Source organism: Acanthopagrus latus, chromosome 6 (genome assembly GCF_904848185.1).
Source record: "Acanthopagrus latus isolate v.2019 chromosome 6, fAcaLat1.1, whole genome shotgun sequence".
Lineage (NCBI taxonomy): Eukaryota > Metazoa > Chordata > Actinopteri > Spariformes > Sparidae > Acanthopagrus > Acanthopagrus latus.
Genome location: NC_051044.1, coordinates 21,686,514 through 21,961,369, shown reverse-complemented (window position 1 = coordinate 21,961,369; position 274,856 = coordinate 21,686,514). Strand labels below are relative to the sequence as shown.

Here is a 274,856-nt window from a genome sequence, read left to right as displayed (position 1 = left end):
TAGATGCAATCAGAGAGATCAGGGCGCAGAGGAGAGGGCAGGATGGAGAAAGCAAGCCGTTCTCCTCCGTTGTGCCGAAGCATACGAAATAGCAGGAGGTTGTCATGCGGCAGTATGGCTTCACATGCTACTCTGTCATGCTACTTGTGCTGGTGCTGAACTGCTGTGCCAGCTGAAGCGTGCGAGGTTGGGCTGTGGCATCTGCTCTCAGCTTTAAGCCTGTCTGCCCTCTGGTTAATCAGGAGAGTTTCTCTGTCTTTCGGTCTCTACTGAATCGTTTGACACTTTTAAACTCGCTTTTAGGGTCATAGCACACACACAGACATGCGAGACTGTGAAATACTTAGCTTGTCACATCTGTGTTAAAAAAAAAAAAAAAAAAGAGAGAAATTTCTTTAAAAACGATGTTTTGATTTGACCACATAATCTGGAGGCAAGGGACAGGATCTGTTATCGGATGCATTCAGTTTATCTGTGTGTAGCCCGCTAAAAGTATTGGCCAGTCATGTTCGATCTGACAATTTGTTGCAGGTAAACCTTTCAACTGATTTTTTTTTTTCTTAATGATCTGCAGTCATATGCAGATATCTATTTGTAGAGATTGTCATCCTTCATGCCAAGATTAGGGCATGAAAAAGAGGGAGATTTTCTGCAAATAGTCTCGCACCAAGTAGAGGGAGATTTTGAAGCATGTTTTCCTTCTCTTGGAACCTGACCTGTCATCCATTTTCAGCGGCAGGCAGAGTCAGGCTGACCTGGGATGCCAGGTCCCACAACACATCCCACAAGAAACTCCCATTTGATTTGAGCGACTTGACTTGAGACAATACCGCCTCATCCGCATCACTATGAAATTTTGAGGATAATGGGAGAAATTAGCAGTCGAGAGCAAAGCGTATTGACATCCATTCTCGTGTCTGATGTTACTAATGTTAACAATGACCAGCATACTGGAGGGGAACTTGACAGGCGTGGACAGAGAATAGGACTCAGATGCAGAATGGGTGAACGTACAATCAAATTTTATTAATCTGATTTTACTTCTCTCCAGGATCAATGAGAACAAAACAACTATGAAAATTCTCAAGAGACAAACAGGACAAACAACATGGAACATAGACAAACAAAAGGCGCTCCCGAAGGAGGAATCTACTCTATTCTAGAGAATACAAAAATATAGAAAAACTACAAAATAAATCTCTCCGAAGAGGAACAACAGGCTATGAAAATTATCTGCTCTGTGCTATCAAAATTTAATCAACAAAAAATCACTCACAACGAGGATAAAGAAAAGACTATGAAAATTCAAACTTCAAACTCAAAATTCCTGACCAGAAAAATTACAAAGAAAACTCACTCTCCACGAGAGGTAAAATGCAGAATAATAAAACATGAAATATACTTAACACGACAAGGTTCTTGGCTGTGGTTCAAGGCTTTAGTATGCGACATGAAAGACGAAATACTTAGGCGACGCAGACAGGGGAAGACAGAGATTTTATACACATGAGGAAGGGGAACACAGGTGGAAACAATCAGGAATCAGGGATGACGTCAGACCAGGGACACAGAAGGAAGAGCAAGTGACCTGAAACGAAAGGAGAGTTACTATCAAAATAAAACAGGAAGTTCACAAGACAGATCCCAAGACAAGACAACCTCACCGCGATGTGACAGAACTAGTGGTTCAGACAACAGCTGATGGGGTCCGAGATTTAAATAAGATTATCTTTGGAAAAAATGTGATTGCAGTTAATCTTTTTTAAAGACAATTTAGGCCTTAGTAAATGGTGCATGTGCAAAACCAGGTACACTGCTAGGACACCTGACTGCAGTATTGCACTCTGTACATGTTTTTTTTGACAGTTTAACATTTGAGCACACGGTCAGATCATGCTCAACCAATTTTGTCCTTCTTGTGGCAAAGTTATCAGTAACTGGCAGTAACAACTGCCAACAGTGAGGTCTGTGAATTATCCAATCGTTCGCTGTTTATGGGAAGATAAACTTTTTTGCTTCTTCAATGTGTTGAGCATCAAAAATGTGACACAGTACATCAGTTAACACTTGCTGGAATAAAACTACTGAAATCATTTTTTTTTAATGTGATTTGATTGAACTGACCCTTTAAGTTTTTCCTCTCCTCTTTAAGCTGCCAGAACAGTTTCTCAAAGTATCATATTTTTGTGACCTTGGCTGAAGTCAGTCTTCATCCTCCTCCAGAAAAATTCGAGAGGTTTAAAACACATAAAAGGTTCTTGTTGCATCACCGTCTTGTGGTAGACCAATGCTTTTAAGGCAGCAGTGTTTGAGGTGACACATCTTTCCTTTCTTTCTTTCACTTTCTGCACAAACACAGCTGATTCACACACTTACCACAGACCTAAGCGCTTAAGAAAAATACACATAGAAAACATAGACACAAATTGACATATACACATATTCACTTGTTCAAACCTCATTCTTGGGCTCAGTTAGTTTCACACTTAGTCTGTTCTTACATCACATGACCACGCTGGAGAGATCAGACCTGTTATTTCCTCTCACTGCGGTAAAGAAGCAGCAACTTGGCAAATCACTCCACCACAGAGGAAGAGTGTTCAGATTTTTCACACCAACTGTCTAAATGTTGTTTTCTGAAACTGATCGCCGAGTTTAATAAATGTTTATCCCCCGCTGACATGTTGAGCGTCACACGGACGACTTCAAAGGGAGACACAGTATTTTATATCAAATGGCTGATTTACTGTATGCGTATGATTCACTGGCGATGAGACAGACGGAGGCCAGAGATGTTTTTTGAAGCATACCGCGTAGGAACACTGGAGCATTTTGTGTTCCTTATGTGGGAACATTGCTTTTTGTTTTCAAAAAATGTGTGGCAAAAGATTTACAGTCATATTTCCAGATCAAGGACTCAAAAGCTGAAAGCTTGAAAATGTCTGGTTCTGAAAAATGTGTATTCTGAACAGGTCCTTAATCGGCTTTGAATCCTGACAGTGACGAGTCATCTGAGAGAAAAAGCATCAAAACATCCAGTGAAACTTTTCCAACCACTCCTACAGCACGATCCACTTACTTTCTGTCTATTCATATCCCCTGTGTATGTCTACAGCTCTGTCAACACTCATTTAACAAAGCAAGGCTATGTAGGCTACAGGTTCTGTTAGCACAGTTAGCTGTCAGTAGCGGCGACCACACGTTTACATTGACAGCTCCAGCGAAGGAGCCTCTAAAGCTGCTGAAAGTGCTGAACGTGCGCACTAGAGACCTAGCCAGATAACTTCAGCCTTCACACCTGGCTCACTTAAAATCGAATAAAAAGATCAATTTGTGCGCCTCTGCTGGACTTTCCAATTGTTGTCGCACTGAATGCCACAAATACTAGCCCCTTTTAGACAGAAAAGGCGACACATTTGCAGCAAGGTAAAGGCTGCAATCTGCCGCCTTGTCTATGTGAGCCGCCACTAGGGTAGGTGTAAATGTGATGTGATGTGAAGCACGAAGTTGAGCATGAACAGTGACGTACAACATATGCGTCGAAGAATATTTAGCCCCGTGATACCGTTTGTCAGTCATAATTGCTATGCAGCTGCGTGCTCAAGGCCAGCGGGATGCAGCACAATCATGATGGCCACTCCCTCGTCACGTGTGCGGCCCCTCGCCCCCTCCGTTAGCTGCCTCAAGCACCAGACAGCTGACATGAAGCAGGTTGAATTTGTCTTCAAAGCTAGAGCTTTACATTGCACCCCATTGGAGTTTAGAGCTGGGCTCTTAGCCGGGGGGCTTTTAATTTGAAAGCGGCGACTGTTAGTACAAACAGACAACCAAGACAGCGACAGAGACCGAGGAGACGCCAGCATCTCCCGAATCTCAGCGGCTTTCCAGCTGCTCATCTTAACGTTCGCCGATGACGTGATGAACTGACTGCTGTGATCAGCTGTTTCCTGGTGTGCACGTCATTGACACCTGCGCCTATGTCGCGCAATTGCCAGCACCTCGACGACTTGGATTTATATATAGAAATGGAGGTGGAAAAAAGTGTACCCTCCGAGGTGTCATACTGACAGACCTAAACAGACCCTCGATACACCGCCTTCTGTCTACATCCGCGGACCTAGCCGCAAAAGTCATTTTGTGGGGGTTGTGTTGCTCAAAAAAATCTATGCACTGTTTTAAAGACACTTCTTTTACAACGCAAGGTTATGGGAAAAGTAATTTTGGGCCCCAGTGCATCACAAGATAATTACACGGTTTGGCCAATGTGAGCATTGACTCCAAAGCCTGGAGCACTTCCTGGGGGCTTGTGGGGGCCAGCATTAATTCTGAAAGACATTTTTCCATCTATTTGTTTTGAGTATGCATTCGACAGGTGGCCGGTTCTTACATATTGCACCTCTGAATGCAAGGGTTTCCATACAGGATGCAGACGGACCACATTCACAAGAACCGAAGTTGAGAGAATACAAAAGGACATCCGTGCTATCTGTTACCTCAGCTTTCAACAGCATCCAAATGAGTGCTAACTATAACACCATGAAGTGTTACGGTGTGTGTGAGATGTTGTTTTGTGTGTGTGTGTGTGTGTGTGTGTGTGTGTGTGTGTGTGTATCTGTGTGTGTATGTGGTGGCTGGGGACAGTGGGAGAGACAAACAGCAGTCATACATACATCTGGGTCATGTGCAGTGCGTATCGAGGTTAAAGGCGCTGCCAGCGACGGGGCTGCCCTCACAGGTGAGGCTACTCTGCCTGGAGTGTCTGCGCATGTTTGTGTGAGTCTGCAGCCGAGCCGGTTAGACAGATTCCTGAGCTGCCTGTCGGTGTGAGAAGCATGAAGTCACGGCGCATCAATCAGCAACCTGCCGTCCCAGGTGCCAGAACCTCCACTGTACCTGGAGCACAGGGAAAATTCTGAGACCGCACCGCACGCGTGGTTAAACCTCGATTTAAAAACCCACTTTACGGACGTCGTCTGAAAACAAAACTTTCTCACTTGCTTTCAGTAACTTCAAGTCAGATCCCCCGCTGCTCTCATTTATTTGCTGTTTTTGCAAGGAAAAAAAAAAAAGAAAGAATGAAAAAGTGGAAGTAGTGGAAATGGAGAGGTGAATCATTCGACTCTGCATGTGTCCTTTGAGATAAAATGCCATGGTTATAACAGAAATTTCTTGTCTGTAGACGAGAGGGAGGCGGGGGTGGGAAAAAAATAACAAGCTCTCAGAAGTATACAGCGTACAGTTGCACATGTCTTATTTCAGGGTCAGAGGACGGATTGCAGTTTTTTTTCTATTTTCTTTGTCATGCACATACACACTCGGCCTGCACAACGCAGCGCAAGTGCTAAAAAAAAAAAAAGAGAAAAGATTTTGGATTTGTTTGTTGCCCGTCCTTTGTGTACGTGTAAATCTCCCCCCTACATCTTGAAAATGATTTTTCCCTTTGATGACCTTTTTTCCTTTTGATCTGTGCTCTGCAATATTCTTTTTTTTTTTTTTTTTTCCTGTACAACAAAAAGCCACAGACGTGATTGATAATGCATGCATGCTCCGCTGGCTGCTGGCACGCCGCTTTGATCTCCGTCAAAACCCGAACGAGAGGAGCTGATAAAATGTAGGGCAAGCGTCGTTCTGCTGGGTTAAAGAGGAGCTGGTGGAGCTTGGAAAATAAATGGCGGGAACCTAACTGCGATATTACTGACACGCAAACTCACTCGGAAAATCAAAGCTCTGCGAAATCCGACTCAAATTATGTTCTCGGTCTTTCTCCTCGGGGCTGCGTTGGCCTCTCCCTCACCCCGACGGGAATTGCACCGACAACCTCTCGTTCTTATAAACTAAAAAAGAAAGAAGTGTGGGATCTGACAATTGGCAGGCATCGCGTCTCGTATACGGGCTGGATCGAAAGTTCTGTGGCAGCTCTGGCCTTTTCTCTATAAGGGGCTGCAAGACCGAACAGCCACGCACATCAACGCGCACAGCGTCGCACATGCGCTCCCTTTTGTCTCGTTTTCTCTCTCTCTCTGTCTTTCCCTCCCTCTGTCTAACGGCGCTGCTAGAACATGCATGTATTATTCATTTGGCAACTAGCAGGATGTGGGGCCTTGTCAAGAACTGAACCCACCACAGCGGCGAGCGGAGGAAGGCAGGGAGCAGCAGAGAGGGGGATGGGATGGGAAGGAGGAGAAAGTGACAGAAGAAGGCAGAGAAAGATACAGTAAACAGCTGACTGTGGACCCAGACCCTTAACAGCAACGCATACCCACTCTCCTCTCAAACGAGGAGTTGAACCAACAACCCCTCACCCTGACACACCAGAGCTATCTCCGCAGAAGGAAATTGCCATTGAATTTAAGGGCAGCCTACGTGGAATACGTGTACGTGGAATATTTAAACACTCCACCAGCCAACTGAGATCGGCTCCTCTGTCTCCCCTGGCAAATCTTAAATAACAATCTGACGGGCATTTTCTTCCTCTCTCGGGCTGTCACTCAAGAGACATTCGCGGTTGAAAGAGTCGTAACACTCGGTCAAAATGAGCCATTACTCTGAGGATGGGCTCGCCGGCTCCCCCATAGGAGAGAGGGCAGGCAGGAAAGAGGATAACGGAGAGGAAAGAAAGTGAAGGGAGAGCAGAGGGACGCAGGGAAAAGGAAGTAGTAAAGGGTCAGACAGAGGAAGGTGAAGAGGGTGAGTGATAAAGGAGGAGGTAGGAGAGGAACAACGACTCCTATATGTGGATGGAAGCGATGAAAAATGGAGCCTGGGGGGGAAAAATGGAAAATTAAAGATGGGCTACACACACACACACACACACACACACACACACACACACACACACACATAGACACACACAGGTTTAAATGGGCTGAATCTCAAAGGCCCCCCGAGGATGCCCACATGGGTGTGTGTGCAGTGACCGTACGTGCTGAGGGTGCATACAAAGGCTGTGTTGCTGGTGTAATGTGGCAGGAGGCAGCAGACATGTTGCTAATTTTAGAGTTGATAAAGGTCAGTTATTTTGTTTCCAGTTGTTGAGGTGGATTTGTTTAATCTGATAACATCTAGATTTTGTTTTTTTCTTCCACACTGAAAGACAGAGGAGGGCTGTGACGGTAACCTTATCATGTGTGTGCTTATCATGCTTTTTTTGTTTTTAACCTGTCCTTCGTTGTGTAACAGTTACTGTGTATGTGTAGGGTCGGGAAAATTAAAAAGCCAGACCAACGGGAGCTCCTCTCCGCTCCATCAGAGAAAACACTGCTCCTGGAGGGCCTGAATCGCTTTATTGTCAGCAGCCCCGTCTTTCATTCTGTGACTTGACATCACACTGTGTCACCATGTCATCATTTGCATTATTTAGGACTATATTCACAGTTGAAATGAAGCTAACTGGAAGCTGAAAACAGGTCAGGGCTGGCCAGAGGCACGGTGAGTGGTGCTGGCTCGGGCGTGCTTGAGTTGATCAGTGGATATTTGGGGGGGGGGGGGGGGGCGGCCTTTATCAGTATTTCATTATTATTATTAGACTGCGAAGGATGTGGAAAGCAAAAGGTGCTTCTTCTTGTGACAAACCCACAGGAGCTATCTCTCACTATTTGGTTACATGGCTCACAAATCTAACTATTAGGATTACTGAGTTCTCTCAGTGTGGTTTCTGCACCGGTTTTCAGTGAAAATGCTCTTATCTATCTGCCACTAAACGGGAAGTTAGCACCGAGCAACTCTACGGCAGCAAAACTTTCTCACACTAGCTGGTGGAGTGAATGCAAATGCTGCTCTGTGTTTCCTGAATGTGTGAATAAGCAACTATTCACTAACAATTGTTAAACTTAAAAGGTGAAGTTCTTTAATGTTTGTTCACAGCAGTTTCCACTGGTTGGCCGAAAGGAATCTGCTAATGCTGCTTTTACTTAATGTTTTGTTTGATTAACAAAATAGCAGAATTGGTGGTTGGAGGAAAATATTCACACGAGGCCCATAAAGTCCGTTAGACTACATCTGCACAATGCAACACTTCTGACTCCAAGAAGGCAAATTAATGCAAATCTGACCTTCCACGGATGTAGTTCGGGGGCACGGCACTTATTTTCACCAGGATTGTTGCACTTCCCTAAAAACAAACCAGTATGCACTCATTTGAAAGATGCTAACGCCATAAAAATTCTTCACGTAGTGCCCTGAGGGTGGTGGTAAGCATTTAGCACACATTTTTCGGAAACAGACTCTCTGCCATAGCGCAGGCAGTAACATAGAGGTAAGACCAACCAGGAAAGGAGAAAGGAGGAGCAGCAGCGCCTGAACCGGGAGTCGTCACTACTCATCAGCCTGGCTCGCCTGACGGACGACATTTGAACAAACAAGGGCCAGCACTGCTGTGGGTAAAAACAGGGCCCAGGGGAGGGGCTGACCCCAAACCATGTGGCCCACCCTGACCCGCCGCCACTGAGAGCGAGGGCACGTCAGCACAATCACATTATGCTAGATAAATGCCCAGCCTGCGCCAAAATATGTGAGGCTTCTTTATAACAGAAGGCTGCCACATGGCCCAATTTGGAAAAAAAACACTAACTTGTGACTCTGAAGATAACACTGTGTGCATGGGGGTGTACGAATGTGTGTGTGTGTGTGTGTGTGTGTGTGTGTGTGTGTGTGTGTGTGTGTGTGTGTGTGTGTGTGGCACCAACACATGGTCATAATGCCCCCAAGCGAGGCTGAAGACAGCTGCACAGTTGTGAAGACAGTAGAGAATAGAGAGGGCCCACTGAACAAGATTTCTGTACACTGGTGGGTATCCTTGAGCTATTCCATCAACAGGCGCATTGTGTGGCCCGACACATTAATAACTGTCAGTGTCCTTCGCCGTCTTTTATTTCAGGCTAACCACGAAGTGCTCCAGCTAGTTTAAGATGGGACGTTTTTCTATGTGCAGCACATCAAAAACAGCGTATATGTCCTTTAAACCGCTGTGTTTCGTCTGACAGGCCGTGCATGCGTGTGATAAACCGCAGCGGAGTTGAGGCGAGGAGCGTTACAAACCCTCCGAAGCCTGTTCAATCGACTTCTCCCTTCAGAACAAACTGGTTGGCTTTCAACTGTTAATCTTGCCCTGGGAGTAAATGAGAGTTGTTGGCATGTTGGCAGGTGTCATTACCCAACAGCCCATGGGGGGCGAGAGATTCGCAAACCAGGAAGTGATGATATTACACTTCTTCCCACCCCCCCAGGCTACGCATTCCTGTCAGGTCTGCGGGAACGCTTTTTATTATCATTACAAAGGAGCGCGCTTGTTCATCAACTCCAGCAGTCGCAGCTATTACTTTACACAGCGAAGATTAAAACAAGAATCACCAACATTCCTCATAACCTTCTATCTACTGAAATAACCCTTCTCTTTAATACAGAGGATTTTTTTTTTAGATATATATTTAATTCTATTTTTTGGAGCAGATTTTGGGAAGATTAATATTTCGGATGAAGTGAGGGGAAGCAAGGAGTGATTTCCCCCGAGGAGGAGCTCCAGGCTGGAAGAGGGGGAGCTGCTGGCTGATTACCCCGGCTAGAGTGAGCCGTATGTGGGGGAGCAAAGAACAGTATAGCTCCCACCAACCCCACCCCACCACCCCCCGCCCTCATGGACTCCAAGGAAGAGATCCATACTCTGGGAATAAGTTAATCCCATAATGACTTCCGAAGACGGCTTTCTTAGCTCGGACAAGAAAGCGAAGGTAAGGGGGGAAGAGGGAGGAGGGAAGAAGAGGGGTGGAGGAGGGAGAGTTGGATAACTCCCCTTCTACCCTTGGGCAGTGTAATTATATCTGGGGGATGAGATAAATGTCCTTTTTAAACACACTCCCTTACCATACACACTCACACAGGTAACGTATAGACGCTCCAGACCTTGGGCATTTCTCCACAAGTCTCCAACTGAGTGAGTGATTTCTCTAAACTGCTCCCTCGGGCCGGAGTACGACCATAAGCCAGCCTGTCAGGAAAAGCAGGACACACATTTGGTTAACTTCCCAGCGCAGAAACATGCACACACACACACACACACACACACACACAATCTGGGGAGCGTGGGCCAGCAACGGTGTGAGAGGGAAATGGGTGATAAAATCCTCATTTTCCTTCATTGCCGGGTCGTTTGTCTTCGTCGCGCGGGCGGCTCGCCAGTCATGGAAATGCTGGCCGGCAACCGAGAGCTGAGTCACGTCAGGTGTTCATCGATCATTCGGCTGTTTACTGTTACTCGCTCTTTCTTTCTTTCACTCTCTCTGTCCGGCTATCCCCCGTTCTACCGCTGTCTCTCCCTCTCGCACAAACGTAGCTGGTACGTAGTCTGACATAACGTTTCTTTATTTCTCGTTAATGGGTAAAAAACTTTGTAGGGTGGAAACTGATGGATGTTCTTTAGATAAGTCACTGGACTGGACGCCATGTGCACAGCCCAAGACTAACACTGTAAAGTAAGTGCTCTGTCAGCTGAGAAAACACTTCTTTTTTTTCTCAGTATGTAGGGGGGAAATTGGCAGTATTTGTCAGAGTGAGAGTGTGAGAATATCAGGAAATAAACTCCCTCTGAAATGTACAGTAGCAGGAGCAGACTCAGTGGAGCAGCCAACCTTGCGAACAGTGAATAGCTCTATGGCTTGCAGAGCTGCAGCCTCATCTCATCTCTGCCAAATTTTACTGCATCTGACCCTTTTACCCTAACAGCAATTATCCAATCGTAACTCGGCATAAATGGCCTGTCAAGTTTAGATTTTCTGAGCTGGGCCAAAGCAGTGTGCACGGGGTATACAAAGAGTTTCAAGGGTACCGTGAGCAGACATCCTGGACTTCCAACATTCATTACTAATCACTGTTAAAAAAAATAATAACAATGCAATCAAAGTCTCTGTCGAGGCTGACGCCGGCTTGTGTGTCCTGTGCAAGTGTCACAAAGCTTGTGGCTCGTCTGACAAAGCCCCTCGTGGTTTGGATGTTTCGGTTTGTTGACTTCCTGTTTTATTTTGTAGTTTTATCCTCACGTGTCATCTTTCACTTCTTCCCTTTCTCTGTCACCTCGCCCATTTTTCCTCCTTGCCTGTGTTCCATTCGTTCATCACTCAGCATTGTATTTGAGCCTGCGTGTTCGCCTCACTCTTCTTTGGTTTAACTGCAAGTGTCGCCTGTTCTCTCAGTCTCGTGCTCTACTCGTGTCTACCTGCGGTGCTTCCCACGATTCCTTTTGTGGTTTGATCAGTTCCTACACTCGTTGAATCCTGTTGCGTTGATGGAGCTTCGACTGTCTGCCTTTGTTGTTGTCTACCCACCTGCCTCTGTTTCTGCATTCGGGTCCTCACCACTTGCGCTAATAGCGACACCTGTCAGTATGCTGAAGGTTAGCTCTCATGCCGCAGATGAAGTCGGTCTTTCCTAAAGAGCTGCAGAGGGCTTACTCCTTCCTGCTTACAGCAATGAAAAATGATGCATTCATGGTTCAAGTGCACTCAGTGGGTGTGCTGAATAATTGTTCCTCACAGCATACATGTGTGCACGATGAAGTGCGGTACACTTCAGGGTCTCGGTTTGAAGTTTTGAAAATGGGGTCACCCTATTCAAGGGTTCGGTTTTTAGTTATGTCGTTGTTTAGTAAGCTCTTCTTCTATCAGACAGATACAGTTTCTAAACTGATTTTGAGCGGTTGTTTTTCCGCTGTTATCATTGCAGGGCTGTTAGCTTGGCGAAGGTTCAACCCAGCCATTGGCAGTTTTCAAAATGATCTGTGGGCTTTGGGTGGTTATGTCAAGTTTCGCCATATCTGTACTTTTTGAGTATTCAAAACCTTTTCCCTCCATATGGGAAGCAGCCACTGACTACCAAAAAGAGGTGAATCCCTGACTGCTCTATACTATTACTTTTCATTCTTCAATCCACTAGACGGGAGCAGATTCATCTCGCCACATCTTGCCAAACGGTGTGAAATCTCCACCGTAGCCTTACAGATTCACATGGCCGACTTACAAAAGCGGCAGCGAGTCAAATGTACAGTTTCTTCTCCCAACCTGCAGGGTCACACGAGCAGACGCCATGAAGAAACAAACGATTCATGATCGATGAGGCAACTACAGCGCAGCGGCTTCTCCGTCACCACAGCGATCCGTTACTGTATGCACCATGTTTCAAACTCAGCGTTGGTGTAATCAGGTAATGTGGACTGAAGAGGCAGACTTGATGGGCTGGAGAGAGGATCTGTCATCGACTCTGCTCTCACGCTGCTGCATCGAAGGTGACAGGAGAGAGCGAGACAGAGAGAGAGTTTGGCTGCAGCAGGTGCATGTAAAATCCCTCTTCTCCGTATACCTCTACCGCAACCCCAACACACACACCCACACACACACACACCTACCAAACCTGATACACCTACACTGAAAAATCTCCCATCAGAATCCAGCAAATCATAAGTTCCTGTGTATGTGTCGCTGGGTGTATTTGCCATTCAGCTGCCAGTGTGTGCGTGTGTTTGTGTGTGTGTGTGTGTGTGTGTGTGTGTGTCAGGGAGACGACTGAAGACTTGTACCGTTCGCCTCGTACAGGATGACTCAGCAGCGTTCAGCCCCCATGGGAACACAGGCTGCCTGTTAGCGCTCGGCTAATAAGAAACCTGCTTGAGCCGATGCGTCACCGTCCCACCTGAACACCGCTGAGAGAGAGAGAGAGAGAGAGAGAGAGAAAGAGAGGAGGGGAGGAGGGAGGACGAAGGAGGGAGGAGGAGGAGGAGGAGGAGGGGAAGGAAGAGATGCAGATGTAGCTATTAGAGAGAGGGAAGTGTCTTAAAGATGAGTGCACCTGTCCCCAAGCACAAGCTGCTGCTGCTCTCTTTCCTCCTCACTCTTTTGTGGGTGTATCTGGCACAAAGAAACACACACAGGTATATTCATACACTATATGTTGCACTATACTGTACATATGTGACTGCTTAAAGTGGGGATCCATATGTGTAGACATACAAGTAAATACATGCTTCAATATCTGTGAATGGTTTGATTTAGAGGGGAGCTATTTCAGGTTTAGTCTTAGTCTTTGGATGAAAATGCTCACTAGCTTTATTAATAGTCCAAATAAATAGCTGTGTAATCTTAGAAACAATAGTTGGACTCAATAGTAATTGCAAGGCATGCCATTTTCAAGGCTTTGTCATTAAGCTTTTTTTTTTCTGGTAAGGACAAGTAAGTGAAAATAGTTCAGAACAATGTGCTTGTCTGAACATCTGAATTAATAAAATCACAGGCTTTAAATGTGACAGCGTCAACAAGTGAAAGGACAACATGGTTTCACTTGTCCGACCCAAAAGCCTACTTTTCCTGGAGAATTAATAACGTTAGCTGTCAAGCCCTGCATGTTTAACTTACCAGCTTTTGAAGCTAGAGAGCTGATTTTAGCTCACACATGGAGGCAGCCGACGTCAGCCTGGCTGTGTTTTCCTTTATGCCAAATTACATTATAATGATAAATAATAAATAAGGTGTCAATAAATCTACTCTTATTATTGACCAAATCCATTGCGTCATCTGGGATTCTGGAAAACCTGCACGCATCTTTTTTTTTTTTTTTACCGTCTTGAGCCAGATGCAACATCAGGTCATTCCACTGTAAACCTGTCTGGTATATAGTTTTGGATAACAAAAAATGGAGTTTTAACCTTGAATTGTTTATATATTAACAGTCCAGACACACAATCACACAAAAATATTGTTATTGCTTTTTTTTTTTTCAATATCCAATAGTCATTTTAGTCCCGCATGGTTTTCTATTTCTATTTTTAGCTTGTCTTAGTCATGAAAAAAAGGTCACAGACGAACATTCTTCATCATGGTCTTCCATCATTCCACTTTCCGTACGTTAACTGATTGGACTTGTGTACACAGAGACATCACTACAATTGAGGCTAAAAAGACAACCTTTTTGGGGAAAACGTTCTTTGGAATGATCTGGGAACATATTGGAGTTAAGGTAAACATCTCAACTTGTAATCTGCCAGACACACGCAGGACAAATCTATCAGCAGACAGAACAGTGTTATTGGACGACTCTGCGATCATGAGAAGCTAAAGTTCGGCAAACTGAATATTTCTTTAATCACACATTCTTGTGCAGCATACTTAGTCACACCACTTATTCAGGTCACGCCTTGTTCCCTCACACACACACACCCACCCACACAGAGACAGACAGGCTGACTGACAAACACACACACACACGCACACACATACACACACACACACACACAGAGACACAGCCGTGCTCTTGAGCCTGCTGGCGATGTCTGGCACTTCCGTTGACTGTGTGTCCGGAAGAGTGGGACCAAGTTTTTTGAACCATGTTCAACTTCGCGTGCGTGTGAGCGCGTGTGAGCGACACACCACCATGTGCCCGGTCATTTGAGGTCAGGTCGGAGTTGAGTATAAATAACCCAGACGTTATCCATCCATCCAAGTATCTAGTCGAGCAAGGCACAAACCCAAGGAATTTTTTTCTCACGTTGGCCTCGTTCTCACTGCGAAAGAAGGAGAATCAAAACACATTCGGTACAGCTGCGGAGCAATTAAACTTTTTTGGACGGTGGATTTTGCAAATGAAAACCTCAGAGATTCCTAGACTGAGGGGGAGCACAGACACTGATGAAAAACAGGTTTTTATAACCCTCAAAGACAAACAGAGATAATCTGTGTGAACTTGATTTGGACTTTCCCCAGACAGATGTGTCACAAGGAGACAAAAGCATTAATAAGCTTGAGGACCAGAGTGCATGTTCCCCTCTTAACACCCTGAGAGGCCAGCGCACACACAAAAACATCACTCTCAACACAACACAAGCTTCTCCTCCGAGACGGTGCAACTTTCCAGTTTCTCACCGTCGGTACGGGGAACACAGGCAGAAAGAAAAAGAAGAAGAGGACGAGCAAACGAACAGAAATATTCTCATGTTGTTTCTGGGTGTTAGTTTTTTTTCTTGTCACTGGTGACGTGCAATGTTTGTGTTCCAGTCCCGTTGAAAAAAAACCCTTCACATACCAGAGCTGGCTTCTACATCTGAGGCTCCATTTATACTGACAGAATTTCAGATTATTTTTATACCCTTTGTGGCACAAATCTGATGTTCTCAGGGCTGACTACGCTGAAAAGGAAACATCACGACGTCTGACTTTTCTCTCCTCACAGTCACAAATAGATCAGGTGTGCCACAGAGGTGGTATGAAAACCGGGTTCTTATGTAAAGGCAGTTTTAATTTGTGTATACTGTGAAAAGAAAAGAACTGAACTTAGCTTAGTGGACTGCACTGAAATCCTACAACGTGCCGTCTCTGTTGAACAACATGCCAGTGTAGAGGGACAACAGCAAAGTGCTAAAAAATATTCTAATATATCTGACAGACCAGAGATGTTCCAACACTGAGAACGACGCTGTCATTCCTGAATTAGGACGGCTAGAAAAGAGCAAATTATTACAATAACTGTTATTTCATGTGTATATTAAAGGGGCTCTGTGGAATTTTAACAAATCCAACCCTTAAATAAATCATCCATAGGCATGTTTAGGCAACTGAAAAGGTACAATCCGCTCATTTATTGCGTCAGTGATTCATACAGGTGACTTTTTACATAGAGCCCCTTTAATTTAAGATGGCAATTTGCTAGCAATCGCTCCTGAAAACACCGAAACAGCTGTAAAAAGCAGTACTACAGCAGAGGGAAATGGTCAGATAAAACTGGAGTCTCTCACATCACCAATGGAGCAGATCAGGTGATTACGCCGCTCGCACAGTGAGGAAAAACAATCTGCAGCAATGACGCGAGAAAGGCTGCAGGGCTGTCTTTGTAGTGCTCACCATACACCGGGAGATGAAGAGGGGGTAAAAATCTCTCTGCTGTGTCGCCGCGCAGCAAAGGTTAAATACGGTGTGTGTGTGTGTGTGTGTGTGTGTGTGTGTGTGTGTGTGTGGAGGAGACTAACATCCTCCTCATGAATTATAATGTAAGCTGTCAGAGCGAGCGCGTCTTCAGGATGGTAAGTGGCCGGTTCACGGCGGGACAGGACAGCTCGGCGCTTGATTACAATGCTGCCCGTTCGCAGGAAACACAAACACACAATGACCGAGACCTCCTACTGGACACCGGGGTGTGGCAGCTCCTACAGTACCTCCAGCTCATCATGGACTATTGGTTTGGATCAAATCAGCTGCAGATTTCAGAAAAAAATCACCTTAAATATTCTGCAGCACCTTGGATAACACTGACTTTTTCCACATTAAACGCCAATAAACTGCTCACACATTTGTGCAACCTGTCTGCCCTCCATGTCTGCTCTCAAACTACCTGTGTTTCTTGTCCATATTTCCATTCTTTGCGCATGGTTGAGTGTGCATATATAATTTTGCGTGCGTCTTTAATCATGCCCAGCTGCACCTTGTGTTATGAGGCAGCCTAGCTGTGTGTGTGTGTGTGTGTGTGTGTGTGTTGTCTCTGGAAAGCGAGTGACAGTAGGTACCAGACCAGAGCAGGGAGATGCCCCAGACAGGCGAGCGTGGCGGGGGGAGGTGAGTGAGAGAGCACCTGGGGGGCTTTCCATGGTGCTGGGCAAGACGTGAAGGTCATGTCGCTAAGGATCAGATCAGCTGGGCTGCCGGCCTGGGCGGGGTGCGTTTGCGTGCGCTTTCTCAAAGGACGGTATCATGAAATGCTCTCGAGGCATGTCAGCGTTTCTTTGTTCATCGGGTTCAGTTTGGCTGGTCGAACCCTGTGGAGGACGAATGAAGAGAGGGGTGCAGGTTTTTAATTCTGTCATCTTGAGTCGTCTGCAAGCAGCGATGGAATGTAAGTGAGTACATTTACTCGAGTACTATACTTGAGTAAGACTTGCACCTGCTCAAGTACTTCCATTTTATGATACTTTATATGTTTACTCCCATGAATTTCGCAGTAAACCGTACTTACTGTACTACATGTATTTGACAACATTACTAGTTACATTACGGACTCATTATCAATTCAGTGTATTATTATAGGTCAGTACATAAAGTTATTAAATTAAGCTCCATCTTTTCTAACTGCAACCGGTTAATCCCATCAGTGCATTTCTAACTAAAATCAGTGATTATTTGAAGTAATCTTCATAATGAGTACTTTCACTCTTGGTACTTTCAGTGTACAGTATTGTGATGCTAATACATTTGTACTTTTCCTTAAATAAGAATATAAACACAGTATTTGTACTAGTAACAAGAGTATTTCTTACTGTGGAATAGCTACTTTTACTTTAGGAAAAGATCTGAGTACATCCTCCCCCGCTGGACTATCTACACATTTATATCCCCATATATTGTGGCTTAAATATTCCAAATAATGTTTGTAACATTGTCTACATGTATCCAAAACTCTTAAAGCCTCAATAATCAGTGTTTTTATGAGAATAAAATAATAGTATAAGAATGAATGACTACTGTACATGCGAAAGTCGTCACTTTTAGTAACAAAAACACTGATAACTATCACCCGTCTCGGTAGTTCCCCATAGCTCTGCAGAGCAACTTTAGCAAGCAACTTAAGCAACTTAAGCAACTTTCAGCCCACAACTTTGGTGTTTTGATTCACTCACATGTCTCACTGTCAGGGAGGAACACCAGCTCAACTGAGTCCTTTAAATAATCTGCTGCAGCTTAGATCCCCCCGTCCTGGGCATGAACAAGACTACAGTGGTCCTGCTCACTGTCACGACATTTATTCCATCTGTAGCAGGCAGCTGTTTTCAGTGAAGCTCTGATACGTCCACTGTACGCTACCTGACCAGCTCTAAACAGAAGACACATAGAGTTGGTGACTCACTGGTCAACTGTGTGTTTCACTGCTAAAGAGATATTTCCCTTAGGAGTTGGTGGAAACCAAAACAGAGCTAAAAGGAGACTGAATCACAAATACTGATGTTGTGTCAAAAACCTCATGAATACAATGTGATGATGTCTTCAAATGCATGTTGAAAGATTACATACCTTTAGCCCGATAAGCTAAATCGCCACTTCATTTTCAACTTAATTTACCTGGAGAAGTGAGCATAAATTCAGAAATCTATCACGGAGCAAACATCCTTGGTCCGACGCCGCTTGGAAACATTTTTCATCCTGGTTTTTATAAGGCTCTCTGGATGAATTCAAACAACGTAGCAACGAAGTGTTTTCAACGGATGACAACAAAATTTCGTTAAAATGAATCAGGGTAAAATCATATGCCGCAGACCTGAGAAACAGTCACACTGACTAGACAGGATGAATCCGTACGAGCAGAAAGATATTCTGTGAGTCCGAGTATAACAGTGTGATGAGAAAAAACAAAACAAAACAAAGACGAGGAAAAGAAAAGAGGCTCTTGACTGCAGAGCCGAAGAAGAAGTCGAAGTCTCCCCGCGAGTGCCACTCTTTTCATAAAAGTTCCCTTGCAGTGCGAAGGAGAACATTTATTTGTGTGTGTACGTCTGTGTGTATGTGTGTTTGTGTGTGTGTGACTGACTGAACCTGTCAGTGAATCATCAAGTCTCCTCTCCACCAGTTCAATAAATAACCATTCCTAAAAATGCCCGCTTTACTCACAGGTCAATTTCCCCTGCAGTCTGACAGGGAGGACTCCCCAGGGAGAAGGGAATGAGTCAAGGCGCGCGGGCTGCTTGCCAATATACAGAGAGAAGCTGCGGGAGAACACATGACTCACTGCTCACCCAATATTCCTCCACCTTACCTGAGACCTGCCTGCTGCTGTGACCCCCCTGTCTGAAATATGTTTTTATCTCAAAATCTTGGGTCGAGGCCGACACATGGATAATGCATTTATTTTTATATACGGTATACTGCTTTTTTTTTATTTATTTATTCTTTAAACGGTGTTGTCAGCAGTCAGTTCTCCCTAACAGTGTCAGTACAGGGCTCTGTCTGACAGTTGCTGGTCAAAAACAGATATAAAGCTCGATGAGAGGTTAACTGACTGTTCTGCTCGGTGTATATGTGTTGAGGGAAAGGTCAGAGAGTGGACGAGAATACACCCCGTAGCGCTGTTTGTCCTGCTATATAACGGGTGACGACAGGTGTAGGTGGTAGCGGGCTGAGGGGCAGTAAAAACAGAGCTGGGGGGTCACGGGGAGGTTGAGGTCAGGGTCCTAACGCTCTCACGGGGATCACTGCACCTCTTCACACAAACACACACTGCAGATAGAGGGCAGATCCCTGAGAACATACAGACTATAGGTGGAAGGTAGGTAATAAACTAAACTAATAACTCTCATGTTCAAGCATCGCTGAGCGTGTTAGTAAACATGATGGTTGCTTTCTACTCATCTCTCATCCACAGACATGCGCATAACATTATTCTTTTCTTTTCATTTCTCCAGCAAGAAACTGAAAAAGTCAAATAGTTCTGGTTTGACACTTCCTGTCTCTTCTTTACCTCGCCTTTTTGATTGTGCTATTTGTTCCACCCATGCCTGAGTAGTCTTCACTCCCTTGACTCGTCTGTTTTAGTCGTGTCTTTCCATCTCTCTTGTCAGTTGTTTTGGTTCTCATGTCAGTCCTGCGTTTCAATGTCAGTTTCCCAGTCCCACATTCTGCTCCTTGTGTTTTACCTTCGCTCCTCATGTCTCTCTCCGGTTTGTACCGCTTTATTTGGGTTCGCTCCTCTTTTGTTGGCTGACCATTAAAGCTCACTTTTTGTGCCTCTTCCTGCCTGCCTTTGGGTACTTTCTGTAAACATAAATGTTGTAGTCCTTCTGTCAATGGTGTCATATCTCCTTTATCCCCTGTAGCTGCTTTGACTTCTGGGGAATCACTGGAAACAAACATGAGGGGACAAGAAGAGAGGTAAAATAAAAAGAGAAATAAATATCGGTGTGGAATTTCCAAGAGGGAGAGAGCTTTGTGACGAGCTAGACCTGAGAGAGTTCAACGAGATGCAACACTGTAATCACCAATAAAAAATCAGTTCCACTCAGCAATGACGTTCCCAGTTGCCAGCCTTAAAAAGGCGCACATAGCCTGCTTTTGTAGGTCGACTGAGCTCGAGGTGAGCTCAGCCTTTTTTTTTTTAAACAATGTTCATCTTTTCATTAAATGGTCATCTTGAAAAGAGCACTGACAATAAATCCGCGACAATATCATCTCCACCTGCTGCCATTTTCAACGTCAGCTGTCAATCACAACTCGCTAGTTAAGCTAGGTCTCATGAGACTGAGCAAGCGGGCCTTCTAGAATACCCTGGAGTGGTAGAAAATCTTAAAGAATACGCCCATTGGCTACAAATCCAAATATGATTGGTTGAACAAACTGTCAATCCAAATGTACACTCTCATTAGGTTTAATGGTCAGAGCATTCTATAAAGGAAGTAGAATACCCTTGATGGAGGATATTCTGCCTAGAGACACCGTAGAAAACTATCTGAAGATTCGCCACTGCCTTCCAGACATGTACAGATCTGTTTGACAAAGGTTATTCAAAAACTACTACTTGTACAAGCCTTATTCTAACAATAGTAAGTAATGTAGCATAACATTATTATGTGCGTAGTAATGTATCATACTTACAACTTACAACACCCGTGAACATGTCTGCCTGAGTCATGTCGGGCAGATCTTCACTGGCAATGGTGGCTTATTAACTATGAGCACAACGACTCCCATGATCCCTCGCTACTTCGGAATTCCATCAAGCTATGTGTTTGTTGTTGTTTTGATCAGGAGACGCCTCGCGAAAGGAAATGACATATTTAATCAACACGTTGAATGCATGAAAATAGCGTGGTGGTCTTTCATCTCCAAAACTGGCTGCCAGGCTTGTACATTCATATCCAAACCTGTCATCTGAATACACATGAAGCTCTGTAAAGGTTCATACTGACAGATCATGTAAAGACACTGGTGGCAGCACACTGAGCCGGACCCAGTAAAAACCAGAGAGATGTGCCTTTGCAGCTTCGTCCATGCAGAAAGCTTCATCTGCCCGGTCCGGGCAGAGGGAGCGATGTTCACACATTAGAGTGTGACCTCCGCTGGCTGACAATGTGAGATCAGGCCACAGGCTGCAGGGAGAACGCGTTTCATTTGGATGCGCGGCGCGGATGGAGTTCTGACGTGAAGGCGAGCACAGTCTTCAAATCCCGAGAAGACACAATCAAAAAGTCCACACTGGCATTTTTTAACACCTGCTTTCAAAGCCCCCTCAAAAAAAAAAAAAAAATCACACAAGTGCACGGACACGCAAAGACACACACACACACGCAGAGATAATGTGCCTTGATAACATTATGGATGGATGAGTGAGCAGCTCCATAGAACAGTGATTACTGGCTGCTGTGTGTGAAAGGAAATAGATTAGTCACTGTCTCAGCTCGCTCCCTTTTAATAACATAACATATAAACACTCCTTCATGCTGTCTGAGTGGGAAAAATAAACTCGAAATTCAACGTTAGGCTCCAAGGAAACTGCTTTTTAATAGAGTCTGGCATAAAGTGGAAATAATATGAGTTACTGTAATATCTTCCTCATCGTCGTGAATGTGTCTGTTTCAGTTTGTGAAAAAAAAAAACATGTTTAGAAAAACTCATCAGAGAGGCTCTTATTACGGTCACATTTACGTCAAACTCTTCTTTTGTGCATCCTTCTCAGAGTTTCACCATGCACCATCAAAGGAGAAGATTTTTACGGAAAGCCTGAGAAAAAAATTTAACAGAAAATCGACTGCGGCGGCCTCGCCGAGGTCCCTGAAAGGCTTGAGGTGGTGGGAGAGGAGAGGCTGAATGGAAAAGTGGACCTTCTTTTGTGAATGCTTCAGGTGTTAGTGCTGCTTTCTCCCATCGCAGGTGCATTCTGGGAAGATGGGAGATGAACCCGTGCCCTTGAGCAATTCTTATGTAATCTTTTTTTTTTTTTTTTCGTACTTCCTTTGACAGATAGACGGACACATGGACAGCCAGATAGTGCAGACAGGAAGAAAAACAGCAGTTCAACTGTTTGCCTGTGATTACGCGACTATAAAATGCAGCATTTTCCAATGCAAAAAACCAATTGCCGCTCAATCCGAGAACAATCAGATTTACTGATTTGTTGATGGAAGGACTTATAATCCCTAAATGGGTGATGGTGAAGTTGGTAATGAGCTCGACAGTATTTTCCCCTCACTATCGACACGACGGCATGTTGCTGATGAGTGTGACGCCTCACCTAATCCCGCACGAGCGCTGAAGGCGAGCTGTCACAGCCGACAACCTCGCAGAAAGGTGTCGGAGAGACGGCGGCGGCAACAAAGGGTCTTGTTTATTAACGGAGCTCGTGAGGCGGCAAATGAAGCATGAAATGAGTATCTTGCACGCAACACAGACATACCAGGTACTGTATGGAGAGGGCACGGGGGGGGAGGGAGAGCGACCTGTGTCGCGCCGTGCAAACACTCACAAACATACAGATAAAGGAATCAATTTCATGGGTCGTGATGGTAAACAGAATGTAGAGGCATCTATACAACAGATTGTGTGACCCAGTTTATCCATGCTAGTGTGTCTCTAAACCACTCAGTCCTCGAGGGAGTGAATCAACATTTTTAGGAAATGTGAGCACTCTTTCCTGAGAACTAGATGAGACGATTGATACCTCGCTTACTTCTGTAAATATGTAGCTGGAAGCAGGTTAGCTTAGCATAAAGACTGGAAACAGAGGGACACAGCTAGCCTCTAAAGCTCACAAATTAACTTTAACCAGTGTTACAAGATACTCTTAAACTCAGAGTATTACTTTAATTAATACTTGGATTAGTAATAAGATACATTACTCATCATATTACTATATTACTTTTACATACTTCACACTATAACTTATCCAGCAGCAAGAGCTTCTTTAGATCTTGTCCAGCTAACGTCTCTCCACTACAGTTTCCTGCCCTGAAGTCTAGTTTCTGTTGTTTAGCCGCGCTGCATGCTGCCTTACTGGCAGATGACACCTCATTGAAAACACCAGTGGGTGTTTTCATGCCGTTGAAAGGGTTTTGCTGCTTGCACAAAGTCTGCAACAGACCACAGCGCTCAGTGTGCATGTTTGACTGAGACGTACCCGTCCTTCATCCACCACTCATCAGCTTTTTTTGCTATTAGTCGATGTGACCGGCCCCGACCTGACCTGCATCACGTACATGTGATCTTAAGACAGCCTACCGAGGAGAAAAAACAAATCCCCCACACTGCTCGCACTTGGAAAAATCACAGTAATACATTACTGAGTAATGCATTACTGCCCAGCACTGCTCTTTTTAAACTGAGTGTAAAAGCAGCATCTTTTATAGCGTTGGACTATTTCTTGGCCGGGTGCAGAGACTTTGGTCAAGAAATGTCACAACATTACTGAGAATGATCATTTCATGGTACAGAGAAATAATGAGGCTGACAAGCTTTTAAAAAACAATCTAATATCCTTTTTTTTTACTTGAACACAGCCTTTACAGTCCAGTGTGAGACAAGATAGTAGGTATGAATGTGTGGAATGGTAACACTCCACTGCTATGTGCTCTGTACATATATCGTCCACACGGCTGGGAGTATGTACAGTATATGTCGATGGTGGAGGTGGGGTGCTGGATGAGTGTGATGTCACTTCATAGTTTTTGGGGGCCAGATTACATGGCAGATTTTCTTTTTCTTTTTTTAGTATCTAGAGGACAGAAGTATTGGATTTTCTCTGGAAAAGGTAAAGACGACTAACAGGTGGGACCAACCAACAGAATGGCTGTCCACATAATTTACTGGCTAAAAAAAAGGTGGATTCAATCCCTGGCAGTTCCAGGAGGCTACAGTACAATCTGTGTTTACGTCCTTGTGCGGGTGAGAAGTGATTTCCCCTTCAGGGATCAACAGTGTCACAGGGAGTGTTTGCCCTGCTGCAATGAAACCTGTAAGAGGGGGTGTGACAGAGGAGGACTCCGAGTGTAATGCTGCCATCTATAGGTCGAACCGAGCTGCCATTGAAGCCTCGGCAGACAACACACACACACACACACACACACACACACACACACACACACACTCCCTCTCGTCTCATACCTGAGCTCGTGTCCAAATCAACTACGCCTCAGACGAGTTTGATCCGCATTTACACCCTCATTAAACCACCGCGAAGTCCACACTACAGCTTCTCTCCTATCTCCTCTAACAAAAGTCGACCACACGCGACCTGCGGGCCACTGTTGACTGGCATTCAGTCGCCCTGTTGGCACCGGCCAGCTTCTCACCTGGCTGACTCTCTGCCAGCAGGTAAAGAGGCAGAGGGCATCATTTAGAGGTCCCTAACCCTGTCACTTATCTGCTGCTACCTACGCACACACACACACACACACACACACACACACACACACACTTCCTGCCTTGAAGGAAAAGTGGGTGCACACACAGCCCGAACTCGTGCTCTCAGACAGCATGTCACATCCGGCTCCCTACTTGGAGGCAGCTAAATATTAATTTCCTTTTGCTGTCATAACGAGCCCTGTTTGATGAATACAGGCCACATGCCTATCATCAGAGTTAAATTGATCACAGTGCGGCTGATGTACATCATGTGGAGCAGAGACAAAGCCTTTCTGGAGAGTGATGGATAGCTAAAGTGAAGGCGGCTAATTGGAAGTTTAAGGTAAAATCACACTGTCAGTGGGGAAGGAAATTGGCTGTGTTAAATTTATGTTCTCCAGATGATTCCTGACTGAAGTTGCGAGACGAGAGGCGGCACATAGTAATATAGAGTTTTTATTGTGTCTTTCAGAGTATTAATCACAAACAAGGCGCAGAAAAACAAAGCAGCGGGGTTGAGAGGAAAATTGAAAAAAAGATTCCATGTATTAAAATCAAATATTCTTCTCAGAGCTTTCACGCCGCGCCGCTCCGTACGACATAATTTCACTCGTAATGTGCCACGTTTGAGAGGAATCCGCCACTGATGCTGCTGCTTTTGTCCGAGAGATACAAAGGCTAGTGCCTGTCCCCCGGTTAATCAAAGCGTCTGTTGACACAGGAAGTCTATGGGAGGACGCCATGATAGAAGGGTTCGGCGTGTGTTTGTGTTTGTGTGTGTGTGTGTGGTGGGGTGATCCGCTTGTACTCACACTGCCTCTCTTCTCTTTGTGTGACAGACAAAGCAGATAGCACCCCGTCAATCTGGGAAGATAGGATCATTATACAAACAGCACCCTGCCATTATTGACACTACATTTGTGGGTGAGTGCGTGAGTGACGGAGGGAGAGGGGAGCGAGAGAGTGTGGAGAAGGAAGCGTGAGCGTGTCCTACAAGCGTGTCAGTCGTCTGACCAGGCCGGTCTTAAGGCGACATTATGCTTCAGACCTGTCAGCCGCTTTTGTCACTTCTGTGCGGACACGCCATGAAAAGAAACTGTCCATAAGTCCGTGCCATTATCATTTGTGCGATCCATCATATCTCCATCCTTACTTTGACGGCAGGCTTTTCACCCAGCTTCAAGTAAGGCTGTTCGGAGCAGGTGTAAACACTAGACGTCACTGGGTAACTCTGGACCAGCTCGTTTCAAGCATGACCTAGCTTTTGAAGCTGCTATGAGTACGCTGCGGAGGGTACGTTTACCCAAAAATTATGTATTTCTATGTAGTTTAAGAGTCCACCAAACATGTTCTGGACTTTCACAGCAGAACACTAAACTACTGAACTCAAGTAGATGGGGAATTGTTTCATAATGGCTCAGTACAGCTCATCTGATCTAAAGAAACCATGTGATCCCAACTTGATTTCAAAAACATGTTATATACACCCTTTTTAAACTAAAATCTTTAATGTAGCTGCTGAGCTAAAAACATTAGCACAAGCCGGACCATGTGAGTTGTAAGGTGTAACTTTCATCTTTTTTAATCATTTTGGGATGGCAGAGAGGATTCTTTTGAAACGGCTGTTTTCCCGTCTGCTTTAGTTGATCAGGAGAATGCTGCGATGCTCTTTTGCTGATAAGCTCTGGACATTTTTGACCGACTTCCCATTGTCATCGGGGGTTTTTAAGCCATCTTCTTGAGAAGCGCCTCACATTGCCCACTGAGCGATATGCCCTTTAACTGTAATTGTTTTTTCAACTGTATAAATAACCACATCCAAACCAAACCCTGCACTCTTGGTCTGAACTAAGCACTACAACATTTTGGAGAAAATGAAAGGAAATGTCTCATGCATAGCAGACAACAATTAGATGTTAATTACAAACAGGCACTGGTGTACTGTAATGTTTGAGGCTATTAAGTGCCTTAATCATTTCTCTTTTTATCTTCACTCACTTTAGTGAAAGGAGGAATGGATGGATGGATGAAATAAGTTCTAACGTTGACATTAATTCACTTAGTGTAATAGTTTATGATATATGGGAATTTTCTGAACTAGGTTAATGTTTATTATCTGTGTATAGTGCATCTATGTATGACTTTGTGTTGTCGCAACTAAATTACAATGATAAGAATGATTTTCTTTCTCTGAATTTCTTCTTCGCTGTTTCAACAAAATGCATCTGAAATACAAAGACAGTCACGATCAAAGTTGACTGATAAAAGCTGTGGGCACACAGATTATGCAAGTTTTGGGTGTGCTGACACTGACATGACGACTAATAGAAATATCAAATATCACCACATATCATCTTTTCTTTAAAACTAGTTTTCTGTATGTTTATCCAAACTGTTGAACATCCTGGTTTTGAGCTTGTGAGATTCCAGCATTCTGCACCGACTGCAGTGAAGAAATTGCTAACACCAAACCACAAGGACATCTAACACTGACGCGTATACGAACCAGCTCACATGAACAAACTGAGGAGATCAGAGTTTTGACTGATACATCACACTTGCCAACTGCTTTAAAGACAAACCACAGATTTACTGAATCTACAAGTCAACACAAGCAGGGATGTATCCCTGGACCTGTTGCTCCATTATTCCCACGGGTAGTTGCAGCGACACTTCCTGGCATAATATCACAATATCGCACCTTGCCAGGAGCCGGCGGCATGATTGTCGATGGCGGCGCAATCCTCCCTCTCCCTGAAAAGCTGCTCTCAAATCCCGCGCACAGCCTGGCAATAAAGCACCGAAGAAATGTAGAATCCATGTTAGCCCCTACTGCCGGCGCAAGAGCAGATTTCAGGCCCTAAATACAGAATAATGAGGTATTAAAGTCTGGGGCTGAGGAGGGTAATAATAAGAATGAAAGAGCGGGGAGGAGGAGGGGGTGAGGGTGGAGTGGAGGGTATGACGGAAAAAAAGGGACAATAGTTTCCCGAGGAAAGACAGAGTGAGGGGGGAAAGAACGAGGGGGGAGAAGGAGAGATAAGACTGGTGGCTTATCCAAGTTACTGGGGAAGGATTAAGTGATGTGCCATTTTGGTTTTGGTGAATGTGTGTGCATGCATACAGACACATACATACACACACACACACACACACACACACACAGGACTGCTCAGCATTTCACACATGTGTGCACCCCTTTCTCTCATTCACTCACCCTGAGAGACACACACACATCCAGGCATGTGCTGAGAGGGGTTAAGGAGCTGCGTTGCCCTCTGAGCCAGTCTTACTGGGCTGTAATGACTTTAGAGGATGTCGGATTCTTTTTATCCACCGGTGTAATATAATAACGCAGAGAGGAGGGAGCTATCTTCTTCAAGCTGCCTCTACAGGCCTCGTGGACTGTCTCTCTGACTCCTTCTCTTTTCTCAGCCCTTCATCACTCCACCCTCTCTCTCTCTCTCTCTCCCTCCTGCACCCAAATGAAATGCTTTGTCCTTTTACAACCTTGACCTCTTTCTCTTGTTCTCCCTCCATACTCTCTGACTCCACTGCCGTATTGGTTTTGTTCGGCCTGCTTTTTCTTCACAGGCTCCTCTCCCTCCTCCAGTGTCAGCCATGACAGTGTAGGGTTCCTGAACTGCTCCACCCTCAGTCACGTGCCGTGACAGCCCGAGTTTCGCTCCAGACACTCGGGTCAGGTCCCCTGCTGCTTCAGGGCTTCCTCTGGTTATCACTACACTCTCTAAAGTCCGAACACCCTTTGAGCCGTCTGTCCCTGGGGCTACAAGGGAGACAGTGTGTGGATTCAGATGTTCGTTGTTGTTAGATAACCGGCCCGACATAAATCACATGATGTCATTTCAAGATATTTGCAGCCGAGGTGTTAATATCTGTCCCTCAAGGTGAAAGAGAAGGAGCGACAATAAATATAATTAATAAATAAATTTCTGCTTCATAATCAGAAACATCTATTGTAAACTTTCAAAATGATTTCTCAATCATCTGTGTCTGGCTTGGCTTGTCACAGCCACCCAACCAGCTGCTGGTTGGCTGAATCCACATTTCAACTTAGTTTTGTTCGGTTTTTAGTTCATTTTTGTGAACTAGGGCTAAATAATGTGAAGAAAAAAAGAAACAAGATATTGACAGATATTGATGGTGAATTTTACTGGGATTGATCATTTTTGTATTTCATTTTCACTGAAAAGGCACATTAACGATGAAGTGGTTTTCACAACAAAACTGTTCCTCATCTGAAAAGTTCAGCTCCTGAGATTTTTATGTTGCACTTGGTATTTTTTGTCCGTTGTGGAACCCTACAGCTTTACTGGAGGTCTGCCGTGCTGTGTGGTGCCTTGGTTATGCTAGCTGCTGATGTAATGTTATGAATAATGTAACCACTTGTTTCTGCTGATGAGCAATTACTTAAGTGATGCAATTACTTTTTAAATGAATATGTAATGAGTAATCCCCTACATTTTCCACTTAACCATAATTTCATTGGGACACTGCGGCCCATAAAACTTTTAAACAAATCTTCTTAATCACAAACGTCACAATGAATTTCACAAAACACTCACCTCTCACCCTCCCCCCTGTTTTTCTCCTCTTCCTCGCCCTCCGCGCTGCAGATCCATCTACCCAACTGCTTCCCCTCAGCTGCATGTGTTTATGTATGGCTGGTGACTGTGGTGGGGGGTCTAATTCAATTCAGCAGCAGCCAGTTCCAGTTCACATTAACACAGTTTAATAAAAGACTATTCAATTAGCTAGAGAGCTCCATGCGAGTGTGTGCCGCGTACAGAGGCAGAATGGCGACTGTCATTGATGGAGCCACACACTCCAATTAGGCTCACTGTCGACTTCTCACATATGCAATGCCAAGTTGGCTGCGTGAGGAGAGAAGAGAAGTGGGGAGGGGAACAGCGAGGGGGAGAGAAAGTGTGGGACAAAAGACTCTGACAGAAGTAGGTGCATGTGTGGGAATGTGCAACGCGTGTGTGTGCGTGCATTTCACCGACTGCATGTGAATTCTACAAGTGTCTGACTTTACTTGAATTGATCCCCATTAAGACTTCACAAAGGGCAGCAGTTTGTCAATGTCTGACACCACCTCTCATTTGCCGACAGCTCTTCAGCTGGATGAGAACGAACAGCCGACAAACAGCCGTTTCAGGAGCCGAACAAAGGAGACGGTGCAGAGCTGCTCAAACATATACATTATGCTCCGTGGCTGACTGTCAAACTTGTCTGAAGCTCACGCAAAAAGGATGTCTGAGAGGTTAAAGCTCCGGCAGCAAACTCAGAGATTCGCTTTTTTTATTTCAGGCGAACCTTAGCACTTAGGCGACTGGAAAAAAGCAAGACAATTGCTGTGCGCTGGCCGCAGAGTGAGTCGAACCTTTGCTTTATGCACGTGTTCTGCAACCCGCTACAGTCAACGGAACCCAGTAATTGTCAAGGACTGGAAATCAATAGCGGCACATCGTGAGGCGTGAGCAGCCATCTTCTAACAGCTGTCTCCCAAACCGTGGCAACCTCCATCCCAATTCTTTCACAGTAATAAGGCGGGAAAACAAAAGCGCCGCACTGGAAACAGAGTTGGAGGAGAGGGAGGGAGCGGGAAAAAAAAATGGAGTTCTTCAGAAATCCTGTGAAAAAATGTTTTTAAAATTACAGACAGTGAGAGTCTCATCTGTAACGCACGCTCAGTGAGGAGACTCATTCAGTTCCAACAAACCTCGGCTTCCTCACAAAAAAAAAGACATAGAAAAAAAACAAAACACCAAACCTCACCGCTCCATCAAGATTGTGTTTATCTTACTTTTACCACCACACTCAAAACATCTCATAAAGCCCAGTCTTCCTTTTTTCTTTTTTTTTTTTAACACCCATTGTGCTCTCTTATCCGATATATTGGTGAAATATCCCTGATATTTCTGTAATTCAGCCAGTTTAATTAAAGGGGGCTGGGTTTTCTAATAAAAAGCCAAATGGCAGATAGCAGTGCCTGGGCTTTTCAGGAGCTTGTTTAATCAGAGAATTGCTGAATGGGAGAAGGCAATAACAGAGTGAATAGAGGCTGGTATTTGTAAAGAAATGTCAAGGAGAGAGAGGGGATATGAGAGTCACCGGCTGAAACCTCTAATATGGTGGGCTGGTTTTATTATAGGTAATATGTGCATCATGTGTGTTGAGTTAAAGCAGCCTAATCCCTGGTGAGGAAGTGGAGTTTGTAGTTTGGACTGACCCTCTCTCTCTCTCTCACTCACACACACACACACAAAACTGGGCTGACAGATGTGCGCACACTCCTAAATCCATTTCATTGGTCTCAGTATTTCACTTTATGAGATTTCTATAATAAAGTGCGTATCATATGGATCGGTCAGTGCAGCTGTGCGCGATACGTCCTGATCGATGCCGCGGTGACAAGCAGGAGTCAAACGGTGATCAATACATCACTCTTTGTGGCTATCATAAACAAATACTACATTCACATTAGCGTCTGGACGTGTATTTATTCCCAGGAACAATATGTGGGCATATTTTGAAGTCCATTAATATTCTGCGTGTGTGTCTGCTGTGCGTATGTGTGCAGTATGTGTGTGCGTGTGATAACAAGCCTCTGTCATTCCGAGGGTGGCCAACCATGTCCATATATAAGTGGAAATGCATCTTAACTCAGTCCCTCTCTTGCACGGACGCGCGCGCGCGCGCGCACACACACACACACACATACACACACTGGGAGGAGGTTAAGTGTGTGAGCACAGAGTGGAGCTGTGAGCTGCAGCTCTGTGTGCTGACCTTCAGGGTTATCTGGAAGGTTTCTCCACACCTTGCTGCTAGCACCAACTCTTGCTGTCACCATGGAAACACAGCTAGCAAGGACAATAAGTGGCCTGTCCGGTGTGTTGCTTGTGTGCGAGCGTTTCACGTATGTACCCTTATGTGACGAGGCGTGCATACACGTGTTCACTACAGTGGGAAAAAACAGACAAAGTTACACATGTGCGCACAAACACAAACACACACATCACCGTTCATCTGTCCTCCACTTCATTTATCCCTTGTTTCCCTCATTCTCGTTTCCCTTCTCGCTCTTAATGAAACCATGAGCGTGGCACACAATCAAGCCCCTGGGCCCACACAGCATTGTCAGAAGGGTGCACACGACCCCATTTTCAGTAGTGGAAGCGTTATTAGTGTGCCGTGACAACTCTCTCTCTCTCTCTCTCTCTCACACACACACACACACACACACACACTCACGAAACAAGAAAATACACACAACAAAAACACCAACCTGCAGTCTCATCACCACCGGATCACTGGGATTTATTTCAGCTACGGCAGGGGTGTGCCGGCGCAACTTGGCAATAAATCAACACATCATACACTCTGAAGTGACATGTCAAGATAATACACTCGAAAACCAAGGAAGACCGTGAGTGGGAAAGAGGACGGGGGTTATACAGTGATGATGGATAAATAAATGGACGGATGAATAGAAGAAACAGAGGGAGGCGAGAAATGGATGGCTCCGACATGCTCTCTCCTTCTGCGCTTCTTCTGCTCCACCTGCTTTCTTTGGGTTTCTCAGCCATGATTCTTCAGCGAGCTCTGGAAAAGAAGGAGGGAGACAAGGGGGGTGGAGGGAGAAGAGGAAGCATCAAATAACAGAATACCATGAGAAGAACCCAAGGGGAAACTCATGAATCAGAATGCATGATGGGAAATCCAGTCCCTCGCATAACACATGGCGCATTACTAAAAAATACCATTAAAGTGTCAGTTCTACGTATCTAATATCACTAAGGGAAACAGGGTTGAGGGGGGATCTGGCTGAAACAAGTATCCTGAACAGATAAAGCCGTTTTTATTTCAGCCTGACTGATAAACCAGTCGGCTGATATTCTCAGCTGATACTGGTCAACGACAGATGCATCCGTATGTTGTCGTACATGTGCATGTTGTCCAATATGCATCCATATGGAAATTTTGTTTTTGGAACTTTCAATCCAGAAAAAGATGCTCGTGGTAATTTATATTTGTATATTGTAAATTAAGTGTTTCATAAATACATATAAAAAAATATTTCTAAATATATCTGTATATTAGTGGATATTCAAGTATAGGAATCTTTTACTCCCTAACATCAACATCAGCCCCGAGAAACAGAGCAGTGGTTGGGCTTTACGTTTTTAAGGGCATTTAAGGCCGACTGTTTGTTCAGTTTGTTCATCCAAATTCAAAAAATCCATTTGATTCTAAATGACTCCTGCATTTAATTAACTGACTGAGGAAATCATACCTCTCATATTTCATCCCTGATTGGAAGAGATGGAAACATACATTATGTTGTGTTGTTTATACGCTGTTGCTCACAGAGGAACTGCAGCCTGATAGGTGTTTGACCTGTAGCGATTTACAACCAGTGTTTAACTGCATGTGGCAACATAGAAAAAAAGAAGCAAACTAAAACACACACACACACACACACACACATCCATATTCTGCAGTAGCTGCAGTGAGGGTCTGAAGTGGTTTAATGGTACAACAGATTACACTTGAGATATTTTGGCGACACTTGTAACCTGACCACAGCAATTTTTGGAGGTGAACTGCTCTATAAAATTGCAACACAGCGAGTCACAATTCAAACCTAAGAAAGAAACTCTTAACCTTCGAGCAAGGCACTGTGACTACAACTACTCTGCAGGAGCTGCAGTATGTCTGAGTTTTTTTCTGAGCTTTTCAGTTGCTTGCTTTTATTGTATTTCTTCATTCCAACTTAAAATCCAAAAGCCTGTCAATGCCTTTTGCCTGCTTATCGGGACTCTGCACTGTTGCCATAGCACCAATGCTTTGCGGTGAAGTGACAGCACCCGCCGAGGCTTACGAAAAAGACTGTGGAATAGAGAGAAAAGATGAAGGAAAAGAGCAGAAATTATTAAATGTATTAGTCAATACAAGAGGACTGGAGCAGAGGGGCTGAGATGGTGTGTGTGAGGTGTGTATGTTATCTGCTGCAGTGGTTGAAGATGTTCCAGAACGTTTGGGATTTTCTTCCCTTTTAAACATTTTGTATGACTACAATGTATTGTATGTCGACATAAACTAGAATACTGCAAGACTAACAGTTTCACAAGGTTAGTTTTCCAGCTCCACCACTGGCCAGACCACCATCACAACGCTTCTTTTGTCATCCTGTGTCACTTTACTCTTTATTATGACATTCACTTTAAATTGATATTTTATCACTTTAGCTTATTTTACTGAAGGCTAGACAAGCTTGGACAAATCACTTTAAGAACAGTTTTGCCTCAGGTGTTTGCTTCTACCCAAATAAGCTCATACTGATAAACACAACTTTACTTCACTAGCCATTCAACTCATAAACAAAGCTCATTGTTACTGTAGGTTGTGTGCAAGAAAAGCTGGCACGGCATTTTTCATACTGGGATGTAAACTCTGTACTGATTGATACCCTGTTTTGTTTCATTTGCTGCAAGAGCTTAAAATCTAAAATTCAGCAATGAACTGGTGTTGACTCAGTGTCCCTTGGTGAGCCTTGACTGTAAAGACATTCCCTTGTCCATGACTTGAGATGTTACAAAAAACAAAACAATGAAATGTGAAATTGTTCAGATGGCTTAGTCGACAATTAAGGTTGGTTTCTTATCAGGTTTCTAGTACAGGAAGTTCTTAAATGCAGAGTATGTTCATGCTTGAAAAGAAGTGTGGGATCATGGGAGTTACTGTTTTCAAGTTAAACAATCACCATTGCTGGTGTCAATCTATGTTACTTGACTCAGGTAGAAATGTTCATGGTTTAGGCAATATGTGTAAGTTTTATTCGCATTACATTTTGTCACATTCGTCGTCTCCCTCCCACATCATGTTGTTTTTGCCCGCATGCTAAAGCAACAGGCTTGAATAAAGTTATGTATTTCTCTGGATCTGAACAATGACGGAAACATTTAGGATAATTCAAGTACACAACTCAACAAACAAATAAGAAAGGTCTTGTCGTTTTCAGACATTTTATTTTAGAAATGTTATAAACTGTATCTTTAATTGACTTTTAAAAGGTGCCAACAAGCAAGCATATGAGGTCTACTTTATCAGAATTAAAACAGAATATCTCAATCTGTGGCAAAAACTGCACAGATCAAGAGGAGAGACAAAAATAAATCCCGTAGTGATGCTTTGCCTATTTAATATTTGACCATCAAAACACTTTTGATGTAAATGTGAAAGTGAAAGGTTATTTAGAATCGCCTTTGTGTGTTGTCGTAGTGTAAGAAACAGTTAGAGCTGATTGTTTTTTAGAAAAGCAGTCTACTATAGGTTACAACTATTGTGTCAATACACAAACAAACACACAGTGGCAGGAGAAGACACATGGTGACCCGGGGTTAGTGAAGCATTAGCTTGTGGCTGCTGGGTGGGCTAGTTGGCATGCTAACTACCTCGGCGCTCGGCTGGCAGACGGATACGCTGGCGGGCAGGTTAGCTGTTCACTTGCCAAGTGCAACCGAGGGCATCGCAGCCTGCGCCATTGAATTGGAGATGAGCGGCAAATGTGACAAGGGGATTTAGCTTTACTGTTCCTCTCACGTCCTGAGATATAAAGGTGGGGGGGTCTGCATATGTGCATGAAAATGCACTATTTGTGTGAAAGTGGCTCTGTTTGCGTGTGCTGGAGTTCAGCCGTGCATTGACATTTGTGTAGGTGCGCGCATGTGTGAGCCTGTGGCGGCAGGGTGTGTAGGTATTGCCACACTCGTATACAGCAGTGTGATGGGACATTATTCCTCATGCATAGTTCATGAAGTAGTTCCTGAATTTCAAACTGACCCCCAGCACCTCCCACAGTACACACGGTTAAATTTTGTGCCCCAGGTCCAAATTTGGACTGCCGCCATCCACACTTGGATAATTTAAAGACAGGAAAAGCTTTTTATGCATGGCACCTTGGGCAGGGAGGGCAGCCAAATACTCCAGCTCAGGGTCTGCACTGAATTTAAGACACACACTTAGTTGTCAGTTTATTATTAGGTACACCAAGCTAAAGATTATGCAGTCTAATCCGTCCTGCTATAAATCCTGCCTTTATGAAGGTTATAATATTCAGGTTTTTGGTTGAAACTGTTTTAAAGAGGTGCTGATTCAACTGTACTGTGTTATACTGAGATGTGCTTCTCAGATTTTGCTCACCATGTTTACATCAGCTGGATGCACCAGACTGAAGGTCTGTGGAACTGATAGCAGCAAAGTCTGGGAGATGATTATATCTTGTGTAGCAGCTTGGTCGGTTTGTGAACTTCATCAATTCACATTTTAGTTAAACCAACAGAATGCAGTGTTAATTTCATCAGTGGTAACAATGGCAGAAAAAAAAAAAAAAATGTAGACCTATTTTTACACTACCGATACTAGACAAAAACTAAAACCTAATAAAAAGAAGCTATTAAAAACCAAACTATGAAAGAACACAATAATGTGACAGGCGAATGAAAGGACGTATTACCAAATCATTTGTCCATTCATTCAAAGATGAATCCACTGAGAGTTAAACAGGATGTCACAACAACACAGCTTCAACAAACTACAAAAATATGCACAAATATGCAGCAGAAAATTGGAGGATCATGCATCATGAAAATTAAACTAAAAACTTCCCCAATTAAAACTAGATCAAACACATCTTTAGTTGTTGTTAACTAAAAAGTAAATGACTAATATTTAAACAAAGGTACATTGTAGTCAAAAAACTGAGGCTATAACTAAATTAAAAACAAAATAATCACTCGCCTACTAGATAGATAGACGTATCCCATAGTTCACAGTACACATAATACGTACACCATAAAAAGACAGATAATACACACAACCATAAAAAAGACAGCCATTCAATCAATAAAAGAATAACAATGTGAATAAAAGAAGTGAGGGAGGGGAAGGTGGACTACTTGCATTATTACTGTTTCTCTGATTTTAATGTTACAACATCCCATATAGACTTCATATGCCACATGTCATTTTAAAATAACCACAGTATTGTGCCTTCATTTTTATGCTTCTAAACCTAGACACGTGAGCTGGAACAAATCTTCCCACCGCTGGATTAAAAAGTGCAAAGTTGAACCGGCAGCCTCGCTTCATTACCACTGGCTCTTGCTGTAATGGAAAAGTGTCTGCTGAGATTAGATTTAATACACGCAAAAACACTGATTCACACCAAAGCACACACAGCATACAGACGCACAAAGACATGTTTTCCTCCACCTGCCAGTTTCCATCCAATTAGTGAGCAGTGTAAGGAGTGGGTAGATTGTTATGTTCGTTGGCCAGGAATCGACTTTGAACAGCAGCAGTGTAGAGGAAACAGTGCACACATGCTGCGTGCGTTCACACTTCCCCAGTCATAACCTAATGGGCAACATACAGACAGCGAACCTACATACAAACACATGTGCACCACTCTGAGGAGACGCTCACTCACGTACACACACAAACATGCTTGCCTCGCCTCTTCTCTGTGAAAAACAAAAATAATAGACAAGTAGAAAATCAATAACTGTCTTCTTGCTCAGTGCTAACAGCACTCAGTTCTCTCCTTCTCTCTGGAGGAACGGAGACAGTTGCCAGGCAGGACTGTCAATCAGACGCTCACCGAGTGGCCGTGGCTATGGCTGCTTTATAAACACACAGCCTTTCACTGATTACACAGTCAGTAAGACAGCCACCCAGTTAATCAGTCTGTCAGCCAAAGAAGCCTCTTACTCAGGCAGCTGGTTGGTTACCTCATCAAGAGTTTTTTTTCAGTCAGTCTGTTGGTTGGTTATGGGAGAACTGGCTGAATGGACCATTTAAACTACTCAGTCATTTAGCAGTCTGTCAGTAATCAACAATTTCAATTTCTTTGACCAGTCACTCCCCCACTTTGGACCAGACTGATATATTTCAACCTCAATAGGACAGCCATGAAACTTTGAACAGCCAGTCATGATGGACTAAGGAGGAAGCTGCTGATTTCGCTCATACCATTAATTTTTTAATCTAGGGCCACCAGCTGGTTAAAGCTGTCACTTATGCTGTAAAATATCAGTACTGATAAAGATAAATGGGCACAAAAACACCTGCTGGATGGATGACCAGCCAATCTGGTGTAAATAGTCATGGTTTTTGTCAACTATGATGATCCCCCAACGTTTAATCTGACAGCATCATCAGGTCAAAATCCAAATTTGTACAAGACTTCTGTTCCTCTCTGTAAAAGGCATTCTTCACAACAAGCATTTCAGCCACTAGAGTGATGGTAGAGAGAGACTTAGAACTGTCTTGGCACACACAGACATACTGACCTTTAAGGTCCCATATCGTGCTTAACTTCAGGTTCACATTTTTATTTTGGGCGTTTACTAGAAAATGTTTACCTGCCTAACTGTTTGAGAACAGGACATCTGTCCACTGCACCCTGGAGTCACCCTGTCCGAACACTCCCTTTTAGTACCTGTTTGTTCAAGGCCTCCCTCCGGAAAATCCCAGTCTGTTCTGTTCTGGTTCAATGTTAAAACCAGGTGCAATAATGTAAGAACTGGCCCACTGTCAGATACGTACTCCAAACAAATAGGGGACAATATATCACCAGAGTGATAAGTGCTGCAAGCTGCCAGTAGCTAGTCAGCTTAGTTAACAGTGCAGCTAGGAGTGCAATTAGCTGACTGTGCCCAGACAAGGAGCAAGGGTGTTGGTGTTTAGGTTAGACTGCTGGTCTGGAAGCTCTGGTTCACCAGGAGGAGGATGTTTTTTTAGGGCTAACCTCAGGGACCCCGTGAGGAATGCTGGCGAGGTGCCAGAACCGGTCAGGGATGCTTAGAACAAACACAGCGTCCCAGACTGCCAGTCTGACAAGACAGAATGCAGCACTGAGGTCATTTACAGCTCGGGTCTATAAGACACGACAGGTTCAGGTGGTGCACACGAGTGGCATGATGCAGGAAAGTACCGAGAGGGAGGCTGGGCATCAGTCAGCACCCAACTCCAGAAGCCACTTCACACATGTCTGTTTTGGTAACTATTGATTAAAAAGGGGTTTCTGGTGACACTGTATTTTGATTACATTTTTTTTAATTTGCTAGTCTACTTGACAAAATTATTTATTTCCTTACCATATTTTTCATCTTCTCTGGGGTGCTATCATATTGATCTTAACTACATTTTGTAATATTTTTCTTTTCTGTGATCCCTTCATGTCATAGTGATTCTGCTTGTCAATTTCTATATTTTTTTTGCACTTCAGCCCACAGACTTGCGTGATAAAAACTCTTAACATACCCATACAGCTAAACCAGAGAACAAATGAGACTCAGTGTCATTGAGCTGTTAATAATACGATGATAAAGATGATCATGAGTCCATTCCATTCACAGAGTAACACCTCGGACTTCCCACAGCGAGTCCCTTTGTCACAATTTACCCCGACACCTTATCTGTACCCAAATGAAGTGAGACACATGGTAGCTCAAACCTGGCAGGAGCGAATTGATCACATGTTACAGAGATGGCGGGCAGTGGAGTGTAGCAGCATGGCTCAGATGTTTAGCTGGATGCTGATGGAGTGCTGAGAGAGAGAGAGAGAGAGAGAGAGAGAGACAGAGAGACTGTCGGAGGATGAAGGGGAGGGACATGAGAGGGAACAGCTAATCTTTATGTGGCCTGCACCATCACGGGGCGGTCGCCTTGGAGATGATGGATGTGAAGGAGAGATGAGGAAAGAGAGACATGAAGAGACGAAAATATGTGAGCGAGCATGTGTGAGAGAGTTTGTGTGGGTATATGATATTCACAACACAGTTCTGTGTCAATATTCTTTCCACAAAGGTTTCCATAGCACTATAATGGCATGAAATATGAATATGAGCAAAATAATGGTGATTTATAGAATGACAGTAGTGGAGAAATATCATATATCATGTGAATAGTGGCGCAGTTTTACATCACATGAGCTATAATCAGTGTAGGAGGTGTGCTATTATATAGAGACGATATTAATAACAGGGATATTATAATATATAGAACTGCGTGTGTGCAGTACCAGACTGCTGCTGAACAGAGTGTCTCTGTTATCAGATTAGAGTTAGAAGGCAGGCCGAAGCTCACAGTAGGGCTCACCACCTGCAACTACTGATAGCCATACACACACATAAACACACACACGCACGGTTTACCATTTTCTTCTTTCCTCTCTATTTTACAATCCTAACAATCCTTAAAATCGGACATTTTTTTCTCCCAGTCTCGTGTTTCTCCCTCCCACAGTACTGACTGACAGGAGACTCCTCTCCCTCTCTTTCTTCTTCCATCACTGCCTTCTGCCATTCTCTTATCCTCCCTGCCGACAGAACCGCTCCTCTTCTCTTTATTCATCCTCTCTACATTCCCTCCATCATCCACTCATTCCTAAACTGTATCTCTCCCTTACAGTTTTCTATTAACCCTTTGTTACTGACAGGCAACTCTTAAGCCTCTTCTCCACCTTTCCTCTCCTTACATTCCCTCACTGACAGGCACCTTCTTTTTCCTCTTTCATCCCCACAACAAAGACTCATCCCTCATTTTTTTCCTCTTTTAAACAGGGAGTGCCTATAAACCAGCTTCTTCACCTGCACAAATTGAACAGGTCTGAATGTAGACGTCTTGATTTTTTGCTGTAAGGGTTTTGCAGCGTGACCGAAGACGGAGGAAATAACATGGCGAAAATGTCTTCCAATCCTGAAGCCGTTCAGCCTTTTTTCATGAGGAATGGAGGTCTAAACATTTTTGCTCGGGTTGAATGTTGTCTGAGGGGTGCTTAAGATGCTGCTGGCACTACATTTGGAAATGGATGGCTCCCTGCAAAAAAATGGCAGCGAGTTAGTTTGTGGTTAAACATGTCCGGAGTGGAAAACTGAAATGTTTTGAGGAAGAGAGAGTAGTCCAATGCAGAGAGACACACACATACTAACACAAAGACAAATGTGTATTGCACGGAGATGCAGCACACACACACACACACACACACACACACACAGCACAACTGATGGAGGTGACATTAAGAGAGAAAACCACAGCACTTAAACGCGGCAGGATCCATCTGCTGTTGAACACACACATGCACACACAAACACACAACCGCATTTTCGTTTTTAAATCCCTTTTTCTTTGTTGTCTTTACATAAAGCTATGTGTCTTTAGAAGAGGTGATCATAGACACAATTTGCGTTCACTAATGTATTCCCAGTCTCTAAATGATGACTTTCTTAACTGCATATTTTCCCAATCAAGCCATTAATCTATGAATCGTTTTCCCCTTAAATTTTATTTTTTAAAAAAGGACAGAAGAAAATATGATTTCCTCAATTCTATTGATTCAGCAAGTAAATTTGTAAACCTTAGGCAAAACGTCCCTTTAGCCTGAATCTTAAATGAGGCCCAAGCAGCCAAGTCAAACAACAACGAACACATCCCCCTGCACAAACACACACGCTCTCTGTGTCTCTTCACTACAGCATCTTTTACACATTTCCAGTGTTATTTTGTTATTCAATTAACACTGAATCTGGCTGGAAGCATAGTTAAAGAATATCTCTCTCGTTGTTAATCTCATTTGCTGCTGATGCCAAGCTCAGGAGCGCTTGCTTATCCCATCAGCTGTATTTACACCCTGACAGGACATGTCTCAGCACTGCGGTGGACAAACATTAGGGCTTTTAATTGCTCTGCATAAAAACAGGTTTTCCATTCACCACATCATAGTTCAAATCCTCGGAGCTTTTGTACTCTTGTGGGTTGGTGCTTCTGTAACATTCCTACAGATGTGTACTGTGTGACTTTGGCACAGCTGTCTGCCTCCTCGCAATGCTTACTTGTTCTCCTTTCACCACCTTTAACAATCCCACTGGGCTACTGTCCTGACGGCACTTGACAACATGTGATGGATATCCTTTGAGGTTTACATTCTCACTAATATTCTCCTAATATGAAATACATCTATGATAGCGTTTCCTCAGTTCCGCAATGCCTGTTGTTAGTGCCCTGTTTTATTTATCACCATTCATTTATTCATTATTACTCACTCTTTTATTTTACTTATTGTATTTTAAGTAGCTTAAGTACATTACAATGTATGAAAAGTGCTCTATAAATAAAGTCCGATTGACTGATAATATTCAGAATACCACAATAATTAAAATGTGATACAGCGATCATGTAAATAGTACATTCTGCTTGGAAATTCAAAATTTGGCTAATTCCATATGTATCAATTTCAGTTTAAGAATTGTTGGATACGCTTATATTAAGTTTTCTGTTGCATTCTTTGACTGTATATATAATGCATGCACAATCGGGCTTATTACTGCAGCCTCTTGCCCGTTTACGCTCAGCTGTGTGTGTTATCACAGATGCACTTAACACAAACAAGTGTGTCACTGGTAAAGAACATAACTTCTTTTACATCTTATTTTGATGCAGACACACATGCTTCCAGCCATTCCACTTTTCAAATTTGTTTTGATGTGATAATTGACATGTTAGGGCACATTAATGGTAGTATGCATGGCTGCATGTGACATCGCACTTATTTTCATTAGCCATGTAAACAGCTTAGTCTGGATATTGTCATGTTTTGGAATAAGGGCAAAAAACAGAATACTTGTGCATGTAAAGGTAGTGATCCTATCAGCATTTTATTGACCCACTACTCTCAGTACTGCCTGGCTTGTAGGCAGGACCGAAGGATTTCAAATGAAATATCACTTTGCCATACAGAGGGTACAGTCATAAGTAAGATAACACGATCATTCAATCACATTTAAATATTTAAATATTCAGTCACCCTCCCTACTTCTGACTTCTTCACTTTCTTTAAATAGTACCTAAAGTCATGAAAAGTGATTTTCAACTGCCATTTTATTCTGTAGTTACTAGCAATGCACTTGACTGCAATATATTGACTGGCATTTATATCATATTTATATATATATATATTTTTTACATGTTATCAGCCCCCCAGCAGCAACGCCAACCTCCTCCAACTTAACTTGAATACTTATTCTGATTTCAAACTAAAGGCTATAATTGAGAATGATCACACACTGATTACCTTTAAAATAGCAGGATATACCAAAGTAAGAATGCACCTGTTCTCACATTCTTTTTTGCTTCAAAAATGCTCTACAGGCCTCCGTAATCAAGGCAAAATCAGAGTGGTACTTAACCAAGCATCTCAGGGGCCAACATACCAACATATGCTCACACACACACACACACACACACACTGGGGTAGACAAACGCTGTGTTCAGGAGACCAACAGGTTCAAGTGGGTTAAGTATGTAGGATACAGTGGCAAGTGTTGCTCTAATGCCGCTGGTCCCTGCTAATGGTATTAAATGGCACAGCGCTCGTATTAGCATTCTGCAAATGGTTGGCACTGAAGCCTTGGAGTATTGTGTAGGAGGAGGGGGGTGACACTTACAGTAAGTGGCGGTTTGAGAAACGTTTGTTCTTGAATGTGACTTTGAGGACGACTGTGTTTTGTTTCAGTGAGAAGGAGGTTGAAAGCGAGAACGGATGATGAGTGGTAAAAGGGTTGGACTCGCACACTCTCTCATGGGCTTACACACACAGAAGTGCAAGCACACCAACACAAAGAGCATGTAAATGTCCAGAGACAATGACCATATATATACACGATACCGTCAAAAGTCACACCAGAAAGAGAGAAAACGCACAAAGCTTCATGGTAACGCAGGGCCTTGGTGAGCTGACATTTACCCTGCCTCCCTAACACATACACGCACACTTAAGGTCCCATATGCATGACAATTGCCCAACCAGAGACAGTGACAGGAGAGGGACCGGCGAGTGATTGCCAGGAGGGGGTGCAAGGCCATATCCTGAAGAGACTGTCTTTAATGGATGGCAGAGGGCAGGATGTGTAAAGGATGTGTGTGTGTGTGCGTGTGTGTGCATGATTCATAGAACATAAAAGAACTTTTCTGAGTGACATATAAGGAAGGCTGTGCCACTGTAGATAGTGAGTTGGGCGCACTTCAAATAGGAGACAGAAAAAGTGAGATAGATACTCTAGTGATGTTCAGATCAAGACATTGGCAGAGAAAAGACAGATAAGCAGGCCGCTGGCTTCACTGGCAGACTGATTGACAAACAGACAGGCCGACGAAGAGTATAAATATATACAGTAGAGCCTGCACCAATTATCTCATAGAAAGACGTACAAGTCAGCGGTTGCTAGAGGTGTGAATCTTCACTGGACTCACGATTAGATTCGATCACGTTTCAGCTGTCAACGATTCAAATGCAAAACGATTCTCGATGCGTCTTGGGGTGTTGCATCCTCAATCTATATTCCTTATTGTTACAGTTATGATTAATTGGCTACATACATTAGCTCAAAGTGAAAATGGCTAACATGATTAGCAGTCATTGTGAGGAAGTCTTGCTCAGTTTATACTTCCCAGTAAGTTAATAAAATCTGACATGAGCCCCGAGATGTCCATTTAAAAAAAGACTCAACAATGTTTTTTCTTTACGTTGCTGAGCTTCCCGTCTACAAATACAACTTTTACATCAAAATTAGTGTGTATATTTAAGCTTTTTAAAAACTGAAAATGCACTCCAAACAGGCAATTGACTCCTTTTCCATTGCCAGTGAATGGAAAACATTAAAAAGCAGAAAAAGCAGACCATATTCCTGATCAGGATGCATCCAGAATACATTTAACTTGTTTTATCTGGAAATCATGAGAGAAATAACTAAGGATTAGTCATCACGGCTCTTTCACATCTCTCTTTCAAGAGGTGCACATTTGCTGAACCAATTGGGCACATGCATGACAGTGACTGTGTTAGTTATTTTTTTTATATATTTCACTTAATTCTCTCTTTCGAACTCAGTGCACTGCAAACTTCTTTAGCTTCAACGTGCATTATAGCATCAGGTCAAAAAAAGGGGCAATAATTAGCATGTAAACCTGGGCTTCATGATTCTATCACAGCCTATCAAAGCTGAAGCCTATAAACACCTGTGACAACTGCAGAGTCATTTGACCTGGAAATGAATGCCGATTGTTCTCATTGAAGAAAAAAGACAGATGTTAGTGGGTTTTAGTGGGTTTTTTGTCCAGTGTGACTTTGCTTTCATGACTGGAGAATACAGAAAATACCAGAAACTGAAGATAAGGAAAACACTTTAAGGCAGACAGGCGACATCCGATAAGCGTCAAGCTTCATGTACAGAGAGATACAAAAGAGAGAAAGATAACTATATTCAAGAAAAGAAAGAACCATAAGGTATTAGCTTCAGACAAAGAATCATTTTGGGGGGAAAATACAGCATTGTCCCTTTAATCACAAGGAAGAATGCATCTGCCTTAGAAAATCCTTACAAACACATACAGATAACAAAAGAACAGAGCTTTTAAGCTGTCGGGGGGTTTTCACCAGTCTGGAAGCTCTGCTGTCTATTGAGCATTCGTGTGATTGTCGCACAAAGCAAAAAAATGACTGCATCCAAACGTTGCATGTCTTTTCTCACTAGCTATCTTATCTGCCATTGAACAGCCAGTTTATTTTGCTTTTTGAGTTTGAGCAAAACTGCCCTCCTTTCCAAAGTGCACCTCAGAAGTATTTTGGTGTATGATTGGTGTCCTTCAGATCAGCATGTGGTTCGGTATGTACATCAGCCTGGCGTTAATGCAATGGAATTAAAAGGTTGTTCCTAAAATGAGATATCTACCATTGTCCTAAAATGCAACAAAGCATTTTCAGACATGTACTTGAGTGTAATTTCTTCACATGCCAAACATTTTGTTCGACATTGGAACAAGCACAAAGGGAACCTCGTTCACAGATGCAAAACCTCCAATTATTAACAGTCTCAACGTTAGCAAAATGTTTCCTCCAGGGCCTGCAGCACAATATGTATTATAATGAAATATGATCTACTACTCTCTCTCATGACTAAATCTGCAGTGTGTATTGCTCCCTGTTGACCCTTCACCACCTGCAGCAATACTAAAACTCTCGTCCAAGTGCTCTGCTCTGCCAAGCTGCTGGCTCTGTCAGATCCATTTATAGACAGGCCGACTGGACAGCCGCCTGCGTGTCCAGAGGGGTCTTGGGACTGCCCACTCATTTCTTTTCATTAAGGTTGACTGATCGGTAGCCTCCGGTGGCAGCTATACTCGTCTATCCTCTCTATTTGACCCAGTCTCAGTCAATTAGGCATCATTACCAGGTGCTATGTGAGAATTCGCATTCTAACCCAGAATAAGAAAATAAGAAAACTGCATGTTCTGCAAGGGCGATTATAACATGGACATAAATCATGAAAAGCTATTTAACAATTGTTTATTTTGATATGTTTTGCAAGAAAGTCACTGTGTTTTTTTAAGCAAGGGCGTTCAGAAGAAGTCCACGAAGAAATGATGTACACGGTGGGCTACAACTTTATTTACAGTATAGTTTGCATTTTGGCCAATTTAGACAATAGAAAATATGCTGAATAAACCATTAGCAATGCCAATAGTCATGCTATAAATAACCCTGTCCTAACCCACGCCGCTGGTGTTAAAGATGCTCTTAATGAAGCATTGTGCTTTAGCATATTATGGACGTTAATAATCATAGCAGCAATAGGTTTTTAAAAAGTACAGAGAGCTCTAAAACTAATAAAATTCCTTGCATTTATTGAGAAAATGTGTGCTTTGTTGTCTGTTTGAAAATGTCTGAATTGTTTATGGTTCATAAAAGGGCTTTTCTAGGATTTTTTTGTGTTAAACAAAGACAGCAGTGGGTCTGAAAGCAAGTGATTCAAATAAACAGGAGAGAGGTAACACCTTACATGTTAGCCAAACTTAACTAATAGCTTGACTGAGACTTTGCTCCAAAAATAGTGGCCAGCACACTTGCTAATGTGACAAAGTGTGCAGTGAAGGGCGCTGAAATAGGCCTTAATACCAGAAGAGGGACACATGGGGGGTGTGGACAGAAGGAGAAAAGATGTGACAGTGACAGCAGCATGAAAGATCAAAGGATGAGCAGACATAAGATGTATGGGTAAGAGAGAGATGGAGAGGTAAATTAAATAATATAGGATAGAACACCACATTTAGGTAGTTTAATATGACACTTAAATATAAGGGTCATTTACATTTACACATTTATATCTTAAATCTAGCAACATTTATATGCCTTCTTAAGGGTGTGCATAGAATAGGGTACTCTTCAGAAGTCTTAAAGGTCAACCTGAGAAACCAACCATCTTCAAAAGATAAGTGTAGGTCTCCCTGAAAAGCAAGATTCCATCTCTATTATCCCAATAAAGAAAGGTTAGACGGAGAAGATGTCAGCGATAAAATGTTTTTTTCGATCAGGGCTGTTATTTTTTCAAAGTGAGAAAGCAACCATGTGAAATTTTTAAAAGGCCAGATACCAGATAAACCCTTAGACTACACTTTTGAATATGTTATATAGAGTCATGCAACAATTCAACAATCACCCCAATGTCTTCAACAAAGCACAGTAATGTTTGGCCTCCAAAGCACTAGGTGGTACTGAGTTCACAAGTAAACGTGTATTTTCAATTTGCACACAAAAAACAAGAGTGGAAATGCTGAGGAGAAAAAAATCAAAAAACTAAAAATATCTCAACTTCAAAAAGCTTTTAGGCTTGTTTTAGAAATGTAACAGAGTGCAATGGAAACAGGACTTAGGGGATTTCACATGACAAACATGAAGCATAAGCCTTGAACTGAAGCCTCTTCTCCACTGAGGGGACCAATGTCTGCCGACAAAAACTCAGATCTTTGTGGAGTGACCCTAACCCCCAATTTCCACTGGATACATGTCCGCTGCGTTGTGGCTCCGATCCAGTTTAGTTCTGTTTAGTCTTGGTCTTTAGTCTTACAGTTTAGTAAAGTAAGACTTCAGCTGAGTGGAATTTGAGAAGAGTTTTGTGGCATCCCTCCAGAGAACTAGTGCCATTAGCTGTTAATCTCAATGAACCAACATCTTACAACTGCATAGAGGTAGTGGATGGAAAACATGCATTAATTTAGTGCTGATTTTCTAAATATTCTGTTAAACTTTACATTATATTTAGACAGTGACCTGGCCACTACCTGAAAAGGACCTAACCTCACTTATCAACATTCACCTTCTTCCACCAGGGTGGAAGTGAAGAACTTTTTCATTTCTATTCACAGGACAGTGTAGAGTCAAAGTCTTTACTGGTTTTCAGCCCCAGACACTTTCAATCACAGAGGGACGGTCATGACGTTGATACACTCGATACCGACTGAAGCCTTCTTTCTCATTCATTTGCCCTTTTACTCTCTCTTCTCGGTGTTCTCTCTCTTTCTTTCTGTGACACTTATTCAAACTCACTCTGTCAAGGATAGGCCTGAATGAACCAGATTAAAAAAAAGAGGAAAACTGTTTGCTTTTATTCTGCATTTAACTCTTATACTGACAATCTGAATTTATACAACACATGTTTACTAAAATAAAAGGCAACAAACTGACTCGCATACAAACACATATACACTGTTTTTCCCCAAAGAGCCCCATCCCACTGGCAAATGGATCTTTTGAACCAGTTTAAAAAGACTGATTGCTTTTATTGTGAGCCTTTGCCTTGCTTTTATCGACCGTTTAAACTGCCAGATTCACCAATTGTTGTGTTGTGCCTTTTATCTACTTTGGAGCCATATCAGTGCATTTTGTCACGATAATAATGTGCAAATTGCCCCATTCATTATTGTTTTTTTGATGGAGAAATTGGGTAAAATAAGCACTTTGTAGATAAGCGTAGGGTCTGAACACTATTTGCAAAAGCATCAGCGGAGAGCAGAATGCATTTCAAAGAGCTGAATGCCAAAACTGATTTTAATACACTAATAACGGTGTAATCTTCCTATCAGAAAGTTCCAAAACACAGTGCACGCCTGGTGACTTATAAATCCGCTCAATAGGCATGTCTCATTGATTCAGCTTCCCATTTGAAGTGTCACAGTAACCAACGTGCAGATTACAATCCTTAGAAGTTAAACTGATTTGGTATAAGGAATGAAAGGATTATTTGTCTCTTCACCTTTTTGTTCCTCTGTCAGTGTCACTGTCAGGCTCCTTCCAGGTCTGTCTAATTAACTGCTATCCTTCTGTTGTCTTCAAAAAACTGGAAGCAAATTAAAACATTTATCTTTAAAGGAAGAGGGAGCTCCTCCAGTACTCTGTCCAAGTGCATTACTAAGAGGGAATGAGCAAGGAGTGATAACGGTAGAAAAAAAAAGGAAAAATAACTATGGGAGTGAGAAAATTGATTGAAAGTAGAGAAGGGTGCTGCTATCTGTCACACAAACATCCACACATATTACAACACACTTGCACACCCACACAAACCATCACATAAATATCAACAATTTTCATCCCAGTGAAGACAGCATGTGGCCTCTACTTACCTTGGCTTGCTGGACACAGGCCATGTACTGTTTGGCCAGGCTTGAGCAGAGCAGCGTCTGCTGTGGATTTTCTCTGTAGCACTGGAGCACCTTGGCCTGCAGCTCTGTGCACAGAGACACACTCTGCCGAGGTCTACACAGAAACAGAGGGTAGAGAGGAGGATCAGTGTGATTATAGCCAGTACAGCCAAATGTGTGAATATTCAGTTACTGAACATGCTCACGTCTCTGGTTACAGTTATCAGGTTGTGCATTATTGACAGTTAAATGGATTGTCTACTTCAACAGAGCCACTTTGGATTGTTTGTTAAGAAACCTTAAACAGGGGGTTTTCTTGTAGCAGGTGTTACTACAGGTAGTGCTGCAATAATTACTTACTGATTAAGACTGAGTTTTATATCTTGCTTTGTTTTTGTTTGCTGTTGTAAAATAACATAAGCAAAAAAGCCAAAAAGTAAACATTTTCTGCATAACCCTTCATTTTTTATCAATATGCATCAATTATCCCTGAGAAATTAAGGAAAATATTGGGAAAAAGCACTGCTGCGCAATGTTATAGCAATGCTGGTTTGAGATCCACACCAAAAGTTAATGGGGTCTGTTCTGGTAGCCATCCTTCATCAAAGTTCTGTGGCAATCAGTTCTCCTGCTGACAAACCAACCAACCAACCAACCAACCAACCAAACAAACAAACAAAAAAGGTGAAAAAAACCTCCTTGGCAAAGGTAAAACTCTCCAAACACGTTCTATATATGTTTACATAATGTGTGATATAATGTTTTACATGTTTTATTGAAATTTTAGATTAATGCTATAGTATTCTTCTTTTTAAAGGTTAAGGACAATTTTATGCTTTTCGCTGAAAGAAACACAGGGACATAATAGAACATCTTCAGCAGAGTAGCATAAATCTGTTCTGCTTTCTGTTAGCTTTAAAGTTCATCACATTAGCTAGCTGTAACAGTGAATTTCTTCTCATGAGAAAATCTGCTTTTTTTAACAACCTGAGTCTTACTGTCATAGTCTTGACTATCTTTCGCTTCGATTATGAGAGCTTTTCACTATGAAACTTCAAGATGAGATTAGACACGACCTTGCTAAAACTATAACAGGGCAAGTAGCATAAACAACGAAAGGTAAATAAATGAAAATACAGACCCAGGTTGTAAAAAACACCTGAAATTACCTTAAAAGTTTAGACAAAGCACTGAAATGCTTTAAAATATGAATATCACTATGCTATCTCAAGATTACTTTCACTAAGGTGCAGCTACAGTGTAAATCCTGAATTCCACTGGTTGCATGTGCATTGTAGAATGGCTCCACTGTGGTTTTGCTCCGTGTGCCTTTGTCCATTAATACCCACCTGCTGCGTTTTGAGTGCAGTATGGCACAGCACTGCAAGGCAGCTGGAGTGGTGAGACGGAGGAGACCACAATTATACATGTACGTATGTGTTATAAACACAACAACAAACAGACAAAAGGTAAGTGTTTCCAACCAAAGGATTACAACGGTGGACTTTGTCTCCTTGTGAGATTTTTGTGCTAGCGTCAACACTGAGTGTTTTATTCTGAAAATTAACCAAATATTTTCATATTGTTTCGGTGTCTGACTTCCATTCTTGCTCGATCTGCTCTGTGCTGAATTCAGTTGGATTGATGCACTGTGTTACATCCAGTGCAATGCAGCGGAGCCAGTGGATGTACTCACATAGACTAGAGTGAAAGAGCTCTGCTGCTATGGCGGATCAGAGACAGACCAAACATTGATCTGGTGGAATTTGGGGGAAAAACCTGCAGTTCAGTCTCTCACACTGATGAAAAACATACAAGTCTTTGCTGCTATAAGAAAATGAACACAGAACTAAAACAATAATTCATTATTCAGTGTGATTGCCAAACTAAAGTTTCTAAAACATCAGCTTTAGTTTACAAATAACTAAACATTACCAGTTGCATGATGTTAGGCTGAGGTGAAACCACAATAACAACAGCACCGACACTGTCTGTTTTGTGCCATTAAATCTTATGAAATTAAAATCACATGAGATTGTTTATGGTTTTGTTTTAGTTGTCTTTGGAGTAGCTGAGATAGTTTCAAAGGCTCCAAGGTGCAGCTTGTGTAGAGAGATGAATAATGCATTGACAAAGCAGCTTAGGAGTCAAAGTCAAACTTCCTCTTTTCTTTTTATCTTACTCACACATACAGTACATGTGTGTCGACAAAAGCACACAATCATATCAACACCCACAAACACACACAGACACATAAACACACACACACACACACACACACACACACACACACACACACACACACACACACACACACACAGGTAGTGAATGCTAATCCTACATGAGGGTAATCCTTGAGTGCTCTGTTGCTTGTAGTAATTTACCTGCTGTTGTGACAGAACTCGTTACTGGAAGGATTGGGATATGGATATGTACACGCACCCGCACATACGTACACACACAGACACAACTTATTATTCACAGTACTGCGCCATGCACAAACTCTCATATGCACACCCAGTCCACTAGCAACAGAATAGAATAGAGCAGAATAGAACAGAACAAAAATGTTTTTGGAAAATGAACAGATCGATGAGACTAAACAGAACTGAACATAATATGATAGCACAGAACATAGTAGGTTAGAAAAAAGATGAACAGAAAAGAACAGACTGAATCAGAAGAGAACACTGAACAGAACAAAACAGAATAGAATAGGCAGGAATAGAACAGAACTGAATAGAAAAGATTTGAACAAAATAGAACATAACTGAATGGAATACAAAATAGTTGTGGGACTTCTCTATCATATCACATGATCTTTGTCCCCAGATGGATGGACAAAACAGAATAAGACAGAATAGTACAACATAAAAAAGAATAGAATAGAACAGGACAAGATAGAATGAATCAGAATAGGACTGAATTAATAAAGCAGAATGCAGTACAAGAGAATGAAATAGGACAGAACATAAATCCACTCTTTTTCTGCGCTTCCTGTTTTGTGGACATTTTCTAATTTTCTAATGAACGTGCTGCCTGTATACAGCATTGTACTATTAGAAGAGCAAGAGACAGAGAGGGGAAGAGATAGAATTAGTGTTCAATTTGATAAGGAGACGCATGGCTACATTTGACATGATGGGACATGCCTATTTGTTTTGGGAAGCTGACCACCTGACATTCACATATGCAACCATGTATGTCCACACACACACACACACACACGCGCACACACACATGTGCACACACAAACACTGCCATCATGCTATCCCTCGAAGCAATTACAGATTCGTGCACCCTTCACATATGAATGAGCTCAGCGGACCCTGTCTTCACTGACAAACACACACAATAAATGTGTGTGTGAACTTTGCTTTGTAAATGCACTGTGTGTGTGTGTGCATGAGATAAACTGTACACACCGAAGACATTTCCCTGCACTGGCATGTGTATTATGTAGTATATGTGCGTGCGTGCGTGCGTGCGTGCGTGCGTGCATGCGTGCGTGCGTGCGTCTGTGTGTGCAGTGGAGGGTAGAGCGACAGGATTAAATAAATCACTGGCGGAGAGAATATTCATGAAAAGAGAAGTGAATGCAACCTGAGCGAGGGAGAGAGAACGTGACAGTGACGTATTAAATGAGAAATAACCTTGCAGCTTGCCCAGACAAACAGTAACCCATGGCAACCAGCACAATCTGCATTTTACTTCTGCCATATTATGTGGCGCCATGGCTCTTGGTGGTCAGGATGACAGGTGAATATTAGTTCATAATGTCTGACTAACAGTCATTTAGTTGGGATGCTAATAAGGAGCTATCAGGGTCAATACAATACACTAGATGATGTTAATAAGAGCTGACAAACAGTTTCAATTAAGGTAAAGCAGGACACACTTAACTGTTGTCTTGAGTTATCATTAAAATACTTAATAGCTTTATGACATAGGATACAGGGGTAAAGGCTGAATGGCTCAGATTAAGAGGGGGCATTATGTCCACATGGGATTGAGAGGAGGGGATTGGCCAAAGTCACCTCCTGAAAACAGATCTTTTGTATTGTTGAATAAAAATAAAAATATTGTGTTGTTGTGTTGGTCAGTCTGAAACCCGAGTTTCAATCACAGTATGGAAATTATACGACTGATGCCTGTGTCTCTGCACAGCTGGTTGGCATTCTGAATTACTCCCTAAGAGCAGAAGATAACAGCAACAATAGCACCAAGGTATTAATCCAAGCTCAAGTTGAAAAAAAGGAAAAAACTTTTTCAATTCAACAAGAGAAACTTTCTGATAGCAGGAGTGTTTTAATAATGGAATCTGAAGCAGAAAATTGCCACCGCTAATCTGTACCAACTGCCTCGTTTGACTGAAATTAGAGGTGAGCTCTTATTAGAAAAACATTAGCCGCCCCAGCTAGTTTGATAGCTAACTTTTGCGGGGAGAAGGAAGCAAAACAACACACCAATTGCTTTTCTGTCTGTGACTTTTGCATAAATACGTGCAGAGTTGGGGGAGAAAGATTAGCCTCAAATCGTTAAAGTTTCTCATTATTTTTTGTTTCACCTTGGCAGTGTGCGGTTTTTATGAAGAGAGCTCAAGTTCTGAGCGGCTGAAAAGCGTGACATTGGGGAATAAAGCAATAAGAAGAAAAAGGAAAGATCGTACAGGCGTAGCATTTTATTATTCTCTCGGTGTCTAAGTTGGTGTTGTTTGTGTTAGTGTGTGTGTGTGTGTGTGTGTGTGTGTGTGGTGTGTGAACTGTTATTAATGTATGATGACAAGGATTTGGGCTCTTTTAAAGCAGCAGCCATGGCATTGTACTTTTGGTTTTTTAATATTACGCTGAGTGGAGAGGAAGAGAAGAGAGGATCAAAGATGTCATGGCTGGGGTGAGATCAAAAGGAACGACAGAGCATGCATCTTGTATTGTTAGAGGCTTTGTAAGGCTTTTATGATACTGCCATAAGGATAACATTCACAACATTATATTTCAACTGACAGAAATCTCACTTTCAGAATCACATGAAATCAGAACTGCAGATTTAGTTCATAAAGCCTGTGAGGTTCTGTCTGAGGACTGACAAAACCCAAGAGCTATGATTATTCTGGTAGTCATAATAATCACTTATTCCACCTTTGCTAAGTGACGCAGCGCAGGTAAATCCTAAGCTCACATGTCACAAAATGACAACACCAAGAAACTTTGCAAAGTTTAATCTAGAATCCTCCAAAACTCTTCCAAAGTCTCCGTCTCAAATGGGAATAGCAATCAAAAAACAACTACAAGCCATGGACTGAAGACAGACAGAACTCTGCGCATATCTTCACACGCTGACAGCTGAAGTGCTGACGGGAGATAGGAACGCAGGAGAACAATTCGCACTCTGTTAGCCTGGCTGATTGATCCCCACCAAACTCACTTTGTTGGAATATAGGGAGAGAGAGATGGGAGGGGATAAGGAGAGTGTTTCATTAAAACAGGTGACATGCGGGAACAAGATAAGGGGCACATGTGCACGTGTGTTTGTGTGTGACATCTCATCGCTGATAACTTTTCAATCAGGAGACCTTGCGGTTGGACGAACTCACTCGAGTTGCGGGTGATGCAAGGTGAGAGATGCTCTTTGGAGCGTTTCACTGCTATCAGCCTTCCATCACTAGCCTTTTTATCACCAACAAGTTCAATTCCAGTTTGGTGTCATTTATTTTGTAAGGTCCTTTTCTTTAAACAACTTCACTTTTCTTCTGAAAAGAACAGAGAAGCTTTCAAATCTGTACTGCACAAACAGTAATACAATATCGGAGAACACTGTTTTTGCACAATATAATGCACCTGTCTCACATTATCATCTTACTTTGAGGATGCTGTATTAAATGCAACCTACTGCATGTAACTTTATCTGGCTAAACGAGTGCCAAAGTAGGTATTCTACTGTATTTTATATGTTGCTGGCCTTGTGCAGTTCTTTTGTGTTAAAACTGAGGCAATACGGCCAACACGACACATGACATACAGTCTCCTCAAAAGCACTTCATAAATGTTAGGAATGGGTGAGGAATGGGTTTTTTTTTTTTCTTTTTTACAAATTCCTTGATATCCACATTGATATAACATTGTAGGGATGGCTTTTGGTAATTTCACAAAATATTAGCACAATGACATTTTCATAAATAATCCTCAGTAATGTGGATATAAAGCCTCAGTGGTTAAAGACTAAGTATTAGACCAAGTAGCACAGTTTATTAAGTTCAGCAAATTAAATCACTTGACTCTTCTGCAGCCTTTACAACCAGGAAAACACAACACTTTTTGACGTAACAATATCCAAAATCTCAGATGGTAAGTAGCCTCATATCACAGTTATCAATGTTATTGATATAGCATCACACATAGTCACTATTTACTGTATGTAGATCATTATCCTTTGTGAATGTGAATGTGTTGATGTATATTTACTGTGTGTCAGATGTCCTTACAGGCTGTGCCCTGGTAACGTTTATGACCATGCCACATGACTGCAACGTCCACAGTCGATAACCATGTCTCCTGTCTCTCTAGACTAAGACTGTCAAATAAGAAAGCAAAGCGCAACCTTAAAAGAAGTCTTCCTAAATCTTCTTGACCCCAAAGGGGAGATAAGGACAGTCAGACACAATCCAGATAGACCCAGGCACTGAGACAGACTCAAATAGAGAGCACAAACAATGACAGCAGTATGATGGGCCACCAATTAGTAAGCAGCAAAGGTCAAAAAGACATAATTTGCCCAGCACTGCATGCTCTCTCTTGCTTTGGAAAAAAAAAACCAAACACATTTTTCCAGATGTGATTATGTGCGATTTCAATCCAGTCCATTTTGGAATTCTATTAACATACAGACCCAAGACCTACTGCAAGGGGGGCTGATCTAGCTCTTATAGCAGGTGGAGCTAAGTCTCTGCATATTTTTACATACCAAACTGTTCCCATCAGCATAATAAATGAAATATCTTAATTAAATGATAAAAAATAACATAGTATGGTAGCTGGTGCTGCTGTGAATTCCCACTTGTGGGTAAAACAGCTCAGACCAAATCTGACCTGTCAGTAACTTGTTCTGGAGTGTTTGTGTGTAGGTGTTCTATACCTCATACAAACAGAAACTGAGGCAGACTGTGTAAGTGACTGCAGCCTTCAGTCTTAATGGTAAATCTCTATTCGGCCACAGTGCAGACAGGTCTTGTCTCTAGTAATGACTAGCAGTCTGCTACTGTGTCGGGCACAGAGACCTTTACAGTTAGCTTACCTGTCTGTTTCACTAATTGGACACGGTACCCACATACACACAGGAACAGACACACTTATAGAATAAAGTAGATAGAACGAACCCAGATGAAAGTGTTCTTATAACCACATACTGTCAGCAGTTACTTCATGGTGAATCCTCACACAGACATCCACCTGAAGTTCACTGAGCCTCTGTCTTTGCTAACACTTTGAGGGTAACAAGATTTTTAAAGAGGATTAATGGATTTTTAGATCATAAAGTAAGCTCAGTTGCAATGTTGTGGGTCTCTTAGGTGAGGTATTTTTGGGGAATATGAGTATTCTGGTACCCCAAGGCAAGGCTAATGGATGAACTTCTCTAAAATGCGCTATGTAGTTCGGCAAGGCAAGTAGAAAATTGCACTAGATAACATTTTACCACTCAATACATCCCCGGTCAAGGATAATCTTTTAGAGGGGGTGACAAGTCTGATTTTGAAAAAGACAGGTGATATCCCTGGGCGCTTCCATCTTGTTGCCCTTCTATCAACAAAGTACCCTCCTCAGGGGTGAGAGTCACCTTTTAGCTTGAACTTTTGCACTCAAACTATTTGGGGCCAGTCTGGGACCTGACAAAGAGCAGTCGAAGTAGGACCACTGCAGCCGTCAAACAAGTGAAATTACTAAAAGGGGCTTGTAATGGTGTGATGGTTCTATTCTAGAGCACTGTAGCTGATGGCCGTCTTCCTGAAAGGGTTCTGTGATTTTCCTATGCTGCCTCTTCCAGCTAGCCATGGTGGCTTTCATCAGATTTATACCCCAGTATTGGTCAACAGGCAGTGGGAGATCTGCACCTTCGTACCTATATAGTCTAGTCCTACACATCGGAAGGCACTCTGCATTATGCTACTGCTAGATCAAAGTTGCTCCACTCTTGGAATCCACTGATTCTTTATCTCCAGATGACAATACAGACTCTGGGGGCAATAGCCCAAGTTTCAAGACTTCAGGTTTAGCCAGCAGGTATCACGATCATGGATATTCCAGCCTTCAGATTCCAGCCATAAGAACGAAGACAAGATTTTAGAGAAGCAAATGAAAACTGAAATTGTTGTCACATGATAGCTGATGGGTTCTGAGTTTGCATTTGGGCCATTGCGTTACACCTTTTTTGTTCTCTGTACAACTGTTTACCTGCATGCACCTACTGTCTGCTCAGACAGGATTGGTAAATGCCAGTTGGATATCAAACAGTACAGATGAAAGCCATAATGTCTCCGATACCAAAAGATACGTTTTAACCTACATATTCTGAATTCATATGCCGACATCTGCTTGTAGAGTTTGATGTCACTCAGTCACAACTACTTCCTCATGGTGAAGCTGTTGACCTGTGCAGGAAAGCCATCAGGCATCTTCCATCAGTACTGAAAACTCTTCCCCATCTCTCCCTGCTGACTTCTGGCTGAGTCTGATCAGCAAAACAATATGCATGAATTATGTGTCTTTCTTTATCAATGACCTTTTAAAATTATTCTTCAAAAGTCATGCAAGTCCTGACTCCTGCACTTTTGTCATCTGTATCTGTTCTATGCATATGCTTGTGGCTTTATCAGTCAATGTGTTGTTGGCCTATACATCTATCTATGAGCAGATTAGCTGCAACTGTAGAGTACAACCAAGAGCATCCATAAGAAAAAAGGAAAGAATCCAAACTACAGAAGTGGCAGACAGAATAGGATAGAAGTTCAAAGAAAAAGAGGCTGAGGGAAATGAATGAAGGCAGACACAGACAAGTTACAACCAGGGCAAGAGAATTAAGAAGCGAAAGAGATTATTGAATGAAATGAATTTAGAATTCAGAGGCAGAGCTAGAGACAGAGACAGATATAGAGAAATAAAAAAAGACACACTGTAGCTACATAATGTGTTATACTCTGTTGCAGCCCCCCACTCCCCCCACACCCCTCCCTTCTGCAGTGGGTAAATAGAATAATTACTGGGTGGTCAGTGTAGTGTGAAATGACAGCGTGACCACGGCACAATGAAACGCTGCCCAAATGCTGACAGGACATGACGAGCACATGGCTGCCTGAATACAAAGTGTGCCTGTATGTGTTGCAGAGATAGAAAAAGGGAGTGAATAAGTAGTTAATAAGTTATTTTTGTATAAGTCTGTGTGTGTGTGCGCGCGCATGCGTACATGCATGTGCGTGCACTCCAAAATTAATGAACAACACATTGTGGTAGGACAAAATGCTCTTCTTTCTGCAAACTAGTGCAGAATTGATCTTCTAACCTCTCCCATGCAGCTACGGACAATAGCAAATCCTTGCTAATATAATCATTTGGACAAAATTTTGGACTTGAATTGTGTGCTGTTAAATTTAATGGACCAGGTGCATGAAGATTGCGGTGTTGTGGATGAGGTCACTGCCCATTATACACTGCAAAGCTAGCGAAAAAAAGACGAAGCATCTATTTTTATCCCCTGCTGTTTCCAGGAATGCACTAGACTGTGTGCTAGTACACTACTCCACTGACTTAATAATAACATTCATACATTTACTCCCAGGACAGCTGTGTTTTATATCTATTCTTTGTATGACAGTTTAAATAATAGAGAGGGGGATACTGTACGACTAAAGCCCTTGAACAGATTTGAAAGTTGCAATTTCAAGGTACAGCACCTTAACTCAGAAAAACCTAATCATGCAAAGTAACAAACTAATGCTGCGAAACTGTAACCTGACAGTGACGGTGACTTCCATCATTACCCACCTTGTTAGCAAAAGACAGATGTATACAGATGTTTGAGACACTGCAGAGTGTATCAATTTACGCCTCTGTGCTGTGACCATTTAATGACTTGAGCTACAAATTTACTTTACCTTCATTATCCAATGGAAAGGTCTCAGACTAATTGACTACACGTGTTAATATCTGTACATGCAGTACACACAGCCAGTTATTTTCAGATACTGTTAGTAAATACACACTAATCAAACCAGTTACAAATGATTACTGTTGTTTAGCAGTTTTGTTTGTTGTGTTCCAAGTAATGTCCCCACTTGCGGGACATTAAAGGATTTCTGATTCTGACTGGATCCATCTTAAATTGTATACAGAAGAGGGAAAATAAGTGGCTCCCACATTATGACATGTACAGGTTTTGTCTTAGTTGTGTTTCATTGAAACTGAAGTTTAGTATTTAATAGTGCAAACTGACAAAGATGGGGGGGCGCGCAAAGGCTTTAAGTGTTGATGAAAACCAAAAGGTGAGGAATGAGCATGTGAGAATCAAATATCTGAATTAATAAGCTGTCTTTCAACCGTTTTGCGATAATCACTGTCATGCATGTGGGCAAAGGGAAAATGAATGGCTTTCTGACTGAAATGGATTTGCAGGCTCTCCCTATAAAAACAAAAGGTTGGGGGGACTTTTGAACTCTGACATCCTAGTGGAGTGGAACGCTTCTTGTGAAACCCTGCTGTTTCTGTTTTCCTCTCACTAGAATAGGGCCATTTAAAAGTCAAGTTGTTGGTTACATTTTGCCATGATTACAAAGGTGGCCATGTCTACTCGACAAATTATAATGTTTTTGAATAAATGTATTTGTGAAATCTACAGTCCATTCAAGAAAGAAAGAAAGAAAGAAAGAAAGAAAGAAGCTAATGTTGCAGATTTCTCTCCTCCATCTGTTTTAAGTTTCATTTTGCAAAAGATGTTAAGATAGAAATAGGAATGGTATAGGTCCAGCATATCTAATTATTTTTTTGTTATGTAACAATAAAACATGATGAAAATAGACAAAACTATGTTTATCACATTGTGTTAAATACACTCCTCAGTTTCCCAAACATTCCAAATATTTTTGTTTTTTCTAACTTACATGCTGTGAGAGATGTCAGACAGATTAAATTTATCATTTACCTTAAGAGGAAAATGGTGAGCCCTAATATGTTAATATGAGAATTTTATCGCAAAACTATTAGATGTGATAATAATAAGTGATGATCGTAAATTATCGCCGAGTCTCACCACTGTATGTGTGGAAAACAATGTTGTGACTATCAGGCAGCTGCAGAAGACGTGGCGACCACATTAACACCACTTCAAACAGCGTTCACACTAAGGCTTTTGCCTCTGACATCCATAGTACTGAGGTTTTTTGTTTTTTCTAAATTTGCACTCAATGTCTGCCTTACATTTAGATATGCGGGGTTACCCGAGAGACCTCCACCAACAGATTATTCACAAGCGTCCTGAGCCTATGACAGGCTTATAAAAACACAACAGTATTGACGCAGTAAGGGGAAACAATGTAATGAGTGTACAGGGTGGTTCATTTTACAGAAAATGCTGTTGCAAACATAATTCACAGTATTTACCTGATGTGAGCTTCAGCTTTAGTAGCTGCCTCGTTGTACTGTTCTGCCATCTGGTTGTAGCCGTCAAGGTTCTAGAGGCAAAGAGACAGAGAGACAAAGAAAGCTGAGAATCAATCCAGGGGCAATTTCTACTTCACTTTATACTAGAATATTTTTAATATAAAGTGGGCTGCTCAGGCTTATGCTGCTTTTAAAGATGTGACAACTTGTTCCCAGGCTTTAGCTTAATTCAATTTTCATATCACACCATTTCAAAACAGAAAAAACACAAGATGGGCTACGTAGAAGTCCTCAATAAAGTCCCACAATTTAGAGCTTGACATCCTGTGTTATCTACATAACACCACCATTACAGCTATTTTTTAACATTCAATTCAAGCTCTAATAAGCCGCCAATGATAAGCAAAATGCATAAAGCACCGTCGGAAATGTCACATTTGTTAAATTAGTGACCTTTGAATTTTACAGTGCTGCTTACAAATCTGAATGTTGATAGCCTGTTGGTACTCCATAATGTTTTATTTCATGCGAGAAAAAGTGGCATTTAAACAGCAATTACTACACAGATGGAGCTGTTGCCTAGAGGACGAGGTCATATACAGTCCACCTCTGCAGGAGTAATCAATGGTCACAGTGTTATCTACTCTGAAATGTGGAAAGAGCTGCTCACAAGGTGTCTCTATTCTTATAATATAACTTTTTGAAAATGAATAAGGGGTGCAGAGAATATGTTTAAAATCATCAGCTCTTTAAGATGAATGATCGCCTCACAGTCTTGACATCAAAGCATATCAAAAAGAGTTTGTCTAGAATGCCCAAACACAAAAACAAATCTCTCTCACCACCCTCTCACACATTCATTGCACAGTAATCACCATTTTAAACCAATAACTGCAGCGCTCATGCTTTTACTTAATTATTCACTATATTCCCAATAGATGGGGTGATAGGAGAGGAAGATAATTGAAGTGACTGAGCAGGGAAAGAGATGGGATCAAACACAAACCTCCTCCACAATCCCTAGCCCTCTACTCCACCAGTGCCCTCTAGTCATTTTCATATCTCATTATTTCACGCTGATCCGCAGACATGCTTGTCCCGATTTGAATGTCTGGTGCTGGAAAAGACTCAAGTAATGTCATAGGCATCTTCTCCCTTCATCCTATCTGCTAGCATTCACTACAGTGTAACAAAATGGCCCTCTTTTCTTTCCTGTTCTTTAAAGAGAAGACCATAAATATAAGTCATAAGTCTAGCATGATGGAGGCGAGGGTATATTGAACTAACCCAATCAGTATTGTTACAGTATCTGCCTAGTCAAGTTCTATTTCAGTCATCAGGGAAACTGTTTCCAATAATTAAAGTCTTATGCTAGTTAAATAGTTGTTTTTTTCTGTAAGCAGATTTACAATACCCTTTATAATGTTGATCTCTGGCAATTTTCCTGGCTTTGTTGCAGGAAGATGAAGTTACCCCTTTTAACTGTGCCTGAAAAGTTCTGATTGGCTTGTTTACTTTTCCAATCGGGGACGCAGGCAATTGGCATGACACCTGTTTGACTCAAAAATGTGGGCAGCAATTCAGAGGTCAGTACCCAAGCTATATATATATATATATATATATATGTACATTAGAAAAGAAATGAATGCATGTTTCCAACTACAATTTACCTTTCTTATCTCATCTTAGGGTGGCCACTTTTTGGCTGTCATGGTAATTAACAATGTGGAAATGCCAAACATCCCCAGGTGTATTACTTTATCCCTGCCAGTTATGATTCCTGGATGTGTTATATTGGATTTTCCAGGCCGGGACTCAGGATTAGACTCCTGTTGCTGCTAAGTCTCCCCATTGCTGATACAGTATGTGAACTAGGCTTAAATATCACACTTCAACCGGGAGGGGAATGGGGTATTGACTGCAACTCCAAAGCAACTGTATATGTCACCTCAGCAATTCATATCTTTGAAGATATTTCCAGTCCACAGACCCTCTCCTCGTATGCGTATCATTAATCTGCTAGGCATTTGAATTAGCAAATACATACGTGCATAAGTACAAGAAACCAAGCCCTGTATTCATGAACATAAAGAGACAGTCTTACTTACTGAGTCTTACTCCTCGCTGGAAGAGAGTTGACTAATACTTTGTCTGGCTCCCTGGGAATACATGGTAAGAAGTTAGCCACATGTTAGCGACTTAGCCTCTAGCCTGAGGTCGAGGGCTCAGTGGGTACACTCAACAGAGGAAAGCTGAGCTGAAACTTGAAAGTCTGTAGTTGCCTTTTGGGATATCCAGTGTTCCAGCCAAGATAAAAAAGGCTCCACAGGGGCTTAAACCCATGGGTGCCTCAGATTATGTAGGACATAGAGAGTAGGGCACCAGCAAGAGAAGCAGCTAGCAGATGTTTTTAAGGTAAAGGGATCCTCTCACTGATGATTGCTGTGTCCTTCCAAGGTAGTAGTTGAAGAGGGAAAACAAACACATTTAACAATGTCACAATGGTGGGAAGCCAGTGTAGGATCTTTTCTTGCTTCTTACTTCTTTGCCTAGTTCGCACCCAGCCAAGGCCAAGAAGGTGCTGGGTACAGGAAGGTATTTCAAATTGTTGAAACCAGAGAATATTCATTTATATACTGATGGATAGAAAGATTATGCCATTGGTGAAAAACATTCTCTTTCATACTTTCAAGGCCAAAACCCAAAAAAGTCCAAATAACAAACTTGTATATCTTGTGTTTTGGAGTGATTCTGCGGTATCTCTCAATTTGGAGCCTCTTTTAAATGTGACCCAATTGACACAGAAAGCCACAACAACTGTATGCTCCATAGAGATTTACAAAATGGTAAGTGTGATGGTAATGAAAGAGATGTTGCAACAGGAATTACTGATAGAACTATAATGTCTCTGGATGCTAATAGAACTTTGGAGAACTGGGAAAATGAAGCATGGACGTGTGAAGGTAGTGTTTAGACCGGCAGTTACAGCTGATCTAGTCAAAATGTCGGTGGGACCGCAAGGCTGTGTGTTGTTTTTATATGTTTCAACGTGTTTTTTGTGCCTGTCTGTTGACAGAATAGACCCAGAGCACCAGCCCCAGCTCAGCTCTCATGACACCAGAGAAGTGGCAGCACTATCACTGGCACACACACACTCTGAGCTCTTCCCAGTCATTTGCACCCATGGGGACAAAAGCCCAATGTGGAGAGACAGAAAGGGGGGATGATAACCCTCAATGGGGAAAAAGCAAGGTTTTGGGGGTTGTTGGCAAGTCTCGTGGAGGGGATTAGTGTGGGTACGTGTGTGTGTGTAAGCTTGCATACATGCAGGTGTGTGACTAAATCTATGTTTGTACGTGAATGCTTGTGCTCAGATGATCCTTGCATGCACACTCGTTTGAACACCCTCCAGCAGCTGTGGATTGAGATGGGCTGATGTCAGGATTTTGAGGGAGGGGTTGTTTCACGCTTGCGACGCCTGGACGACGGAGGATTAATTTTTTCAAGGGGGGGGTTGGGGGATTAAAAGAGGTGAATTTTAAACTGAGACTTGTTTACAGAGTAACAGGGTATGTTGCCACGGGGAGACAGATATACTCCACCTCTACACTGGGAAGAGATTAGGGAGGCATCCACAAATAAGTGAGAGAGAGAGAGAGAGAGAGAGAGAGAGAGAGAGAGAGAGAGAGAGAGAGAGAGACAGAATGTACTGGTATGTTGGGAGGGGTTCGGTCTTGGGATGCCTTTTAGTGTGTCAACCTGTATGTGTGTGGGAGAGGGGAAATGCAATGTTGCGCAGTGGATTGACCACTCTATCACAATTACTTCTGAAGTGACAACGAACACACACAAACCTGTCACAATAAACACACACAGGCTGTTTTCTCATTTGTGTCAGTAGTGGACAGCATCCACAGCCTTTAGACAAACACAACAGTCTGTTATTGTCACTCATCCCTTAGGCAAACTGGACACCAGAGAGTGTCTTCATACAGGTTATCAACTACCACACACCTGCACACATAGGGTTATTAGCCTATTAGGAGGGGCTGCAGCTAAGCCATAGTAAAATGTTGATTCAGGGGAAGATCACACACCAATTATCAGTGGATTCTCCTTCTAACCTTGATGCTCTTACCTTCGGCTTAAATCTCTGCTCCAGATCATCAACACATCCAAAGAGCACAATTGCATGAGCGTGAGTGTCTGCTTACGTATGTTGCTATGAGATTATTTTAAGAAACGAAGCGAAGTTTGATATCCACGCTTCTTTCAGTTTAAATCTATGCATTGCATTAACAGGCTCACCTGATGTAGAGGGAGGCCTCAGAAGCCTGGACCAGAATTTATGTGAAAAGTGAGACATATTACTGTTTCAAATTGTGTTTTGCATTTATGTATACGACTTGTGTCAGTCACAATTCAACTTTTAAGTGGCCATTTATTTCAGCCTGACTGGTGTTTGCCACAGGTATGAGAGAGTGAAAGGAAGAAAAATAGGCAGGGTAAAGGAGAGGGGGCATAAAAGGAGGACTGGATGAATGGACTGCTAGATTGGAAAATGAAGGACGAGAAGGAGGGAGATGGACGCCCGCTCAGGATAGACTGTCTGTTTAATGCACAGTCCATATAGCCTCTTTATCTCTCGCTCTCAGTCCTCAGTCCCCCACTTTCTCACTCCCTCATCCACATGCAGGTCAGCTGCGAGCAAGTGAGGGGTGAAAAAAAAAAAGCAATAGAAAAAGCGACTGCAGTGGCAAGCGGAGAAAGATAGAGCATCCTCCACTCCTCTGCCAATCAGTCTCTTCCGTCAAGCATTGCAACGTGTGCTGCTCGCCGCATGGTGTGCAGGGGCCCTTCCATTTAACTTGGCTATGTAAAAGGTTTTCTCAGAGGCCTAAAGGAGGCGAGTGCCAGGGACTAGATAAGGTCCCCTCCATCTGCCTGATGGGCCCTGCTGGACGGAGGGCGAGATGGGGGGAGGGGTGAAAGGCAAGTCACTAAGAATAACTGAATTCTGGAGGAAGAGTTGTGGGTGTGAGGGACAGACACAGGAGAGGGTGAGAGTTTATGCATGTCTAGGTAGACCTTTACACTCTACACTCTTACACTAATTGCTTTAGAGTATCTGTCATTTTTAGTTGATGTCAGTGTATCTTTATGTAGAGACCATCTTGCAATGGGATGACACCAGCTGCAGCACCTGAAAACATGTTCGGGTCCAACCCAAGACAACTCAGTAGTCATTACTGCATTATTACATGAGTACTCAGTACTCATGGGTCGGATAATGCCCACCATTTAATTCAGCCTTCCTTTTGATCTCAACTACACACCTGTAAATTGTCGTGACTGACATCTTGGACAGCTGTTGTGCTAATGCACTGAAAAAAAAACTGTCCACAGAGAGACAGACATATAAACACCTGGCAAAATAGTCCCGCTACAATAGATGTCTCCAGGACCACATTTTTCAGTGATAACGCACACAAACTCACAAGGTGAAAACATTACCAGCTGAAGCTGTCACAGCTGGTAATGAAAAAACGAAGATATTTGTAACGTCTCTGCTCGCATCCTCTACATTATTTGTTCGTATTTTTTCAGCATACTTGTCATCTCTGTTTTTCTGATGGTTTCCTTTCTTTACCTGCACTCTGTTATTTCCACTCCTGTCTCTTTTCCTCTCTTCTTGCCTCTGTCCATCCCTGAGTTTTTTCCTGCCCTAAAATCATACACCAGTGCAGACCTTGTTCCTCACAAAGTCTTTTAACAAATCTGTCTAAGTTTACTCTGTGAGCAAGCAACATTTATCAAAACTGTGGTTTTGGCTTTTACAGGGTGCAAAATATCAACAGCGCATAAGTGCTCATGTGGAGGGAACACGGGTCATAATTTCTTAAAAGCACACAACAAACTGCCTTGATTTTTTTCCCATTTTTCGAAGAGAACACAGGGTTGCTGGCAAGAGGACATTGTGATGAGGAAAGCACAGAACATTTGATTAGACAACTGAAGCTCTTTGAGAAAGACAGCACCGTGATACCTCTCCTCAGTGCTGGTCTATCAACAGCTCACCTGCCTGCTGAAACTCTCAATTCATTTACATTATGACACTGGTATGTGGGCTTGGCATTTCCAACATAGGGAAGAGGGTCTTGTGTCTCAGAGAGATTTTAGAGTGATTAATATGACACTTTTAGACTTGTTTTGATATTCCTCTTTTCAGTGAAAGCATAAAGGAGTTTTTTTTTTTATCTCGTTAGTGAGCTCTCCTGTTGTACATGTCAAATTTTGTAAGTGCAAGTATCTCACACTCTGAAACGTTCTATCAAAATATTCCAAATGATGACAAGAGATGCATAGCCATATTAACTTAACATGAGATAATGTCAGTACATCTATAATTTCATACACAGCAGTCTTAACATATGTAAACCAATAAATGCAACTAATGAAACCATACGAGGAAACATGTCTCTAGAAAACAGTCTTAGATGAAACAGATGAGTTCTGGCTATTTCCTGTCTCCTAATTTTCCACGGGTCTCTGAGATGGGAAATTGTTCTTACTTTTTTCTCCAGTATTTCTAGCTGCTCCTTGTAGAAGCTGGAGATGCTGGCCAATTCCTTCTCCTTGCTCTCCAGTTTTTTGGCCTGAGAAAGAGGGAAAGAGAGTAGGGAAAGAAAGGAAACAAAACATAAAGCAAATAAACAGGCAAAAGAGGACAACATTGTTTGTAAGTGCATAAAATGATGATAATGGATTAAACAACACATTCATTTTCTTTGCTTATGAGCATGCTGCACACATGGGACACAGAGGTCAATGCTGAGGGGAGAAGAATCGAGTCAACCTGTTGCTTTCACTGCCCAAAAGACTTGCCAAGTATAGCCAAAAAGACAAATTAACTCTAACTCTAAGCTACAGGGGACATAAGATTAATGTTTTCTGTAGCAGTGAACAAACAAACAGTGGAATAGTTTCCTCTAAAAACAGATTAACAGCACAGACATTTTAGAAGACCATAAAAGCATGTGCTAACAATATAGCATCAAACTGCGGACTTGTATTTTTCAATTCATATGTCAAAAATCTACGATGTTTGATGGAAATCTACAATAATATATATAAAAAAAATACATCACACCATAAAGTAAAACAAAGAAATAGGTAGCTAATAGCTGGGTATCTAATAGCTGGTCCATCTAATGTAACACAACTTACAAAACTACTCAGGGAGCATGTGACTGGCACGGCGGCAGCGGGGGCTGACATGGTGATGCTGGCGTTAAGATGAGGTGAAACACTTTAATATGCCCGCTGAGCCAAGCTTTGACAGGCAGCAAGATGGCAGATTGGCTGTAGGAAGACCCACAGTTTGGGCCATGGCCATAGCAGCATGCAAGCAGAGGAAGATAGGAGCCAGACGTTAAAAAGAAACATTGTGAAAACAAGTTGCCAGTTCAGACTGAAGTCAGACATGTGCATGCACTGAGGTATGTTAAATAAAATATACACTTTGGAAGAACGATTCACTAGAATATGTAACATTAGTTTTTTGATGGGACCACCCATCATAACAGCTTGATGCTTCACAGTGTGTCGATATCAGACAACAGAGCCAGAATGATAATCAATTTTTGGGGCAATACTGATATTAGGAAGTAAAGATTCTAATATTGACGTAAGGGTCAATATACACACCTTTCTGCAATCATCATTTGAATGTAGTTATTAAACATTTGTGACAAATGTTAAGCACATTTTACACTTTAACTCTAAACTTTACTGTATGATTAATATGAATTGTAATCTATTGTATAAATCATGCAAAGCATCTTGATAAACTTTTTCTCTCATATCTGCACATATCAGACAACACATATGCAGATACTGACATCTGGGATAGGCCAACATCAGCCGATAATAAAGGCCAACTCATATATCGGTCAGTCTATTAGATAATTTTATCAGGCTGCATAGAAGGGGATTCCTTTATGATACATATAAATCAAAAGAACATCATAAACACAAGGTAATGGGAGGCTAATGCAGAGCCACAAAAAGAAAATAACAAAGGGATAGTCAAAGGAGATGTGCGTAATCAAAAACTTGAGGCGATTTTGAGAACTGTTAACACATCAGTGTAGATGACTGAAAAGCACAGCACTGCCATCAGCTCCTTTATTTCACTCACTGTGCATTACTAAAGCATCCATCCATCTAATTTTAGAGTACTCTTTTGCAATATCACAATGATGGTTTTCTTTTGGAGCATAATGATCACACATTTTGCATGGATGGTCACAGTGATGTATTTTAAGATATTGCGTGATGCAGAGTCTTTCTTTGAAATAACTATAATAAATCAACTTAAATTGACCAATTTGAACTAACTCAAACTGCAATGAATGGCAGGCACGCATCTGTCAGAAGTTGAGTCATGCTGTGTAGAAAGTATGCAGCAGATCAATGACAGACCTCAGCAGCTGTACAATCACATATTACTGCTGAAATTAATAAAATGTTAGGTAACATGCACACAGACAGGATGGTTGAACTCTCTCCAGCAGGCAAACATTTGATCTGTACAGCTTTACATATGTACCTTTATATCAAAAGGTTAACAATCAGTAACACCTGTTAACACATATTGTTTCTAAGAAATAAGGGTAATAGAAATGCAGTAGCATAAACATATGCATAATATGACTCAGAGTGAGGCGCCAACAGGCAGCAAAGGGATTTGGATTTATTTAGCATTAAAAAAGAAACAGTGTATGATAAACACACAGACACTCACAGATTATACCATGGTGTAACAGTGACTGACTGCTGTATCCGAGTTGTACATTAGTGAGTGTGATAGAGATCAGATTGAGCAACAGCATCTTCTCTGGATGATCTACTGATCTTCTGTGCTCTTTGCTGATATGATAAATACACACACACACTTGTGCACAGATTGACATTACATTTATTGTAATCCAATCTAATCTAATCCTATTTTAACAGGCACATGCATCCCCAAAGACTCCATCTGCAAATCCCTGTACTGTGCTCACTGCACTTTCTCTTTCTACAATGGCTGTTTGATGCTCAAGGGCTGGGTGTGTGTGTGTGTGTGTGTGTGTGTGCGTGTGTGTGTGTGTGTGTGTGCGTGTGTGTGTGTGTGTGTGTGTGTGTGTGTGTGTTAAATCACCTCTGCTAGCAGCACAGATGATGTGTAATTTTCTAGCTGAATACCTCCCAAAGTGTTGTGTGGAATGGTGGCGGCAGCACACTCACAGACTTGCTTTAACGCACAATGAAAACATGACATTTGAATAGAGAAGAGAGAGAGGAAGGAACGAAGAAACTGACTTTAAAAGAAAAATAAGGAGGCACCAGCAATGGCAGTGTTGCTTACCCAGGCATCCAAATCTGCTGGCTAGGACAGACAGAAGAACAGGGTTTAGTGAGATGGGAGAGGGTGTGAGGGCGGCACAGGGTTGGAAGAGGTGGAGATGAAAGAGGAGCAGGATAAAAGACAGGTATAGTAAGAAAAGGGAAAGAAAGCTGAAGCAAAGATAAACAAAGAAACAGCCAGAGGTTAAGCAGATGATGAAAATAGAGATGAAGAAATACTAGTTGAATTGATCAAGGAGAGAACAAGGTTAGTACAACCTGTCAAACCGTTGCACATGTTAGGCCTTGGATTTTGTATTAGTTATAAAACCTAATTTACCAGAGTTTGATGTTGTAAGATATGCAATTGTGCCTTCCAACAGTCTGACAATGCATCTTGTCCCAGCACGCATTCTGTGACCAACTTACTTACTAGTTAGTTAATGAAACAACATTTCTACTCATTAATCTTCACACTGGCAGCTAAAATGTTGCCCAACAATACTCAAGATGTTGTGGTTCTGGCAAATAATCCTCACTGGATGTCAGCTGTCCATCTACACCCCCTGCACTCTCTATCCATCTGTCTTGTCTCTCTTCACTGGCTTGAATTCGAAGTAGTCCCAAAAAACAACATTTGACATGTTTGACACTAAGGCATGTAGGACATTATCCTGAGAAGAAGAGAAGAGAAGAGAAGAGAAGAGAAGAGAAGAGAAGAGAAGAGAAGAGAAGAGAAGAGAAGAGAAGAGAAGAGAAGAGAAGAGAAGAGAAAATCCCAACTTAGAGGAAGGACTTTCAGTTAATATAAATTCAAGAAATCAAGATGCAAACAAACACGTAATCATGAAACAAAAGCCAATATTTGAACATTCAAATGAGGAGCTAATATAGCTGGTGTTGGATTCATACAGCATTGAGATGAAAAATCAATGAGCATTTCCTTGTATGAGGATAAAAGCACACAAGTCTCAAGACAGTTGGTGCTTGTATGACTGTGCCTCTGCATAATGAATTTTGTTTTCAAATCACTGTTCAGTACATCTTCAACTGAAAATACTCCTTTCATTAAAATCATCAATAATAACTAGAGTCCATCACCAGCTATGGCACCCTTCAACATGCTTATGCTCTGACTCACAAGTACTCATCACTTCATCATTGCAAGGGACCATGAACTCAGCATTCATTTTCATCTCAACAACAGATCTGTAAGATTTCCTGCACTGTTGTGACACAATCACATTGACAATATCTGTCCAGAGACAGACAAACATTTTCATATTTCATCCCACCCCGAGACCCTTGAAAACATTACCGGGAAGCTTTCATGGTCTCGTCTTATTTCAGGTTTATGTGTTAAGGTTACATTAATATTTAAAAGAAAACTATCCACAGATGTGGTTACTGTCTATTTTACAACAGCTCTTAGTTGCACTCAGTCATAACTAGCAGATTACTATCTTTCTTTTTATGATCATTAATGTTCTATCACCAAATCAAAAAATACTGAAGTCAAAGTATACAGAACAGACAAACAGGACACCATATTTGGGTGCGTCTAACCTTGCCCTCTTAAACCAAGCGCTCCCAGTCCAGCATTAGACTCAGAATGGAAAAGGACAGATTAGAGCGGTGGGTGGCTCTAATGTTGCCACGCCTCATAAAAACACCATTCAGTTAAATGAGGTGAACTCACAAAGCCAGTAGCTGCAGAACTTGTGTGTGTCTGAGTGTGTCTGTGTGTGTGTTGGGTAATCTGTGTAACGGATACAGCCAGTGCCATCTGTTTAACCTCCCTGCTCTTCGGAGACAGGCCCTAAACTTAATATGTGACTGTGTGTGTGTGTGTGTGTGTGTGTGTGTGTGTGTAGACCCCCACAGAGTGCTCACAGGAGTGTGGAGGTCCCATTTCCATAGATGATAGACTTTAGAAGCGAAGTAAAGGGGCTGGTTGTGATACAGATGCAGACAAACACATCCCCGAGCAGTTTGGTGCAGTCCATGGGCCATAGCGGACAATGGCATTTCAGGTACATCCACTTATTGTTTTTTCACAGCTCCAAGCTCTCTGGTGACCCGCAGTCAGCAGCCTCAGTCTGATCATTAAGAGTCTGGATCAACTGAGCTAGCAAAAACACGACCAGGAAAGCATTGCAAATAGACTAAGGCTCATATATTTACCAAGATTTTAACCGAGATAAAACTCGTAAATGAGGTATTATTGCTTTATCAATCAAGTTAATGGTGAACCCTCAGTTAACATAAAGAAGAAGAGGGACTAATTGGCTTGTAGGTATCGATAAAACTCAAATATCAGGAGACCTTAAAAACTGAAGATACTACATTGATAAAACATCTCTGCCAGTATATGTTAAACTTAATTAACTGTGGATAGTGTACCTAGCAGAGTATTATAATTAAGAATTATGAACAAATTAAGCTAACAATAACAACCTTAAAAACCACCATTCAACCACTCTCCATTGTTCTCAATTCATCAGACATGCAATAAGAAACTGCTCTCTTCCCTTCCTCTAAAGCAGCCAGTACGCCTGCCACCTCTGTAACTTTCTGAAACCGACAATACAACATTAACGCTCACTTCCTTACATAACAGGTCAGATCTGCAGAGGTTAGACCAGGGTTTGAACCTCTCAAGAAAACATATGTTTTCATTCTTGTAACTATTTCTGTCACTTTTCCTTGTGCATCAATGTAATCTGTTTCATCCCGGTCTAAACTTTAGTTTATGCCTCTACAATGAATCTAACAACTTTGATTGAACGACTTGGTAGTATCGCTAAGGGCTTCTCCTTAGGAACAGTGTTAATACAGGGAATTGAGATCAGTTTTTTTTTTTTTTTAGGGCGGCTGTAGCTGGTGATCAGAAGGTTGACAGTTCGAATCCCAGGGTTTGAACACTGGGAGTAAACACTACCTTGCTGAAATCAAGACTGTGTTCAAGCTTGTGGTGTATAGCGGGTCATCCTCCTTACAGACACTTGTCCTCCTTGTCTCATGTCTGTCCATTCTACATAGCCCAGAGACACAGCTGTGAGCTGCCGTATCCTCCACCGCCAGCACTGCTTCAAGTGCTTACAACGGCGTAGGCATAAAGCCTACAATAAATTTAGGCTGCTTAAAAATGTATGTACTGTTGGCACAATCATAAAGCGTGAATCATGCACATCAGCACATGGACCCAGCTTCACTTCTCAAAGAAATAATTTCAAATTAAGCCCTATTTCACGATGACAAATTGAGCTATGGATGAACCAGAACATTCCTGCATCTATATAACTATCTTGTAAGTTAAAAGGGCCAAATCATTTACTAGCATAGTGAAATTAATGGACGGCCCTTCTAGAAAAACACTGATTTAATGGATCTCAATACATTTGATCATCTATGCTCAGCTGAATCATGTTTGCTGTCGTTGTACCATGAGGGTCACCAGATGCACCAGCTTGGCAATGCTTCATGCTTGATTTAGACTTGAAACCTCAGTGGTCTGGCAACAGTGTGTGCGCGTGTGCATGCATGTGTGTCCGTGTGTGTGTGCAAGTGCGTGGGAGTGAAAGAGAGAAAATGACAGAAATGCGACAGGATGAGGAGACCTTTTGGTCTCCAACAGCACCTCACATGCCGAGAAAATGCTTCCTTGGAAATCAATTATGTAAATACTGAATTATGCAAATGCAGCATTTGAATAAATCTATGTGTTTGGGGAGGAAAGATTTTGGTGTGGTTTTCTACTTGGAGTCAGGAGAGGAGAGAGTGAGATGAGGAAAGAGGGCTAAAATGAGGATTAGGCTGGAGAGTCACTAGCAGACAGTTTGTACAGTCAAACTCCTGATTTGGCTTTTTAATTAGGGAGAAAGTGAGTAAGACAGAAATACAAGCAGAGAGGAGAGAACAGGAGCTAATTCACCGACAGGTTTCTTCCTGGCATATCTCTTTGGGAATAAGTTCAACGCACACATTCATCATGTTTGCCAGCAGTAAATGCCATTGGTACAGCTGAGTGCTTTCACCTCAGCTCCCGTTTGGTCGATGCTGATGCTTAGCTTGGGAGGATTTGCCCTCCGAGGCAACAAACGATCCACAGTGAAGCATGTGCAGTCAATAATCTCTAGTATGTTTCCGTTTCAATTTAAAATGCTTACATGCTTTAATAATGCAGAGAATACATTTTTCCTTCATGAGTGAGTAACTCAAAATCAAAGAGTTATCTACAGTTTTATATGAAACAGAGAGAAAATTATTTTTGCTGGTTTGGGATTTTTTTTACAAGTAGGTTGTGTGTTTCCTTTCTCACACACATACAAATGAAAGAGGACACAACCAACACACACCAAAGACAAACAATGTGCGTCCAAACACCTACAGCCACTGTTTTCTGTGCAAGCCTGCATTCTGGCAACATCTTGATCTACATCCACAAGTCATCAAACTGTATCAAATCTGCCATATAATTCAGAAAATCTGTGCAACCATAGCTTGACTACTTCTTTCGTGTGTGGCATCAAATAATGTACATCTATGACATACTATATGAAGAGAAGAATAGAATACATATTTGATCAGTAACAATCTGTTACAAATCAATAACCAAACAGTCTGTATAGCATAGTCACATCAATAACTGAACAAGTCAGTATGTATAGAAAGTGTCACAGACAGCAAGTATATACAGCAGCAGCTATCACTAGTAGGCAGTTGAACATAGTGTTTTGCAGCTGAACAATCTCAGCAGCAGGGATTGTGCAGCCCTGAGGATAAAACAGGGGAGTCGCTTCCTGCACTGCTTAAAGGAAGATACACAGTGGATCCTTTACTCAGGTGATGTTGTACCTCTGTTTAAGGTTGTAACGGCTTCCACCTGGAGCTGCAACAATTAGCTGATTCATTGATTACTTGATAAAAAGGAAATTTATGCCATTAATCAACACTTTTCAAGCATAAATGTCAAACGTTTGCCATTTCCAGCTTCTTAAAAATAAAGATTCACTGCTTTTCTTTCTCATCTATTATAGTAAATGAAAAGTTTGGGGGTTTTGGACTGTCGGTTGGACAATACAAGCCATCTGAAGATGTCTCTTTGGGCTCTGGGATATGAACATTTATTCACAATTTTTGACACTTTATAGACTAAATGATAAATCAATTAAACAAGAAAATAATGGCCAGATTACTCAATAATGAAAAGAAAATTTGATCTTAATCACTGGCAGTTGATTTATTGGTTACGTTAGTTTTGCCCACACTTCATTAGCAGATGCTTTTCCAAGTCCCTTTGTCTGTGTTGGAAGCATATTACAACATACATTCCAAATGCAAAGCCATCTTTATCAGGAGAACAGGGCAGCAGTTTGAATACTTACACATGAATCATCACACTAACACCTGTGGGTGATCTACACACCTGCACACTGGCAAAACACACACATGAACTCACACATCAGCGTGCACATGGTACAGTGGAAATACCAGAGGCATGAATTGGTTCGTCTAGCTGTTTGCTCATTAAATGTGTGTTTCTCGTCACATTGCCGGGGGAGGCTAAATGAATTAACACTTCATCATCATCAACCTGTTTTCCCACCACAGACTGTCACAGAGGCATAAAAAAAAGAAAAAGACACTGAAGATGGGGAAGATGTCAGGTGAACTCGAGGGAGAGAGTGAGGATGAAGGAAATGAGAGAATAGTGAGAAAGAAAGAAAAAAACTAAAGGCATTTTCTATATTCTCAACTGCTTACTCTCACTCATTCAATCATTCGCTCCAATTTCTTTACATGCAGCCTAAAATAGCGACATTGTACAGAGTTACACTTTTTAAATCCAGAGATCTAACTTTCTTTGCCCTGGAAATACCTTATCAACGGGAACAGTTGGGACGGACTGGGCTCTGATAAGGTCCTACTGTTTTAACCCAGCAACAGGAACATGTCAAGAGGGTTTTCTCATCCTCACCACCTGTGCGGTTTCACTTGGCTGCACTCCGCTTGTACTTTGTTTCAAATCTTCAGATTGAACAAAAAAAAAAAAAAAAAGAAATCACCCCAACAAACTTTCAGGGGCTTCACTGCATTATTAATTTCACTGACAAATATACCAAAGACTTAATGTGTCAATCAGCACATTCTGTAAAATTAAGCTGACAATATTACAAACAACAATCAGAGACACAAAGCCTCAATCGTTTGCATTTTTTAGTCTTCAAACAACCACTAACGCTGAACAGTTAAATGTGTTTGTTCTATATAATACTTACTCAGCTTGAAAACTTGCTTTCCCTACAAAAATGTTTGTCACTTAGTTAACACGTGATGTATGTATCGAAACTCCCAATCCCAAAATAAACTGCAACTACAGCTGCAACAATGAGTCAACCCGACTAGTGAGTCAGTGGAAAAATTACAATTTTGATAATCATTTCATGGTTCAAGTTAGTTTTCACACAAAAATGGGAGAATATATACACATATATACACACACACACACACACACACACACACACACACACACACACACACACATCTTGGGTATTGGACTGACAAAGCAAGATGTTTAAAGAACTTGGATTTGGACAATCTGGGATGGATGTTGATCTCAATTTTCCTACATTATGGAGACCAAAGGATTTATCGATTTTTTTGTTTTGCACCACTCAAATTCAATGTCAATAGGTTAGACAGGAAACATAAGACTGTTCACTGCCTTTATGTTTGACAGCAATTTATACATCTTTAAGGGACTACGGGATTGGTTAGAGGACAAGAAATCAACATCTTAATCAATATTTATCTTTAATTAAAAAAACATTGACTTTACTACGATTTCTCTATATTTGAACAAGCATCTGGGAAAACATTACTTTTCCTCTGGATATTAAGTCTTGTCCAGCTGTCTTGTTACATTAGGACTCCTCTCTGATGGGAGCGGTATTCAACTCCTACACATTTGTCCTTTGAACCGACAGGATTTGTGCTAGGCACCAGCCCTCCTCTACTACCCCCTCCCCCCTCCCTTACCACAGTGAACCGATCAAAATCTCCTCACCCGGTGAGCGCTCTGCTCGTCAGCAATTACCGTCGCTCGAGACGATGGGGGAGTACTGTACGTGTGTGCACCTGTGTATGTGAGCGAGTGTGAGCGTGCACAAAGGGGCTTAGCTGCTTTAACATGCAGAAAAGATGTCAAGTCTGTGATTACACTAGCTGATAACAAGTGGTTTAGCAATGTGTGAACGTGTGTGCCTGAATCACTGTTGTATTTTACACTGTCAGTTTCTATGTGAAGGAAATTCAGAGTTTATATCTATGTGTGCATGTGCATGTGTGCACCCTCTCAGTTGGCGACACTTGCAGACTCAAAAACCATTGCTACAGTGAGGGCTAATGTTCACCCACTCAGTCTCAATGTAAACCTCCCTTCCTCCACTGTCATACATCTTGTTTTTCATTTTCTTCTTTCATTGATCCATCTTTCACCTCTCTCCCTCTCCTCTAGATCCTCCCATCTCCCTCTCTTCCCCTCTCCCACCCTCTGTCTCTGGCTAACAAGCAGCGCTGGCTATCTAGCCGGCTGGCTGTCGGAGTCAGACATCTGAATCTATTACTATACCACGCTCCAGGTCTCTCCTCTCCGCCTTGTCCATGTTTCTCTTTCTCTTGTGCTTTCTGGCCTAATGCGTCCATGTGCTCGCTGCCCTGGCCACTGACTGCTACCGTGTTTTGGGGAAAATTACTCTTCAGCCCTGTCTCATAGATGGGTCATGGGTAAAAAAGGACACTGGTGGGCAAAGCATTAGTAAATGGGGTTTGTGGAAATGCAAGATGGGATGCAAATGCAGAATGTCTGTGGAGTTTTTTCAACACTCTACCGGATGATGAATTTGCTGCTGTGGGATTTATATTGCTTTATAATCTGCTCGACAATGACGTGCGATCATCTGCCAGGAAACAATGGTGTCATGGTTTTTATTTTAGGTATATGGTGTCATCTTTGGTCAAGGGTGAAAAAATAAAATCCATCCAGGGATTATTTTGGGATTGGCTGAATACAGCTCAAACAACATGTCCATCTGGTGCTAGAAAACAGACAGTCAAGGCAGCTGAAGAGATATAAATTGACAGATTGATGTAACCACAGGCTAGTTCAGTAGGCAGGGGTGAGATGGTGGATAGTCGCATTGCATTTGCCGTCAAATCAAATTTTTTGTGTGATGAAGTCTTTAAACGTAACACAGATGAATAAAATCCAGGCATATCAAAAATGGATTATGTGCAATATGCAATAATGGAGAAATACATGACATCCAATTAAAAACACATATTGTTTAAAGAAATCAAAAACCGTAAAGGTAAAGCTTAAACAACAGTGGACTGATTTATTGCAGAGAATTATATTCTTCGATCACAGACAAATGTCTTCAAGACTAAGACAGCAGGGGGGCCTGCTGGTTAGCGAGAACATCTTGCAGCTGAAAGGCTCCATATTCGGTGCAAAACACATTTTCCATCCTTGTCAAGTGTCATTTCCTGGTGCTTCTACACAGCAGCGGGGGCAATGCCATGAACACGTGTGGCATCAACCGCTGCGGTGGCGGTCAGTGGTGGGAGTGTTTATCAGCTCAGGTCTGACTTTAATGAATGTTGGACTTTTCACCCTGGTTTTCATCATCTTTCTTTTGGACAGTGTCAAATGTTTCACTCTGAGTCATCTTTCACACAGGCACACAGTCACACTGAGAATAAGGACTGAGGGGTTGAGGAGAGAAAGATAAAATGATGACAGACAGAGGAGGAATAAATGCTGCGAGAACATGTTGGTCAGGAACACATGCTGCTGTGCAGAGCACACATCCATCCTGCTTTATATCCCCTGGCCAGCCAAACATGCTTCAACAATGCCATCTAGTGACTAGTCACAGGGTTACATCCTGTTTCCTCATCACGCAGATCATACGCAGTCACAGGTAACAAGTGGTGAAAAGGAACAAGGGTGGGTCTGACTACGCCCCAAGAAATTAAAACACATCAACAAAATGAAAGGATAAAAATTAAGTCAAATACATGATTTGGAACATTTACCTGATTTGCTGTTTAACTGCCTACACAACAATCTGGCTCAGTTGTTAAAGGAAGGAGGCGGTGTGAGAAAACAGGGACATCACGACTGACCAAATAAGTGCAACACGTCTTATCACACATTTCAGCTTGATTTGTCAAACTAACAAAATCAAGATATCGTTTCTTCATAAAAGGATGTTGATTTTTTAGTTTTACACAAAGTCTGTCACAGCCTGCAGTTCTATGCCTTCATTACAATCAAATCTATCTATCTATCTGTCTGTCTGTCTGTCTCCCCAATCATGGGGAAAATATCTGGCTCATCTGTTTTCAGACTGAGGTGAAAGTGTCAACCTGATCCCATTGTTTAAAAATGAGTAACTTTAATGATGAATTTCCAGGAGTCAAGGAGATATACCTCCTGGGTTTTAACAGAGGAGCAAGGAGCAAGGCAGCATGACGCATGAAGAGTGGCTTTTTTACAACCCTAAAATTGATATGAAAATGGCCTGCAGGGCTAAATAACATTCGGATGAAGTAAAACAGAAAACAGATGAGGGCAATCAAGATAAATTGCGATAATTTAGACATTCAAATATGAATAACAATAAAACATGCACACTTTAAGTAAGAATTGTTGTGATGTTTTAGTACGTGGAGGACTGTAAACCCTCAGAATGCTGTGTGAATGACTGCTACACTGATCTGAATTAAAACTTCAGCCTGTAAGACTAAAAGCAAATCAACTGACAGGTCACAAACAATCACCTGTGACCTCCTCCCAGCTAGTAAAGTCTATTCTTCTCACCAAACTGGGAAGCCTCTGAAGTTCAATTGCTTAAGGCAAATGCTTGTTATCATCTCTGTGTGTGTGTGTGTGTGTGTGTGTGTGTGTGTGTGTGTGTGTGTGTGTGTGTGTGTGTGTGTGTGTGTGTGTGTGTGTGGGTGTGTGTGTGTGTATGTGAGAGAGAGAGAGAAAGTGCCTGTGCATACTAATAGCATTTATTTGTGGCACAAATTACACCTCTGAGGCAGAGAGAATAGTCGGGGGAAAAAACAAACACAGAAGTTGCTAATGAAAGAACGAAGGGTAGAAGAGGCTAGGTGTTAATGTAACTTATCAGCTCTTCTGTGTCTTCAATCAAGGTGTAAATTTTTAGGCCTGAATGTCGTCCCAGAGCAAGGTAGGATGACATGCTGAAAAAAGCCAAGAGGGATATGCTTTTTTGAGTGCACTGTTGTAGGTAGGGACAAATCATAGACACATCATAATAATGACTGGGAAATATCGAGTGGAAGTAGCGGTTGGAACGAAATTTAACACATTAGTGTGGAGCATGCAGGCCACCACATTTCCTGATGTGTGTTTAATATCAGCTGCGCAAATTTAATTAAAAATGGGGAGTGAAGGTGAATGGATAGTTTGAAACTATTAGTCACAGCCAGTGTTCTGCACTTGATCCTGATTTCAGTGGCACTTTTTCCTCTCTGAAACCACAACATTTCACTCCATCAATTATACTGTCAATACAGAGCCGACTGGTGCAAGTTAGTAATGAAAACAGACATTGCTGTGACTAAGAATGAGAGGAATGTGGGTGGTTGTACACACCTTTCAGGTTGGTTTGCGAAAGAAGTAGAAGAAGAAGAAGAAGAAGAAGAAGAAGAAGAAGAAGAAGAAGAGCAATGTTGTCGTGCTTATGTCACAATTCAAAAAGCTTAAAAATACAATATTCACGGGTGATTGAACCGTAACAACACTGCAAACACACACACACCTTCCTTTTTAATGCAAAGGTGTGCACACACACACATACATACAGACCCAGACATTATGTGTATGTATATATATAGATATATATACACACACACACACACACACACACACACACACATACATACATACATATACATACACACAAATAGCCCCAGTGGCACAGAGACAGGAGTAAATGGCTAATGTGAGTGTTTGTGACAGGCAGCCTGAGGCAGTGTGAGGAGCAGCTCACTTCTCTGACAGGTGTTGCCTCCACGCCTCCCTCACCTCCTCCTCACCTCCTCCTCACCCCAACACTCACACACAGTCTACCTGCTAGGGAGTCAGGAGTGCATGTGGAGAAACAGAACAAGGCGGTGGCGGGGGTGCTCGCTATATATGTGTTAGTGTGTGAATATATGTCTGTGTGTGTCTTCTCCTCTGGGAAAAAGGCATCTAAAAACTACTTAAAGCAGAGTGTTTTAAGGTGGAATGGGGAGAGAGAGACAGGTGGAGAGAGGTTTTCTTTAAGCCTCCAGCTGTGTTGTTGCCTGGGGATGCAAGGTCGATGGGAAATGCAAAGAAGAGAGTGGAGCCCACCTGCTAAGCAGTGATTTCATAGTGGCGGCACTCCTGTCTCCCAGGTACATTCAATCACCTCTAAAGCTGACACAATGCAATAGAAAATATAAAAAAACAAGCACATCTTTCTTTTTAATCTTCGGAGTGAATTATGTCACAATTTCAGGGTCTTTTTGGGGAGTTTGTTAAGTATGTGTCACATTTCTGACAGCAGAGAAATCAAGCTGGGAACAATGAATGTGTTAGACAGTTAGGCAAAAGTGAGAGTAAGAGGTGGGACCGAAATAGAAGGACAGGTGAGAAAGAGGGAAGGGTGAAAAAGAGAGGCAATGGGGGAGTGCAGTATAGGTTTCTCCCATGCGATCCACTTCAATTCTGTCAACAACTAAAAGGAGCAAAATCCTCCCTCTTTTTTCATCTTAAAAGACAAGTGAGATTCTGCTTTACACCTAGACCCAGCACAAATCCAAGCTTCCTCTCAATTGTACCTGCACACACACACACACACACACACACACACACACACACACACACACACACACACACACACAAGAAGCCTTTAATCTAAGCGTTGACAAACAGACGTTCAAACCTGTCAAACACACCCATCACCAATGACAGAGTTGGGTCAATACTTATTTTCTACATACATTTACACACACATACACACACGCACACTGACAAGCTGTATTGACTTGTCCTGTCAGAAAAGGTAGAAAACAAAGCTGCGAGGTAAGGGCATTCGGTTTCACATTGCAATGCAACATCATTAAATGACTGGAGCCCATATCAGTGTAAGCCAAGCCAGCAGGTTCATTCAGTATTCATTACATCTGGCTGGAAACCAGAGAACACACGGCAGGACAAATCAATTGGAGAGGACAGGGAGAGAGAGAGAGAGAAAGGGCTTTATGAAATGTAGTATTTGATTGAGAAGCAGGTGAAAAAAACCCAGGAGGGGGCACAAATTAATGATTGGGAATAAATTGATGCTAATCAATACACACATAAGTAACGTCAGAAGCAGCCCCTTAAAGGTCAACACACTCACCTACTAGTTAAACATACAAATATCTCTGGAAATAACCTTTCTTTCACTCCCACACACTGTACGTTTACTCATTAGGAGTCTGAATTTGATAGAAGTATCTGTCATTGTCAACAAGCAGAGCTGTCACACAAAAATCAGAGCAATCACTATATCGAACGGCTGAAACAAATTCTAAGTTTCTTTTTCACATGGTATTTTAAAGCCAGGCTGATGCTGAAAAGGCAGGGGCTATTCAGGGGAAGGTAATGCATGGAAAACATATAACTTTGATGCAATTAAGCGTTTATACTTCAGTGTTACACATCTAATCATAACAGAAATGCGTTTGGTTTGTCCTCTGTATTAGAGAAACCAGCTTTGTAGATGTACATCACCAGCGCTGCAGCCAAGTGGTGCCATTCAAAGTCTGAACAGTAGAGGGTGCTGTTGACTAATACAAAGTCTTCTGAGGAAAACGTCATAAAAAATGTGTATGGTAATTTCCTTAATGAAGTCTAATGATGATTTTAGACACTAACAACTGAAAGTCACATTCCAAAAAATTTAATGTTTTTGCCAATAGATGTCGCATGTAACTTACCAAGACAGGTTTAGTGAAATTAGTGATGAACACATCACTCCAGCCCTGCAGCAACTCCACTGGCTCCCTATCAAATCCTGCACTGATTTCAAGATTCTACTCCTCACTTTCCTTCATAACCTGGCACCATCATATCTCGCTGAACTGATCCATATCCACACACCTTCCCGCACTCTCCGATCCTCTTCTACCATCCAGCTCTTTACCCCATCTGCCATCCTAACCACCATGGGGTCACGAGCTTTCAGTCGATCTGCCCCAAGCCTCTGGAACTCTCTCCCACCAGACATCCGCACTTCTGACACTGTCTCCACTTTTAGATCTTGCCCGAAAACACACTTCTTCCGAGTGGCTTACTCTGTATCAGACTAATCATATAAACACACTCTTGCCTATTCTCTATTCCACTCTTCTGCACTACTCTCACCCCGGAAGCTCAACCCTGCCTGACTCGGCCCGGTTGACTTCCTCTATGGTGAGGACAGCGGAGTCTGAATTCTGTGCTGAGCTCCTGGCACCATGTTATTGTATCTTCTTTTTTATTTATCCTAATTTGCACTAAATTGTGTCCTGTTTTTGTTGTACTGTTGCTGTTATGTGTGGTGTCCTTGAGTGCTTTGAAAAGCACCTTTCAATAAAATGCATCATTATTATCATTATTTTTTTTTAAATAGAACAAGCGCAAAGGGATGAATGCCTTTGTCTCATGCGGCATTTAAGAGCACAATTACAAAATGTATGAAAGGTAAGCACAAAAGAAAATAGTAGCAGTTAATTTGATTAATTATTTATAATTGATTGATTTAGCAAATGCTTGATGAATTTCTTGTTTAAGGTACAGTACATGGCTACATGGTAACATATTCTGTGTAACACAGCTGGCCTGCTGTCTGGACAAAGTGTAAATTCAGTGAAGTGCAGATCATTAGACCCAGTCAGACTTAATGTAGAGCAAAGCTTAGACTCCTGGTATGGATCCAAAAACCAACACTCACCAGTATCTTTGCCTTTTCATGCTCCTCATGGGCCTTTCCTTTCTCAATGATGAGGGCTGGAGTCAGATCATCCAGGCCAGTGGTTCCTGCTGACTCTCTCTCCCTCTTGGCCAGCTGGGCCAGCTGCTCCTGTACCAGGGCCTGCTGACGCTCAAAGCTAAATTAGGAGAAGATAAAAGCTGTTTTAAACTTTAACCTTTATTTAACAGGTGAAAGTCAGCTAAACATACAAGTTCCTGCTCACATGATGATAGCAATGACGATACTTCTCATTCATGTATTGTTGTATGAAATCTAATTTAACTATTACATTAAAATCCAATCAGGTTAGTATATTTTTCCCCTGAACTAGAGTAACATTAAGTTACTTGACTTTCTGTTTATCATATGAACCAAATCAATAAGAACCTATAACATTACAGAGGTTTAGCACTACAACCAATTATGATATCATATAAAATGTTGTACTGTCTGACAGCCTTCTAAGAAACAGCATTATAGTATGAGTAGGTGAGAATTATTGGACTTGCCAACATGTAAATGTATAGAGGCTCAGGATAGTATACAAGCATTCCAGCAGCGTGACAACATGCCTGTTCTACAGAGAGAGTAAATCACTACAGGCAGTGTTGACAGGTCACTCAACATGAATGTGTTCTCCATAAACGCTGCACATTGGCCTCAAGTGGCTGCTATTTTACACTTCTGTCACCTCCACTGGATGTTAGCTGCCTGTGTCAACACAGAAGGCTTATATGAAAATATACGTCAGGATCAAATGTCCAGTACAATCTAAAGCTTAAGCTATTACTGAAGGAGGAGTCAAATTCCAAGTGAGCCATCTCTAATGCATCATGATACATTAAATTCAAAGTTATAGCAGGTCTTTAACCAAACATGGGTGCATAACAACAGAAAGGGACAGTGACCCTGATGGTATGAGCACTTACTTTTTACGGATTTCTTCTTGTATTTCTGAAGTGGAGGGTCCCGTTGGCTTTGGACCTGAAAATGAAATGTTACAAATATCAATACTATTAGCAAGCACAATAAGGATCAGTAGGATCAGTTTGAAGAACACATTAGCAAGAGCAACAAATGGTTACTGGCACATATAGGGTTAAAGTCTCAAAAATCACATTACCTGGAGGTGTGAAATCTACAAATAGGTCTTTCTTACAAACCACTGCCTCTCATGTTGACCCAATTATCAAGTAACAGCTAAATATAACTTAAATCACAATTGTATTTGAGATGTGTAAACATTTTAATGAATATGAGCACATGAATAAGACATCTTGTTCACCATACTATATCCTTTTTAGAATGAGTCTATAATAAATCTGAAAACGTCACACAGCTGCAGAACTGACCTTTATCCTATTACTGTTCTCATCAGTCGCCATATGAGGACATGTTCACTGACACAGTGGCCCTCCCAGTGGGCCCCACTGTGAGGGAGGAAATGCTTTTGACTGGGACTTACCTGATGTTGGTTTGTGACTATCTGATGGAGGTGGTGAAGGTGGCTTGGCGCTGTCAGACCCCTCGGAGTCCCTCATCCGCTGGAGCACATCCTCTGAAAGCTGGATCGTAAAGTGAGAGTTAAAGAAATCAGTTTGGGTTTACTTAGCATAAACACACACACACACCCTGGGTGAGCACACATGTCTTGTGTCTTGGAAAATAGCACATTCAAAGGCTCACTGGGCCATCAAACCGCCTGCTGAAGTGCCATTGATTGAGCCAGAAGTCAGAAGCAGCCTGACCTCATGACCTAGCTAGCTGTATAGTAAAAGCAGCCTAGCTGTGTGCCTGAATGAACTAGCTAACACACGCACACGTCATGCCTCCTGCTGTGCAGCCTGTGGGTTTAGATTAGACACAACAGCAGATTGTGAAAGTGAAACCTTCTGTGCTTCGTAACGTCACTGAACCGTTACATTTACAGACTGACGTTACAGTAACATTAATTAAGCTAATGTTAATGTTTACCCTTGACTGTGGCTCAGACGTCACGCTGAGGAAACTTAGCGAGCATGTTATCGCTGCGCTGCGTTATGGCCGCTTAAATATCCTCTTTATTGGCAATTATTGACTGGCTCCATGTCGATATTCATCATGCTTTTGTGAGTGTCGGCTACTCAGAGAAAGTAACGCTAACTTGGCACAACCGGAGAAGAGAGGGGGTCATTTGAGGACACGGGACCTGCCAGGCTCTGAGCGCGCCCCACCGGAATGGCCCACCACCTGGACGTTATTAGCTTTGAGCTAGTCGTTGTTCCTGTGTAATAACATAAGTCAAGCTTTGGCTCCCAATTGTACAACATAAGACGGTAAGCTGCTTTATATCTACCTTCACTCCTTCTATTACAGTGACCTTCTCGTCTTCGTCCAGTCCGAATGACACTTTCCTAGTCGTGCTGCTGTTACCTCCCATTCTTAACCGGCTGCCTTGTTATAAATAATAGTAAAAACCCTGTCTGGAGTCCGGACAGGGGGACATTAATGAGAGAGTCGCCGCCACAGCGACCGGTGGCTAAAACACTTCAATAAAGGTCATTCTGGCGCTGCAGTATCCTCACAGCTCATTCGTTGGATGAAATAATCCGGACCCAATAGCTCGTAGTCGTGTATTTGATAGCGACTGTGGGCTGATGGGAAATGTAGTTCAAGCCGTCTGACGTGAGCTCTGCCTTGTGGAGCTCCAGCACACAAGGAAGGAGGAGGAGGGACAGACAGGCGCGTCATCAACACATTTGGACATGTGGGTGAAATATGTAGGAAAATATCTTTCCCACGGTATAGTTACAACAAGACACCTCACAGGGGAGTCCTCCCGTGGCTTCATTCACTGTGTGGCATCCATGCCAACCCCCCCCCCCCCCCAAAAAAAAACACAGAGGTGACAAGAGTCCATGGTTTATTCTGCAAATCATGGAATGTTCAATACATTGCATTAATATGGGCTGAATATTTTACAATCAATGCACTTAAATAAAAAGGCAATTTACAGATAATTTGCAGAATGACTTTAACATCAAACATCTTGTGTATCGAGAGCGGACTTCTATTCCTCTGCAATGTACCTTGTAAATTTCCATCAAACAGCAAAGTGATTTTCCAGATCACTATTCTAACGCCAAGTAATACAGCGGTGAATATATTTCAAGAATCAGGCAAATACTGCAACTTTTTGGAAAACTTTTTGGAAAAATAAATGTAATTTTGTGTATTTTGTGTACAGATTACCACCATAAGTGAATACTGCTATCTTAAATACAGTAATCTGTTCATACCGAGCTTATAGCAGTTTCAGGGGAAGCTCACCCACAAGATTCGATGTGAGGCGGTTTAAAAACACTAAATTGTAGTAACATCAGGAGGTATGACAAAAACTGATGAGTTGAACCAAGGATCAAATAATTCAAACCCAACACTGATCAGAATGGATAATTCGCTCTGTCACAGTCCAGCAGTATTAAAAACACCCATATCTGTGCCGCATTTGTTCGGCAGGAATTTAAAGATAATTCTTTTCAAGGACTCAGCAAGCACAGCTGAATTAGATACACTGATATGAAATGAAATGTTTCAGCACATTTGTTGTTCCAATCACGTACGTAACAACACATCCTTAAAGACTATGAAGCCAACAAATGTGCTTTCAGTAGCAGGAAAGATTAATCAGGTATAAGAAATTAAAGCAAAAGCACAAAATACATTTTTTAAAAAAGGAGGAATTAGCATCTGAGATGCAATTTGTAGATGTGTTCTTGCATCTACAAAATGGTTATGTCATCTTTAACATGCAAGCAATGCCTGTATTTAGGAGTTACTGATTTCTTTATCATATTGCAGTGACACACATCAAGCTAACACCTTACACTTGTTCACAGGGGGGACAGCACCTATTTCAGAGGACAAAGTACACCTATCGAAATGAAATAGCACTAGTCCCTTGCCTTGTGTCAAGAGGCACGATGATTAGGTAAAAAAAGGATTAGCCAGTTGCGTCACAAATCTAATACAAGGCAGCAGATAACAAAATCAGCTGAGATGCTGTTATCCAAAGCTTTTAGTGGGAATGTATGAAGATGCTGTCTTCAGAAGAATGTTGGATTTTTAGAGATGTGAATTTGTAAAACGGGGTTAAAACGTCACCATCATTGAGGATTTAGCAGCTGATGCATGATGCTGGAATGACAGAAAAATGTGCGGAGAGAGATCGTGTGCTCTCAAATTTAAGAGCCTGGAGAATCAATACAGAGTCTGTCGGGGCCACGATGAGGGAAAGCACTCATAGTGTTGGAGCTACAGCAGCAGTGCACTCTGGCAACAGTGTTACAAAAGCGGTTGCTAAATTCACAGTTCTCCAGCCTAGCAAAGGTCCGTCCTTAAGTGTCCATTTGTTAACTTATTCTGGCATCAAAGCAAGAACAAGATTACATTTTCTTGGCGTCCAGCTAGTTTGTTCTGCTTCTCTTCCTCTCCGATCACCACCGTGCCCAACACCCTAAACATGTACAACATTTAAGTCCAGCAGTATGACCATCTCTCCTCTTCTGTTCATACGTTGATAGGTCTCCAGCGGTCCGCTTCGATGCTGTTGATGCTGCTGGACCCATAGGGTCCGGATGCAACGTCATCCAGGTGCGCTCCAACCATACGAGAGCTGCTGGGACCGGAGCCATCAATCTGGGTGGAGGAGTAGTACAGGCCCTGGTCGGTCAGCTCCTTGCGGCCGATGGTTGTAGCGACAGTTGGTGGGAGGTGGACGTCGCTTTCATCAGGCTCGTCCACCTGTGACTTGTAGGAGAACAGGATCTTGGGCTCTGAACTGTAGGAAAGAAGAACTCCGTGAAACAAAGGAAGAAACACAGTCAACTGTCCTAATCGCAACTACTTTGTTATATTTGAAATAAGTGTTTTAACAAACCCAAAGAAACCCTTGAGGAATGTGACATAAATGAGCGGGGCAAAGGCGGAGAAGTACAGGAAGGTGGTGACGTCCACACAGCTGTTTCAGAGAAGACAAAATAAAGCAACAATTCAGTATGTGTAAACAGTCCAATTAAAAAGTTCTGGGACACATGGATATCATCGGCATCAGAAGAGACAGACGGCACAATCATAAGGTTTATACCAAAAGAACAACATCTGTTATGTGCTCATCCTCTTGCCTTAACTCCAATGAACTTAACAGGATCCACCAAAACAGTGAGTCATCCCCCTTGTTGCAACCCAGCCAACAAATTCAATTACAACAAGATAAAAAAAAAAAAAAAAAAAACAGCCACCCAGCTCCACACGCAGGACATTATCTTTAAGCGCTTGTGCTGCAAAACTCCAGTGGTTTATAGCCAAAGATGCTCTGAAGCCAAAAAATCCACACAGCCTATCTTTTAATGTCTTCCTGAAATACTCATAAAAGGTCAATTTATTCAGTATTAATACTCAAAAGGATTATACCAACCAGAGTCCTTCTATGATGCCAGCACATAGCAGAGCGCTGCCCAGGCCCTGGACAAGGTTCAGTAGAGACAGGATGGCAGCATACACATAGAAACTCCTCTTAGCTGAACAAGGGAAAGAAACAAAGATTAATGGATGACAGAGGATAAATGTTTAATTTAATGGCATTATGCACTGATACAAGCACATTACTAAGTGCAAAGACATCCTCATGGATGTTCCATTCATGACAATAACAGGATGAATAACCAATCTTTTAACCTCCCAAGTCTTATCTCTCATCTTTGCTGTTACTCACATGGAAGAGATATCCTCTCCCTCACAGGAGTTTTAGGCAAAATCACAATCAAAGAGTACACCTATAAAAGAAAGAAAAAAACTTACTTATCAGGCTTTTGTCAAGCATGAGTTTTATTTCTCCTGCTGCTTCATGTTAACAAACTACTCACCAGGAAGAAGAAGCAGGAGCTGGCCAACCAGAAGTGCCGTCCTCCATGACCATAGATGTTGAAGTCCTCAGCAGACAGATGGCTGTCTGGATACAGGATCTCTAGTGTGCCCTGGAACAATGTGACGATAATTTTAAATGCATGCATGGTAACAATTTAACGTAAATGTCCTGCTGTGCAATGCTAAGGGTATTTTTTTATTTTTTTTTAAGTTTTACCTGTGTGATAGAGTAGCCCAGAGCCAGCACAGCAGTAATAGCCAGCACACGCTTTATACTGGACTTGCTCTCCAAGTGGCCTGATGGATGAAGAGAGAGAGAGGCTTAACAGAAACAAAAGCCGTACAGTTACATTCATAATTAGATTCGGGGCAAAAAAGGATAATCATAAATGGAGCATCTGGAACAGACGTGTCATGTGAAAAGAGACAAAAAAAAACCAGAACACTGGTTCACATATACAGTAAATGAGAACTGAAACCAGTGGAGCAAACTCACCGAAAGCCAGTCCCAGGATGATGACACTGAGCTCAATAGCCAGCAGGAAGAACCGGGTGATTTCCCAGAGCACCTAAAGAGACAACAAACATCATAAGCTACTGTGACGGAGCGGACTGGCTGTGTTGTAACGCATAACGACTCAGAACATCGGAAAAACTTTACAGGTCAGGTCACATTCCAGTGCGTTGTATAATCATTTGGATTTTTTTTTTTTTTCCTTTCAACATTGCAGCCATGACAGCGTGCAACGGGAGCAGTGGGTCCATCACTGGTAACTCCATAGGGATCTGTCTGGTATGTGAGGAATGTTAGCCATGCCTTTTTCTTTTAGATATGAAAGCGCAACAAAGTCATGCTGAAGCTCATAACAGCCGTTCTGGATATTTAATAAAAGAGACTTAAGTGACAGGATATGGCGATTGCAACTTCAGTAGAGAAAAGTATTCATGATGCAAAGCTGCAATAGAAATACAAAAGTCCACAACAATTTTACACTGTTAAATCAAGATTTTTGTATTACTAAGTCTAGTCTAAGTCTTTTTTTTACAGGGAATAATAATGTAAAGAATTTAAAAAACATGAATCTGGCTTTTTTCACCTGTCTCTTAAGTCATAGGAGGAGAAAACATAAAAGATTCAACTTAAAAAAATGGACCACCAGACCTTTTTGTTTTTCTTTTTGGCCTCTCAGGGCTTCCCTTTGCTGATGGTTAAATAAGTATTTTTTTTTTTTTACGCCTGGTATATTTAACGGCTTGAGACTTTGAGATATTTTTAAAATGATTATAATTGATAATAGAGACTGATGAAAAACATTCCAGAAAATATTAATCACTTGTTAATATGCAAGTTCAAATAATGGGTTTTACATTTTGTAAGTGTTGGGGCAAACTTTTCATCAAAGATTCCGCATTGACTTGAGTTACTGTCCTCTTGTGTTCAAGAAATGTTACACATGCTGTTAAAAGGTCCTTACTTTGTCTATGATGGTGGCAGCACTGGATGCACTGACAGTCATGGACACAACGGCCCTGGTGATCCCAACTGCTGCTACAACAAACACCTGAGAAACACAGGCCAAATCATGTTTGACCATATAAAGTAGTCTTCTGTACACGATAAAAACAGGTCCAGGTCAGCACAGCTTACAACAACAAAGCACTTGTTAACACTGGTGACAAACAATGATTATAAACTGAGCCAAGATTAGTTCTTCTCTAGAGTCTTTGTTGTCAGGTAACAAGACAGACAGAGTACATTTTGGAAACAGAGATTAAGCATCTTCCTCCAAGAAGGAACAGATTATAAAGCAGAACAGTAAACAAGAAATGAACTCAGTTGCAAGGTCATTTGTGTTTGCTGTTGGGCAAAAGTAGAAGCCAACAACAAGGTGAAATTTCCCTTCAGTTTTAGGGGGATCAATACAACAGTGAAATCTCCTGTTTTTTGGTTTTGTTTCAGTTCAGAGTCTGGTCAGAATGACCGCAAGATTAATCTTAAATCATGAGCTGAGATATGGTGTATCACACTGTCTAGCGTTAGAAGATATATTTGAATGTATGTAGGTCAACAAACAGGAATGCTACAAACACAGTTTTGTTGTGTTCTTTTAAACAATGAGAATTAAGTGTCTATTCTATTCTATTCTATTCTATTCTATTATATGCATTTCTATAGTTTGGGAACTACCAGCAGGTAAAAGGTGACAAAGATGGGGCTGGAGGTGAGTCGAATCTTCGCCCTGGCTGAGGGCAGCTTCCACATCAGGAATACGAAGAAGGCCACATTAGGCACAAGCAGCAAAATGTCCCAGAAGCGCACCCTGACACAGAGAAACAAATGTAAACTTTGTAAAACATGCTATTCTGTCACTTTGTGAAGTCTAGAAGATACTTATTTAGAACGGTTGCAAACCTACAACATGCTACCACATACCTGGAGTCTCCAACGTCCTCGTACAGAACTTGTAGACATTTGTGAGGCTTGGTGATGTTGGATTCAGTGTCAGGTTGCCAGGTTGGGAATGCAGACGTGTTCTCCAACGGTGAGGGTGAAACACTGCCATTGTACTGAGCAAACCTAACCACAGCAGTCACTGTGGCTAGCATGGTGTCGGACCCTGAGGGAGGAAAAGCACATTATGTCAGGTAGTGACTGAAAGTGATAACTCATCACATCAGCCAAGGAAGACATGTGACTCCTCATTCTATTGGTTTCCTCTTTTTAAAAAGGAGATCAATTTTCAACACACAGGTCCTATAAGCAAAACAAACCCTCTGCTGCTGCTACAGTCAGCACGACAGCGGTTCGACACCGGAGGATGTGTGCAGCTGTTGGAGTGTGCACCAGACGGACACCTGCCACAGCTTTCTCCACTTGGAGATAAACATTAACTTGTTGTGTAACGATGATGGCTGGTGTAGCAGCCAGGTGTGGACTAGCGTTACATTTACAGTTAAACGTTAACGTTGGTTAAAACGACTGCGACCCAATTAGTACTTACTCACGCCTGCTCAACAGTTGGCAAAATGTCAAGACACGGAACCTAACTTGGTTAGAGTTAACACAATAGGTGAAAAGAGGCTCGTTTCAACTCGAGACCACGCTTGCTGGAGTCTGTTAACGACAATAATGAGCAGCTAATCCTAATAAGTCTTGTTGTCGTCATGTACGTCTTCTCGGTTAGGTTAATAACGATACTTCCAGTTCGCGTTAAAGGGGATTTTCGGACGTTAGCTGACGCTGCTAATTACACTTTGCTAGCTGCGGACGGAGGGGTGCGTTCTCTGAAAATCAAAACGACTTTCTCGGAGCTTGCGTTAGATGCAGAAACACTAACCCCGACGAAGCTAACGGCGTATAACGCCATGGCTTGCTAATTAATACACCACTGCTGATCAGCTTACTGGCTCATGTTAACATCAAAACAAACGTGATACTGGTGCAAGTGCCGACTCAACGTAACGACAGCTTCAGCTGGTAAATGTAGAAATATCTTACCGATTCAGTCGACTCAGATTCAATGGTACGGCTGCTGTAAAGAGATTTAGAAATAGTACGGCTCGGGGACAGGCCTCACACGCTGTAATCGATCAATAAATTGATCGCCGATACGGGACATGACTGTACTTGATAGTTTCGTTGACAAATTTTCCCAGCGAGGTCAGCTGACACTCTCACCAAACAAGCGACGCAAGTCTCGCGAGATGACTGCTAGGCATGTTTTTTCTTTTTTTTTTTTTTCTAAGCCTCTTAAAGCGGCAGGCTGTGGCGTAAAATACACATTTTTATGTGAGTGACATCTCCTAAAGTGTAATAATATGAAAATGAAGATGATATATTATGAGGCTTGGAATATATCTATACATATAATTCTGTAAGGATTTTATTGGTCAGTTGGAAATGGAAAATACATCAATAAACACAATATTTTTTTCAATGTTGACATATTTGCTTTGTTTTTAACATTTAAAGCAAGTACTATGCATCACGCTGTTTATTACCCTTCAGTGAATAACAAATACTGTTAATGACATTTCTTAATATATCAATTCAGCACTGCAATTGAGCATGCATGTCTCAACGACAGCCAGTGATATGTAGCACATAGAGCTTTTCCATTTTTTTCTCCTTCCTCCACTGTTCCATATGTTCTTGTGCATGAAAAAGATCTTGAAAGTTAAAATGGACAAAGCACACACCAGCAGAAGCTCCTCTCTCTCACATAATACACTGCTTCTGAAACGCCTCGTCGTAAATTCGCCGTGACTTCAAGACATCACATTATGTCACACATTTCTGAAATTTCTGCCTCGCAGCTAGTTTGACATGTAAGAATTGATTTGGCACAGCTGCTCTATTGTTGTTAGCGGTGCTGGATCAGGTGTGTGTAAGCTGACCAATGAGAGGAGGCTGGGTATTCATAAGGGGGGCTTGAAGAGACAGGAGTCAGACAGTATGAGCAAACTGATGTGTTAAAGCAGGTAAACCTTTTCTATTATTAACACCAAATTAAAACAAGGGGAACCTGAAAGTGAGCATAATATATCTCCTTCAGAAATGTGGATGTAGTTTATGTATTTGCCATACAGACTTCACAATGGTGGTTATTATTTTAAATCTAGGACAGGATCTGTTCCATCTTAACTCTGGATTCCTAGCTTAAGAAATTCTTCACTTATGAATAGTGGCAAATGCTTTGGGGTGCCCTGACATCATCCTGTAGGCCAGGTGCACTGGTTCAGTCAGGTTCGCCTTAAATGTGTACACATGAGTCTTTCCGCTGATGGGGCTGATGCTGTAGAAGCTCAGCCTGTGGGTCTTGAAACTCAGTCTGATCTCTAGCCTGCGGGACACTGTGGTCTTCTTCAGCGGCACGCTGTGGCTCTGCTCAAAGGCTGTCAGCAGGTTGTTGAACCACATCAAACACCAGGAGCTCCGGCTGCTCTCCAGAGCGGAGGGCAGCCCGCTGCGTGCTAACTTCCCACTGTAGCACACACCTATGATCCACGGAGAGCCTTCCAGGTCCACCTCCCAGCAATGTTCGCCTTCAAAGAAGCTCTGGGTGCTGAGGACCTGGAAGAAGCTGGTGAACCTTTGAGGGGATGGTGGGTAAGTCTGTTTGGCAGCACTGAAAGTCACAGTCTTCAGATCCTCTGAGAGGATGAGGTTGGGATGGGCTGTCTCTGGGTCAAAGGTCACCTCTGAAGGGTTGAGGGTGTTTCGAAGGGAACGCTGGATATCTCCAATTCGCTCCCGCAACTCTGTGCCCATTTGCTCCAGCTTGGAACAGGCTCGCAGGGGGTTGAGTTTTGATTCAACGTAGTCTTCCTCCTCCTCTACCGGCTTGGCCATTAACTCCTCGATGTGTGGTTGTAGAGTCTGAAGCTCGTCACTAAATTCAGTCTCATCATCTTCGGTCAGGAGGGACTCTGCTCTAAGCATGGCTTGCCTCAGCTGCTTAGTCACCTCAGATGCTCGACCGACCCGACTGGCCACACAGGCCTCACCTGGACCGAGCTCTTCTTCGATCAGCTGCATCACCTGTGCGCTGTAGCTCTGCGACAGATCTCTGATCTGCTCTAACAGCTTGGACGCTTTGTCTCTCAGCTGACCATTAGCGGTGCTCACCTCCAAGTCCCGGTCCTTCTCTTTCCTCAGCACACTCTCTGCCATCTCCAACTTGAGGCTCAACTCTGTGACTTGAGATGCCAGTCTGAATTTAGGCTGATCCATTTCCATCTTGCCTTTCCCTCGTTCTTCTGTGGATGCAGACCCAATCTGAAGGCCTCCCTTTCCCTGACACCCTTCATCGCTCTTGATTGTTGCGTGGTCAACGTCAACAGGGTTTGCAGTGGAGTTGACTTTCACCATGTCTTCAATGCCACTGTACTCTGTCTGGCACTCGGGGCAGCTGTGTTGGTCCAGGCCTTCTCCCATGGTGTGAAGGCAGGCAAAGCAGTAGATGTGACCACAGGGAAGAGACACCGGCTCAGAGAAGAGCCCCAAGCAGATGGGGCAAGTCATTTCCAAAGCCAAAGCTTCCGGATGATCCTTTTTGGAAACAGTTGTGTCAGTCTCGCTCTCAGACATGGTGGCAAATGCTGGAAATACAAAAAAAAAACTTGGTGTAAGACTTAAGAAATGTGCATAGTTCTGTCATACATACATCACATTATCCCGACTGCAGCTGGCCTCATCAACACGGCCCGAGATTCCCACTGACACTGACTCTTATTCCTCTCCCCAGTCACTGCAGGTTACATTAATGTAAAATCTCCATCACACGACTCACTACATTACATTAACGGCATGATTTGTAAGATTCTAGTTGAAAAACATTTCTTAAAATGCTGTTAAGAAATAACAGTTTTGGCGCTGTATAGCTCAGTCGGTAGAGCAGATGTCACATGTTCGGCGGTCCAGACCACCAGATACTTGACTTATTATATATTTTGTACTTGCTCTTTTTATTGTAATGCACCAAAGCGAGGCAAATATCTAGTATATGAAAACCTGCCTGGCAATACATTTGATTCTGATACAAACTTTATTTGAATTTATTTGACTGTGCATAAAGGGTGAACTTTCTATGTAAAGAGTTGATAAATATTACTGTTTAAGGGGCATATGAAGGCAAAATGACTTTAAGTGCGGAGCATCAGGGTCACTATAGAAAAAAATAAATAAAATGACACTGAGACACAAAATAGTATTTGTTTGAATTATTTGCAGAGTAATTTTTTCTTTTTTTTTTTGTGAACACAACTTAAGTGTCCTCAAGAAGAGATAATAGGCCTTAATATTGTCTGGGGGGAGGAGGGGGGAGACTGAGGGAGTTACCAGTCCCAACATGGATGACTCAGCACAGCACAGAGTAATCATATGTATGCAGGTAAAGTTACTTTAAACGCACACAAGCAAGAATAAGGTTTCATCATTGTATTGCCTGCTGTAAATGGGAAACTTTGAGAAAAACTGGCTATGAAAAGTGTAGAACAGGGTCTGGTTACACGAACAGACTCGGTCTTCACCGTTTCTCCGCCTCGTCCGCTGTCAGTCACTCCGTTCAATCGTTCGATAAGTTTCGATTACCAGCGAGCAGGACGTCCATGTGGCCACCTCCCTGTAAGTCTCTTTTCTCTCTGGTCTTTGTTAATAAAACACAATCGCGTTCTAAGTCTCATTCTGCTGCAGGTAGCAACACGTTTCATTTCAATTAATTCGGTTTTACTTCCTTGAAGAAAAATGAGGCAAACATTACCACCCATCACTCAATACGCAGGGCCGCAGCAGGTGAACACGCTGAAATCTTACTCCAACAGCTAAATGGTCTACATTTAGTTGTTTGTGATAAGCTGTAGACAAAAGCTTTAAATAAAACACCTACCTGTGACAACAGTGCTGCCTTGCGTGGAGTCTTCCCTGTTCAGGTGTCAGTCAATAAAACGCAGTGACGCAGAGATCATCGGTCAGATCCTTCTACGCCTTTCATAAACACAACACCAGCTCAGTAATCCTCCCTGAGCAGCAAGTATCAGCCTGACGCTGTGCATGTGTGTGTGTGTGTGTTTCTCAACCTTTACACTCTGCTCCACAGTTTAATGTTGTCAGAAATGGTATACTGGCATAATGTTTTGGTTATAATAATGCTTTTCTTTTATTGCACACAGATACTGAACATAATATTGCAAAAAACAAAACAAAAACTATGCAGTCAACTCAATTTGAAATTTAACTTGTGCAAATTTAAGTACCAAAAAGAATATACACACACACACACACACACACATATATACTGATGACATAAAAAATCCATTATTTCACATTAAAAGAAAGAAAACAGGCAGCATTGTGTTTTAAATTATTTTATATTTCTATACATTAAGTTTAAAAAGTAACAGCAAAATCATCAGCTCCAATGCATCCACACACAGCTGGATGAACAAAGATTTGCCAAAATAATAAATACAAGTGTCATTATATCAGAAAGGCACAGCGCCAAACTACTGTGTACCCCCCTCCCCTCCCCTCCGAGGTCTGTTTACACGACACCATCAGTCTGAGCCACCTATGCAGTCGTGTAGAGTACTAACATTTCTAAACTTGGTAGTGTCGCACCTTAAGGAAGTGTAGATGTGCATGTTGTAGTTTCACAATCATCAGATGCTCAGATTAGCTTCTTATTGCCAAACGTAATGCTACTGTCCCTTCGAACGAGCTCTCACTCTGTGTTTGTCTGCAGGCGTGACCCAGCAGTTATCTCATCCAGAGCTTCAAACACTTAACAGTCAGGTCAGGTGAGTCAAATGAAATTTGAAAACACTTGACAAAAAAACGCAGCCAGTTGTCCTATTTCTTGTTAGGGTGAAAAACAGGCGCTTAAATAAAACAAAGCATTCTGAATACATTCTCAATCTGTGTTTGGAGACTTGGTATGTGTAGCCCCATGACACTTAGGTCCAAATATATTCTCTGGTGTCAACAACATACAGACGCATAAGTTTTGTCATGTAGCTGTAGCTCTGTATGTGTGTGTGTGTGTGTGTGTGTGTGTGTGTGTGTGTGGATCTGTTTGAGCTTCAAGCAGTAAACAGAATAGTTCCAGATCAGTCAGAGAAAACAGGCACATTTGGCATCCAACACAGCTCAACTTCTGCACAAATGTGTTTTTTGGTAAGTGTTCGGAGCTGAAATGTGTTATCATACCGTTACACTGTTTAAATACAGATTTTGGAATGATACGTTAACAAAAAGCTGAAACAGTCCAAAGCATATTTGTCCAGTTGTGTCATGTTACAATACTGTGTAAACAGTCTGTCAGTGTGAGAGAATTGAAATTAAATGACGAATAATGTTTTACCCATTTATGTTTAAAATGTGTATTCCATATGTTTTAATGAAATCATTTGGGCTCCGCCTTTGGAAGACTGGACAGTTGCCCCTCCCCGTTCCAGTTTATTTGGTGTCTCATAAAAACAGGCACGACAGTCGGCAGGACTAATAAAGGCAACATTCTGGCTTACTGGGAAAAATCCTTTGGAAATACACTGGAAAAAGGGAGAGAACCAAGATAAGAGTATATGTGCTTGTGTGTGTGTGTGTGTGTGTGTGTGCGTGTGTGTGTGTGTGTGTGTGTTTTTGGTAAATCTTTGTGGGCGTGTGTGTCTACAGTAGTGCAGCCAGGTCCAGTTCTGGCAGAGGCTCCTTCCAGTAGGAGAAGCTGCTGTAGTCAGGACAGTCAAAAGCAGAGGACGTGCTGCCCTCGACAGACAGCATGGGGAAGAAATGTTCCACCAGCTCACTGAGGTGGCTGTACCTGCAGAACACACACAAAACTGACTCACAAACCAAGTGATAAACATACGCACATGTGAAATATCAGAAGTGAACTAAACCACTTAAACTCATTAAAGTCTGTCGGGTCCAGTCGTTCATGCACACTTACGAGGACTTGTTCCCTTTTGTCTTCTCCTGGATGAGCTCTCCTTTCGGGTTGACGGTGAATAACCGGGTGTCGGGCACCCCGACCTGCTTGTAGGCATATGCATCCTGCAGAATCAAGGGCAGCAAAACAATAGAGTTACACAGACTTGCTTCAGTGTCACTTTAACCTCTGCAGTATTCATGTACCAATAAAAGATTGTTAGGCTGTTGCAGCACTAATCTACAGTCAATCATTAATCCAGTGTTTACTTTATACCCACAAGTCAGCCAGACTGTACTTCTACATTTCTCCTGCCTCATTTCTACCCGCTGGATGTGCATGTTAAATGAATGCCAGGTAAAAAACATTAACAGACACATGGGTGTGGTCTTTTTCTTCTCTGCTCTCTTAGGATTATGTGCAAATCCTGACGTTACAGTCACTGCCAAATATGCAATTTGGAAACATGACTTACACCAGACCCATTATTGAATGCTGTTGCTGTATTAGAAGCCAGGCGGCAGCATTGCTTACATTAGTCCTGTTGCCAAAGGCCGCGTAGAAGGGCCGCCTCTTTGGGTTGAACAGGTCCCTGATGTCACTCAGACAGGCGATTTTAAAAACCTCAGGTTTCTTCTCAATAACCTCTCTGTGCAGGTCAGGACAAACAGTTCATGGTCAAAATGGATATCGGTCTTAGTAGGACACAACCTGTGGAGTGTTACAATAGTAGCATTTGTACCTGTGCAGTGCCGAAAAGAGGCTGCTGGGAGCCAACAGTACGGGGCCTTTAGGGAGGACAGTGCCTTTGTCATTCACCCACTGCAGGTAGTCCTTAGTGATGCCAGCCATACCTATGGCTCGCGCTGAACAATACAGGAACTTGTAGCCATTTCTGCAAAGAGAGAAGCGACCATATTAGCACTTCATAAGCCCCTGAATTCTATGATCAATACTACATTTGTGTTTATTATGTGTTTTATGATATCTCAACATTATTTAGGTTAGGCTTAAAATAAGCCTACAGGGTTTTCTGCCTCCTCCCGCACTGTCTATGATTTTTTTATCCTCATTACTTGTGTGTTTTTGTGCAAAATATATAACTAAACTAAACTAAACATGTTTTCTATCCTGTTTTGAGGGTTTGGTTGGACTAACTTAAAAGGCATTCACAGAATAAAACTACATTTCAATTTTTGTAATTACTAACTTCCAATCCAATTGATTACAAACAATGCAATCGTGAATACCTTTAGAGACTTCAGAATCATTGAGAATATCACATCCAGTATTAAATTCAGTACACAAAAATGATTTCAACAAAAATGAGTTCTTTTTCTCCTTTGCTATATATAGTAAGACTACAGGTGTACTGTGTGTATTTTTACGCTGCAGTTTAGAAGTAAAAAAAAACCTGTCGGATTTTCAAGATGTAATCAAACAGAAAAAAAATGCTTGGACATGTAAATGTAATCCAATTATGCGTCTTTTCAAATGTAATCTGGGCTGTTTTTGGTTACTTATTTGCAATCCTGACTACATGCATTCTGTTACTGCCCAACGCCTTCTGTTTCTCTAGATTTGTGTAACAAAGATTAGGAGTCTTCCTTCAATTAACCAAACAGCTGTTTGACAAGCACGAGGCGCAAATCAGGACACACATCTGGCAGCATAGATTAGACAGTCAACTACAGTGACATCACAATGAAGTCATCAGTGGATACATTTCATCTGCTTTTTACTTGTAATGGTGAGAATAATGCATGTGAAAGTTTAGATTGCCTGCTGATGATATTTTTCAAAAAGGACTCTGACATACTGGTGTATTTTGTGGTAGAGCTTGGCGATGCCTTTGTGTGTCCAGTCTTTTCCAAACTGAGGCAGAATATGACCCAGAGCATCAGACCTGCAGGAGACAGACAGTGAAAACCACTCATGATACAGTCACAATGTGAGTTCACATAATGCCATCTTCACATCCACTCGTCTATTTGACCATCTATACACCATAATGTGCAATGAACTGCAGTTGTTTTTACTTCGTGATGGTGCCGTCTATGTCTGATATTACGACGCGATCATCCCAGTTCCACAGGTAGATGGCCGCCTCACAGCGGCAGGTGCCTTGGTACTGCGTGGTCACACTGAACACCACCTTGTTAGCTCCGTCACGCAAGTTTAATTGCATCTGGTTACGAGAAAGGACAGCGTTAGCTAAAATCACAACAAGGTCAGATAGCAGCAGAGTAAAGTCTGTGATGTTGGTGTATGAGTGTGTGTGTCTCTTACTATCTGCTCAGAGGTCAGGCGCAGTGATTTGCGGTATATCTGGTTTATACACTGGGTGGTGTTGAGGGTCTCTGCTGATAGGCTGGGAGCAAGGATGGCTTTTCGGCCGAGGCCCGCCGCCTCGTCACTGTCTACATCGTCTAACGTGGCTCTGGAGAAACAGCACACATCCAACTTACTTTTTGAATTATGCTTTTCTGTCACGGTCTGTTTTTTTGTTTTTTCTTATAATAATCGTATCAAATTCTTTGCATGAAAATGAGAAAACATTCCACCTGGTGATCTGTATAATTTTTTGGCTATCAGATGTCTTTAATTTTATTAAACGCTGTCTTAGCTACTCATGGCTGAGTGTCATGACTATTGTTTTTAAGAATATTAAATGTGTGTGGACAAAGCTTTGGCACACTCTGGTGGTGCAATGGTAAACTACGTAATGAGAGTTTGAATTGATACAATAAGTACAGTAAACTGTCTGACTTTGAAAAAATAAATAGATAGCGTATATAATAATAATTTCTTCCCATTCTTTCAGTTCAACAGCTGTAATTGGTCTACTTGGACTGTTTTGTGTTTTATCCTTACCGTGTCCTCTGTTGTTCTGTTTGTTCATACAGTATTCTTAGAAATAGAAAAATAAAAATCACTTGACATGATTTAGGCCACCCACAAAATGCTAAATTTGATGTTTTGATGAAACCAATAGAAGCAAACGAGGCAGATGAGATGAAAGATACAATTTCTACGCTCATTTGCTGCTGCTTGCAGCCATATTCACCACTTTCCTTGAATTCTTTTTCATTTATCAAACGAATAAACAACAAAACTTCGGCATATTGACAGCCCTGACTAAAACCACTCTAATGTTTTAAGCAATAGGTCTGAATGTCCTTAAATAAACTCAAACATTAGAAACCAGCAGAACAGCTGTCGATTAGAACACCCAACTGGAAAGCAGATGTGAGGATTTATAAGGTTTATTATCTTGTGTTAGATTATTTGTAAGAAGGGCGCCACCACTTACTTAACTGTGGAAGAAACACTCGCCAGCAGCTCCTCTTGTTCATCCTTTGAGTTCTTCTGCTAAAAAACAAGGTTACATTGTCAGGTATCCAACAGAAATGTCAAGGGGCAGTGCAGGTTTTTATAAAGAGACCACACAGTGACCAGTTGCTTCTGATCTAACCTTTCAATCATTTCACACTCTACCACCTTTATTCCTCTAATGTCTTCCACTGACCGAGCGTTATAACCAAACCTAGCTAACAAAGCCACACCTGGACAACCCTGTCAGGAACAATGGATGGGGTACTGCAGGTGCAAACACGTAACATGTCTTTTTGCGTGGACACACCATCATAACTCTGTGAATAACCATTAACAGGAAATGTACCTGGTTATTGTCCATGTCTCTTCTCCTCCAGGAGAACCACCACCGTCCAGATTTTTTGGGCATCTTGTCCTTCACCAGCCGCTCGACCGTACTCTGAATAACACACACACAAAAAGAAGCCAATGACTTTATTAGTCCAGTCATCATATTCACATATGACATGTAACTAAGCTCTTTTCTGTCTTCACCTAATAACTTGTGAATAAATAAAAGAAACTCTGAGAGAAGCTTTATTAATATTTGGACGTGGACATTAACCGATTAAATAACATTGTTGAGGTCTAGTGTACAAACAGTAAAATACCTTTGGTAGGTTTTTCTGAAACGTTGTCATCGACAAGACCATTGGAGCAGCCACTGCCCAGTTATAATAGCTGTGAAAGAGGGAAATCAGATGATGAACAATCATAGACATGGACTGGTTTGAAATCCATTTACTTTAACAACATCCTCTTAATTAAATACAAAGACAACAGTCAAATTGTACAAGTAAACAAATATCTAATTTCATGTCTTACTTGGAGTTGATGCAGATGACGAGGCTTGGATCCTCAATGATTCCTGGATTGCTGGCAAAGTCCTGGTACGTCACAATGTGCTCCATAAACTTCTCTGGATTAAAGACAGCAACATGACATATGGTGTCACACCACCAGGAGAACCTGAACTCCTGCATGTACCCGTACACACTGCAGACACAGAGCACAGATTCACTCTCACTTACCTTTAGTGATATGGCTGGTGTCCCCCTCTTGTCCACAGAGGGACATGCTGACATCCATGTTGTAGGATGTGGAGTCTGACAGGTACTCAGTACCGCTGTCCATGGCCCCGCTGCCAACTGACTGAGGGGACTGGCTGCCTGAGCAGGAGCCCTGCTCTGCCCCCTGCTGAGACGCTCCCTCTGTCTCACTGCAGGGACAAGAGACACACTTTTATTTGTTATGATTGTGATTGGCATTATTTTATGATATGATAGGAATGTATTTCTTATATACAATGCTTATGTAAGGTTCTTTATGTGTGTTCTTTGCCTTGTTTTATTTATGTTGCATGATGAAATGAGTATATATAATAGAGAACAAGTACTGTATGTATGTATTGATAAAAAGAGACAATTAATACTATTTAAAATTAAGATAACAGCATGCTCATTGGGTTTCTGCTGTTGACACTACAGATTCATCTGTAAGTGTTAAAAACCCACACACATATTTCTGTTGTTTTTAAGGTGGGGGTTGAATATTTTTGGGGAAAAATATCCATTATGTGTCTTTTTACCTCTTGGGGAAGTAGAGTGCTGCCACCTCAGGGTCCAAAGTGGTCAGATCATCCAAGTAAATACCTGTTGGTCCCAGGTGGTGATTACGTTTACCTGAAACAAAACGGTACACAAACCCAAATAAAGAGCACTGACATAAATTGATGACGCAGTTATCTTAATGCAAATTCGAAAATGAGACTTTAAAGGAGACATATTAAACTCTTTTGTCCTTTCCTTCAGTGTTTTATACAGGTTCACTCAGCATGTAAAAGATCTTGAAAGTTCAAAAATTAAAAAGTCTGCACCAACAGGAGCTCCTCTCTCCCACAGAAAACACTGCTACTGAGAACAGAGCGCCTCAGACGCTATGTCCCCTTTAAACACCCTGAGTGTAAGAATGCAAAAAAAGTAACCCAAATGAGAAAGTTTCAGAAACACTTCACCTTTCTTCTTGTCTTGTTGCTCCACTTTGGAGGATGCCTCAGGAGAGTTAGCTAACCCCTCTGCAGCAGTCCAGCTGGAGTCGGCGTCTCTCCCTTCAGCATTCAGTGTGGTTTTGTGGGTCAGTGAGGCTCCTGCTGACCCCTCAGGTCCACCCTCCTCCTCCACTACCTCAGTGGGATCTATCCCACTGTCGCCCTCACTGACAGGGGCACTGCCAGTGGCACCCTGCTCACTTCTCTCTGATAAGGCACTCTGCTGTTGTGGGTCTGATAAGTCTGTACTACCTGAACTTGTTGCTGTGACTGTGCAGTCTTTGCTCTCTTTGATGAGAAGTATTTGTGAGTTCTTTGGTTCTGTCACGGTGACGACTCTATTTTTGCTTCCATTGACAATTATGTCTGTCACGGTGTTAATATGCTCAGCAGTCCTTGTGGTTTCTTGGCTACCAAGAGAATCAGTGCTATCGATTGGATTAGCTGAATGAGAAGAAGAGTTCTCCTCTTCCCCTAATCTGCATTCAAGTGTCTGTGTGTCTACAACAGTTTTCATTGGTGGTGCACGTGACTCTGAGAGGTCACTGGGGGTGGAATGGGAAATATGAGAGTTTTTCTCCATGGACAAAGGCGTGGTTTGCATAGCAAGGCTACTGAGATCAAGGGACTGAGTCCTGGGTTGTGGCCTGACCACCGTTACACTGCCTGCTCTGCTGCAGCTGATCACAGGCTCATAGCTCATGTCGAAGGAGTCCTGTCTCTCAATGGTGCGAAAATGAGAACTGCTGGAGGGGGGAATGCGCTGCAGCTCCACTGGTGTCCTCTCAGATTGACACAGCTGTGAGGAGGAGGTATGAGAGGATAGTTTGAGACAGTGTGTCAACAGGACAATCTCAAATATACAGCACGAGCAGGAAAGGAAAGCACATCTGCATCTGCATCTGCGTTTGTATGTTTGTGCTGCCGTACCATTGGAAAACCTCCCCAGTTCCACTCCATCTGAGGCCCAGACGACTCTTGGGTTTTAACCAGAAGCTCAGAATCACTCTTAGGAGAGGATGGCCGGCTGAGGAACACACTGCTAAATAAAGATAAAGATGGATTCATGTAAGGACAGGAGTCACTTAATAAATCGGAATAAATGACTTCAATGTCAGCTGGCAGTGCCTCAGTGAGGTTGCTCAGTACAAACACATTTATAATTTATATATATTTATCGTAAAGATTCCTTACTTTTCAGAGGGTGACTGCTCTCCATCTGAGTGTGGATGTGTGTCTCTGGTCTGCGTGGCGCCCTGCTCCTCATTTGGCTCCTCAGACATCGAGTAGTACACTGATTTACTTTAAAAACATGCAAGAAGACATTTTTTCACTACTATGTTAACTCTGAAGGTGTGAACACTGAACCACTGAACAAACGATACGAGGGTTGCACATATTGACAAACCAACTGAAATCAACACCACGTTATGTAGCTCTAAGCAGTTTTCAGCTGATAACGGTTTTGCTCAGGCGGCAGCTGTCCTTCGTTGTGAAATGAATGGTAACCATCTCACTGAAATAAAGTGGCACATTCACCAAACTGTGCTAAAATGAATTACAAATTATTCTGGTTAAGAGGGTCTTAGATTGTTCGTTCACATAAAAAAGAAAAATCGAAAAGTATTCTCTGTTCAAATCACTGACCTGAGTTGCAGCGGTGTGATGGGCTGCTCCTTAATAGGGCTCTCCTGGCCGGCCTGATCACTTTCTCTCTCCCACTCCTTCTCTCGTTCTCTCTCGTCTGATGACGAGCTGGCCTCTTCTCTCAGGTGAGTGTCAGAACGTATGCGCTTGCGACGGCGTTTCTTTCTGCGAGTGCCAGACCCAGCGACGAGAGATCCCTCAGCGGTCTCCTCGATCTCCTCAGGGCCCTCAAGAGGAATCGGGGAGGTGCAGAGATGAGCAGGGACCTCGGACTGTTGGGCGAAAGAAGAAAAAGTTTGGAATGATGGATTACAGACAATATCAGGAAGCCTATGGGCAACAAATGTTGGTCTTCTTACCTCCATGTTTTCATTTTCCTCCACAAAAAAAGCTTCTCCATTGTCACCCAGCTTCATGTGCAGGTCAACGCACTCCCCATTTATCTCAATGTCCACCTAAAATCACAGTGAAGCACATTTGTGTCAAAGAATTGCGAGAAAGTAGAGAGAGAAAACTGAGTAGATTTGAAGTTCAAGCGAAAACACTCACAATTTTCTCCTTGGAGCGTAGCACACCCAGCTTGCCGAAACGGACGTGAAAGGGGGAACACTGGAACGATCCATCAGGCTGTCGCACCACAATGACGTCGATCCCTCCGGTGAGTGTGGCGGGGTTCAGGCCACGGTACAGCTCCTTCACAGTCACAAACACCGTCTCCGCCAACTGGCCAACAATATTCATGGTTTGGGACTGCGGACAACAAAACAAGAAGTGAGAACAGAAAGTGTCTGCAGTCGCTGTTTTCTGCTGTCGGTGGCTTCATCCTTCGTCCTTTTACTTCCACAATGTAAGCAGCAATCAATAATGTCGTCTATTTATCGTAAATATAAAAGACGCTTTTACAGAATTACAGCTTCTCATTATAATGGCCATCCAATTAACCAAACTAAAAGGCAGAAGGCAACAAAGAGAAGAAATTATACATTTACTACATCATGTTAAAAGCTTAATGAAGCACATTTTGCTTCATCTGCCTGTCAGCAGAGCGCCTACATTATAAAACCCAATGTATTGCAAAAGATTAACATATCTTGAATCTAAGGCAGAGGAAAATCAAACATTATGTGGAAGGTATTTCTATTGTTTTGACAAAACCACATTGACCTTTAGAATCAGATCTTGATCACGTTAATAGCCAATTGAGACCAGAGATACCACAAACTCTTGTTCATTTTTAATAGTCAGTTCATTAAAAGTGAGGTTGTAAAACAAAGGGTCAATAAAATGATTTCAATTTTTGTGTGTCCTTCTTTCCTCAGCAGCTCAGAACATGTCCAACAACAACAGCATTAGGAAGTCAAGAAGTCAAACTTTGCCAAAGGCCACTGTAAACATCACATTTGGCCTAGTTTGAACCTGCATAAACAATACAAGACGGTCTCATGGAGTTTGAAGATGTGTATGTTATCTGTCTTCCTTGTGTAGTATCTAGACAGCACTTCTTTCAAGAAATACTATCACAGCATATCACCTAGTCACACAACTTTAATTCAGATGAAGAAAAGAAATGTTCATTCTGCAAATAACTGAAGGCCAGGCCAGGGCAGGTGACTTTCATTGTAGTTCATGTGAATTTCCAGTTTTTTGGTTAAAAAAAGAGCCAGTTAAACCACATAAAGATAGAGAAATCAATACGACAGCTCAGCAATGTTTTGTTTTTGCTGACACAACTTTGTAACCAAACGGGTCACAAAGAAAAACGATGTATCGTGATCATTCACATTGAGCCTACGAACTTCCATTATGATGGAAACAACACAGCCAATAAACCAATTTACATTCCTGGGGAAAAATTCCACAAAACATGCAAGTTACACTTAGACAGGATCTGAAAACACAAGACTGACTGACTACACATCTCTACAATGAATCTATACCATCATCTGTCCATAGTCCACATTACCGGTGTCGTGTCTTACCCACATTGAAGGATGCAGATGTCCCCTCCCAACCAGGCTGCTCTCCCTTGACCTCCCCTCCGCCATAGAACACGACTATAAAGGCTTTTTGTCCACCACAGGAACTCAGGAACAGTCTCAAGAAAACTTTACCTCCATGTCCACCAGAGGACCATGTAAATTCCATTCCCCAGGATTCTCAGCTGCCGAAGAAAACTCAACCCTCCCCCCGTGTCTGTAGATGTAAGGCTACATGTTTTTGGCCTTGATGAGTGAATTGTAACTACAAATGCAGTCGATTATAAACTGCTAACCTAAATAAGACTCTCCACTTGATCAGCGGTCATCAGAGATGACTGCGCTAGAGTCCTCTCTGGTCTGAGCTAGCACACAAAATATAGCAATTCATGAGAGAGTCCCAGTATATTCAGTCACACACCGATGCTTCCTCTATCTCACACCATTTCACAAGCACACACTCCTGTCACACTGAATTCATACTTCCCCACTTGCACTGCACATGACAGCCAGACCAGCAGTTTCTGAAAGGCTTGGGCAGGCTATTCAAACACGTTTGGCATGAAAACGCACGCACACAAACTGTGAGCTTTTCTGGGCTTGACCACAGCTCTCTGGGCCATCAGAGATGAGGGGGACTCTCCAGTGGCCATGCTCTACCAACACTGCAAAATCCCTCATAAGTTGGGCCAACTTGGGAGGAACTCAAGCAAATAAGTTGAACATTTTGATGGATTTTACAGTCTGTGCGGCTTTTGGATGAGGACTCGACATAAAGGTAGGCCCTAAATTTCAAAACAGAGGAGCAATGATGTAGATGATCAGGCATGTTGTGCAGTAAAAACAAACAATCAAATGTCCACTCTGACCTATCATGTGACTGATCCAACAGCCTAAAATAAAATATGAGAGTGTAGCTTGTGGCCCTCTGATGTGAATCACCTCTTTCTGGGTCCCAGTCAGGCTTCTGTATCTGTGTGTGATTTAGAATGATACTTTACTGAAACTGACAGGTCAGCTTTATTTAAAAAGCGGAGAGGACAAAAGCACCCAGTAGACAATGGTTGGGTGATTACAAAATGTAGGGCAGGAGAAGAATGACAGAGGTGAAAGATGGGGGCGCTAATGACTGTTTCATAAACAGGGCTAAACATTTTAATGGTCATACCGGTGCACTTCATATTCAGCTGGTAACATAATAATAGGTAAACAACAAAAAACAAAGCAAATTCACAAATCCTTTCACAAGTCTTACACATACAGTATCAAAGGGAAAACATTATAGTCTTAAAACTAGGTTTAAACCTTTTGAGTTTGTCAAGCAAACTCATCATCATTTGTCAAACATCATCATTTTGTAATTTCTTTTAAGCAACTGAGGCTACTGTGATTTGCTGTCAAACGTGCTGTGCCTTAAATGAAGACAAACATCTGCACCCGTTTTCCTGTTTTACAATCATTTATATAATGTTAAGAACCCCAGTTAAAATGCTGGCTATGGTTGGGTGCACCAGTGTAAAGAGTTAATCTGGAGACCTGAAAAGGATCATATGTTTCCATCTGTTGCAGCACATTGTTTCTAAAGGATTAAACATATTCCTACTCTTATCCCTCATGGGTAAACTGGCCACATTCGTCACCCAGCATTCGGTCCTCGAATTCGAAGAATTCAAACTGATGACGCTGACATCAGGGCTGCAACTAACAATTGTTTTCATAGATTTTTTTTATTTTTTATTAATCAATTAATATTTTGGTCTAGGAAATACTGAAAAAAATCCAATCACAAGTGACAACAATCTAAGACTTAAAAATGTTTGAAATTACACAAATTTCCTAAGAAGTTCTGAATGGTGAATTGGCAAATCTCTTCACACTTTTGTTGATTATACCTTAATCTTTTATCAAAATGGCTTCTGATAAACTGACTGTCTCAACGTCATTTCACACCATTTAGTGAGTCATTCATTCACACACAGGATTGAAAATTAACCTTTGGTCCACCAGTCAGTGACCATTTGCATATTGTACAAGCATTTGGTTGGTGGATGGTCCCCACGCTTTCCCAATGTGAAGAAGAGCCTGCCAAGTATGAGGAAAGAGCAGTCCAGACTTTTACTGAATATTGTGTCAGAGCAGAGTCACACACACACATACACATACATACATACATACATACATACATACATACACATAGGGGTCACTAATTACATCTCTGTTATATCAGATCTTTCTGATTATGAAATCTCTGTCTTCATCACTGATTCAGACAGGACAAAGTCTGTCCCCCAGGGTACTGGGAATTTGGTGAAGGGGAAGAGTAACAATTTCCCACGGGATTTTTAAAAATATATATATATAAAGTAAAATAGATTTTAAATACATTTGTATTCAATAGAAGTGACCCGTGTGTTGCCACATGTCTAACACATACAACCAGAGATTAGTCACACAGTCAGACAACTTCCGCAAAGGTGTCATCGTATGGCGCAATCCAGTGCTGGTCAGTGAAACTCACTACAACTCAAACACTAGCAAGAAAAAAAAGCTCCTCTGCTCTAATGTTAACCTCACTTACACGCTTTAAAACGCTTTAAAATTAGACACACGCCGTCTTTATGAAGCAGCTTGTGGCTCCATGTTCACCGTTCAGAACTTCGTTAAGAATTCGCTTTGTTTAACAGCAAATTAAGCGCTCAAACATCTCTACGACTTGTCTCAGTAAATGCGATGCTCAAGTGACAGCGAGTCTAAAGTATTCCTATAAATTGACACAACTCTGCCAGTCGTGGCTGTTTAACATCTTCTACGACTGTTGAAGAAGTTACAGTCGGTGTATTCCGCCTGTGTTGATGCTGAGAGAGAGGAGACAGCAGCTTACCTTTCGTGAGCCTTTTCAGATTAAGAAAACAACTGCCATCCTGGATGCTTCCTAGTACACTGCGCCTGCGCAAAACATGAGACAATCCCTTCGACAGCCAATGAGCGACCTGGAAAACAAAAAACGACCCGCCCCTTGGGTAATTAAGTAAACAAAGCGTTCAGTCAAGCAGTAATCCTTTGGTTTTTTCATTTTTGTTACATCATCATATTCATAAAAGCCGGTCATAATAATATTTTACAAATAACAAGCTCTGTTAAAATTTCATTAGATATTGCGGCTAACTGGCAAACATTGATTTAGGATGTTTGACTGGCACTTCTTCAATGGACAGAGCCTCTTGTCATATCATATTAATCATATAGACAAAGCAGTTTCTATATATGATCTTTTATTATCTTAGTCAGTTATGTAATTGTTTACTTCTAAATCAACAATATGTGTCAATCAATTAAAATATTGTTTAAAAAACAAAAACAAAGCAGTAATGAAACCCTGGAAACAGACATGTAAAGTTTAATACAACGTCTCATTTGCAAAGCAACAAAACATGTACAAAAGCCAAACAAAACAAAACAGCCTAAAAAGCTACCCCTTATTCATCCTCCATTTGCTGGGTGACGAACTCTATTTTTTAAAGGGGCACTATGTGGTTTTGGAGTAGAAATTCAAATGCAGGATTTCAATAGGCCTATTTACAATATTAATGAGGTAATAATACACACTTAAAAATATCCATAGTTTCCATAACTGAATAAACAAGCTGTTCTCAGCAGAAAATAAGGCCCCTAGAAACTGTTATCTGCTCGACAAGTGGCAGGGTCCACCAAATAGAAACAAAGTAAAACAGTATGAAATCATGTTGTCCTTTAAGGTCAGTTTAAGGTCAAAGAGGTAACATATTTACAGCAGGCACAGACAAGAGTGCTTGACTATATTCAGTGTCCAGCTGTAAACCTTTGTATTTACTAAATCCACAGGTGTCAACCACCAAAATTGTCTTTAACCTAATCTAGTGGAAGAGTATGGTGGTGTTCAGGAACTCCTGAGGCAATAGTGATAAAGTAGACAGATGGAGACACAATATGGGTCAATGGAAAATGCATGGTGTAAAGCTGTCTATATATAAACATCTGTCCCATGAACAGGATTCATACTCAGGTGTTGCTGCATTCACCAATCCACTGGAGGTCATGTTGTTAGATGAGTTTGATCCTGGATGTCAATTACTCACATTAAAATATATTCTTGGAGTTTGCAAGAAAAGTACTTTTCAGGAAATATACAGGACAGACAGCAAGAGATAACTGCGAACAGGCCAGTTCGTTTTTTCTAGGACATGAGGAAGTTTCTGCATGCGCTCATGTTGAACTGATAAGAATATTTGCTAACCCATCATACGTGTGCCTTACAACAGCCAGTCCAAACTATTTCACAGCCGTCCCACATCATTTTTCCCCTCATTATCGTTCAGAGGAGTTTTCAGTATATCAGAAACGATGACCAGTGTGGCCCAGCAGAGGGCATCACTACACCTGCACTGAGCTTCAGTAAACAGTAAACTCCTCCTTTCTCTGCCTGGACTCTTCCATTCTTGCTCTCCATCTACTTTTCCCTAATGTATTCTCTACAAAAGACCAATATTCTATGGTCACAACTGAACAAATAAAAACAGACGATGTGCTTTTTTTAAAAAAAAATTTTTTAATATAAAATCCATCTAAATATCAGATATTCCCAGTACATCTATCAAGAATAACAGAGAGAGGACAGATGCCTTCAGGCATGTAGAAAACTATAATCTGTTGATTTTACAATCAAATAAAGACATGCTGACACATTTCATGTAGCCTATTATACCCGTAACACTTCATAATAACATTGATAAATGGTAAACTTTTAGTTAATTAAACAGTAAAATCCCTGGCAACAAACAATTAAATAACGTTCTATAAACCATTTATTAAGTAATCGTTTATTGTACAGTTGCAAATAATGTTTAAAACTAATTACTGTCAAGTTGTTATTAAAAGTGCAAAAAGTACAAGTACAAACATCCAATGAACTATACATTTAGTCTTCATAAATGACAGCTGTTGTAAAATGTTATTTCCAACCTTAAAGACACAACACAGACAATACATTGCCAGAATAAGGAGATGAGGCTTTTACACATTAAGTCACAACAATAAATTGCACATAACATGTATTGAACACACGCCATTATGTAAAAAAACAAACAAAAAAAAAACCACCATGAAACCACTGCACAGCGTCAAGCTGCTTTGTTTATAAGTTTAATAGGGGTAGACACAGATGAATTTCAAGAAAGGCAGAAAGGCATAAAGCAGCAGCAGCAGCAGCATAAGTCTGGGTCGCCAGCAGGGCAGCGGCACCGGAAGCGTCAAACTCCAAGTGACAAAATTAACAACAAACAACTTTTTAAGGGCAAACATCTGTTCAATATGCCAGAGCACATTGTTGAATACAACGCTGAATACATTGTCAAGTAGGTTTTCCTCAGGGCTCCTTCAATAAAGCATGATGACAAAAAGTGTGAGCAACCACTAAACAGATGTTACCCCCATGACATAATTCAAGGTGTTCCCTGTACGTTCAAAGCCCCGGTGGTGACCGGCCAAGCTGCCTATTTAAGGAAGCCCATAGTCTTAAAACAGAAACACAGGCCTTCAAAAACTGCTCTGCATCTGCTCACAGCTCTCCCCCCATGTCTCCACACTCCACCATGCGGAGCCACTTCTAAATGTTTAGGGCCCTTTTCTCTAAATAAGGCAGCCTTATCGTAGTTCCTGTCATTTCTGCCTTTTTCCCAAACATCCCGAGCGGCGTCTGTGGCAGTAGCAGGCTGCAGCCTGTGCATTCTTTTGCCTTGTATGGAGAAATGGCCTGGCCTGGGATGTCTTTGTACGGGACATGGCCGCCTCTCCATTGGCCCCTGCAGAAAGGGGAGGGGCCCACTGGGAGTCTGATTCTTTAAACAAACTTTCCAGTGGGACTGCCTGCTTCCCTTTCGCACTGCTGTGTCGGACCCAGACTAAAAGGAGTTTGAGGGACTTCTGAATATTTTCTCCCTGAAGCCAAGGTGAGAAAGAAAGCTGTTTTTTTGCGCAAAGAGTACAAAAAAGATGTGTTCTGACAGTACTTGAAGTGTAAATTCTCTTGAGTTCAGTGGCACAATGCTGAACTGTCAGTGCTGAGAGTGAGGAGGAGGATAGAATTACATAGAGCCACTGAAGTGGATCTTTGATTAGAGATCAGCTACAGCAGAGCGTTTTCATCCATTGATCCCGGTGACGAGAGACCTGAGGAGGACGCACACCTTTACCTGTGTGTGTGTGTGTGTGTGTTTCTGCATACTGTATGTGTGTAGGTGTGTTTACTTCCATCTCACCACTATGGTACATTAGACACAGGAATTTCTGAATGCAGCTGACCCATTTAGACCTCACAGACACACACACACACTCACACACACACACACACACACACACACATACTCTTGAACACATGCAGACATACACACCACTGGTGTCTTTTTATAGGTGATGAGAGCTTAACTTCCACTCCGCTCTCTGTTTGTGTTTGGAATTCCTGACTGTTTCACTTGAGTAGCGCGGTGACCTACACGACCTGGAGTTAGGGCGAGGGGATGACAGCCTCACTGTTTGGTGATATCAAGGCTCGAGTGTGTGTGTGTGTGTGTGTGTGTGTGTGTGTGTGTGTGTGTGTGTGTGTGTTCCCACTGGACGACAGGGAACAGAGGAGCTTTGTCATCTCAGTGGATAAAAGGGTGCACGGAGGAGCTGTGGCGGACAGAGAACAAATACAATTAGTCAGTACGAGCCAAGCTGAGGCACGTCAGACCAAAAGCTGACGTCTCTGCAGTCAGAAATAGTTGCTCTCTTGCCTCTTTGTGAATCATTGTTGATTCACTCTGTGCAGAATGTAGAACATTTGGAGCTGTTGCTGCAGCACCGGAGTCATATTTCCTATTCCTGCATCTTGAAAACGTACAGTGCAAAATAATGACACCAGTCAGACAGTCTAGCTTATTGATTGCTTCAGCAGGAGACAGTACCCTACTGTATGGAGCCGAACAGGAATGCACAATAGAGATAACTGCAATCAAGGGCCTAAGACTGGGCTGTTAAAACTGCAGCCACTTCATTTGAACCCTGACAAAAAATCTCTTACAGTCTAAACTGCTGCCAGTGTCTGCACAATGGAAATGTGGTGCATTGTGGGAAGCCTTCACCATCCAGGCGGGCGAGAGAGAGAGAGAGAGAGAAAGAAGCCCTGATCAGATCGAGGAATTCCTCTCTTCCTGAAACCTTGAACTGGAGCTAGACGCCCGGTTTTTGTTTCCAGCTTCCTCAGCCACCGCGACATGGAGAATGGAAGGGCTGCGGGCCAGCAACACACACCTTCCAGATTTCTTTCACTTCTCTGGCGCGTGAGTGGACGGATGCAGCCAAACAGTAGTCAAACCGAAGGAAAGACAGATCCAACATGTGTGTGCAGTAAAAGGAAAGGAAGGAGTGGAACCACCGCTGGTGCTGAGAACAAGTTAGCTACTGCTCGGTTTGGCTCCGAACTTCTTCCTGTAACCTCTGCACTGAGGAGAAGCCAGACATACAGATCCATTTTGGGCTACAGTGTCTTCATGTAAACGTTACAGCGCACAGTCAAGCTATTCATATTGATTATAAACGCAGACAGACATAACCGAACAGGTTGGCTGTCATACTAATAATTTGCATTGACAATAAAATCTATAACTGTGCCTCAGTGGTACAGCAGCATTCGTTTGTATAGAGATCAGCAGAGGAATAAAACTCTATAAAGTCAAACAGAGGAAGATTTGAGATAAAGAGATAGGCAAAGCTGCTCTGCCTCGCCTTCATTAGCTTTACTGTGAAGCCTGTGGGAGTCAGACAGGCACAGAGACACATGACAGACAGCGTCACACAGATGGCGCACTTGGAAAATATATGACAGCTGAAAATCTATTTAGAAGTGTTGGACTACACTTCTGCGAAGCCATAACACATGGATGCAGATGTGTGTCTTGCTGCCAAAATGCAGATCTGTATTCAAATTTTCACGGTAAACAGGAAAATCTCTTTTTGAATACGCTCTCTTTTTAGTGCCATTTCTGACTTTCAGAGACACATTGCAGTGTGTTTGAATGTGTAGTAAATATGTGAGTTTGTTTTTATTCCAGTACAGACATGGTTGTGGTAACTTTGGTCCTTTGCTGATTGAAGTTGTTAGGTATCAGATTAATAGTCTTATTCACCTGACCACCCAGGTAATCAACATTCCTAAAGGTCCAGTGTGTAGGATTTATCTTGTCGGCAGATATAGCAATTAAAAGTGTTTTCATTGGCTTATGAATCACCTGAAACTAACAATCATTGTATTTGTTACCTCAAAATGAGCCTTTTGTATTGACAGAGGTAGCCTCTAATTCAGGAGTCCATCATGTTGTATGGCATGTCTCTACAGTAGCCCAGATGGGACAAACCAATCTCGAGAGGGGTTTTAGTGTTTTTTGCAGCCACTGTAGTTTCTCCTGCATGCTTGGAAGGCTAATATGATGCGAGGGTTATTCAGCTGGATGATGGATGCCATTAATTCCCACACACTTGGCCTTTAATTTTTAATCAATATAAAATCATGTATACTGACTTTTGTCCTTAATAAAGTCTATATTTATTTGAGGAAATTTCAGTCGCCATAGACTTTAATTGCTTACAATCTGGCAGTGAAGGTTAGAATGGCGAGATTGTGACCTGATGAATGAATCTGGGTGGGGAAAGTGAAAGGCAGCGCTTGCCCTTCCATCCCCACCACCACTGTGGTGCCCTTGAGCAAGGCCCATCAACCCGAGCTGCTCCAGTGAAGCTGCTCAGTGGCCGGAAGACCAGACTGTAGGTGTACTGAGCAGCTTCCAGGTGTGAATGTGATTCGCGAAAAGGAGAGCACTGTCGCAGTGAAACTCGTCTGTATGAATGAAGGCTGCAAAAATAATTGAGAGGAAGTGACTCGCCTGGACACGATTAACACTGTACTACCATCTCACGTTACAGCTCTCCAGCGTACGACTAAACACAGTAGCCTGCATTGGAGGATGAGTCATAACTTTCCCCGGAATTGTGGTACAGCTGACAAAGCTCACCCGCCTGGGTGTTCTTATCATGTTGGTTAGTGCCACCTACAGTAATCACATCACCTCAGCACCACTCAGGGCGTGATGTCACATGTCATACGTGACTCACCAGCCATGCTTACCTGCTCCTGCCCGCTGGGTATAACACAATCTCAGAGCACCAGAGCAGACCTGAACATGAGTGACGGGTCTAATTGTGGAAGGACCTGAAGTTAGCTGCAGCTCGCACAGTGGAGACATGTCATTTTCACACCCATCACTGTAGCCGACATTCAGGAGGAGTGTGATTCTCTCTCCCTAGAGAGAGAGAGAGAGAGAGAGACAGAGAGAGAGAGAGAAGGGAAAATATTCAGCTGCTTGGGGGCAAACAAAGACAGATATGAAAGAGCTACATGGATGCTGAGCTCCAGTTTCAACACTGAAATGTAAAATAAAATCCAAGCCATCTTTTCAGGCAGAAATCTGTATTCATCAAAAGCATCTCTGTGATCCCTGATGGCGCAGCTTCATTACAATCTAATCCGTGGCTCATGTCTTTTGAATATGCACAGGTCCACGTCCAGCCGCCACCATGTCGAGCAAGCGTGCCAAGGGAAAGACCACCAAGAAGCGCCCCCAGAGGGCCACCTCCAACGTCTTCGCCATGTTCGACCAGTCTCAGATCCAGGAGTTCAAAGAGGCGTTCAACATGATCGACCAGAACAGAGATGGCTTCATCGACAAGGAGGATCTGCACGACATGCTGGCCTCTCTGGGTACGCAACCGTCGTCTCGATCCACTTTGTTTCTATGGCGACAGTGGAGTAGAGTAGAGCTTGACACTGCTTTTGAAAGAACACCCCACCTATTCTCCACCTGAGGTTTAGATTGTGTAGCTCTGCCAAGAGAGAGATAATTCAGCTTGAAATGAAACACGTGACAGAGAGGTTTCCTGATAAGCAAGTAGTGGGGTGTTTAAATGTGGTCACAGAGTGCTGCATTATGGGAAATGTAGGATCAAAGTGTTGTTGGAGCTGAGAGTGAGGATAACTTAGCCTCTGCTGATTCAGTTTGGACTTTTCTTTTTTAACCCTTCAATTCCAAATGTTGGAAAAGACAACACTTTCGCTGTATCATAACACGAAGACCGCAGAAGATATATAATCCCATTTCACCATAATGATGTAAGATGGATATATTACCCAGCCTTAGTAATGGTGATGTCCTTCCCTCAGGTAAGAACCCCTCTGATGAGTACTTGGAGGGGATGATGGCCGAGGCACCAGGGCCCATCAACTTCACCATGTTCCTCACCATGTTTGGAGAGAGGCTCAACGGAACAGACCCCGAGGACGTCATCCGCAACGCCTTCGCCTGCTTTGATGAGGAGGGATCTGGTGAGTCCGGCGTGAACTAAATGGCGCCAGCGCAAATCGCTGTGTGTTTGGAACTTTGTCTCACACGCTGTCTGTGTCCAAGGTGTGATCCACGAGGACCACCTGAGAGAGCTGCTGACCACCATGGGCGACCGCTTCACAGATGAGGAGGTGGACGAGCTGTTCCGCGAGGCACCCATCGACAAGAAGGGCAACTTCAACTACGCAGAGTTCACCCGCATTCTCAAACACGGCGCCAAAGACAAGGACGATGAGTAGAGGGAGGAAGCGACCGCCCAAACACATACCGCGCCACAAATCAGTCCCTTGTTCCTACCTTTAGGGGCCTTGAAAGAAATTGAATGAGAATAGTATGCAGCAATGTATTTTTCTTTTTATATATATATATATATATATATATATATATATATATATATATATATATATATATATATATATATATATATATATATATATATACACACATATATATATATACACACATATATATATATATATATATATATATATACATATATATAAAGGCTGTAAGTGTACCTTTATATTGTTCTACACGTGAAAGGTGGGAGCTTGGGATTCATTTGGAATCGGCAGAAATACTTTACCTGCATTATTAGGTCTTGTATCATCGTTGAGGGTCACCATGAAGTGAGGTGTATTTGCTTCTCGTAGCTACTGCTGCCGTCCAGCCGCAGCTCATTGCAGGGAACCTGGCTGGACTTTTGTTGAGATGCATCAAATGTCATGTATGTGTGCGCGTGGTTTTTCTTTTCTTTTTTTTTTTTTATGGACTGCCGCGTTCAGTGCTTCATCACAGTACCAGCAATGTTTACCTCCTCCTGCCAATTAGCCATCACACCCGCACAGGCACTGCGATGAAACTCCTCGTCTTTAAAATGCATCTCCCTGTATGTCGGATAAAGGAAGAAAAAAAAAATTCATTCTGGTTGTTTTTATTAAAAGTGACGAGTCCTTCCTCTCGATGAAACGGTTACTAGAGCTTTTAGTCTGAGGTTGTGTGTATTTGTTGAAGGATCAGGTATGTTTGTGTTGTGGAAGGATTTGAGTCTTGAAATCGCTCAGGCAAATAAAGTTTATTCATGCCTTTGAACTCGTCTACGTTTTCTTTCTCCTACTTTACATACTTATATCTTACTTCAGTCAGCATCATTAGTTTGTGAATTCAACGATGCATATACTCTTTGTCCTACCCTGTACTCAACACTACCTGCACACTGCACTAACTTATGTTTAAGTTCTAGGCACATGTCTCAGGCCTCCTTGCCAGTAGGGGGATCTAAAACTTAATTTTAACAGTTGTATGTTATTTGCTCATTTAATTTTTTATTTAATGTTCACCTACAACATTAGTGTCAGTGTGTGGTAAAAGCATTTCAGTGGTTTCACTTGGAAAGGGCATGTAAATGCAGATTCCATTAAAAAATTTGAATACAAATTCTAATCAATCGTAAAATGCATAAATGACATGTATGACAGCACTGTATGATATACTTGTCTTGTATCATATACTGATATAACTGATGATGTAAATAACTAACCGATTGCATATGAATAATAAATTATATAATAGATGCAGCTACAGTAAATGCTAACTAAATACATATGAGCATAACAATAATAAGGCAGTTAAATTCATTTAAACCATCCCTCATTGTGAGAGTAACACTCCAGAACTCTCATTAACTTCATCAGGACTGCAGTTTGATCACATGACCAGACAACCTAATAATTGCCATCACATTCAAATACCGATAAATTCTCATTGGTGTACACCAATTTGTGACATCACCTTTTTACAACTTTCCTGCTCAAATACAGAAAGATTTCCTGGGAAATAATCAAAGCTGTTGAACACTGGAAGATAAACACACGTAGGTCATAGCCTATGTTCCTTTTTCACAGCAAAGTTAGTGTTACTAATCACATCAGTAATGGCTCTGTTCTGTTACAGTGTCCCAGTCAGCCATGACAGACAGTGAGACAGCATGAACAAAACCAGAACATGACTAACTAGTTAGAATGTCTTCCATGAAAAAAAGGACCTTGATGAAATGTTTTCAACATCATGATGCAATTTGGTTATCCTCATAAATTAAACTAAACGTTTGCTAGTTTGGAGGTAACAAAAGACTGAGAATAAACAGCATTTATGAAAAAACTGAACTTTTATTTCTTTGAAATGCTTATACAAAACACACATTTAAAGTTTAAGGCATATATTGCACAGACTATTGAGAAGTTTTTATATAAAAAAGGGACATCATCCCTCAGTCGTAGGTTTAAGGCACAGCAGCCAGTCATACTGCCAACAGTCAGTCATGATTCACAACATGAACTTGAAAAACATTTTTGAATGCATTTGGCTGGAAAGAAACTACACAGTTTAAGATTAAGTTCATGCCAATACAAACAAACAAAAAACATGACTTTGAAAATATTTACATGCATCGTCACATTATCTGATCTGATTGGAGCGCATCTAAAAAAAGAAGAAAAAAAAAAATCACATATAAACCATAATATAAAAAACAAAACAACAAAAATAACATGCCTGCCTAAACTTAAACCAGCCGTTTCCAGTATCATAACCGTTAGGGTGTTGTCACAGTGGCATGATGTAGTATGAACAATAAAAATATTACTTTAATACTTAGTATTCTACATATGACCCAAGCCTGACATGACCTGTGTAAATTGAGGTATAAATGCACATCAGTCTAGTGAGTACCTGTAACAGAAAAAACTGACATCACAGAGGCAGTGAGGATGACCCAACGAAAGAAAAAGAAGTGGAAATACAAGAGGAGAGCTGGAGCCACCACATCTGCCATGAACAAGATGACTTTCAGGGCGTGATGGGTTAGTGCTCAGCAGTACTCTGACCCAACATCACATTTCTCTGTCTCCTCTCCGTGCATGCTGAACGTAACCATCTGAACGAAGCACAGCTCACTGACAAGAGTAAACATGACAGCACTGAAGATTCACTGTTGTATAATTCACAGAGGAACTTTTCTGCATGTTGCTACAGTTTATGGATATCCAGGTGGCATTCAGCCTTCTATTGTGGTTTGTGCTAAGACAGTTTCATGGAAACTACAGCTGTATGAATGATTAGAAACTCTATAAGAACCATTTCTAAACCAGGAAAAGCTCTGATGAGGAAAGACTTGATTTGTTATGCTTGTGTAAGCTCCTGGGAAAAAAAACAAAACAAAACAAAAAAACTTCCAGTAGATTTTAAGCTACTTCGGTACATGTGCTACATTTGCTTTGCTGAGACACTATACGCATCAATTCATCTTTCCACTAGTAAGACATCAAGGTTTGAAATACACTGACCAAATACTAAGGCCCCAAATAGATGAGGGAAATCTGAATAATTGATGTATTTCCCCCAAATAAGAGGATCCGACATCTAAAGTGTTTGCACCACAAAAATGATAAATAGGCGCCATGCCTCACAGCAAGTGTAACATTTCAATTCAGGAGCAGTGAGAGCTTGACGTCGTCACCTTGCTGCTCACCTCTCTACTGAAATTGATTCTGTAACAGATCCAATGTGACCTTCTCCCCTTCATCCTGTATCCAAAGCCCTCCCCCTCAACGACAATCCCTGACAGCTGCACGCAACTGATCGCATAAAGTAATAGAACAGCGAGGAAATACAGCCCATTTTTAGAGACTGGACCCGGCAAGCACACAAAGAAACATGTGATGTTTGAGAGTGTGTGTTGAGTGGTTGAGATGACAATTCACGAGAGCCGATGAATCCCCTCAGCTATAAAAAGACAGGAAGAGGGGGAGCTGGGGGGGGTGATGGAGAGACACATTGAGGCAAGTCATTCAGTCAGGCTCGCAGAAGTACAATCAGTTTCCCTTACGCTCATCTCCAAGGAAAAAAAGGGGGAAATGTAGTAAACAGACTATATTTTGCTAAAAGAAATTCTCTGAATTGCACGTCTACAGAGATGCTGTTGCTGTACGTAGAAAAAAAAAAAACAAAAAAAAAAACAAAAAAACTTGTATCCTCCTTTTTGTCCAGGGGGGGAATGGATGATAGGCAGCCTAACCAATGATATCAATGTCTTTTGTACATTCAATAAAGTCCAGAACTGCTACTGAAGAGGCTAACTGCTGGTGCTGATAATTACACCGAATGAAGTTTTATACAATTAAGGGATGTTCTTCTCCTAATCTTAAGTTGTCATGAGGAAAGAGATTTTAAAAATGTCATGGAAAGCTTTGTACATTACACCGACTCGGTACTGAGGAATGTTCATTTTCCAGGTATGACATCAAGAGTGTTCTTACCAGTAGGTGCCTCCATCAAGAATCAATAAAAAGTTCCCTACGGCCCAGTTCATTCGTCTTATTTCATTCCCTGTGTTCGGCAGGCACAGGTGTTAATGACTGGTGATGAAGATACATTCTCCTATTTACAGTGTTGTCCAGCCAAATGGAATGTCTGGCCCCGCTTCTCCACAGATATATATATTAAAAAAAAGGTGTTTTCGGCTCCTAATTGACTGTCTCGCTCACTGAGTGCAGGCTGTGCTGTGGGCCCCACACTGTGCTGATGGGGGTCTTAACCACTTGAAGAGCACTGGGTTGCCTGCTATCGGCATGCACCATGCTCCAAACGCTCGGCCCCACTGCTGAACTCCTCTGTGTGCTGCTACTACTACTGCTGGTGGTGCTGCTGCTGCTGCTGCTGCTGTTGCTGGTGGTGGAGGGCTGAAGAGCAGAGGGAGGAGAGAGGTGGGAAGCCAGGCTCAGAAGAGGTTTGATCGTTGGTGTGGAGGTTGATGTTGGAGGAGTTGGAGCTTGTGCAGAGGAAAAGATCGGGTTGTGAACAGGTGCTGGAGAAGATGACACTGCGGTTGAAATAGGTGATGGACATGTGACTGGGATTAAAGGGGATTTGTGGAATGGCAGGTAAAGCGGGAGCCCTCTGGTGGGTGTAAAAGAGGTGAGTGCCAGAGAAGGAGCAGCTGGAACAAGCGCTACACTCTCGGATGATGCCTGGCTGGGAGCAGTGACAGTGGTGGGACTAGCTGATGGCACCGATGCACTCTCAGGACATGCAGTGGGCTGTAGAGCTGGAACTGAGCTTGAGGCTGGAGCTGCTGATGGCGCTGGGGTGACGGCTGGAGCAGCAGCTGGTTTCTGAGTATTCGGCATTCCTAAAACTGAGGCAGACACTGAGGTTGGCAGATGAGCTGGGAGCAGCTGTGGCTGGTGCGGACTGGAAGCTCTGGTGTTATCCTTCTCCAAGGGGGTCCATATGACTTTATTCACTGGGAGAGGAGATAGCCTCGGGGCCGAGACCAGGACCGAAGCTGGGACTGGTACAGAGGCTGCGTAGGTAAGAGGCACTGGAGCCTTTACTGACGTTACAGCTGACACGGGAACAGCCATTGCCTTCTCCATCAAACTCTGCACCCTGGAAGGATCCATGACTTGCTGGCTGTCCTCTGGAGGTGGTGTTGGCCCCATGTTGCTGCTGTAATCACTACACTGCGCCTCCACTACTTCAGCCTTTGCAGCCTCTGCAGGTCTGCTCTGGCTCTCCTGGAGCCTCTTCAGGTTCTCCTGTTCAGCTGCCCTCTGCAGAGCTGCATCAACCAGCAGCCGCAGGTCGCTGAAATCTTGAGTGGGGAACAGCTCGGGAGGAGTGGGAGGAGGTGTATTGAAGAGGCCATTGGTGGGGCTAGCTGCCATTGTGCTGGTGAGACAAGCACTCTGTTCCTCGGCTTCCCTCAGAAGACTTTGTGTATCAAGCTTCATCAGCGCCTGGACTGATTCCTCCTTGCCAGGGTAGCCGGCTCCTGTCAGAATAGCTGCCGCTGTGTTCCCAAGAAGACTGAGGTCCAGTGTGGGGGCAGAGCGGATGACAGACGGTCGCTGCTGGGATGAGTTGCTTTCTGGAGAGCTGGCTCCACCTCCATTAGAAGAGTGGCCTTCATTTTTACCGCCAACCTTGCGGGAGATGGTAAACTTGGTGGGATCTTTGCCATCCTTGCGAAGCAGGTCAGGGAGGAGGCGGCGACGCGCATTGATAAACCAGTTACAGATCTGGGAAAAGAGTGAGAATGGTTGTCAGAAAAAAGGATGTTTTTCTTTAAAAAATAGATAGTAAGAAAATGCCCTTTTATATTTATCAGGCTCAGACAAATGTTTTTCACGACACAGCTTCAGATACTCTCAAGTAACCGGATTCTCAACTCAAATCCTTCACCACATTCATGAACTTAAAAATGATCTGAGGCCTGTGAACTTAATAACCACCTTCACATTTCCCTTCATCTACATCTGCACATCAGGCCTTTCTTACCCCCTCTAGTGGTACAGCCTCCCACACTAAGGAGAGAGAGAGAGTGAGCAAGACAGAGATGAGAGCCCTCAGACAGCTGGCAATAATGAAGGTCTGAGCTCAAATATGCTGAGCCACAGAGAAGCCAGCCAAAGGCATTCCAGTGAACTGACTACATAACAAGAAACTCTGCTGCCGCCTCATGCCGATCTGTAACGCCTGCTCTAATGCCGCCTGCTCTAATGCCGTCTGTTTGTGTGTGACTGCGCATTGAGAGGTAAAGAGGAAACGTCTACTACTTGAGCACCGAAGTGAAAAAGTGTCACTCTCAGCAGCACTGTGTGGGAATAACATCTGATTATTGTTTTGCTTTCACTTTTTGGGCTGGTGACGAGTGTTTATGAAAACATGAATCATTTTTTCATCATAATTATCTATCAAAAAATTTAAGAATGAAAGCACAGGACTTGTGAAAGGTATTGTGATCACTGAGTACAATTAGACTGATACTGGTCATGGATAACCTTTGGCACTACAAGAAGAATAACTGATTGATTGATATGTTCCTGACTGCTCAAGGGAAATACACATAAAAGTAGCAACTATGTTGGCATCAAAGCAACATTATTTCAATCTAAATCATTGCTTTTTTTACAGACATGTCAATAAAGAAGTAAATAACTTGTAAATAAAAAATTGAGACTTGTGTATAAAAACCATCAAAACAAATTAGAGCTGCAATAATTAATCAATAACTTGCCAACCATTTGGATAATTGCTTGGTTTGTGTCTCTCCAGGTTCTTAAATGCGAACATTTACTGGTTAATCAACCTCTCTGTGACAGTAAAATGGATATATTTCAGACGAAACATCTTAGGATGTAATTTGGAGCTTTAGGAGACACTGATTGACATTTTTCACTATTTTCTGACACTTCAAAAACAAATGAAAGGATGGCGATGACAGATATAAATATACTTTTTAACAAAACTATGAATGTCTACAGCAGGGAAAAAAGAAAAAACACCTCCAGAACGCAGAAACAAAGTATACCACAAGTGTCAATTCCTCTTCTGAACGCTTCTAGAGAGCAAAAACAAATTAATAAAAATGTGTCCCTTACCTGCAGCACAGAGAGGTTGGTCTGGCCCGACAGACTGAGTTTCTCCTGCTCCGATGGGTAGGCGTTGAAGCGGTGCTCGTACAGCCAGCTCCGCAGAATCTGCACCGCCTCCTTGGGCAGGTTGCCGCGGCGACGGCGCTTCCCAAAGAGCCCTCTTCCTGACAGGTCGAGCGGGGAGCCGTCATCGCTGTCCGACACCGCCGAGGAGTGCTCCTGCTCCGGGCGATGCTCATCTTCCAGAGCTGAGGGATTGGGGGGGGGGGGGGCGCGGGTCGGAAGAGAGCTGTCAGTTAATTTTTTCCGGCATTTCACTAATATGTTTATATCAAATCTAGTCATTTATTTTTCCTTTTTTCCCCTCAATCTTTATTTTGCTACACAAGATGTGTGAGGAAGGGAGGAAGCAACTGTTGATCTTATGTGAATCACCATACACCAAACTGTGCTTCTGTAGAAAGGGTGTTGGTCTGATCCACAGACAAAATGAGACCTTTTTAAAACCAAAAACAGAGCCCTGTGAGCAGAGACCAGTCACAAAATAAAAAAAGAAAGCTTTGCACTGGTTTAGCACTTAGCATTGAACAAGTGCACAAACCCTGTTGTTACTTTTAACCTCCTATTTTTAAAGTGCGGCTCACAAAGCTTCAGTGTGCTGAGCACGTTCAAACGCATGCTGTGTGGTTTGAACTTTGTTGTGGGCTTTTTTGTCAGTCTCCGGTTGGCCACTGGAGAGAATCTCCCCTCAAAATGGAACATGCCTGATCCCAGGGGTGGGCCACAGAATGCAGTAAATGTCTTTCTCTGGGGCTGGGTGAAACCTGACCCCCGGGGCAGCGCCTGTCTTCACAAAGAAGATTGTGTGCATATCAACATCACAGTAGCTAGTGGCCCAGGAACCTATTGACCATGCAAAGAAGGCCGTTTTCACCTCGTGCCACTACGGCTCAGGACTGCTGGAGTAGTTGACAAAATCTTTTGAATTCTGCATTCCTCGACAATGAGGGAAGTCCTAAAACCAGGTTAGAAAAGTGGGGGAAAGACTAAATGCAAATGCAAAGTACATTTCCCTCCAATTTGTGTAAATGAGCCCCAATTCCACTTGCATCTAAAAGTAGTCTGTTACAGTCAGCCTGACTGGGCCGTACATTACTGACTATCAATTTGTGGTGGAATGATTTCAAGATTGTTATCATTTTTTAAAGGATTTTTTTCTTTTGTCCCAAGTAATAATTCAAACTGAGTGATTGCAAAATGGTTTTATTTTATTTTCAAGTGTAATGCTTATAAGTAGCACTGAACATCATCCTTTTTTCCAGTGTGATTGTTCTAAAAAAAACAAACAAACAAACAAATAATCCCAATTGTAAATCACAGTATTGATTTCAATCAGTTAGAGTACAATTTCTAACACTTTCTGGGTTCAATTAAAATTCTGTCTCTCAATCATTAGTTTGACAGACATGTCAGGTTATCCTCGCCTCTGGTAACAATCTCTGTGAGGATAAATGATGAGGCCCATAACAAAGCTGTGTTCCCTCAACCCTGAACACTACATCACTGGATAAACATTTAAAAGGTGTGTCACAAAACATCCCTCAGTCGATGTGGGACTGATTTAGGCATTTGGGCATCTCAGACAGGTGTTAGCAGAACTAGTACAGCGTGTCACACTAAATTCAAACCAACTTTTTGTTTACAAAATGTCTCTTCTAGCTGCAAACAAGTGGCTCAACCTGTGCCCGGTGAAAGTGCTTCTCGTGTTTGTGTTTATTCTTCAACGATAAAAAATGGTGTAAAATGGTCCACAGGGTGAAGTTTTTGGAGGCTCGACAGAGAAGTAAACTTCACAACAAACTCACACCGAGGCTAAGAATTTGAATGTGACCGTTAGAAAACAGTTGAGCTCCCGTCAGACATCAAACTGCGACCAGCTCGTTTTTTATCAAACCGATAACGTCACAAATCACGGCGAAATGAAACACTCCGGAGGTAAAACGCCCGGATAGTACAAAATGTGTCGTTAAAACAAGGCAAACACAAGAGCTGCTCGGTAAATTAGCCATCTGGAGCGCACAAAGGAGACAGGCAGGAAAGCACACAGCCTCCCGCATGTCACTCCGCCAGATGGACACCATGCCTGCTGCCTCCAGAGATAACTAGCTGGCTAGCTGTCCCTCCAAATTTAAACACAAACGCACGCTGCATTTGCTCGCAACAAAAAGCCCGCATACCAGGCAAAACCAACAGCGAAGACGCGGCGGACAGATACTATGTGGCTCATAAACGTGCCCGGTAACTGGTAGAAAACACGACTCACCTCGTTTGAATGCTTTCATTCTTTGTTGATGGCTCGCCTGAAAACACGCAGCTGTCCAAGTTGCTCGCTGTACAAAGCGTGCCCCGGGAGCCGAGCGATGGTTGACACAACGGCACTTTCTTCCAAGAAGCTGAAGGTGTTGCGCTTTATTCGCTTTATTAAATACCTCTCTTTTAGGGGTTCTGTCGCGCCACACGGTAAGCTTTCGCCGGACGGTCCTCTTCCATCGCACTCGTCGCTTTCCGCTAGGATAAATGTTTTCTGTTTTGTGTCGCTTGCTCCTTTTTACCTGCACGCTGCAGCGCCAGCTCTTTGCCAATCTTGACAGTCGCAGCTGAAATGATCCCGCCTCATCAACGCCCGTCGGCCAATCACGAGGCTCCATTACGCCTCCCGGCTGGTCGTTGGCCAATCGGAGCGCTCGATTGGAGAGCAGACAGGCTCGGTGACTGACGGGAGAACCATTTCATTCAAAATATATCGCCGTCATTGAAACAATGTTATTTTGTCGACAAGGCTGAAATCACACGGTCACACCGACACCAGACAGTGTAAATATAGCAACGGAGTCATCTATTGTGACCATCTTGGTCCTGTTTTTCTTCTTCTTCTTCTTTTTTTAATTCCTGTGTGCGGGAGACAGCTTCACAGTGTGGGAAGGCTTTACGTAACGTTGAGCAAAATGTTCTTGTTACATAAATCATACACGTCGAAAGCGTCGACTGGTGACCCCATTTGATAAGTTCATAATTAAACTGAACCGAGTAATGTCGGCTCACACTGTCTGCAACAAGTCCCGCTGTCATATCTCGACAGTAGTCTGTTTGACGCCAGGCTCGCGGGTGAAAAGGGTGCTGCAGATGTTCTGGGATGATTTGATTTCCTATTCAGGCCGATTGAGCGGGAGGAGTGCGAGAGAGAGCCACACTAATCTGTATGATGGTTTACATTTAGAACTTAAAGGAGCATTATGTGGTTTTGAGGGAGCCATTTTTTTTTATATGAAGTGAAAGATCTTCATTGACTCATTTAATGTATGCCTAAATAAACACAATCTTTGTTTGTTTTTTTTCTCACAACTTAATAAACAAACTGAACAATTTCATACTGGTGTTTTTATGCAGCAGACCCTGCCACCTTTCTGGCTTCAAACAGTGTTCTGAGGACCTTTTTTCCCTCTGAGAACAGCTTGTTCATTCAGTTATGGACGAGATAAATCACAGTTTGTAATATCACCTCATTATTCTTGTTAACATTAAAAATTCTCGGTTTGGGTTACTTCTCCAAAACTACATAGTAATCAGGCACTATGTAGTTTTGTGTTCAATAGCCTCTATAACTGCTAAAGAAATTAACGTGCACATGAATGCAACAGATTAAATCAGATGTAACAAATCAAATCAAGACAATAAAAAATAGATTTCCAGTATTAAATAACAGTCAGTGAGGGAAATGACATCCAGAAGCTGAATCATCTCGTCATTAACAGTTATCAGATAGTGAAACAACAAGCAAAATACAGCCATGATGAACTTTTTGAGAAAGTATCGTGTGCATTTTATTGAATGTTACGTCTCTCCATTATACATCTGAACAACTCTGAAATAGTATAAATAGATCTACAGCATTGTAAAAGATGAGAATTTCAGTCTGGGTTTTCGTTCTTATTTACAGAAGACGACTTTTAAGAAGCACAGAAGGGGGAGAAATGCAACATCATTAGTTTCATCTTAATATCAAATAACCCTTTTATACTCAGTATTGCACATGTACTTTAAATGTTACCAGAGTATAGTGACAAGAATCTAGGTAAATCACACCCACTCACTCACAACTTTAACCCCCCCCAAACCCTGACACACACACACAGCCTATAGACTATTATGCTGAACAGATCCTAGGTTTTAAAATGTGCTTGCCTCATAAAATATTTGTTTTATTGTTTATTTTTACAGACACTTTTTGCTATATGATATCTCTTGTGACAAGGAGAGGTTCTGCCCCTCACCTCTTTCCCAGTTTTATGCCCGACTCAGTGGAACAAAGCAGAGATGCTAATGAGCCTTTTTTTTTTTCATTTGCAAGCAGGCCTTTGGACGACTGTATGGGAGTGGATTCACTGGTGTTATCCTAGCCGAGGTATACTCTCTCATCTTGGGATAAATCTGTCTCTTTGTCTGTCTCTTGCAGCTTCTACATTGATCTTTTTCCCAGCCCTGGAATGCAGGAAAAAAGTTTCAAATGTGTAAAATAATCTTACCGGGCATAAATGTTTAATAATGTGTAAAGAGACAAAACAGAAAAATGAAAGGAACATTGGTCTCTCTGAAGATGTGGCACAATTTCGACCATGGTCTCATTATAAAAAGTGTAGCTTAACATTTTATCTCTTGCTATTTTTGTATTTATGGATGACAACTTAACTGTTGTGTTCCATAGTTCAATGGGGCCTAAAGAGTTCAGCTGAATTCAAGTGCTGGAAAAACACTTCTCAAAGTAAAGCTTTACCACAACAGGCCGCTGCTTATGCAGATGTCAATAGGCCAAATCCATCAAACGTACACGGGGACCGTTATCACCTTTACATCAATGGCTTTACAGCAACAAACCCCCCCCATGGTGCAGCTGTTTGGATCATAGATGACTCTACCCAGGAAACAGACCTAGGTGTGTCCCAGTGATATCTGTGTGTATTGGAGAGAAGCCTTGTTTATATGCATTAGATGAGCACTGACATCTCTTGCTATTCTATACATCCAAGTTTTGTTTTTGCGGGCTGGAAGAGAATCGCCTTTTTGGTTTTTGATGGTCGAGTGATAGAACAACTTTCCTCCCTTTCCTCCCTCAGCGGGTTTGAGATGCCAGATTGTGTCTGATGTGCATTCAAGTCAGGCACAGAGCTACAGTTTTGTGTGAGGATGGCTGACAGCAGGCAAAATAAATTCAGAAATTACACGTTATGAAGTTGTTTTAAAAATACTCCCGCAGCGGTTGCATATACATGTAGTTGTTGCAGTGTATTGCCCTTCGAGTTAGTCGTTTACATATCCAGACATCCTCCACTTAAAGGTGTACTATGTAGTTTTGGGGAAGACATTTTTATTTGGAGAGGAACAACTTCAGTGACTGATTTATTTTATGCCTAAAGAAACAAACTTTTTGTTTGCATGACTGAATTAACTGAATAAACAAGCTGAGCTGAAAGGACAACACAGTTTCATATCATTTCACTTTGTTTATATGTGGCGGACCCTGCCTCCTTTCTAGCTTCAAACAGTGTTCCGGGGACCTTAGAACAGCTTGTTTATTCAAAAAAACAAATATTGCTGAGTTTGTATCACTACCTCATTATTATTGTGACTATTGAAATTCGGAGTTTGTTCTTCTCCAAAACTACATTTTGCCCCCTTAAGCATAATTCATTCTTAAGACTGATTGTTCAGTACCCACGACATGGAGATCAAATAACAATCTGTCTGACATTTGTAGAACACTGCGCCTATATTGACACCAAACTAGCTTGTTGGAAAACAACTTGACAGACACACAACTATTCCTGGCAGCCAGAAATCAAATCAGGCTAACGACCGAGTTCAAGCCTCACAAAAGGCCTTCAGGTGCTAACAGTCCCCAACCCAGTCAAATGGGGCTGGGGGGTGGTGGTGGCATTGACAGCAACCAAGGAACAGGCTATTGACACCCCAGGGCCATTTTCCTTGCTGAGAGTCATCCACAACAGGCAAACAAAAGCCGGCCATCAAGAGAAAGCTCTCGCCAAGATAGAGAAAGAATGGTGGTCATCGGGCTTTTCCAATTCAAAGCCCCAGGCTGCATTTTTGGGTCACAGCGGGCGAGAAAGAGGCACTGCAGCAGCCACAGCAGTGGAGGGGCGCTGCGATCATTTAACATAACTAATTAGGAAGGGGAAGTTAGTCTTTGTCTGCTTACCACTTGGAAGAAGCCAAATGTGAGTGGAAGACAGGCAAACAACTGCAGTTGATTTAAGGCATGTCAGGGTTGACTTTATGGTTGGACATGTACTGTACTTCCAGAGTGAAATCCTGAATGAATGACTCATAAGCCAAGAGGCTTCGTTTCTTCGTTTTGTGTTTTGGGATGTGGCTTCAAATAAGACAGAGGAGTCCATCTGTAAATATGTGTAATCCATACAATGTGTCATCTTAATGCAAAACTGGGCAGGGCAGCATGTGGCCTAATAGTGTAAATGCCTTTCCATTGTGTGGATAAGGTGCACTACAATGTTCTGCGTCTTGGATTGGACATCAACCACTGTCGCCCTCTACAGGTCAGAAATCAAACTTTTCAAAATGAGAGTTTCCAGGCAGCGGAGAGGCCACACAACGCTGCAAAGCAATCACTCAGAATATTCGCAGTGATGGGCTGTTCCACTTAAGCTTCCAGGCATGTGCATATCAACATGTTGAACCTGTAATACAAACAGTTCTGTGGCTACAGTCCATCTATTTTCACAGTAAGCACAGTTACTGGTGAGCTCCCTGCTGTTGACATTTACATACATGAGATGAATTTGAAACAGTGAATTCATCTTTGGCTTATGCAGTCTTCCATGAAAGCAAAAAGAAAGCAGCATTTAATAAGAGATGAAAAACACAACGACTAATGTATGTAATGCTTTAATTAAATATCTTGTTTCTTTGAATAAAAAAAAAGTGCAGGTACTTTGGATGATGTTCAATGAGGGGAAAAAAATAGTGGTAACAAAGATTGATTTTGTTCAGTGATGGGAGGCAAAATAAATCAAAATGCTGTCGGAAATCAAAGTATAAAAACTACAGCAACACGCACAAGACACAGGCCTTGATGTGCGCCCCCGCAAACTAGAACACAGTATCATCCTGGATACTCAGCCTGCTGCATCACTTCGATAAAAGCCCTAGATTTATTTGAGATTTACAAGTTGAATGCTAAGTGTGGTTAATAAAAGCACTTAAAGAAGCATTAAACAGACAGATGGAACACAAATCCTGATTGGAATATTCAGTAACAGCACAAACATGTAAAACAAAGTTAATGGGACAGAGGGAAGCGAGAGAGACTAACAAGGGGTTGAAGATTTCTTCCCTACAAAGAAAATCTTAATTAATATTGTGGCCACTGACATTCCGAATGAAACAGAGATCCTCATGCTCGGTCATCGTCAACATCGGGTTTTGCTTTCATTCAAAACCATTAAGAAGCTCGTCTTTACAGGTTCTCACCAGCGTTAATCTTTGACACAAGAACATCTTTAAGGACACACGCACACAAGTTAATTGCTAGGAACTATATAAATACCCCTTCAAATACGATTCTCAGATTCATCATACCAAAAATATTCAGATTAGCAGATCTAAACAGATTTTTATACAAAACAAAGAGATGAATAACATAAACAAATAAATACAAGGAAGACATACATAGGTGTGAGTTTGCAGTGTGTTTGTGAGTGCAGTGGATGTTGTGTGCACAGTGTGTGAGTGTGATGGCCACAAGGCGGTGTTGTGCAAAGCTACAAGATGGCCAATGATCTGGGAAGAGAGGAGGACGATGGGAGACAGAAGAGCATTAATGTTTCCCTTCTGCCCACTTAATAGATCTTATAGCCAAGAAAGAGGAACGTTTAAAACAGTCTTCATATAGATTCTTTAGGATATAATCGTCGTAATAACAATACTTTCATTAACAATTTTATGATATCAAGAGTAGTAACAAGAAATTATACAGTTCATCAGCTGAGGTTTTCAATGGCAGCCTCAAACGAGGAGTCTCCTGCTTTATCGTCCGTTGAGTCCATGAAAGCTCAATATTTCATTTTCTGTCTTGTTAAATTAGTGTGTGATGCCACCAGGACCAGCCTAAAACTGTAAGAGTGTGTCAAAAATAGCCAAATCAGATCCCACCCCAATCTTTAAGACCTTAATCTCTCCTCCCCCTACCTCCATCCTTGTTTACTCAGTTAGCTCATTTGCATCAGAAGAGTTTTCCACTCCTTCTCCAGCGACAGTAATCTGTCCTTTGATCCGACCACATATCCTTCCTTCTCACTGTCCCTCTCAGAGACGAGTCTGGGCCTCGGGGACATAGATTTCGATGCTGTCCGCGCTCTCTGTGGCCGAGTTCTGTCGAAATGACGCAGCCTTTTTAGCAGCTAGCAGACGCTTGCGAGCCTCTTGTCTCTGCTTTTCTGCCGAAGCCGAAGAGGAGGTGGACGACGAGTCGGCACTCTTCTCTCGGCCCAGCAATGGTCGTCCCTTACCGGGCTTCTTTGACGCTAGAGGGGTTGCCTTCTCTTCGTCCTGCAGCTTTGGAAGTGATGAAACATGACAGAGAGAGGAAGAAAGAGGGAAAGAGCAGTGTGCCAAAGGAGGAGAAAAGACAGATACAAGACAGTGAGAGAATGTAACGAGGAAACTGTCTTCAGGAGGCTGTGTAGGCAGGTTTAGCAGACAGGACTTTGACAAAGACATCATGTTAATGCTGATTGTTTTGTTTCAAACTGCTTGAAGTAACATTTAGTGTTTTTTTTAGGTGATAAAAAGACAGAAGACAGACAGACAGACAACAGACAGACAGAAGACAGGTAAAAACAGACAAACATTAACAAAAACAGTCATTTTATATGACAATTTTCAAAGACATGAAATGGTGACATGAATTGTTGGATCAAACTTAAAACACAATAAAAAAAGGACCACAGGACACACAGTAATTGCATTTTCATTGCAAAGCAACATAAAGCAAGAGCACCTCACATACAGCCGTTAAGGTTCCATAAACACACACATACACATAAAAAGACACGCCACAGACAAGAGAGGGGGCTGGTAACATTGACAAAGACACACAAATGCAAGCCATTTAAACAGAGAGGGAACAAAAGCAAGACTGCATTCGGTCACATGAGCCAGTGCATCTTCGCCATGCTCCACTTCAACACGCACATCCCTAAGTGACACATGCATGCTCAAACCAGGGCTTCACATTTATAAACACACCGACAACAGCCCTGTTTGAGATCAGGTTTTCCATGCATGCCTAAAGGGCTCTCTCTGGCCCTTTTGCGTTGGACAGGGAGGCCCTGTTAGATACCATCCCACGTGGGGACGGAGGGAAGTCAAAAGGGGAGATAAAAAAGAGTGGGAGAATGGTGGTGGTGGTGGGAGGAGAGAGGCCGGTTTCGGCGGCTTTCCTACCCCAGCCAGGGCACTGGGCAGCAGGGGTGGGAAGTACCTTCCGCTCAGGGGGCGACTGGGCAGCCGCAGACGGCACGGGCTGCCAGTCATTGGACTTGAGGTGGTAGAGCTCATCGAACTTGAGGCTGATGTCCTCGATGGAGAGCTGCAGCAGGTCCCAGAAACCAGCCAGGTCCTGGGCTGTGGGCCGCGGGTTGGCATTCACATTCTGAACAAAAGAGGAAGAAGGGGATGAAAATGAATGATGATGAGGAAAGAGGACACAATTAATGCTGTAGTGTAGACATTTAGTGCTCAACACAGGAACTTAGGCTTCTCACAAATCAGCTTTTCACAAGGGTTCAACCGTAAAACAAATTAAAAAATGAAACAGACATGAGGCTACTTTATATCCATTCATGGTCTTCAGCTGAGGATATGGATCATGGTTTTTCAAAATAAACCACTCAATTTTATTTGAGAAGATTCTGCTTGTATGCGCCAGGCTGTATTTCTAAACATACTTAAGCCTAAAGGTGTCCATGATGTGAGAATGAGAGCAGTGGGTGGGGTATCTGTGTGTCAGCTTTTGTTGGCTCCCAGCACAACACATCCTAGTTTTGGATCGTCCTGGCTTGGAAAAAAGTTATCATTTTCAAATACATCCTGCTGGTAGAGACTTCAAGAGGCTGGCCACTTCCAGGGTCCCTGCATTACAGCCCCTGTCTGCTTGGCTGCTACGGCTTGTATTGGCTGTATGTAAACTTTAAATGAGGTCTGCTTTCATCATATTGTGAATAAACTGTGTCAAAATGTCATACTGAAATTTCACTTTGTAATAACTTGCTGTAGGTGTGATTAGAGAGAGTGATGGTGGTTCTTGTGCAATGTTACTGAGTGTTTTTACAGTCATTATTATAGTTGACATTAGCAAAATGACTGAAATGAGTGGCGAGAGATGGGGAATTACATGCAACACAAACCTGGGAAGTTGCGGTTCACAGTCTTGGCTTGATGGGACAGCCATCCCGACAAAAGCTATTCACTGGCCTATCACAGTAGCTTAAAACTGTGCTATACCTCTGTACTGGATCACTTAGATGCTCTGCTTGTCATCCAGTGCTGCTCTTTTCATATTCATCACTAGAGGGAGCCATATTACAGCTCAATTCTTTTCCCCAGCTGAAATCCAACATGATCACTACAGAGCTTTATCCTTTTCAGTAACTTAAAAATGCATAAAGTAATCAAGTTATAAATGCTTGGACATAACCAAGTAAACTAAAACTACATGTTGAGCCAGAGTAATACAAGGAACACAAATCTGACGATGTGAAGAAGAAATGTGATCATCTAACCCAAATTTGCATTAATCTTAAAAGTACGACCAGACTTAACCCCTCGCTTGTCTCCAAACAACTGCCTCTGAGTTTAGTATGTGTGCAAAGCCTGCACAGATTGTCAGACAGATGTAAAGTAAATCCTGCTTTGACTTCTTTTCCTGTCATAGCCACCGTTTGTAACGCTTCATGCAGACTGGCTTCTGTTTGTGCAGGGTTCCTTACACTCAAGCAGCTGCATTCACTGCTGTGATGTCTCCACATTTTGGGTAAAACAAATGTGCTATTTTGCTTTAATGTTTATAGGCTTGTCAAGTTCAGCAAATAGTGGAGCTATTGCTTATAATTATGTTCCTAAGAGAGTCAATATATAATGTGGAGAAAATCTGGAGAGCTACCCGCTATGCATTGTGTACAATATTAATAATTAAGAGGTTTATTCATTGCAGAAGCAGTGACTAGTGGGAAATTACTAAATCATTTATTCACAGGGAATCCTCTTGTGGTGTGTGTCATGCTACCTGACCTGAGCCTCATGGTCATTTTGCTTTGTTCTCATTCGATTACCTTCAAATGTATCATATTCACAAAGGCTCTGATATCACAATGAGGGTGTCTTAAGACCATTACAACAGTGCTTAACACTGAATTGTACCTGTCCATGTTGCAGAATAGGTGTGTTACATTAAATGCTTTACCTACACTGTTATGGATTTCTTGACCAGCCAGGTTAATTGAGCTAATATCTGTGAAATTGAGCTTCATATCAACCAACAGGCAAAAACAGATGGTTCACTAATTTGAGATAATGTTATAGTGTCATGCATTGGAAGTTGGCTACAACTTATATAAAGCCATTTCCAGTAAAATACGTCATCCAAGAAGAATGGCTTATTGGCTTATTCTAAGCTCCTTGTATTTCATGCTACAGTGCATTATTCTTTGTAGGCACAAACTGCTGTGTATCATGGCTGTTCCCAGATTAGTTGGTTTTCTTTTTTTGTGCCTCAGGCAGGCAAGTGTACACTGCAGAAGACCAAACCAGACGTTATACATGAGTTATTTTGGAGATGCTGCTGACATCAGTGTGCACTTTTAAAGACTTATCTTTATCTAAAGGCTTTCCTATAGGCATTTAAATTTTAGGTTTAATTTCAATTTTTAGTCACACTGTACTTTATTCCTCTCGTTGCATTCGAGTCTTGCATGGCTCTATTTGAATTGCTTTTTACTTTTTTATCTTTGGTGTTTTTAAGGTTTCAAACATCGGCTGTTATGAGTTGTATTTCTCTTTTATCAATGTGTATTTTATTGTTGTGTGTTTGTGTTTGTTGTGAAGCATAAACATTATTATGTCTACAAACACCTGAGTTCGGAACACTGGATTCAAGTCTCAATTTCACGCCTGTGCAGACCTGTAGAGTGGGAGCATTACAGAAAGGCTTTATACGCACCAAGTTTTGTTCGCACAGTCCCCGGAACTGCTGGAACTTCTGGGATATTAGGAGCTGGGCACTTCCTACTGCACTACGAACCTTCCCCAGCACTAAAGAGGGAACACAAATCATAAATTCTTTATCTCAGCAGCATACTGTTATAAAAGTTTGAATGCCAGATCTATTCTTTTCAGCTATAGTAAGGAAACATGGCATACACATGGTGAGCTGCCCATAGAAAACAAGTACAGCAACAGCCAAAACTACTCCAAGGGCTTCCTGACCTGCTGGGTTGAACTCTGGGTTGATGCAAAACAAAACTAACTGCATGTGTCTGATCATTTAGGTGTGCCTTAAAATGCATAGCACAAGTAACTCCACAGGGGGGCATGAAGAGGATTAAAGTGTATTGGACAATGTCATCCCCATTAAAAGACATCCAAGCGTATATATACACTGCAGCCTTCTGTTGGACAGTGGTCAGTATGCCAGTGTGGCGCTGTGAAAAAACTAGGACAAACATCAGCCCTGACAAAATTGGGACTCCTATCTGATCACTGGATTGCAGAGTTATGGCAATGTGATTATAGTGTGGTGAGACCCAGCTTTGGAATAGATTTGCATCAGATTTAATGCCGACTAGTTTACTGTAAAAAGGCCAGACACAAACACATACGCACACAGAACATATGGCCTCAACCCGCTACAGAGCCTTGTTCATACATTGAGCCAGCACTTCTGATAGGAACTGAGCATCCAAAGCCTTGCTACAATTTGTTTGTTTGTGCGTTCAGTGTGTATTTGTGTGTGTGCTCACTGCTGATGTTGAACTACTAATCTAATCTGGAGGTTTAATCAGTTCCAGAGTAGATTTGTGTAATTCTGGGGATTACAGGCCGGCTCGTGTGTGGTAACCCCAGGTATTACCGCCTCATCCCCTCCATGCTGTGTACGTCTGAGTGATTGTAGGGCCTGAGGCAGAGGCCTACAACAGAGCTCTGTTATGAGGTTCTGCCTCAGACAGCAACAGACCTCTGGAAGAGGCTCAAGTTGCAGGGCTCATTCAAAGGGACGGCACATTTTTCACTTCACCAACACTTCGGCTACTTTGTTCTGCTATTTCTGGGCCAATAACTTCATTTAGGAGATGGAAATTACATTTTGCTAATCCAAGATTAATATTTAATCAAATATTATCAGTGACATAGAAATGGAGCATGTCATTCCCATTTTTGGGAAAGAGAAAGGCCTAAGAGCTTTTAGAAAAAAATCTTACACAGTCTTTTCCACTGTCTCACAATACAACATTTTACCAGGTTTTTGGAACTACCCTGGCAGCCTTACCCTCCTCTGAAAGCTGGTTGTCTTTGGTCTCCTGCTCCATCTGCTGGCACCAGCCTTCCATGCGTCCCGTCTCAGCCTGCAGCAGTTTGAGAAACCAGTGGCCATCTCTCCGACACAGTGTTCCCCCTCCTCCACTCTGGGGGGCGCTGCTGTTACTGACGTTCCCACTCTCCAGCCAAGGGTCAGGAGGTGGTAGGGATGAGGGGTCCAGTGCTGGGTCCAGACTTTCAGAGAAGGAGGAGGAGCTACTTCGTGTAGTGGAGCGGTTGAGGATCTGCCTGGGCGGCGGGGGTGAAGAGACGTCACCAGTAGTGTCTCCGTTGTCTAAAGAGTCCTGTCCGGGAGGGGAGCTTGTGGATTGGCTGGCACTATTGACCATGACTTTCTTCTCTGAGTGTTTGACATTATTAACATGGGAGATGATGGGGATGTCCTGTGTGTCTGAATCTGTTTCTTGTTTTGAGGCCATGCTACTGGAGCGACTGAGCCTGAAACAAACAAGGTGAGACTCGTCGTTACAGATGGGCTTTTTTGTAGGGCAAGAATTCTCATTTTTGTAAACTGTTTTCTTTTTCCACTATTCATCTGCACAGCAGTGGACAAAGAAAACACTAAATTATTCAACAGTTATGTCTCCATTACTGGAATAAACACACAATGTTTTGTTTCAATATAGATATGAATAAACAGGATTGATTAGAGACTAGGCCTTGTATATACAATAATAGAGCACTCAGACCGGCATCAACCGACCTCTTATCACTGGGAGTCCAGCTTCTTGTTTTCATACGGTAAATGGAAGAGCAGGCTGAACATAAATGTTGTTTCAATAAACATTATTTCCATTTCCTGATATCATACAGGAAATGCTTACAAGTGGCGATTCAGTCAACTAACAAAATATTAGGAGTGCTTAATTCAAGAAACGTAACCAATATCAGAGGAGAACAGGAAGAGCAAAAGAATGGGAAAGCACAAGGGAAGCCATATTTTAGTAATTGTTGAACCAAAACAAACACAGCTGAGTGATTGTCACAAAGCACAAACGTGTAAACACGGAAGGACAACGTACAAATAAACAGAGGAGCTATTGTCCAGCTGGCTATTTTGATAAAATATCAGTCAGGACTCAGAACAGTTGCTACATACAAAACACCAAATGCAGCATGCAAAAGCAAGAAAATATATGAGGAAGGTATGAGTCGTCCAAGAACTTCCTGGCATTAAAAACATCACGAGCGGAGAATGCAAACGACACCTAGAAATGGGTCTCAAATATACAGTAAGCAGAGACAAGCGTAAATAGTAAATGCTCATGCCAAGAATACTATACAACACGCAAAGATAGTTTTCAGACAAAAAACTGACATCCACATTACTTCACATCTACATAGCTCCTATAAAGGAAAGAATAGTCAGAGCAGTGTGTGTGTCTATAATATAAATTCCTCACGTTGTTACAAGGACAGGAAGAGGACTTACTGCCACCCGTCCTCCACCTGTACTCCGATTGACTGAAATTTGGAAGGAGGTGGGGTCTCCTCTCTTGGAACTTCTTGAATACAGTCAACCTTAGGACAAATAAACAGTGAAATAAAAAAAAGCATTATCAGTGACCAAACATTCAAAAATGTGAATTTTAACTCATCCTAAATCATCCTAGAATTAAGCATTTCATAGATCCCTGATCACAAATTTTAATTTAGCAAGTGACAAACCAAATCGCTGGAATAAAAACGGAAAAACAAAAATAAGATCTGTACAATGTGCTCAGTTTTCAATAGACCCAATTAATTGACTGAGACAGGCTCCGGAAAATGGCTGTTATTTGAGCACGTACAGGACAGAAAGTTAAGGCTGAGGGGGAACACAACTAGCTCTAATGATAGAGGGATGTGCACCCTAATGAGACCTTATGCATGGAAGCACATTTCTGGGCTTGAAGTGACACATTCAGACTTATTGCCATTCATCACAGATGATTACTGTTAAAAATGCTTTTTCTTCTCTTGAATTCAAGTAAACCAGCAGGACAAGTTGCACTTCAGAAAACACCATGACTAGGCCTTGATCTCAACTGTTAGTAACAGCACAGATTCAACTGTACCAGCTCTGTTTGTCACCTACTTGTATTCCAATGGAGGACAGTTTCCGTCTGGGTACTGGTGCCACAAGGGGCTCCTCTGCCACTAGATTCCCTTTGATTAATCCCAATTTCAGGGATTCGTGCTGGACGGCTGAGTCACTTGTTTCAGTGGAAGCATTGGACGTCGTGGGGGCGATTGGATCTCTTGGGGTGGCAATGGGAGTGGGGATGATGTGTGGAGGACGTGGAATACCCCGGGCCAGGCTGTTGGCACGAGTACTGTCGAGGCTGTCAGAGGAGTTGCTGTGGGCGTGGCTTGACTGGCTGTTGACCTCTGACCTCCGGTCCTGTTGGTCCAGGTAGTTGTCCTGGGCTGACTCTGTGCTGCTCTGTACTGTCACAGAGATGTAGGGCTTGGAGGTTGTACGGGGTGGCACCGGCGGAGGAGCAGCTCTCTTACAGGTGGTTATGCATGTAGAGACTGACAGAGAAAAGAGGGAAGGGGGGAAACGAGAGGAAAGGACACGAGAAATAGATAAATAAGGGATTGCATATGACAGAGGGAAAGATAGCAAATCCTTGAGGAGTGAATGAATCAATTAAAGAAAATATAAAGTGGTACTTAAAACAGCTTGAAGCTGTATGAATTGACTAGCGAGTTATATCAGCATGTCCAGGGCAGTGAGCTTCATACTGTACATGAATACACAGGGACATGGCTGTATGACAGCTGGGACACCAGCACAATCAGTAAAGCAGAAAATCAAATCAAACCAACATACCATTCCACACAGGTGACTAAATGAAACCACACAGACACACCACACTTCAAAGCCTCGATCACGAGACAGGTGATGACTTCGTGAAAGCAATTTGCTGACCATCTGACTCTTATACCAAATTTGGTTAAGAGACAGAAACCACTCAGACACATCTGAGAGGGGGAAAATTAGACTGTATGGTACAACCATTGCAAAGTTTTGTAGTCTCATGGTAGCATATAGACAGGGTTAACAATCTAATGCTAAGCTCGTTACAGTGGGAACTATTATGTGAGCTTAAATGAAAACCACACAGTGAGTTGACATAAACAGCAGATTTTACTACAGAGAAAAGACACAAACATCTCCCTTCACTGCTCTGTCCTCTGCCAGTCTGAACTCATTATGTCCAACTACATCATTTACGAGTAGAAGCACTCATTCACTTAGGCTATCTTATCTATCAAACAAATCAATGTCCTCATCAATGGAAACTTTCGCTTACAGCCTGTACTGTATCAGTGCAGGAATAAATGGCCTGTCTGTGAGCAGTAAGTCACCCAGTGACGTAAACGGAGTATCAGAAGAGATCAAGTTAATGGGCTTCGAATAAAAATTGTCCAAAGTGGGGCCAAATTACAATAGTGCACAGCTGAAACATAAATCCGACAATGTACTCATTCATCAAGATGGTTATAAAAAAGCAACTCAAGTAGCAGACAGAATTCTCATGCAGACAGATTCTATAAAGACTCAAAGGCTCTCCTGTTGCCTATAGGAAAATTCACAGACTATCTGATGCCTTCTATCAAGAGACCACAGAAGTCTCCTTATACTACATATATGGTAATATAGCACAATGCCAGACCACTAAAATCTATAATTTAAATAGGGAATGTTCTTGCAACATTACGAACCATGTGGCTACTATAAGATCCTTTTAAACAAAAAAAAACAAAAAAAAAAAACAACACACTGAAAGCTGTTGGAACAAGTACAAGACCATAAAGGAGTTAGAAAATAGAGAAGAGGAGGGCATATTTTGAGGCTGAGCAGAGAGAAATACAATTTGTTTGAGTGAAAGTATGACATAGTCCAAATGGCAATGTGTGTTAACACTATTTGGTTTTCCATTTTAAGACCTTAAACTAAACATATCGTCTGTTTTTTCCTTTGATGCTTTTGCTACAAACATGTACTTGTTTATGCTCCATCCTACACCACAAGCAGCAAATCAGTGGAACAGTTAATTCCTTCATACCCTAATATTACCATCAACTATGCTTCCAACAGATGTAACTGTGGTAGAAAGCATTTGTAGAGAGACTGCCGTCTGTGCAGTACCACCAGATGATGGACATCAATTTGATGAAATGATTTTCAGATTAAACCACTCGCTGTGTGTCTAAGGATGTCACTGCCATATGGAGCCATAAAAAGTGACATACTACATATGTGGATGGTCAATTTCAAATCTATTTGAATTTGATTAAGACCAGTCACTTGGTTGTTTTATTGACTCTGGTAAGTGGGCTGACATCTTTCTGTAGCGCTCAGCTGCTCGGTACCAAAAGCAGTGTCACTCACAGGGCAAAAGCACACACAGACACAATGCAATATCACCAACTATAGGTATTTGCATATGAATGAAACTCTAATACAAATAATGTAATGGTCACAATTCCTACAGTTCGAGGAAGGAAACTACACGATGGTGTCTGCAAGAAGCAAAGAGTTTATGCATCGTGTTGCTTGTCTGAACCTTGTGGTCAGAGAACTCACAAGTCATAAAGAAATTTCAGCAAACATGTAAGCTGCTGAGAAAACACTCCAACAAAGGGTTGTTGTTTGTTCTAATCCACTTCTTAGCTTCATCTCTAATGTGTACCACACACAAATTGTGTCAGATTAGCTGAGTCATTAAACTGCTGTCAGTCAGCTATTCCAGAGAAATGTATCAGCCTGAACAAATGCCCCAGGACTGGCTCCAGAGTCCTCCTGGTCCTCTTCTCGGAGCGTCATCAAGAGTTACTGTGTTTTTGTGGGTTTGCTCCCCTATTATTTAGAGTAGTATGCTTTTACATTTGCAGTGTGCTATTGACTGATATTTAACCAGAAGTTCACCCAGTTCATCCAAGATGTGAGCTCAGCATAGTTTGGGCTTTCCTTTGAAGATTCTGACTCTTTGAAATGAAAAGTATAACCCAGAATGACAGTGGATTCAGTCAGAACCCTCTCCTGTGTTGTACAAAAGTAGTGTGGAGCCAAATGCAGACAGGCTCTGCAGTTGATCAGTATCCAGTCTTCTGATCCTTTTATCCTCATTTATAAATAATACCTTCAAACACACCTCTACCACTATACTCTACACCCAAGTGTTTCGAAGAGAGAGAGAGAGAGAGACATGAAACCAGCTAAAACACTAAATGGCAAACTGCTCAAATGCATTTCAGCTCACATACCAGTGAAGCCAAAATACTGACAAGTATGAGCACGGAATAGGAGCAAGCCTACAAATTTGAAGCTAGTAAATGTCATTAGAGCTGCAGAATAATAAATCATCCATCTTTGCTTGCTACATCTACGCCTTTTTTACTCTCAAGTGTGCATAAAACTACAGGTTGGTCAAGAGGAACTGGCTAATACAGATTATAGGTATCGGCTGAAAAGAATATCCATGTCCTGCATCCCAAAATACAAACATCACTCCAAATGTAGTAGTTTGCCCGTCAAAAAGTCATTTGTGACATCCACAATAGTAAACAAAGATGTCAAACAAAGCATTTCAGTGGTATTCAGGACAGCTCTCACCCTCTTTTGGCATCTTGCAAAACAGAAATCCAGTCGAACAGATTTATTCAAAAAACCTGCAGGTTAACATCCATCACAGATAAACAGCACACTAGCCATAGATTATCCACTGGCCTCTGACCACCACCCTTGCCTTCGCTCAGGAAAACCTGCTGCTGAAACAGCTTTTCACTCTTCATGATCCCACTTGTGACAGAGATGGATGCTGGGCAGAATAGGGTTGTCACTGTTGTGGCAGCTTTGTGATGCACCGTCTCCACTCCTGCATCCCAGTCTGCGGGATAGCTGTCACTTACTGGGTGTGAGAGGGCATAGATGTGTGTGTGTGTGTGTGTGTGTGTGTGTGTGTGTGCATGCATGCGTGCATGTTTATGTTTGGACACCTGCCCTGCAGTTCTCACCAAGTGTCACATAATGCTTTCGTCATTCTGAACAGAATTCACCCTTAAGTCTTAATACCACTGAATCTGCTTTACTCGCCAAAAACAAGCCCTAAAATCATAACTGACAGCAGCCTCTGAGATTAGGCTGGAGATAAAGTAGTGGGGCTGGACACAATAAATATGCTGGATTATCAGCCCATTTTAGCTTACCACAAATATAACAAACAAGAAATAGTCAATTGGAACCTATTTTTGAATCTTATTTGGATAAAGTCATGATCAAAGCACTTCACCATCACAGAGCACTTACAAGTTTATTTCATGCCATGCAAGTAGGATTTCTTGAGGTTGTGGCAGGTCGATCCGCCACTTTGGTAATGACATACACTTCTATAACTGGTAAATGAGTTGTCATTTAGTTTGGTACAGACATTCTTTCCTTTGTTTTATCAAAACAATGAGTGATCCCCTCACTTTCCATTTTTCTCCATCATCAGTTTGAATTGCAATCATACTTTAAATGTATGATGGAGGGCACCTAGACCAAAAAATGATGTCAGCCTCAGGTGAACTTTGTATTAGCTGTTAATTAGGAAATAAGTGCATATTAAGATGCAAAGCTAAGAGGGGGAATGTGGTAAACATCAAACCTTCTGAACATCAGCATGTCGCTTCGTCATTCTGTTTTTTTTAAGGTTTTGAAGCTTGTCTGCACCTCAAATAGTGTTCCTCCTGTCTTTCTTATTTGATTTGAGTCAGAGAGAATGTCAGTATTCGGAAATTAACATTTAGCTAGAGAACAGTCTCGCAAGGCTGCCAGCATGGCTGCAGAAATCCAGTCTTCTTAAACTTTAAAATCTCCTACTCAATATTGATCTCAAAAGGAACGCTTACCAAAAAAGTGTGCATGTTATGTGCTTGATGTTAATTAACCCACATCGGCTGGTGTATTATCATATGATATTGGGGACACAATGATTTTCATGGATGCAGCTGACAATGGGAAACCACACAAGCAGGCAGACAGGTTTTAAACAAATCTGGAGTTTAACCACTACTGTTCATACTGTACTGTGGCTGTAGCTACTGTTTTTACCAAATCCCTGATCTCAGCAGCAATATCCGTAAGCAACTAGTAATAGCTATGGTGTAATTAATATAGCATATTGACCACACTATTTTTAAATGCATATTAAAGTCGTGTCAGAAACTGGACGTAAGATGCACATCAGACCATTTCCTGTATGCTTATTGTACAAACTCTGCCACACAGACATACACAGCTGTGCAAGCATAAAAGACATCCTTGACAATAGCACCAATGCTGACAAAGCCTTTCCTAAATCAAACACTCATCATTACCACAGAAAAGAGCTTTAGAAAATGGATATGAATGCCAAACAGTGCTGGCTCCTAAATAAGCCGAATCTGTGTACAGGAGCTGCTCAGAAGAACTTCTTGGTTTCTCTACAAAAGGGAATTTAACAACCAGACGCTTTGTGCCAAAATGTTTGAGTGGAATCTGGAGTGGGCGCTGAGCACTGCTGTTTTCGTGCCATCTGGACAGTGGTTCTGTTGTCCGCTGTGAGCCCTGGTTCAAGATGTGATTTTCGAGGCTGGGAAACAATTAGCTGCAAGAAGCTAGAGCAGCTGAAAACAGTTTCCTATAGCCCCGTGACTGCTTCACACACACCATTTCACCATGTTGGGGTTGGCTAAATACTCACAAAGTGAAAGAAAAAACCTGGAAACTGGAAACTTTGGTCAACTTTAATTAGCTAGAACCCACACAGTGGTCTCCTCCCTGTTAATAGCATTTTACTGTTTGCCTTGGAAGACTAAGAAATAATTATCTAACCACAGTTCCCACAATGACATCACTGTTGGTTGGTAGCACAATATCATTTTAAACCCCAAATCCTACTTAATACAGACTTTCTAAGTCATGTAACAATTATATTGACAGGAATATTGCAAAGAATGTTGGTTTAACATTTCCCCTCTAGTTACGTCGTTAGTTAAGTCAGAATGTAATAGTACAGTTAGATGAGGTAAAATATGGTTCTTGGCATGTCATGACATTAGCCACAAATCAGTGAACAGACTGGGGTCTCAAATGCATATCTTTTTATATTTTCAATGCATTCATCCCCTCCTCATTGGAGCACATTACACAATGCATCATTTCACTGACTGAACCTGATCCAATCTTCCTCCCGTCTCGCTTATTAAGTCGACTAAGCAGGGTAAAGGGTAAGGGTATAAGGGTAAATAAGTGATTGGTGTATCTTTGGATCAGGTCCCCACAAAAGGGGACATATCTAAAATTAAAAATATTTTCATGATTAATGGATTAATTCTTTAGTCAATAAAAAGTGTCAAAAATTTGAAAAAATAAAAATAAAAAAAATAAAAAAAACGCTCATCACATAATTAAATGAGCTTGTTTTGTCCAACCAACAGTGCAAAATCCAAAGGCTCTTCCTTTGCTATCAAAAATGAAAAAGGAATCCTCATATTTAGGAAGCTGGAGCCAGCAAACGCTTGACATTGTTGCACAGAAAGTGACTTGATTGATTATCAAAAGAGTTGGTAATTAATTTTCTTTCAATCGACTAATCGTTGCAACTCTATCACACAATCTCAATAACTGCGGGGCAGATTAAAGACTCACTGGGACAGTTTGGGTCCTAGCAACAATAAACATTTTAATCCACTAGGTTGAGGTAATGCAGTTTAGTGGTCAGTTGGAGATGGACAAGAAGCACAAACAATGACAGACAAAAGGTGGATTGTGATGCTCTATTTAACAGTCTCGTATTGCTTGCCAAGTTGCCTGCTCCCTGCCAGTTGACCCGTCTGTATTGTTTAATCAATTAACAGCCATACGACACAGACAACCTTGCCTGAAATGATCGCCGCTCCCTTGTCACAAATGCCATTTTTCCAATGAATTATCACGTTAAAAGCCTCAGCTACAACACAGCACAGCCTTTTTGTATCAAATTTGACCTCAAAATGGGATTTAATCTATGTTGCAATACACAGGACACCATGCGGGACAAAAGTGGGGCAGCCCTCAAATAATCCCCCGTGAAGGCCAATTTTCCATCTCAGCACCCAAAGAGAGGCAGCCTTTATGAAGATATGTGAGCACTTTTTTTTACTGTAGGCGGCTGAAGACCCATCCAGACAGCTACACATAACCTGTCTTTATACAGTCAGAGTTATCTGTGATGGAGCATCCCAGCCATGAGCAGGAACATGCTTTTCTGATATGAGCAACAGAGCACTTTGTATACATGGCAGGAAATGCTTGATAATTAATACAGTAAATAAAGCATCAAACAACACAGATGAAAACATAACAGACTACGGAACATTTCAATGAAGGAAGCAGTTGTGGAGAAAGAAACAGCATCAGAAAGCACAGATACAACACAGATACATCTGCATCAGCATGTATCTTGTCTAATATGTGGCAACAAGAAAACTCTCTAATCAGAGATTACAACGCAGAAAAACAATGCTTGGGATTATGTATAACTATTAACTTCCTGGTGAAAGGTTACGGTTTCAGTGCGCTGATGTGTAGACAATAAAGTGCATTGTTAAACCACATCTTGCCTCTGTTACATGTCTTTAGCTGTGTGTTTGACACACTTAAGCGATCAGTGCCAAAAAAGTATGTATATGGGCCGATGAATTGATATCACAATTTTTTACTTCCTAATATAGGTATCAGCATCAGCCACCCCAAAAATAATCCGAGTATCAGCTGGGCTCTGCTGAGCACAGAGTTTGGAGACATCAAACCAACTACAGTTGTCTCAAATTGTTTTTTTGTTTTTTTTTAGTTTTTTTTGTTTCGCTTAATGGTCTGTATGTGTTTGTGTCTTTATTTTCTGGATACCTCTTAAATCGAACAAAGACAAATGAGCTATGTCTCCAAGTTTAGCCCAGTAGGGCAGAAAAGAAGGCTTGAATGTGATCTCGGTGCTGAAAGTTAGTTAAGTTCTTTTAATGCTGTCATCAGTGTGAGACAGAGAGGAATACTTGAGCAGTCAGTAATGCCTGTGTTCACGTTGAAGGTGATGGTTAAATGGCACCTGCTTAAGTTGAAATTCATTGTCAACAACACACCAGTACAGTGAAGTAAAACACCGGCGTTAAGGTTCGTGACAGGCATTCAAAGTATCCGCGGGAAGACTGAACGACATATTTCAGCGAAGTGGCGTTAGCAGACGTTAACGTTAGTTTACGCGGTCCTGTCACCGAACAAGCTAACGTTAAGCTACTGACGTTAGTAACGGAAAAAAAACACTGGGCACAGTAAAAGTTAAAAAACTATACAACTGTACGGCTTTCATGACATAAACTTACCCTGCTGTCAGGCGCAGATAAACACACAGACACAGCGCTGTCTTCAATAAATGCTTGAGCATGTAGAGGAGGCTGTAACTGGACTCCACAGTCCCAGTGTGTCAGGCTGACGGGTCCGTTTGCCTTTTGTTTGTGCCTGTGAGCCCGAGGGAGGCGTGGTGGCCCGTCTGCTGGTGCCTTCAGGAGCAGCTCGGACATTCTAAAGCAACGGTTTTATTTTTTGCGGCTAAATCTAAATTTGCCTCATTTTTCAAAGACGATTGAATAACGAAATGGATACTGTCGTTGAGAAGCGTTCTGGGGACACAGTTCGATTATGTGGTGCCAAAAAATAGAACATCTCTGCTCAAATTGTGCTCCTTCAGCACAGTCATGAGGATCTTCTCCTGGTTCAGTCACCCAGGGCAATCCTTCCCGCCTGTACTTATACAAAAAAAACACTCTTGACCATTTAACCAGCAAGGTGCACTATTAAAGCTCCAGAGCACACAATGAAATCCTTGAAGTTCCGAGAAATCAAAGCAGATGCAAACTAGAAAAGGGGAAATGCTAGTGTTCAACCATCATTTGTATGTGTAAATGGTGAAAAATTCTACACTCATGAACGCAGCATGGACTCTACATGGCCTTTTTGGAGGGCTGTGGTGAAGTGCGCCACAATGTGGATGCTGGTAATAAGCTAAAACAAATACAAAAGCTCAAGCAGATGCACATAACCCAGTGAGAACTAAGTCGTCAGCATCAGTAGAAAGCTTATTTACCTATTGTGTCATCATCACACACATTTACAATCGCTCTGCTAATACACATTTACAATCGCTCTGCTAATGCAAACATCATCATGCCCAAACAAACGGTAAAGGGTATTCCTGTGTTGCCATGCCCTGTGATCATTTCTCATTGAAGTTTCCTCTGGAGCAGCAGTGTGATCTAGTGTTTGTCCAACTGCTGTCAGGGTTTTGATGCCTTAAACTGCAGCTGCGTGCACATCACCACCAAGAGTCTGGTTTGGTACTTTTATTTTCTTGAGCTGTCCTTAAATTGGTAAATTTTAAAGTGTAAACATCTTTTTTTCAGGGATGAGGATCTGGTTTGAATTTGTTACCTGTGCGTGTGGGTAGGATGCGAGGTCTGTCTGTCCCCAAACGCTGAAGAAAAATTGCAAGCTGCTTCTCCTTTGGGGCTCTGTCCAAGCCAGAAGCTTTCAGGTAAGAGCCAAACTGTTCTTTCCATGTCTGCCACTGTGCAGGAAGGTCGTCTAGCATGGGCAAAAGAGGCTGCATTTGAGCTAAAACTGCTGGTGTGTGCATGTATGTGGAATTGTGTCCCACCCTGGACTGAGGCTATTAAAAGCATTCAAAGCAATGTTATGGAAAAAATAGAAATCAAAGCAAGAATGTGGCCGACGTGTCTGCCTGACTCTGTAAAAGGGGTCACAACTTAATAGATAACAAAATAGGTATGGGCTGTATATTGCCTATGTTTGAAAGAAATCGTCTACATCTTTGTGTCAGTGATTAGTACTCTTCGATTTTCCCGCTTTAAATGGTTTACAAGGTAAAATAAATGTATTTGCAGCGAGTTAACCATCCGTCTTTCCAGTGACTCACCAGTGCTGGTGCTGTAGGTGCGAACAGTGGAGTCAGTCAGAGGTGGTGAGCAGCCCGAGTCCAGGGATGCTGTGTCATCATCTTGGGAACAGCCAGCCTGGATTGCTCTCAGGTAGCTGTGGCTGCGTGATCGGAAGCATGTTGGCATGGGTAAGTCTGGAGGCTCTGAGTTGTCCTGAGAGTGGGAACGGGAATCTCTGAAAGTGGAGTCGGAGCTGCGGTCCTCGTAATGATGACTCATTTCCAGGTCCCGAAGCTGGAGGGCGGAAAAAGGACAAGATGGGTAAAGACGCTGGAGTAATGAAGCAAAGACAAGTGTACTGTACTGTCATTTTTGATCACAGTAGCTGCTCCTGGCAACTCAGCTGTAAGACACATTTGATGGGATGTGATAAAATGGCACCAAAATGGTCAAATGTTGAACTGAGTGAAAATTAGAGTAGATCACAGTGCTTTTCGACCCCAGTGAAACCAGTGCTGCACCTCCTGCGTTATTTCATGATGGGTTTCTTGATGGACCGTCATCTGTGAAATGCATTTTTGACAATTCCTACATGCCCTGCGATAAAAGAACTGTCAATGGGTTTTATGCTTCAAGTGCAGGCTCATAAAAAAAGTGTAGAAGAATAAGAACTGGCCCCGCAGATGATGGGTTTCATTTTCCCTTGATTGACAGACACAGCCTGAGCAGAAGAAAAAAAAACAGCGTGTCTGTGGCAAAGTTATTTTGGTTGTTCAGTATGTAGAGGTAACAAAAAAAAGCATGGAATTTAATGGTTTTTGGTTTGGCACATTTTGGAATCATGTTATAGGTATATATAGCATACCACTAATAGGGTTTTATTTTTGTGCTGTAGAATGTAACCGCTGTAAAATAACCACAAAATAACTTTGTTTCTTTGATTCACTGCTTCGGTCTCACTCATGCAAATCATAGCAGTATGTTCACATACTGGACACATTTGTTGTACGGCAGTGGCTTGTCAGTGATTGGGTGCAAATCCTGTACAAATAGCCTGCACAGTCTCATTTGACTAGTTCATTGAAAAAGATCAGAGCCACTTTGCGCAGTTGTTCATCATCACAGTGACCTTGTCAGCGGGAGGCTAATAGCTCTTGCATAAGTAGATGAATAAGACTTAAAACTACCAATGTCATTCATTTGGCTTTGAGGTTGATAACATGAATATGAGTTACATTTGAAAAATAGGGATTCTTTGTTCACTGGCAGCCCATTTTGTCAGTCATTCAAGCTGTATCTGTGAATATTCAAATTGTACTACGTAAATGAGTGCTAGTAGCTCAAGGCAGACAAAGGGCCCTTTGATACTCTCTGGTGATTGGAGAGTAGAAAGTTTGCTAGGAGCTAAGTGATATAAATTTCAAGTACAAATGTGCTCTCAGCTCATTAGAAAAATATCTGCAGAGCTAATGAGAGAAAAAGAGATACAAACAGTCGGAGAGAAAGAGGAATTCATTATTTGGCCTGTGAAGGCTCGCAAAACTGCACGTTTAACACAATCCCTGCCTGTCCTGTCCAGAAAAGCACTGACCTGTGCCAAGCAGCTACGTCTGCCTAAAGTGCTGCAGGCCTGGCTGAAGTCATCGTCATCCCATGGTGGCAAAGACGAGCCTGTGCCCCCAATGCAGTCTAGGTTGTCCAGGCTGCGGTTATTGGAGATTTCTCGGAGAGATGGAAGACAGCTGGGAAGAAAGATGAGAGGCAAAACGAGATAAAGGAGACGTGTTAAGGATATGAAATTTAAGTAGGAGAGTTAAAGGCAGTGTCAGGAGTGCGCGGGCACATATTCAAGGAAAAGATGGAATAAGAGTTGATGTTAATATATGATGACAGGGAGGCAGAAGGGAAAACATGGAACGTGGGAGAACATAAACGATCAGCAAAAACCAGGAATTGAAAAAGAGATAAAGGCGGATTATTCAAGTTATCCCTTTCATTTCCACTTTGATTTTATGAGTCATGAATCCTCATCTCTGATCTATTCCAATTTCATCTAATTTTAGCATCTGAGCATGCAAAGCCAGTGATGTCGGGCGACTCATGTACACAGCTCTGCGTACCATCAAGAACAGGTTCAGCTTTAATCGAACAGGAGCTCTGAAGTTGTGTTTTTACATATTCTTGGCTGGCACACAGTGATAGTTACATGTGTAGTAAGCTGCCATGCCATGGTCTTGGGACACAGATGTCCCCTCATTGGAATAGTGTCAAACTCAGCTACTTTTCACCTAAAAGCACTGGGCAGATGGTATTTACAAGCTTAAGGGAGGTTGGCAGTTGTTGGCAGCAGGGCGTGAATTTGGCATTTGGAGATGCCACTGACTTTACGGAGATCTGAGGGAGGCGGTGCTAAGTCATTGATTGCTAATGATCAAATCAGACATTGCACCACACCCCTGAGACGTGGCTTACAGACCTATCACTGACCTGCTCATTGACCTGCCCAGCTGGTGCAGAGAGGACACACTGTGGAGTGGAGACCACAGGGCATCCAGCTCCCCCTGCAACAAGGTGAAATCCAGGGTTCTGCTGCTCATGCCAAGCAGGGTGGAGCAGACCGGAAGAGAGTGGGGTTGAATGGTCAGGGATTGGCAGGGGCAGTAGGGTTAGTCAGTCAAGCACACGTTAGGGAAGAATCCTTATATTTCTAAACAGAGACTAGGGATTTGAAATCATATGTGGGAGTGTGTATGTCAGGTTGGCCCGTGGCTGTGTCTTCCAGGATGACGCCATCGTGTTTCAGTTGAAAGGAGTATTTCTAACATTAACACTAAGTCTGGCACACCGATCAGAACTAAGCCCACTGTCAGAGTGTTTGCATAAAGTGCAGCAGTGCAACCTCTGAGCTTTAGACAACAAAAAACAACAACTGTCTTGTCTGTCTAGAAGGTCTTGTCACTAATGTTAAAACATCGAAAGTTGATTATTACTATATATCACATACATATTGTATATGTAAATATATCATATACTCTGCATGCATGCTGAAGGAAATTTAAACCCTGGTTAAATTTATTTAGGCGGACTGTATTGAATTTGTATATCTAAATGTATTGGCAAAAGAAAAACTAAAAAATAAATCCAAAATCCAAAATCCAACCCTGAGTCCCAAAAAGTTGGACAAAGAACAGAATGTAATACATCTGAATAAATTGCTAATCCTTCCTCATCAACTTTATTGACTTTTCTAAATATCTCCTATTTCTGAAATTGAAGGCAGCAACACGTTTCAAACAAGTTAGGGCAGGGGCAACAGACGACTGGGAAGATTGTAGAAAACACCTGTACTGAACATTTCACACTTAGACAAGCGATGTGTCATTGGGTCTGAAAGTGGCAACCTTGAATGGCTCTGTCATTCGCAAGCAAGGATAGAGAGAGGTTCATCACTACTTAACGCTTTGTAAATCCGTTTCTCAGTAAACACACTTCACGTGGAAACGTTATTGTTCTATTTTGAACTCATAAGAACCCATGGTGACATGCTTGTAATAAATACTTTATATGTCAGAAAATCTTTAAATGTCCTATTATAAATGTCCTAAAATGGGTCTTGGTTCTAATGGGTTAAGTAAGTCATGTTTTGGAAATCGGGGTTCTACAGTCGAGCATGCCGAGCGGGAATATCTATGGCAAGAGAGAAAAATAAATTGAATCATTAAAATTTCATAAATTTCTCAAGCAGATCCCTTCTGACAGTCATTTCAAAAAAAAACTTGGCAACACAGAAACTATTTTATCTTAGACAGCAGATGTGACTGCTGCCAAAAACTTTCTCTCACTTTAGGGCTTTGGGATTGTTCCTCTGCAAACGTCTGAATCACTCTGAGCTCAGAAATCTGACTCAACATTACAAAATACGACAGTTATGTCTTGCTTAAATTTGTATAACTTTGCCTTGGATTCAAATGATGGAATAAGAATGTATTTTCATTTCCATTTTCTGAAAAAGGCACAGTGAACTCAGATATGTCCCACTGCAACTGCTTTACATACTGTTGCTGCCTTCAAGAGGGTGTGTAATTCAAAGATAAGTGTGGCGCAGTGCCAGTCAGTTGGATGGATGAAGCTGATTTATGGTGATTTAGTGTTTGAGTGGAAACAAAAGTCAGTGTTATATTGTGTTACTTCCCACATGTTATCTGTATCTGTTTTGTGAGTTCAGCTACTGGAAGGTAAATCACAGATGAGATATAGTTGTAAGGCTGGCATGTGGATGACAGCAGGGTGTCTGACACCGCTGAATTCGACGCGTGAGTAAGCACAGCATGGCCTGTGTGTATTCGTGCGTGCATGTTGTATGCATTTGTATTTTGCAGCATGCTGGCATAGTGAGGCTGGGCGTGACAGTTTCCTTCCTGTAGACCCAGAATAGGTTGGAATAGCAGCTCATATTCCTCCTTGTTTGCATTTGAATATCACAGATTGCACCTTTAACATGTGGCCATCTCCCTTGCTGCTAAATGTGAATGTGCACTGCACAATAAGGCCTAGTCAGTTGCCTTACTTGCGTGGGGGTAGCTGGTCGCTCAGAGACTGCTGCGTAGCCCTGAGGTAGCTCTGGCGACGAGCGGCCGATTTTGGCGATGGTTTGGGGCTTCCCTCCGAGTCGTCGCTGTCTTCCATGTCTCCCATGGCCTTCACGTAGCTTCCACTGCGCATCCGCCGACAGGGGATTTCATTGGCACCCCCACTGCGGCCTAATGTGCTACTCCAATCACCCTACAGGCAGCATTAAGTAGATAAAATTAGTTTATATGTCATCCCTATATCACTGAGTTAGTGCTCTTGACAGTAGGATACTTTGAGCCTACGCATGGAAATGGGTGTTAATGAGCCTATAAAAATAGGTTTACTCACCCGCCTGCCAACCTGCAGGTAGTTGCAGGTTAGTTCCTGTTGGCAGGATTTGGACTTGAGCATGGACCTGTCCAGGGTAGCTGAGCCCTTCTGGATCACCTGTCTCGGCTGGCCCATGGTCAGTGTGGACCAGGACCCTCCTTTCATATAGTCATTATCATTTAATAGCAGTCCTCCTGTTCCACCTACTCCACCACCTCCTCCACTCCCAGGCATAGGAAGTGCCGGATACTTCATGTCGTTGCTGCTTTTGGAGGAGCTGATAGTGTTGTAGCCGCTGTGGATGTACCTGCTCTGGCCGCCCTGGCTGTCATGGCCGGTTGGACGCCCCAGAGTCATCATGGCCATGGTGTTGTGGTAGCTGCTCAAATCGCTGCTGTCCAGATCATCTGAGCTCCAGTACCCTGACATGTTGGAGCGTGGTCGTCTTTTGGCAGTTGCCTCTGATTTTGTACCCCGATCTTTACTTTTGGATCTACGATTCTGCTTCCCACTGTCTTCAGTGCCAGATGAGCCTCCACCACTGCCAGTGGAGCGTCCGTTGATGTTTCCTTTCATGTTGTGGCTCTCCAGTGACTGGGACTTTGCAAAGAGCTTCTGCACTGAGTGCAGCATGTAACGAATGCGACCAGGACTGTCTGTGCGCTGCTTGTCAGCAGCAACGGCAGATGTTCGATGGAACTGCAATGTGCTGAACCCGTCACGGCCTCCAGGTAGTTGCTTGTCAAAATCCAACAGACTGGGCGGTGCCTGGTTCTTAGTCATATGATGTGATATAGTTGCCGAGCCGCTTGTAATCATAGGTGTTCGTCCACTCAGCCCTGCCATGCCCATGCTCATCCCTGTCCCCATGCCCATGGACATGGATGTGCCCATGGTGCCTGTACTTATCCCCCCGATGCTGTCCCCAGGTGGAGAGAAGTCAGACTGGTCGTAGGAGTTGTAGTGAATCCTGGGAAAGGTGCTACTGTTGGACAGCTGGTTGTTGAGGGGCAGCATGCACTCTGGAGGAAGGGAGCCAGGGTTGGCTGATTGGTAGAGGTGGGGGTCCATGGTGCCATAGTGGTCCATCGTGGGGCTCAGTAGGTAAGGGCTGCGTGGCAGGGTGCTGGTCCTCTGCGTGTAGAGGGCGTCTGGATGGCCTGAGGGAGGTTCACAGGAGTCAGACAGGTGTCTGTTACGGTTGGTCCCCAACCCTTTCATGGTGGCGAGGAGGTCCAACCCTCTAGATGACCCCCAGGCCGAGTAGAGATGATTGATGACCTCGAAGGTGATTCCTAGAGAACAGAGTGAAAAGGACACAGCATGAGAAAGAGGAGAGAGGTTTAGAAAGAGACACAAAAATTCAAACTCTATCAGCTCGGCCACACACGCGCGCCCACTCCTGTGCCAAACCAGAACATAAACAGGCTAGCTGTAGGGCTGCGAGGGAAATACTGTGCAGTGGATGAGCCAACTTTCCACTGCTTCCCACAGTGAACATCTGTGTTCAAATGCTGGAAGAGAATGGAAAAACATAGTGTGGAACAATGATGTGCTGCAGCCAGTGGGCCAGGGCATACATTATGGGAAAAACAACAATCGCAGGCAGTCATCCGTAACTACAGACACCTCCACAGCTATGTGGGGCTACAGAACATGCCAGCAGCCAGTAAACAAATATCACATTTGGAAAAGAAGATTAGGAGAACATTATTTCACAGCATAAACACGTTCATTCAAGTGCACAAATGGACGAAAAAGACTTTGATTTTGGGGAATTGGATATTGAATCAAAAACATTTGCGAATAAAAAAAGTCTCTCTGCGTGTCCTACAGGTTAGCTGTGATACTGAACAGTCAAATCTTGAGAGAGCTCGTTCTTCCAGCTTGTAGCACTCTTTCTCCATCTGTTTCTCCTTCCTTCTCTTCCTCCACCGTTTCCTCGCTTTCCTCTTCCCACCTCCAGTGGGTATCCCTGGCACTGATCGCCAAGCTCCTGTCCTATCTTTGCACTGTGAGCCAAGGATGGCGGGATGGCAAGCTGGGCGCCAAGGGTGGCACCTCTTCTGATAAAAACGGTAGATGGTGAGGGTTGAGGGATACCATGTCAAGGCAGAGCAAATTATTATTATTGACAGGTATAATATGCAGTGCCTCCTTACTCGGCATGGGAAAAAATCGAACGTTCTGTGTCGGGGAGCAAGGGTGCTCTCGGCCTCAGGAAAATCGGATGTTTGAATAAATAAAGTAAACCTGTAAAATCTTCATCAGTCCTGCTGGGACAAAAGAGCTCTGCCCTCTATGTAAATATCATAATTGATAATCTATTCAAAACTCAACAGTGCACATGCTGCATCCTTATCTCTGTTGGTGTAGCGAGTTGACTGCAGTTGAATGGATAATGTTCTGCTTTGGGTTATCTGAAGCCCCAGAATTGACTTCACTACAGCATGCGGACCAATCCTCAAAGAGATTTGGGCCCTTTGTTGCTATTTTAAGGCATCACAAGTGTTTCCTGATTCCATCTGTCATCTATCATTTCTCTTGGCTGCTGCCCCATAGCTCAACCATCTAATATTCAGATGATCCCTCGCATTGTTGTGGTGTATATATAATAAAGTGAAACCACACTCTCCTCAAGTTTCTCTAGACGACTGATAAATAGTCGTTGTCGTGTATGATAGCAGGTAGTGTATGTGCATTAGACTGGACTAATATGAAGAACATGTCTTGCCATTAGAGCCCCTGGAGAGTTTTTCAGCCAACAAATCTAGAGGAAATTTAATTAAGTGGTAAAAAGTCAATCACATCAACACAGTATATTTGTTTTTGATTTATCCAGAGGTATGCAGGCCAGTGCCACCTCCAATTCATACGTTTACTGGGGATGTATTGCAAATTAATTTTCCTCATTTATACTTTCCAATACAAGGTTCCTGTTTCCTGTCAACTTTGCAGTCAGTGGCTTTCATTTCTTTCAAGTCCACAGTCCACAAAAGCTGTCATACTTTAGCCATGTCTTATTTTTGAACTAGAATGGCACTCAGTAGAGTGCATATCTCTAACAGTCTAGGACCAACAGTCTGCTTTTGTACGTGCTCATAGATACCAGCCTCCTTAATGTGCTGGATTAATTTCATCAAGAGCCATGCAATATCCCTGAGAAATTAACAAAAATGTCTCTCACCATGATAAAGAAAGCAAGAAAAAAAATCTTGAATCCGATTAACCAAACGTTAATCCATCATTGGTTTATGTGTAATTATGCTGACAAACCATCCAACCAACAAACAAACAATGGGACACAGGTGAAATCATAACCTCTGTTACACAGGTAAAAATGGCACCTACAGATCTAGTTATTAAAATGTTGTAGGGAAAGATGTTTCCTTTTAAATCTGATTTCAAACCTCCAGAGGGGGAGGAAATTAGAGAATTGCTCGTTACAGTAGACAGACAATAAATCAGGCAGGATGTTGGATATTAGTTCTCTTAAAAGATGACACTTCATTCCCAGCAACACAATGTGAATTGGTTTCAGAGAAAGGCACTAAGATGTTTTGTGTTACCTTGCTTTTATATACTGTAACACGTGCACACACACACACACACACACACACACACACACAGTACCTCAACACACTTCGAGCAATTAGCCATTTGCAAAAAAAATCTCCATATAAATTATAAGCCTGGCTTTCATGCCACAATTATTAGCATGCTGCAGGCGCAGACTCATTTAGTGTCATTAACAGAGCTTCTCTGAGTGTCATCTCCGCTGATAGGGTCAAATCCTCTAAATCCTTTTACACCACATTAGCTAACTGCCTCATATCCCGTCGTGACACGCCACTCAGCTAAGCTTAGCGTACCCTCCTCAATGTGTCAGCCACTGCGCCTACAAATGACAGTGATAGCTGCATTAATAATGGAGGCTGTACACTGCCAGTCAAAAGTTTTCAACACTAGTACATATACAAAACCTCAGCTTTTTTTCGTTGATGTGCAATTATTGTAGATAATTATACTATAGTGGTATAACAAGGCACCTTGAGCTCACCTGGATGACACAAAATACTCGAAAGTTGCTGCAGATAAGATGGTTTTCATTAAGCAGGGCTACTACAGTATCACTTACATCGGTGAAGAGCAATTCTAACCCACAGAAAAGAAAAATAAAAGATTCAGGTCAAGCTTCTGCTTTCACCAGCTTGTTGCTGGACAGACAAGTGTGTGTGTGCGTCTCAGTTTGTGTGCGCAATACACACAAGACAAGAGGGTTAACGTGTCTGTGTTTGTGTGTGTTTTTACACCCTGCTTGGAGCGTCTGGTGGCAGCATCTCCCTGCCTCGTGCACTGGGGAGCTGCCATCTGCTCTTCCAGTGGGAAAAGGGGCATTTGGCACCAAATCCAATTCATGACCTTACTCATTCTCTCAGTTACAACTATCTCAGATCCACTGGCAGTTCACACTTCTGACCAGAGGAGGGCGATCACATGCAATACAAGCTGGGCAGTGACTCTGCCAAGTACCATCACTCTCCCGATGTTTTCATGCACCATGTGTGCATGTTATCACTTATTGGCGTCAGAATTTACAGTGCATCAGTAATGAAGTGATATAAAGGTTGCAGTGGATGTCAAGAAAATGTTTAAATAATGATTAGAAGCAGAAGGTAACAGTCCCTGAATCCTCATCATCTTTAGAGGACTTCATTTGTTCTCTGATGATGTGTGTGTGTATATATATATAGATATATATATATATATATATATATATATATATATATATATATATATATATGTATATATATATATATATATATATATATATATATATATATATATGTATATATATATATATATGTATATATATATATATATATATATATATATATATATATATATATATATTCAGTCAATTTGGTTAAGTCAAGCTTAGGAGTTGAACAAGATGAACAACTTTGAACTATCTATTCTTTGCATTATAAATAAAATATTAAACATTTTGACATGTTTGAACCATGAAAGACAATCCGAGAAGATACAGAAGATCCATCCCTGTGACAGAACTAATGACAACTCATTTGAAATATAACAATGTTCAATACAGGTTTTATTTTTTACCATACAATGTATTCTGTAAGCTTATCATATAAGTTATTTTTAAATGTGAAGTGCCATTCAGAAAATCATGAATTCCTTTGGCTGTAATTAATGTTGTGAAGAGACAGTAGAAAATTTCCCTCTGGAAAGTGGAGCAGATGTATGGTTGAGGCTTGCATAAAATGGAGAAGTGCAAGTTTTAAGTACTTGAAGTGGCAACAGAAAACTACAAACTAAAAGCTCTGAGTTTGAGTTTATTCAGCCATTTAGTCTATAATGGAAATGGGGTGACTGCGTGCACAGTGACTGACAAAATAGTATGACTAGTGAACATGGATGGTTTCATTATTCTATATCCCATGCATTGTGCATTCGGCATTGTCTTCATAATGATACACTGAAGTAGAATACTTATCTGTTGCCAGTTTAAGCCTAGCTTTGAGTAAATGTACTGTACCAGTGGCACAAAGGGATAGATGCTTTGGGATTAAAGTGGTTGAACTGAATAAAAGATGTTCAATATCAGCACAAAATAAAGACACCTAAATTACTGGGGCACATTTGTGAACTTGTAAACTGACAAGTTTTCAAGTCTTATAATCTGCTAAGTACTTCATCATTCTGTCAATCTTGAACTAGTGCACCCATCTATTAACCATCTGTAAAACTAGTGTCTGCAGATATTTGATGGTGAAAAAGACCCGAAAATAATAAATAATGAAAAGTGAAATCTTCAACGTTTACTAATTTTACATATTTTCTGGCATAAAATAGCTCCACACAAATGGACGCCTCACTCCAAGACAAAGTGAGAATATTTATTCCCAAATATTTTCATTCACAAATGGAAGCCTTGCCATCTTGGAAATGTCCAAACTGAATCTGTATCAAAACATCTCTTAGTTGTCTGTCTAGTGTTGCCAGGTTTTTGGACTGGTTGCCAGTTTCTAGATTGGCGAGTCAGTGGGTGGCCAGATTAAGATGAGAGACTGAGCAAAGGACATCATCCCCTCATCTGAGCAACACTGTACAGAGAGGCGGTTTGTCAGAGAACAGCTCAGCCATTCAGTCAGCGAGCCCATCTGCTCCGAAGGCTTACAACACTGCCCTGGAAGACAGGGGACAGCTCTGTGTGAGTGCGAGTGTGATGTGTCCAAAGGCGGTGTGTGTTACACATAACAAGGGAGGCGAGTACTTACAGAGAGGAGGAAGGGACAGAAGGAAGTTACGGAAAAAGCTGTGGGGAGAAAGGTGTGGGTTTTGACGGCAGCGAAAATGAAAGCAATCTAACGGGAATGAAGGAGGTGTGAAAAATGAGTAAATGTGCTGTAAACCGAGCACTGGGGAGATGAAATATAAAGACAAGCAGAGGAAGAAAGAAAAAAAAAAGAGGAAAAAAAATCAGCAAGTCGGGAGGAACAGCACGGAGGAGGATGAACGAGAGAGGGTGGTGTCAGGAGAGCTCTGTCTTATGCATAAATACAGTTTTCAGCTGGAGAGATTGGATGCTGGAGGAGGAGATGTGTGTCAGTTTGGAGAGTGTCTGATGCATGTGTTTATCTCAGGAAAGGTGTGAGGGTGTAAATGAGTGTGAATATGTGAGGCATATGTGTGTGCAAGATAATAATTGCCTGCGACCGCTCGGAAAATTAGAATTTTCTTAGCTTTGTTTTAAGTTACGAGGCCTCATTTGAGTGAGACTCAATTGAATAATTTGTCAGTCACTGAACGCCTCCGAGTGCCGAGTGTTTGTGAGGGAAGGCGCAAACGCTCGAATGTATGTGTGTCACGTAATTAATAATATATAGTGTGTAATGTGTGTGCGTTCACGTGTGTTTGTGTGAGGCGGGGTAACCTTGTCCTAATTACACTCTATCTGTTCCATCAGTGCTGTGCTCTGGCCTATTTTCACAGCTATAAATTTACCACTCTCCCCTCTGTTGTGATAGATGACCCACTCATTTTAGCCCATCTCCGAAGACTGTGAGCCAGAAAGGAAGTCAGTGAACGACAGCAGCACCACTTCACTGCCTCTGACGGCCGATGGAACTTTCCATGTCCTCAAAACTACTTCTATGTGTTTGGTGCGTTAAAAAGCTGAGGAGTGATGTTGTTAGCAGGATGAGAGGGAAGCCTTGTATATATATATATATATATATATATATATATATATATATATATATATATATATATATATATATATATATATATATATATATATATATATATATATATATATATAAATAACAAGTGAATAAATTTAAGAGCTGAACGTGCCATCTGGAGAGTGTTTTGAGTGTTTTACATTTAAAGAAGCAGCTCTTCCTGGTGCTGATTATTCATGAATTTGTGGTGCTGATTACCATAAAATGTTCACAGTGGTTACTTTATTGCTGTGTATTTACAAGCATAGTTGAAACTGAATACACACTCTTTTATAGTTGCTGTGTTGACACTGTTCCTGACCTCTAACTTTGCCTGGAGGGGAGACAAGAGGTCAATGAAAAGATCTGTAATGCACTACTCCTGTCATGCTGTAAAACCAGCTCAGTTTCATATCCCACCCATTGTATTTTTTCAACAAAATGTACACATAAATAACATGTATATGCTAATATCCAGCGTCTCCCACAGCATCTAGGTCAGTTAGACATAATCTTCAAAGTTTGATGATGTAGTTATCCCTCAAACGTAATTTTTTTCTTCTGTTGTAGTATTAAGGGCAACACAATCTGAGTTGGGTGGGCCATACGCAGGACAACACCAGGGTTTGTGTCACATGTGTGACCAAGTGTCAACATTGATATGTTATGTTGTGTAAGCAAGTTGACTCACATACATTACATAAGATGTAAGTGATGTGATAGAACATTTCAAGGTATGATATTTTCCTAAACCTGACCACGTTTGTGCCTCATCCTAACCAAACCAAACAATGTTACACAGTCCCAAAGTCAAAATGTGTGAGGAATCCTACACAGTGATGAAATGACTCATTTTTGTTATGTATTTTCTTGAGTTTGGTGCAAGCGATTTTCTGTGGATCACTGCTAGAGTCTGGTTGATAAATAGGACTGAAAATAAATCCACTTTTCTCTAATCCTAAAAGTTGGTAAACGGCACAATCTGATGTGACTTGTGTCTGCCGGGCGCTCCAGACACAACACTCAACAAATGTTTTTTTTTTTGTTTGTTTTGCTCGAGACCCCTGAGTGGCAGAAGTTACATATCGTACGTTTGAGGCCACTGACCAATTTGACGAGTTGGGAGCGAGAAAATTGTTGCTATATTCAGTATTTCAGAAACAATTCAACAAGTTTTATGTGGTTGTAAGTGCTGAGGGCTCATGCAGCCCAATCGTTGTGTCACCTTGGAACTGAAGTGTTGAACTAGAATAAATAACCAAATACATTTTGCATATTTGTGTGAAAATGTGTCAGTTATCATGGCCATGTTCCAACATAGATCAAATACTCCCACACTTTGACCTTGTCAACGTGACTTTGTGGATCCACAGGGGCATTGGACCTGTAGGTGTGAAGACAACTGTGCACCACTGAGCAGAGTCACAAGCCAGACAATATAGTCAGTATATATAATGCAACTTAACAGTCCTGTTTGTAAACTAATCAAGGCTGTTTCTCGCTGACTGAGTTGCGGTTTTTCAAAACTCACATGCCTATATGCCCTGAGAATGCATTATCTTGCATTTTAATAATCTCTGCATAAGAAGTTTGACTCCAGTGTCAGAAATGCGGGACATGATCCAGCGCAAATACGTTTCAATAGTCAGCAGAAGCTAATTTGAGGCTTCAAGATAGTCAAATCAAGTGGATATAAATCCAGTTACTGAGCATGAAATTCACCGTATGTTCTTGCTTATCAGCAGGCAGGATTTTAACAAATTGAGTTTTGCACTAAAAAGGCTGTAACTTTATAACATACCAATTTAATTTAAGCTAATTGCACAAAAATGAGGACTGTGGGATATCTCTTTTACACTGAACATTTTTGAGAAGGAATATCTTTGTAGACATGTTGAGCAGGAAGGATGGTAGGATTATAAATTCAAGGTGGCCACTTCTTATGTACTTCACCTTTAAATATACAGGAAGCAAGAGTAGTTACTTTATTACCTCTGCCAAGGGGGTAATGCTTTCACTCTTGTCGAAACTTGGATAGAGGATGGTTCCTGGTTGAAAATAGACTCTAATAACTTTTGGTGTGGCTTCGCATAAATGGACAGATCCGGTCATAGTTTTTGCTCACTTTCTTTAACACTGTGAAAAAGGCTGTTTATCAACATTTTTGTGCATTTCTCAGGGATTAATGCATGGATCTCCAGGTGTATTAACGTGGCTGTCATCTATGTGTTGGTACAATTAGCTACAGGTCCTACATCTGGTAAGCTTAAGTAATGGTTAGCAGTTATGAGCAGTTTATATTTAGAGTTATCAAGGCCTATTGAGTTTGATGTTGGATTAGGCTTGATTAAATTAAAGGGGGCTTTTGGGACTTGGCAGAGGTATGCGCTCTACTGAGTGCCATTCTAGTTTGAGAGTGTATTTTTATATTTGGGAATAGCACATGGGATGCGTGTCTCTTGCTGGGTCGAGTGTGCAGGAAAGCACAGTGGGAGGAGAGGGTTGTGGGCTACAGCTGCGGCCTCGATCTCTAGATTCAGGGCAAATCAGAAGGACTAATGCAAGCAGACATGGAGACATACACATGTGCATGCACACACTCAGACACTAGCATTGTTTTTCTTTTTATGAATGCACATATATTAAGACACTTGAATGCAAAGTTGCCATTCAAAGTCATGCTCGCACACAGACACACAGACACACACACACACCACCACCCACACGCAGGATAAAGATCCATTTCAAAGACTAAAACGTTAACTAGAAACCTCAGCTGCTCTTTGATATCTAACCATCACATCAGATCAGAGAAGTCTATCTCTAATTATATGTTATGGCAAACATATACACCAATGATTAATGCTTGAAGTTCAGGTCGGTAATCAGCCAGTCTTTCATCTTTTCGCCCAAATAGAACTGAGAATGACCTCCAGTATGCAAGACATCGTCAAATGAAGGGATAAGAAGAGGTTTGATGTTTTTATCATGAATCAACTTTTACAAGACCTGAAAGCGTTAATGAAAGCTTTCAAATCCTATTCCAAAGCTTCGGCTCAGTGACGTCCTGTGCTGTCTCTGTGAGTCGCTGCATTTGCATTTGTGTCTGTGAGCTATGAGCTGACTCCCACAGCCTGTTATGAACAGCCACAGCACGGCTATAAATCCCACCAGGATAAGCCCTAAACCTCACTTTTAAATGCCCTTGGCCTGACACACAATAGCCATGCTTCAGTCTAATACATCCACACAGCCGAGACTTCCTGCTGTGAAAAGGAAAAGGTGAAGAGTCACTTCCTGTGGAGATGTGATGGGTAGGGGAGGACAGGGGTCCCCTCTGGACACCAAGTGGGTCAACTCTGCATTCATGCCTCACAATCCCCACGTCACAATAATACCCTAATGGCTGCCTGTCAACCAATCAACCACACAGGGATGAGCCGTTGCCATGACAACTGTCATAAAGCCAGCAGGACGGGCGTGTGTATATATATATATATATATATATATATATATATATATATATATATATATATATATATATATATATATATATATATATATATATATATATATATATATATATATATATATATTAGGAGATACAGCCCTCGGACTATAAAGTCACATGGATGTTACACCTCATTTAGAAGGAGAGCTGAGATTGAAAGAAATCAGCTTTGCAGGTATTTGGTAACAAACCACAGAACTGGACAGGAGTCTGTACAAAATGTAATTGCAATACATCCAACAGCTGTTGAGATATTTCAGTCTGGACCAAACAGGTTGAATGAGCCATCTTGTGATCTACGCTGCTAGCATGGCTAGAAATCACCCCGAGTTAATACAAACTCATCCGTAATCTCTGGTCCTGCAGCATTATTGATAAAACCTTCCCCGACACCATAGAACATTTTGATTTAGTCAGCTTCATGTAACAAAATTCAGACCTTTAAAAATCCCCTCCCATCAGTTTCCATGTTTTGGTCTTCATTTGACATTAAATGAGCTTTGCCATTATTTGTAACTCAGTCCATGAAAATCCTTGGTGTCAAATGTTCAGGGGATTCAAGGAATATTTGGGCTAATATTTTGCTTTTTATGCAGCAGTTGTTGTTTACAGCAACACGCAAGCAAGCAATACATTATCTGCCTGCATGCAACCAAAGCCAGCCCACACTGCCTCAGACTACAAACAGACTTCAGATGAAACACAGAATCCTTCAGCTACCAAAATCTTGCCCCTTGCACGATATTCACTGGTATGGACTCCACAAGATTGGGGAAACACCTGCCCCCAATCACACCTCAAAGCTTTTCAAGAACTACTTAAAGGTGGTCCTGACTCTCATGGACTTTCCTCCACCGCCACCTAACCTCAACCCCATTCATGGGGGCACTTGAGGAGCAAGAAAGCCAAGCATTCTGTGACATCGCAGGAAGCTTTGTGAGACACTGTCGAATCATGCTGGGATAACATGAGTCATCAGGTTACGCACAAACGTGTGGAGTCCGTGCCAGCTTGAGTGCATGCTGCCATTTAAGCAAAATTACCATATCCTGCGTCAAAGAGGACGCACAGTACATTCTGCCATGATGTAAAAACACGAATCCTGTTCCTTCTATTTGGGACGGTTTAATGCCCCACAGCTGAGATTTTCACCCAGCTGGGATTTGGATTCTTAACCAAAAATTCAACATCAACTCAGACAGCTGTAAAAAAAAAAAAAAGGAAATGACAAGCTCTTTTGTCCTGTTGTGATGTTCCAAGGTGTGATTTATAAATTAGAGGCTGTTTTACAACATTAAACAGTAAGACTGCTTAATCAACCGGCCCCCATGAGGCTCCATTCCCATTGTGGTTTGAACATCACCACTGAGACTCATTACCATGTTAAACTGCACTGAGGCAGGTAATGTGGATCTCTGCTGATAGGATTTCTGAGTCAGAGAGGATGTTGACCTTGACATAGTAACACAGAGTGACATTAATTAATTTCTTACATGTTCTGTTCGCCGTGCGAGTGGGCTTCACGCTCGCAAGTGAGTTCGCCTCGGCGTATTAGAACTATATCCATTTAACAAATGTTTTCTCTGCTGTGACTCATCTAAAAATACACAGATTGCAGTGGTAACGGTACATTTGATCTCCTGGGGATAACCTGCGATTCTTCCTTGTTTTCCAGGCATCATGGATGACAAAAAGGTAGAAAAAAATACGCTGGTTCCCATCACGTCTTAAACCTGTGAAACCGAGTTCATGTTCATTGTGTAGGACAAAGGGGGGACTTTCACGCTGTCCTAGTCTGACTGAAAACGCGTGTCCAAGTCAGTTCATTTGCTCACTTAAGAGGCCTTATAATAGCACAGGATGAGCACCTTACAGTGCATGCAGTGCATAGCATGAGACAAGAAAGGAGAGAAAGAGTGACGAGACAAAAGGAAGTTCTTCACTCTGATTCAGGGAAATTGCCACAGTCTCCTTGCCTTTGTGTGCAGACAGCCAGGAGAGAGTAATGCATCAATCACAGCTGTCCTTTGCAGCCCCGCTCTCCTGCCTGCATTCTCATTCACAGAGCGAGCCCGGCTTTGATCGCAGCGTTTCAATATTGTGGTCGTATCCTTTCTGTCTTTGCTCTGCGAAGCTATCATTGATCTGATTATCCCTCCGGCAAACCCTGCCTGTCTTACTTTGACCTAAAAAAAGGAAACGCACGAATTAATCCGCCACAAAGCAGGTTGTGTGGTTAATTTGTTATCTATCCACGGCGCACCTTACTGTACAAAAGCTGGTGTCAAATGCAGCCTCCAGATCCAATTCCAACACCTCGAGCATGGCCTATTGTGTGTGTGATGTCAGCTTCACACTCTCATCCTTCACCCCGGGGAGACTCCCACCAGGGGCCTTATGGGAAGGATTGAGAGGAGTCCTGCAATTGGAGCTCCCTGTTATCTCCAAACCGCAGCAACACATCTGGCAGGACCACTGTTCCCGCAGAACTGTGTGCACATGTGTGGGTCTGCTGAGGTGCACGTGTGCCCGTGTGTGTGAACTGAGGATCTATATTTATATGCAAATGCCTGTCCCGCATTGCATGTGTGTGCTGCGATATAGGCAGGGTGGATGTAAATATTTGAGAGAAAACTACAAAGACTGTTGTGCGTGATGGAACGAAGGACGGCGGCTTGACATTGAACATGTGGCTGTATGTGAGAAGTGGTCATGGTTGTGGGTATAATACTTGAAATGAATCAGTGGCGGGATGGAGTAGAAACATTATATATGCCCTGCCAAGCTACATCCACATGTGCATGTGCTGATACTTCTAATTCTAAGACCCGAACATAGAGGCCATTTGCTTGTTCCAGATCAAACATTACACAACCCTCCAGACACAATCTTCAATTTGCATGATAATACAACCAGCTTTCACCTATTACTGATTCAAATTACACTATTAGAATGTCCAATTACACCTAAAAATGTTATTTTCTTGAAATAAGTGAAAAAATCTGCCAGTGATGGAAAGTAACTAAGTCCAATGTACTTAAGTACTATACCTGTGCGCAATTTTCAGGTACTTCTACTTTAAGAGAATATTTCACTTCACTACATTTTTCAGAGGAATATTGAACTTTTTACTCAGAATAACTTTTTTTAGCAGCTTTCTGGTCATGGTTTGGGTTCTCACCGCTCTTTATTTCCAACCTCTGCAGGACGCGCTTTTCAACAAAACAGCTCAGATAAACCAACTGAACAATTTAGACAGCAGACTGACAAAGTCAGTGACCATGGCTTTCACGACGCCAGGTGTCGCAAATATAGGGGAAGTCCCTCCCCTTCCAGCTTCAAGCATGGAAACTTGGTGGTTATTGGCACACATGTGATGTTTGTCAGGTTTGCAAGTCAAGAACACTGCAGCTTGTTGTGAAGATGTACACCTACAATGTCTCACTCGCTACACATCACCAATATCCCCTCGGAACAGAAAAGACAGTCAAAAAAGGTAAAAATCCCAACATGTATGGTCATATTGACAGCTACAGAAATACAAATGGATAGTTAGTTTTGAGAGCGAGTTAATATGTGGGAGGGGCTCAACAAGGTTTCTGTTGTGGGTTTCATATCACTTGTGGCAGCAGTCTTTCTAGTTAGTTAAAAATGATTTGTCTCTTGCCATTTACTACAGTACATAATTTATTTTTATGTGTTAGCTGAGTTTACAGCTTATTGCACTGAAATCTGACAACAAATGGGACATTTTATTCCTGTGTATTTATTACATGGGCAAGAGTTTTCTAGAAATCCATCTACTTTTCACTGCACGCATTTAAAGACGTCTGCACACTTGTTCCTATCATCTAACTTTCTTATCAGTGGTTCTCTGAGAGCTGCAGCTTCTTATCTCTGCTGTGAGCAGCACTGACCGACGACACTGCCTCGGGAACTGCTTGAAAGCTACTACATCAGCTTCCAGGTGTAGAGAGAGCCAGTGCTACTGGGTCTCAAATGCGAGCACTGACGCGTCTGGAAAACTCACTGGAAAGTCTTGCATCCTCATCCATTATTGATAGTGCCTTAAGCCTTCCTTGTGCTCGGGATGACAAACACAGCCAGAAATGGCGACTCTGTAGCGTAATACTGAAGGAAGGGTTGTGTTTGAAATTTGAATTTCACTCGCTCATCCTGTAGTGAGTCATCCTTTGATGTCCCATCAGTGTGTTTGCAGGGAATAGCAATTAGCCCCTAATAAATGAAGCCAGCGGTGAATCCCGCCCCCGATGGTTAGCGAGGAGAAGGCATTTCTTAAGGTCGGGGGTCCAAGGCTGCGGCTCTGTGCGTGCATGAGTGTTTGTGTACTCAATTACAACTTCGAGTCAGTTCAATTAAATTAAAAGCAACATTACCGGTTGAGTGCTGAGGTCAGGCAAAGGACTTACATTGGCAGCTCATTTCTCAGAGGCCTCGGTCTGAGTAGGAGGAGGTTTCCTGAAAGAGATACGAGCAAAACCGTGTCAGTGTTTATGTGTGTTACGAACCCATACAACGCTGTCATGCTTTACTTGTTCACCAACAGGGACATCTGAGCACATTTTGATTCAGACACACACACACACACACACGGACACACGCAGAGCGGAGGCTAAGGCTTTGCTGTACAACACCGCGAATCGGGTTAAAATAATCTGATTGAGAACCAGTGCTCGAGGGCAACTTGTGTTCAGGCTCAGGCCAGGAAAAAGTCTCAGCAAGCGGCTCCACCTTGTTGTCTACTCCACTCCTCTCTGCCCTACTTTCTCTCTCTCTTCCTCCTCTCCCACACCTCGGAGGGTAGTACAAAGGCGCCGACTCGCTTTAGCACATTTCAATCACGGCAGTCTCCCACTCATCCATATTCCAGTCGCTTTTATAACACCTGCAGCGTTACAGAAGCTACGACAATGTTGCATCGGGGCTCTTTTCACCTCAAGCCTCTGCAAACAGACGCGCACTCGCCATGTGTCCTGTCTGATAACGCTACAGAGTTCCGGACACAGGATTGTGTGTGCCTTTGCACATCTACAGTATTCATGTGTATGTGAGTGTTTGCTGGAGTTGATCACACTTATTTCCTCGCGCCTTCGTTCAGTGTGTGTTACAACCCCGTCAATCACACTAGAAACATTGTCTCTGTTTTCTTTTTTTTTCTTTCTTTCTTTTTTTTTTTATCATTTCCACTGTCAGAGAGGGTGTTCAAGCAACTACACAAGCCCATACTTTGACAACCGCCATCTAAAATCTGTGGGAGAATGCCTCTCCTGAGGTCATACATCAAACTGCATTATGGATTCCTCTTTTTCTCTAGAAATCCGCAAGAAGCTGCTTTTGTTCATCAGCCCCACAAGCACCGAGACATACAGTGTGTAGAAAGGTATAACCTTGATGTTAATCGTCAGATGTTGCTGTGTTTCAGTATTTTTAGCCACTGATTCATTCCCTTATGCATATTCAACCTCACAACATTCACAATTCACAGCATGAAAACTGTGAATATTCTCTGTGATATTTTGTCCACTCATGCGGTGGGAGTCTTTGATGGTGGCAAACATACAAGGACACCCAAGAGAGGGGATGGCACATACGCAACACCAGCTTTCAATGCAGCACTTCCTGTTCCTGTTTTTAAACGTGGTGACACATGAACCCTGTTTCCAATCAAAGTACTTGAAAAAGTCCCAGGAACTTATTTTCAAGGAACTTTTCCTTAGTGTGGAGTTAAACTTGGTGACCTTTGACCAGCGAAGATGCAGCCAATCTTCTGAAATCTGACTGGCTTACCAAGTTGTAAAATGCCTGATGGGCATGTTTGAAAGTGCAACTATTTGGGCAAAAGTCTAAAAGAAAAGCATCAAGGAATTGGCAAATATGAATACAGGATGAACCCAAATTCCCACTGAGAAACAGCCATGGACCAAAAAAATGTTGATCTGTCCCTTTGGTTGAAGGTGTAGGATGCCCTGAAGGAGGCGTTTGAGGTGGAGGAAATACAAAATGTCATGTTTCCTGGCCAGACAGTTCAGAACCTGAACATCCATCACCACAATTTGTCAAAACACTGTGGTTAGCTCTGGTATTCTGGACAGAGTCAACAAACACCAAACTCCAAAGTGCTGTGACCTTTAGCATTAAAATGTCACACAATAAAAATGCACACAAGTACGCACGCACGCACACGCACGCACGCACGCACGCACGCACGCATGCACGCAAACCTCTAGCAGTGTTAAAGGTCGGTCAAAATTCTCCCTCACTTGCACAGTCACAGCTACACCAGGAAGCCACGCGGACTCCTCACACTTCCTGAGAGAACAGAATTTCTCACATTTTTAGCGCTCATTCATAAAGATGAAGTCGAATCCAAGACAAATGAAGGGCACGTTATGGAGTTTTGGGGATTGAATCGGGAATGGGCTTAATGCCAAGCCACTCTTCTCCCACTTCATCGCACACTGCGGATTCGAGGGACTAGTGTCATACTGCACTCTCCGGTGCAGACTTTGTTGGGGGCAGAGTAAGATAAATTAGAAATGAGATTGAGAAACAGATTGAGGCATCAGGCCAGAGGGATCTGCTGATTGGGCTCTTCATTTAGGGAATGCATTATAAATGTCTGTTCGCGGGCTGTGGAAAATCTCTCTGGCTGATGGAAATTGGCCTCAATTGAGAGACAATTACATTAGATTAGATGTTTTGGATTTTGCAGCTACATTGAGTGAACTGATGATGGAGGATTACTTTTTAGCACAGCAGATGTCGCACAGAAGGAAAAGTGTAGTTCATAATGAATAAAAAACAACATTTATTTAGCAAACATCTCTGTGATATAGTTTTCAGTGAATGAACTTAGATGAAGATTCTCTTGATAATTATTGGATCGACTGCAGTGAAACGCTGATCTGGTGAACGTTTCATGTAGCTTTAAAACAGAATGAAAAAAAACTTTGCTTGATAACCTCAAAGCAGCAAAACTACTGACATTACCATCGGCCTTAGGTGTGTTTGTGTTTAGTGCTGCCTATAGTCTTCCTCTAATACTCCTACAGGTCTGGTATGGTCATTCAGTGGTGTCACTGGTTACTCAAATAGTTATGGTGATGATGACAACTTCTCCTTACACTTAAATGTGTTGCAAAATAACAACACTTTCAAAGAGTTTCGGCCCATGTAGGAATACAAAAATTAAGTGGTATTACAAGCATAATTTGTAATATCTCAAATACATTATATTATATTATATTATATTATATTATATTATATTATATTATATTATATTATATTATATTATATTATATTATATTATATTTTCTTCTCCAAAATGGAGGGACGAGAGCCAAAGTTATGGAAGTAATTGGCTCTAAATCAAACACTTCCTTGTTGTTACTTCTCAACCATGAATTCCAATTACAGCAGAACCTTAAGGTTAGTATATTCAGGTGCATTATCAAGCAGACGCCGATGATTCAATGTCCTCAAATACAATATGTAAATTATGCTCATAGCTCACATAAATGCTGTGGGAACTATATTGAGCTGAAGAGGAAAAGGCTGGTGTGGAGGCCAACAGGCATGAGAGCCCTTTAGAAATCTGTTGGGCCATTTCACGGAGATGAGGACGAGAACTTCTCCTACTTATACATTTTGTAGTATTCAGGGAGCAGATGGGAGGCAACTTGAGTGTGACTGAAGATGAATCCCACAAATGAGGCAGTGTGACAACGCTTTTGGAAAGAATCACACGCTAATTCCAAAAATCTCTGCATGTTATAATTATGCCAATGACTCAGTATCTGGCAGCGGATATGGCGACTTGATAAAATGTGACCACTGAAATAATGGAACTTCTGTGTGTGTGTGTGTGTGTGTGTGTGTGTGTGTGAGTGAGAGAGAGAGAGAGGTGTGAGTGTATATGACAACAAAACATGTGCCAGCATTATGTTCATTGGGCGGGTTTTTTAAAATAATTATTTTGACTTCATTTGATCTTGAGACAAAGACACGTTGAGTAATCAGTTTGCTTCAAGCTGAGGCAGTTCCAATAAAAGACGTACCCTGTAACTTTTGTTATTTCATGAGGAGCAATCACTTAGTAATTAACCGAATGTTACAAGATGTTATCAGAATTCGCTGCTGATGGCCTGAAAAGCTTTTTTGCATCTTTCAGTGAACGGTTGCCGCACTGTTCAGTGTTATTGTCTTTTTTTTCCTTTCTAGTTCTTCAATTAAATTGTCTTCTGAAGGTTGCAGTCTGTAATTCATCGTGTCGGTGAATCTCATTGATGAGCCATACTCAAAATGTTAAACACGCTGTCTTTCACTCTTTGTGCCCTATGTTAACGATGCAAATGCAGCAACAAGTGCGGTCGGTTTTGTGTCTCCAAGTGCACCTACTATTTAAAGTGCAAAGAGGGGCTGGGTGAGATGGTCCTGCTGCCTTCAGCTGTGCACAACAGATACTGTGAGAGTACCATAGAGAATAAAGAATAAGAACTTATATTAACTTATAAATCAATGCAGGCCGCCTCTTCAGCATTTTAAACACATAAAACATTATTTTGATTGATGATTCTGAGGAATTTCATCCCAGCCACTGAAGACTGATTGATGCCTTATTAATGTTTTATGCAACATTATGTTACAGCTGCACATTTGCTGGAGTATTTCATTTTCTCTTGTTGACAAAATCGTCAAACAGATGCTACGCCAAAAAAAAAAAAAAAAGACCCAGTTACCACCAAACAACCTACAACTCACTTTATGCCATCTCATTCCAAAGAATCTCTAACCTGTGCACTCTGCCCTGTGGTGAAATCCCTCACAACCAGGGAAAGTATGTTGTGGTAAGGATGACTCTTTAATTATTAACTATACAAATGCATTGTCATATTTTATAATGTTCTACTGGCATACATTTTGAATTCTTCTTCAGATAGATAGATACATAGACAATTTAAATCAGACTAACTATTTAAAGGTCCAGCGTGTAGGATGCAGAGGGATCTATCGGCAGAAATTAAATATAATAATATGTTCATTTGCATGACATTACCTGAGCCTAAGAATAATTGTATTTCCATTACCTTAGAATAAACCTTTTATTTTTACAGAGGTAGCTGGTCCTTGTCCATGTCCTCCGTCATGTTGAAACGCCATGTTTCTGCAGGAGCCCAGTAAGGAGGGACCTTTCATGTTTCATTTTTAGAGGCAATGTAAAGGAGTGTGAGGCACTTGGTTGCAATCTGCTATGTCAATGCTAGACACCTCTTACTCCTCCACACCGGACCTTTAAGTATGACTTTCTTGTAAAAGAAACATTTCATTTTTCACTCTTAAAAAAGTCCATGTGTGTCCCACTGAGCCCGTGTGGGAATAGAACAGGTCATCGTCTGGAAAACTCACAGTGAGCGAGTGGGTGTATTGATGATGTGAAGATTGCTTTTCAGGGTTTCGGTGCCAACTATGTGTAGTGTTTACATCAACACAGATGATCACTACAGATGAGTCCTCCTCCTTCGCCCTCTACCCCGCACTGAATCCAGTGACTTCTGTTGTTTGCTACATGTGAAAGTGCAACTCCTGACATTGTCCAAACTTCACATGTTGAAAGGATAGAAACTCTTGCAGAAAATCACAAAGCGTTTGAGGCCTATACCGTCTGTTTTCATATTCCTTCTTTGAACCTCCTGCTCTGAGCAAGGGGATGAAGTACAGAGAGAGAAAGTCCTGGAAAAAAAAAACAGCCAGCTCAGCCCATCCTCAGGGCTAAAAAGTCACACACAAGAATAAGTTTAAAACTGGTACAGTGGATGCCAAGTTTCTGTTCTTGCCCATCTTTAGAACTTTAATGAGTTTGCACTTTGGTTTCAGAAGTTCTAAATAAACCATTAAGTCCTCAGGGATGCAGTGTCAGGGCTAGACAAAGATCAATGGGTCTTTTTCTTTATCTTTTCACCAGACCTTGAATCACCCCAACCCAAGACTCAAAATACAGTAAAATATTTGACTTAAACACCACCAGGATTCAATACTCTGTCTCCAGCCCCTGAAAATAGTTCTCAGTGGCACCATCACACACTGCATCCCAAACGGACAGTGATGTCCCCTGATCTGATAACTCAAACAATATTAGTAAACGATTAAGGGAATAAAGAAGCAGATAAGTTAATACAATTCTAATCCTTAACCACCATGTTTTTACCATGCTGTCAAAGTTGGCGCAATAATATGGCAAATTCCTCTTTACGCTGTACATTTTTTAAAATGTACATTGAACGCACACACGTTGCAATAATAATGAACAAACATTTGCATAAAGCAAGCATATCTGTCCACTTCCCTATTGATTAAAGTATCAAAAGCATGAAAATATCGGTTGAAGGTTCATTTCGAATAGAGAAAAAATGTGCCATTAATTCCCGATGAATCTGGAGTTAACTACAGACAATCACAATAAAGAATTTTAATCGATTGTCAGCCCTGCTTCTCACACGTCATCACAATTACATTATTTCCTTCTGTGGTCCATTTTAGTTTAACATTTTGTAATACTGTAAGTGACTGAATGCTGCATTGAGCGACGTCTTTGATTTTGCTCATAGGCTTCCAACAATGTCTGCATATTAACACCTTTTTTGTACTTTTCAAATCTGTTCAGAGAAAATTTTCAAACTTTGTCAACCATTTCCTGCAGATGTTTCAATTTGGTCAGTGGCTGTTTCCACCTGGAAACAGGAATCAATTAATTATAATTGCTTTAACCTTATATCAAGTTTGCCCTTGGTATAATTCTCTGTTGACCCAGTTATTAAGCAGCAGTTGTATGTCAAAGCACATTTGAGCTCTCTGACAACCAAAGGCCAGACAAAAATGTCAGGAAAGTGAAAACTGGCAAACTCATTTGTAGTTTGAGCTGAACAGTGCTTCGTTAAAAAGTTTGCTCTAATTCCCCCTTCAGATGGAACTAGAAATACTTTTTGTGTATTCCCAAAGTAATACACAACCACGACTACACTGATGCATTGGTGTAATGTTTCATGAAGAGAGGGAACACATTGTCTTTGTTAATGGATGAAGGAGCTTAAGGAGGGACCTCCTGAGGATAGCGGTTGTTGACAGAGAAGTTGGTTCCTTTTATTTCCCAGAATTAAAACGCACCATTCAATTAGCCGCCCAAATCAATCAGAGACCTCCTAATTAGAATAAATGAGTCTTGAAACACCAGTCCCTGGTCTTCAACTCAAGCTTTCCAAGAACCACTACAAGTGTAATCAATATTTGTACCGTCTTCCTCTGTTGTTATTGTGCAGGAGTTACAGAGACAGAGGCTTTAACAGGTTAGTGAAAGATAAACTACATATGGCTCAGTTGTTTACTTTCTTGTGGACCAACCAGTTCTTCAGCCATATGGCCCTGTGAGACAGGAATCATCAAATCTGAACGTTAGGTATAAAACATTACATAAATCTTGCGGCCCTCCGCTGTACCTGTTGTAAGGAAGAGAATCCATAGAGGACCCGTTTCAGCCGCGGACGATCGAGTGGCAGACGGTGTAAATGGAGACTGCTGGGAAAATGCAGACCGACTGCGAACGCCGCACGCTAGCTCTGCAGGACTTGGCTCAGGAGAGAGATGCACTGCCTCCAGACAATATGTGCACAGACACACAGACACACACACGCACGCACGCACACACACACACACACACACACACACGCACACACACACACACACACACTCGAGCTTACTGTACATATAGATTTGTCTATGAATACCTTTATTAAACAAGAACGCCACATGCACGCAGTCATGCAAATACAGAAAAACACTGATGCACACATTCTCACACACAAATGGTCGCACACACACGCACACAAACACACACACCCAAGTGAAAGGGGGGCAGGCCCTCAAGACAGACAACACCTGTCTCTCTCTGCCTGTCTATCTCTCTCTCTCTGGGGCTGCAGCTATAACAGAGGGAGCTGTAGCTGAGGGTGAGAGGAAGTGAAATATTTTTATTTTGTACACACACACACACACACACACACACACACACACACAGATGACTGGAGTCTTAGACTTCATTGACAGATGGATAGAGCTGTGAGGGAGGGAAGGAAAGATGAAAATAGTGACTTGGACTAAATTATCATTATCAACATTTCCTCTGACTGCTTTTAAGTGTTGGTAATTATGATCAGAAATTATATCAGCTGCCTACATGTAAGAGGTGGAAGTGAAAGCCCACCGTTCTTTCCATGTTGTAAATATGAAATAATGCTATGTCTTTATAATGCATTCAGACCTGATGTCAGACCCAGTTTGTTAGGCTCAGAAGGATTTTGTGTGTGCTTATGTAAGTGTAAAATGTTTGTGTGTAGTTTTGAGTACTTGTTCGAGAAGTGTTTGATTAGGCATCAATCTGAACTGTGACCACTGTTAAATGAGAACAGCATCGAGTCTATTATCGATTCATTAATTTAGCCTTCAGACAGCACATTCTCGTCTGGGCGTTTGGCCGACTGGCCGACTGGATGTCTCTCACATATGTGAAAATAGCAGGTTCTAGGTGAACTCTCATGTAGGACAGACATGCCAAGAATCTACAGCTGGTCTCTGCTTTACAGCCAGAAATGCTGCAGGAGTCTGTTTGCCACATTAAACATCCGACAAATCCTTCCAACAAGTCTCTCAGCAATAATTAGCAACTTTACTTTTTTTTTTCTTGCGTATATAGGTAGAGATCTCACCCACAGACACATAATTCAGTGTCAACTTTAAATGAATGATGTTTGTTTTTATCATCAGAATTCTGTTTGTGGTGACCAGATGTCCTGAAAAATTCAGAAATTAAAAAAAGGCATTATAACCTGATATAACAACAATTCTGATAACTTTTAAACATCCTTTTAAAGTAACATGACATGGCGATTTACACACTGTTGCAGTCATTCTGTTTCTTTTCCTAATGACAGACAATTCACCTCATGATCGAAAATAATACACTTCAGTGTTTTGACTTCTATACTTCTATGCTATACTGGATAAAGGCTACAATAAATATGTCCAAGGTGTGTGTTAATATTTTAGAGTGGCAATGTTAGCTAGGAAGTGGTTGAATGGTAACATTAGCGGTTGTCTAATGGAGGCTAATGGGCTGTCAAATGTTGTTTTATCTTCAAATATGGCCCAACGTGCCTCCGAGTCTTCAGTTGTAATACGACTCTACAGCCATGGTAACACCTCTCTGAAGTTGTACACAGTGCTAATTTGAGCTAAACGCTAATGTCAGAGTGCCCACATGCTCACAATGACGATGCTAATATTCTGTGACAATGCCAACAGGACGACGTATAACAGGTGTGATGTCTACCATGTTTACCATTAGCCTTTAAGCAAGCTAACATTTGCTAATTAGCACAGAGCACAAAGTGTGGCCACAGGGAATGTTTCAATCAAATGACGACACCAGATTAATGGTTTTTGGGAAGTTATCAGGATTAGTAACACACAGATGGGCTGACAGCTAATGGAGTAAATGCAGGTCTGTATGTTCTGAGCTTGACTCATTAACTACAGTATAGCAGGTTAGTGCTTCCAGTCACGTCAGTGAAGCTACTAGGGAATAATGTAACCATTCTGCCTCTTAGCAAGGTTGCTGAATGGCAATGTGGGTAATGGTGAGTGAGCCTCGGGTTAACAAGTGTCCACATCAGGCCCTCCACTGTGTGACAGCGCTGGGTCTTGCGGGTAACACGATTATTTCCCATGTTGTGATGGGACTATGCAATAAAAGCATCACCATAGAGAGATGTGCTGCAATTTAGTTGTATTTTCAGCTGTATAACAAGGGCTGAATAAAATCACATCACTGAGCCATGAAAACAAAGACGCAATATGGCACCTCAAATTTTCAATTACACTGGCAGGTAGAAGCCATTAAACTGCCATTACTGTTATTAAACCCTCTGCTGTCTTTATTGCAGGATGAAACTCAGGAGACATTTTGAGAGGCCCAGTGGGAGACACAGATATATACGTGTAACTAAATAAGTTACATTCAATTACAACCCGTTGTGGCCCGTAGCATTACCAATGATGCTATTATCGGTGTCTGGAGTATGGCCGATCGTACTGCCAACAACCTGGCTGTGGCAGTGATTCTCAATTTTACATCCTGTTTATTGGTTTAGAGCAGCTGCTGATGGCAAAAAGTCGCACCTCATTCTCTTCTTGCCACTGTGATACTGTTAGCCTTGAACAGCGCGACACTGGGCCTTTTGTGAGTTACAGGCCAGCAGCCTGCCCATTTGAAAAGGGAGAATGGAGTACAGGAGAGAGTAGGCTGTGGGGATGAAAACCTAACTGAAACAAATGATGTGCTTGCAGCGCCTGACCACACGGCCCGGACTCATGAGAAGGAAAAGATGGATGAGTGTCGGTGGGAAGGCTTGCACAAGAAGAGGGAATTGGATTTTACTGAGGCAAACAAGATGGATGGATGCGGTCCGAGCCACCCTGTCTCCACGGCGAGTGGCTCTGCTGTCTGATACTTCAGAAGGGGTCGGTGAGAGGAGAGGCCGGCACGTCACATTTAACAGACAACAAGCAGGGAGGACGGGCGTGCTGGAAAGTAGGACAAGAACAGGCTGGCCTACTGTAAAAGCCCATGGGATGTTCATAGATAAAGAAAGACCACTCTCACTGACAGCAGAGTGCTGCATTTACTGAGCCGCAACAATAGCCTGTTAAGACAGCCAGACGGCAGGAATTTTAAGCTTTGTTTATGTGCTATTTATATTAGCTCAGGGCAATGCATTAGTCACAGGCTACATTACAGGTTTGAGCTAAACTGAGTATTGTTTACCTTTTTTCTCTTCACATTGATTTAAAGTGGCCTGCTGGTCACATGTTGTAACGGCTAATGAGGCCCCAGAGACCAGCGGGGCATGCAAGGAGGTCACAGTCTTTAAATATCTAAAATCAAAGCTGCATATATTCTCTCACCTCAGAAAACCGACGTGTAACACACCAAAATGCAATCAGTTGAACAGCCTCAAGGTTCTTACAATTGAAAATCCCCCAAAACGAGAAGAGTCAGAATTGGGGTTTTATGCTCATTTGACCTGAAAAGGACAGCACAGTCTCAAAGTGCTTACTTTAAGTGTTAAAAAGTCACTTCTTCTTCAACCACCATAATTTAATAAACAAGGCAATCCAATTATATTTATCTTCAAGTCTTCACAGAGATAATACTTATGAATAAGCAGCTTGAGTAAACCACTTTAAGTGAGGAAATAGGGACAGAAGGGCATGGAGAGGAATCACCACTAAGTACGATGGGTCTCAATATGCTTTTCCTCAGAATAATAGTCTCTAAATGGTCCGTGCGTCCTCTTCGCATTTTCGCTCCGGATAAAGACAAGCATGCAGCAGACATCTGGGCAGTGTTTGAGCGCTGGCTCAAACATCTGCTACAGCTCAGCCGCAACCGGATTGTGTGTGTGTGTGTGTGTGTGTGTGTGTGTGTGTGTGTGTGTACAACTGTGCAGGTGTTCATCCAACAATACACACGCAGATTTCTTCAAGCCAGAAATTGACATAATCACTTCATTTAAGTCAGTTGTTTAGCCTGGAGGGACAAGCAAATGATCAGTAGCTACCATTATCAAGGACAACTGGATTCATCTGTCACCATCTGCACTAAAACTCAGTGTCGGATGAATCTGAAATATATTCTCATAATGGGAAGCAAGCAAGTTTGCCTTGAGTGATACTGTGATTGGAAACGATATGTGTGGAATCCCAAGATTGGAGTAAAACGTTGGAAAGTAATCAGTAAAATTTGCTTTGCATTTGTGGAATTGCTGGATTTGTCTAATGCGATAATTGTGCAGCTCTGATTGCCCTTTGCTGTTCAGAAATCACTGCAAGTGAAGTCGCACTGATGAAAAACAGAACTGTGCAGCCACAGCAGCAGCATACAGACATGCAGATGTCCCTGTACCTTTGTGTGTAATCACTGATGTAACTATGTTCACAACACTTCACCTCCACCTGGCTGTGCAGCTCCTTCTTGGTCTTTCATCACTGTTACATTGAGACAAGCTGTTCATGTGAGAAGACAAATTCATTCGAAAGGGACTTTCAGTAAATTGACTTAGTGATGGACCTTTGATACCGAGTCACTGACGCTTGTTGCATTTGACATGTGCCTCAGAGATTGTGTCAGAAAATGATTACCATACTGTGCGTGAGATGACTTTAGAAGCTTAAAACAGCATTGCATCCAAAAAGGGTTTTCATCCAAGGTTTTGGTGTTTATAACAAAACAGATGATGCATTCTTTGATGGCACATAAGTGATACTGGCTAAAGAAAGAAAGAGTGTCCACATGAGGTTTGGTGTACAGTATATATATCCTTATTATCATATTGTGAGTTTATTGTGAATTAAAATCTGAACACGCAGGGATGATAGAAATGGCCGGGCCATCACGTATGTATACATTTATATCCAATTTTTTCATGGTCCCCAGAGCATGAATCCTGCTGATGTTGCTTAGCAAGCCACTATGTGGATGACAATTGTAGTTTTGACTAAAAATCTTGACTATCTCAGTTGTATTTATATACCCTTTTTTACTAAATTGATGATCAAAATTTTAAGTTTGCAAGTCTCTCATTGGAGTTCAGATCCTAAAACTAGAACATCTGTCTTGTCTTTGTTCAGTTCCAAAAAAAATTGAAAAATGACAGATTGATTGCATTGAACCAGTTTATTAATAGGACTGATGTCACTGGGTGGTAAGGATATGTACAATTGGGTATCGTCGGCATACTATAGCAAGGAAATTTCCGCCATGTTATTTCCCAGTGGCAGCATATAAACTAGAGACTATAGACTGACCAAAGGCCCTAGATCAGAGCCTTGGTGAATCTCGAACGTCATGCATTATTTTTAGCGGAGGAGTGGTCACCAAATGAGACAAAAAATCCCATAGGATGGAACCTGGATGAAACCAAGCATGACAGAGGACACTGATTCAAAATGAAATCCTGAAAAACACTGAAATAACCCTGTTGTCATGTTAAACAGTCTTTCTCCCAAAGTTGATATTAGAAATACACTTTCCTTGTTTATGTAAATAAAACGAACAAAAAATACATGAAGCCAGAATCCCTACAAGGCCTTTACAGCTCTTGATTATGGGAAACATTGTCTATCACAACATTTACCAAACCATATTGACAGCCATATTGTGACCTACTCACTGCAATACTGTAATAACAGAATACAAACATGAGAGGATCAAATGAGCATATGTGATCGTCTTATAAGCATTTGTTGTGCATATGTCAGATTTAAAAATCTGAAATCAATGGGTTAATGGGCAGCTGCTTCACTGAGGCCGAATACTGTTGCTGCTATTTTATTTCTGCAATGGCGCATTGTGGGAAAATCTCCAAACTTCACAAGACTTCATCCACCTATCATTACTGGATTCATCAGCCACAGAATACACAATGAGGATATTGTACAGCAGAAAATGTATCTATTAATATTGCTTAGATGAGATTTCTTGTTCTTTTTTGTTTTTGTTCACCTTCCGTTCAGTGTGTTATACTGTATATGTTCTTCTGTATGTAATAGATCCACAAAAGCCCCTCTCTCTGACGGAAAACACTGCCACTTAAATGCCTCCTCAGTAGTCCAGCCTTTAATTCAGTGACATCACATGACTTCCCAGTTACACATATGCATAATTTATGCCAAGTAGATAATTTGGCACATCGACTAAGCATAGCTGCTCTGTTGTTGTTAACAGTGCTGGGTCAGACATGTGTGAGCTGACCAATCAGAGGAGACTTAGTATTTGGGAGGGGGGACCTGATAGAGACAAGACAGAGCATTTCAGACAATGGCAGCACTGGACAATATGATGTGTTTTCCAGTGACCTGAATTAAATTGATGAACCTGAAATGGAACATAATTTGTCTCCTTTAATTTAGTCCAAACTGTGCTGGTATAGTAGACAATAGATAATAGATCATACAACACATATGCAGCAATCTAGTCACCAATTAAGAAATTATAATACCAAATTACGCAGCACATTTCATGCTAATCACACTTAGTGCAGTGAAACAGGAAATCATGCCAAAAGGTACCAAACAATACTTTGAGTCTGCAGTTTTCAAGAAATGACAAACTCTCTGTTCTACCAGTCGTTGTTTAAATCCTCTTGAGGATAAACCACACACACACACACACACACACACACACACACACACACACACACACACACACACACACACACACACACAAATGTATTCCTAACTTTTGTTTGCATTTGAGAAGTTTTGTTACACCTGACAACTCTGTTAGTAAATGATTGACAGCAGTATGTTGTAACACGCTACAATTTAAAACATCGTAAGAATCATAAGAAACTAACATTCAAACAGTCTGTTTGACTAAATAGAAACAGTCTGACAGACTGTGCCAGATCTATTTTTATCTCCCACTGATTTGTAAATGTCAGGGGATGAACACCTCCTGTTTTTCTAACTTTCAAAATGGCAACATCTTCCTGAACATTTTGTTCTTGTCCTCTTTGCTTCTATCAATTCTGTCCGTCACACTTTTAGAAGGATGTAACATTTGAATGAGGAAGGTGTCTCCTCTGAGTCAAAGTCTTTGGTGACTTATACCTACTGCACAGCTGTGATTCGTCCAGGAATAGGCCCTCAACACTGATCACTTAGCACTGTCACCCTCCAAAGTCAATTATCATCTCACAAAATCAGCCGAGTGATTGTTGACTCCTTCCGAGGACGGTTTCATCATAGTTTCTCTTGTTGAGGGAGTCTTAGGTGAAACAGAAGGTGTCCCAGATCTCTATTACCACATCTGTGACTCGGTCCCAGGGGAAACTTCAAAACGGTGATGACGCTTTGCGGTAACACTAGCTGCCTTAGCATTCATAGTCATCACTGCTGACACACTTCCTCCTGCACATGGTTCTATGCAAAAAAACACTTGATGCTTGAACACTTTATTGATGTCATTTGGAGGTCTTTATTTCGCCACCGTCTGTTAAAAGCAACCAATCATATGCTATTGTTGTCTTTACTGTAGTGTTTAAAGTGTATGTACATTCTCTGTTAATTAATACAATTAAACAAGGTTCTACTGTGACATGCTGATATAATAATACATATTATAGCTTTTTTCTTTCAACCTCCTGATCCTTGATCTATTCTCTTTGAAAGTTCGCTGGCTAAGGCATGTGGCTATTCTGACATGACAAGACTCAACATAAATGTAAAACACCAACAGAAGTGAGCGGTCAGACTGTCCTACTGAAGCTCTATCTTTGTACCACTAAGACAGTTCTGAACATTTTGCTCTGATTTGTAACCGGGGACACATTAAAAAACAGAAAGCCTGCGTCAACTATTGTACACTGTGATGTTCCCGTATTCATACCACCATCAGACTGTGCATCAAACATAAGGAAAAGCATGTCAAAACAAGAAAGACACCCACCTGACTGACATGGTGAGCGTATTATAGTATTATGAGATTAGAAAACAGTGAATTCTCAATCCCCGAAGTGAAACATCAAACTGAGGAATTAAAACGATAAATTAGTATTTTCTACTCCGAACCTTCAGGCAACTCCAGTCACTATTCTTATTCATGCAGATCTGTTCCTGTGATTTACATAAAGAGGACTGCTCCTGCTTGAGGCTCTCCTTTAATTTTCCCCTTCATATCCTGAGTCGAGCTGTGTAAATACGAATAAACAACCATGCTCGACTGTCACAGACAAATCTGGCCTCACCTGCAGAGTGGAGGGGATCGGGACAACTCTGCATTTTCACCTGCGTGCTGTCATTCACTCGCATAATGAGTCGGCCCGAATCCTCGTTTTCCTGAGTGTCAAGAGCTCGTCTGCAGGATGTGAATAGGCGATTCAGTCACAGTCAGATGTGTCACCGGATGTGCATTCCCCCCCCCGCTGAAGTTATGGATGATTTGGCTGATTCACGAAGAAAACAAGACGGGGATGAGTGGGCGTGTATCTCTGACCTCAGAGGCTGATTAATAACCGGTTACACGCACCTCCTGCGACTTTGGCTCAGGCTGACGATTCACAGGTGAGAAGACTGCAATTACCGTGGACAGACGAAGGCATTCGGCACGGTGAGGGTATACACTGTGTGAGATCTGCACTACTTTCACTTGTATGAATTTTTCAGGAATTAAAAAAAACAGATGTAGGCCCTCTTCAGCCGAGCCATCCTATAGAAAAACTGTGCTTTGCTGCTGGTTGAGGCTTTGCGGCGGGACGAGGCTTCTTGACGTTAACTCCTCCGGCAAACAGGGAGCACGACAGGGATCGCTTTCTCTCTCACCGCGGAGACTTAACGCATCACACTCAAAATGTTAAGCAGAATTGAATACGTCAACCATAACTACAGAAACGCTATTAGTCCTCTTAAATGTAAATCACACAGGCGCTGGGAGTTTCCTTTGAAGAGCGGGGACGTTACTGTGTCACTGCCTGAGGCTTTGGAGGTGCTCAGGCATTGGGCGAATCCACGGAAATACAGCTTAGTCATCTCTGACTCCAAGCTGTGTGTTTGCTGGTGTGTGAGATTGCTGACTTCCTGTTCTTTCTCTCTTTACCACCCCGCGCTATCTGTCCTCGTTGCTACTGTATGTCACTTAAGCCAAATGAGATGTCTTCCTTCCACCTTTTTTTATCTGCTCCACTCCACACTTAAAAAGGTCCCTCCACTCTCCATCTCTCTCTGGTCCCTTTTGCTCCATCTCCCCCTCCTCCTCCTCCTCCTCTTCCTCCTCCTCCTCCTCTTCCTCCCCATGTGGCTGCTGAAAGCTCTTTAAAGATGCCTGGGGGGGGCTTAACCACTTTGACATTATTACATGAGCCTGTCTCACTCAAACCAATCCCAAGCCAATTGAGAAGCTTACGTCTTTGCCGGAGCGGCTTTACGAGGATGGGGGAAGCTCCCAGTCCACACTGACATGACCAAAGACCGGCTGTAGACTTTTAAAACACCTGACTCATTTATGCAGCTTTCGTGCTGAATGGATAGGAATAGGAGAGAAATGTAATTTATATTGAGATCACCGGGCGTTACACTCTCTCCACTGAAGAGCAGATACAGCTTAAGGGAAACCTTATATAATGCTAGAGTTTAATATTCTATATGTGCCGTAAATTATATATGCTGAGGTGAGTCACAGAGGAGTAATAAGTATCCTAATAAGCCTATATAGAAGTTTAATATTTTGTCAAGTCAAACAGCATGCTACACAGTGTGGCATGCGGAGGACCTCGACAAGTGCAGGGGTCTTTGCTTGCCTTCATTTGAATGACAATGCTTTGTTTATTCACTTTACTAAGAGAGTTTGTTCATTAAGTTTGTTTAAAAAAAATCTGACAATGAACATCCTTCCTCTTGTGAATAGAATTTCTTCCCCAAAACTACATGGTGCACCTTTAATACAGGAGGTTTAAAAGTTTTCCAGGCTCAGTCGCCTCAATCAATCACACCCCCTGCATGTAGACAATCCTCGTTTGAATTTAAAGCTGACAGGAGACAGTCAACCATTACAACTACCGTAATAATTTCCAGGTCAAATGTTTTTACGTTTCAACATGCCGTCGACGGATGGTGACATACAGACAGCTGATAAATTCAAAGAAGCAGGATGTTTCCATAATGTATCACTGGAGGTATTAAGGACCTTCATGTTTACCACGTCAGGTGGAGTGAACTTTCACTGATCTGTTGAAATGCTGCAGTATAGTCAAAGCTTTAACATCTCTTAGATGACTAATAGCAGAGTCCTTTTAGGCCTGCTGAGTAGCAAGACTAATGGTCTCAATGCGATAAAAACTGGATGTATAGAAGTCAAATCTGATAAAACACCTGGATAAAATTTTTGGTGACTTTGACCCGAAATAAGGTTTAAAATGCCCTTTTACCCTGACAGGTTATACTTCTATTGTACATGAGGGTGGTTTAATGACACCATCTTCTTTTATAGCTGTACCCAGAGTGCTGCGATGAGACGCAGCTCGTCCCACTTTAGCTACTGAACAATTGGAGTTTAATGTCTAATGTTTGAATCACCTCACCTTTCTTGGTAATCCCATATGTAAGTGTGATATCCTCCCCGTCCACGCTCATTGTTCATGGTTGAAAGGCTGCTCCTGGTTAATTTCTAGTTGCAGGAAAACAAAATGGACAAATCGGATTCAAGCTGGCCAGACAAACAGGAAATCGAGTCTTCATTTTTTTTTTTTTATCTCCACCTCCTAGATCAAGCTGTTGACTGTGTTCAAGGCCAACAGAGGGCACAACTACAGCGGGATGGGGAGAGTTGGACTCTGTGTTTACGTCATTGATGCTCACACACAGTCAAAGAGTGCTTCTCACATGTCGAACTTTTGAGAAGATGCCGACTACGTTACTGTCAACATCGTACTGCTGCTGTTTACGTATTGTCTCAAAAAATTATTCATTCATTATTATATTCAAAAAAATAAAAACAAAAAAATACTTGAAGTGGTTTGTCGTCTCTATATAACGTCTCTTTTAATACCACATCCTCAGCTGTGTCGCGTGTTGGCTCATCTCTGCCCCAATGCAGCGGTCCCAAATGTACAAAACTCTATTCATTACTCCAGTATTTCTGTCCTCATAGATTCCGATATTAAATGAATCAACTCAACTATCAGTCAAAAATCACACAGCAGCCCTGCCTCTCTACAAAAGTTTCAGGACAGTGAACTTCTAAAAACAAACAACAACAAAAAAAAAACCCCTTTCACATTCCTGGAAGTGTCCATATTTGTCAAAGCACGTTGGGTTCACTTGACCTGTCAGCTTGATTTGACTCGGGCTTTTGTTCCACAGCCTCGTGCGCTGGAACAAAACACTTTTCGGGAGCAGAGGCAGAGGCGCACTGGGAAATGGATGGCAGCAACGGAGGAGGATAACGCACTGATGAATCTTCACGAACAGTGTTGCACACACAAAGATGATGAAGACATATCAAGAAGGAGACATCTCGAGTGGTGGGAGGCGTGTTTGTGTAAGCTATCAGCAACCCGCCCCAAGAAGAGTAAAGTCATCTTAGCACTCTCTTCTAGCATCTTTTTTATTTATTTCTATTCTTATCTTAAAGGAAAAAATGAGGGAAAGCGGTCTCTAAAGCTCCTGCTCAACCTTGACGTGAGGACTTCTGCAGAGTTTTTTAAACCAAAGCCTGACTCATATTTCCCAGACTGCTGGTCCTCCTCTCACATTTAATACGACTGCGTGGCTGTGACACAGAATGTGATAGCACCACTTCCTGCGCCAAGTACACAGTGTGTCTCTGGGGAGGGGTAATGACTGTAGGATGCAGGGGAACTGTCTCATCCTGGCACCCACGCTGATAAGGTCCGTGTTCATCGTTAATGGGTGTCGCTGAATGAAATCCAAAGATTAACAGCAACTCAAAACAATGTCTGAGTGAGCGCTCATCCCTAAATAACTTTGACAGTGGACTGAAAATAGCACGGAGTCTGTTTGAACATGTCAGCTCTTCTCTTTGTTCACACTGTTATATTTGGACTTCACTGTTGTTGAGGATCAGTGGATGCCGAGTTCAGTCAAAGCCGAGGTTTGATTTAAACATTCACATCACATTCACACCACCACCACCAAGTATTTAGTTACATCACACACATGAAATGAACAGGACCATGGGGCGCTCAGTCTAAACAGACATGACTCACGTAGCTTTGACTCACATATGACTTGAATTCACTTTAATCCAATTTAATTCACTGATTGAATTATATTGTTTTCTTCTGAGGAATTGAGGTTTGAAAGTAATTCAATGCCTTGCTTTTGTCACCAGCTGTCACACTTTAATGCTAATTCAGCCCCTTTTGATCTCTGCGAGCCTTAATGAAGTCAAGCTGTGAAGACAGTCACATTCGTCAACGTAGGCCTCTCAGATCCCATTGTTTTTTTTAATAAAGGCTAAAGTCCATATTGGCGCTGTCTTGAAAAAGAAAGCAAGTCACCATTAGTGAGGCACCGAGCCCATGAGTTAGGCTGCTGTTGCATGTGCTGTTTTACCAAAGATAGTAACAGCTTATTTATTGCTCAAAATTCATTTATCATTTCTTATTTTCTCATTTCTAGCCAGGGGCCATCAATTTTGCCGGTTGGAATGCCAACTGTTGCTAACAGCTGGTAGATTTCTATCATCTGTCGCTAAGAGCAAATTTACCAAATAGCTTCATGGTTTGATGGATCACTCTGTCTCCAGTAGATTTCTGGAGCAAAGAAGTAAGCGTTGTTGAATATGCACTTGATGCTCACATGACATCACGCTTCAACTCATGCCCCATCTCATTTTTTAATCAATGTGTACGTAGAAATAAAGAAACAGCCCTTGTATTGCAGTGTAAAGTGTATAAGTCCAAAATCAGTATGATGAGGAAAATCAAAATCAGACTTATTTTAAGGACAGGACAGATATTAAGAGGATGACTATCATCAGTGAATGTGCTGGATGTTAACATGGCTTGTATGCATGACCCCACAGAATAAATATCACTGGCCCTGGAAGTGACACTTGGTTAAGTAACAGCTGTGGGTAACAAGCTAGTTAGCAGGACATGCTAACATTCACTGCAGCAGATCCATCTGTTGATCCATTTACAATTTTGCTCTTGTGACTTAGATTCAAAGTGGATTGCAAAACACGCATGCCAACGCATCAACTTTGTGAAGAACGTTCTTGATGTGCCTGGTTACGCTCGCCCAGCTACGAAACAGACATTAATATTGATTACTGTCTAAACCTTAACATTCGTACATCTGTGACGTCTCTGTCATTGGAACTCTGTTGATAGCACATTAAGTCAGATAACAATGATGAATATTCCCCAAACATAAGCTTAAATCCCTGAGCAAAAAAATATGCATTGGCTTTTTCTAATGAAATATACCCTTCAAGATTATAGTTTAATATACTAAAAGCAATATGTTGAACTAAGGTTCACTTGGCCACACTCTAAGCGAGAGATAGTTGGAGAGCATATATGCATGTGTTTGTGTTTGTGTGAATGCTATTTTTGCTGCTCTTTTTTTCCACAGGGTCGGACACCTGCCTCAGGCCATTATGGTGCATTCAACAGTAGAAGATATGTATGTCAGAAGCTATAAGTGCTGTGCGAGTGCATGCTAAGCTCCAGCAGAGAGGTTCAGCGCAGAAGGGGGGCTTTGTATTACGTATAGTTTCTGCTTTCCCTGATTTTTTTCGTGGCTTACTTATGTTGTTATTTACTTTCCTACGTATGTAAGGAAGAGAAACAGATGTGGGCATCGTCACAGAAGTGTGCGACAGCCCCCTTCCACGGCACGCTCCGGGCTGCAGTTCTGTTTTTTTGCCTGGCCAGATGGGATGCTCAACTTACACACTATCCACACGCACACGGAAGAAAACACACACACACACACACACACACACACACACACACACACATTCAAACACCAGATGTGCTCTACTCCCTTGCATCAGGCCACTGGAGGTCATGGTCAACTGTGGCTCAGAGAAAAAAAAAAGAGAGAGCGAGAGAGAGAGAGAGAGAGAGAAAACAAACAAACAAAAGTCGCTGTGCACATCGACATCTCCCAACATTCATCACTGTCATTACCGTTTCCATCCATCCATCCATCCATCCAACCATCTAGCCCACATTCGGAACAGACAGCAGGTGGTTTTAAAATCCTAAGCCAGACACAGTCACGCGTCACAGTTCCAGAAAGGCTCAACCGCGCCATGTTAATGGGTCCACAATGGCTACTGTAGCTCGCTCAGAGGGGGCGACGTGATGCTGCAACTGAGGAAAATCACAAAGGGAGGAAAGAGTTCCATGGGGAAGTACAGCAGAGGTAGAAAGACGGAGAAAACTTGAGGCTGTGTGGCTGATGAGACATCACTAGGGTCAGATTGTTGGATATAGAAAGAGAAGCAGGTGACTTTTAAAAATGGAAAGTGACCCAGTGACCTTAGCTTGGTGCTGCTGGCAACATGATTAGATGTGTGTGTGTCTCTGTGACGGGGCCGGAGCTTTTAGCAGAATGGTCTGGATGGGAGTGTTTTAATAAAGCTTTGCACATGGGTTGACATGTGGACATCCTGTAGTGACGCGGTGATGATGCCAAAGCCCGAGTTGTGGCCATTCGACGTGGCCTTAATCTCATCTCCTCCCACCCCCCCTGGGGTCCATTTACCATGTTAGTGCGTTAGCCTTATTGCAAACCACAGCCTCAGAGCAGACACAGGAATACACTCAGAGTCAGCCTCTTGGCAAAATGCGCTTGCTGATTATATTTGCAGATGAGTTCCACCTCTGTGTGTTCAATGTTAATGCAGTTCAATCTGGTGCAAAGCAATGCATTAGCACTCTGATTGGTAAGTTATGGTACAATCCATATCCTCATTCATTGGAAAAAAAAAAGCATAGCAGAAGTGGATGTGCATAATGCTAAAGTTAGCATTGCAAGGCAGCTGTGGGGGCTTAATCTAAATCCTTTATTCCTTCTGGAGGATTAATTGTGCACGGCGTCTTAAAAAGATTGCTTTGTGCAGTTAGTCATATCCTCAGACCGGGAGCTTCTTCTTTGCTCATCCTGAAAGGAAGAAATACTGTCACAGCCATGCATTGTCTGACACTGGTGGGGATGCATGAAATACATGGTGAGGATGTTAACATGCTGTTGTATTAGAAGTACACAGTTTAAACCTTTGATGTTTGGTTTCTAATGAGTTGAAAGGCTACTGACAGGGTCCCGACACAAAGGTGCAATTTTAGCATAGTGGAGACTTTTGGAGCATCAGCTGAGCGCTGACATGAATGTACTGCCTTTAGTTTTTAAAGTATTGATATGTTTGGGAGCATAGAGGAGGCTTTCAACAAAGATGGCTGTCAGAAAATTCAGATTTAGTTTTAGTAACACTGTCGACACAGCAAGATGTTTCTGGTATCAAGTATTTTTCTGTGTGGTGTGACTACAGTTATAGTTCCCTCCCACAGTTGTCAGACTAAAATATAACAGAGTTGACAGTCACCCCATAGTGGATAAAAGCACATTGGTTGATAAAAAATGACGAGAGCCATATTTCACTCGGGAGAGACTGTGTTCTGAATGAATGAGTCTCTGAAAATTCGACCCCCTAGTTAAGCCCCACCTTTATATTTCAAGAGGGAAGGTAAAGCCTTGATTGGTACGAGAAAGCCCCCTCATAGCATCTAGACACTGCTGGTGGTAACTGGATGAAGATAAATGGTCGAAGATCTCAATGTGATGGGGGAAACTCTGGTGAGCTTAACCTCAGCAGTGGATATGATGAACTAGAGGTGAACAGGGTGGAGCAGGGTTGCAACGATTATTTACTGAAACAAGGAGGAGGAGGGAAGCAAATTTAGTTTGAAGGCAACGACATGATTGGTTGGTTTAATCTGGTTGGTTCAACTGATTAAGAAGTGGAGAGAGAGAGCGAGAGAGAGAATTGTGAATGAATTAACATAGTCTAGTCGATTGAACTTCATAAGATATAATGTTACCAACCAGCCTTGTTATCACCAAATGGCGTACAAAGAACATACCATTCTACAAAGTAAATAAAGAGGTGGACAAGTAAAAAGAACAGGAACGTTGACGTCAGGAGGAGGCGACAGCATGAGGGGGTCAAACACACACAGGTCCATGAGACTGGTCTTCATGTAGGGTGACAAAGTCAAAGTGGATTATCACTTGTGTCAAGTTTCTTATTTAACTCACACTACATTCAAACTTGTACACTTATTTTAACCCAAACCACCATCTCTTCCTGCAGGTATATAGTTCTGGTAAGAGAACTGAGCAAAACAGAGAACCTCATTGCATTAATGAGGGAAAGATAGTTGGTTACCTCACCTCACTGAGAAGTTGGAGGTGTTCATCCTGTCGCCTGCAGCTCTTCATCTAACAGCTCCTTGGTCCTTCACTCCAACGGACTCAATAAAACTTCCCCCCTTACATTTGTAAAACCAATCCAGTGTCAACAAATGCATTTTTGAAGAACAATAGTGTTAAGTGCAAAACTCACCAGATTGTGATTCCTGTGACTGCCCTACATCATAATAACAGTTGTGTTTCACCGGTTTGCATTAGCAGTTAGTTAAGATAGCGCTCTACGGACAGCGAGTGATCTTAAGAAGCCATGTGTGACTGGTAACACTTTGTTTTCCCAAATTTATATACTGGTGGGAAAATTCATCACTGCGGCAACCATAGCTGGTTTGTCAACTATGTCAAGCACATTTAGACTCCAGCTGTTTGGGGGGGGATACAGTCCAGTTACTGTATCAGCGTACCTCCATAACCTTCTTTAACCTTCAGGCAACAGCCCTTAACAGCTATTTCTTAATCTCACTTCCTCCTGGGAGTGCTAATGAGCGCAACACCTGCTAACATCTGGAACCTGCCACATCCGAATGCTAATCACTGATAAGCCCCTGTATCCTATTCTTCAGGACCAGAGCGTTTATATAGCGTACTTTATTCTCCACCTCTCAATTACTGACACAGAACAAAGCCCATTACCTACACAGTCCCTGTCTGCTCGTTAAAAAGAAGAAAAGCCTGTAAAAACCAGCCTCCCTGAAAGGTGGCGGTGGTGGTGGGGGTGACCACCGGCTGCTGTTACACCTTTTCTGTAAAATGTTTCCCGAAGCTCTGTTGTTGTTAAGACCAAGCTGAGGGTCCAGTAATATAGCACCAAAACAGGAGAGAATGTGAAATGATATTCATAGATCCACATGAACTGTTGAATATCATATTACCCATTCATTTATTTCTTGCCATCGATGTCCTTGTCAACAGCAATGGTGCAGTTTTAAGCAAAGTGGAAACACAGCCCCATACATCACTGTACGCCATGCATGGAAGCAACTGGAACTCCAGAACATTAACATATTAATGAACTGGAAATACCATAGAAAAGCCTTCACGGCCTTAAGGCCACAGTAGTGTTTTCATCATTCTAGCTCTCTACCTACCTAACAACAGTAAAATGGCTCATGCATATTCTTGTGGAATGTACAGCACACGCTTACAGAGAGAAATCAGTGCTGCTGAGATCCTTCATATCGCACTGCACAGTCCACTGGAAAACAATGACAAGGACATAGTAACATGAACAAAGAAATTTAAAACAATTATTGGGATGGATCAGTGTCCTTCAGCACTGTTACAACAAAAGGATGAGAAAAATAATTCATGAACTTTATTTAAAAATGGTGTTTGAAATGGGTCCCATTTTCCATCAATATATTAAAAAAAAAAAGCTGTGGCACTTGTAACCATTGTTAAGGCACGCTGATTGTTCCATTCTACTCCAGCTTGACAGATATCATGCTTGGTCAATTTAATGGTTTATAAGTGTTTGAAAGCCAACCGTTTCTCAGTTGTAGCCTACTAATAATGGCGCCTGTTATGCTGAGCTCAGACTGTGGCAATGGATAAATTCATGATCACCTACAACCCTCTGTGGATAAACATTTTACAACCATGGAAAACAAGAATGGACGCTGAGTGAAGGTTCAGTAAATGTAAGCCTCTTATAGGTTGTTGTTTTAGTTTTAACAGACCACACATTTAGTGCACTAACATTTAACCTGTCTTCAGTGAATACTTTTTGAATTTAGCTCAGATTCAGGAGTTTTTGGAGACTACCCAATGCAAAAGGAGCGATAATATTACTTATTCAGTTACTAACACAGGCTGTTTCTGTTAGTGTTCGACCAAATAAAACGCTGCCAAGTAAATTTCCAAATAAGGGGAATATGCTGTGGTCTGCAGGTGCAAAACAACAAACATTAATGAAAGTACTTAAAACACAGCGTGAATTTAATCATAAATAGAGTGTGACCAATTTTAAAGTAGGCGAAGACTGTCCAGATTTATCCAGCAGTCCAAAAAATGAAAGAAGGTTTTAATCTGTTGATTTTTTTTTTATGATCACCACAAAAGTAGGAAGTGATTAGCAAACTCTGAGTAGCAAACTCAGATTCAATTATTATTATCAATATTCTTTGAAATTATGAATGGAAATGTACACAAAAAAATTGTTGCATCGAGATGCATCGATAATCGATTTAGAATCAAATCGTTGACCTCCGAATCGTGAGGTGCCAAGAGATTCCCACCCCTACTGTCCATATGGTCCAATTAGTGCTTTAATTGAGGCCAACGTTGTTAATTAGCACGCAAGATAAATTGGTTTGCTGGAAAAAGAAAAAGGCAAGGGGAGGCTGGGAAGCGGTTATGAGACGTGTGGAAGAAAATGAAAGAAGAAGAAAATGTGTCTGCAGGGGTAGAAACTATAATTGGGCAAGTAAACACACACACACACACACACACACACACACACACAAACTATTAAATGTTAACATCATGCATGAATCACCGCATTGCTGTTACGTGTAGTTTACCTGGGTTTGTATTATGTCATGAATGAGAAGTGTTTGAATGTCAAATCTTCACATTCCAAGAGGAGTGTACTATAATAAAACTTTCTGTAACGATGTATGCTTTATTGTAGAGAACTGGAGCACGGGGAGAGGATGACGTGCAACACAGGCTAACACCTGGACTAGAGCAGTGTTACCCAACTTTGGTCATCGGACAATGCAACATGAGTTGAAATGGAGTCCCCACTACGAAAAGTAATGTCCAATGCAACACAGAAGTTAGTCTGAGCTCTTTTAAAAGTCAGAACTAGGATGGAAAAGGACAGAAATAGGAAGAAACGTTCTTCAACGCACTTTACACTTTCAATTAAACAAGGAAAAACAAATATAGGCTTTGGTTGAAGTGCTCCTTATTGGTCAACGTTTACATACGTACAGTATATCCGAATTGATGTGTTGCAGGTAGATGTTGCCTCATCTTGAGCTGTCGCAAACCAACAAGAATGTCGACCTGAACTTGTACATTTGTGGACTAGCAAAGGCATGTTTGCAGCATTACATCCCAACCGCTAATCAGTTTGTTTGCTGAAACGAGAACAATTAAAACCAACCTCGGATTACATCTAAATAATGCAGATGGAGGTCCTTATCATGACTGACTCTTGGTGTCTATTATCTCTTTTCTCTAGTCATTTTTGTATAATCCTGCTGACAAACCAACCAACAAACTTCCATGGAGGAAGTAACAAACATAGGAAACTCAGAAGGCTCTGATTAACATTTGTAAGCACACAAACCACAGCTGATCACAAACCAGCGGGATTCCACCTGGCAGCCTGTTAAGCTGACTTCATCTCAGGGTAGAGATGTTTATCCTGCCAGCTGGGTGGTTTCAATGTGTTTGTGACCTAGTCTGACACTGGAAGATAAAGGGGGTCACATTTTATGCCCCACGCCTACATGTCAGCCTGACGTCACATCAGGGTGATTAGTTTTAATCTTAATCTCTCACATTAAATAGGTTAAATAATTGTTTTTATTTATTTATTTTTTTTACCCTAATCCTTATTGGCCAGGTGAGCCATCATAGATGAAACAGGGGGAAAAAAAAAGGGAAAAATCCCGCTCATCTGCTCCGAGCCAGCATTGAACTTATCTCCTCTCAACGATCCCTATCAAAATGAGCAGCTTATATCTGTCTGAAGTTCACTCTATTAATCTTGTCAAATGGATTCAGGGAGCAAAGATACTGCAGACAGACATGAGGCAGAGGACAGAAGACCAGATGGCCTCACCGATTCGGGATCGGAGGGGGGGGCAGTCAGTGCATACACAGCTAAGGAAGAGAGGGGCAAGCATTTATTGCGCTGAGTAAAGATGGGCGGGGAGAGAAAGGGAGATGTATTTGCGGGAGTGAGACGTCATGAAGAGAAATTCACAGAGGGGAAGAAGTCAGCGTAAATGACAGGATGTGGCTTCTGCTGTCACTCGCTCTCAGATGTTAAGTCGCAGAGCTTTCCTTTACAACTTGCTGTCGTTACAGGCGGCAATAATACTGCTCCCTGTTGAATTATGCATGCTGGGGGTAAATCAGGTGTCAAGACAACAGTAGAAACGTATGTGTGGGTGGCAAAAAAAAAAAGAAAGAAAAAAAACACAGAAAGGACCGAAGTTACCGACAACCTTCAACGCGATGAGGTGCATCTGGTGCAGGTCATCAGTCAGGGAAAAAAATGCATGTACCGTACGTACGAGAAGGCGGCTTTAATGGTTGATGGTGACATGCGATAGCTTGAACTTCAATGCGAAATACAACTTGTCTTCCATGACTGCACAGCTCGACGGGGCTAAAAATAACAGGTAGCCATATTGTGGGAAGATCCATAAAAGTCACTAACTGTGGCAGTTAAGGCCGAGCTTATAAATAGATTACTCTAGTGGAAAAATGACCTTCACATGAGAACTTCTTCAGGGCTCTTGAGATTATTTCACCACAAAACGAGGAGGTTACAATACCAGCGTGCCGGTTTAATTAAGGGGATACTGACACTGCACCTGGAATGCATGAAAACATTAACACGGTGACAAGAACGTTTTTTTTGTTTTTTGTTTTTTGTTACAGCATACAGTTGATGATAGATTGCATTTCTCAGTAGCTGCAGAACGCAATTATTTTTGAATTAATGAAAACCGGTCATGAACAATGCACTTGGGACATAATAGGTCCCAGCTTCCGAGTGAAACTCTGGACCTTAAGGCCTTTTTCTCAATAACCTTCCAGTAATGTAACAACATACTTTCTCTCTTCAAATATTATCTGGAATGAGATCATATGTGAGAAATTAAAACATCTGTCTCTGTCACATTAATTAGGTTACATGGTGTGACAGTGGATATTGAAGACCCAGAGTAATTGGTTGTGAGGTTATTAAAATAGAACCCACATTTTAATAATGGGCACATTTATCTCCAGCATTAATTTTCACCAAGAAACACTTTCAACTGAGCCAGACGTTTCTAAAAAAAAAGCTAATAAAGAAAAGGGGAACAGAACAGAATTTAATTTTCTCTGTTAGATGAGCAGAATTTAGTCTTGTGCACTGTTGAATGTTTTTCTATTTCTTCCTCCAATCCCTTTTTCGTGTGTGTGAGAGAGAGAAAGATGTCAGAGCTCTGGTGGGTTTTATGGGTAAACATTTCCTCACACAGGCATACAATTGTTGCTGGTGGGAGACGGGGTAATCAGGGATAGTCACCAAGCAAATTTCCGCAGCTGTTCTCAATCACGTTAGACAGAGAGAGGCTTTGCTTGCAAGTGTGGAAGAGCAGTTTCAGCAGAGGGCAGTTGATCCTTAAAAAATGTTCAAAGTGAGAACAGAGTGACGGACTGTGGAAGAGGGAGAAGAAGGGGGAGATGGAGAGGAGGCATGATGTCCAGCAGACATTCCTTGACATTGAGTGTCACCCTGACACCCTCACTTTATTGTTTCCATTGATCAGACCGGATTGAAATCCAACCATGATGCTATTCACCGAACCTGAGCACAAAGTTTGCCCGAATCAAAGCTCAGCACACAACGTACGACTGAGGCTTGGTTCAGTTAATAAATCTTTCATTATTGCTTGGTGCAATAATGAGGGTGTGTGTACATTCTGATTAGTAATACATTCACAGCTTTGAAATATACTGTGAAATATACACTATCATGACCATCATAATGGATTACACATACAGTATAATGTATAATTCATCCGCCTCCAAAAGGAATACAACTGCCACTCTGAAATCGGAGCGACGGCTTGATGTTCTTTGGACAAGTTCTGATCGTTTGAACTCCAGAGCCAGAAAAGAAAAGTTCAAAATTCTGCTTTGAACTGTATTTTTTGTTCTGATTTCTCGTTGATATTGGAGCAGCAAATCTGAAGTTACCCTGGATGATGAGTTACATGCAGTCAAGCGGTTAAGTCTTAGTTAGTGGATGTAATTGCTGTGTGTGGAATATTTAGCACTGCATTTAAAATCAATTTGCACTCCACGTCTAGAATCAAATGACAAAATTGACAATATTACAAAGAGTGCCATTTTGGGAGTGGCCTTCATGTAAAATTACCCAATAGAACAAGCATCACATATGAACGTACAACAACACAACCTTATAGATTAATGGTCATACATGTCAAATCACCTCATCTGTGAGGTTGATTGACATATATGGCCATAGAAGGGTACCAACAACAGGAGTTACATGACACAAATGTGGTTAACATTGTGAAACAGTTGCAGTTTGGTTAGGTTTAGACAACAAAACTGCTTCAGTTCAGTAGAAAGAAGTCAGGTCAAAGTTTACTCTTGGTTTTTACACGGGACACAAACAGCAGTCTCCCAGGTAAAAGTCCTGTCTCTGTTTGACCTTCCCACCTACCCTGACTTTCTCCCTACATGGACTTTGTTGCCATTTAAACTACGTCATGTGATTCTTCCTCCATCATTATAATAAGTAAACATAAATATGGGTCATAATAAGCTGCTTCCACAGATGACCTATATGGCCGTGCTTTTGTGGGAGGACAATCCGTTTAAGTATCAAGTGACACTAAGAGAAGATTTGAAAATAGAAGGTACAGTAGGAAGGAAGGAAGGAAGGAAGGAAGGAAGGAAGGACACTGTAGGTATAAGGAGAGAGGGTGAGCGAGAGAGAGAGTGACAGAGAGAGAGAGAAAGAGAGAGAGAAATGAAAAGGCAGGAGCTTTAAAAGCTTTGGGAGGGATTTGGCTCCAATAAGCCATCCAGAGGATTAAACCATGTTAATGCAATGCCTACACAAACCGGACACAGCACACACACACACACACACACACACACACACAAACAAACATGCACACACATAAACACACACACAGGGGCGAGAGAGAGAGACGATGGCATGTGAACAGAATGACAGGGAATAAGCCTAAAAACTGTAGTACGTTAATATGGTAACACAACACTGTTGTTCTGACGCAGCATTGATACAAAACGGTGCTTTGGGTTGTTTAGTCAGAAAACCGGATCAGTCCCAGCTTAAGTACCAGTGTCCTGAAAAGGTGAGGGTCAGCGATCTGTACCATGACCACTAAGAGCGCCAACGCTTCGACAGACCAGCTGCACTGATGCCAGCAGTTTATAGTTGCACCGATCAAACACTAATTCTAAAGTCCAACAAATGAAGCGAGGGAACGACCCATACAATAGTCCGTCAGCATGTAATGACTCACTGCTCCAGGATGTTGCCCAGTAATTACTACAACAAATGAAGCATTGCAATATACGTTTCTGGCGGTATAGCGTCAGCACTTTTGTTTTTGTGGCCACAGTAGTTTGCACAGTCTATAAAGGAGTTTTATAAAAGCTCCACGCATGACGAGTTGGCTGCAACTTCATTAAAGTCAATCCAGTGCCTCTATGCAAATTAATGGAACAAAATGTTCTCATGAGAGGAAGAAATCCCCGGAAGTTCAGCCTTGAGCCTCGCCTGCTGCATACAGCTGTGACACTCATGTCACTCTCAGTCACAAAATACAGTACAATCAACGCAAAATATGGAACAAGAGGGGAAATCTGGCCGAGAATCTCAAGTTGAACGTATTCTTGTTTCTATACTATAGTATATATATTATAGGAGGATAGGAACACTTCATGTGTGGATTATCCTGGGCAAAATAATTGCAATTCACAATATAACTGCGATAACAAATTAGAATATGCTTAAAGCTCTAAAAGAAAACTGAAATCACTTCATCTTACATTTTGTTCAAGGGGCTCTGTGGAACTACTGCATTATGCTGGAATCAAGGACAAATAAATGGTGGGCGCATCATATCCCTGTCCGTCTTTAGTTTGGTATCCACGGTATTTCCAGACAACTGGTTCAAACTTTTTTGTGGGAGGGGGATATGATAGGTAAGCTGAGCCTTCAGGCATGCTGACAGGATTTTAGGATGGCTGGAAAGATGCGGCCTCCGCTTGTATCTAACTAATCTGGGAATCAAAATAGGACTGTACGTCATCAGGCTAGACACATTTTCAAATCACTCCTGGGAGGTTATTCATGATTATCCCAATAAAGGAAATTGGTCAAGTTATTTGATTTGACTTCTTTTATTGTGATCAACGATAAATGTCCTCCCATCCCACCCATTTCTCTCAGGCAGTTCCCAGCGGCTCATGTACATTATACATTACATTCATCATTCGTCTTTTCAGCACTACACTACAGCGCTGGGATGATGAATCTGTTGGCGTTAGCAAGGACTTCTATAATTGACCAAAACTGCTTTGTGCCTTTTAAATATCACTGGATATCTTTGGTTTTGTTTTGGACTCTTGGTCAGACAAAACAAGCAGTTTGAAGACAGCTCTGGGAATAATGAACAACAGGATATTCTGCTCCTCGTTTATGATTTCACTGCCAATATTACTGATCAAGATCACAGCAATAGCCCGGCTCTCAAACACCACTGAACAATGACTGCGGTGATCAACAACAATCCGGATCAGTTGTTTTTTGTCCTGTGCCGAAGATAAATTAGAGCAGTCTCCCTTGATGTTTGAAAGCAAAACAAAATAACGTCTACAATCCATCATGGGTATAATGCAACGCTATGGCTCTCAGGAGAGAAAAGGGCAAAACGATTTTGGGCTGAACGGAGGCAATGAAATCAGAGCTTTGGGGATTGCAGGCATTCGGTAATGAGCACTCTTCAAGCTGTGAGGAAATTAACCAAATGTGCTGTAATGACAACGTGTCAGGAAGGTGGATGCGACCGGTAGTCGGTGCTTTAGGTACGTAGGTAAAGGTAAATAAGAAAAATGTAACCTCGCCATGGATTAAAGCACACATATCTCATGCTCTTATGCATTGAGGATATAGCAGCAGCTTCTCTTCTTAATTACAACCACACTGCCCTTTCTGTCTCGCACACTGGAAACGCTTTACATAAACAACGGTATATAAATACATACACTTCATCCGAGACAGACAGAAACCGCATAATTAGCTTGTATGTTTTTCTGACAATAATCATTTGAATTTCAAATTGAATGTTTTATGCATGTGCCCCGCTACAATTAACATTAAACAGCGAATTCAAATGTCGTCAATGCGACTCAGCCCCATTCTTCAGTACCAGCTTCTAATCTCAGACAATACGCATTGGTTTATAATGACTAATTAACACTTAAATGGAATATGATTTATGATGGCGCCTCTTGAGGCCACTTGTTTGCGAACATACATGTACACACTGTACACACAACATTAACAGCAGTTCGCAGGACAGTAGAACATCTGGGCAATCAATTAAGTGAAATCCTCTGAGAGTGCTACACGGTGACGCTTAAAGTGTCCTAATATGTAAATGAGAGATGCTGTGTTACGCAAATATCCCCGACAACATGCGTTTGTAAGCTACGCCGTGGCAGATTTGACCAAAGTCAAATAATTCCATCTTGAATAGACTACTGGTGAGACATTTTATTAGGCTAGGGGATCATGAAAAGGTGTCAGAGAGTGTCTCTTTGTGATGGTTTTGAGTGTTGAGGTTTCTATTTCTGCCCGCCATGACAACATGAGGTATCCATTAACCACTGCTCCCAAGAAGTAAATGAACACGGTGAACAGGTGATTTTCTATTCTGACAGGGGCTTTGCTCTCAGATGCTTGTCCATGTATGATTCCTACCTGCAGGGTAGTTTTATTTTAGGTGATATTGATCCAGTCAATATTTTCAGAGGTCACCATTTACTCAAAAATCTATTAAAGGCAAAAGATGTAAAAAAAATAAATAAAAAAAATCAACAAATAAAATAAAGTAAGGCTTTTAAACTTTTCACCCTTTTTTCCCCTGTTGAATGATACACTGTTTTGTGTACGTCAAGCAGCTCAGTGGAGCGAATAATCACAAACAGCTGCAGAACAGGATATTGATTTGTTTCTTTGAGTAGAAAAATCAAGGAAGGACTAGCAGTGTCGCAAATTTGACAACAAGGCACACACTAATAGTTACTTCCAACAAGTAAAAGACTTGTTTACTTTATCCCAAAAATGACACATTAGACATTTAAAGGAGATCTTTTATCTTTCTTTTATTTTTCTGTTATATAGGTTCTTATGCATATAAAAGACCTCCACAGTTAAAAATGTCAAGTCTGCACCATCAGAGGCTCCTCTTTCCCACAGAAAACATCGCTCCTGAAACACCTCATCAGCAGAGACGACTGACGAGGTGTTTTACTGTGTTTAATTTCGTGACCTTGTGACATCACACTACATCACATATGTCACACAGTTGCATAATTCATGCCTAGCAACTATCTTGGCACCTGAGAACTGATTTAGCACAGCTGCTCTGTTGCTGTTAGCGGTGTTGGTTCAGGCAAGTGTGAGCTGACCAATCAGAGCAGACTGGGTATTTGGGAGGGGGGCCTTAAAGAGACGGGAGCTGATACAGAGCGTTTCACACAGAAGGGGTATCATAAAATGGATACATTTATTTTATCATTAACCTATTGTAGTATTAATGCCATAAAGAAACCATAAACCTTAAAATAGAGAATAATATGTATCCTTTAAATGAAATGTAACTTCCTTTTTAAGTGCGGCAGCCATCATAGTCTCTGTAAAAAGAAAGACGCTGAAGGACTATTGTATGGGTCTGTTCGAAATCACAAGTGGCTGTACTGTATGTAAAGAAGCCCTTTGCAGTGCTTCTCTGCATCACTTTGCTCCCATGGATAGCATTGCAGAAGAGGTTTGTGCTCAGAGTGAAAGTAATCCAGTGTGAAATCAAGAGTCCAGTGCTGTACCACAGGGAAGCCCACAGAGGACACTCATGATGCTGAGCATCCCGGCTATGTTCCATCAGCTCTCTCTGCTCTGCAGGCAACGTTGTGCATGCGACTGCATGACAAAACATGCCCTACCATCCATGCTGCAACACAACGCGCGCACACTTACTGTACTCATGTTACATTCAAACTATTTCACATCACACAAAATGACATTTCAGCTCAGATTCAGCTTTTGGCCGGCAAAAAGAATCCCCCGGAGATGTATTAGTCTGCACAAAGGACAAGTCCTGCCTCCCACAGTTTCATACTTTTCTCTGTTTGACAGCCATGCTCAGTCTAAACGCCTTGAGGATCCATCGTAGTTCAATCTAGACAAGGTCAAGGCGTGCTGTCTTTCTGTAGCCTATTAGCTAATTCTCCTGGCGGTTTCAATACATCCAGCAACAACATCAAGCAGGCCACTGTCTCATTAGCACTGGCTCTCCAGTCCGGTTCACAACAGGGTATAAGATGCTCATGCAGGCATTAAATAAAGGCAGAATATCACAGTCCTGAGGGCTGGGGAAAAAAAACAAACTGTAATGTACCTTATTGGGGGGGCTGGAGAGTTTCTTGTTGAGGTCAGAGAAGAGCAGGCTCACAGAGGAAGAAATCCTGCAACACAAAGGTAACTCATCAATAAGTATAACAAACTTAACTTATGTTCAAGATAAATTGTTTTAAAGGTTAATGGCTGCAAAAGCTGCATCGGTGGATTTTTTTTTCTTTTTTGCAGTTTTGATTTGAATATTTCTGCAGCTTACGTTGTCAAATGATTCATTGTCTTCAAAACTGCTTATTGTCTTTCCATTTATTTGAAAGAATCAATTAGCTTCTGGAGATTGGCAAACTGGTACATCTCGAGAGATAAAGCATTTCAATTAAAAAAACACAGATCAGATTAGGAAAATGCTTCCTACGGCAGTCAAACTCCAGGAAGTCATATCATGAATCAGCAGGAACGCTTTTCCACTTACATAATAAGACTTGGATACTGTTCACTAACTGTATGAAGGCATAGCTTTTCTTTTTTCTTTTTATATGTGTCACAGGCGCACAAACAGACTTTCATTAAGAGAAGCTTGTGTCTGTGTAAAGTACTTGTAAGAATGCAGTGATTTATGAGAGCATTTTAGGGGCAAACATCCCACAGACAGCGCATGACAGAGCCTAATTTTAGGATGTCGTTGCAGTCTGTCATTAAATATTATAGGCTACATGCACTGCAGCCTGGTGTGACGCAAAGCAGCAGACTATTTCCAGTGACAAATGCGTGTGCGACATGAGCAGAAATATCAAACCGTTTATTTCCCCAGGAGGACTGCTGTGGTTCAGTTGGACCCACCACGTTCTGAAGGACACCCTCTCTTTTACAAGAGCTGATGTGATCACACCAGGATTAGTTATCAGGCTCATTCGGAGTAGCTGATAATGGCTGGGGTCTTCAATATCAGATACTGAAATGGGACTGGCTGTGCAGTCACGACTCGGTGTTATTGTCAGTTTGACACGATCTAGCCAAAACACAAGCCAGAATAAAAAAGCCCTGAACCAAGGAGAGACTGACTACAGATGAAGCGAGACAAAATAATGTTTCAGAAGTAAAAATACAAGGCAACTAATCATGATGTTCAGATTTCATACACTTTAAGGAAAATGTTTTTCTTGTTTTACAACACTGAATCTGATTAGAGGCTGCTCTTTGGTCACAGAAAAAGACTTTAAAGTAGAAGCAGATCTCTACAGAGTGATCTAAAGGAACTACAAATATACACGAGTATCACATTGACATCAGACTATATTCAAGAGCCATTAAAATGAAAAGCCTTTATCAGTAACCACTGACAATGGTATGGTGGTTACTGTTAAATACTATTGACATCAGTCTCTCTTTCAAACTCAGCACAGACTGAAAGGTGTTTGCCTGCTACTAGAACACAGCAGGATGTGTTAACAAGCCAGGATCCTTAACATCAAGGTTCATCGCAGCATGTCCGCCTGGGTCTTTCACATGTTTCCATCACAGCTGGTGACTACCACATTCGACGAGGGAGTAAATACCGAGCATGCCCATTCCCATTAATAACAAAAGCCCAATGTTAGAGGGTGTCCATGGGGTTTTTGTCCGGTGTGAGAGAGGTTCCGGTTATCTTTTCCCTCAGCTTCCTTCAATTAAATTCAGACAAAAACGAAGTTCACTTCATTGGTCCCAGCAAACTCATCTCTGAACTGAATCTCTCCGTCGGCCCTGTAGCCGCCGATCTCAATCCCTCCTCTAGAAACTTTGACCACAATTTGCACTTCGACTCACACATAAACAAACTTGTACAATCCTGCTTTTTCCACCTCCGGAACATCTCAAAATTCAAAGCGATGCTATCAACCAGACATCTTGAACTGCTAATGCACACCCTGATTCTCTCTCGCCTCCCATTTATACCCCGCTCCCCCCTCAAATCTAAGGGTGACTGCGCTTTTGCCGCCAGGACCTCATCCCTCTGGAACAGTCTACCCTCTTCCGTTAGATCAGCTGGATCACTAAGTGGTTTCAAAGAACTTCTCAAAACCCACCTCTATCGTCTTGCATTCCCTGCAATAGAACCGTAATTATTCTCTGCATATATCTGTACATGTATGTTTTATGTTTACTGTACCCTGCACAGCACTTTGCAAACTTTGTTTTAAAAAAGTGCTATATAAATAAAAACTTACTTACTTTTCTTGCAGTGTGTTTTCTCTGAAATCCAAATAGGGAAATAAACTAGCAGACTGCAGTCAGAGCAGATCTCCTCCACTTTTACAGTCAGTATGGCAGCAAATATAACAAATATGGCGATATTATTTACTCGTATCACGCAACTTTTGTGTGCCCTTACATATCCGATGCTCCAGATCAAAGTACAGCGGTTGTTGATCACTTTAAAGGAGTGAGGAGTCAGCAGTCAGCAGAGAGGTGGATGAAATACCTTTTTTTTAAAAAATTGTGAATCACTGCAACAACGAGAGCTCCTTGAATATACAGTGATTAATGTGCACAAGGAATATTATTCTGACAGGTCCAGTAGACTGCGAGATTTACTGCAGACAGATACTAAGATGGACTCAGAGAAAACGCCTATCTGAGATATTCAATATATCTTTCCAGCAATGTGAAGGCTTTTTCATTTGAGTGGAGGACAGGTATTAATAATGGGCTCTGGCCCAGTCACTTGTTGTTTTTCTTATCTTCCTCCGCACAGTGAGCATCAGCGATGATATTTGGATGGTTATTGGATGTGTGCCGCTGAGCCGGGACTGATCAAGTGACCTGAGCTGACCTCCGCCTGACCTCTTCTTGATGAGAGAAGCTGTGGCTCCCCTGGGTTTTTTTTTTTTCCAAGGCTCTGATGCAGGCTAAATGTGTGACCTCCTCTAAATGTCTGAGCATCATTTTGGGATTTGCCGCTGAGTTCATCTTTCATTAGCTAAAGGTCGGCCGGGGGGTCCGAGTATGTAGGTGTGGGCTTTGTTTACTGGTGATATTTGAATAAGATGGATGGGTTCACGTACCCATTTTTACCTGTATGTCTTTGTGAGGATCTGTGTGTGTGTGTGTGTGTGTGGTTGGGTCAATACTGTTAAATTCCCTCTCTTTTTCAAGAGGAGGACTCCTAGAAATCAAATTAAACAACCTATCTGCTGGGACACAAAGTGACGCCTGAAGCATAATTGGCAGCCTGCAGCCATAATCAAACGTGCCTGCGCTATTAAGAGACTGGAGCAGTAATGAGGTCTATTTTCCCAGAGCGACCTTACAAACAGCATAAACAAGACCGAGATGAAGATCTTGTAGGCTAAAAGAAAAGAGTCGAGCGTTCCTCTGCACCATGTTCCATCTCACTCCGCAGCACAGACCCACATCCCTTAGTGACGTACTGTTCTGTCACTTTGAGGTGTAATTTGTTTCGTTATTTGTGAGGTGTAATTTCAAAAACTCGGCTCGGCTACTCCGTAAATATTTGGTCGCAACTCACTTCCATGTAAGAGCTTGTCTGTTTTGATTTGGTGATACATAAATCTTTACTTTGTGAACACAATTAAACAAACCTATGTGTTTACTCCACATGGCACCTTTTAATTCTAGAGCACTGCGCTAGCAATATGATTTTTTTCTGCACTGCATACACTGAGATCAATAATTCCGCCGATACTGCATTGATCCCTGAAAGTGCACATAGCTGTGGCGTTTGGCTTGCAAATGTTGCTTCTTGGTGAATCTCTGGTGGTTTTTAAGGTCATCCGTGGGGAAAAATGCATTTCTACTGACCGAGCGGCGGTAAGTGACAAGCGTGGCTCCTCGCAGCAGAGTTGGACCGCGGGCTGGTTTTTGCCCACGTGCGAGCTAAACCCCCTCATTGTAGGCTCATGCTGTTATGGCTTCTCGGGGCATTACGAGCACAAACAGTAACAGTAAGTGCTAACCGGGAGGCCTGCATGCAGCAGGGGCTCTTTGAGGTGACATTAGCCTGGTGCATTAGCCTAGCTATCCCGTGACACACTTTTTTTCTGCTGTGTGAGTCGCATCAAACTGTTTCACTACAGGCCACACTGCCTCTCTGCCGCTCGTCAGCCGCTCCTCTCTGTCATCTCCCATTCATCTCTCCTCTCCCTTTCCGTTAACCTGCCGACATCTTTGTTTTGCCACTCTGTCTAATTGCTTTCACGAAAACCCTGCGCAGCCATCTCTCTTTATCCCTCTGATTTTCTCGCTGCTTCTATCTTTTCGCCAACACTCACAGTTGATGGCTCGCAATCCTGCTTTGATCTGACATAACAAGCCGCTCTGAAACTGAACACAACCCCCCCCCCCCCGAAACCCTCTAGTCCTGCTCTTTTCTTTTTTGAGCTCGTATTACAAAAGGCATAAAGCAAACAGCAACTGCTCCACTGAGATCGATGCGAAGAAGTTATTTTCAGGGAAACAAACGTGACATCATGTTCCTCGTGTCCTCTCTTTGCTGCTCTTATACAAGTATGTGCTCTTGTGTGAATGCGCAGGCTTCTGTATCAAATATATGCGAGCTGTCATCCTTCTCTATTTCCCAACTGGGCCCTTCATAAACAGACTGAGGCAGCGCTCCAAGGGAGCAGTACCCCCGCAATCCACTTTGGAGGTGGAGGATTTACCCGCGTCTTACCCTCAGCAAGGGTGCTCGAAGGTAACTGAATGCCAGGATGGCAGGTCACGGGTAGGTGAAGCCTCCGATAAAACTGCGCAGGCATCAGACGTGATACATACGGACAGTCACCTTCCAAAGTGTTTTGGAAAGAGCTGTGGGAGAAGCTCGAGGGTGATCGCTTTGTGTCAGAGTGTGATTAAATTAGAGGATGGTTGAGAGGGCAGTGCCAAGGACTTGGTCGATATTTCATATCGCCCGGTGGATATTTCATCAGCGTCTGTATTTACAGAAGAACTGACAGCCACTCAACAACCTCAAATTATTTTCACGCACAGACGAGACACTTTGAATCGTCGGGATGCAGTAACATGGGATCCTCCTCTTCCTTATCATCTTGCTGGGTGTACAGGTCTGAGGACACTTTGTGTTTCCTCACCCAAGGATCATCCCCGCTGGGATCAAACATCTAACTGGTCATTGTTACAGTGTGACTGCAGCCGATGCCAGGGGGAATACTGCAAGAGGCTCACTTTAGGTTAGCCTCGCTCTGTGAGTGCTACTTTCCTGCTCTACTTCATGCTCCACTTCTTGTCCCCTATAAGTTATCTCTGGCATACTTAACTTCTTTAACTAGTCCATGGTTGCCGACACATGCTGCTGACATATACCTCTTTTTGTAGCATTTAAAAACAGTTATATGCAAACATTGATGTTTAATCATTAGTTGTTAAATGTGTAATGTAACTTAGATGGATACAGTAGAAAATACATTCATTTTACTTTGTTTTTGTATTTTTAGCCTCTCTGGTGCGACGGCTCTAGGGATGGCAACACCACTGGGTCGGTCTATCTGTCCAGCACTTCGGCCTGGATTGAAATATCACAGCAACGAATGGATTTGATGGACTGTCATACAGACATTTGTGGTTCTCAGACAATGATTCCTAATAACCCTTGTGACCCTGACCTTCTTCTCTGGGATCAGTTCCGATTTTGAGTGAAATGTCTCATCTACGGATTCATGCCCCCCTCAGGATGAATTCACTGATTTGACAAAAGAGTTTTGCAGAGATGATATACTTTTGTAAGCTAACCTGGCAGTTAGCATCAAATTGGTTCCCTCAGCAAAGCATAAATAAAAAATAACCAAAAGTTAAAAGCTAACATAAGGCTACAAACGGACTAGACTGCAGTTTGCATGACTTAAACATCACCAACACTAAATGTCTTACTGTGCTATAGTATAGACATTTCACCAGAGTTTGATCAATCTACAAGTGGTAAACTGTAACAAAGAACCCACTTTCTTTGAGATGAGGGAACTGTAAGTGCGAAAATGCAAACTTATTTTCATGATTGTAGATGAGGACACATTCAAATCTACATGATTCTGCAGCTGCAGACTTTAACTACAGGTCAACTACCTACGATGCAATACATTACATTAAGACCCCAACCTGAGAAATTACATTCTTTTTCAGAGCAACCACTGGTTTCAGTGGCGCCCAGGTCAGCAGAAGATCAAGTTTAATTTCTGACCCATGTGAACATCTGATTGGCTGATGAACTATACCTCACTGCAATGATTGCTTTGACATTACACCCATGAACAACTTCGAGGTATCGACCACCACTTCGGGTGCAGCATGTCTCCTCTGATTGCCCCCGGGTATCTCTTGCTATGGTAACGACCCTAATGATCACCATTGTGGCAACAGCTGTAGTCGTAGCAACAGTTGGCCAGAGCAGCCCTTTCACGCTGAGACAAAAGGATGAGAGGGCGAGGAGGAAGGGAGAGCAGGAGGCTCTCCGTCATCAGCAGTCAGACAGGATATGCATCTGTGTCTGGTGAAGCTCCTCTCGAAGCAATTCATCCATCTCTCCATCTCTCCACTCATCTATCTCTCATCACTTCTTTTTTGTCCATGCGTAGGTCCATCTGTCTCTTGCCCATTTTCCCCTCTGTATTCTCATCTGTCCCTCTTTGTTATTGCCTCATTTTCAATAGATAATTAACTGCCTAACGTTCTCCTCAAGCGAATGGATTTTCAGAGTCATAAATATACAGATCGTTAGCATCATCACAATTATTCCCCCCTTTCTCTTGCTCTGTCTCTTATGAGATTTACTCTCAGTTCATCATGAAACACTGAAATGCCTGCATTAACAATCCTGATAAATCCAGCAGTCATCCATCCAAAAGCAAAGCAGAAAAGAATTTGCTTTTCATCAACTCCCGCCTTCCATCATCATATTTTTCACTCACCAGCCTTGGCTTCTGCCAGTCTCTACATTTTCTCCACATTATCCACATCTCCACATCTATTTTCCCCTCTCTCTGTTCTTTTACAGTGCGCATCATTTTCTCCTCATATCCATTCACCCCTCTCAATGTTTCTACCTCTCCATCCCTCGCGCTCATCATTTACTCTCCAGTATCATACCCGCTCCGTCTCACCTATCAGTCTCCGGCGCTGCCTCTTTGTCAGCACCTCCCCCCCTGGGCTCCGAGCAGCCCATGTACCCCCATGAGCGAGAGCGCTGAGAGAGCCTGAAATATTGATGGCCACAGGCGAGGGCCACCTCCGGCACACTCTGCAGGGGGTGCAGGCCAGGGCAGCAGTCACATTGAGTCAGAGTGGCTGAACTTCAGTGAAGAGGACAGGTCTGCCGCGGCAGATGGAAGCGAGGTGGAGGGAAGCAAATGAGGAGAAGTGATGGCGTATGTGTGTGTGTGCCTGTAAAAACCATGCTATCCCAGCTGCCAGCTGGCTTCGTCACATGCGTCCGGTGGTTTGCTTCCGGGTGATCCAAAGCTTCGTCCGAGGCAGAGCGTGCACGGAGCGGGTGGACTCCTGAGCTTGACTTTGTCCATACAGCGTTCATTAAACATGTTCCTCCAAGATCAGCCTCAACACAAGCACAAGGTTGTCTTTGAGCTGTTTGCTTGTTTATGCTCCCCTCCCCCCTCCCTGCCCTTCTTTTCTGTTGCTTTCTTCCATCTCTCTTGACATCCCCCCCACCACCACAACCAAACCCTTAATTTTCTCCCCCTTCTCATTTTCTGCTTGTTAGTCACACTCCTTATCTTTGTCTTAAAATTGTCTCTGTCTCCTACGCTCCTTCCTCTCTTCTTCTCTGGGTGACTTCGCCTCTCTGGTGAAGGTGACCTTGTCAAAGAGACCCATAAGAATCGCCATGGAGACAGCATTTGGCAAGGTGATGCTTACAGCGAGAAAAAGGGGGAAAGAGGGGGAGGGGGTCCAAGGAATGAGAAAGCAGTGGTGTGAAGGCAGCTTCACCACGGAGCTTATTTTCTGCTGCTCCTGATTCATGGTCCCATCACTCTGGTTTAGATTACTGTAATATTGCCTCCCTCGATATTTCTCTCTCTCTCTCTCTCTCTCTCTCTCTCTCTCTCTCTCTCTCTCTCTGTCTGTTGCTCCCTTGAACCTATGGCAAACATGAGAAGCTGCCCTGTTGAAAAGGGAATTCAATCCAACCATATGTGAGGCAAATCTTTGCTTTTCTACACCCTGTTTTTGTTTCAGAGGATCTAAGTCGAATTTCCTGGGTGAAATGGGGCCACTTTTAGTAAATGGCAAGTGCAAACAAATTCTTTCTACAAAATAAATCAAGCTTTTATGAACATCCACAGCATATAGCCATATGTGTCCAAACAACCCAGCAGTGTCATGGAGTGCAGCAGGAGTGCATCATTTCACTGAGTGTGCTTAAAACACAATCACAGGGTCAAATTTGTCCACTCATATATTGTAATCAAAGTAAAACTGGCTTTAAGTTAATGGATTCTTTTTGATCTTCATTCGGTTAACACAGTGTCCTTTTAAACCATGGTTTAAAGTGAATAAAAGGTGGATTTCAACCTTAAGCACAGCGGCACTGTTGCAAGGCGTAATCAAAAATTGATGAAGTGAGAAAAGTTAAAAGTGCAGATGCTGCCGCAGCTTAGATATTTCCCCTGCACATTACAGCAAGGACGAAGTTTCAAAAAAACACAAAAATTTCTTTCTTTTGAAGGAATTTGTTGACATTTTGAAACAATGATTGGCTTCCCATATGTATAATGCAAACACCATTTTACGCAGACCTCATTTAATGCACAGTGAGTTGTGACAGAACACAACCCCTGGTGCCCCCTGGGATTAACACCTTTGCTAGGATGGAAGGTGAAGTTTGAAAGTTACGTCGTGATATCGCTCTGTTGTATTGAGTGGTGGGTGAAGTTTAGGCTAACATTGCTTACGTTGGTAGATATCATGGAGGGCGGCAGATATCAGCAGAAAGTGATTAAACACGTGCGACTGCAGACAGATTGGTGTTTTGTGTGTAATGGAAATCATCAGGAACAGTTGAAAAGTGGATTTTAGTAAAATCAAAATGTGAGGCCAGTGAAGATGCTCAACTCAAACACTTCACACTTCATCATGGCTGAACTTTAAAAAAGGTCATTGCTCACCTCTGATATAATATAAGATGCAGAAGTCGTCCTCCATGGTTGAAGACTGGCTCCTTAAACGCCCACTTACCTGTCTATCTACATCAATATCTACCTTACTTCCTGCGCTGGCACCGAATGTTGGCAGCGGATGTAAATTATGTAATTCGCAATTGTCACACTGACGTTATACAATTGGGCTGGTGATTCATTGCCCTTTTTGTTTTTGTCAGTACAGATTTCTTTTTTTCTTTAAGCAAAAAAGCAGGTCCAGCTAATTTGATCAGGGACTGGATTTGTTTCTATAACATCAGCCCTGTGATGTGATGGAGAACCGTGAGGTAATTGAAGTCGAGAAATAAACAGGAGAGACGGAGGCCTGAAACATTCAGAATTTGGATCACCAGACATAGCTTCTTCACTCGCAAATTCTCTTGCCCTCAGTTGTTGTGTCGTGGAGATGCAATCAGGCCTGCAATGCGTCACTCTCACAGCCAAAGGCACAGACGTTCACAGCTGCCTGTCAAAATTAGGGCAATGACTCTAAATGTAAATGTAGATGTGTAACGTTGCAGCACAACATCTTTATTTATACTTAACTGAAGAGGGAAAAAAGGCAGGATTTGATCCGTTCCAAGGCTCTCAGCACAGTGAACCTCAGAGTTTGTGTCGGCTTTGCCACCAGTCCAACTGCATAAATTTTGCAGTTTACGTGAACCGCAGCAGTGTGTGTGTATATATATGTGTGTGTATATATATATATATATATATATATATATATATATATATATATATATATATATATGTGTGTGTGTGTGTGTGTGTGTGTGTGTGTGTGTGTGGGGACACTAGGCAGGTGATTGTAAATAGAAAATCACAGAAATGAGAAAAGATGTAAAAGTGACGAGATCAATCAACTTTTCATCAACTATTTGAGTAAAGACCTTCAGTTGTTGCCTCTTTTCTTGACTCCCTCAGGTGCTGAAACACTGTGTTTGCATTTGTTTGGCAGATTTTCAAACAAACCAAAATTACGCAACAATAATATGTAACGTTTCTATCATTGTTTGTGTTTTATGTCATATAATTTATCTATTTGACAACTTGAGAGGAGGGCAGCATACTGTAAACACAACAACATATCATCAACTTTTGAAGTTAATATGACAAATGTGATACCATACAGCCATTTACACATGCTGCAGAAACTAAGCAAGATAAGCATTCACTGATTGTGTCCACGTGATGAATATACGTCAGATATCAGTCTCTTTAAGCTCTGTTGATTTCTGTTTGGTCCTAAGGCGGTAGCGTACAGTGAGTTTATTGAAAACGGTTGCCTGCTGCGAGTGGAAACTATGCAGATGGGAGCAGTGAGGCTAAACAAAAACTGTTCAGTTGTGGGCCATATGTACAAATTAGTTAAAAGATGCTAAAGAGCCCCACAGAGTTGAGGTGAAATGTAGTTGAGAGATGCCGTCTTTGTGTTTGTCATTTGAGGTGACACACCGTAATCAGATCCAAAGGTAATATAAAAACCACTGATAAGTGTGCCTTTAGATAATACAGATTTATAGTTGAGCATATCATCGTCTGCATGGTAAATTACTGGGTTTATAGTTTAACGATAAGAATTTGAAGTGCAAAACAAAATGGTAATCTAATCTTCTGCAGCTTGGCAGACAGCAGCTTGGTTTTCATGCCAGGAATCACTTATCTTTTTAATTTTCTGCATGCACGTGTGTGCACAGCGACAGTGTACGAGGGCTTACTTGTGTCAGTGTGAGCAAATTCTCAAACATGTTCCAACTCTGGATGAGAGCAGTGTGTTTGAAACAAATTGTGTTTTCTAACAGCCAACAACTGTGGAGGAGTAGATGGATGGGTCCGACTCCGCATCTGTGCCCCGTCATTGATAAAGAGCATTAGAGGGCACTCGACAGACAGGGGAGTCGGTGAGAGGGACACAGAGAGTGGAGAAGAGGTAAGAGGGGAGAGAGGACATTATAATAGGAGATGGTTGGAGAGGTAAAGGGAGAGGGAGAGCAGGAGAGTTTGGACCCAAAGGAAATGACAGTTTGCAGCAGTTGTTGCCTCTCGGCCAGAAGAAAGTGATCTTGAAACAACCACACCAAGTGAGCAGGGTGAGCTTTGTATTCTGACACAGATCGTCGATATCGACTCTCATAGAGACACGTTATCGAGCCCTTTAGGGCACCATAGGCAATGAAATCTCCTCACAATCCAGTTATTAGAGTGAAATCCTTGCAACGTGCAATTCCATTTTGAACGAGTCACATTAAAATTCAAAACAGCAAAGGGAGATTAATGCGATTGTGCTTGCTTGTTGACCCCCTGAACACTGCGTGTGCTCTCAGGATTTGTTTACCATGAAGGCTCCTTGAACTGCGCAAAATAAAACCAGAACAGAAAGCAGCAACACTAAATTAATTATCAGCAGAGATAAGTAAAGTAAGAGTCATTCAAATAATTTAATTAGAGGCACAATTAATGGCATATAAATGCAACCATTTAGCAATTATAATGTAGCCGGAAACCTGCTGTGTCTTATTAATAACACTACTGATGGCAAGCTGATGTTTTTTTAAAAGCACAAGTGAAGCATGTATAACTCTCGAGGCCTGGCAGTCAGCTGGTTTTGCAATGCACTGGTGAAAACCCTTGTTTGTGCTGGATAAACACAACATGCAGAACATTCGTAAAAAAAAACAGAAAAAACCAAAAAACATTTATATGTGTATTCTATGGCCAAACGCATGCACGCCACACCTTGTTTTAAGTTGTTTTGACTCAAGGCACATGAATATTTTGCCAGGTTTGTTGTGGAGGTGTAAACTATGCAAACACAAGAGCAAACTCAATTAGCATGAAAAGCACAAAACTGTGCCCGCGGCGCGCAAAATTATAATTACATGGACTTAGCTCCACACACTCCTGCTGTTAGAAACAGTTAACCCCGGGATATTAAGAAGGCCGTGTGCACCTGCAAATGCTTCGGCATGCAAAGTCTCATCTCAGCAATCCACCTCAGCCTGCTGTCACTTCACATTCCTGCTGTGTACGCTCGCGTGGCGTGATCACAGCCGACAGGGAAGTAATACTTCACTAACTTCACTGTGCTGCACAGTTCCTTTTGAAATGGACGTTTCATTTAATGTGAAATAGAAAAAAAAAAAAAAAATCTCCGAACACAACATGGGTCAGTTCAGGTAATTGGAACGGCAGAGGAAATCATCTCACTGTGACCCTCGTCTCACATCCTCATTATTCACACGGAGCATCATTCAGGGTGAGAGGCTGCTGATGCCACTGCCCTGTTGCCACAAGCAGAAATTCCTCAGCCAAATTTCAGCCTCGACAATTTTCCATAAATACACATCGCAAGTCACCACATGAGATGAGTGCTTGATGAACTAAACAAAGCTGACTCACATGCTCACAGCGCAGCCCCGCCGCAGCAGTAACGGGGTTTTCTAATGAGACTCCGTGCGACCTCTCCCCGACCTCTGCGCTCAGATAAGGTTCCGGTCGGCTTCAATAACGTGTCGGCTGTCGAGGGCCACAGCTGGTACGCTCCATTAGCACACTTATGAGTCGACAAAGGAGGCTGAGTGAGGTCAGGCTTATCAGACAAATGGATTTTGGGAATTTGTGAAGTACACTGAAAGCGTCCACATAAGACTACCTTTACTATTTTTAGCAGCTTCGAAGATTTGATATGCTTGACATTTTCCAGGAAGGAGATCACGGAAACAGCTGCAGAATAAGCTGATACTTTTTCAGAATAGGATAAAATCCCTCGGAATATGACAACAGGACAACTGTATCACACTCTATTATCTGCCTTACTCAGACCGGCAGCAAAGCACTTTGCACATTCATGGCTGCCGAGGCTGAGATGCTTTTGTCACCGAGACGAACAGTCAACACGCAAGTCTCTTGGCCCTTCCAAAGGCCAGTCGATTTACAGATCTGATATTCTAGGTCTGCAACACATGGATTGGATAAAACCTTGAGAATGGAAGACCCAGTTTCTCCTGATGTATGACTTTGGATTTATGTGACATTAAAATACAACAACAAGAAAACAAAAGAACCGTAAACACCAGATCTGAGTTATGTTAATGCTATGATAGCTGGTGCAGCGCCCATTCTAGACCTGATCTAGACCTGTTCCGTAAATAGGACCTGGTGATTACGGGGGACAAATGTGTCAGTTTTGAGCGTCGTATGAAATGCTACATTTAAGGGGAAAACTCATTAAATGCTGACGCCCAGAACACAATAAGGAATGATTGTTTTAGGCAGAAAGTAACGTTCATCTTGACAGCAAATGTGAGATAATCAACTGGTTGTGTCACAGAGGGGCAAAGTCACATCCCTTCCGGTGGACCACAATGGCACCTTATTTCAGATAAAACATACAGATGGTAGTGAATAGCCAGAGACACATACTGTCTTGATCCAGTTAGAACTGTGCCCAGGTCCCTACCTCAAAAGTCTGCGGTGTCAGAACTGCAACCAAAGTGAGCTATTATCTCGCAGCATGGGCAACCGCTGAAGGATAAGCCGCCAATCCTCCTTAAATCTGCCCTCATCGTAAAAAAAAAAAAAAAAAAAACATGACACAAGCTCTTGCAGGGATACTGTTGGTGCAGCACAAACATTTATAATAATACCAACAGGCACTGTCAGGACCCCATCACGACCAACTATCAGCGGCCTGACTTCACCAGCCAGCTCTACCCTAGGGTTCAAATGTCAGACTGTCACAGCAATTTGCTAATCCTGTTGCAGATGTCACGCTGGGAAGTTGAGTGCCTCCTCCTCTGCTGTTAGGTGGTGCTTGCTTTGAGTGTGTCACTTTTCTCCAGGAGAAATTATTCCATCCTTTAATCATTTTTCTAAGTGAGAACAAACTGATCTGCTGTAATAGATCAACAAGACAAGATAAAGGGACTAAAATGTCGCGGTGCTTTTCTGCTTTTGCATATTTAACGTGACTGTCCCGAGGTATGGCAGTGTATGCCAGATTGGAGACTCGCGCATCTTATCCTACAGAAGGAAAAACATTTTTTCGGTGGCATGAGTCACGTCAGTGTTAACAGTTTATGTATTCTCTTAAGCAACTGTCACTGCCAGGATAATCTTTCCATTGCCATTTTCAAATGCTAGGGCAATGGAGCCGAAATAACTCGGGGATGACAGGTGAATCATTTCCAAACTCTCACTTTGAGGACATGTTTTTTGGAATCGACACGAATTAAGCCGATGAAAGAAACAGCAGTTTATTCAATGTTTGGTCTCGCTGTGAGTCAACAATGACGAAACGCAGTCTTGTTAAACCCTACAACTCCCACGTGTTCGACGCATCGCCAATGGCTAAAAGGAGCTGGAGCTGGCGTGGAGACGAAATCTGACGGTTCCTTGTGTTGTCAGGACGTGGTCCAGGTCATTATATAGGTCAAAAACAAGGACAGTGGCAGCTGCAGGAGGGGAGGGAGATGGCAGGGGAGGAAGAGGGGTGATGGGGCACAGGAAGAGGGAGGAGAGGGAGAGGAGCAGAGAGAGTGCGGAGGGAACAAAGGAGGAGTAAAGGAATAGCATTAAAAGAGACAGAGGCTGACCTCGGAGCACCCTGGCATTAGCATGCTCAGAACAGAGCACAGGGCATCACTTGAAAATAATCCACATTTGATAGCTTCTTCTTAGCCAAATCGGAAGAGACAGGTTGAAAGCTCAACAGTCAGTCACACATGTAGATACCCCGTGCATCAGGAGTGCATCAGGATGTGAACGTGAAAAAAGCATACAAGTGTACGTCTCCTCCTCTGTCCTCTCTCTCTCCGCCTGTCCGTCACCAGGGGAGTACCGCTTTACCATCGAGCTCCCACATCTCTTTCCATTTTCTCTGCCTAACAAAACCTGTCCTCCTGTCAGGGCTGCAAGATTAGCTGAAGAGCAGTTTCCTCCTCAAGTCAATTTTACAGAGGTGGCGTAGAAATAGCCTGGCTATTTTTGCTCTCAGAGTGTGTGTGTGTGTGTGTGTGTGTGTGTGTGTGTATGTGTGTGTGCGCTCACATCCGTACGTGCGAATGCAGTGACCATATGTGGCAATTTCCACAGCCGAGATGGCCGAGACAGCCATCCACCGCGGACCACACCTCCGTCTCTATTTCCCCTCCTCTTCCGTGGAGGACTTCATTACGTCTCTTCATCCATTACTTGTCTTCTTCATCTTCAAGCACTTATATTTCCTGCTCTGCTCTCCTCCTCATCGGAGAACCAGTCCCAATTCCAGTGACAGCCGCACTAGCAATTAGGTCAGCAGTTGGCCTATTTAAAGCATGAGGAACTCGGGGCCTAGATTTGCTCCGTCACTTATGTACATCAAATGCTGCAATAAATCACACAAAAGCGACATGAACGAAAAACTTCAGACAATAAAGCATCAAAACACTCTCATCTGGAGGAGGCGTGCCGCAAGACATACCTTCTGTTGCACTTTCGAGGAGGTCGAGTGAGGTTTTTGCATCAAATATGCATGGGCTCATGTGGCCGGCTAACACTGAGTGCAGAGTGTACTGCCATTGTGAAGGTCAGCCTTCTCTTACAGCATCTTTCACACACACAGTGGGTGTCCAGATGGCTCGTCGCACTAAGTCCCACGTATCGACTCGCAATGTCACGGAGTGTGAATTCCGCGCATGACCTTGGTCACACAGCGTGACCTGTGAGACCAGGAGTCTAGGAGAGCTGCGTGATCTAATGTGTCAAGACTGTCCAAAACACCACCACTTCAAGCCCCTTAGTGTACTTTGAATCTGCAAACAGCCTCTGCATGTTAACAACGCCTGTGTAAATAAGACTGAGCTGATGAGAGGGGACGCGGCGATCTACTTAAACCATCTAAACAAACGGCAACAGTCTTCGCCGAGCTGCTAATTAAAAACAACCTCCAGTATTCTTTATTATAGTGTAATACTGACCATCCATCAAGCTAATGACATCATTAAAATTAGCTTAAAATTCCGCTGCGCCACATTGTAGCTGCGTGGCTCGGTAATTGAAACTCTCTTTGGGGACTCAATGTGATGAACTTTTTGGTCATTACGCTGCTGTTGGGCACTTAACAGTATAATAATGCTCCACTTGTGGAAGTCGAGCAGTTATATTTTACTCCTTACACAATTAAATTCTTTACAGTATAACAACCGTTAATGCTGCAATCAGTAACATGAGGCACTGCAGCTTCTGGAGGTTGGGAAGATTCACATGAGAATCACTGCAGGATAAGCACGAGTCACTGCAAGGGGAGGAGGGAGCATGTCTGTCAGTATCAAGCAGCCTAAAGGCAACAATGACCATCCTGTTACCGGCAGTGCTCTCTTGTAATAGAAACACAGGTGCTCCGGGTGCTACGCAGGGAAAAACGGTCTCTCTTTCCCACTTTATTCTGCAACAAAATATCCGATATATCCTTTTTTTTATTCATTCAGTTCTGTTCAATCAAGATAATAATTGTTTTTTTTTTGTTTTTTGACGTATTGCTTGAGACCCAATGACCTTCCAATCAGCCTCAGTGGTATGTCATGTAAGCAAATAATTGCATGTTAACATGCTAAACCTAGATGGTGGACATTAGCTGGGTTTGCTAATATTCTACCAGTAATCTAAATAAACGCCCAATCAGAATAAAAATGCCTCAAGTAAACACCTCAATTGGAAGAAACTGCTCCGATCCGGCATGATCTCAATTAATCTTCAATCAGGGGTGGTGTAAACGTTTGGTAGTCCACTGACTTGGGAAATATTAACCATTCAAGTGCTTGGTCTAATCATTTCTCTCTGGTTGGAACAAATAAATTCTTTCTGTGCATGTTCTGCCCAGGTGGGGGTACCATCATAGGTGGCATTGCATCCAGGACACATAAAGACATGCTAAACAAAACTGTCTGTGGCCGATACAACTTAACTCTTGTGGCTGGAGGTTTAAAGTAGTTAGCAATTATTACATCGCCTTGATGCTTGAAAGGCTTGAAACAACAATTTGTTTCTTTGAAAAGAAGAACAAAGTTGAATCCACCATTTGCCGAGCATGGTTTGCTGCGGTGTGAGGTTTGTGGATAACTCGCCTGAGGCTCCTGATCTTACTAAAGAGGACAGCAGCGTTACTAGTGAGTTCAGTATTGACAGCAGTTGCACACATCACAACATCAGCTACCGTTAACTCTATAAACACGAACATGAAAAGCGTGTTGACAGACGGCGCAAAGAATGAATACTGTGACTACTCTCAACAACAACAACTTTTTTCTGTAATATTTCTGCCAGATTAGAAGCTTCACAGTGAGCAGAACCACTCTGCGCATGTCAAAAAAGTTGTATTCTGATGCTTGGGGCACGTAAAGACACATGTTTATCAGATAACTTTATTTAGAATCCGTGTAAACAGTTAAGTTGGAGCCTGCAATCGCAATAACTTCAATTTCAAGTATTCATTAGCATTTAGCTCAAAGCACCCCTGTGTCAAAATGCTGCCTGACGGTGCTGCTAGCGGGAGACTCCTGGCCTTGTTGAGAAGAAAGACATACAAAACACACACCAGTGAAACATAAAACTGACACAAGAACACAAATCAATGTACACACACGCACACAAGACCCCCCCAAGGCAAGGGACTCAGTCAATTCAACCTGTTATTCACACTAAGTGCTGCATTGGATTCAGTGTTGCTCCTCTGCTGAAATCAATTGATTCACCATGCTTGTGATTTAGCAGCAACCCCCCCCGACCGACCGAACGCTCACTCTTTTATTGTTAGCCTGTCACAGTTGGCGAACATTGCTAGGCGCCAGTGATGAGACGCGAGGCATGGCTGCTGGCTGCACAGACGGAGACGACCAGCCATGCAGTGATACGTTAAAGTGCGACATCTTACATCGCATTATTCCTGCTCCATTTTTAAATGTATGCCGACTTATATTCAGCTGGGCGGTGGTGATGGGTGAAGCGCAGAGTGATTCAGCGTGAGCACGTGACCATTTATAAAGATTACAATGTCCCGAAAGCCATTTGTCTGTTTTTATTTCACTCCATAAACAAACGCTCATGTTCAAACATGATTTCATTGTAATCTGCCCTGTTATGGCATTAACTTACACAGGCCACATTGAAGCAGCTGGTGCGCCTGTAAAGCCCGCACATACACCGAGCGCAGAATAAAATCAGGTCATGGGCACTTAATACGGACGCTCACTCGTATAATATGAGATGTCTCGCAGTCATACGCGGAGAGAGTGAATACATTTTTATCAGAGCGATTCCTCAGATTTAAACGGGCCTCTTTATCAGTGCGATCAGTGGAGCCCCGTTGAGAATTACAGCCGCCGTCGTTCATTGTTATTGCCAACACAGAACAAAAAAACTTGGATCAGGCGGCAACTAAAAGGTTGATGATATGCTCGGTACCCAGCACATATAGATAAGTAGTGCGCAGGCGACTGTGTGGCAGCACATTTAATGGCCTGTTCCTCAAACGCAAAGGCAAAAATCAATGTCAATCACATGGAGGTGCTCAGTTGTGACATAATTAGGTAGAGCTAACTAAAACTGAAGCGGTCTAAAGTCATTTGCAATATTTATTACAGGACTAGCCAACAGAGGCAAGCACTTGGTATGTATACAGCATTGTATAATTCTTAATTTAATTTTTTTTTTTTTTTAATAATTGCTTGTCTAGTGTGGCTAACATTTGGAGGGCTAAGGTCTGGCAATATTCACTTGGAGTGTGTCACTCGGATGCCTGACATGTAAATTATACATCCAGGACCATCATTGCAGCAGATAAGTCGCATTTTTCTGCAATGTCATTAAGAGCAGAAAAACAAGCAGAAGTACTTTTGTTGCCTAAATCGAACCAAATAGCAGTAATCAGCGGCAGCAGTCTTCGGTGGAACAGAATTATTCGTCGGCTATGTGAATTTGGGAATTGATTACATCTACAACATTTTGAGTTTTGGACTTTACAGTGCGCTGGAGTTATTGGAAATATTTGGATCGCAAAGGAACTGTTCAGGTTTGATGTTACTAGAAACTCCTGCATCCTTCATCAGCCGTGCCAGTGAGCAGAGTTCACCGCGCGTTTAGCTTAAAAATAAAGTCAAATAAAAATTTTGCAGATGCAGTTGCTAAATCTGTCCATCGAAAATATATTTTTCAGCAGATATCATATTTCTTTCAAATAGGAATCTACAGATGTGACAGATTACTTTTCAAGTATTAGTCAGAACCAACATATTTTCAGGCAAACAGAGTTATGCTGGCATGTAGTTTTTCAATCCTGTTTTGCTCCAACACACCAAATTCAAATAAATGGGTTTTTAAGTTTCACAAACTTGATAAAGAGCTGAAAAAAAAACTTCATATAACATGGATTCATTTTGATAATGACATTTTCGTGATTAATGTATAAGTGGTTAGTTACAGTTTTATCATAACAGTACTGCATTAAGTTTGCTTAATTGACTCACTCTTTGTAGAGGTAATTTAGTACGTAATGCATTTCGGGTCACCGCCAGTTGTCAATAAGAACTCCAACAGAGCTGTCCTGGAAGCAAATGCCACAGAGAAAATGAGAGGAGACTACCTGGGAAAGGGCGCGACTTTCTAAATCTTTGTGGTCAAGTGCTCATTACTGTGGAGGAAGCTGCCACATGAATCATTTCCTCTCCTGCCACAGTGCAGGGTGCAGCAGGCCAGGCTTTAACCCAGCACACGCTGCAGCTCCAACTCCGGCTTCACTTCACCGGTTAGCCATTTATTAGAATTCACTGGAAGGTCTCAGTGACAGCATTCATCCTCCAGTTGTGTGTCTGGCCGCTTACACTGTCACTGTTGTGAGCCTTAACAACAACTCGGGTCAAGGTCCACTTACTGATTCCAGATACATAAAATACCATCGTCTCATTCACATCACTTTCTGCAATTCATGTCTTTTATGCAGCGTATTCATGAGTATGTGATCTTTTCTCCACTCTGCTTAAGGCTTTGTTTTCACTGAGTTTAATACGTTGCTAAATTAAAACTCCAGTTACAGTGTGCATACTTTACTTCTGCGGTCCCCACGGAACAACCCACATTTGAGCTGGTACATTTAACCAGCAGCAATCTTTATATTTTATGCTATTATCACAACAAAAATGGAAAGTGATGTATAAATACTAAAACAGTTGGTATCAAATAAATGGTTTACTGAAGTCTAACAACGCTGTATTGACATATTTCATCCTCGTTGCTAACATCTGTCACTGGTGCCGTGGAGAGCTGGTGTAATATGATAAGTGCTCTCGCGCTAAGAGGGTTTATTCCTCCCTTCACAACTTCTCAAATGCACTGACAAGTTGTCGATGACTCAGCCTGGCGAGAGCGACTGACGAAGGTTAGCATGAATTAGCACCGCAGTGCAAAGCTACCGTGACGCTGGGAAAAAAAAAAAAAAAAAAAAAAAAAAACAGAGGATGATATAATTTGCTGCACCCCCCTAAAATAAGCCAAGGGCACTTCAGGCCATTCAATCAAGACCTGCTTATGATTTGACTGGCATAGATAACCTTGTTAATCGCCTGTGACTGGATAAATACTTGATGATGCAAGGCTACTGTTACAAACTGAGAGCTGAGCTTTTAATGGACGGTTGGATGGGTGTCGAGCGTTACCGGGAAGGTGCTATGAGAAGAAGTGCGACACCTTATAAAGGAAGTGATGTACTTTCTCAAACAGTGTCACTTGATGTATGAAGATATTCACAGCCACTCCACAACACTTAATAAGAAAGTCTTACTGTGTCACTTAAAACTGACTATGGATTGTATGTTGAAGGCTGGTCAGAGATAAGCAAACTAGAGTGCATTTCAGGATAAATTTGATATTTTCACAAATAAACAATAGAGAAACACTGTTTCTGACACGGTTGATATTTACTTATAACACATGTATTCTTGTCTGTCTATATTTGTAATTAGTGACAAGGTTTTCGGGAAAGAATTATTAAATATCAGTTAATCATTTGAAAGTTAAGACTATAGACTATAGCCAGGTTCCCATGTAAAATCTATTGCACATTTGAAATGAATCTGAAATAAATCTGCAAATGAAAATATAAATAAATGCTTGTTTCCACCCACCACCGTTATGTGATTATTCGGTCAGTTCATTGAGGCAAGCTATAGGAGGCCCCCATTCTACAACTGGGAAACCATTTTGCCATTGCATTGCATTTATAGACCATAAGTGCACACGAATCAAATGTAATGGCCACATATTTGGGGATTATGATGCACCCTTGTTTTATGAACTGTCAGGCAGATGCAACACAGAACACAAAAGGAGCATCATCATTTTACTCCCATGGAAGCGCTACTTCTGTGGGTGAGTGCAGGGAAGTCATTATAATGAGAGGAAAACCAAACAAAGACTTGATTGACACTGACAGAGAACAATACAGGAGAGGATGACATCCTGACATCAGCTGCTCGGGGAAACAATCATTTTGTAGTTCCGGATCAAAAGCATGGCCCTAACATATAGATTTATTAATGCTGCACATTAGGTATATGTTGTGTCTCCTGAGCTTTAACTCTCATCATTGCTCATTTGTTTGTCTGGAGGTGGCATCTGAACTTGGCAGTCTCACTGTCTGTCTACTCATCTCCAGCGACTCCACCTTCTTCTTTCCCTGTTCTTCCTCTCACTCGGTGATATCCTTTATGAGTCACCTACAGGTCTGCGCTGCAGAGGACTCCAGCAATTACTCCAAAACAGTTCCCATCCACAGCCATGGCAGGTTTATTTATATTTCAAACACGGGTCGCATCAAAGTGCTTCGCTAACGCAGAGATGGATTCAAAAATCAAAATAGACTCAAAGAAAAGCAAAATTAGCATTGAAATAATAAAAGAATAGTACAACAGCTGTAAGACTTAAGATTTGGGCTATCGTCCCTTTTGGTCCAAATACAAAGCTTAAACTGTACAGCAATCATAGAAATCACCAACATACAGCGTAACGACGTGCACGCAGCTCAACACACTGTAGCAAAAACAGCAGAGCGCAACCAAACTCTGCATCATATCAGGCAATTAGAGAGGAAAACAAACTCCATGTATCATTGTACAGCTTGGTTCCTCCAGTTATTCCAGTGCCATTCATTTGTGCCACACTGTGTTATTTCTGGTGAATGTACTTTATTAGCTAATATACAATTAGTGACAGAGAATCAGCCCGCCGTAACAATGCAATTATGCATCATGGCTCACCGCAGCATGCACTTTATTTTGCTGTAAAGCAATAATCCTTGACATTTTGTTATAAATACAGTCCTGTTTTTCTCCATGCTGATGCTGAGAGCTGTACACAGTGTTAGTACCCTAGATGTGGTCAAAAAGTGATGTTGCGATTATTCTAAAAGACATTGTGATCATTAAAAAACAATTCTCATTAAATCTGGAGAACAAACATCGTAGGCCAGTCAATCTTTGCAGCACTGCTGTTCCGTAACACATTTTACCTTTATAAAATAATTGCAGTTCTTGCAATTTGGATATTGCACTTAGTCATATTGCGATTTTGATTACTTTTGCGATCTGTTGTGCAGCCCTACACAGTTCGTCCTCAGCTGTTTTGAACACCGATGAACAGGTGCATCATCTTCCTCTGGTTGTCAGAAAGTGATGAAATCATCTTTAGGTTCCTTGGATGACCAGAGGAAATGTGAGAAATAAAAAGGTCCCCTCTATTACCTTGTAACAAATCAAAGCACTTAGACATGATAAAGCAGCTGCTAAAGTTCTGCTATTGCTTAAGAGCCTTATATTGGACCAGTATTTAATTAAGTTTCAGCTTCTTAGATCTCCTCTGAGTGCTGACATTCGTTCTGCTTCTTAGCCATTCAGTCTAATTTTAGTAGAATATGCTTGTAGCTGCAACAGATGTGCACTTACACTATTAACTACACAGTTATTGCATTATATGTTTTAATGTGCATCAGTGTTTCTAGTGATACACACACATACACGTGCGCACACACACACACTGATACATCACATACCCGCACAATGTGACAGAGAGCGATGAACAGAGGGAGAGTGGTTATTTCTGAGGGCAACTGAGGGCAATAAGAGAGCCATAAAAGTGTTTAAAAGCCTTTTACTGATCACTGGGGGACGTTGAGGTCGAGCCTCGATTAATTTGAGCGCGGAGTTTGTTTGCCTAGTGTATGTGAAGGCAAGGGCCTGTGTGTGTGTGTGCTGCCTCATTTCCTTGGCGTGGCACAGAACCATGGGTTGTTTTCTTCTGGTACTCCATTACCTAAACTAACTTTTTTTTTTTTTTTTTGGCATCATCTTGGTCATGGTTCCAAGTGAGCTGAGCTAACACTTTAAAGGTAAAGTGAAAACGGTGCCGACCACTGATTGGCCAGATAGGACTGTCACTTACGCAACATGCAGCAACCAAAGTCGCTATCTCGTCCGCGCTCTGACGTAGGCGTTTCCATACCGTCTCTCTCTTCATTAAAGCGATCTCCGTGTCACGTCTCGCTGTGTTCAGCTTTTTCTGAAATCTGCGACAGCCACATACTGAGACTCAGCAACATCACCCTTTGCCATATCCTCCAACGTTACCTGTGCTTGCGTTTTTTTTTTGACGAGTTGAAGATTATGTCACGGCTGTTTCACAAGGCATCGCTATGAAGGTCCTCAAAGAATCACGCCCACGACGAGGGGCTACAGTCTGCAGAGGAAAACGAAATCGAGAAAAGTACCTGGTGCCAAGAGTGAGCTGTTCCATGCAGTGGAAACAAGGATTATGTGTGTTTCAAAGTTGGACTGACGCATTATCAAAATGTTTAAAATAGCGAATGCAATTGTTACTGTGCTTGAGTTAAATTATAATCATACAGATACACCGTGGTGGATTTTACTAATTGTCTAAAGAACACAGGAGAAAGCCTTTTGTTAAATTTGACCAAACATTTTTGAGCACTTGTGAAACAACTTTACATTATAAATATACAGTAATGTACTGTAAAGAAAGTACACCCAAGACAACCCAAAACACTGAGAATGTGTAATTTATCAGCGAGACTCCACCTGAACTGCACAGATGACATTATTATGGAGTGCTCGCAAACTGTATCCAAGCGAATCTATTCATCTCAGCACAATGTGTGCATGTGTGTGAAAGAGAGAGGGAGAGATGATTACTGAGGCATTGTGAGCAGATTTAACGAGTAAATTGAACACAGAGGTGGCTCTCCTCTCCGCGCCTTCTTGTGTCCTTTAATTTCATTTTTTCACTCCAGTGGGGGGCCTTGCATGTCAATGAGGCTCCGTCCAGCTGGGAAGTGGCCTCACTACTAATGAAGAGCAATTCTCTCACACTATTAAGAAACTGGCGGGAGCGGCGAGGGGCAGTGGAAGCAAACGTTATTGGGGGAAAGAGTGCGCGGGGTGGTACTTTAAAGGGGAGTATGAATGAGTCTTGTAGTATTTACAGAGCATTATTGTAAATGTAGGTATTCACATTCTACATGAGGAAAAAATTCTTCAACATTACAATAAACCATCATACGTTTTATTGTTTGTTTCGGCATAAAGACTGGGAGAACTGCAGGCTGAAACCAACACACGAGGTTTTGTGCTGGACTATTCTTTTTGGCCAGGGACACTCATGTGTAAACTGAGGGTCACGTGTTGTATCACAGGCAACTGGACGCTGCTTCAGTTCTGAAGAGGCCTCTTGGATGAGAGGTGAAACGTCTCCAAGAGACTGAAACACATCCAGTTGCCAACAATACAGCACTTCCGAAGAATCCGACGAATAACCCCTTGTGAGACCTTTATTTTTTTTTTTTCACTTTGGCTCTCATCCAAAACCATAAATATGACACGTATGACTAAACAAATTGAGATTCACTCTTTCCAAAGAAATCTTTAGGATTTCGGGATATCTGCAATCCACAATGGTACCTAATGGTCACATAGAAACTCTGGCCTCACACATTTATATCATAATATGAATTACTGGTAGTTACCCATAAAAGTAAAAACAAAACAGAACAAAAAAACTCTTTACATTCTCTGCTGTGATCCTGACAGGGACACATCCTCTTTGTCGGTCTCCCAGGTCAACGCTCCCACCGGTATGATCGAGCAGCTGACGGATTGACCTCTCCTAACCGAGACACAGCTTTTGACTGTGGCCATTTTCTCTCCATTATGTTTAGAGACAGGCCTCTGCCTGCCAGAGACAGGGGGCTAGTTGCTGAGGCTATCATTCATAGCAGAGAGGAGGAAAGGATTAAGGCCACTGAGAAAGAGCAGGAGAGAGAGGGGTTTGCATCTTAATGCGAGCCTGAGTGTGGAACAGCCTTGTTATGAGGCGGCCTCAGTGGAGGAGGAAGATGCAGCGGCAGGGTGGGGTGGTAGGTGGCTGCTGGTGGGAGGTGGGGGGAGGCAGGATTAGGGTGAAGAAGAAAAAGGAAATATGTCGAAAAAGAATTTGAGAAAAAATGAGGAGAAGAAGTGTTGAAAAGAAAAGTAAAGAATGCACGCAGAGTACAAGAACGCCCACATCATGGACGGTACAAAAGTAGAACATCTCTTTTTAATACTGCCAGTTCTGCAAACATCACATTGTCAAAGATTGTTTCAACTCAACTTTCGCTGAATTGATTTGGCACCAAGAGAGAATGATTTTGTTCCAGTGCAACTTATGCCTTTTCATTGTTAATGACCTCTTTTAACTCTCCAAAAAAATTCAAAGCGTAAAGTCTCAGTTGTCACATTTGGAGCACACAGTGTTCATTTCAAACAAATCTACAATAATCATGTATTTGTCTCCAACTCCGGAAACATGACATGCAACAAAAGCCCATGACAATTTTGTATTGTGGTATGAGTTGTAATTATTTGGCTACAGGAGCACCTGATGAATCTGTTTTTTTTGGTTGTTTTTTTAAAAAACAAAATCTGGTAACCATTAAAACATGCACCCAAAGCTCATTAACTGAATAAAAAGTGGCACTGTTTCTGAAATATTTTCGCTGATGAGACAGTACAAATTAAAACATCAGATATAGGTGTCAACAGACACACAAAGTGGGACTCACTGTCACACACACACACAGATATATTTATATATAAAGACACAGTCTGTGTGCAGACACGCAAACATAAATTCTAATACGGATCCATCATAACAGCATTTCACAGTATCAGCTTCCTTCGGTCACGGCTGTTTGCTCTCGCACTCTGTTAGGTTACAGTCAGTTAATCACCCCAAAGAAAACAGATCCTCTCTGAGCCGGAGCAGCTGAAAGAGAAAAGATCTCCTGATAAATAACTGATGTTGCACAGAGAAACCGGATCGCCCTAAACATGTTGCACTCTTCTGGATATTTGCTCTGCTGATCGCTTTAAGCTATCTGACAGCCAGTGTGACCACCCGACATACACGTGGCTCTGTTTGCCGAGTCTTGATATTTGTTTCCCTCAAGTTATTACAGCACCAAGAAGGAACGTCAGCATGTGTCGGCTGGTTCAGTGACGGACTGACCACTAGAAAATCCCCTCAGGAATCCAGGCTGTAGCCGAATCCGTCAAACGCAAAATCAGAACGCACAAAGCATGCTTCCTGCTGTAGCTGACATCGAAATTGAAACCTGAGAATCGCTCGAATTTCTCCCAGGTAAACCTTTGCTGACCTTAGGTGGGTGTTGTGCATACATTTGTATGGTCATTAGCAGATCTCTAGAAGACTGCATAATCATCCTTGAGGTTCCACAGACTTCAAGCATTGCAGAATAGAACATGTGGAGCGCCACAGCGTGAAGAATCTCCTTAGTAGATGCTTATTTGGATCCATGACATGCATCTCAAACAGGCAGCAGATAAACACTTAGCACATCAGTATGCAAACTTTGTACGTATTGTACCTCTCCCCATGTCTGACCGGGATCCTCCCGCGATATCGCATCGACTGACATTTTCGTGTTCTGATTAGCATGAGTGCCTTCAGGATTAAAGATTGGCATGTTCGAGAATGAGATTCAAAAAAATCAGCCTCATCCAAGGGAGCAGCCTGTGTGTCTCAACCAACAGCCAAATGTCAATACTGTAACAATCTTTCTCTAATTCAAAGTGCATTAGTTGCCTTAGCTTATCGCATTTCATTTGCTACACACACACACACACACACACACACACACACACACACACACCGTAGGAGTAATCGATCTAGAAAGAAAAGTGCCATTGAATGTTCACATAACTAATAATCCACTAAGAGACTTTCTGTTCATCAAGTGGGCTGTAATTCCTTTCTAAATCCTTGACTTGTACGTGCACACAGAGATCATTTTTGCAGTGCTAATGGCTGTTTCCTCGTATCGCACCAACCACAGCAGCATGCTATGTTGCGTGCAGAATTACAACAGCCTTGGTGGTAAAGCTCCCTCCTTGCCAGCCTGAACCCGTGCCAACCCTAGTATCCCAGCGCAGCATGGCTAGCATGGCCATTAGCTGCAGGCCAGGTGAAAAGAGGGTTTGGCACCCCTTCCCGAGCCCGCTGCCTCCGGGGAAGTGAGACGTAAGGTTTAATTACAGCGGGATAGTCGCAGAAGAGGCTTTAATTGATGTCAAAAGTGTCTTTTCTTCATGTCAGCTACATCCACACTGCACTGCTTGGATTTCGAGGGGGAGAAGTGGGAGGTTGGGAGCAGGAGGAGGGACATGGCCTCTTTCCAAATGTTTTCTGTTAAAACGGAATTATCTAGTCCAGTGCTTAAGGGAGCTTAAACGTGAATGATGGACAGGTAAGAGCGAGTGAGGGGAAGGTAAGCAAAACGAAGTAAAAGAACCGGTGACAATGACATGAACATTTTTGCAAAATGACACACCGTTTTTTGTGACTGTGACACGCCGTAATCAGCAGATGGTTGTGAATTGTGCCACAGCTGAATTTGAATGAAAACACTGCTTTCATTCAGGTCTATTATCCTCTGTGGCAATCATCGCAGATTCCTAAACAAATTACCGATCGGGACATTGAGCTTTTTGCTGAGCATAATCAAGTTTACCAGGAATATTCTTGTTGATTTTCTGGCATCTCAAATCGCTCTCAGTGAGGAAGGTTTGCTTGCTTTCCAATGCTAAATGGAACTGCAAGGCCGAGGCAAAAAAAGGTGGATTGTTTGACGATTTCAACGTGTGCAGTACTCAGTTTTTACATAGCTGGCTATCCCTGTTTACCAATACGGAATGAGGTGTCTATTTTTGCTCTCACATCCAAACCGGTGCTGGCTCCTAATCGAAATCAACCTGTAACAACGTTGTAAAAAGGTGCAAAGCTGTGATCTATTTCTAAAAAGCTGTATTGAGAACAAGTTGAAAAAAGACCCAGAGATATGAAAGATTCGGTTTCTTCTGCAGACGCAGTCTCCAACTGGGGGGAATGACGACATCTTATCTCTCTAGCGAGGCCGTTTAAATATAGACTTCTGCTACTTTATCTGTTTCTGCAGCTCTAGCGTCAGTTGATACACGATCACAGACTTCCTTTGAACGTTTTTATCCTTGAACTTCAGCACCAAGAACTTTTTGTCTTTAGACATCAACATTATAACTCATATTTACTGCAGCGACATTAAAACATCTGCTTAAATAGTAATTACGACAGAGCCCACACACTGCAAAAAGTCATAACACCCTGGTGAACTCTCTGCAGGAACAAGAAGAAAGAAGAGATTTTCTTCCCATTTCCCATATAGCCTTCATTCTTTCATTGATGCAATATGGTGTAATGTAGCCCCCACTGACTGAGTGGTGGAATACACACCTCTGACTCTGCAGATATTTAATACAGGACTTCTCTATACATTATAAATGGCCCTCTGCAATATACCCTCTAAAATGAAGCCACTGCGCAAATAGAGAAAATAGAAACGACCTGCCCTTGGAATACCGCTGGGGTTTAAAATCTGTATTGTGGTGCTACTTCTTTCTGTCCAGTGCATCACATGACAGGGAAGCATTCCTCACAGATGAGGTCAAAGAGGTCATCATGTACAGTAGCCATATGACAACTCAAGAGGAGGTCAACGTCAGCAAATGAACTGAGAAAATAGACAGAAACAAAATATGACATGTGAGAAATAAGTGCAGAGATCACCAGTTTTTGAAAACAATATCCAACATGGCTGGTGTGCTTCTTTTTGAGCGTGTGTGCATGTGTGCGTGCATGCGCGCGTGTGTGTGCATGTGTGACGGAGACAAGCAAGAGAGGGCAGAGTGCTGCTGAGAGTGACGAGATGCGATGAGACACAGTTTGAGAGAGTGCATACTAGCAGGAGGGCTGGAGAGGTAGAGTGTGTGAAAGTGGACAAGAGAGCGAGAGACGAGAGGCGAGATGGACATAAATGGCTGTGAGTTAGCATAGCCTGCTAGATTTTTTCAGTGTGTTTTTTTTGGTTTTTTTTGTTTGTTTTTTTTGCAGCTGAAGCAAATTGAGGCCAGTAAGGCAGCAGTAAGGGCTGCTTTTTCAGGTCACTCAAAAAGCTGTGCTAAAAGGGTAGCTAGAGCTAAATCCATTGTTAATTTGATGGAATGAACCGCAACCTACTAAAGGATCCGAGTGTGTTGTTGTACGTCAGGCGATTACAGCTGGTCTCATGTCATCTATATAGTCAGCTCATGTCATCTATATAGTCGAGCCAACCTGGAGTGAATTTGATTAAACTGATGGGAAAAACAAAAAAAACCCACTATTGATTTGTATTGATTACTATCCACGGCTGAGTGAAGCCAGGCAGGTGGCAGGGTCCGCCATAAACAAAGTAAAATAGTATGAAATTGACTTGTCCTTTAAGGTCAGTTTGCTTATGCATTTTATTCAGTGCTGGAAACAAAGGGACTTCGTCTATTTAGTTTGTTTAGGCATAAAAACATCAGTCACTGTCGATGTTGCTCTCCTGATTACAATTTCTTACCCAAAACTACAAAGTGCACAACCAAGGTGGCAAACAGAGAGAGCAGGATCCCAATTACTGTTCACACTATCACAGTTTTTTGTCATTATATCTGCTTCTCTATCCACAGCGCTGTGAGCAGGCCCTGCTCAGTCACGCTGTGGGACCGTGACTGCTGAGTGGACAGAGCCGCATGGGTGATTCATTAGAGTTTGTGGAGTAACTGACCTTGTAAATATGGGACTGGACTGGGAGCTAAATCATCATCATCTCCGGAAGCAGGGCTAAATGTGAGGATGCTCCGGTGGCCGACACGGGCAGCCATTTCTCATTTGTATTTCATCGCTCGAAAGATGCCTCCAATTTTATATTTGTTTTATATTCGCAGAAAACGAATCTCACCCTAGATATATTGTCTGTCCTCCTCCATAAAGACTCATGACAGATCTGGCCCTTAAGAGTGAAAGACGGACTCACTTGATTCATGACTCCAAAGGCTGTCCTAGCTGGAGTGTTTTAACCCATAAAAACGACGGCTCTCGATGTTGAAGAGCGACGGGCGTAAACAAGTCTCTCCAGTTTCCTTCAGGGCCACCTGACAATGGCAGATGGCAAGCTCTGAAATCTTGCTAGAATGCACTTAATGCAATGCAACGTAGAATGAGTCATATATAGTGTATACTACGTCTAGTGAGACCATATAAGCGACAATAAACTACATATAGTCAACTCCTCTGACACCTCTGTAGGTGCCCATTTTTCACAATCACATTTGACTGCTCCCTCTGTCAGCAACACACACACATCCTGTCGCCTTTGACTGACATGTCATGAACCCAATTAGACAAGTCACAATGTCAACAGGCCAGTATGGTACCATCCCCCAAACCCCTCTGACAGGCATTCCTTTACCTGTCAGAAATTCATATTGCCGTGGAAGGGGAACTGCAATATTACACACACACACACACACACACACACAAACACACACACACACACACACCACAACATCACACGCTCAGATCGCCCACTGTTGTTTGCTTTAGACTAACACTGTTTGAGTGCATGTAAGACGAGGAGAAAAAAAAAAGCCAAGAATTAGCCTGAGCCCATAGCCCTGTTTGTCTTCTTAAAAGCCGCAGAGGCGCAGTGTAAATACTGAGTCCAAAACAGCGCTTGGATCGGTATGAGTCACCTTCCCACCCACTTCGGACGAAATGTTCACTACTGTCTAACACATTTCACTCTGTATGCAAAACACGCGCGCACGCACACACACACACACACACACACACACACACACACACACACACACACACACACACAAACACAGCAACAGTTTTCGGGTCTTTGGAGCCTCTTTTTTTTTTTTTTTTTTACCTTCGACTGAGAGCGCCTCTTGCAAAATGTTGGAGACCTCGGAGGATTTATCCGTGTTTTGGTCGGTAACTTCCCGAGCAGAGCATCTGTGCGTGTCGGCAGAGAAGAAGGAGCAGAGTGAAGCACTGAGCACCGTCACACCGGCGTCTGCCGCCTTTATTCGTCCGGTGAGTTTGTGTGTCTCCGGCGGGGAGAAAAGCAAGAGCCCCGGTCCACGGCGGTCTCCTCCATCACCATCACCATCAGCACCACCGAGCTTTACATTCACCTCGGCGTTGAGAGGCTACACACACACATGCAGGCAGACAGACCGGCAGGCAGACAGATATGTAGGCAGGTAGATGGAGAGGAGGGCTGCCGCTGTCTGTCTGTCAGGCGAGGCGGGATAGATACTGAGATACTGCTGCACCCGAGCGACCAACTCCAGAGAGAGAGAGAGAGAGAGACACGCACACACACTCACAGAAAGAGAGAGAGAGAAATAGATAGAGAGACACAGAAAGAGACACACACTCACACAGAGCGAGAGAGAGAGAAGGCAAACCACAAGTGAAAGGCTTCAGTGTATTTAGGCTGACAGTCATTCAGTATAGTAGTTGTCTGTGTCCTCTTGTTTATCCCACATACTGCACATTCTCTGCACTTAACCTCCTAGCAGATCATTCTGCACACTGCTCTGTTTTTTTTTTTTTGTGGTGCTGTTTGAAGCAGCCATTGGCCTCCACTCATTTCCACTGGGGTATGAAAATCTGCGAGCAAATGCTTGAAACTCACTTGAATTGTCTAATCCATGCCATTAAACGTCGAGTATGCCTTAATGAGTGAAAAACACGATGAAGTCTTGTGGCAGAGGTTGAAGATACGCTGATCGCATCGCTAGAAACGCATCACCAGCAAATCCATTTTTTACAGATACATTTAATAGGTGCAATTTTGAAGGACTTTGTTGAAATCATTAAAGAATGGACTAAAAATACCAATGGAATGTGAATTTCTGGCGCTATGTCAAAGACTTCTTTTGCAAAGATATATATTAAAGTAAGCATGCTAACCAGCTAGCACCTAGCCACTTTGTACCTTATAAGGTGATAGTGTGATAGCAAATAAGCGTCCAGACAGAGTGAGCTGATATGGCGGCTAGCTGTACAGCACAACTTACTAGCTAACGCGGCTACAGTTAGCAGTTTCCCTGGTGATACTTAGCCTTCTAGTAGCCTGGAGCAGGATTTTGACAGGTGTTCTCACTGCAATGATACTACGGCAAGTTGTCCCACCATGCTAACTTCTTTTTTGTTTACAACATATGTGTCCAAGTTGCACCAAACCTGACGCAGCGCTTATTTGGGACCTCAACAACAGACCTGTCAAGCATGTTAACTGGATGAACAGTTCTCGAGATATATGAATAACAGACAGACAGATTTATTGCTTTATAGTTCAATTTGCCTTGTTGATCGTGGAGCCCCACTTCACAGTCTGTCTGTTGGGGCAAAAACACTACATCCTACATTTCCCATGTTGCATCTTGATGTCATTATTTGTTACACATTTTGGTTGTACTGCATGTAAATACAACACAGCAGTGATGATGCAGCTTGTGACCGAAATGACTGCAGACTCGATCGTCACTGTGATGGACAACACGACATCAGACAGTCTTTCTGTAGACTGCTACTCGAGAACCGAGCAGAGAATACATGAAAACCAACGGTTGCCTTGGAAGGTTGGAAAATACACATGAAAATATATAAAGCACGCATAGCTCGGGAGGAGGAACAAAACAAAGAGCACAGTAAATATTTATTCCTCATGTAACACTCACTTTCAGTATCATGGCTAAATTGCTTTGGCAACCCTAAAAGCTTATTTCCTGTAAAGCCAAGATGCCATATAAGAAGTGAAATGAGCTGAGAGAAGGAGAGAGAGAGAGAGAGAGTGTGCGGGAGATTTCTTTCTGCAAGATGTGCTGATTGTTGTCTCGCATTAACAGAAACAGGCAACCATACTGAATGCAAATAACACTGTAGATCTTCCCATCTGCTCTTATCAGACTGCTCTTTTCTGTGCAGGGAACGTAATTCGTTTTGTCACCCTCTTCTTTGGCACTGTGAGGAGCCTGTGCGTCGCACCAATACAGCACATACCGAGGTAAAAAACCAAAAGGAAGTGGAAGACGCAGAGATATGAAATGGGTTCAGGACCATGGACAGCTCTGTGTGTATCCTAACTAGGCCAAACACTTTGCTCTGGTTCTCGCTGTCACCTCTTTTTATCGTGTCGGTCGATCTAAATTCAGCCTGGAACAGACTAAAGATACGCTGAGACCAGCGTTGCTGTGCTAGAACAACATAAGTGCGTACACAGTGCTACCAGGACGGAACACACTGCTGTCCATTGACGGGGAGGTACACGAAGAGCGGCGAGATATCAAACAAGATTTAGTCAAGCTAATGCAGCAGGAGGACCTTGGGGTTATTGCTTTATTATAGGCCTGCTTCCACCTGTCACGTTTGATCGCTCTCGTCCCCGGGAGTGGAAGGCAGGGGGAGAGAATACAAGTATTTCATAAAGGTCGACATTTACCTGGATGTATTGCGAAGCTGAGCTCTTTCTCTCACTCACACACACACACACACACAATGGGAGTGAGAAAAACCCCATTCATAATTTTTTATCACCGCTGCGCGACCGTAAAACACTTCCCATGATTCTGTACCTGGCAGAGATGGGGATTTGAAGCTGGACTGTTAAAAAAAATCAGCTTTGAATATTATATTTGTTGGCAACAGCTTCAATTGATATCAGACTTATTAACCCTGACTGAGCTCTGCAGTAAAATAACCATTAGTGGGTGAGAAGGCAGTCGCACAGTGTGGATCTATTCAAGACCGTCCCTCTATGTCTCTCACACAATCAATACGTCTCTGCAGTCTACAGTAACCACTTCTCTCCAACGTAGGGCAAGTTCTTTCTCATTGATCATCACTCTTTCATTACACATCCCTTCAAGCACTTTGAGTTAAACATTTTAAACTGAACGGGTAATGAAGTGACTCCTCAGTTCACTTGAAACTTTGAGAGATGGGAGAGGATCTGCACTCAAAGGTGCAGCTCAGCTTTTTCACATTTCTGCCTGGCGTCTTCTGCAGGAAGCTGATGAGTAGCTGAAAGGCACCAAAGAAGACAGCCTGACTTTCAAAAAGCCTGTAAGATCCAGACCTGGACCCAGGACGACGCGTGGCAGGGGCACCTCGACATGTATTCCGATCATGTCTGCTGCAGCACGAACCTCGCAGATAAGCCCGACTCGTGCATTTGAATCAAAGAGGCTGCCTGCTGCTCTCCCCCCTCTCCAAGCATGTCTTTCAGCAGCATCTGTGCTGTGTGAGAGGGGAATATGAAGGAGGATTACCTGCTTAATTAGAAGGCGAGGTGAGTTTTGTGCGCGCGTGTATGTGTGTGTGTGTGTGAGGGCGTTACGTGCACACATGAGAGAGAGGGTGTAATCACCAGTAATCAAACACCTTAATAGGCGTCTATTTGAGATTTCCCACAGCATTTGCCCTACAACAGAGTGATTAATCGTGCGTCTATTATGCCACATAACCACATACATTAAAAACATTCATTTACATTTCAGTTAATTCAGCTTAATTGCCATGGCAACCTAGATTGCATTCATATTCCACACGGGTGCTAGGAGGTAAATATGCGTTTGTTAGCGATTTATTAATGGATTGAAATGAAGGGCAGAGAATGACTGTGGCAGGGCAGTAAGTCATGTGATGATCCAGCTGATCAGCAGATGGTCTCTCTCTGTCACACACACACACAGACACACACGCACACACACACACAATCAAAGCCGTTTAATGTCCTCACTTCCTCTCAGGAGAAGCAGATAAAGTTTCACACAATTAGGGGGAAAAAAGCAGGAGATTACCGGTTTTAACTGCACATCAGAATCATTTCGCAGAAAGGAGCGGGGACCTTTCGCTCCGTTACATGAGCACTGGTGCGACTGTGGCCCGGACTAATTAAGGAAATAGTCGTATTCAGTCGTAAAGTCTGCACCTGCTCATCAACGTCCGTGACAACATTGATTAACTGCACGCTGCGTAAGAGATGGCTTGGCAGCTCATTAACCGGAGAAACAAAAGTTGAAGGGCATGTTGTTGGAGCTACGCAACAGATCAGAGCTGTGTGTCACAGGATGCTGCCGGGTCTTGTCTCCGGCAGAAAAACAGAGAAGACTCCATCATTAGCAACAGAACTTTTCAGAGCAAGTTTTGATGTTTTGTACGACGGTAGAAGACAAAGAAGAAGAAATCCCTAGAACGGTGGTGGTTTAAATAGATAGCTTAGATAGATGTCTTAAAGGAGAAATTCACCCAAAAATGAAAATTCAGTCAGTATCTACTTATGCTTATGGACTTACCCTACTTACCCTTGACATTTTATTTTGTTTTTTTGTTATTTTAAATTCCACATCTGCTTCAGTTGTTTAGGACCCTGCTGCAGGCTGATTTTGCTGTTAAACTCTAGTAATGTTAATGTAAACTACGATAGGTCATCGGCATGAGGAGGTAGTAGATAGTAGATAACAGACAGATTTACCAACTAATTTTTGGGTGAACTTATCCTTTTACAACTTAACTATATTATCTGACAACTAGATTTCTTAGTGAAGCTGTAGTGAAGGAGTGTCTGAATTTGTTGAGAAACTCACAGTTGTTGTCATGATTGATTAAATTAGCTAGGTTTCACAATTAAATGAATCAATCTAAATCTAAAAAAATGGCAGCAAATGGAAACAAACAGTCATAAAATGTCTGTATTCTTAATAAACCACAATGGCTATTAGCTAATTCATCAAAAATGGCAATTCAATACAACATATTTATTAGTCTTTAGATTCGTCAATTTGTCTTTGTATTGGTTGTAGGCAAACACATTCCACACACCTTCACGCCATCAAATTACACCTAGTTTGAGCTCAGTAGGGCAGCCATTTAATAATACATAGTTTACTCTGGAATACAATCACTTTGATTAAACAAAAGCTTGCATATGGAGTGGCTCTTAGTGGGAATGCGGAGAACATAAACAATAGCACACGCCTCCATTTCTAAATTTACCCTGCCCGCCTGTGCGCCGATAATGTTATGACCAGCACCTTTGAGCGTCTCTGCCTGCCAAACACCCATCCTCCTGTCAGATCACTCATTTTAATGCAGACACCGCTTTATGAAAGTCAACAGAAAGAGAGCGCTGCCAATTCAGAAGTCAAACACACACTCAGGTGCACAGGCACACACACACACATACACACACACACACACACAGATGCACCTGCTAAATGTTGCCATCTCAATAGGCTGTCAGCTGGTGTCAGTTGCAAGGCTTTTTTCGCTCGGTGGGTAATTGGATTTCAAAATTTAGAGCTTCCTACACCGTGGAGAGGACATGGTCAAGTAATCAACACACTCAGGCCAACATGGTGGGAATGAAACCTCCTTTGATTTGCTTTTGTTATGGAAGATAACAAAGCTAATCCTGTAAAAGTAATGGAATGCAACAATATTATGCTGTAAAACAACCAGATCCGATGCATCGTCTTTATTCCACTATGACTGCACGTGGAGCAAACAAAAGACTCCCATTCTGAACTCAAAATCTTTCTCTTTGATCATGTTGGCTGAGTCTCTCTTAATGCACATAATCAGCACTCGCTGCCTGTAATGAGCACATTATACAATTTCACAGCTTGTGTGAGGTACACATCACACTGTATAGTGTATGTGTGAGTTCAATCAGGAGGGGTGGGATTTCAGCGCTATATATTGCCCTGTCAACACCTCTAAAATGTGATACAAACAAGTTCTAAACATTTCTCTCAGCTAATTTGATTTATTATCACCTCCAGTGGTGCACTTTTAAAAGATTGTAAATGAGGCTATAATGGCTGTGGGCTCCATACACACTAGTAAGAGGCAAGAAATACCCAGGATTGTGCATGTACTCGTTGTGTATGTGTGTATGTGCATGTGGCTGTTATCATTTATGTTATCAAGTTATTTGCATTACTTGTTCACATACACTTACCTCATTGCCTCAGTTGTTGCTGACTTCCACTTCACTCTGTGTCGTAACTGCAAGTGATGTGAGCTAGCATCAGCGACAAAATCAGATTAATTTCACTGTTTGAGTGTCCAGCAGTGCTGCGCAGTGCAACATGGTGCTTTGTTTCCTGTTCCTGTGTGACATGGACAAGAATTGCTGGGTTTGATGTTTAAGTAAAGAGTTATCCTTGCTACCATCTCCTTTAACTACAAAAACCTAAATATGGTGCCAGCTGGCTGGAGGGAGGATTGTCAGGGAACTGAAAGTTTGCTTGCATGCAGTAAGGACACAATGTAAAAGAGCTACAGGAGATCTTTTGACTAATAAACTGTTGTCTGCAAAACAGTCTCTTTTTTTTTTTTTTTTTTACACTTTTGTAAATTCAGGGCCATAACACAAGATATAAAACCGTTGGTTTATGCATCAAGGCCGCACACAAGGCCGGGCTAACGTCGCAGAGCAGTTGGTCTGTTTGATTGAGCTGCTGCTCAGGAGGAAAACAATGTTACAAGTTTACACCAAATTAAATCACCATATCATCCAAACTTTCATTAGTTTAATGATAAAATAAAGATGATGCAAAGTGATGTCGTACTGTGTATCTGACACTGCTGCATCCAGACGTGGTATTATTTCTGTTGTGTGAGGGCTCCAGGTGAGTCTTTGACAGTTGTGGAAATAACAAATGTCATAACTCACTATGCAGCATGTCATGTTTGCATTACATAGCACAAAATTGCAATGTGCAATCACACAAACCAAAAACAGCTAGACAGCTGTATTCATGATATTTTAAACAGGAGCAAGAACCCAAATGAAAAAAGAACCCAAAATGCTAAGGGCTCTGTGAGGCTTTACAGTGCTCCAAGCTAAATGCTAATATTTTATTTGGACAATGCTTATTCTGTTAACCTCATTACTTTATTGTGTTAGCATGCTAACATTAGCTCAATAGCACCTAATACAAAATACAGCTAAAGCTGATGGGAATCGACTTAGTTTTGCAGGTAAACAAAATTATCGGATTTGTTTAAAAATGTTCAACCACACATTTTATGACAATCCATCCAATAGTTGCAAGATTGTCCTGGCCTAGAATGGATGACTGACTGACAGAGCGACCATCAGACATAGAACAATGCTGCTTGCATCAGTAAAACATCCTTCTAAAAGGCCCCAGTCTGTGCTTGGCATCTTGAAAAAAAGATTACAGCCCAAGTTAAGACCAATCAAAGACAAATTTAAAGCAGCGTGGTAAACATTCAAAACACATTTCTTTGTGGTTATTCAGGTGTTGTGTGCTGTGCTTTTGTTGCTATTTCACCTTCTGCACCAACAATCGGAGTTGTTCAAACTGCAGTGTTCAAATCCAGCAAGTCGTATGTACTGTAGGGCAATTTCAAGAGCAAACATGTGGAAAACAATACACTAGATACATTAAATATTAATTCTACACTGAGCTGATACAATGGCTGAGCTTTGCAGAGCTCAGGATTTGTCAGGAGGTCACAGTGGGACTGTGCAGACCTTGTTTCTGGTCTTAGCCAGCCTTCCTTCCATGACTCTGGTCCCCGGAGTGAATGGCGACAAATGAGACTTGAAGCCAGTGACAGGAGCGCAGGGGTGTTTATGGGCCACTGGGAGAGGCTGATGGCTGATGATGCCCAGTGGAGTTTACTGCCACAGACAAAAGCTTGCCTCTGCTCTTAGCAATCGGAGCTGCATTACAGTGCAGGAATTTATCCTTGTGCAATCAGGTTAAAGTGCTGTAGGAATCATCACGATGCCTTTTCAAAAGTAACCTGTGTAGGATTTGCCCTACGTGTAACTGTAACGGTGCAGTATTGTGAATTGTATTCTTGATCCCGTTCAGATTAAGAATTAAATGAATTAATCTCTCTGCCTCTTTAGAGCGACCACAGGAATCTGTTTCCTGTTTGACCCAGAACAAATGGAAGCGAACGGCGGATCACTCGGTACATTTTTCTTATTACACCATGCATTACACCGATTGTATTTCAACCAAAACATAAATGAAAATCCAACGCCGTCTTTAATGTAGCCCATTTTGTTTTTGCTGAGATGACACTTCTAACTCCCAGCCCTCTTTCTTACACCAACCAATATTGCACAATTCATCTTCCAGCGGTATCTCACATCTGGAAATTACTTTCCATGCCAACACAATCAGCACCTTCTCTATTCCTTTTGAACTCAAACAAAAGACGTGTTTAGATTACAGAGCCAATGTTATAATGAAATTCTGGGCTCAACGCTAGTATGTCATTTTGAAGAGCCTTTATTTACTTTCATCCACCTCTCAGTTATACACCTTTGACGTAGTCCTACCTGCCCAGTCTGCTGCCTTCTCTCTGACCTTTTCCTCAGCCAGACTGTAACAAGACGGCTCTGACACAAAAACACACATAATTGATCTCTGTTCGACTCCCAGAGGTCACACCAATTATTTCATGTGCGAAACCGAGCAAAGGACGACCGACTACTCAGGTCTATCTTGAGAAGAGGAGCTAAAATGTTGCACTGTTTCCTTTTTAAGACATATTTTTCTCAGTATTTTTCTTCCCTCTCATTTAGGAAATGTCACCAGAAGAAATGTCAGAAAAATGTGCTGCCTCTCACTCAGCCCCAACCAAAAGTGGTTTGTTTCTCAGTATTGTTCTCAAGCTGACGTCTCTCTTTCTATTCTGATCAGCAAACTCAACATGTCAACATCTGCCCAGTCACGGGACCTGTGACTCAACTGCAGACGAACACTGACACACACACACACACACACACACACACACTGGCACAAAGGCAAAGTCTTTACATACATTAACTGTGCAGGGGGGTGTGAGAAAGAAATACCGGGTGGAGGTTAACTAGCATCCGTAAAACTCAGATGCCCTCATCAGACGAGGGCATGTACTGTAATGTTGTAATGAGTTATGTTATTTTATGTTATTACAGCGTTTTGACCTCAATTTCTTCCTCTCCACTCTCCGTGCTTGACTTCTCCCTCCGTCACAACATCTCTCATACTGCTCCCTCTCTCTCTGTCTCTCTCTCTCTCTCACACACACACAATACACACACACACACACACACACACACACACACACACACACACACACACACACACACACACACACACACAAATGTACTGGAAAATACAATTGTAAGCACAGCCTTCTGTTACATGTTCACTGTATGGCCTTCCTCCAAAGCTTTTTATCCAAAGTACAAAAGCCATGCAGGTTTTAAAGTCATGATGTTTGAAACCAACACATTTATATTAAAAGCAACTCACGGGGTATAAACACAGTTACTGTACTGTAGAGTAGAGAGTTCAAGCAGACTTATATATATACAGACTGAGCTGTCTTTGCTGACATTTTGCAATAGCAGAAGTCTGTACTGACATGCGTACTGAAAGGTTGTGGACGTAATAGAGATGTAGCTACACATGCTGTAGCTGGTGAGCATGATGAGTCCAGAGTGATGGCTTACAGAAGCTTGGGGGACTTATTCCTTTTTTCTTTTTCTAGTGGGTATCCATATAAAAATATTCATCCTCTAATGCACTCATATATTAATGCTTACTCTTGCACAAACATTTCCAAAGCCTGACCATGCTCCATTTGGGGCTCACCCTTCCATCGCTTCTATTTAAAAACCAGAGCCTTGAGCCAGTGGCCAGTGAAACACAGCCACAGATGGTTCCTTAATGCTAGCATGGACATTTAGAGATGGGGGGGGGGTACAGAATGAAATCAGCCAAATGGGAGCAGAAGCAGCTTTTGCGACAAAGGAGGAGACTGAAGGATTAGCATGACTGGCTATCGTACAAAGCTAACAAAGCCATAATGCTTTTCTGACCCCTATGAACAACAATGACAAGATATAGCTCTTCTTCAATACTGTGGGATGAGTTGTGGTGTTAAAAGGCTGCTGACCACATGAGGAGGACCATTCTGTCTCAGATCATCTGTGATGAGTTTACATATCCAGCATCCAGCAAAGTGGGGCCTTTGTAGTCATGTGTTTGCATTCTGTGATACAGAGTCTCATCTAACAGAGACTGAACCTACCCTGAAGACTTGATGAAAAACACTGGAAATGCATTACACTACATCACCCTAAAATGATGCAATTAAGAAGCCATACACCAATACAGGGGTACAATGTGGAGAAAATCCACATGGATGTGAGAATCCCAGTCATTATTCTGCTGGGAAAATCAGCACCAGCTGCCAGTTTATTCTGTGGACGGTCTGTCATATATTATAAATACATAGGCTAGTATGCATCTGCTCGGCAGTTGTGCATTAATATATTATTCAGGCCTACAAGGCATTTGAAACACTTGGTGCATTCATGCAAAGTGATACTATTCCTTTGTGGAAGTTTGACATTAAACACTACTCAAGCAGCCACACTGTTGAGTGTAATGCACAAGAAAAGCTACAGAACCTGTAGGCAAAGGACGACATAGGTTCTCTATTTGTACTCACTTACTCTTCACACTGTTTGGATGTCTTTCATACTGTATTTTCCAGACAATAAGTCACATTTTTTTTCATAGTTTGGCTGGTCCTGTGACTTACAGTCAGGTGCGACTTATATATCAAAATTTATATAATTTAACATGTTTTTCAATGTTAATTCATACAGACTGACATCAACCAAGGAGTAAACATTGCCATCTACAGCCGCAAGAGGGTGCTCTTGGCTTGTGACAACTTACTGGTAACTTGCTTGTTGGACTCGTTGGCTTGTTATGTTAATTTAGCCTATTCAGCCTCCTAGGTATGTTCTTTATGCTATTGTGTAGCTGAATAACTGTTAATTACGTTAACATACCGGACACCTATTAAGCCTGTTGTTCTTTGTGCAATTGTGTAGTTGAATAACTTGCCTCTCCAGATTAAATGTCTGTTCTTGTTCTTGGATTTTGTGAAATAAATTTCCAAATAAATGCGACTTAAATATGCTTTTTTTCCTCTTCATGACCAGTGATGAAAATAACGCTGTTAAAATAAACGGCGTTACTAATGGTGTTACTTTTTTCAGTAACGGGTAATGTAACTAATTATTATTACCATCGTTACAACGCTGTTACCGACAATTAAATGTGGCACGTTATAAACTACTCATGGAAGCTGTTGTCATCCAACACAGCTCTCAGCTACAGGGGCTGCAAAGCTGTTTTTTTTTTTTATTTGTTGAGGGAGGAGGGAGCGGCGAGACAACCGCAAAAGTGATGATGATTGGCTAAAGTAGGGTAAGAGTTCGTGAGCCAATCAGAGGCAGTGTTCAGTTTACACACAAACCACACACACAAACTAGCGCAGATAAGCTGCAGCAATGGCGAGTCCAGAGGGAAAGTTGGCATCTTCAAAGTGGAAGTACAGACACGACTCACGACTCTCCTTGAGGTAAAAGGCAAGAACGTACATGTAACGTGTACATTATGTCCCAGAGCGAAGTGTTTGTCCACGTCCGTTGTTCGCAACTCTAATCTAATGAAGCATCTCTCAACGATGCACGCTTGTACAAAACTAGTGGCCAAAAACATCTTTGTTGACACTGTTGATGATGACAGCAGGCCAGGTGTGGCTAACGTGAGCTCCACTAACAAAGAAGGGCACGCAGCCATGCCGTCCAAGCAGCTAAAGCTGGATTTTTCTGCTCCAGCTTCACAAAAACTTGTGACACAGACTGAACTGAATGCAATGATAGGCAGGTATGTTGATGAGAACATGCTCCCGTTATCAACAGCTGACTCAGACTCCTTCAGAGCCCTCATTGGCAAAATACCAGGGAGAGCAGGTGCCGGTCCACCATGCGGACAGACATTTTCTATATACATAGCTGCCAAGTATGCCAAAATGAATGCCGAGCTCAAAAGGGGGGAAGAAAAAAACCTAACACAATAGTTGTTTTCCCTAGTAACTAGTTACTTTTTAAGTGGAGTAATTCAGTTACTTACTTGGTTACTTTTTGGGAGAAGTAACTAATAACTAAAATTGATTACTTTTTAAAAGTAATGTGGCCAACACTTTTCGTGACGCATTTTTTGCCTGATGCGACTTATACTCCAGAGCGATTAATAGTCTGGAAAATATGGTATCTACAATTTAAGTCGGAACCACCCGCGCTTCACACCAGACTACACATATTTACTTTATTTGTCCATTACAGTAAGTCTAATTCAGGTGGTCCTCAACATGTCAACACTTTCTAATAGTGCAGTTAAAATTAATGAATAACAGATTCAGGGTGAATGTAATACAATAGTGTCCACAGAGTGAACAGCAGCAGTGCTACATCTTAACCTGTGTTACTGTGTGACAGGACATGCTGGTTACCATGTCACTGACATTGTGCATGACCTTGTATGTGTTAATTAACCTGGACATATGCTGTGTTGGTCAGTTCACTCCTACCATTACTGTGGACATTGTATTGACTTCCAGTCAGTCTCCGCAGACTGTAATCACAGTTAATCGTAGGGTTAATGGCTCAATCCACATCTCCCCCCGTCCACAATTTGACAAATGCTTGAGCAAGACACGGAAAACAATGGAGAATAAAGTCACTTCAGCCAAGTGAAGGTTTTGCTGTTGTTATATTCATCGCCCACCTTTAATCAAAGCATATTGTGACGGAGCTATGCGCTTGCTTCAACACTAAGTCACACTGCATAGCACTCTCAAATTTGCCATAAAAAACATTTGGCTCTGGCTGCGAGTAGTTAGGAGTTTGCACTTCATGTGAGGTTCTTTTTCTCAATTTTACTGTAACATATGGAAGAACTGTGAGCTGGCATAAGGAGTCTATGGAAGGACTGGAAAAAAGGAAAATAAAAATAAGATCTAACAATCTAGACCTAGATTGTCTTCAGACCATTGTTCTGTAATTGCAGATGAATACAGTCCAAAAAATGATCAGTGATCTGAAGCTTGGCTGGTCTGTTTCTTTGAGCAACATACGACCAGAGTTTATACATACTTGTTATAAAACACGTCTGTGTTGGATATGCTTTGGAGATTTGTGCTTTTCATGTTGGTGCCAATTTTGTGTCCTTTAATGTTAACGTAAAGAGAATCTGAGAGTCTGCGATAAGTGTTTGTTTGTGTGTAAACTTTGTGTGTGCATGTGATTATGTATGCCTGCGTATTTATCTTCCTATCTCTCCTCTAGCATCCTTTTTCTTACAGGATGTTAAAAACTGCTGTGTCCTTAAGGGATTCCCAACTGTGCATCTAATGCAAAAGAACTAAATCCATTTAAAGTGCGATAACAGCATTAACAGTAAAAACTCTAAAGACACAATAACTGCTATTGCTTCACGCTCTTACAGCTCCCACATTTAAAATCCTAAACCTTCATAATACTAAAATCTGCATTGCAGTGGTGTGAGTCTGTCTGCTGTGGTTTGTGCCACAACCTGAAAACTCACTAGCATGTGTTTGACATCCATTATCTTGTTTTTCAAATTGATAATTCCAATAATTCTGTTCACCTTCCCAACACACAAGAACTTTTTCTTAGCAGGCATTTATACTATAACAGCAAGAGAAGTACAAGTGGAGCAAATTTTAGTTAACAATGGCTCAGGACCATTGAAAGTCCCAGTCTAAATATCTATTTTACCTCACACTTGTTTTATATTTCCTGAACAGCCACTTGTTGCAATCCAAGAAAATTGTAAATACATTGGTGCATGTGACTTTAAGTAGCGTTTAGACACATTGTGCAAATTGAACAAGGTCGATTTTGGCTTTCATCTTTGTTTAGATGTTGAAAATGAACCTACATCACACCACGACGAATAACTGAGCCAAATTTCCCCCCTTTTGGACCAGGCACATCAACGTACAAAGAATAAATAATATCGCAATAGCTGATATTAATACAAATGAGCTGAGCTGCTTTCTTTGGTCAGAAGATGACTCTGTTAGCTACTGTTAGCAGCTGACTAGCAAGGGTATGTAGCTAGCTAGCTACAGTGTAAGCACTAAAATGTCAGTCAGTCAATATTCCTTTATTGTCCCACAAACGGGGAAATTTGTTTGCCACAGCAGCCAAAGGACAGTAATATTTAAAAAAGCTGTTTCACCTGCTCCGGCTAAGCTAGCGCCGCCTTCATAAACTGACAGAAGCAACAGAACTCCATTCTGCTCTTTAGCATCGTCAGCTAAGTGTTAGCTCATTATTAGCTCAAATTAGCTGTTGTGAAGCTTGTTTTGAGCTGTGTATCTTTTGATATAAATATTTGAAAACATAGCAAACATTGGCAAAGTCAGGCTCACCAAGGTGAGAGGTAAAAACTGAGTCCAAATTCAAAGATACAGTAACTAAAGTTATTAGTTCATTTATGTTATATTTAAGTAGATCATGATGATTTTTCCGTTTTTTCCTGACCACGGTTATAAACACACACGCGCACATACACACACACACACACTCAAAATATTAACAGCAACCCTCTCTGTCTTCTCTGTGTTCTTCACTGTCATTAAACCAAGAAACACTCATGGACAACCTGCTAAGCACCAAGTGATTACTGATGACTGGCCCTCGCTACGATGTGCATAGTGAGAGTTTTACCCTGTCACCTTGCATCGACTGAGGACAGGAGATTTACCAGCATCTCAGAATATCTTGAAACACCGGAATTGTGAACGTGTGTTCATGCGGCCAGTGACTCTTGGTAAGTACTGTACAGCAGAAGGCAAAGCTTAGATAATGAACGGTAATGCGACAAAGCTATTTGCATAATAGGAAAAATAACTCTCCTCTCCACAGTGCCTTCAGATGCAGGTAGGAGGCTGTCGCCGCCTGTGAGGATCATTTCCGACAATTAGCTTTTGATCATCTCTGTCTAATTAAGAGCCCCAGATAATGATGACTTGGTGTCTGTTTTTAGCCCCCTGCCTCGCACGGATTCAATTATTCATGTCATTCTATCTGTTTTTCTTGGCATCAGGTCATCCTCACGTCTTCATTTTGAAATGACGTGCGGTGATGGAATATGAGTGAAATTACACACCCCATCATAAATCTGTATCATCTGATCATTTGATCAGAGAGACAGTTATCTTGCAGTGTATGTGGTAGCAGATCGTTTATTGCCTTGTTTGAATCTGACCATTCGATGTGACTCATGTGGCTTTACGGAAACCCATGAGATGTTCTTTCTCTGCTCAGGCTGTGAGTGGCTTTGCTGCCGCAGCGATACCTACTTGACCCCGTCACGGCTCTTTATTTTTGAAGTCAGTGTTTCTCTGTAGAGCTTTAGGTTTTGTCATTTTCTCTTGATATGTTTGTTTGCTCCCCAGCTCGGAGCCTTTCTCAGCACATCCCTTGATGCAGAAGTGACAACCCATTTGGTTTGCAGACCCTTAAAATAAAGCTAAAACAAAAAATAAAGCTGTGGCCCCAATCACAGTTTGAGTCGTGAGCAACCAGAAAAAGGATTTTTTCATTCTCACATTTTTTTCATTCAAAGGGATTTTACAGGCACAGAGAGGTCTTAAAAGCAGAAAAAGTCAGAAAACGTTTATATTTTCTCAGACTTAGCGTGTGTCTGTGCCTAGTTGTGCATGTTCAAGTCTAAAATCTTGAGTTCTGTGAATTCTCACTTTTTGTTACTGTCGCAGTGTCTTTTTGTGCGTGTTACTTAATCAGCTCAGGCAACAGGATGTAATGTAGAGCAGTTAACATTCCTAACAACCAAAATTGGCATTTGTATGAAAAGTGGCATTTCACAATCACCTCATATACTTATTAGCTACTTCTCACATCAGCGAGAGGAGGGGATAGCGGTGTTGCTACTGCAAGCTAACAAGGCTGCCAAACGGCTGTCCAAGTCACACCACTGGAATTTTTTATGGGACGCCCAGGGAGATATTTCCAGCTGTTTTTGTGGTGATTGTGGCAACAGGGAATTTAATCCAAACCATGTTTTTTTTTTTTTTTTTTTCAAACCAGGTGTGTTTTGTGCCTAAACGTTACCAGAGCATAAGCACAGCACTGTAAGAAGTGAGAAATGGAAAATTCAACCTAAACAAACATGAAGTACCAACAAAAAGAAATGTTTTCAACTTATTAGAGGTAAATGCAGAAAGGTATGTAACTAAATTATATGTATAGTAGATAAAAACTTGCTGCACCTGCCCTTTCCCTTTTCGTCTCCCTCTTCCCTCCACCTGTCTGGAGGAAGATTAAATAAAAGATGAAAGAGAGAGCAGACGTCTGGCAGAAGTTAACTCTCAGGGCATCATTCATCCCTCTGCGCAGCGTCACTGCTGCTAGTCTCCATAGAGGAGATCATTCAACACACCACTCTCCCTGCTGCAGAGGTACAGCGATCATACAGCTCGTGTGGGACATACAGTACATTAACACATTTGCACATTGGAGGATATTGGCACATTGCAAGTAGTCTTTGGTACAACATGTGCATGTGTAAACGCTACTGACAGTTAGTTAGAAGTTACATCCTGGCTCCTATGAAGCCGAGTTGTGCTCTGGTGTTTGGAAAGTGTCGACGGCACTGCGTCACAGCGCCGCTGCATTGTGCCTGTGATGCAACGACATCCTGTTTTCGATGAGTGTAAATGGAAATCAAATGCATTCAAATGTTATTCAGACACACAGCAGGACAGGATGAATAACCCCAGCATGAGCCCACACACACACACACACACACACACACACACACACACAGTCACAACTGTGTTAACCAACTTTCTGTGCGCTGCAGGAACACACCCACACTTTTACAGTGTTTGCAGACTTCACAATAAAATTGATGTCAGAACACCCCCGTGCTCTCGCTCTGGTTTCCCTCTCTCACTCCACTCACAGACTTCAGTCTCCCCAATCACAGTGTTTCCACCAGGCGGCCACCCACTCACCCGGACCTTGTGATCCACTAGAGGCTGCTGTTGCTCGTGTATTATCCACCTTCACTGTGTCCTACATTTCACACACATTTAGGAGCCTCCTGTCTGTCATTTACTCAGCCAGTGCCGCGTTAATGGTCCTCCTCCCTCCTGTTGCATTTCATCAGTATGACACCCCCCCTAAAAATATTCAACTTCTCTGTTCATTTTTTGGAAGCAAAGCAGCTTTTTCAGCAAAACAGAAGCGAGGGTCTTCAGCCACCATAACTGACAGCCTTAAAATAAGAACATGCATCCATTTCGAGTATTATATTTTTTTTGGGGGGGGGCGGTTGTGGTAATGGTTGTGTGACAGGCAGGGTCATCCGGGGTTGTATGAGAGTGAGTGTGGGAGTATTATCTATGTTGTGTAAGAGTGTGAATGTGTGTTTTTGTATTTGTTTGCACATTAGAAGCTTAGGATCAGCTGATCCTGATCACAGTGAGAGTGCCTGAGAGTTTTGAAGTTTGCTAAACTCAGACTCTGCCTCTTTAATGTGGGTGCATGACTCACCCAACTGAGGTAAGATATAATATGAAATATAAAGTATTTATGATATGATACTAAAACTTTAAAGCGCGACCTCTCATAAATTGGAAAGTGATCAATGATTACTTTAACCTACCATGTGAGCAATCCTTTTTATTCCTTATATTAAAGGGGCATTATGTAGTGTTGGAGAAGAAATTCAAACTCAGAATTTTTATATTTACAATATTAAAGAGGTAATGATACAAACTCAGGAACATTTATCGTTTCCATAAGTGAATAAACAAATGTTCTCATAGGAAAATAAGGTCCCAGAACATTGTTTGAAGCTAAAGAGGTGGCAGGGTCCGCCAAATATAAACAAAGTAAAACAGTATGAAATTGTGCAGTCAGTTTGTTTATTCAGACATTAAAACAAAAAGAGTTTGTTCGTTTTGTTTGCTGTTGTTGTTGGGGAAAAATCTTTTCCCCAAAACTACATACTGACCCTTTAATAGGGTGGGTGTTCTTTCCTTCTCCTCATCTGATTTTAGATAAATCCAAACTCTGGAGCAAGTTTCTCCTCATTCAAATTAAGATACCGTTTATTGTAAAGATTATAAAGCTCACTGATGCAAATCATTGCAACACAATAACACACGCAGTATCAGTGCTTGTCATTTAGATGAGTGTGTGATGCTAGAAGGTCATATTTTCATTACGTAAGACCTATTTAGGATGAAATGTCTGCAGTAATAGTTGTTTTTAGCCTGGAAGTTACTGCTCCTGATGTGGTCCTTTTCCAGTGGAAGGTGAGCGCTAAAATAACCATTAATATCAAAGACCAATTTAATGATTGGCTCTGTTGTATGTGGGTTTGGTGTTAAATTAATTGAAGCAGTTGAATCCGAGCACGCTTGTTTTGACCCGGATCGTTGGCATTTGTGAGTGTTCGGCATCAGGAGATCGGTGCGCTGACTACACTGATTGATCACTTGGCTCTCCGTATGCACCAGATATTATCCTCAACTGTGGCACAATGCACAGCAGGACTGTCTCCATTGATTGGCCCTGCGGCGAGGCTTTTAATAACATCTGAGACGGATGTGAGCTTGAACGCCACGCTAACACAAAAATCTGTCAAGAGACGCTGTTCAAAGGTCAAGCTGAGTTCTTTTTAGCCTCGAGCAACAGTGTTTTCTAAAATGCAGTTCTTTTTAACGTTATGTAAAACATAATATCATCAGTGCGTTGTTTTTTTAAAAAAATAAGGTGGGCCCGAGATGAATTTTTCATTCATATACCACATGAAAGTATTTGTGCGTCGAACAACATGCCTTTTTGAATGTATGCCCCCATGTTGAAGGGAGGAAATGAGTCATATTTTCCAAAAATACACATCTTTGAAGTCAGAGTTAGCCTAAGGACGAGTAGTAGTCCTACAAAGGAGTGCAGTCATGGATGGGTAAGCGCAGGCTGCATATCTCATCAATAAGATCTGAAAGGCAACACAAACAAATGCTGAATTCCCAACATTTTCGCTTTGGTCTCGGACCTGCAGCTCCCACGGCAGATCAAAAAACCAACTCATTAGGCTTTCTGTTTGTGCCACGCGCAGTTTTTCCATACAGATCGCTCACTTTCAGCGCTGCATATCAAGTGCTTTCATCAGTAGTTTTGCAGGAAATATCTGAATGCCTGGAGCAAGTTCCATATCTAGGAGCAAAAGGTAAGAAGAGCAAATTCAGCCGTGAGTTGTCAGCTGAACTGTGAAAACAAAACCACCTTCCCGCCACTACATTCATGTAGTGAGGCCTCCCATCATCAGACCGGAAGAAAAGCACTTGTTACAGCTAACAACTAATTTTCTATGCGGAAAGCTGCCAATGTTTATTTATTTCTCTTTTTGTTATTATCATAATGAGAATTAACAGTGCAGTTATAACAAAGTATTTCTGTACTTTAAGAAGTGCTCCTCACTGTCAGTCATTTTTTGTATTCTTTCCTTTTTGCTTTTCATATTTATGTGTTCTTCCGTATGATTATCCTACCTTATCGAAAGTCTTACAACTAAAGCATTTCGTTATGGTGATTAAATTTTGTCACTTTAACAAACAAGTAAACTTATTGTCACTTTTCAAAACCCTGCACAGAATTCTTATTTGTTTTCTTTTCATCGTAACAGCTCTGTGTGTCAGCAGTTGTCATCAAAAAGTCAAGGCACAGCCTGCAGCCTAGAAGGACATCAGGTCTGCGGTTTGTATCTGAGCCGCTGTGAATAATTAAAGACTTAAAGGACTTGGTGCTTAGACTTCCATTGGCCTACATCTCTGCATCAGCAACGCAGCAGGGAGCTGGTGATAACATCCCCTCTATAGGAGGAGGCACAGTCATGCTGACACAGTCTCGTACTGGAAGTAGGAGGCGCTGCATGAGGCGCACTGTGTACTGCATGAGGGGAACAGAACAGTTCACGCAGCAGCCTCCGTCGTCAAGCACATTGTCGGTTCATCTATCCATCGCACTGGGTTAACACGTGTAATGAGTGTTACATATGCATGAAAGGTCATTTATACAAGAATAAAACAACAAAACTCAAAACTGTCCAACTCACACTAACTTGTGAAAATGATGATGTTCAAAATTATGAAAATAATAATGATACTGGGAATTATATGAATATTACCTGTAATATCCATATTTTTTCCCAGTATTTCAGTGTAGATAAAAATGTTATCTGTTAAAAATTGAGATTTAATCCGTATGCTAATTATAAAACATTAAGTCATAATGTTATCTGGTAGAATCTAGAATCTAGTATCTCATTATTTTAGCTTAAGTTAAAAAGTTTCGGTTGTGTAATAATGTTAACGAAGTATAAATAAGTAACAAAAATAAAAACATATTTCTATTGCAGCGTCTAAAGTTACAAGGTGCCTCATGAAACACATAGCAATACAACACAGGTGCAGAGCAGCAAATGACAGAGGGCTGAAACAAAATAGAACGCACTGAAAGAGACATCAAACCCTTTGAATAGACACTATGCTTTGTCTTCACAGGTGTGTTTTTATAAACTTTTTAAATCGAAGATCTAACTCAGTCAATCTGACATATAGGGGGAGTTTGTTCCATAATGTTGGGGCATGATAACATAAAAGCACAGCACCCATTTTGTTTTCAGCCTTGACCAAAGTGCTGTTAACAACATGAGGTTCTCTGATCTGAGGGGTCTTGGAGAAGAATGAGGGGTCGAGTAGCTCGGAAACGTAAAGCGGAGCCAGACTGTGTAGGGATTTAAAAGTAATCAATACTTATCTCATAGTCTACTTAAAGAATCATTTTTGGAATGTTTACCTTGAGCTCTGCATCAATGCACTTACCTTCCAGACATCTGTCAACCAGTGTAACATAAATATACCTACTGAACTCTTTTGCTGGCAAAAATCTGCCAATTGGTAATAAATGTGTCATCTGGTGGATTTGAGAGCTATTGTACCAACTACAGACGGTCCTCCTGCATCCATGTTTGCACACATCCGTGGACACAAAGAGGATATTGTATAGTATAATAGTAGCCATGTATACTCTTTGTGTCACTGGATACTGGCATACAAAATACAAAACCCACAATCCTCTATCTGTTTTCTCAAGCCATGTAGCCCCAACTTCAGAAACATTTGTGTCTGTCTACAGCAAAGACAGCCCAGTTTTATGCGAGGACCGTCTTTCCAGCAGCTAAATGCCTCTTGGAGTGTCACCTCACCCCGTGAGGCCAGACAGAGGAGGTCCTGCCCCCAAAGCTTTCTTGTTGCAATTTAGCATATTTACACAAGTAGATAAATAAACTGACAAGGAAAAGAATTTTAAAATGTTTCATTAGATCTGAGCGTCTGTGTGTCGTGTATCAAATCTTAGTATTCGACTAATGTTTGACCCTTTGAAAGCGTTCAAAGGATTTAAACTCTGGAGGCTTTTGTAACCAAATTAAGCAGATTTTAAGATTGTTGAATTCTTTGTGAGTGTCCAGGAAATCTAAACACTGCAATGAGAGGGTAAACCTAACTATCTGGTTGAAGTGTTGGGTGGCATTGGACAAAAATGAAACTAATGATGCACAAGGGTGCGAAGTGGCTCTGATACCTGTCACTTCAAATTCACTTTAGCCTCCCCTATATGATTCTGTGCATGTACTCTATCAGCTGTACTAACCCACCACCATGGCGACAATTTAATGTAGTTATCAAAGCACGTGAGCAGAGGTTTAAAAAGGACTCCTCCGATTCTGATAAATGTTGCAGGACACACACTTTAATCCACGCAATGATACTGCCGCCTGAACAAGACAGCCTCGTAACTCCTGGGGCCGCTTGACCCAAATTCAGAGCTCCATTTTGTGTGACGGGTGGAAGGCAGGCACACTGGGCACTGCACGAAGAACAGGGTCGGGCTGTGCATGAGATAGTACACAGCTATATTTATTCAAAAGAGGTTACCTCCAGCAACCTCCATCACCAGCTGATCTCATATGAAGGCCAGCATGTTCTCTGTGGAGTCTTCAATGGGAGCAGAGTTACTTTGGTGTTCATTTATTTCATCATTCTAGACGAGTGTGTTTGATAATGCTGGCTGAGGAGAAAATGGGATGTTAAGATGGAGCTGAATCAAATTAAAGCCCTCCCTCATCTTTAGAATATTTTGGATTAAGACTCATAATAGTTTCTGGGAGCATCGGTCTTTTTCAATTCAGAGCCACACACACTGAAAAAGGGACACGCAGAATAAAAGCCTTAAAGCAAGGCTTGCTGGAGCTTGACTACAGATTCTCGCTAAAACAGGCCCTTGTGCAGCCTCCGCCCCAAATAAAGCTCAGCCCTCCTTCTTTTTTTTTTTTTTCCCCTCCACCCTCGCTCCAAGGCTACACCTGTTGCATTGGATATGTTGCTACAGCTTGCCTTCCAATGTTGGGCCGGTGAGCTGAGCACAAGGATGATTCTCCTTTGGTAGTTGGGAAACTGGAAACTTGTGACATCACAAGGTATGGCATTCTTTTCACCTATTTTCATACTATTATGTGGCTCAAATGCTATGATTAGGCTTCTATGACGATGAGAACTCGTGGTATTTTATTTTATACTTTAAAAATCATTGAGGAGAAGAACTCATTTAAATTATGTTGAGAAACAGTTTAAATAACTTAAAAAGACACAAAATACTAGCAGATCCCAAACAAAAAAGAAACTATCATATATACAACAGTGTTAAATACATTTGTGGGTTTCCTCAAAAGTTAAACCCAGCAGGGAGAAGTTCTGGCCCCCAGGTCTGTGAGGGAACTTTGTGGGAGAATAAGCAACACTTTGCCTCCGGGCTTGTCTGAACTGATGAGGCTGACACGTTCCTGCGCCTGAGGTTAAAAGTGCAGTGTTAATTAATATTTGATACACATCTCAGCAGTCAGGCATTGTTGGGGTCACAATATATTTGCAGTTTTGCAATCAGTAAAACCCAGGACAAGTTTCCACAAGAGTTAACCCTTTATGGTGGCAATTTGAAGCCATGAAATTAAAAAATGATTACACGAAGTAGCTGAACCTGGGGTATCCTTGAAATCATGTTCAATGAAATGATCTTTTTCTTTTTGGAGGATCTGATAATATTAACAATATATTTAGATTGAAGAAAAGCAAATTACATCAGGGAATTCAGCTACTGTATGCTGATTTAAAGGTACACCATGTAGTTTTGGGGAAGACATTTTAATCAGAAGAGAAAGATCTTATTCATGCCTAAACAAATGATATAATTAAACTGTATGTCTGAATAAACTAAATATACAAACTGACCTCAAAAGACAACACATTTCATACTGTATTACTTTGTTTATATGTGGCGGACCCTGTCATCTTTCTATCTTCTAACAGTGTTCTGGGACCTTATTTTCCCCTGAGAAAAGCTTGTTTATTCAGTCATGGAAGAAAATCTTTCTGAGCTTGCATAATTATCTCTTTAATATTGTAAATATTTAAATTCTGTGTTTTAATTTCTCCTCAAGAACTTCATAGTGACCCTTTAAGTTATTTAATTTGAGCTGTTTATCAGATTCAGAGCTTGTGATTCCCAACTGGTCAACATATCGATCATCATGTGGCTCTGGATGTAATAAGAGTTCTAGTTTATGTTCAGGGGCAGAGAGAGTTGGCTAGTAAAACAAATTAGGACACAGTTTCTAATTGAAAAGTTGTCACCAAAGTGCCACTAAAACATGCAGCATTTTTTTTCCATTTGTGAAGCCAAATTACACCAAGGTTTCTGGCTACATTAAAAACATGCTATGTGAGAGAAATGCTCCTTCCATGGCTTTTTTTTTTTTTAAGCTTGTCTCGGCCGAGCTATCTGTGTGCAAGTTTCACATCCTTTCAGTATCACATGGAGCATTAGGTTTTCTTTTTGCCTTTGTTCTTTTGTACGTCCAGATATTTGAAAGTGATAGCTCAAAATCCTCGAAGAAATAAAGAAGTCTGAATATGTTACTTAAGGCTTCAAAATATTGTGTCAGAAATAATAGGACAGAAAACTGATACAGGCTATCATCTTAGAGACCCTGCAGTAAGATTAGGACACAAAGCTGTTTCCATCGGATGTTTAGACAAAAGGCAGTGGCACAAAGTAGGTCGATGTATTTTTTTAAGGTGGTATTAAGTCATTCATCTGATCCTGGAGGTCATGTTTCGTACCTGTATGATTGTCAGCCTACACAAAGACACTAGTTTCACTGATTTTCCTGTGGAAGATTCTGTGTTCTGTCTAGGAATCACACCTGTTGGCCACAGACGCGTATCTTTTGTTTTCTTTCTAGACTTGCGGGATATGTTGAGTCACCATGACTAAAGGTCATGACCTCTTAATGGCGTCCCGTGACCTGTCTCGGGATCAGCTGCCACTATCCCGCTTAAGGACCCCTTGGTTCTCATTTTAGTACTTTAAGTTAGCACAGTTGTTTCTGATCAAAACGTCTTCCCCAAAACTACACAGTGCTCCTTTAACCCGAACAGATACATGTCATTTCCTCAAACGTAGTTTACTAGTTTATGTCTGTGCACAGTAGTAAAATGTTTTGCTATACTGCTTTCAACAAAATATTCACAAGTGCCTTAAGGAACAAAAAAGTGTATTGATTTTAACAAATACAATAAAAATCAGGAAATACAAAATCTACATCTTTGCCTGTCCCCCCAGGGTGCATTTTGCCATATCTTGGCAGACAGCAGCTATATTAATCCTGGCTTTTCTATTATTAGTTATTGTTTTTTTGTCATGATTTCCAGCAGATGCACAGTCACATTTCCCACATAAAAGCTTTTGTGTTTCTCAGGACGGAAAGCCTTACAAACCTGTGCAAACACAAGCACAGACATATAGGTGTGTCAGTAAACCCATCAAAAAGTGTGCACACACACACACGCACACAGAGAGAGATTTGTGCTGTCAGGACTTCTGACTTCTATCCATTTGTGAAGCCTAACCCAAACCCTTACCTTAAAAATCTAACCAAAACCAATTAATGCTCACCCTAACCTCAACCCAACCTCCATTCATACCTTATCCCCACACTTAACAAGGAGCTCTATATAATGTTTTGTGGCAACAAGGTCATTTGTCCCTATAAGGACTACTGGTCCTCACATGGTTAGTGTCTATGCCAGAAACAGTCCCCAACATGTAACAAAAACATGTAGACACACACAAATGCACAGTTGTTTAAAGGTAGTTGCATGTATGTTTTTTTTTTCTTACATTTGAGACTTGTCGACATTTAGAATCCACAAAGACTGCTGAAAATTGACAAGTGCGATGACTCAACTTTAATTCAAACAAACTTCCAGCAGAGATATAAAATGGTTGGATAAATCAAGCGATAAAAGAATTCAGTTGGAAGTAAGATCTTTACCACCCGTTGTCCTGTAGGTGCTTGCTCTTGACGTCTTGACATTTCAAGAACTGAACTTCCAATCATTACGTTAAAAGGTTAAATGTATGCAGCATCATGTGTTTGTGGGAATCATCAAGCTACTTAGAATGAGCAGCTTGTAGCTTGTATGGCCCTTTAAGAACACCTCCTTTGTGAGTGTGTGTGTGTGTGTGTGTGTGTGTGTGTGTGTGTGTGTGTGTGTGTATGTAGGTAAACATGTCCTTAATGACTAGGCTCTTTGCTACTAATGCCCCTGTCAGGTCGAATGCTTAAACAGCTGCACTCTTGAATATCAACACACACACACACTTAAACACACAGGTGGTTGATTTTTTGTGCAGTACACTTAAGACACACCCTATTTTGGACATATTGTGTGGATTTGTGTGTTTAAGTGTGTATTTACATCAACACAAATTAATCTGTTCAATCTTTGTTTTGTTGTTGGGCTGAAAAAATCCTGTGACACTCACAAACTGAATCACTTCTCACTTCGATGTATCACTACTCTTTGCAACTGCCAGTGTCCTTAAAACTGAGAAGATTTATAATACGACGCGCTGAGTTTCACTTTTGTCTGAGAAGTTGTACTCAATCCAGATTTACCAGTTTTTTTTCTCTAAAGACAGATGTGAAAACCTTGAGGTATGCTCGTGTGTGTGTGTGAATCCCTCATCACTCAGCTCTGTCAGCCAGATGTTCTCTGGTGTTGTGATAATAAGCCCTTACAAGGAGGCAGGTGAGGAGAGGGTCATAATGCCCTTAAGGATGAGTCCGCCACATGCCATCTGGATCGATTTATCCTGCCAGTGGAAATGAGTGCCTTCACCTGGCAGCAGGGAGGAAACACTTATCATTAGTCCTTGTTTGGTTCAGGCTCGTTTCGGTGGATCATCTTGTCCTTTTTAGGACAGGCTGCTGCTGCTGCTGCTGCTGCTGCTGCACTTGAACTACACTTCTTTTACATTCCGGATGCTTTGAAGTCACAAGATGATATGTGGATGCTAAGCAGAGCATATACAGAGAGGCAGAGACCTTTGAGCTTCTCGGATTACACTTGCAACACAATTGTGACAGTTGATGAAATATGACATCTAGTGGTCCAGCACTTAAACTGCAAGTTCAGATAGGGAAGGAGCCCATATAAGGCTAATGGACAAAGGCTGTGTTCAGTGTAAATGTCCAAGTGTGTAGGTGTCTATGTTCCCCATATATTCTGTATCATAACTCTCCTCTTTATCTTGACTTAGAGCAAGAGAACAACACCCACCCCACTATCTGATGAAACACATGTAATATAATAGAGATTAAGTGCTGCAGCTTGTTCAGTCATACCCAGCTTTAAACCTTAAAGGATAAGTTCACCTAAAAATGAAAATTGAATCCTTATCTACTCACGAACTAATGGAAAGTCAGCTGGTATTTTGTAGTCCGCCAAATATTTGTGGAGCTTCACAGCAAAACAGTAAAACAGAATTCTCCTGAACAACTGAAGAGGAGATCCCAAAGTGATTTGAAAAGATTATTAGCAAAGAATTTCCCTTTAATTGTCCAATGGCCTGAATCACAGCATTACTAGCTGCTGCCAAACTCCACTGCCTGTTCCTGGAAAGGCCTTTGAAAAAAATGGAGTAAACAAAACATGTTCATTGACAACAAAGTCAAATGATTTGATACACTTTGTTGATGAAGTGGCAGCGGTGCAATTTGGCATATTTATAAGGTACAAGATAAACACATATGCCACGTATGTGCACATACTATATATGCACACATACCCATCTCCCAAGGCAGCCGACTCACCCTACAATCCCAGTGCGTAAGTATTTGACGAGTTGGGAACAAGACTTTAATGTCATATTTAACTATCAGCTAAATGTAAAGACACAATGAAATGTAACATACATTTAGTAAAAAAAAAAAAAAAAAAGAAAGAAAAAACGGACAAACCTAGAGCCAAATGCAAAATTGTGTGTTGTGCATTGGGTTGGTCCTGTGGGCCGTCAACCCACCACTGTGTGGCGTGGTTTTATGGTCATGGTTAGCCAAAACATCTGCTGCACCCACAGCCTCAACCCAGACAAAGCCAGGCAAGCAGGCGTGGCTACGAATCAGAGACCCTGAACGCTACAGATACAAACACAGTAAACACAGTTTTACGTCAACAGACTCGCCTCGACGAAAAACAGGAATAGTATCATGGAAGACAAGAGGGAGGAAAAACTAAAAGAATGAGACCGTCCCAAACCAGGAATAAAAAAATATTTGGGAGGAGTAATAGAATAGAAAATAAGAGGGTTTGGAATACAAAGGGAGCAGAAAGAGACTAAAAAACATGGGAAAGAGGAAGAGTAATAATGTGCATATAAGAAATGTTCATGCTTAGTGTCTCAGTAAAGGATTAACAACTCTGTCCAGTTCAAGTTTCTGTTACTGAGTGATAAATTAGACAGATTAGCTGCACTCAGAGGCAGCCACCTCCCAACAGCTGCTCCAGGACTGCTTACTGTAGAAAAAAAAAAGAAAAAAAAAAAAGAACTGTGTGAGGGAGGAGACGAGGGAGAGAAGAGCAGGGACAAAGAAGCTAAAAACAGTGAGTGGAGCTGAGAAAGGATTAAGCAGAGTGGGAGCAAAAAGAGAAATTAATGCGAGAAGACAAGTGATGTTAAGGGGAAAATGGAGAAACAAAGAAAAAACTGACACAGAAAATCATCAGTGTAAAAACTCTAGCAGTTCGAGGCGATTGGAGACAAATGATCCCAGGAGACACTGAGGAGACAGTGGATGAGACAGAAACTGGGAAAGACGGGGGAAAAGAGGGGTGGGAAAAGTTGACGGATCAGATTTACACAGACTTGTGGTGACTCAGTGGTATTTTAATAAAGCTCACACATTTCTTGTCTTATTGTCTCTGGCTTTCACAACAAAATTAACACCCCTGTTTACTCACACGTCACGCTCTGTGATTCACACCATAAATCTGCAGTCGATACTGGCCACCGCACGTTCCACTTCATCTGATGAGAGGCCTCCTCAAATAAAGCTTTTGGACGTCTTATATCCTCCAGCTCCCTCTGTTTATTAGTGGGTCTGGTGAGAACCAAACATCACATTCTCTCAGTATGCGGCCATACGTCCACTCGTGACTCGGTCATGTTTTAGGAGGAGGCAAGAGGGAAGATAGCTGCTCTTTTCTCACACACACACACACACACACACACACACACACACACACACACACACACACACACCTGTTGTCCCCCGTTTCACCTGAAACAACATTGTCTGTGAGTGCAGCAGTCTATCTCTGACTCAGCGGCGTGTTTGGGTCTCCTTGTTTCCCATGGCCCGGCAGCAGGCGTTGTTTTCATATACCATTTCTCCCAAAACACCATTGTGTCCACAGCTTTGCTTACACAAGCAAATACAGTCGAGAGTTAACCGTTAAGTACTGTCTTGGAGTGTCCTAATTAGTACCTCAGTCCAGTGACTTCCCCGAAAAAAGCAGTGACAAACACTGGACGGCTTATGGGATTATTACAGTAGAACAAGCCCTGCTGTGTGCACCTGGTCAATTGAGAGGAAGTTTCTATTTAGCGGTAATACTTGGTACCTTATGTCTTTGAACATATAAGCTACAAAGGCACAACTGTAATATCAAGGTTGAAAGTTGAAGGTCATGTATTTGTCATTGTGTAACACTTGGCTGCATAACAAAAGGAAGGTGTGTAAACTCCTTTAAGATACACAAACACAGAACACACAGTATACACATAGATTTATATACATATATACACACATCTGTGACAGGTGAAAGTAAACCACAGCAACCAGTTAGTGATGATAACACCATTGGCATCCTTCCTTTGAAGGTTTGACATCTGGGGAATGCTGTCCGTCATCTTCGACTGCATATAAGCATCAATTACAGTTATTTTTAAAAAGAGGTACTTGGTGATGCAGCCACTAGCGCTTGCGATATGTCTAAATCGCATCCTATGACTATTGGTGACAATATATTTCAGCCTGTGTTGAAATTCTAACACACTGACCTTTAACATGCTACCCTGCTATCTGGGTAATCATTGAATACCAATTTAGCATTAACAAAATCCTGTTTCAATGTATTTACTAGCTACACAATGCGAACCAAGGCCAGATAAACACACAATAGCTGTTAAAATAAACATGCTAATGAAGCCATGATCACATAACAAAGTACAGCATTATGCTGCATTCATGTCATATCATTCAGACCATAAATATGCACAGCCGAGTTGTAAAAACTGTTCCCATCAGCCTCCTGGTTGTAATACCAAGTCGGAGTTATCAGGAATTTTGCGTCTGGTTTCACTTGTTGACAAACCGCCCTGAACATGGAACACAACAGGACTAATCTATGTAATTAATTCAGCCAGTTTAAATGGTATGAAAACAAGGCGAGCACCGGGGTAAGCATCTTTTGGAATAAGAGACTTCATGGTTCTTTCCATTCTGTCCACACTGTGTGAATGCAACAATAGCCTGATTAATTTGAGTCAGGGATGGGAATGCAGAGCTGTTCTTAAAAAGCATTTCACGCATCATTTGTTTTCTTGTGTGTGATGAGCACGACATCCTCTCGAGGCCACGAGCATGTGGCTCTAAGCGGTCACTCCTGTTTTATTCAGAATTTCTTGTTAGAAAGGGAGGAAAAACTTCTTGAGCCAAAGTCTCAAGCTTCCCACATTCTTGTGCCTCAGCTTGCAACCATTTTTTTTTTTCCCTCTCTCATGTCCGCTGTTGTGAATTTAACACCTGCTTCCTACACTGCACTAGCACCCAGCAGTGGCCAGCTGAGGTTGAAGCCTCTCACTGCTGTGTGACTCTCAGGAAAACACATCAGGACAGACTGGGACCAACCAAAACATGTGGAACTGCTCAGTGGGTGCAGCCTGAGCATTTCACATGTGATAATAATCAATATGACATCTAAATTCTTAGTTCATTCTGTGGACCACGAGCGTGCCCCTATTCCACAAAGATGGAAAACCCCTTAATTCAATTTAACAGTACTGTGTCTGTTCCTCTTTAGAAGCTTGTTGTACAGTCCTTAATAACATTACTGTAAATCGAGGTGAGATCACTCAACCACTAACACTTACAAATACAATCCTCCATCTGAATGTCCAGTTCAGAAAAGCCCATGGAACAAACATGCTTTGTTCTGTTCAGCTCTGGCAAAAATGTTTCCAGTTTGGGAAGTCTTTCATGTATCTCTCCACAGAGCATTGACGGCCCTTTATTCTCTGTATTTGATGTTCTAACACAGACAGACTCAGGCTTCATCTGAGATAGCAACTGAGTGGGATTCATTGGTGAAGCGCATTGTTTTGCAAAACGGATTGAAGTTAACATTTTGGATATGGTATAAAAAGGATGCTCTGATATAATAACACAATTAAAGAAAATGTAGAGCATGACCAAGAGGATATCTGAGCTGCTGAACTACAGGCATCAGCAGAGGGTCATGAGGAATCTCATACTGATCAAACGTGTTACAACTTGTTTGATTGATGTTTTACAAATGACACAAGTTGTTACTTTTGTTCAGTGAATAAACAACCACTTTTTTGTAGATTCTCTGCATAAACTGGTTTTTCAACCTAACCACCAGAATACATGTTGACCATTTGAGTTTCAGCAAATTAAGATGTGTTGAAACTATATGTTCGATTTGTAAAACTTTACTTTTCTTGAAAGCAACATTAAGTACATTTTCTTACCCTAATATAACAGCTAAAGAATCACATTGATGGTTTAATGTCTTGTAACGTGAATGGTGTCTTTGTCTCTATTACTTGTTTCTGCACTATGTAACTTCAGTGAGAGGGTAGGATCACAGGCTTACATACATGTTTACTTCACAATACAAGTTTTCAACACATAATGTTGTTATGACATAATGAGTTGTTTGTAGTCAGCACCTACATTACATCTGACAAATTGTTGCAGACCTGGGATTTGTGTTTATGACTGTGCTGTTGCAGTGGGGGGCACCAAATCCCACAAAATGGCAATTTCTACATGATGTTGCTTTAAGGTTTGGAGAAGGGTGTGATTATTGGTCTGGTTATGTTTATTTCCCAACCTTTAGGACATTATCATGTTTTGGCTTACTCGGCTTTGTCACTACCAACCAAAATTGTCGTTTTTGGTTTTGCAAACTGGCGCAACATGTCATCAGAATATGTATTAACAGCTTGTTAGAATTATCCAGTGGTTTGACACTTACAAATGTTGAAACGTGGTCTTGAACAGTGGTCTCTGGCTTGTCACGCCCAGCTGTTACACCACCACTACCACAAGCTCTTCCTCCTGACTTGAAAGTCAGCTCATATATATAATCTGAACATGATATGACACATGTCATGTTAACATTAACATTGGCTTGTCTTAGCAATGTTGGCATTAGCTAGCATGAGCAAAGTTACGTCAGGCTGAATACATTTTTTGAGTGCCACAGACCCCCCGAAATGACTCGTTTCATTGTCATCATTTGAGCCATTCGATCTATAACATTTAGAGAGTCTAGAAGAGTTGCACTATTCCATTTTTTGTCCTTATTCAAGTTAGCCAGGCGCTAAACGGGAGGTTAGCTGATGGCAGTCTCTGGTGCGCACAATGGGCCACACAATGAGAAGAACCACTAAGCTGCTTTCACTAGCTATAGGTCCATAACGAAAACATTAGCTAGCTAGCATTAGCCTCCTTAGGTGGTGCAACAAACTTGCCCCCACTTGCATACCAGATGATTCGAATTCCACATTTAGAGGCTCAGTGTTATCAATAACTCGCATAAGTCTGTTGTCTGTTTTTCGTAAGAAGCCCAATATCTTTGAAAAATGAGAGGTGACAATGCAGACAAAAGATTGCATTTGTATCCCAGCGAGGTCTTCTCATTGTATTAAAACGTGATGTCTCATTATAAAATCTCAGCGGGAACGAGGTTGTTAAAGTGGGACAGATGGAAAGCAATTTAAAGTGCTAGAGGCATTTTTGTCCTGTCTTTTATTAGCCATAAAATATGGAGCGTGATATGTAGAACTCCATAGACTGATGGATTTACAATTACAAGAGAAGTTAACATTTGGGAGCATTTAATGTCACCATGTATCACTCGACGGCACCTGAATGAACAATGAAAGACAAGAACACATGCACACACATGCATGCAGAATCCCACTGACCCCGTTGGAATGTCCTTGAATGTACGCCTTCTCTTCTCAAGACCCCCTCATTTTCTCTTTAGTACCACACAGAGTGACACGCTACTCAAAACATGCCTTAAACCCTCTCTTTAAAGACCCAGAAATAAGAAAAAAAAGAAAACATCTGTGGTGTAGACAGATATCGCAGGACCTCTATCCCTTCTGTTTGTTGAAAGAGCAACCAAATGTCTAAATCACATGTTCGGGCCCCTAATCTTGACAGGGCAGGAAATGATGTCACAGTCACAGCAGCAGATCTCCAGACGCTGATAAGGTCGCCCTCCCTGGGAAAAGGAACCAAGGGAGGGACAGATAACCCCTTTGTCTTCCCTTTCCTCCTTTCATGTTGTCCCATCAAGACAAGAGTGATAACAGCCGACAGCTATTCAGACGTTCAGCACTGGGACAGTGCACTTCATAATAATGTCACTGAGACATGCTGAAAGTGTTAGGGACCGACTCAACAAACATTCAACGCTGAGGTTGCTCTTCGCTCCGCTTGTGTTAAATGAAAACAAGCCGCGACATCATAAAGTTACTGAATATGAGCTTTGAGCGGGAACCCGGTCAGGTAATTGATCCAAGAAGTGATGCAGGGGGTAGACTGCCAAGAGGAGAAGCAGTGCTTTTCCCATCCTCTAATAACGATATTAGCCTGTACGCTCGCTGTGAGTCATGCTTTATGAACCGTCAAGACTGTGGGCGGCTGTGTCTGAGTGTTACGGGAGGTTATTGTGGGCGAGTGTTGGTCTGAAGTAAATCACTGAAGGGGTCCTGCTCACTCGCCTTCGGGGTCTCCCACTCACTCGAAAGGAATTAGACAAGGAGGGAGGTGAGGGAAGACGGAGCGCTCAGGTCCTCATCCTGCTGCGATTGCGTGCAACTGTGTGCAAATGTATGTGTCAAAGAAATTGCAGTACACGTGAGTGTTTATACGGTTGCTTAATGAACCCGTGTGGGTGTGAGCTCCAAACTTCCTGGCTCTCGCAGTATCTCAGGAAACTCTCTCCCTATCTCTGTGTACATTTCTTTGTCTGGTTTTGTCTGGTTCTGTACCTATGTGTGTTTATGTCTGCATTTTTGAGTGCAGCCTCTCAAATCTCCACATTCACTGACTCACACGGCACAGAGCGGACCCCCCACCCCCCACCCTCTCCGTGTTGCTTTAGATGGACAGCCCATCTGGTTTTCATGAAGTGGGGATCAAAACTGAGTGTCAGCCCGCCGTGGCCCACTTTCATCCTCCTCGGCCTCTGATTCACTGTCACGTTTCAGCTGGGGAGACGGCCTGGATTGGTCTGGACCTTGAGTTGAAACCAAAACAAAAGTAGACTGCCTCGCTTTCCCATGAGTCTGTTTTTACAGAGCCCGACAGATAGGCATAAGTTATTGGCCGAGTTTATCTCACTGCAGATATTTTTTTATTTCCAAATATGTCAGCGGATAAGTAACAAGAACTCGCCATAGATTTGTTTGAAATGATGACATCATTACTTAGTTTGCTCCCCATAAACCACTGACAAATGTGGGCTTCAACAGTAAAATATCACGCTTTTAGTAGACCTACATATCCTGGTCACGATTTAGACTTAGGGTATCCTTATCAATAATGTGTATTTATGTTATGTGCTTATGTTAAAGGCGCTATAACCAAATTGTTTTATATGAATGAAATGACTACTTGTGTTTGTTAAAGGTGCTGCTTTTAGTTATGACCATCCATAATTATTACCCCAGTGTACATGTCCCCACTGCTTTACAGGGCTTTTTTATTGACTTCAAGCTCACAGTTTTGGTTTTACCGTGTGTAACTTCAGTGTTTCTGTTTACTGTCAATGCTTTTTAGCATCATCTCTAGATTAAACACTGGGGAGCGCATTCTGGAGAAAGACAGTCTATTGTCAACACATACAATACAGACGCTTTGGGTTACCAACCTAAAGCGTCTGAATTCAGCTACCTGGGAACGAGACTCAATAATCAGCTGTCTTTCTCCAGAATCGCCTTCCCCACATTTAAAGGAGTTATTGTTAACATTAACTCACCGTCTGCCTTTCCATTGTATTCACGTCACAACACCATTCTTGGTCAAATCATCTGCCCCCTTTAGCTAATGTTACAAACGCTGTTTTAGCAAGCTAACTTTCATGACAGTAGACTATGCTGAGAGAACCACAAACTGGCAACTACTGAGACTGCTGATCGCTGACGAAATACAGATAATCACGTAATACATTATATATATATATATATATATATATATATATATATATATATATATATATATATTTATATATATATATATATATATATATATATATATATATATATATATATATATATATATATATATATATATATAGTTTTGGCTGACAAACCTTGTTAGAAGCTGGAGCCAACTGTCATAATGTTTTGTGCCTTTCTATAAGCTGATGTATTATTATGTAAAGGTAAAAAAATGTGTCTACATAAAAATGTAGAAAACAACGTGACAGTGAGCTAGTGGCTGCTTTTCGTGTTAATCTCTGATAAAACAACTGTACGCTACTTGCCCAACACCAAGGGGCAAACAGACAGTCAGCAGGTAGCAGGTGAATGTTCAACCCTCTAGTACCTAAAGATCCAGGTTAGGAATATCAGTTTTGGTGAATTTTGCTTGCAATAGGCCCAACTACCGTTTATCGTTAACTAGCCAGTTACTTATTAAGAAGAAAATACAAAGTGATGAGACACAAAAATGCGTTTTCCTTTTAGTCCGCTGCTGCAGTTGTGCAGTTAGTCCGGTGGCACCACATCAGCTTCTTGGCGGTGATGCCTGACGCATATCTGAGGGAAAACCTCCGAGTGATGTCCATGCTAGTCTCCCATAGCTGGACATATTTTCAACACTTCCTTTTGTTGCTGTGTCAGCCCTGGTGAAAGGACTACACTGGACTGCATCTCACAGTCAACACAAACAAAGTTACAGGTAGTTGTAAGAGCCGTGTTTTGTGTGAGACATTGGAAACCTAAAACAGAGCTAAATGGAGAGTAGATATTGAACCTTTGTCCAACTGTTGGCCTGAGACACAACTCCAAAGCAATACTTGCACCAGAAAACCCATATTCTTCTCTTTTATGTTGCTTTTTCATGGATTTATTAGATGGGACAGCTGAGAGAGATGGCAGGAAATGGGATGAGAGAGAGAGGGGGGATGACATGCAGCAAAGGGCCACAGGTCGTCTTTGAACCCCGGGGCCGCTGTGGCGAGGACACAGACTCTGTACATGGGGCCCATGCTCTACTGGGGCGCCGCGCCTTTGAAACAGTACTGATGTTGTTCCCTGTCCCACATGTGTGTGAATAAGTAACTTTTAGTTAGAATGTTTGCTAATTCTTATATGTTGTGTTGGGCCAAAGAAAAATGTCAAAATCCAGTATCGTTCAGTCTCTACTAACAACTATCAGTTTTAAAGTTCCAGTGTGTAAGATTTACTAGCATCCAACACCATAGTCGCAGATTGCAACCAA

The 274,856-nt window shown here is 42.0% G+C and overlaps 7 protein-coding genes and 1 long non-coding RNA gene across 31 annotated transcripts; 1 reads left to right on the top strand and 7 right to left on the bottom strand.

The window, feature by feature from the left end:
• Positions 1-31,657: 31,657 nt before the first annotated feature.
• On the bottom strand, positions 31,658-86,607 carry chchd6b (coiled-coil-helix-coiled-coil-helix domain containing 6b). Of its 15 annotated transcripts, none has more exons than XR_005075560.1 (12): positions 86,336-86,607; positions 85,466-85,565; positions 84,930-84,984; positions 83,980-84,136; positions 69,957-69,977; positions 67,117-67,200; positions 60,545-60,615; positions 48,885-49,017; positions 48,518-48,601; positions 40,025-40,253; positions 39,457-39,545; positions 34,178-39,100 (listed from the first exon to the last, which is right to left on the bottom strand). XR_005075560.1 is itself a non-coding variant. In XM_037101725.1 (10 exons), the coding sequence occupies exons 1-9, from the start codon at positions 86,417-86,419 to the stop codon at positions 48,566-48,568; spliced, it is 741 nt and encodes a 246-aa protein (XP_036957620.1). In that variant the 5' UTR covers positions 86,420-86,607; the 3' UTR covers positions 31,658-31,973; positions 48,518-48,565. The 15 variants fall into 15 exon arrangements, 6 of the variants coding, with proteins under 6 accessions (XP_036957620.1, XP_036957621.1, XP_036957619.1 ...); XR_005075563.1 differs by having other exon boundaries at positions 39,457-39,542; XR_005075561.1 differs by adding an exon at positions 47,812-47,827 and having other exon boundaries at positions 34,178-40,253.
• Positions 49,031-51,260, bottom strand: LOC119021434. Its single transcript, XR_005075567.1, has 3 exons — positions 50,599-51,260; positions 50,252-50,294; positions 49,031-49,533 (listed from the first exon to the last, which is right to left on the bottom strand). It is a non-coding gene; the product is annotated as an uncharacterized LOC119021434 (long non-coding RNA).
• A 278-nt stretch (positions 86,608-86,885) lies between the features above and the next one.
• Positions 86,886-93,604, bottom strand: tpra1 (transmembrane protein, adipocyte asscociated 1). 3 transcript variants are annotated; one of them, XM_037101137.1, is made up of 11 exons: positions 93,404-93,604; positions 92,339-92,522; positions 92,093-92,225; positions 91,380-91,466; positions 90,401-90,473; positions 90,122-90,201; positions 89,904-90,014; positions 89,753-89,813; positions 89,456-89,558; positions 88,919-88,999; positions 86,886-88,819 (listed from the first exon to the last, which is right to left on the bottom strand). In XM_037101137.1, exons 2-11 carry the CDS (start codon positions 92,509-92,511, stop codon positions 88,549-88,551), a joined length of 1,173 nt encoding a protein of 390 aa, XP_036957032.1. In that variant the 5' UTR covers positions 92,512-92,522; positions 93,404-93,604; the 3' UTR covers positions 86,886-88,548. The 3 variants fall into 3 exon arrangements, with proteins under 3 accessions (XP_036957032.1, XP_036957033.1, XP_036957034.1); XM_037101138.1 differs by lacking the exon at positions 93,404-93,604 and adding an exon at positions 92,907-93,296; XM_037101139.1 differs by lacking the exon at positions 93,404-93,604 and adding an exon at positions 92,677-92,806.
• A 162-nt stretch (positions 93,605-93,766) lies between these two features.
• Positions 93,767-97,463, bottom strand: trim107 (tripartite motif containing 107). Its single transcript, XM_037101135.1, has 2 exons — positions 97,293-97,463; positions 93,767-96,006 (listed from the first exon to the last, which is right to left on the bottom strand). The coding sequence occupies exon 2, from the start codon at positions 95,993-95,995 to the stop codon at positions 94,577-94,579; it is 1,419 nt and encodes a 472-aa protein (XP_036957030.1). The 5' UTR covers positions 95,996-96,006; positions 97,293-97,463; the 3' UTR covers positions 93,767-94,576.
• Positions 97,464-97,754: 291 nt separating this feature from the next.
• On the bottom strand, positions 97,755-111,348 carry LOC119020925 (phosphatidate phosphatase LPIN2-like). 7 transcript variants are annotated; one of them, XM_037100723.1, is made up of 21 exons: positions 111,256-111,348; positions 106,948-107,148; positions 106,758-106,853; positions 106,399-106,670; positions 105,946-106,053; positions 105,682-105,793; positions 104,719-105,550; positions 104,293-104,386; positions 103,736-103,923; positions 103,530-103,623; positions 103,316-103,385; positions 103,012-103,104; positions 102,643-102,701; positions 102,204-102,239; positions 101,619-101,769; positions 101,369-101,517; positions 101,149-101,235; positions 100,072-100,224; positions 99,864-99,978; positions 99,351-99,454; positions 97,755-99,221 (listed from the first exon to the last, which is right to left on the bottom strand). In XM_037100723.1, exons 2-21 carry the CDS (start codon positions 107,137-107,139, stop codon positions 99,071-99,073), a joined length of 3,156 nt encoding a protein of 1,051 aa, XP_036956618.1. In that variant the 5' UTR covers positions 107,140-107,148; positions 111,256-111,348; the 3' UTR covers positions 97,755-99,070. The 7 variants fall into 7 exon arrangements, with proteins under 7 accessions (XP_036956618.1, XP_036956615.1, XP_036956614.1 ...); XM_037100720.1 differs by lacking the exon at positions 111,256-111,348 and adding an exon at positions 108,378-108,669 and having other exon boundaries at positions 105,682-105,790; XM_037100719.1 differs by lacking the exon at positions 111,256-111,348 and adding an exon at positions 108,378-108,663 and having other exon boundaries at positions 102,643-102,698.
• On the top strand, positions 109,013-119,202 carry myl9b (myosin, light chain 9b, regulatory). Of its 2 annotated transcripts, none has more exons than XM_037100726.1 (4): positions 109,013-109,152; positions 118,000-118,203; positions 118,663-118,824; positions 118,907-119,202. In XM_037100726.1, exons 1-4 carry the CDS (start codon positions 109,134-109,136, stop codon positions 119,080-119,082), a joined length of 561 nt encoding a protein of 186 aa, XP_036956621.1. In that variant the 5' UTR covers positions 109,013-109,133; the 3' UTR covers positions 119,083-119,202. The 2 variants fall into 2 exon arrangements, with proteins under 2 accessions (XP_036956621.1, XP_036956622.1); XM_037100727.1 differs by lacking the exon at positions 109,013-109,152 and adding an exon at positions 114,202-114,358 and having other exon boundaries at positions 118,907-119,082.
• A 1,789-nt stretch (positions 119,203-120,991) lies between these two features.
• Positions 120,992-128,946, bottom strand: LOC119021693 (flocculation protein FLO11). Its single transcript, XM_037102122.1, has 3 exons — positions 128,603-128,946; positions 126,286-126,527; positions 120,992-124,923 (listed from the first exon to the last, which is right to left on the bottom strand). Exons 1-3 carry the CDS (start codon positions 128,619-128,621, stop codon positions 123,367-123,369), a joined length of 1,818 nt encoding a protein of 605 aa, XP_036958017.1. The 5' UTR covers positions 128,622-128,946; the 3' UTR covers positions 120,992-123,366.
• A 4,295-nt stretch (positions 128,947-133,241) lies between these two features.
• dlgap4b (discs, large (Drosophila) homolog-associated protein 4b) lies at positions 133,242-238,939 on the bottom strand. Its single transcript, XM_037101713.1, has 14 exons — positions 238,577-238,939; positions 207,081-207,147; positions 172,005-172,053; positions 156,832-158,108; positions 156,479-156,693; positions 153,503-153,653; positions 151,950-152,205; positions 151,445-151,597; positions 142,043-142,482; positions 141,398-141,486; positions 139,916-140,403; positions 138,590-138,681; positions 135,854-136,024; positions 133,242-134,919 (listed from the first exon to the last, which is right to left on the bottom strand). Exons 4-14 carry the CDS (start codon positions 158,032-158,034, stop codon positions 134,677-134,679), a joined length of 3,501 nt encoding a protein of 1,166 aa, XP_036957608.1. The 5' UTR covers positions 158,035-158,108; positions 172,005-172,053; positions 207,081-207,147; positions 238,577-238,939; the 3' UTR covers positions 133,242-134,676.
• Between the last annotated feature and the right edge of the window lie 35,917 nt (positions 238,940-274,856).

Coding starts and splice junctions, on each gene's coding strand:
- chchd6b (XM_037101725.1), bottom strand. CDS start 86,419: ATGGGAGGTAACAGCAGCACGACTAGGAAAGTGTCATTCGGACTGGAC. Junction 49,018..60,544: donor AAAGCTGAAGCTCACATCAG/GTAAATACTGTG, acceptor GTTTCTGTGTAG/ACCTCGGCAGAGTGTGTCTC. Junction 48,602..48,884: donor CCTGTGTCCAGCAAGCCAAG/GTAAGTAGAGGC, acceptor ATTTGCTTCCAG/TTTTTTGAAGACAACAGAAG.
- tpra1 (XM_037101137.1), bottom strand. CDS start 92,511: ATGCTAGCCACAGTGACTGCTGTGGTTAGGTTTGCTCAGTACAATGGC. Junction 90,474..91,379: donor CTGCCACCATCATAGACAAA/GTAAGGACCTTT, acceptor TTGTCTCTTTAG/GTGCTCTGGGAAATCACCCG. Junction 88,820..88,918: donor TTCCTCAAGGGTTTCTTTGG/GTTTGTTAAAAC, acceptor TCTTTCCTACAG/TTCAGAGCCCAAGATCCTGT.
- trim107 (XM_037101135.1), bottom strand. CDS start 95,995: ATGTCTGAGAGCGAGACTGACACAACTGTTTCCAAAAAGGATCATCCG.
- LOC119020925 (XM_037100718.1), bottom strand. CDS start 108,443: ATGGCGGAGGGGAGGTCAAGGGAGAGCAGCCTGGTTGGGAGGGGACAT. Junction 106,671..106,757: donor AGGAAAATGAAAACATGGAG/GTAAGAAGACCA, acceptor TTCGCCCAACAG/TCCGAGGTCCCTGCTCATCT. Junction 99,222..99,350: donor ACAAAAGGGAACAAGTCCTC/GTAAGTGTGCAT, acceptor TGTGTTCTGCAG/GTACAGCCACCTCAGTGAGC.
- myl9b (XM_037100726.1), top strand. Junction 118,204..118,662: donor CGACATGCTGGCCTCTCTGG/GTACGCAACCGT, acceptor TCCTTCCCTCAG/GTAAGAACCCCTCTGATGAG. Junction 118,825..118,906: donor CTTTGATGAGGAGGGATCTG/GTGAGTCCGGCG, acceptor TCTGTGTCCAAG/GTGTGATCCACGAGGACCAC.
- LOC119021693 (XM_037102122.1), bottom strand. Junction 124,924..126,285: donor CCAACCTCTCTGTGCTGCAG/GTAAGGGACACA, acceptor CTCTTTTCCCAG/ATCTGTAACTGGTTTATCAA.
- dlgap4b (XM_037101713.1), bottom strand. CDS start 158,034: ATGAAAGGGTTGGGGACCAACCGTAACAGACACCTGTCTGACTCCTGT. Junction 138,682..139,915: donor CAACCAGCTTTCAGAGGAGG/GTAAGGCTGCCA, acceptor TTCCCTCTTTAG/TGCTGGGGAAGGTTCGTAGT. Junction 134,920..135,853: donor AGTCGCCCCCTGAGCGGAAG/GTACTTCCCACC, acceptor CCAAAGCTGCAG/GACGAAGAGAAGGCAACCCC.